The following is a 284,487-nucleotide window of genomic DNA, read 5'->3' on the forward strand; positions in this document are numbered from 1 at the left end:
TACAATGGGGTTTCTTTTGCCATTGATATAATGTAGGAAAATGTACAATAATGCTACTTAATTTACACTAGTAGATGAGAGCCCTAAAACCTTCATTACGATGCTAAATCTGATTTTTGTTTGTGACCAGCATGAATGCTGACCTCTGCCCTTTGAATGATCTTTCCGTCTCCCAGAAAGTTCATGAAAAGGTCATGGAGCTGCACTCACTTCCTGTGTGTGTGCATGGACGTGTCTTTGCTATTGATCTGGGAAAAGACCATTTGGTGGTTTTGTTCACTTTATTTTTAATGGAAACCTGATCAGTAATTATAGAATTTTTCTACCGGAATTCACACCTGAGTAAGTGCAAAAAGCTAACCTCATTTGACACTGGTTGTTTAAACTTGGCCATAACTCCCAATTAGATACTTTTCTTGAACCCTTAACAAAGCAAAATACGGCACTTACTGGTCACAAGTTCAAAGCAGGAGACAAGGAAAAAATGGCCTAATAGCTGGAAATAAAAACATCAGTGAATTTTTCTTATGGATTCCTTCATGTCAAATTCATATCATGAGTGACTCTGAGTTTTCCCTTTAGATCATCTTGGCATGATCGAGGAGCAAAAATAAAAATGATTTCTAGTATATTCTTGAGGTGATTCCTTCTTTTGATGCCGCCTGTCACTATAAAAGGGGTTATGAATCTCCAGAAACCTGCTTTTCTGTCAGAAGCGTAGGCACCGATTTTCAAATCAGACTGCGGTAACTGGTACGGTTGGAGGGCTTTAAATCTCAACTAGAAAACTATTGCCATTTACAAACAACAAGGATTGTACGGAAATTGTGAAAAATGCACCAGCGTCATATTTAGAATGATTGTGCGGGGAGGATATAACAATACTTTTCAAGACTGTAAGCAATACGTATATTCATATCTCATGCTATTTATCTTGTAGATATACAGCACTGGAAGTTCTCGGCTGCTGGCTGTTAGGCTCGTAGCACTGAGAAGGAAAGATCCTGAGGTTTGTCACTGCCGTATATCACTGCAGCTGTGCCCTTTGATTACACTGGGGCGCCACCAGTCATTAATAACAGCGAAAGCTTTTTGTCTGGCAAATGCATCGCTATACAATCCTCTCTTAACACCTAGGCATCTTGATTTGGTAGCAAAGGTAAATTAAAGAGGAAGCATGTTTATTTTGCAGCCACACTTGTGAAAATAGAGGTGGCCTTTCTAGAGCTATTCAAGAAAATGGATTTTTTCCCCCTTGCCTTAGAAAACTTGGAACATTTTCATATTTTGCATGTGCTCAAGGGAATCCTGTCATTAAGTCTCACTTGAACAAACAATGTGAGCACAATGTAATTAGGATTTTAGTTCCATCACTGTCACATTCATTTGGCTATCAGAGGGTTACAAAACAAGCTATCATCCAAGACAACAATTACTGTGTAGACTTATAAATGCAAGCGGGGGCAGGGGGGCCATGGTTGAAGATTTCCTGAAGAGCATGATGTAACTGAAATTTGCATAGTAGAATGCTTTCCATTGTGGAAAAAACATGGTAAAATGTGATGCTTCCTGAACACGTTGCTTTTAAAGGTTGATGCTGGCAAACTGTTTTCCAGGCAGTAATGCTCTCCCATCAAAATTCACCCCAGAGTTGACCAGTTGCTGGGGAAGTTGATTCACACTAAACATACTCACTGAAATGGATTTATGAATGCCACTTTTCTATGTCAAATGGCTTTCGAGTTTTTAAAGGTGAGGTGCAATGATCACACTGTCAATCTGACCTGTCTTTGATTTCTATTACCACTAGAATCTGTTAGGACTCTTCAATTCTTGCCTAGGCTATTATGAGAGTGTCTTCAGTTATCTTCTTGCCCCCACTTCCAACTTCCCTTAATTCAAAGTTGTTCAAAGTATGGCAGTTTTGCAACTCATGAGTGTATGGTGAATTCAATTTAGTGTTTCCCTATTAATGTTATAAAAAAGGAAAAGGATAATGGGATGGAATAAGGCATATTGCAGCATATTGCACGGAGGAAAAGTAAGTATTATTACCTGAAACTTGTTCCTTCATTTGTGTGCATATGTGTAAAATATGTAAAATGTGCTTCTTCTGCAGATTCTCATCCACTAAGTTCAAAACCTCTAGTCCATTGTTCCCCAAAGCATAAGATGTTTCCGGACAATTCAGGCTCATAACATTAGCTTAGGTGATGACAAAGTTATTACCTTTTTAGTTCTTTATCCAATTTATATAATTGGATCAAGAAGAAAGCCTAATATTGGTGCTCGTATATCTTTAACATGAATCTGACACTTGCTAAGTTCCTTTATTTTGGGGTCCACTATTCACATAATGGGAGCAGTCCTCAGGCTCAAGTTTTTCTCACAAGAAAATTATCTGGATCAAATTTTATTTTTTCTGTTAATATTGTTTCCATTGTGTTCATTTGTAGGGAAAATGCCAGACTTTCCTTTGATGCTTATATATAAAATTTATTTTTAAATAACTTGAAGAAAAAGGCATTCAATTTAAAGAAAAATATTTTTTTAAAGCCTGCTCTTTTTTTTGAATATTTATTTATTTATTTTTTTTAGTTTTCGGCTGACACAGCATCTTTGTTTGTATGTGGTGCTGAGGATCGAACCTGGGTCGCACACATGCCAGGCGAGCGCAATACTGCTTGAGCCACATCCCCAGCCCCAAGAAAAATATTAACATCAAGAAATTCAGAGCCAATCCTTAAAAAATAAATGCCTAATGACTTCTTTGATATAAGGGGAGTAACTAAGGACAGAGTAGGGACGAAGAGCAGGAGAAGAAGATTAACATTAAATAGGGATGAGATGGGGGAGGGAAATGGAGAGAGAAGGGAATCTGCAGGGAAAGGGAAGGTGATCCTCAGGGTTTTATAAAATTACATACAAGAGGAAGTAAGGGGTAAGGAAGAAGTACACAAGTGGAATAAATGTTTTACAGTAGAGGTGGTCGAGAGAGAAGAGGGGAGGGGAGGGGAGGGGTGGGGGGATAGTAGATGATAGGTTAGAGAGCAGAATTCATCAGACACTAGAATGGCAATGTGTAAATCAATGGAAATGTAACTGATGTAAACGATGTGATTCAGCAATCTGTATACGGGGTAATAATGGAAGTTCATAACCATTCTGAATCAAATTGTGAAACATGATATATTAAGAAAGATGTAATGTTTTGAAAGACCAACAATAAAAAAATTAAGAGTTAAAAAAAAAAAAAAAGAAATTCAGAATACAGGAGACATATGGAGAGGGCAAAAGCTGTGATTGACCTATGAAAATAACTAGTATTTTTACTAAATTTTTAGAAAGACTGCCATATTAATGTGTCACAAGTGCAAATGGAATTCTATTATTGCGTCTACAGGAAATCCCTCAACAGGGTTCCACTGTCCACAGGATCTCAGGTCTGCCTCTTTTTCCAAACTCACCTCCAGATTACAGTCCCTTCTGCTGAAATGTCAGCCCCTCATCAGGAGTTCCTCTTCACCCCTCAAGACCCAGCTCAAGACTCCAGTTCCCCTGTACCAAGTGGCCAGGCACCCTGTTCTCCATTTTCCAACAGCTCCACATTTATACTGTGCTACCAGGTATCACAATGACCTCTAAGTCTTTTTTCTTTCTTTCTTTCTTTTTCACATTGTTATTTACTTTGAAGCACAAACTACCTTATTCATCCTTGTATCTTAAAGGCCTAATTCTCGGTGCACACACAATGGCAGGCATACCCCCAACATTTGAAAATGAATGAATTCCTCATACTGGAAAATACAATTGGCTCAAGAACAGAACCAGACCTACCTTAGGAGGAAGTTACAAATCCTGAATTTGCTCCATCGGCACTGAGAAGGCCATAGGGGATATGAAATTATTAACAACAATAGTAGTAATAATACTTGCCAACATTTAGCAAGCACTTACCAAGCATATGGCCTGCTCCCTGCAGTTTCTCCTTTAGTCCTTGTAACCACCCACAGGGAAGGGGCAATCATTGTCTTCCTGTGGAAATTGAGGCTCCTTGAGACTGAGTCATTTGTCCAAGGTCAACATTTCTTTGGTAGTAAAATTAGGATGCAGAGCCAGAGTTGTCTGCTCCCAGAGCCTGCCCCCAGCCACCAGGCTGTGTATGAAGGATAATCTGTTGCCCTTCTATCTCTAGGAAGAGTTGGATTGCCATTGAGTATCTGTTCTCACACAACTCTGACCCTCTTGGTCTCCGCCATGCTTGTGTCTGTTGTCCCACCTACAGCTTTGTCTCATAAGCTTCTCTAACACTCTGGCATTCTGGCTCCTGGCCCTTGTAGTTACTGGATTCTACCTCACTGGTCTGACCACAACCTGATATCTACTTGGTCCATCAAAGCAGTCTGATATCCTAGTAAAAAAAAAAAAAAAAAAAAAAAAAGACTCTGCAGATGAACTGTTTAACTATACCCTCATCTGTTTGACTTAGAGCAAGTTACTTGAACTCTTTATGCTTCCAGCTCAAGATGAAAATGGGGGCCAAGTGTGGCACATGCGTATAATCCCAGCAGCTCGGGAGACTGAGGCAGGAGGATCACCAGCCTTAGCAAAAGTGGGGCACTAAGCAGTTCAGTGAGACCTTGTCTCTAAATAAAATACAAAATAGGGCAGGGATTGTGGCTCAGTGCCCCTGAGATCAATCCCCAGTATGCTTCCCACTGCAAAATAAAAAGATTAAATGGGTTATTATTTCAAAAGTGTTTTATAACCATGCATATTTACATATGAGTGCTACATAAAATGCAAACCATGTGGCTCATGCCATGTCCTACTGTTCCAGGTAAACATTTGCTCAGTCAAATCCCATCAATTCTTCACTGCTTTTCATGCCCCACAGAGATCGCCACCCACTTGAATACCTTCATCAGAGTATTGCCTACCTTCTGATGTGTGCCAGTGATCTTCTTTCTTAAACAATGCTTGCTTTGGGGCCAGTATTGAGCTGAACAGATAAGATAGTATAGTTCAAGAACAGACAGATAGTACAGTCTTTGTCCTTAGGGAGCTTTAAGATTGACCCAAAAGCAAATCAAAACAAAAAGCATTGTCTCTGTCACATATCATTCTGAGAGTTCCCAACAGGGAAGAGGGACAAATTTGAGCATGAAGGCTAGGGACAAATTTGAGCAACGTAGGCTTAAGTTCCACAGAAGGCCTAGAGGCTGGCCTCTTTCTGAGAGAAGTCAGTCCTTTAATCTGCCCAATGCTAGAAGTGTGGCAGACTTGGATAGGGCCTGGTGGGGGCCACTATCCAAGCTGCCAGGTGGGGCAGGGCAGGGTATTGCAGTGGGATACAGGGGATGGAAGCAGTTCTTAGGATCAGTTAAGTTGCTTTAGCCTGGATCATAGCGTGTTTCCCCAGCATCCTTCTGCTTATTGGCTGTTGTTCTGCCTGCATGCTGCCCATGCTGCACTGGTTGTCAAACCAGTCCTGGGAAAAGGCAGTGGCAGCCAGTACGAAGGGGTAATGGGATCCTCCTCAATCACTGATCAACCCTGGACTGTGATTTTTGGAAAGATTCTGAGGAGAAACCAAATAAAAGGGCAGAAGTTTTATCAGAAAACTGGCTTCATGGACTAATGAAGAGGAGGTGTCTCTTCCTCTAAGGAGGCACCTAAGTTTCAGTTACTCTGAGTCCCAACAAGACTAGACCCATCAACCAGTTCTTGATCACACCTACTAGAAAGTCTCCCCAGATATGGAAAGCTGGTACTCATTGGCCTCGAGGGGGTGAGGCTAAGCGTAACAGGGACACAGAGCAGGTTAAGGGCCTGTCAAGGGAAGGCAGTGTGTTTCCCAATAGGATCCATGGTAGAACTCTAGATAAGCTTCCCAAACCCAGGGACTCCATGCTTTAGAGCAGTTCTTTCTTTTGGGAAGAAGACACAGAGTGGGCATAGGCTAGATCTGATGTGATAAAAGTACTGGTGTGATTTCAGCAGGCAGTCAGGAGAGGAACACAATCCCTTTTGATGGAAAGGAAGGAGCAAAGAGTAAGAGGGTAAGAGCATAAAGGAAGGGCAAAATATATTTAGAATTTAGTTTTAGAAACTGGGAAAATTGGGCAGTAAAGGTGGAATTGTTTTTAGAATAATAACATAACTTTTCTCATTCTGGAGGCAAGGTTAATCTGTTCCTAATCGCTAGAGGAATCCAATGTTGATGTATCCCTCTTTGACACCTTCTGTCAGTAACTGAGACCCAGTGTGCCAGTGGTCCTCAGCGAGGAAAGAGGTGGGGTCGTAGTGATGGGGACAGAGATTTGAACTGATGGGGTAGGATCTACTTTGTCAAGGTCATTACCCAACACCCCTAGAGAATACTTGGTTGATTCTTGCTCCCAAGAACAGCCACTAGATGTTAGAACTGTTGTGCTCAAATATGGGGGTTGCCTTTGGGCTCAGATTCTAGGACTCTCTTGCTCCTGCTCCAAGAATGGAATATTTAAAGGAGTTAGAAATATTTCAATTGAACTAGAACACTACTTTTTCCATTTTATGATAGAATATTAGCATTAGAAAGTGTGCAAATATAACCACATATTTCATACTTACTCTATACAAAAAGGTGTGCCAAGACAGCATGAGATGCAAATGAGTATGATGCCATTCCTTAGCTGAAGGAACTCACTGTCTAGTGGGAATTGCCTTTGTAGGGACAGAGAGAATACATGCATAGGAATGAGGCTGATCCATGTCAAGGGGTCTTCAATGTTAGACACCCAGACTTACTTCTATTCCCTTTAGGTCAATGGCAGTGGGGAGCCATAGACCTAAAGGGAGCAGAAAGCAGAATGACACAGGCCCAGTATTCCTAACCAAACTTCTTTAAGGGTGACACTGATGCCAAAGTGATGCAGTGAGGTGATTGCTTCAGATCACCCATAGGGAATGCATTCTTATGTTATAATTAAAACCATTGCCAGGAATGGTGGTGCATGCCTGTAATCCCAGTAACTCCAGAGGCTGAGACAGGAGGATAGCATGTTTGAGGCCAGCAACTTAGCAAGAACCTAAGCAACTTAGGAAGATCCCATCTCAAAATAAAAATAAAAAGGGCTGAGGATGTAGCTCAGTACATAACCACACCCCGGGGGGTGCAGGGGGTGGGGGCTGGCGGGTGGAGGAAGCACCAGAACTGACAGGCTCCAGCCAGAAGGACATGCTCTGGGGTTCAACACATTCATCAGTACTCCACCTACCAACACAAAAGGAGCCAATAAAAGTGTTCACGTAAGCATGCTTCCTTAATCCCATCAATAAAGTTTCATATCAAGAAGATGTTACCGAGATGTATGTTCTCACTGAGTGGGGTCTGCAGATCACAGAGTCACTAATACAAAATAAATTGCTGCCCTTTAGAAGTGACTTGCAAATAGGACTTCTTCAGATATTACAGCATAGGAGGAGAATGTGGTTTTCTTCGGAACTGATTGAGAGAAAAATTGCTCAGTTGATATTGTTTTCCAGAATGTTACCTCTTTAGAAAACACTTTATTTTACAATGGTTCATTTGCTCTGGATCTAATTTCTATCATTCCAGGCTTTGTTTTGTAAACAATGTGCAAAGAGCCAAGTTTTGTTTAACAGTTTACAAATTGTCCCAAATCACACTAATTTGAACATTTTTGTGAGCCAATGATGTACACTGTCTACTGTTGCCCTCACAGCAGCCTGTGAGATGGGTATCACAGGATTTTAGAGTTGTGAGAAATCCTGTGAGATGAAGTTAAAGACCCTTAACCTTCACGTGACTCAACTCACTCATTCACCAAGCATTTATTATATGGGTACTTGACAGAAATTTTGCCAGAATTACTCATGATGCATAAGGCAGGAGGTTCCTGGTCTCAAGAATTTACATTCTCAGTGGGAGGCAGACAATAAACAACAACAACAACAACAACAACAAAATGTCTAGATGATTGTGCTGCTCTTAAGGGTATTAACAGCATTCTCTGATAATGAGGATTTGAGTAGAAAATTCATATTTTAGATATCATTGTTAGGAGGTGATATTTGAATGGAGTCTCTGACAATAAGAAGAAGCCAGACTTTGAAGACCTTGGAGCAGAGCATTTTAGGCAGAGAGAAACTCAAGTGCAAAGGCCAACAGTGCTCTTTGGCATGGTTAAGGAAACAAAGGTGGACAGAGTGAAATAAGAAAACAGTGGTACACGATGACATAGGAGACCCAGACAAAGGCCTGATGCTGAGGACTTTGAATTTCAGCCCAAGCCACTGAAGGATTTTAATAGAGGAGAAATATGGATTCACCTCTTTCTTCTAGATTAGTCACATGCAAGATGATGATGGGCCTCTAAAGGTTACCTTATGCTCATTATGGGATCTCTATGGCTGACCAAAGTGGATTAAGTGAGCGCTTTCTGTGTTACTCCTTTCATAACTACCTGAAAATATTGTCTGGTCCTAGTCAAGTCTTTTGACAGCTATTCAAGGGCACTATGTGGATCAAGGAACAAAGAATATATTCATTTCCCCATTTTTCCACATCAGAGTTGCTCTTACAATTTGCATTTTCTCTCTTATGCATAGATACATGAAGACATTGGACTGTGACCTCAAAGGTAATGTCTGTCTGTAATGATTAGTATGTAATTTCAAATTCCAGTAAACCATGAAGTACCATGTGTTATTCTATAAAAATTCATAATGTATCTAACTCATGGTCTCTGAAGGGGTTCTTATAGTGTCCACAGAAAAGGTTGGAGAGCAGGTCACTAAGCAGGTTTATAGGGCCAAAAAGAATCTCCAGCTTTTTTCCCCCTAAAGGTGTCCCAAATGCATCCATGATCACTGAATAAGCTCCATGCATAGTCTAACCCTGGACCAGAATAAAAATCCAATGGGCATTGTCCCTACAACAAGCTGTGACACTGAGCAAGTATTTTCACTTTCTAGGCTTCTTGTTCTTCTTGTATCATTTGCCCAACAGTCTATTCATGCAGCATGCATTTACTGCTTTCTGATTTCAGTTGTTTAAAATTCTTTTCACTAGCAGAGTTTCTGGGAAAGTAAAGCATTTGGAAGTTTACAAAGAAAAATCAACCATGAATGAGCAGACTCATAACAGCCCCAACCCTGCAAGCCAGACCGTTCCTCAAAGAGACCAGTCCTAGAGGTGGCTCGGGTACCACCAAGGGGCGACACACTGAGTGATGGGAGCTCCTTCCGTGTTTTAGCAGTTACAATATCCCTTCTAACATGCCTTCCACTCTGGTGTAAGAATAGAGTCTGTATAAGACTGAAAACTGGTCATGGCTCACACATGGGGAGACAGATGTCAAGGTAACTTATTTTTCTTTAAAAAACACATCTTCACGTATTTCTTGATGTTCCTTGGTTTCTTGTCCAAATTGTGTCCCAGGAAACACTGGCTTTGTGGTTATTAGTGGTTCTGAGGTGGTGACTTGTGATGATTTTCAGGTTGGGTTGGGGAGAGGAAGAAGAGATCAGTGGGTTTGTTATCCAGCGGCACGGAAATACTTTTCACAAATGCACAGTCTCTTGAAAGTTTGGTTTCCCATCACCATTTATATTCCTGAGGAATAGACGTGTCTCTCACTCTGCAGCAGTGTTTCATGACATTTGGATTTACAATGTTCAAGTTGAAGTCTCTAGCCCCTTGCAGTCTGTCAAAAACAGCTTCTTTGTCCATTTGTTTTTGTCTTCCACACCCAGTCTGAATATCTTTTGTAAATTTATACTTGACAACCCTCGTATTTCAGTAGCTGGCTTCGGTTTCACAATCTACCTTGCTTGCTCAGTTACATTAGCTGAAACAACAAATTTAATCCATGATGTCAATAGTAAATTATAGCAGAGAAGTAATATATGTCTGACATCATAAAGGTCAAGGCCATGGTAAAAACACTGCAAATTCTGGGGCCATTGTGTTTGATCAAGCAGTGGGCTTTTGCTAAACACTAACATGAAAATCAGATTAGCGCTAAAAGCTGCATTTGGCTAATCTTATTTTTTTTAATATCTTTTTTTTTAATGGAAAATTTCAAAAAGCAGAAAGCTCTTCTACTTTACACTGCACTGTGGATTTTGCTCCCATGGACTTTGGCTATGTAATTATATTTTATATTTGGTAGTGGATAAATAATTAAAACGAGAATTACTTTCCTGAAAAGATTCATTTAGAGCACACATTTTCTATTACCATAGCGGTTGGATGGGGGAGGGGACATCGCCTCCTACCTACCTAAACTACCTTGCCATTAAAGTATCTAAATTACCTCGGTGAATTCTGAGCACAGAAGTGGTTGATGAATTGCTTTTGCATAAATGCACTTTCCCTTTGCTAGAATCTAATTTTATGAAACACACTCGTGTGTGCGCGCGCGCACGAACACACACACACACACACACACACACACACACACACACAAGCTCACCAAGAGACACACATATACCAAAGCAACCACTAAACCCTCTCAAGAAGAAAAATTGAAGGCTGGAATTTTCCCTATATAATGAAGGTTTTTTTAAACGTTGCCAGTAATATAAGCATCTCGGAGGAAAGCCCAAATGGTTTCATCTCTCTCCTATAGGGAAGAGCAGTTCATGAATCATTGTTTCCATGCAAAAGTGTTTCATTCCTTTAACTGGGGCTATCAATTGTACTGGCTGAATTTTTTTTTTTTAAGTATCAAAATTTGATTCAGGTTTAAACTCATTTATTACAAGTTCAGGAAAAACACAACAAAACAACCTTCTGCAGAGTGAACCCATAAGCCTTTCTTTCCATGGATGTGACGGTCTGAGAATTCCCAACCCTTTGTCCTCATGTGTTGCAGTGGTTTGATCTGTCATGGGCACAGCCCCAGCAGCCAAGGAAGGTTCTTAAGCAGCAGTATCTCTCTCAGGGCTCAGATGCATTTTCATTTGCTAATTAGAAGCATTTATTATAGTTTCCATGTGTTCTCGCTGTGTGTATTAGATGCAAGGAAGAATGCAGTATCTGAACCCAAAGATACACATGGTGGAGTAATCTGGTGCTAGGTATCATCTTGTGGCAAAGTCATTTGCTTTTGGTGTCCTCGAGAAGGGAAAAATGGCTTTAGCCCCCTTGTGCTAAATATATCCAGCTGAATATGGGAGTGCTTTATAGGTGCGTTGAAGCAATCGCTCTAAGGAATCTGGAGAAGAACGGGCTAATAGAAGGAAGTATCAGTGAGTGCTAGTGGGGGCCTCTCTAGTTTGCCTGCCTCCATTACTGCATAGTGTATGTTAGGTTTGGTCCTAGGTCCAAGGAGAGAGGGAATGTTGTCAAGGAATACACGTGCTTAAGTCAGTTACTCTGCCTCACTTGAATTACCGCAAGCAAGATGAAGAAACCTATTTATTGCCCAAACTGACCATGCTCAAGTTCATTAGCACTTGAAGAAAAGAAAATACTAAGGTTATTGCAACTGATAACTATGCACTTATATTTCCAAAATTTCTTTAATTTGTTCATTAATGCTGATGAATATCCCCAAGAAAATGTGAATGAGATATAATTCTTGCCTTCAATAATATTGAAATTGAAAATCATGACAGAAATGCATAGCCATTTTCAGCCTTCATTCCTTCTCTCTGCCACACTGCTGCAAGGCAGGGTGGGAAAGTAGAGAACAGGTGTGTCACTCACGAAGGGCTCAGTCACAGTTCACCATGGTGCACATTGATATATTGGCAGTATTACCAGCATTGGCGTATTCATTCATATACCCAGGTGAGATCGCTGGTGTGTGCATCATGTTTTATATCATCAACATAAAATTGTCACTTTTTTCATAGAAAAGTAGAAAAACTAATTTCTCAAATTTTTATCACAAAATAAAAGTAACATTCTATAAAACATGTTTTGATAATTTTGATAGCAATTATCTTTTTCTCCCCTTTAATATAAGAGTAAATCTTGTTTCCTGAATAAATAAGTGAATCCTACTGGTAATAATATCTGCCCATCTGCACTTAATGGACTTCCCTTTTGCTCTGTTAGTGAATAGAAGTTTGCAAAAATTTAAAGACACAGAAACTCTAAGCTATGTGGCTACTTCTTTGTCTAAATGCCAGGAGGGGCACAATTGTGGAGAGTGCACCGTATCCTGGGTGCTATGCTTTGTGCTTCATTTGTAAAATGCTCGGAAGAACTCTTTGAGTTAGGTATTGTTATTTTCCCATTTTACAAAAGACAAAACTGTGATTGAACAAAGCTAGATGACCTTTCAAGGTTATACACAATAGGTTGGTTGCTAGTCTACAGACTGATTTCCTCTGAGTCAGGTATTCACTCCTGCTCTAAAAATCCATTCGCAGATCTAAACCCGCCATGTTCCTAACCACTACCTAACCCTGCCTCATTGCCTGTTCACTTTATAAGCTTCCCTTGATGTGGATCATTCTCACTGATAATTCTCTTATTTCTAAAAAGACAATTGTGCTGCCTTTAGAATTCAGGAAGCAGGAAGCCAGATGCAGCGGTCCAGGCCTGTAATCCCTGTGACTCTGGAGGCCAAGGCAGGAGGATTGCAAGTTCAAAGCCAGCATCAACAACTTAGCAAGACCTTGTCTCAAAATTAAAAAAAAAAAAAATTAAAAGTCTGGGGATGGGATATGGCTTAGTGGTTAAGTGCCCCTGGGTTAAATTAGAGGAGGAAGAGGAGGAAGAGGAGGAGGAGAAGAAGAAGAAGATGACGAAGAAGAAGAATTTAGGAAGCAGGACTATCCTAGGCTCACACCACTCCAGAGCAAGCCTGCTGGCGGCAGCTCTTGGCAGGGGAACTGGGAACATGACGGATGATGGCCGTCTGCTCCAGGCATAAACAAACTCTTCATTATTCCATTAGCTATTTTCCATTTCCTGCTAAGCCTATCAATTTATTAGCACCATTTAGGTTAATGTATGTCTGCATTATTTTACATATTTACTTCATATTCTTTGTGTGGCGATATATTTAGGTGTTCAGATGTTAAGATCCTCTGTGTGGCTTTCCAAAAACAGATTGGATGAGTTTGAGAAGACACCTGTGAGACCACCATTAACTTCTCTTGTGGAGCACCTTTTCTCTAAGGGTGCTGAGGAGAAGATTGCGTGGCCCTGTGAATCAAGTGAGGCTTGAAATGAGGGGCAACTTTGAGAGGAAATATTATACATAATGATGAGACTCACTATAGCATATTCATGTATGTATATTGAAAAGTGAGATCAGATTCATTCCATTGTTTTACCCTTATCCTGTTTCTCCCCTCTTCCCCTCAATCTCTTTATTCTATTCCCCTGATCTTTTCTTTATTTTGATGGAACCCTCTCTATTTCTTTTAGAGAAACACTAATTTTTTTAAATGCCAGTAAATAGAAATATCAGGAGAGTACAGGAAAAGAAACAGAAGGAGGGCAAGGGCAAGCACTGGGAACTTAATCGGAGCTAATTGTACTCCATGCATTTATGTCAAAATAAACCCTAATGTTATGTATAACTATTATGAACCAATAAAAAAAATTAAAAAGAGGAAGCATTTATTCTTGCTTCCATCTTCCTGTGCTCAAAATAAACCTCAGGAGGTGCATTGAAAGCAGTGGTAGCCCCAATTTCCAGTCTCTACAATGGAGGGCTTTTTACAAATCAGTGAAGGTAGGTAGATGGTGATTGGAAAAAAGAACCTTTCTCTCAGACCACTTCACCAGAAGGCATTTGGAAGACCATACACTGATGGGAACTGAGAGTGGAAAGCTAAGTCCTTGGGGACGGAGGGCACTGTAGAGTATCTCCTAGCCATCTCTCTCTCTCTCTCTCTCTCTCTCTCTGACTCAGGTGACATGGCCTTGATCTCAGGAGGCCTGCCTCAGTGACCTCAAGTTCCCCTCAGGGTATATCCGTTGCTCTCTTCACACTCCTCCCCTCTCCCCCAAGTGACCAAGAAAGTGGTTAAGAAGCCAAATACAGCTGAAAGACGGGCTTTATTTGACCAACTCAAAGCTAGACCAAATTTTGAACTTGAATTTTTCTTTGGCAAGGTGTGTTTGGTTGACATATGGTTGCAAATTTGCACATTTACTTTACTCAGATGAAAGTATTTGAATTTGAACCCCTTGCACTCTCTATTTTCTACTTCCATCTGCTTATTCACACTTTTTGCTACTTTTTAATTTTTTACTGGGGATTGAATCCAGGGGTGCTTAAACATGGAGCTAGATTGCCAGAACTTTTTTTTTTTTTTTTCAATTTTGAGTTAGGATCTCTCTAAGTTGCTTACGGCCTTGCTAAGTTGCTGAGGCTGGCTTTGAACTTGCAATCTCCTGACTCAGCCTTCCAAGCTGTTGGGATTACAGGCGTGCACCACCATACCCAGCATACTTCATTTTTAAAAATTAGTGCATTATAGTTGTAGTTATACATAATTTGGGTTCATTTTGACATAACCATAATGCATACAACATGATTTACTCTATTTCATTTCCTAAGACTGCTCCTTACCTCTCCTCGTTCCATCTCTTTTCACTACTCTTTTTTTTTTCTTCTATTAATGTATTTTTTAAACATTTTGCTACTTCTTAACTTTCTATGACGGCTTATACCCTCCACCCTATCCAATAATGTCCTCTTCCATTTACATATTTTCTCACTGCTTATCCTCATTGAACTGTTTATCTCCACTTACATTCTTGAGCAAGAATCTGGCTATCCCCACACAGCATTGCCACACTGCATAATAGGTCATCTCTAGGTATCTTCACTGACATGTTTATTAAAAGTGGGAAAGCACTTTGTAGTTCATACAGTGTGATGAATTTGTAATGGTATACAATTGTAAGGTGTCCATTATTACTATCATGATTATGTGGTAGTATATATTAGGGTCATATAGATTGATCTGACTTCCAAAAAAAGTGTTCTCTCCTGGCACATGTGATGATTTATTGCTTTGGAGTTTATCCAAAGACCTTAGCTAAGAAACATAGCTGTTGAGCTATGGACCAATTTTTTTACTGATGTGAACATACCCGTGGGTCTTCTGTAAGTATCTAAGGGGGAATAATTTTAGATTCAGACAAATGGCTTGAATTCTTGGTCGAGTGGGACAGTCTGTAGGCATAGTCAAGGCACCTTGGGGATACCTGGGCAGGAATAGATCATTTAGGGATACTTTGAAAACAGTTGCTTTTTTTGATATAACAAAGTCATCACTTGAGGGGAAAAAATATGTGGTCTTTACTTAGGCTTACAAAATTTGCCCTTTCCTGATCTTTGATTCAGCCACCATTTCTATTAACACTGGAATTCACCTGTTTCAAAACTCTGCCAACACAGGCTTACGTTAAAAATAAAGCACAGAAGATACATTAAGGAGAAATAGAAATTTTTTTTTGCTTTCTGCAAACTCTGGGCACTAAGACTGAATGTCTCTCTCAGTGTCCTATTTTATAATGGGACAACTGCTATCAAAGAAACCCAAAAGGATCATAATAAATTAAAAGATTTTATAACTATTTAGGCTTCACTAATACATTGACATATGTTTACAAAGAATATAATCTCAGATATTTCATAACTAGAACCAATTAAGGCTAGTAATTAACTTTGGAAAGAACCCCCAAACCAAGAAAACAATTCGACAAATGAACTTAGGAGATGCAGGATTTTGAAACTGCCTAAGATTCTCTTGAACGTGTCAAGTTTTCCAATAGGCACACTAGAAAACCAACAGACTGGATCATGGCCCTCGTGCAATCTGCCCTGGGCTCAATTCATGATGTTGTGAAGATTAAAGAATCAGAGATGTGAAGACACATTAAGCACTTGGAAAGAAAGGTGATATATACAAATATACCCCAAATACTACTGGTATAATTATTACCGTTGCCTGTTTTAGCTGGCCTCTTTCGTCAAGATGCTCTATTACAGTACTCAGTTGTAAAAAGCCTAAGAAGTAAAAACAAACAACAAAACAAGACCAGCAAAGCAAACAACAAATCCCCTGACTCAGACCAGAAGTTCCTGGGCCCGGGATTCTTTCATCTGTGCTTTGGAGCAATAATGTGATAGGTCCAAATCACTGAGCTCATGCAGGGGTGGACATGTGGTTTGTGTGCGCAAGGGCGTGTTGTTAATCCCTTAGGCACCTACAAAATGATGCATGGGAAGAACCCTAATGCAGAATTACTCAGCCTGTGCGAATGCTAAGAACTTCAAGTTGATGCTGCCAGCTGACCTTTTGCAAGTCTTCAAATGGTAAAACTTTTACACGAGACCAAAATGACAGGGATGAGAGCACTGAGCTGCAGGCCAGTGTCTTTACCTGGTTTGCTCCAAAAGTCCTGATGACAAGGACTTGTTTGTAGGAGGTGTCTTTGTGGGGGATCCAGCTATGGAGAGTGAACAGTTCTCAGAATTGCAAACACTGAAAGCCATTGGCAACTAAGCACATTCATGCATTAGCTCTCATGATTCTTGGTTCCCTTAGTGTGGGTGCTAAGAATCCCACCCAGAGTTTTATCTGTTTCTTGTAGGGTGTCCAGTTGATTGCCATATAATTGTTCAAAGTAGACTCTTACTATCTTTATTTTATTTCTGTGGTGTTATGATGTCTTCTCTTTAATATGTTTTTATTTATTGAATGTTTTCTCTTAGTTAATCAAGTTTGTCAATATTTAAAACCATTTCAAAAAATGTAACAACTGTTAGGGTGGGGATATAGCTCAGTTTAAGAGAAATTGGTTAGCATGCAAAAGCCCAGAGTTTTGTTTCCAGCACCACAAAAACAAAACACTCCACTTGTTAGCTTTGTTGATTCCACCCCCATTTTCTATTCTCTATTCAAAGTATTTATGTTCTAATCATTACTTCTTTTTTAACATTAAACTTTCTTCTAACCTTGGCCTTACCTTGTTCTTTTTCTAGGATAAGTTGTAAGGTCACATCGTTTATTTGTAATCTTTCTTTTCTTTCAATATAGATATATTATTACACAAACTGATAGAAGCAGAGAATGGGATGGTGGTCACCAGGGGCTGGGGAAAGGGAAATGGAGAACTAATTGTTCAATGGGCCTAAAGTTTCAGACATATGAGACAAATAAGTCTTCAAAATCTGTTGTACAACTTTGCACCTCAAGTTAACAATACTATATGGAGCACTTTAAAACTCATAAATACAAACAAACATGGTTCTTACCATGAAGACAAACAAACAACAAAAACCAAAGAGGTACAAGGGAGTTTTGGAAGGTTTCAATATGTTTATTACTTTGCTTATAGTAATAATTTCATTGGTGTATGCATATACAAATTTATCAATTTGTATATATTAAGTATGTGCAGATTTTTGTACATCAAACGTATTTAATGAAGCTGTTCAAAAACACAAAGAAGACAAAGAATATGATGACAGAAAGGTGAGCTCTTTAAATGAGGTATAGTTAGCAGAAACCTTTAGGGGTACATACTGCTACAGTGGTTCTAGTCAAGGTGAGGCCTGTAGGATCCCAGGTGAGACCCTGGAGATTTACTCAACCTACTTTTGTTTAATTGACTTTTGTTAGTCTAATAGCAGAATTGACATTTATCCCTCCTAAATTTCACCTTGTTAATTGTTGCTCAGCAATTTGGCCTAGAGAATATTTCAAGCATCCTGTGTCTTTCACTTGTAACTGTGCCAATCTTGGCCGGTTTTGCCTACCTGCTTAGGTGGGTCAGACCTGTGGATGTGGGGTCACTTGCACTGGATTCAGCATCAGCTCCATCACTAACTAGCCACGTAACTTTTTTCATCTTAAAATAGAGAATAATTCTTACCTGCATCATTGGTAAATAGTACATGTACATTCTAAATGTTAAAAAAAGAATCATGGCAAAACAATTAGCTCAGTATGTGCGTTGTACAAAGTAAGTACTTAATTAATTATAAGCTATAATTTTAAGTCTGAAGAACACTATTTTGCATCTTTATCTAAATCATTGAAAAGTACTGAACAGGAAAGGTTCAAATGAAGAACCTTCCAGCAACTTTCTGAACCTTCCTTTAAGTTAACATTAATCCAAGGGATCACAGAATCTGTTTTGAGAGTCCAAGTACCAATTTCATGCTTGAGTTCATCATAAGAGCTGACCTCAGTTGCTTTGGTGAATTAAAGGAGTGCTGCACTTACAGAGTAGTCCTATTCAAAGTGTGGTCCATGGACTAGTGCTGGTCCATCAACTGTTACTAGTCTGAAATGAGATATGTATAGAAATTGAGGTCTAAATAGACTCTAATTTATATAGCAGTTTGACATCCACATGCCTGATTAGTGGACTCACTTCACTGAATAGTATATAGACAACATCAGGGAATGCAGAACTCAGGAGGTGGATTACATTGGGTGAGCAGTATGACCTTGCTGAAATGTGTTATTTTTTAATGTTAATTTCTCAACTCTAACACCAAAGATGTAAATACAGAATCCCTGTTTATACAAAAATTAATTTAAATTTAATATACCTTCCTAGAATACATCATTGGGACTCTTTGCTTACAAACAATTGAAAAATTTTTGCAAATAGAGTACCACTTGTTTCATGTTGGGGAAAGGAGCTAAAAACAAATATCCAATCTTCTCCTTCTTGGAAACTGGTTTCTCTACTTGAAGTGTTATTAAAATATATAGACAGTTTTGATATACGTGATCTCCTATGAGTAGTGTCATCAATCTAACCTTGATTAGTTAAGTTAACAAGCAAGAAGCAAGCTCATTCATCACATTAAAATTAAATATTGATATATAAATTGTTCTTTGAAAGTGTGTATAAAGGTGTTTAATATGAGGAATTTATTCTGCTTATAATTTTGTGCAAAGTTAGAAAAATTATGATTGTAACAATTTTCTCTATTTGTTTCAACAAATGTTTTCAATGAACAATGTGTGCAGCTTCTAAAAATTCACTTTTTTCTGTTATGTTTGATAACGTTTATTAAAATGCAATTTTATGTCTATTGAATCTAATATTAAAGGAGGCATGCATTTTGTATGTCTCTTTTTTAGCTGGTCAATTATTTTTACTGGTATCTTGAAAAGTTTTTGAAAGTCTAATTTTTCACAATAAATAGTTTGGGAAGCATCATTCTGAACTATTTGCTTGATTTACCAGCTCATCAAAAAAAGAAGACGAACAACTCTTATAAAACTAATATAACCCTTATAAGATTTTATCACCTATAAAACAACTACAATTATGTCACACCAGACATTGTAAGGTTGAATTATTGCTTCTGAGCTAGCTCTGAAGGGAGGTTAAAAAAAAAAAGAACACCAATTTTCACATTCACGGCAATGTCTTCTGATGTCATCCATGATCACAGAGTGTTTTGAAGTGGAAGGTATCATAGAAAACATCACCTTTCAAATTATGACGGCTGCCTGAGACTACTGTAAGAAGCATCAAGGCCCAGAGAAGGCCATAAGGACCCTGGAAGGGGGGAGGAACTCCAGGAACGCACGAAGTCCTTTGTTCTGGGGCAGTTTCATTTTTTGGCATAATTTTTCTTGCTGATCTCTTAACACAGACAATTGGGCCTGACCTTTCCTGGCAGCTCTAAAATGGGAATAAAGCTGTGATTCATTAGCCAACATTTATCAGTCTTGGATTATATCCTGGTACCCAGGACTATCAAGACTTGAAAAAGGTAAAATCAAACTGTGGAAGGGAGGAGGTCAATAACAACAAAACTCAGAGGATGATTTTTTTTTTTAGGAAAAAAATTGGATAAATTCACAAGCTTTAAAAACATCTTATTAAGATAGACCTCAAATAAAATATAAAATTCACTTAAAGTCTACAATTTAATAATTTTTGTCATACCCATGGATTCATGTAATCATCACCACAATCTAAGTTTAATTTTAATATACTCACTCTTATATAAATATTAAATATAGACACATATATTCTGGTTTATTGAGTGAAAAATAAATAAATTTAAGGTCACTTTAGAGATATTAATGTGAGGAATTGAGCTTCCTGTCCTTTCTGTCTATTGCTCCAGGCGGAGTTGAAGAAGCAGCTCATGAGGCCCTCACCTCCCACTCAGATGGCTGGAGCAAGACTGCTTTCTCCTGCCATGACCCCATCATGGCTGTAGGTGACACAGGGCCCTTCTGAGCAGGTCTAAGCAGGCAGCTGTGCCACCCCAATTCAGGTCAGAGGTGCTATTGGTTTCTCAGTGCTCACTCTTGTCTGGTTACAATGCCCAACACATTTTTGAGGCAACCACATATTATCAGATAATGGTTTTACTTCCCACTAACCTGGATTAAGTTAAAACTGGATATACACAGATACCTATGTCCCATGCTTTTTTCTGTGTGTCAAATCGGAAATTCTTTGAACCACTTCCTGCTTCCAATTGTGGTCTGTCCTGTGCTCTCCATCTGGCACAATTCTCACTTTTTTCTTCAACTCTAGGAATTCTAATTGCCACTCTTGGAAGGGCATCTGGGATAACTGGTTTTTGATGAACTGTTATTATTTTAGCGGCTAGACATTCAGCCAAAGAAGTATTTTCCTCAATGCAAATAACACATTCTTTTCCAAGTGCTCCACTCTGGAGCGTACCAGCTACCAACCACAGTCCATGTGGAACACTTCATGGATTAAAACAATAAATGTGTTCATCTGGGAAGAGGGAAGAAAATGAGAATGTTATTTTATTGGAAGACCCAAATGATTTAAAAATAAATACAGAGAAAATATAGCTCCCTTAGGTAAACTTTGCTGTGAAAAGGCAAACATCGTAAAAATGTGGTCTCTGTTTCAGGTACTCTGGAAACAAACTCACTTTCAGGGTTTGGGGAGCTAGTCCAAGCGTCAACAGAGTTAAAGGAGGGATCCTGTGTTTGGAAGCTTACATTGCACCTTCCTTCACCTCTCAAATAATCTTTTCTATCTTGCAGAAGTTTTAAGGCTGGAATTTGAATGTTGATAAACAGTTCAACAGCGGTTTCCATAACATGTATTTAAATCATTTAGAATTTGCAAACATTCAATAAAAATCACACACGTTTACCTTTTCATTGTCTGAAAGGAAACTGCAAACAAATTGTCAATGTAAAGAACTTTGATAACACAAAATCCTGACCTGATCAGGGCTCTTCCACAGTTTTGAGTGTGCTCTTCCAGCACTGGCCAAGGACAGCATGGGCCCTCCCTGCACTCACAGGGAGAATGTTCTGGAGCAGGGATGATTGAGGAGCAACTATAACAAAGCATAAGACTGCTGTGCTGGATAAAGAGGATCATTCCCGGGAGTTCAAGGCAGAGGAAAGAATGTCTTCATGGCATGAACTCACAGGGTTCCTAGGAATACAATGATTTTAGCTTTACTGCTCAATGTAGAATACAAACTACTCCTCTGTTCCCCCCAAATCAGAGTCTCTTTCCCAAATCCAGGAAAGTGCCAATATAGATTGCTTCCTGAATGCATGTGAAAGGAATTTTTCAACAATAAAGGTATTCAACTGCATATTTCGTGAATGGGAACAAACCAGCAAGTCTTTGTCGTTTTTCTCTTTTCAAGATGTTGGCTCTGTGTCTGCTCTGATTGCTAAGGTTTTCATTAGAAAAGGTAGAATATATCCAACTCTTCTCTATTATTAATACATATTGTCTTTTGCCAGTGATGAATTCAGACAAGTAAAGTATCTCTTTCTTTTCCATCATAGTTGGCCATAAATCCTGCAACCTACAAGTGATAATGTGGTTTGGCTTTGTGTAATTGTTCTGGCTGGGGCTCTGGATGCTCATGTCTCCAGTTTTATTGTATTGGGAAGACAGACAACTTTTCCAAGTTGCTGATGGAGATGTTGGCGGTGGCCCAGCTCTCTTGGGTGATGATATGTGGGTTGCATACTCTAAGGAATTGCTTTCCTCTGGCCAGCAATTTCCCTCATGGCAGTGTGTCCATCCTTTGGAAGAGTATGAAGAAAGTAGAAATCTTCTGCCTCTTTCCATCAGTTAATGGGAAAGTGAGAGTGGGAGGGGCGGGAATGAACATGTTGAGTTTGAAAGCCTAAGAGATAATAGGCGAGTCACTTTAAAGGCATACACATCAATTCAACCCTCCCTCCCTCCCTCCCTTCCATATGCATTAATTAAATCCCTTATATGTTTCGCACTACATTGGGTATCATGAAAATCCTAAAGGAGTTCATGATCTGGCATGAGAAAGAAATCATAAAGAGAATTTTGGGGAAGTGATTTACCTTTGATGGTGTATGTGTTAGGGTAACAAAAATAACTTCAATTTTTCAGTGACTTAACACAAAAGAAGTTTATTTCTCACTCAGGGGACAGTCCAAAGCAGATGTTCCTTATCTGTGGAAGCTCTTTCTCCATGTGGTGATAAAGGCTTTAGGCTTCTCTCTTGAGGCTTGGCCTTTCTCTATGTCTTCAGAATCCTTTCCAGCCCTCAGAACTAGTCGAGAGGACACAGTCAGTTCTCAGAAATCCTATTTCCGTTCACTTTCCTTTGGTGAAACTTGTCACGTGACCCCAGCCAGAGGCTAAGGAGTGGGGGATGTAGGATCTAGCCTGGCAGCTGCAAGCACAGTATGGATTGAGAAACTAAAACTGAGTGGACAGTGAACCACAAGGAAAATATGAATGAATTTTCTGTCTCTCTCCACAATCTTTAGATGATGATCAAACATTTGTAGCAGATAAGCGAGGCAAAGGACAAAGAGGTTGGGAGTCTCAGGGTTGGGATACTCGCAGGTCCAACCTATTTTCCTGGTAAGACAACATGATATTGTTGATGCCACTTCTCATTTTCAAATCCCCCATCACAGTGTGATTTGGTTCATTTTCTTGTTCTTTTTTTCTTGAAGGGATCATAAAAATTAAGTCTAAAACAAATGCAATTCTTCAGAGAGCAGCTTTGGTCGCCCTTTAAGAGACCTAATTTACAAAGCTCCCCCTAATGGGTGCCATCTTACAGTCAGGGAAATGAGCCACTACCTTGCAGTCAGGTTTCTTAGCTTTTCTGCCTGACTCCCCTCCATTTTTCTTATAGCCTCAGTGAGCACAGTTTCTTTTCATCCTAATGTGGTGGGGGATAAAATGAAAGGAAAATTTCCTTAATTCAATAGTGAAACTTTCCAGTTGTGAAGCACTTTGAAATACAAACTAATTAATAAACACAACTCTGTTCCGAAGCAGTAAGGATTGCTGCTCTCATTGTTCACGGCTGAGAAGGCTGCAGTTAAAATAGGTTGCCCCAGGCTGTGCACCTCTTCTGTGGGAGAACTTTGAGGCACCAGCCCTGAATTCTCCCAGGATGGCATACTGCCTCTGGAGAGTAATCGGCTTTTATACGGGTTGCAGCTAACAGTGACTTCCTCAACGACTCTGCAGTGCCCCTGGCACCAGCTAGGCAATTAGTAATGTTCTTGTCACAAACTCTGAGGAACCCAGTAAGGAGAATAAAGAAAAAGTGACTCACCGGATGGGCCTCTCTCATGAACACTTGGGGAGATTGAAGAAATACTTCTGTAATCACCAGCGCTGTGCTAAACTGGGATTCAAAAAGATGAGAAGAGATTGCTCATATCCTCATGGTGCTATAATCTCAGTCGTAATTATTATTACTGCCATTTCACAGATAAAGAAATTGAGACCCTGACATTGTTGCTCCTAATGGTAGTTAATAGCGGCTCTCTTACCTAATGCCATCATCTTGTCTTGGCTTGACAATGATAATACACTATAGACAAATAACAGTCAGCCATTTCATTAAGAAAAAAATTACCATAGGTGACATTATGTGCGAGTGTTGGCCTTGATCATATCCTTGGTGACAGAACAATTGATTCTGATTTCTCATTAGCTGAATTATCACAAGTTTACCCCAGAGGTAATGGAATCTGTAGCCAACCTGTAAAGCATGAAATGCTTTTAGTATACTCACAGGTAAAATATTGATTTTTCCAAGACCACATCATGGTTTGGTTATGAGGTATAAGGTGGGTCTGTCATTATCAAAACTGTTGGCTTTCAAGAATATGAAAAATCCTTCAGATGGAACATAGACCTTTATAGAATCTCTGTTTCTAGCTTCTTAAAGTTGGTGCTATTTATGTTAGTGAGGGATTAAAAGCTATGAATATATCCAGCCAGGACACTGGGTTCATTTTTATTCGTGGCTAGAGTGAGATTTGATGTTGAGGTTATAAAACTGACCTGCTCAGTATGACAGCCAGCAGCCACATATAGTTATTGGGCCCTGCAACATGGCTTCTACAAATAAAAATATGCTCTACTTGTGAAATTCACACTGTATTAGAAGACTTTATATGAAAACAAGTTTGCAAAATATTTCACTATCTTTAGACTGATTACAGGTTGAAATGATAATATTGCGGAAATGTTGGGTTAAATACAATATGTTATTAAAATTAATGTCACCTGTTTCTTTGTCATTTTATTCTGTGGCTACTAAAACATTTACAATCCTATATATCGAATGGTATTCTACTGGAAAGTGCTATCATAGGATGCCTACCTTTTAAGAGTTTCCTAAATGAGACCATTATAAAGTAAAAATAATAAGTAAATCCTTTGTTTTTGTATAGGACAAGCCAACAATGGTTATAGTAGTAAGGCTATTAGTGATATACATGAAGCAATCATTGGCAGTAGGGAAAGTGCCTACAGAAAAATTAATGTTGTGTTTGGGGTGTTATATAATTTATTGTCCAAACCCAGACACCCTGAGGGTTAATGGGAGTGCTATAATACTGGCACAAAATGCATAAAATGGACTGTCAGGATCCAATCAGGACATATATTCACCCTAGTTATATTTAATGAGAACCATTTCTCAGGCAAGAGATCTATGGAACAGAAAGGATGGATGGCTGATCCCCACAGGTTGATGGGAAGGGAGGGATCCTCACTTGTAATGGAAGTCCCAAGAGTTAGAACCAGCAGTCCTAGAGGCTGTCTTTGCTGATGATGACTTTCTGTTGAATATATGAGATGGAGCAGCCACTTGGGCTCTGTGAGTGGAAGGTCTCTCACCTGCCCATCAGGTAACACGCCTAGAAAATGGCTTCAATGGGGCTGGGGTTGTGGCTCAGTGGTAGAGTGTTCGTCCAGCGCATGTGAGGCACTGAGTTCAATCCTCAGAACCACATAAAGATATTGTGTCCAGGGGCTGGAATTGTGGATCAGCGGTAGAGCGCTTATCTAGCAAGTGCGAGGCCCTGGGTTCGATCCTCAGAACCACATAAAAATAAATAAATAAAATAAAGGTATTGTGTCCAACTACTTCTAAAAAATAAATATTTTTAAAAAGATTGTGCTCACCTAAAACTAAAAAATAAATATTAAAAAAGAAAGAAAAGAAAATTGCTTCGATGGCTCTGTCTCATCCATTGTGAAGAGATTTCTCTCTTGACCAATGTCTAATGAGCCCTCACCTTCCTCTTTCCTTCTGCATTCCTCATTAGAGAGGGTGGAAAGGGAGAGGACCCATGAGCTGCATCTTGTTAATGCCACAAGCCCAACTTATTTTCAGTTGTTCCTACTGGACTTGGAGAAAAACTAATAGCTATGCTATCTTGAGTAGTGCTTTCAATTCAAACCAGAATATATGTTTTTATTTTCATGAGAGATGAAGAAACTGAGGCTCAGAGACCATAATAGATTTTCCTAGAGAGAGAATCATGGTAGAGATTTCTGAGGTGTGGGCTGGAACATTTTCCACTGCAACACACCATTTCATGAAAACACTTTTTGAAAACTGCACTGCTTTGATTTCATTAACGATAGAAGCTTGAATGTTTCCAGAGAAATCAAGTGTGACCATCACTCTTTGTTTCCTATGCATGTGGTTACCTGGTGCGATTCCTTCCGCTTGTTCTCCCTAGGCCAATGTGACTCTGTGCACCTAATAACCACAGCAGGTCCAGCCAGAAGCCCCTGCTGCTAGAGTTCCATGATGCCAACCCACATTATTTAAGTTTTCACTCACAATCTCCTTTAGGGTGACTTTGTGCACCTGAAGTGCCCGTTCAAGAAGATCAACAAATGGCTCAGGACAGATTTTTCAGCCAGAGGAAAGAATTATTACCTTACCATCAGTCTAATGAAAACAGAGGTGAAATACCAACCTGCACTAGATAAACAGCACACCAAGCCATCCATCACACTCGGCCGCACTGAGCACAGCGCCCTAACCCATTCCACCAGACTCCTATGCGCCTCACGCAGACAGGCATTCACAGCATCAGAGAACTGGGACCTTTCCTGGCAAATTTCTGTCAGCATAAAGACCTGGACAGGACCTGGACAGGAATCCTTTAACATCCCTGCTCCTGAACTAGATTCCATTCTCTCTTTTGCCACAGAAAACAGTAGCTTCTTAGGGTGTGCTTCTCACTTATTTGCTTCGTTAAACTGGGGTTCCTCAACAGAATCCGATTTCTCCCCGTGGGGCTACTCAGTGGCATCCCTCTTTCTCAGAACCACATAGTTGATAATTAACCTACCCATCCACTTAATAGAAATGCCTGCCTGGTCACTCAGTGTATACAGTTGCCTGTCTAGGAACTCAAGACCTAGTAGAAAAGATAGAAATTTTGTCTATGAATAGACCCCTTACTTTTCACATATATCATCACTCGTGTTGCCTTTACAATATCATGTGAGGCTGAGAAGGTACTATTTAAATCACTTTAAGAAGAGGAAGCTATGACTTGGGTAGTATCACCCAAAGTCATAGTCAGGAGAAAATTAGAACTCTGAATATTCTTTATATGTATGGTTAGACTTCAATCTACCAACCCTAGCTAAATTATTTTCCAACAGACTTCTTTGATCCTGTTTTCAGATTTCCCCTTTTATTCTAGAATCTTAAAACCTAATCTATAGCATCCGCCTAGTCAGGTCCACAGAAAATCCCTACACAAATTGTAACTCCTTTGTCATTTTCTTCTAAAAGTTAACACTGGTAGTCTCAGGGACTCTCGACAGCTTCTAGAAAGTATACTTAAATCTGGTAGCAATTTGTGTGTGTGGCTTCTCTCAAACTCAAAGAGTTTGAAGCAAATACAAGGCTATGGGTCCTGGTTTAAGACTGGTACTTTTTTTCAATCCATGGGGTCCTGAGTCTTCACTTGTACCCAAAGATCTGGATCTCCCAACAGAAGTGATTCTGGTGGGAAAAGAAACATTCCTGCTGTTAATTGTGAACCCTTCATGCCAATCAAATGGAAGAAAATCAATGAGATCAGGGTCAGTATTGTTACCAGTTATACTTATTACTTTTTCATTCAGGGCAGCAGACCACCAAGTTTATGGATGAAGTCAGAGTATAGCAGTCCCCCACTTGCCCACAGATTTGCTTTCCACTGTTTCATTTACCTGTAGTCAATTGCAGTATTATATAGAAAATTCCAGAAGTAATCAATTCATAATTTTTAAATTGCATCCAATTTTGAGTACTGTGGTAAAATATTGCTCTGTCCTTCGCAGGACTGGAATCATCCCTTTTGTCTGGTGTTTCTACTCTGTATATACTACCCTCACGTTAGTTACATAATATCTAATTTCAGAATGTTTGTGATTAAGTAATCCTTATTTTACTCAGTAGTGGTATTATAAAAGGATAATAATAAAACCAAAATTGAATACTAAATAGATCGGTGGAATGTTATAATGTGAGAGGCACAAAGCACATATTGTCTTGTTTTAATACTTACAATAGTTCCATGATGTATTAGCATCCCCAATATACAAATGGAAAAATTGAGCCCAGATCAAGGTTACAATCTTGTGAGTAGCAAAGTTATTATCAGGACCCAGATGTTTTTCAGAATATGCAGAGATGGTCCTACTCTATCTGGTCAATTCACAAGAAACCGATGGCCAAGGCAAGATGTTGACTATGTGTGGTGGAGGATATCATGTTCTAGGGTGAAAAAATACCTTTTCTCCTACCTATGGCAACACCTTTCAGGTATCATATTATCCAAGAAACTACATCAATATTCAGAAATCTGCAAAGAGAGAGTGAATAGTATTGGAGGGTATTCTCTGTGATCTATGGGACAGATGAGAGAGCATTCCAACTAACTCTCTCTCTCTCTCTCTCTCTCTCTCTCTCTCTCTCTCTCTCTCTCTCTCTCTCTTTCCTCAGTCTCTGATGATTGGAGGGCCCCCATCTCTTGGGCAATTCCAGATCAGTCACAAAATCCTCATGTCTGATTACTTACTTTGTGTTCTAATGCAGCTTGCCCAAGGTCATATACTTTCTCTGGCTTGAGCCATGCTGTATTCCCAGAGCTGGTATGTTTTGCAAATTCAGTTCTTTAGTCTGCTAATAAGTTGGCTTAAAGAGAAAAAGAGAAAGCTGTGGTGGCTGTGGAGCTCCATGGTTTAAAACAATGTTTTGAAGAATGCAAATGTAAACAGAGTTAAATGGCATTGTGACTATCAAAGATTATCCTAAAATAATTTGAGAAGCATTGCAGAACTGGTGTTCCTTGGGGCCTTGGGCTATACCCAGGCTTCTTCTGAATCACTTTTTTCAGAGGATACAGAAACACTTCATCTCCTTCAATTATGCATTTATTTAAGTAATTTAATGTTTAGAGGTCAACAACTTTCCCTGTTTCCAAGCTTGTGAGAGACACCTCTCTGTCACCCCCAACTACCATCTGCTATTTATTTCCATTGCTTTTAACCTTTACACTTAATAGGGGAATAAACTTTAAAGTAACCACTATTTTACTGGAACTGTGACTAACCATATTAACATCTCAACTACTGTGGCTGTGCCATAAAATGGTAGTGATAAGAAGAGCTGAGATTTTGGACTTTTCTTCTGTGGTTGGGAAACTTGGAAGTAATACAGCTGTTGGGTCAAAAACTATCTTCACCTGCACTGTTTCAGATCCATCATGCATGGGAAATGGAAAGATAAAGTTACACCCAGTGAGGTGCTGAAACATGGGAAATGGAACCGACCCGAGGGCCACGTTAATTAAAGCAGAGCTCTGCCAAGCAGGGCTTATCAGCTGAAGGGAGTGGAGACTCCTCAAATGTGCACAGTTCAAGATCAAACCCAGTGAGCTCTTGCCCATGCCTAACGGGCACTCAAAGGACCCATTTGAAGCACAACGTGAACTTTGCTGGCTTCAATCCAAATTCCTACAATGGACTTTGATCATGTAGCTCTAGATGCCAAACTGAGACTTGTCTCCTTCACTAATAATGACAAAATATTGATGGAGATTGGAGGAAAGCAGGGAAGACCCAAAACTTCAATCGCCTGCCAAGAAGTTAGCACTATATTGATAGGCAGTCAGTGCCTCATACGCTGTCTTTGAGCCACAGGTCAGAAGTGAGAAACTAACACACTGTCTTCCAAGATGTATGTCTCTTCATATTTCTCACTCGTTATTAAGTTCATGGGCAGCAATATCTTTATGTATATTAACATGCATTTCTCTAGTGCATTTATATTTTCTGGGCCATGTCATGTGCTATGCCAATTAGAGAGTCTTGACGTGGCTTAGATTCTGGACAAACATAATGAAGATTTGATTTTTTTTTTTTTTTTAGGTGTGATAGAGCTCAAACCAAGCCCTAGTCTGAAAGCTGTTCTCCCAATCAGTTTTGAAGGTAGTGGTATTGGTCCAGCCCTTATTTTTTCTTTTTTGTGCACCTTGTTCTCAGGAGGCTCCACTGATGCAGTCTGCAACTGGCTGGGAGCCAAGTGTTGAGAGAAGGGAAGCTGGTGTGTGTGGTGTGTGCTGACGGAGCGTGGGAGGCCCAGGGCGCCCTTGGCTGTGCTGAGTGATGTTCTGCACCGTTAGCCCAGGCCAGATGTCCTGCACAGAAGGGATTTGTGGAGCCCACACGAGTTATGAACTCTGGAGTCTGTAGCTATGGAGAGGTATTTTAAGAAAGGAATTCCTTCCTCTTGAGTACCCTTTCTGGCATGTCTAATACTCTTTCCCTGTACATGGGGTGACTATAAATGGTGTTAAATGTCACCTAATGAATTGGTCACTTGCATTGCTAATTATACTAGTATAGATGCTTTTTGACTTATAATAGGGTTACATCTCAATAAACCCATCATGAGTTGAAAATATCAAGTCAAAGAGGCATGTTATTTACCTAACCTACTGAATGTCATAGTTCAGCCTCTCTTGCCTTAAATGTGCTTATGTTGGCCTACAAATGGGCAAAATCATCTAACACAAAGTCCATTCTACAGAAAGTGTAATTTATTAGTATCATACTGAAAGTGAAAAACAGAATGGTATTGTGAGTGCACCTCATAATATGAAAAATCTTAAAATCCAAACATCTTGCAGCTGTCTATGGCAGCCAAAGAACAAGGCCCCTGAATAGCTACATAAAAACAACAAACAACAATGAAACCACAACTGTCTTCTGTGTTGTTGCTATTAATCATTCATCCCCTACTTTCTTCTATGAAGGAAGATTCTAAAACAAAATTCTTCAGCAATCGAAGTTACCTACTTTTGTGTTCTTTCACCTCTATGTTTAAGTCTTCTGCAAAGACACCATATGAGGTCATGTGCTCCTATGTCACAGGTGGCTTTTGTACAAGATCTCAGGGTGGGCACTTGGTGTTAGGATCCTTTTACTCAACAAGCTCGTGATGGCTGAGTGTTGTTCCATGTTGAATTACTACCATTGTTTTAAATCATTAAAATTGTCATTTAAAATAGTATTTAAAGCAGAAAAGGACACAGCCTGGTCTATCTGTGTGGGTCTTCCAGTCTAAAGTGCACACACTAAATAATAACAGAGGGCAGTTCTGCTACCATCATTTACTGATGTGCCGAATCAGTGTTCTTCTCCCCTGCTTCTGTTCTCTGTGCTCCAGCCCCATTGACCTTCTTAGTGTCCCTGGGGCACACTAGTTGGGGCCTTTGCACTTGCTGTTTCCTGGACCTGACTGACTTTTCCAGCTCTCTGAATGGCTTGCCCCTCTCTTCCTCCATTCTTTGTTAAAATATCATAGCCCTGGCCCTGATGCTTTCCATTCTCTTTTCTTACCTTATTTTTTCTCCTCAGCCTTTGTGGCTATACTCTAAATATATATGTACTACATATTTTATTTTGGTTCATTTTAGTGCTAATCTCCATAACAAGTACAGAGTTTTTGTTTGCTTTTGCCTCCTGTTTTAGGGCACATTAGGAGTGTTTTGAATGAATGAATGAAGAATGATTAAATGAATGAGGGGGGGCCAGGCTATCTGCTTGTCACTTGTAATCAAGACAAACATAGTTTCTAGTTGCAAGGAGTTTATATTCTCATGGAAAAGACAGATATCAAGCAAGTAATTAAGATAAAGTGTGTCCAAAGAAAAAGTTGCACATGGTGTGTATAGCAGCTTTATTCATAATTGCCAAAACTTGAGAGCAATGAAGCTGTCTTTCAGTAGGTGAATGGTAAACAAACTGTAGTACCTCCAGACAGTGGGATATTATTATCAATTAATAAGTGAGTTATCAAGCCATGAAGAGGCATGGAGGAAATTTAAGTGCATATTACTAAGTTAGTGAAAGAAGCCAATCTGAAAAGGCAGCCTACTGTATGATTCTAATTATATGACATTCTGGAGAAGGCAAAACCATGAAGACATTGAAAATATCAGTGATTGCCAGAGAGGTTGAGTGGGGAAAGAGGGATGACTACACAGAGCACAAGAGAATTTTTTTTGCAGGGTACCAGGGATTGAACTCAGGGGCACTTGACCACTGAGCCACATCCCCAGCCCTATTTTGTATTTTATTTAGAGACAGGGTCTCACTGAGTTGCTTAGCATCTCACCATTGCTGAGGCTGGCTTTGAACTCACAATCCTCCTGCCTCAGCCTCCCAAGCTGCTGGGATTACAAGTGTGCACTACCACACTGAGCACAAGAGAATTTTTAAAAGGACAATTGAACTACTCTACATGATAGTATAATGGATATGAGTCATGGCACATTTCTACCAACCCATAGAATATCAACACCAAGAGTGAACTCTGCATGTAAAGGGTGGACTTGGGAATGATGACAATGTATCAATGTAGGTTCACCAGTTTTAGCAAATGTATTGTGCTGGCTGGGCAGGTTGATCAGGGGAGGCTGACCACGTGTGGGAGAAGGGAGTATATAGGAAATCTCTGTACCTTCTGTTCAATCTTGCTGTGACTCTATAATCGTTCTACAAAATAAAGCAAAAAATAAAGGTGTACTTAATTTGTGGTGACATCTAAGTGTCTTCAAGATAATTAGTTTGAACATGAGAAAGATAGTCATAGTACATGCCATGGGAGAAAAATGACTCTTGAAGGAGTTTGTGAGAGGGAATGTCTGTGTAGCCTAGCCTGGTCTCCTGTGTAAGTGTTTAAACCAAGACCTAGGCCTTATGTGAAAAGCCAGAGGCAAGAGAGAAAATGGTACCTGGGCTTGCAGGAAGTGAAATAGCAACAGTAGGTTCCAGGTGGTGGAAGCTGGTCTAGAGAAGCAAGAAGGGCTCAGAGAAATGGTATCTAGATCTTGAAGGTCTGGCAAGCAATCTTCATGATTGCTTGAGGAACCACTGAAGGGTTTTAAGCAAATGGAAGGATCAAAATACCATTTGAACCAAATTTGAGAAAAGTAAGACAAAAAGTTAAAATGAAACAGATCTCAGTGTGTGCAGACCATCCAGTCTGTCCATGTGAGAACTAGCCAACCTGGGGACAAACCCTGAAACAAACAAATTGGAAGCATATAGGGGAGAAATGAAATCCTCTCTTGGGAAACTTACTGTTCTGAGAACACACTGAGCCTATCCCAGCCATGATGGCATTTCCCCCACCAGGTTGCCCTTAATGGCAAGGTTCTTTTCATCCAGCCAAAGCTGCTCACCCTTCACTATCCTTCACAAATCCAGGCGCAGGCCACCTCCTCTGGTGAACCCTTCTATAGCTCTCTGTCCTCACAAACATTTCTTGCTTTGATCTTCTAAAGCACTAAGGTACACACCACACACTTTAGCTCTTTATGGTATACCTCCTGGAATAACCTGAGATTTTATTACCCTAAATAGAATGTCCTCGCCTTGCTAATGAGGACCCCATATCCCACCCAATCCTCCACCCACCTGGAGGAGGGGCGAGAACATACAGGGTGCTCTCAAAATGTACCAATTAATTTGGGTTCAGATCACTGAGTGAACCCTCACACTCAATAGCCCTTGAGTGGCTCTATAAAGACTCTCACTGTATGCTAGAGAACATCTGGGCTCATGTGGGTCAGCAAGGAAAGCCATATGGGAAAAACTAAAGTTGAGAGGTATTAGCTGGCTATCATGTAGTGTTGATTGACCCCCAAGTTAAGAAAGAAAGAAGGAAGGAAGGAAGGAAAGAAAGAAGGAGAGAGAAAATAATTAAGGTTGTAGGACATTTGTAAAGAACAAAGGCAGAATATTCAACATTTAAGAGCAAATTTCAAATATAGTCCAAAATTAGGCATCTGCTATAAGAATACCTATTTAGTAACAGAAAAACAAAATTCAGAGAAATTTGACCAACTGTATAAATGACACAAACATCATTATTATCAGTTTTAATTCAGAATAAGGAAGTGAAATATACAAGAACAGCTGTATCTGTGGAGTAAGCTATCGTAGTTCGCCACACCTGTCCCTCCCTTCTCTGTCCCCATTCTTTCTGATATTGATAATATTATTAGCAGATTCAGTCAGGAGAACTTCACTTCTGTCTTCCTCCAGTGTCTCTTCACTGGCTGACAGGGACGGTGAATGGATCAACAAAAGCCAGTGCATCGTCTCTTGCCTCCAGTTCAACATCTCAGTATATGAAAGTACACTGTGTCTTCAGTGAAAATTTGATGGTGTTTTACTAAGGCCTTGTTGAGAGAGATTACTGTGAATGGGGGACACATTGCTGACCTAGATGAAGCAGTTTGTCAGATGTTATAGTGGGCTCATCACAGAAATCACAGCAGGCCCCCTCCACCTAAACTATGTGGCAATTATTCCACATTAATTTTGTGCATCAGCCATAGCATGAAGGGGGCACCAGTTACAAAGCTCTAAATGCAAGGGTGTCAGCTTTTCTACTCCAGGTTCTTATGTTCAAGAATTTATAACTTGCTCATAAAAACTAATCACAGAATTACTCTCGACATATGCGTTACCCCAGAAGAATTTTTTAAAAATACAAATTAGGAAAAACTCCACATGCTTTGCCATTCTGACATTCCCCACAGGGCCCAAAATGAATTAGCAAATCCTTTCCCCTTATCTCATGGAAATTGCCTACCTCAGGGCCTTGGGTCAGTTTTTAACCTGACTGGTCTGGTAAAGGTTATCACTCAGAGTGAAAAGAATTAAGTTCTGTTTTGCTACAGGAAAATATTTTCCTTCAGGTGGTGATGGGAGGAGGGAAGGTCAGCTAGCACTAAAAGCTCATGTTTGAGTTCAAGGCTGTTTCTGAATGTGAACAAGATTCAAGTATTACAGCTGTGCATTTAGATGCTCTCTTTTTTCCTTGACCAACCTCTAGAATTTTAGGAGATACAAAACCATGAGTACAAAGATTCTGTCTTGTTTACCTCCTGCCACTCCAGTATACGAAATTTACTGACGGCAAAGTCTGTTCAAGATATTTTGTGGACATTGTGCAAGGCATTCATTACTGTATTCATTCCACAAACAAGGAAACTGAGGCACAGACCTATTAAGTAAATTGTCAGAGGTCACAAAGTGAAGGTAGAACTAAACTTAGACCTGGGGGCAGAGGTTAGAAATCTGGATGTACACTCTTTAGTCTTTACAGAGGTAGGTCCTGCTAACAAGTACTAAGACTTAAGTGGAACAAATTACTCACAGTTAAATATACACTCTATGGGGCTCCATTTTGCTAACATACAATTAAGTGTTTGGGAAGTGCTAGAGCTTTGCCGACAAGCATGCATAAAATGCCAACACAGTCTGCCCCTCCATTTAGTGTGTCCATTTTTTTTAGCCACATTGTCTTTGCCAATTTCCCATTTTCCAGTGGGACAATTTACCAATTGTCATTTTCAATTGAGTCAAAAAGTTTTACCAGAGTTTACTGATAACTGATGGCCTTGACCAGCAGCTAGAAATACTCTTGTGCTCCAAGCTATATTCCATACAGAGACCTGGCCTCAACTAGGCTAAACTCCCTGAGTTACCCTCAAATGATGACTCACATTCTTGTAAATGGAACTTGCCCTCAAACAGCTGCTAATTATTAAGGTTTTTGATCAGATCCTCCCAGATATTTAGTAGTAAAAGTCCAATTTGCTTCCACCATTTTCAAAAATCACTTTTTCTTCTCATTGTTAGTAATTTTAATTGAAAAAGAAAGGGAAAAACTATTCTCCAATACTATTTCTTTTACCATTTTCCATCTTTTTATGGTGGATTTATTTTTTATTATAAGCCCCATAGGCAAAGATTAAGTCAGTTTCTATGTTTGGCATAGAGCCTGCTGCAATATTGATGATATAATATCAATCATGATTATAAGTTATCCTGTTAGTATCATGAGAATATTATTTTCAAAGCTTTAATAAGATGCTTGAGCTTTTAAGATGAATGGTTTAAAAGTTTAAATTCATATTCATGCCAAATACATAGGACATATTTTTCATAATTGTTCTTGTCCCTTGGGTCAGTAATACAGTTTATAATCATCATAAAATTTCATTCTTAATTCCTTTTAATTTATCAGAAGAAAAATATGGATGGTTATTACCCAATTAAAATACTCCTGATGCTTTTAAGGTAGACATTATGGGGTTTTTGGAGTTTCACTGAAGACAATTAAAACATCAGAGCAGCTGGGTGACTTCAAAGTGGTTCCAAGTGCTTGAAGTCTGTGGAGATTGTCAGCTGTTCCTTTGTGCCCTGCTCCCACCTGTCCTGTTCTCAAATCATTTGTGATGTAATCAGGAGTGACTAGAACATTTAACCTGTATGGAAGGTGTGGGAACATGTAACTAAAGGTAGGATTTTCGTTTGGTAGCTATAGAATCCATTCTGATAACTTAAACTTGGCTTATAGTTGCTAAAAGTAGAGACTAGAATCAGGGTCCTTCAGAAGCTTGAGACAAATGTGGGAGTGTGGCGTCTACCCTCTTGGCTGGACATAGTGTGGTCACTTGCTTTGGGAACATAGGTTGTATGCCCTTGGGATGGATGCTTTGTGAAGATGTATGCTAAAGGCATTTTCTCCAGATGGGTCACTGCTTCTGGCCAGAAAGCAGCCTGCTAGGTGTCCATTCACAATCTAGGGCTGACTCTGTTACCAAGATTACAATTTCTTCCAGAGAAATTAAGTGGGACAAAGTGATTAATATCCACAAAAAGGAAGTGCATAGGCATCAAAATTGCCTTCCAAGTTATTGTGACAGAATTACATAAACAGAATTTAGGACAACACTCCTCCATTTGACATATTTAATTTTCTGTATAGTTTCTTATTTGATAATGAATTGGATTGAAATCTATTTTTGACTTCTTTCACTCAGTTTTCAAATATCTTCTTCTCTTCCTCCCCTCCCCCCCCAGTGTTGGAGATTGAATAATCTAGGGCCTTGAGCATACAAAGTAAGCAACTACCACTGAACCACATCCCTCGAAAGACTTAGCAAAGTGTCCTAATGTCACATACACATATCCAGTTCTCTGAAAGAAAGCCCTTGAAGTCAATAAACTTCTAAATGCTTACTTTAAAATTAGATGAAAAAAACTCTTGATTGCATTACAAAGATGCCTTATTTGTGCTCAGGCTTTCAGACAATTGGAAAGTTTCTCCAAGAGGACAAGTTAGGTTTTTGCAGTAAGAATACAAGGATTAGTTGGTGGGTGTGGTAAAATCAAAGTTATTTAAATCCCTGCAAATAGGTTTCGTTTGAAGGGTGTGCTATGGTTTCCAAAGAGCTCGCATGCACTTGTACCATTTGGTAAAAATAAGCATGCCCATCATTTTTAGAAACAATTCACAGTTGTCTCCTAATACATTTTATGAAAGGTATTTTCTTTCAAATACTCGCATTTTACTAGAAACATTTAATTGTAGGCTCCGAATCACAAAATATGATGAAGTAGTATGAATTCTTAAATTAGAAAAGAATATCATGTCTTTACAAGGACATTGGTTGCTTTACTACTTAGATCTGTTTCACCTACTGTGGCACATTTGGCACCAGTTACTGTGCTATGCTCTGGCATGAGAGCCTAATGCCTGAGCACTAGTTACTCCGGTTCTAGAAAGCTATGAATTTTGATATATGGCCTCTCATTATGAAAGCTTACCTCTTTATGGCTTCACCAGGTGAGTGGATGGCTCCAGGCCTTTCTTTTAGGCTCTCTGACCTAGAGGAATGAAGCTTGGTACAGGGGATCTGCAGGCACTGACTTGTAAGAAAATCCCGCAGCTGCAGAGTCTGCAACCAGCGGGCCGGGAAATTCAGGCAGGGAACATGGAGTCACTCAGTCTTTCAAAGTACCAACAGAGCCTCAACTTGTAAGGAGGTTAGCCACACAGGTGACAAACTACTATACTTCAAAGACAGGAAATCCCTTCAAACGTTAAATTGTAAGGACACAAAATGACCTACATTCAGGAAAACTGGGAGCCAGTCATTCAGTGTCACGTTTGTTCCGGTTTAATGAAGCGTGTTGGGTGGATATTACCTGGTCCTGACAATAACAGCTACTCCAAGTAGATGGTAACCTTTTCCACCAGAAACCCGTGGTTTCAAGAAATATATATATATATATATATATATATATATATATATATATATATATACGTCACTTGAGTTCCCAGGAGATTGAAGTTACAATGTAAAGACTCTCTCTGGGCCAGTTTTCACCCTTAAAATTAGTCTGGTTTAAAATTACGATTCCATGGAATATTTAAGAAACTCCATGAAAATGTTTTAAAGTCTTCCTGAAGATCAAAAGTAAGGGAAAGCATGAGCCTACAGAGCAGCTTTTGGAAAATGAGCAGATGGGTTGCTTAAGATCTGGAAGATAGCCTGTGAGTGCCCCAGTATGAGGCATGGGATTCCCCATTCGCTTTTCCCAGCTCAGAATCCAAAAGTCTACATGGGTTTCTTGCCAATTCTCAAAGTCCTTAGGGCTGTGGAGGTAGCAGTTTGAACTATGTGTCAGTATTAAATTCCTCAAAATAAAGGGCAGTGGGGATGATGAAGGGGGCAGAGAAGTGGTACATGCTCTTTTTCTCATTGTTGGGCTTCTGTCCCCCCAACACTCGGATGACGGGATGATGGGACCAATACACAGGGGGAAGGAAATGGTTGGGAGAAAGCCAATCCCACCTCAGAACAAAAAGTTGTCTTTGTGTGTTTATATTTCGAAAAAAAAAAGTGAAAATCCATAAAGGGTTGAGATTGGAAAATTCCTGAGAAACCAAAAAGCTTAGCCCACATTCCATAGTTTTATCAAGTTAAGCTTCTCTGAGCAAGGAGGTCAAAGTGAACTGTTTTCCCCGCTTATAAAGCAAGCAAACTTATTTTGTATGTATAGCTATAAACTGTTTGCAAGTTTCCTAAATCAGGCACTTGGGATGAATTATGAATGGAATCAGGCAGCTTGACTTGGAATTTCCTCACTTTTACTGGTCTTTAAACAAGATTTTTATACATTCATAAGTAATCGATGGGACCAACACATGAAATGGCCCTTCACATAAAACACTCTGTTTTAGAATGATTTTGCAGTTAAGGAAACTTAAATATGAACTTCTAATGTGGAAAAGGTAGTTTTTACAAGTTGCTTTAAAACTGATCTGGAAAACTGATGAGGGGTCACAAGATTTCTGTCAGAAACTAAAATTAAGTTTATATTTTAAAATACAATATTGAATGTTTGCTTGCTTCCATAAAACCAATCTGCTTTAGTCACCTTAAAAATACATTTGGTATTTGGTTGTTGAATTTTGAAGCTGCAGGGTAGAAAAATTTAGATATTCACAAATAAAAAGAAAATCCTTCGTGAGTACAAAACTAATTTTAAAATCATAATCCCAAAATGATACCTCCTGATACAACTTTAACTATTAGCTACTTTGTATCTTAGTATATTTTCTTTTGTGTAAAATTTGCAGACTTCAAATTTTCCTGTAAATTGTCATATTCAAATTGATTTCAATAGCATTTCGTATGATTAAAAAAAAAAAAGTGTGACCAGGATCAATGCCAAGTTTTAGAAAGAGAAATGGACTTGTATTGTGTTTTAGTCCAACAAGGCACATGTTCAAATTTATTCCATGTATATCAAAAGACGATCAATATAAAATATTTATCAGCTTTTTAATACAGAAAGTCAACAGAACAAACTCCAATAATTTTTTATCATACAGATGATTAAACTAAACATTTGCAACATTTAAAAGAAAGCCACTAATTAAAACATAAAAATTTCAAAGTTTAAAAAGTAGTTGGAAAAAATACTTCTGCTACTTAGACAGAATATAATTATGTAATTACTTAGACATTTTAATGTTCACAGATTTCAGTAGCATAATGTGTCTACAAACTTCTCACTTTTTCAAGTCCCTCAAACATATTAAGGGTTGAGAATATTCTTATATTTTCTTAATAATACTTTGAAGGCTAGTCACCATCTTAACAGAACTGTTTATTATGATTTTTAAAATATCTGATGATTGCATTATGATAGGATGGAAAACAGTCTGAATTTTTAACTTTTTGGAAGGAGGAGGAATGATGTGAGAAAAGTACTTTACAATATGTTCTCATATTCATTTAATATATATAAATTTCCAAGTTGCTTTACAAAAATGTTTGACCTCACAATTTTATATAGACTGCATTTTCAGGCTTAGAAATCCTCTTCTTTGCATTAAACTCCCGGAATGGGGTAATATTAATCTTATTTAAAATTTAAAAAAAGATGTCAGCAATCATATGTGTAGCTGAAGAGGTAAAAACAATGATTATGTTTTGTGAAACTTTTTTATAAAAATGTTTTTTTATAAAATCTTTTGAAAGACAGATGAACTTCAATCTGAAATGTGAACATTGAACAAAATAATACAAGTACAAAGTTTCCTTGTGAACTTCATAAATCAATGAAGAAATGTTTATCATAAATTTTTAAATGCAAAACTTTTAGGCTGAACTACTGAGGAAATCCTAGGTAGTAAAAATTTTTGTTTCTGTACTACCATAAACATACTTGCCCTGCATTTTCAAAGGCAATGCTGACCTACCACATTCACAATTGCTGTCTGCAGGGACTAGCTCAAAATCGAGGAGTCCTGAGTGTCATCTGTCCCGTCCCTGGGGACAGGCACATTGGGTCAAAATGGAGTTTTATTATTTATATCCATTCTTTTTAATTCTGTTTTTATTAGCTCTCAAAGCCTTTGATAGCAAATATCAAACCACTTTTAAGTTGACTTGTTTGCTTTTTTAACCCTGCTGTTCCAGCCTATTTCAAATTCAATATACTTTGCAAATAAAACATTGTCATTTAAAAATTGTTAATCACCTTTCTCATATAACTTATAACTAAAGAAGTTGAAAACATGAGGTATAATTTGTACTGTAAATCATATTTATTTCATGCCTCAAGTATTAAGTAAACATTGTTCATCAAGAGACCCTCCGAGGCTCCATTTGCCCTTGAACATTAACCTTGCTACCTTAAAACCAAAACGCCCTTGCCATTTGGAAAATTAAAAATGCAAGATGCCCTCGCCTTAGTCACCTATGCAAGCTTCTAAAAGAAACTGGAGGATTGTATAGTACATGGTAACTTTAACTTACCTCTTCTAGGCTTTAAGTAACCGATTGACTTACAAAGTTTACTTTATGGCAAGTCTTAAAACCTTGCTTAAAACAAACTTAAAATCTTAGACACTCCTAAGGAGAAATGATGCCACGAAACACGTCACTGCCCAATTATTTCCCATTTCACTAAGTTGCAATTAACCCAGCGATACGGACTCTTCAGAGGGTAGCGTTGGCACCATTCTGGAACTGCAAAACAAGACGTGGCATGTTGATTTTTTTTCTAGCTAAAAAGCACCCATCTTTCTTTGCGCGCCGTAACCAACATTTCACTCCCTGGAAGACGAATATTTTTCAGACCTCGCTCCCCTCTTTACAAACCTGTGCGGGGCTTTCGAGGGAAGGGGGAGACAAGACTTGAGTGGGAGCTGCTTTTCTTGAGCAAAGCAAAGGCGGTCTGCAAAGGCGCAATTCGAGGAGCCACTTCCTGCCGATTCCGGAGTCCACTTGGAGCTGCGTGGAGAGGAAGCCCGACTTCTTTTCCCGGAGGATTTTCACGACGGGCTCGGAGGAGACCCTCCTGGCAAAGGAGGAGTTGGGTCTGGATTCTCGCCCGCGCCGGCGCGCCTCTGCCACCACCCGAAGCCGCGCGCGGGGATTCGAGCCCTAGGCGGGCGGCCCAGGGAGACAGGGAGGCGGGGAGAGGTCGCCAGGGTAGTGGGGCACTTTGAAACCGGGAACGGGGCTGGGCAGGGAAGAACTCACTCCCAGAACGGTGGTGTCAAGCGCGGGAACGCACTTGAACCCGCGATTGGGCGGATGGCCCACCGCAATCCGAGCGCACCCGTGCCCAGCGCAGAGCTAGACGTAGGCCTCGCTAGTTCTTCGAGCTTTCGGGGCGGGGCGGCCAGTCCACGGGCGCTTGCCTGGGAGGAGGGCAGTGCGTCCCCTGGGGATTTAGCATCGCCGGGGACAGCGTATCTCCATCCTGGGCTCCCATTCTGAAAGCGGGAACCGAGGGCTGCCTGCGGCAAAGCTAGACTTAACACTTCATTTTCTTCCAATTTGCAGAAAATGTCACAGGAGTGGGGGTACCTCTCACTGTAAATGGGATTTCGAGGGGACGAGGGCTAGGCGTGCGCGGCTTCGGGCGGCGTGGGCGCCCTGGCGGGGATTCCCGGTCTCGCAGCGCGCCCTAGTGGACACCCTTTCCCTCGCCGCCTCCCCCCCAGACGCTCGCGCGGTCTCCCTGCGCTCATTACAATCTGCAATATATTATTTCTTCCAAAGTATTGACAATGTGTGAGACTCCGGTAACCCCGGAGCTCTTGTCTGTAATCAGCACATTTATTCACATTTAGTGGGAAAAATCCGAATTAAATCCCCGTGACCCTGATTGGGTTACAGTGTCATTTTCCCTGGATCCTCTTTTAAATCCACTCCACACTGCTTCTCTGTCTATTACATGCTAATTTAATTTTACTGTGGACGATATTTTCAGCATTTGCTGAGGACAGTAAATTTTGTAGTTTATGTTATTTCACTTTTTATGACTTTTTAACACTTAATAAAATTTTATTAGAGCACTTTTGTGTTTACAAGGCCACAAAACTCTTGGCAGGTTGTCAGAAGTCCTTTTTATTATGATCCTACTGATATACTGCGAGTAATGAAATAATCATGTCCAGAAATGTATCAAAGGCCAGAGGGATTATCCCACTTAATAGCTCCACAGATGCGCCCAGAAGAATGCGGACACGCGGCTGAGAGGCTACGGGAGGAAGGGGGCAGCCCCACTCCTTTCTTTACCATTTCAGTTGCTTTCCTAAAAAGCTACATTCAGGGTCATGTGACTTTCAGCGGTCTCAATAAAAAAAAAAGAATTTATTCTATTGCAAAATGTGCTTTTCTTTTTATTCTCCTTGTGTGGGCATTTAAGGCTCTTCTCGTGGCAGTGGGGCTGGCTCAGCATATCCGTGTCAGTCACTTTCCTCTCATTTCTAAGTGTACTTTTGTGCCATTTAAACAGCCAATGGTGACATTGGTGTTGAACAGTGCCGGCTTCTACAACCCACGACTGAAGGCATTGGGAGGGACCCAGGAGGGCACAAGGTGTTTTAAGGTCCTTCCCTCTCACCAAGACAACTTCTCTTGCAGTTATTTTTTGTTTTCCTTTAGTTTTGCAAAACAGGGGAAGGACTTGAGGACTCTGTTTTCTGCCTTGTACCAGAAAGCCCAGAGCATGGTGCTTTCATTCATTTTTATATTCTTATTTTTTGATTGACAAGGACTGAGATATTGCTCCTTTTATTTCTTTACAAATTTTTTCTTTTCTTTTAAATAGATGCACGATCACTTAACACACTGGTGCTGCAAAAGAAGGCCATTGTACTTCCTGTAAGGTGGGTGGCTTTGTTTTATAATTAAATTTTCTGTCTCTTGCTTCATATTTCTCTTTCTCTGTTATTTCCTAAATAGTGTGCCAAAGTGATAAAAGAGATGAGGAATGGATTCATAAACGGAGTGATTTTGAAATGACTATTATTATGTCCATAACACGTGTTCTTTTAAACTTTGGCTTTGAAGGACTTTGGCAGTGTTTTTCATAAGTGTGTGTGTGTGTGTGTGTGTGTGTGTGTGTGAAGTTCCAACACATCACACTGGGATTTTGTAATCTGTCATTGTTTAGCACAGCTCCCAGGAAGCATGCGCCTCTTGCAGGATTGCCTCTAGCATACACATGTGTGGACTCTCCTGTGTAAGACTGCTGATGAGGGCTCTTTGATTTCAACTTCATGGGAGCAATTTTTGGTTTTTGTGTGTCATTTGCTAACCATGAATAAAACTTAGCACCTGGTCTAGTATGGTGATGTGTGCTGGTGGTGGTCTAGGTTCTGTAAAGAGCATAAGGAAGGACTGCACCCATCTTTTTAAAAAATTTATGTGCTGCAACTATTTCGGCAGCCATTTTTCTCTTTTTATGATGTTTTCCCTTTGCAAATAGGAGGCAGTTTTTCTTTTTTTTCTTTCAAATTTTTCTCTGACAGTGGAAGAACTAGGAAAGGAGGTAATGTTAGGCTCTGAGTCAGCATTCTTCCTCCATTCAGTTATTACTCACAGTTTGTGTTCTTTGCTTTGTACTGCTAGAGACAGAGAGAGGGGTTCAGATTGTAGCCCTCCAAATTTCACAGTGTTTTATGTAAGAGGATTTATGCTCAAGTGCAGAAATCAAGAGAGCCTATTAATTTGCATTCTGGTAAGAAAGTGACAGTTCAATTTTATAAATAATCTGCGTCTAGGACAATTTAAGTAATACTTCAAAGCCCACAACTGCTTTCAGGTTAAAAAAAAATCTGGTTTATTAGATTATGAAGTAAACTTCCCATAAAGCAGTTATTTTTAATGAATGGAAGTTTTAGTAATTTTTATTTTTTAATAAGAGTGTAATTGGCTTAAATACAGTAACTGATGACATAGTTTTCTCAGTGAAGGGCCTAACTTGTATCCACAGGGACACTTCAGTCTTCCTCAAGTTTTCAGTGCTGAAATGAAGGAAAAGAATAAGCCCCAATCATACCACCCAGGATAAAGAGGAGTAAGGAGCCAAACTAGAGGCATGAAAGGGTCCCTTATAATACCAGGTGCTGTCAGAGAGTGGAAAGCATGAGGTCACCAGGCCCTAGAACCACTTTGGTACATTTTGATCCAATTCTCCTGCATACTATTTATGTGGCCTTGGGCAAGTTATTTAACCTATTGTGCTTAGTTTCTTCATTCAGCCCCCTCCTAGTTTTGTTGAAGGGTAAGGGTTAATTCCTATGGAATGCCTCAAACAGATCCTGAATGCTTCTTAAACCCCAGGAAGATGGACATACCTGTCACCCAGCACAGTGTCTGGCACAGGGTAAGTCAATAGCTATTTGTCAGATGTGTGCTGAATGCTATTTTATAACCTGCCCTAGTTGGTTCAGGTATGGCTCATAGACCACTACTTAAGGCAGCATCTGTCTCAGGCTTGGACTTGACTTTACTGGGAACACTCCGCTCTCCAGGAGAGGTTGTGTCCAGCTGCTATTTTGCATTTTTTTTAAATGGGTTTCTGTGTTGTCTCCTCAATTAGCAATTAAGTTACAAAGTTTTTGAGGAGAAAGCTTAAATTTTTTTTGAGTCTCCATACCACTCAGCACCATGTTTTGCACAGAAGTAACAGATAATAAAATAATCTAATCTACTTCACATTTCAAAGCACTATGTATTATAATCTGTTGTTCATTACACAGTAGTTTCAGGTACTCTGCTAAATTCTTGTCGTACTTTGTTTGGCTTCATCCTCACACAGATCATACAGGTAGTTACCACAATTTCTATTTTGCAAGTAAAGGATATGATGTTCTGAGAAGTCAAATGACTTTCACAAGGTCACTCAGCTAGTATATAATATATTGGGAGTTTAACTCAGGTCTATGGAAATGTAGAATCTATGCAGTTAACACCACTCCCACTGTGTTTGGCTTTCTAGAGCTCCTAATCAATTTGGCCATTCATAGTTATTCTGAAAACCATGATGAAAATGGACAGGATGAAGGCTGGGACCCAGGTCTATTATCCCTGAATCATCTCCAATCTTGAGCAGTGATTGGAATCCTGGACCTAGGGGGATGAGACACAGGCCTGCCTCACAGGGCCTTGCTTGTCCTCAGCTCATTCCACTGCAAATAGATGTTTGGAAAGGGTTAGAGGAGAAGTCAGAGGTACCCCTTACCCCTGCCACCCCACTTTGGGAAAACATGATTTAGCTGAATTTACTTCCAGTAGTTTTAAGCCACCCAGTGAACAGACATAGATGACTACTAAAGACTAGAAAATCAGAACTCAGATAGTGGGTAGCAGAGCAGTTTTCAAAATTTTAACCAAAAATTCCTTAGGAACTTTAAAGACAGTCATTCTCCCAAGATACTCAGTGGGTCTTCTGACCATTTCAGGGCATGGAAAGCAGTGTGGGACAAAAAGGACGGTTTTGATGCTCCTGGGAGGCTGTGTAGTGAGTAAGCTTAGTACAGCAGAGTGCTCCACTCAAACTACATGGCTCATCCTGCACCTGAGACCTAAATGTACACAGATCTGCCAAAGAGGAAACCAAGGAGCCAATGAGCTTTCCTACAGAATGTTCAATACCCCCTTACTAAAAAATCCATCCAGAGGTAAATTAAATGGACCATGAAAGGATGAGGCAAGGATGGATTTCTGGCAAATTGTGTTTTCTTCCAGGGAAGAAGGGCTCTGTCTAGGTGGAGTGAGACTCCACCACGGTCAAAGCAGAATTAAGCTTTGACTCGTGGCTTTGGGATTGTTAGTGCTGGGAGAGAGGAAGGAAAACAGGAGGAAATGAAGGCTCCTTCTCAAGAATTCTTGATTCCACAAAGTCCAGTCTCACTATATTAATCTGGAGCAGCAGATTCTAAGGCAGGAACCCAGGTCAATACCAGGCTTGGTAGCCTTGCTGGGAAAGAGGGCAGGTTTACCAGTTCTCTGACACATGTGCCTGTAGGCACTGAATTCAACCTGTCTCATCTGCATTTTCCTTTTTGAGAGAAAAAAGTAACTAGATCTTTAACTCACACTTATGGGGTCGAGGAATTAGGGATATATTTACTATTAGTTTTGAGTTCTTCACTATGAAGTCTGAATAATTTTTTTAAACAACGAGTAACTTGTGGTCTTTATGAATAATTGAAAAGAATAAGAGAAAACTAAAAATGCAACATCAGCTGCTAAATTCAATCCCACCAAAATAAAACTGTAGTGTTATATATACTAAAACTGTGGTTAGAAATCTCTAGAAAGAATGTTGAGGCAATGGATGCTGAACCAATATTGCAGCAGATATCATTTTAAGAGCCACTGAAAACTTTTAAGGATCTTGAGCCACTTTCTTCAAATTTGACTTTGCCTTTCTTTCTGCATCTGTAAATTTGCCAAGTTAAAGTTTATGGCCATAACAGGTTTTGAATGATAGTGCATCCCTTTGGAAAAAGTCTGAGTACATTTTGATTATTTGATAGAAATAATGCATGCTTTTTCCTTTTTCATCTTTCAAACCGACCTGCTCTGATATAAATAAGATCTTTAAAAATATATATTCACCCTTTTTAGGCTAAGATGAAACATTCTTTTCCATGAAAGTCATGCATATGATTGCTGAAAGGACATTATGAATGAAATGGTACCTCGACTCTAATCTGGGAAGCCAGCCTGCAGATCGGACCTTATTCCTAAAAGTTTCAGAATCTAGAATAAATTCAATGATGAGCAAGGCCAAAATGCAAAACCTAGCCAATAAAGCATAAGCCCAGGCTGGCTCCCAGGACAGGAAGCCACTGGAATCTGGTTGCTAGGAGACAGTTGTCTTTTCCTGGCAGCAGGAAGATGTCCTTGAGCATGGCTTCCCCTATGGTTGGCTTTGGACAAGCCATGAATCAGACTGTCCTCGTTAGTGCTGTCTTCTAAGCAGGGGCCAGCAGCCCATAGTACAGTGCCACCGAGGGGACGATGCTGGGTCCTATTCCTTTGGAAACATTTCTTAGGATGTATTCTTTGGAAATCAATAAGCGTTTGATATGTCTACTCTGAGTTATGAGAATATGGAAAAATAGCTTCCTGTATGGTGCTTACACCTGTAAAAATGTTACAAAATAAAATCACACACTAAATTATATGAAAGAGGCTACAAAGGCTAAAGGAGATTTTTTTAAAAGGGGAATAAGATAATTAGCTAAGACAATTAGAAGAGATTTCCTAGGGGAGAGGATGCTGGAGATGTTGGATTCACCTGGGAAAGGGTGACTGGCAGGGGAATAGCACCTCTACTGAGGGGACTTTCTCAGAGGGCACTGGGGGAAGTGAATTCTACTTTCTTGCTTGCAAAGCCTCCCAGCACTTAGTTCAGTGCCTGGCTAAGAGTATATGCTCTGTGTGCAATGGCTGGAGGAATGAAGGGGTTGGAAGGAACTTGGAGGTGATTGTCAGGGGTTTGGGTAGCCCTTGTTGCCAGTTTAAAAAAGTGAAGTGAAGGCTGGCCTCATCATATCAGAGTGTCTATATCAGAAAATGGTGAGAAATGAGATGGGCCAGGCAAGGTATAGCTCAGTGATAGAGACTTTCAAAAACCAAATAGAAAATGGCTTTAAAAATGAGGGAGCTACTGCAAGATTTCTGCCTGGGAGAGATTAAAAGTTTTATGGTTGACAAATGCTCTTTCAAATGCGTCATCTCTTAATATGTGCAGTTTATTATGTGTCAATTATAACTCCATAAAACTGTTGAAAATACACGATCCCATTAGATGTTCAATATTTGGTGAAATGGACCTTGTCATTATTTCATTTTTACAGATGAGGAAACTGAGACCCAAAGAGGTTCGTGGCTTGCCTGAGTTCACATGTTTCAGATGACAAGCCAAGACTTCCAGGTTGTCTGCCTCCACAAACCTTATTTTCTCCTTCCTGGGAGCAACCCTCTAGAGAGACTTGAGACACTTCCAGCCTTTGATTGGGGAGGGCATCTGGGAAGCCACAGCTTATGTCTCTGAGGTGACCACAGTGCTGTCTGTGGGGATGGACAAGGAAGATGAGAAAGAAGTTTCCCCTTCTTCTCCCTTGCTTACTGTGCTCTTCATTCTTTCTTTTCCCCTGTCAGTGTCTCAGACTTTGAGTGTCATTCCTGCTAAGCATGTGTGTGCAGGCTCCTTGGCTTCCCCAGCTCCTCTAGGGCCAGCTTTGGGGCACTGCTTCCTATTAGGAGAGGAAAGGCTGCACCTTCTGGATCTGAAACATCTGTGGCTCTTCTTTGAAAAACTCTAGTATGGAAGGAGAACACAAAGAATGAGATTGGTGTCCCATAAAATATTACAAAGATTTGGATAATACATGGAAATGTTACATTTAAACATGTATTTAAAAGCTACCCTAATGGTCTTCCAGACCTGGTTTCAAACACACTCACCCGACTCTCATGTATGTGAATAAAATAATCACTTTAGATTTTTGACTTTAATATTAAATGGCCTCAGAGCTGGTATAATGCTGTGGGCTTTGGAGGCAGATGACTGTAAAAATTAAATCCATACTCCACCACTTATTAGATGTGACTAGTACTAGGCATTACTTAACCTCTTTGATCCTCAGTTTCCTCATCTGCTAAATGAGGATGAGTCCTTTAACAGGTTTGTTGTAACAATTAAATAACCAATTGAATGTAAAGCATTGAGACAGTTCTAAGCATCCTTGAGCTCTCACTTGTGAATGGTGGCTACCAGCATACCTGAACTACTCTGTCCTATTTTGTGACAGTAAGAACAGCTTGCTTTCTTTAACTATTGGAGTTCCCCAAGGCTGAAGCTTATATTAATAATGCTTCAACTTCAAAAATAATTGTTTTTTTCTCCCATAACAATTCCGTCAACAGACACCCCCCCACACACACACACACCCTGCCCAACTGGCCAACTTTTTTCCCTATCAATGAGTGCATATAAAGCTATTTAGAGAATGACACAGAAGGATTTCTGGAAATGTTTATAAGTGAACTTCCACTACATCCAGAGTATGTCTCCCTCCACTGATTCCAGGGAAGAGTCCTTGTTCCATGTGGGTTGGCATGTGGTGTGGTAAGTAGGAGGGGCATGGCACAGTGGTTCTGTGGGGTTAGAGACTACTATCCCATCATTGATTATATTTGGATTTTTTTTTCATTATACTGCAAAGCCGCATGCTGGAGAAGAAAAATCTAGTTAACCACTTCTTTTATGGAAAACATCTAGTTTGGCAGGAGTTTTTTTACTTAATCCCTCCCCTCGCCTTCTCAATAGCCTGGTTAGATTTAACTCATTCCCAACTGACCACCTCTACCTGGCAGAGGTTTGGTAACAGAGTTCCTGCTCAAATACTTCATTTTGTCCCCCAAAGACTCTGCCAACTGCTCTGGAGAGAGCAGATTGACAATCTCTTGTCCCTATTCCATTCATTTTGACTGGTTCTAACAGTTGTTTCACTGTTTTGCATCATGGGTATTGAGAAGCTGTAGAACATTGATATTAAGTAGCTGAATTAATGCCAAATGGGACTAGAATTAAAGCAAACAAACAGCAAGGAGGTCAAGCAGCCTGCCAGAGGGAAAGACAGTTTGGGTGAGCAAGATATCTTCCCAAGAGGCATTCTACAAAAAACTGGAAATACGATCTCTTCTTTAGGGGGGAAAATATATATATGTTGAATTATATATATTTATATGCATTGCTTTTAATCTTTTAGTATAGTTTGAAGTTTAGTATAATATAGGGTTTTTTGAACATTTTAGACCTATGTTTTCCTTTATTACAGAGAATCATCTTCCAGATTCTGCTAAGAACTGGTATTAAGAGTAATTTTGAACAGACCCACATCCTGGAAAATGTCACTTAGCATCAGAGCTTCTTTATCTGAGGTTCAGATCACCAGGCCAGCACCTATTTTCAGGCCCATGTTGAATCTGGTTATCACCACCAAGTTTGTCCCAAACATCTCTGCTCAGAATCAGGTTCTTTACTTCTAATATGATCAGCCGAAGGGCTCATCCCAAATGACTATCCGACTAGACCACCAGACCTATGTCTGAGAAACACCTTTTTTCCCCAGTACACATTTTTCATCCCTCCATCCTTCCATCCATGTACACATCACTTCAACAAATACCCTCACCCAGGTTGCACACTCTGAAAGGTGGGTATCCTACCTGTCTTCCTAACTACTTGATCTGGAAAATTTCATCCAGCCCTGGCATAGAGTAATCATTGAAGGAATTCTTCAATAATTGAATGAACAGTTATGAAATGCCTACTGTGCATGGGGACAGGGGACACTGAAAGGACAGAGCACAGCTCTAGCAGCCTTGATGTTCACAGCTGTTTTCCAGGATGGTTCTGTACCCATTAGAAAAAAAAATTAGATTTCAAGGCTGCTAATGCCCTTTTTATATCCAATTGACAGGCTGTTTCAGTAATTGACAGTGGCATGCACTAAAACAGATGCCCACTTCTGAAAGAAACAAGGAAAAAAAAAACCATAAACAAAAAAACTCCCCAGCTTCTCATCAGACCGATTCTGATAATTTCTTCCTGAAGTGCTCACCACCTCCAGCCGCTAATGGTTCTAAGAGACTTTGGGGACACCGATCTTAATGCGCTGTTTCCTACAGGTCTTGTTAGTTCTTAAAACCATCTGTAAGAAGTTATTGTATTTGGCTTTCTTAAGCCATATTTTTCAAGCACAACATTCAATTAGTGCTTGTTAAGATGTTTTGAGCACGCTGGCCGCTTCTCTCACCCCTGCTGTTTCTTCCTGGTCAGCATATTTTCTGGAATTGTGTCCGGGAAAGGGCATCAGATGCTTCTGTTTGGAGAGTTGCTATGTGTGTCTGCAGAAGCAAAGTCTTGGTGGCAACTGAAGAGACCAGACTGTCAGACCAGCTGTGCAGAAAGGGCTCAGTGTTCACAGCAGTTTCTTTGAGAGGCTTCTAGTTTCCGTGAATATTAAAACTGTTCTGAGAAAATGCTCGGACATTGTTTGGAAAAAGCTGAGACCTCGAAGTGGGTTTGGAATTCATGTCTATGGGACACTAGAGCCCCACAGAAGAATGTCACCAGAAGGAATGAATTTGAAATATTAAGTCTAAGCATCTTTGTGGAAACTCCATAAAAAGGAGTTCACCTGAAAGGGCATAATTTTCAGTTACTCTCTGAGACGGTATAAAAATTGCAAAATAGTTCATGCTACTGAAAAATTCACCAATATTCACTGAAAGAACAAATATGTTGAAGGTGATGCTATTATTTTGTAATTCTTTAATACCATAAAATTAAAATTTCAAATGTTTTACAAAGTAAGACATTTTTACCGTGTTTTCCTGAAATTCTTCATTGATATTTTGATTAGAATGGCTTGATATTTGTTTTAGCTTATTTATCACAAATGCACGTCAAATCTGGTTATGCAAGAGAAAAGTACTTCAAGGCAATGTGGAATCTTTGAAAATGAGAAAAATGAAGAAATATGACTAGATAGAATAAGAAATGTTATTAACCTACTAGAAGAACTTACACATTGTTTTCCAGATCACATATTTAAGGAACAAAAAGCTTCAAGCTGGTTATTGCTTTAATGATCATTAAAACAAATTTCTTTTATCTTTGAATTTTAATATACTCCTCTGAGGTAATCTTTAATTAAGGAGGAAGTATACTAAGGTAACATAGAGTTAGCCAAATTATTAAGTCTCCTATTCCACAGTAAGGTAGTTTCTACTGGAGTCCTGTTTGCTTCCATAATCTAAACATTTAAATATATTAAAGGCTTCAGGGACAGATTAACAGATCAGCATTTGGCAGTGGGTGTCAAAACATTTCCTGCTGGTTCTTTAGCCACTAACAGGTTTTTGTTTGGGAGGAAAGGGGGAGAGGAAAGGGGAGGGAAGGGGGAAAAGGGGTTGAGTTGACCAACTCTTGACATCTGAAATCTTTATCAGTCACAGCCACTTAGCAACTTTTTCAGTTCCTATTGATGATTCGTGGTATTGTTGTTTATCTGTGTATCATTCACTTGGCTGTTTAGATGCAGAGGTCTCAGGACCATCTGCAGTCTCACTGGGTAGTTATAGCAGCCCAGGCTGGACATCTGGCTGTCAGTTACAATTGCATCCCTGCTCCCAAAGTTGTTCTAGGATACTCCTGGTTCCCTTTGAAGGTGCTACTGTGATGCAGCGTGGCCTGAGGCCATTGCTGTGAGGGACTGAGTCGATTCCGGGCGCTTTGGTCTAGCTGGACACAAGATTTATGAAATGGAGGGGGGTATCCATTTTGCTGGAATGGTGGCTGTTTTCGTCTGTATTAGGTTTAATGATACAGCACTTTCCTCTGCAGCCTGCACAACTCAACTCTTTGAACACAGAGAGAAATAGTGCATCCGAAAATTATTTTCATGGCGTTGCCATGTTTACTGTTTCCTGTTGTCTTTGCCTGAAAGTGTTTTAACAAAAATTAGGGTTGAGCATAAAAACATTTGAGCCAGGGGATGAAAGGAGTTGTTATTATATCCCCTTCCAGGTTATTGTGGTTGCCTTTGATTTAAGCACTATTGACTAAGGACAGGATATCACACCAATTAAAAACATGAAACTTAATTTTTGGACTAAACAGTCACGTAATCCTTCTTCTGGTATCTGGTTGAGGGCTTCTGACATGACATTTATTTCTCAGCCACAATCCCAAATTTATTGGGTTGGCTTTATTTAAGGTACACAGGGCAACTAATATTAGTGCACGTAAAAAGCCTAGTAATGTCTCAAAATTGTAAAGCAGCTATTATAAAGGAACATATTTTTACCGGATGACTGTCAGCACCAGGCCAAGAACACATGCACGCTCACTCATGAGCCCCAGGCTCACTCATCTGGACTGGAGACTGATTTTGATTTAAGAATGAAATTTCAAAACAAATCAATTAATTTTATCTCAAAATGTGCAACAGGGAAAATTTTTACAAATAACCTCTTGTTAGCCTTAACTTTTAATTGCGTTTTCTCAGGACAGTTTTAATATTCATGGAAAATCAAGTTTTGTTAGTAGTCACAAAATAATACATGGATCGTTTAAAAAGATGAAAGGTAATGTTTTGGGGTAACATTTAAATTCTAAAATTAAATATTAACATTTAATTTTAATGCAAAGAATAATTAAAATGAAGGCACGTGAATATAATGAGCCAGGTCAACCTTCCCATCTTTTCACTTTGACACCTTGTTTAACTCTAGCTAATGATCCTATGAAAAAAGTATTAGCGGTTTCAGTTCAGCCCCTGGTGGTCTATGTCACATATTACATAACCTGCTGGTGGGTCCTCCAGGGCTATTTCTCATTTATAGACAGTAGCCTTTTGCAATTCTGTCTGGAAGTGGAGGAAAGGTGTCTTGTCTTAGCTATTTATTATGCACCCAAAAAATAGCAAAAATGTTTGTAGAAAGAAGTCCATTTAAATTTTGTAAGACACTTTAGCGTGTTCGCACGTTCAGATGTGAGCCTACCACTCTATACCAACCTCAAGTCATCATGTTTAAAACAAAACAAAACAAAAAGTCGCTCATGACTTCTACTCCAAGTGGAAAATTACCGAAGACTGCAGTTTTTCTAGCCTCAAACATTCTCATTTCCCATGTGCAGTTGGTTAGCTTTTCAGTATATCCCCAAGGAATGTGTGAGCCTGAAATACTGCAGAAAAAATGAGAATTTCCACACTTAAAAAGAGCCAAGGCAGCATTTGTAATGATTGAAAATAAGAGAAGTGGACAAGGAGAGAAAGAGTGGTCCTATTTTCTTCCCCCCTGTAAAAAATGACAGTGTGGGGTATGTATGTTGTGGGGTGAGAGTCAAATGTGGGCTTGCTTTTAATTTTCACAGAACATTAGGGAAAAAGAAAAAGAAAAAAATACAGACTGTCTTAAATTTTCCAACTCAACATTGCAAGCAGTGAATGCTAAAATGAAAGGAACCATCAAGGCCAAATGCATTGGACAGCTTTGTGAACTGTTAGAAGCTGTTTCAGGAACTGTGCCTTTTACTTAGTTTGCTTTCACTCTCGGCCAGAGTGTTAATTTTTGACTCGTCCTTTCTAGCCTTTTGCCTAGTGTACACGGCTGATTCTTTCAGCATTTTACACACACACACATAGACACACACACACAAACACACTATGTATATATATATATATATTTATTTAAAGAAAACAAATACCTCCAGCCATTCGGCAACAGTATTTTTAAAGCTTGATATTAGGATCAGAGAATAGAATGCTCTCAAGGACACTCCCGTGGGCACGACGTGCTAACTGTGTTCTGTGCCACCATTTCATTGTGTGCGCGCGGTCAGCAAGATGGTGGTGGCAGCGTTTTTGTTGCATGAGGGGCTGGCTCCTTCACGTTCAGCCTCCTGTCACAAAACCAGTTTCTATACCAATAGAAAAGCCAGATTTCTCAGGCTCGAGGGCTGATTAAATAAAGCACACACACAAATCTTCTTCCACTCACTGCTTTTCAGATGCTTAAGCAAAATTTTAGATTGTATAAGCACAAAGAGAGCAAATCCTAGTTAAAATTAAAAATGCAATAGAGATGATATTTCAGTTAAATATGTAACTCCATGGGGTTGGTAAATGCATGTGTTATTAATAGACCTTCCACCGTCACAGTTAGTAATCTACCTTAAGAAAAGATCCAAGACAGAGTTAGCATAGAGAATATGAATATTTTACTTGTGAATAAACGATCTTTCCAGATCAAGGTTGAGGTCATTGGCAAGCTAGTGTAGGTGAGCTCATTCCACAGTTATTTGCACATGCAAATCAAGGTTTTAACTTTTTTAAAAAAATTACTGCCTTTTGTTTTTGAGAAGAGCTTTGATTAATTTCTTAAAATAAGAATATTAAAATAATTGAGCAATGGACCTTTGCTAATAGAGTTTAGTTTTGATTAGCTCTTAAACAGAGCGAAAGCTAGACACGTTTTGACTTACATTTAACTAGATCTCAAAATGAAGAGAGATGAATTGGAATAAGGGAAGAATTTGGCATTGACTTCTATTGCCTATAGATGAATTATCACTCTCTTTTGTCTAAAGAAAAACATTTTCTTCTCAATGAGGTACATATTTTTAAGATAAAAAAAGAGGTTCTTGGAATATAGTATTTGGTTTTTTGTTTTCTTTTTGACTGCAGTTACCAAACATTTGAGATTATAAAAACGAAAGTGCTACATAAAATAGACCTGCAGCAACACTGTTTATGGCACACACGACAATATTATTTTCTGCTGTTTGGTGTGCACAAGTTGTAAATAGGGAAATGTGTAAGCTATTAAATATAGTAGCAATAGGACTCTTAAAGCAAGGTTTATTATACCAATGCCTGAAAAGCTTTACTTTTTTTTTTATCTGTGTGTGTTAAATTTTCGTGTTTCCAACAGTATTTTAGCTCCGGAGCTATTTATCCTGTAGCATCTTTGAAAAAAGGAATGGACAGATGTCCATAAACAAAGGGCTCCACCTGGTGGTCAAAAGAAGGTATGAAGCGTGGATGAGAACTAAGGCTTCAAAGGCAAACAGATGGAAGGGAAGCGTGTGTGTGTGTGTGTGTGTGTGTGTGTGTGTGTGTGTGTGTATGTGTGTGTGTGTGTGTGTGTCTTGCAGTGAATATGTTTGAAGGAAGGAGAATGACACCATTCCCCAAATTTGGATTCCAATGTTATAGCTTTCCAGCTCGAGTCATTTAATTATTTATTTCAAATTCAATTTTTTCAATGCATTTACACATTATTTTATTCCAGATACATATATCTGAACAGGAATTAACATGTGACCCTGACAGATATTAAGAACAATAGAAGGCAAACTCCACATATCATCTGGTCTTCGTAAGAATGCCATCTAGCAGGCAAATTTAAACAAAGACAGCATTTGCTCCAACACAAGGGTGTTTTCAGAATGGCTTTGTGTTCACCTACTCAGGAAGATGTGGAAAGGATGTGGGGCAGGGCTCAGTCAGGGAAGGGGAGAAGAGATTTGAATCTATTGACTAAGAAACAAAAATCTGTTCATTTTTAAAATGTCATCTGTTCTGAAATATTAAAGAATTTGAATCTATGTATTGTCTCTTCCACCTTTTCAAACTCTAAAATTAGGGCAGGAATTACATATATCAAATGCTATGCAAAATGTAAAATAGGCATGCCGTTTATGGCTTTCTACGTAAGGTGGAAATTAAATCTTCAGCCTCCAATAAAATTGTATTTCTGTAATAAAACTGCTGCACCTTGACTCTAGACTACATTGAATCCCAAATTAAACACCCCATTTACTGTACTGTAACAAGCAAAAGGGTTTGCTACACTGAACAATATTACAGATAGGAAAAACGGATTATATGTCACTTTACCACCTATATAGAGTTCACCAGAACAGGCTCATTCCCTACCTTCTCTTCCTTAAGAACACAACGTATAAGAAAGAAGAAAATGTGTTAAGGTTCGCTTTTCATTGTTAAAATTTACATTTCCTCCAAAATTATATAAATCAGCATAAGTGGTTAGTCCTAAAAAACGTCAATCAAGCGGGATGATATGTACTACAAAATGTCCTACTGCATTTCCTGGATAACTCAGGCTTATAAGCAGAAACAGCTGGTGTGCTAAGGGCTAGGTACATTTCTTTACACATTATATACAATGCAAGCAGTTTCCCTAGTACGTATACACACCGTTCATTCTGTATCCACGTCTGCAGCATGCACTTACTGCTACAGAACAGGTTTTAAACTCAGGATCCTGTTATGTGTTTATCTCACACAGTGTTGATTTGGAAGAATTCGACTGGATGGTATTTTAGGCAACCTAATAGGTTGATTCCCCCTCCCTCCATACCCTACCAGCACCATGCCATGGCCCAGTCAACACTGAGTTCGGGCATTTGCTAAGTGGCTTTACTGGAAATGAGAACCTATAGAGAGCCATGGATATCAACTCAAGTGCTGCTTGAGTGGAGGAGGAGTGCCTCCCCGCCTGGTGTCCTCCCTGGCTCAGGCAAGCCACCCTCTAGTGGACTGAGGGGGAAGTGTCCTCTCCAGGATGCCAAATGCACTCAGCCTGCATTTCATAAATATGCTCCCCTCCCCCTCCCTCAGGAGCTGGCGGATATTATTAACCTTCAAGCCCGATACAGAGAGATGAATGTTAATCACGAAGGGATTTCTAATCAAGTTTAATGGTGTAGGACATAGAGAAGTTGTGTTAGCAGTTTCAATCCTGCTAAAAATGCTAATTGTCACGTTGTGTGAGGTAGGTAAGGGTCTTTGACAATGGTAGCAGCTTCCCTGTTTCTGTTTGGAAGTTTCTGTCTATAATTGTGAGGTAAATAGGAGGAAAAGTGTTAGGAACTCTTTTCCTCTTTTAAAGGGTTAGGGTGACTGATTTACCAAGAGGGTATTTAGGACTGTTTCTAAAGAGACCTTGGAAATTTGAGGCTTGATGTCCCCTTAGGTCAAGGAAAGAGAATTCTTGCTGAAAGGAACTCTCTAAGTATCATAAGCAAACAGAAGTTTTCCACCTGGGAACAACATTCTACACCTACGGATGCTGGGGTTATGATGTAGAGCACAGATCTTTCAAGTGTCTTCTTTTACATTTCCCTCTGTGGCTCACTGTTACTTTTGCCAACAAGTGAAGGTAGTTTTTGTTTTATTTTGTTTTGTTTTTTCAAAACAGGTGTTCCTGACCTAGGTATCATAGTAACAACATCTGGGAGTCTAAGATGAAAACCAAGACAAAAACCATTTATTTCTTCCTCAATTTGCCCTTTTCACTGACTTGTGATTCATGACCTATGCTCTGATGTAAAGACTCCCTGCAGTCCCCAGCTTGAACCCTCTCGTTTTTGCAACATTGATATCTCATGTGCCTTAGTCATCTATGATGGTCTCTACCTATTTGAGCTGGTGTTCTTGTGGGGCAGATGCACCCACAAGTTAGAGGGTGTTGGATGTTATCTGAGCAGTGTCTTCAGTGTATACTTTGATTTGACTTTGATTACCCTAAATTAAGTGACTCAAGCCTACACTTCTACTAGTACATCATGATGTCACCTATTAATGAATGGGAAAGCATTATATAACAGCACAGTTTACCAGTTCATTGTGGGCCTTGAAATATTTTCCCTGTGTTTTTGTGGCTTACATAGTTAGTCTAAGTTTAGAAAAAAAAATCTAAGTGATAAATGCAAATGATTAAAAAAATCCATTAAGGAAATGAACCTATGTGGATCTGGACTACATGTGGATGTTGACTCAATCTCTGTTTGTGGCTTTTGTCTTTTTTTGTTTTTGCAGATTACTCTAAAACTGATCCAATGTAGAAGAGATATAAATGATTCCCAGTGCTAACATGAGATATGATATCAGTGACCAACATTATTTTCCCATCAATAATGATAATTATACTAATTAATCCAGGCATTGCACCTGTGCAAAACCCTTATCCCTATTTTACAGATGAAGTAACTGAGACACCAAAGGTTAATTGCTTGCCCAAAGCCATGTAGCAACTTGGTGAGTACCACCATTTAAATCTCATACTCTTACTTCCTTGGCAATGCAACAATTATGCCTCTTTTCCAAGAAGGGAAGTTATTTATTGCTTGTATCACAGGAGATTGGTGTTGATGAACAAGGGAGCAGAGATTCCACATATTGTTGGTTTTAAAATTATAGAATCTTCTTTATGTTAGTAGAATCTTTTGCTCTATTTTCTAGGTTGTAATTACTTTAGTATCAGAAAGCTCCACATATATACTCTTAGCAAAATCAGTAGTCACCCATGAAGTTGAAGAGAGAGCAATTATAGATGGGACAGATCCTAATGTATCTTGTTTGAAGAGAGTAAATTCCATGAGATACTTAATTTTTTTCTTCTTTGCATAGAATAGGTAGTTTTTTTCCTCCATGTCCAAAGATTTCAGTGAAAACTGCAAATGTGCGTATAGAGGCAGTTTTGCATGCAATGTGGAGAATGTATCCCTTGGGATTGGGGGAAAAAAAAACAGCAACAACAAATTTGAAAACAGATGGTTCTGATACAGTCTGATAAGAATGTAAACAGGAAAATATCTTTGTTGACTTTTTTTTTAGTAATCAGTAATAATTAGTTATTGTCTAAAGAGGAATTCCAAATTTCACGAGCACAGGCCACAAACAGCCTTCGCAAAATGAAACTGAAGTTCTGACAGGGCGAGGAATTGGTGACTCCTGCGAAATCACCCCATTCACATTCTTCTTGGTTGATAAAAAGGAAGAGACCCTTGAAGAGGATAATTTCCACATTCTTTAGTGTTTCTTTTATCATAACTTGATTTAGAAGGATTGTATCCTGCTGACTAGCTCATTAGAGGGAAAAGAAAGAAGCTAAAATTTCTCTACATCTTAGAGAACTAAACTCTTTCCCTCCTTCCCTCCTTCCTTCATTTTCATTTGTGGGGATGTTGTTATTCTAGAGGAAAAATCTATTATCCAGAATAGTTTAAAGTCTGGACTGATGTTCTATAAACTTGTTATATTTATATACATTTCTTTGTCAAAGACCTGCTTTCCTGATGGTTATTTAGGTCCAATAAACATTCATGAATCCTTCCCCTTTTCCTAGCCCCATGTCAGGCACCAGGGATACAAAGATGAATCAGACAGACTTTCTTCTGTCATAGGGCCTATAGTTTAATTGGAGAGGCAGATACATCAACCAAAGACTCTACTTCAGTTTGTTAAGAAGTGGGCACAGTGGTAGGGAAAGGGGTGAGAAGGATGGATTCTGTTGGGGAGATGTTAGATTAGTATTATATATTAGTATGAGCACATAACTGCAGCTGCAGAGGTCCCAGACTTTTAGTTGTGACATCTTGAGTGGATAATGAAAATTCAAACTGCTGGCCATACTTTGGGTCAGATAATTGTTTGGGCAGCCTGTAGGTAAGATCATGGGATCCTATCGTGATCCAGAAGTCTGGAGAGATGCCCTTCTTTTAATCACAACATTTGTAGTAGATATCTTGGGCTGTATGTCCCCTGTGGGGACATGCCTTGGAAAAAGCAGTCCTCCTTTGGTATGTAATTCAGCAATCTGAAAACACTTATTATAATAAAATAAACTGATAAAAATAGTATATGTGGTGTATCCCAGAAACCCTTATCATTTTATTTATTCAACAACATTTGGTAAGTGCTTATTATATGCCAGACACTATCCTAGGCATTTGGATTAAAAGAACATATACTGCATGAAACCTCTCCTTGAAGAACATAAAATATTGTAGGAAAGGATTATAACAAATGAATAATTACTCAAATTATTCATTAAAATGTGACAAGTGCTATTGTAAGTTATAAAAGCTATTGTTTTGTCTACCATGTTTCTATTCTTTCTTCTAGTGACAGCTTTTTGATTTTTGTCTTTGAGAATCACCTTTGACCATTGTGTAAAACCTTGATGGGGCATTCAGTCAAGGTGCCATGCCCCTAACTTGTGATTAAGGCCAATAAAGCACTCCTTTCCAGGAATCAATATGACCTTTCTCCTTGTGGTTTCATAGACTAAATATTTGGAAATTCTTTGTTGATTGATTTTTTTATTTCTTTTTTAAAATTACCTATATCCTGTATAATAACTAGGATATATATATATAATTATTATTTGTAGCTGGGAAATAATCCTTGTACAAAATATATCATAGTTTGTGCTCTTATTTGAATATTGCTTGCATTACCTAATGCTACCAATTGCCTGTATTACCTTGACTTATATCCTTGCAAGAAATTTCTTAATCAGTTTCAATTGCTTAAAACTAATTACAGTATTTATAGCATTTCCTAAAAAGTCAGGATTCAAATAAGAAGTAAATTACATTGTGGCATGATTTTGAGGGTCTAGTGGAATTTAAGAATATATAATTTATCTGATGTTGATGCTCAGAATATTCTATTTTAAATAGCATGACTTTGCTAGCACAGAATTTCATCTTGTATCTGCAATATATAACATCTCTCTAATAATCAGAAGTCATAATATTTGTAAAACAGAAAGTAAATGTTATAAACATTGACATAAAAGCTATCTAAAGACAGAAGTCCAGAGATGGTGAGGTGTGTTAACTTTCTTCTTAAGAGTAGTAAGAGCAATAACAATTTTGAAAACTGCTAGGTCCCAGAATGGAGGTGTAATTAAATCTCTTAAATGTATACAGTTACCCACCTGAAAAACTAGGAATCTGTGGGTTAACACAAACCATAGGTGGAAGAGGTGGGGTGAGAAGGCAGGACATATAAGTGAGTAAAATTTATCATCTTTCATGGAGGGAAGGCAATAGCCACCAATTGCTAAGGTTGAAAAATCAAGAGAGCAGTGCAGACATTTTGTTTATTTTGAGTGAAAGTAGAAACCACTGGAAGAACTAAAATATAAATTTGTTAGCAGAGACATCCTGTGGAGGGTCGTGGGTGGTAGGGGAAGGGGCTAGATAGAGGTTACAATTTGACATAGATTTGGCTGGGGAAGATCTGGAATTTAAATGTCTATGAGTCTTCAACTTCATGTTGGCATTAGGAAAGCAGGAGGATCCTGGCTGTGTTAAGACAATTATCATTTTCAGTTGGGAAAATGTGCAGAACTTATCATGGGTTGGGTTCTTATTTGAATATTATACTTTGGGTCTATAACTGAAAACATGTGTGTGAAAATTGCCCAGAATTCATGGTAGGCAGAGGAAAATGATGACAGGGCTTGGAGTCTGTCTACACAAGGGAAGGGGGCGGGTTATTTATCCTGGAGAAGAGAAGGCTGAAGGGAGACAAAGTTAACCTCTGGGAAGTGCGATGGAAACTTGGAGAACACTGGCTGGCTTCTTCAATCTCAGTGGATCACACAGAAGAAAATGGATTTAGATTACACAGGGGAAAGTCTGTTTTTAAGACCCAGGAAGACTTCATGACCTGTGTGACTTAGGAACATCTGGTCCCTAAAACTTTTGAAGTACTTTAGAAATAGTTAGAACGATTTTATTTTCAAAATAAGGATTTGTACCAGACGTGAGGTATATTTAAAGATGCAGCAAACATGTTCTATAATCAGAAGTCTATGACTTCACAAAGGTTAATGATAGAATAGACTAAATTAAACAGTCCTACCTTGGCTGTGATTCTCACACAATATCTCATGGAGGGGGGCAAGAAATCAATAGTTACATTTTTTCTCTCTCAAGTACTATGCTAACTGCTGGTACCTTTAAAATATATATTCACACATTTGCATATATCTTTATATATCATGTTTTAAAAGAAATTCATATATCCTTGGGAGTAAAGTTATCAAATTTTTAGTTGCACCATTATTAAAATATTTATGGTTTATATTTGTAACAAAATGTAGTAAGTTTTTAATGCTGAAAAACATCAGAAACACAGAAAGCACAAGACATACAATCCCTTTTTCTCATTAAAAAGTAAACAAGCAAACAAAAACACATGCACAATTTTGGTGCTACCTCATCCTGACTGCAAGGTCGAGCTGGGTTTCCTGTTGGCAGAATCTTGTCTTGGAAGCTCATCCTCTCAAGAATGGGGGAGGAACACATGATCAGCTGCATCTCCATCTTCTCTTCTCACTGCAGTGGGCTCCCATGTTCCCATTCTCTGACACATATTGAAGCAATTATAAGAAACGTGGTGATGGAGAATTGGCAACCTGGCACCTAAATCAGGGTAGCTGTGGCATGTTTAGTTAAGACATTAGCTTGAATATGCAGGCATTGGTTCAGGCATTTTGTACTAACACCACATCAGATTTTCAACTGTGAACTTTGGGTGTGAAGGAGAACCCTGTCTACCTTGTGCTCATGGTTGCTTGAGGTTTGGTGCAGGAGAGTCAGATGGAGGGGGGTCAGGGTGGATGACTATTGATTCTTTAACCAATAGTGCACACTTAAGGAAGGTTCCAGAGCTAAAATAAATTTGAAAATTGCAAAACATGCTGGTCATAGGTGACAGAGACACATTATTCACCAGATCTTTCTATTTACACATTTGGGGTGTGTGCTTGTGTCATATCAATGCAGTTCTCAGTCTGCCCATCACTTCTGTCCACTCTTGAAGTCTTAAATATGACACTTCAGTTTCTCTGGGTTTTTTCTGGAAGAAGACACTCTTTACTCCCCAACTCCATTGACAAAGTAGCTATATGGAATACACAGGAGCTGAAGTCCTCATTTGTTCAGCAGTTATTCCAACATGCTTAAAATTTTTTGCCTTCCACTCTTTACTGGTTGCAGTGGTTGGACCCAAATACAGTCACCCCAGGGATAAAGGATTTCAGAGCTAGAAAGATACATTAAGGAATTTTTAAAAAACTTTTAAGCTTTTAATTTGCAGATTAAAAAAGAAGAAAGAAAGAGAGAAAAATCAAGCCCTAGAGAGACTACTAAGATTCTTTCAAAAACCCAGAGACTTGGAGTTCTGCAATTTGGGTTTTAAGAGCTGAGATTTAGATACTTTACCACAATCTTTCCTTTGCCTGCTACTGTAAGTAGTGTAGGTGGAAGGCACTAGGTCTCTCCTTGGCAGGGTAGTGCGGGAAAGCATGGTGGGACTGAGTCACTTATCAACAGGAACTGCCTCAGTGCCTGACAGAGGATTCAGACCATTGGCTTTTGGATTTCTTTTATCAGAAATGATATAATTTCTGAAAAAGCAGAAAATCAACAGGAAGGGAAGCAAAGAAGGACCAAAGGCCACTAATGGATCAGCAAACTGGCCAACGGAAAATGCCAAGTACTTTTTTACAACAAAAATGTCTTTTTTTTTCCTGCTTCTAATATCTACTCTTCCATCCTGAGCAACTTCTTCTCATGCTGGTCTTGGTTTAGTGCTTGACCCATTTAAACACCAGGAATCCAAGACTTTGGGAATGGGGAACAAGAGAGTTAGGGAGAATTAAGAAGAAGCACTAGAGATGAACATCTGTCTGGTTACGTTGTCAGTTAGGGTTTTGGACAACTTGGTTCATTCATGTCAATTTGTATATATGGTATAATTAATTGGCAGGACTCTAAGCTCATAAATACTCTCTGATGTATAGAGTATTTTCTAGTCTTTTATTCCAGGATTTGCATGGCCTTCGACTACCATAACTCCTGATATCACTTGTGTGTGGAAATGACTTGAATAAGCCCTCTTTTTAGCAGTCAAGGCGGAGATGTGATAAGATAGACACTGAGGACCAGAACAGCAAAAGATTACTGTCTATTTGTGTCTCAAATCTGTCTATGACATAGCCAACCCACTCATTCTAGTTGTTTTCATAATTGATGTCAGCTCCAGTTATAGAAGCTGGAAAACATATCATAGCCTTTGCTCAAACTCTGAACAGTTAGCAGGGATATCTATACCTATATCTACACATGTGCCCATATATTACACACACATATTCTATGTGATTCATCCATATTGTATGTTATAAATAGGACACACACACACACAAGTACAAGCAGAGATGCTAATTTGAGAAGCTCAGGTAGGAACTACTTATTTTAGATAACAAATGAGTGAGGAGGATTAAGGAGAAGAGAAGAACCACTTGGGAGTTCAGATAGACATTCAGTCTGAGTTTTAGAGGGAGAAAAGAGAACTTGGGGAGACTGTCTTAGGGGGAGCCTAGGATAATGCCACGTGAGAGGAGCGGCAGGGATTTGCTTTCGCACTCAGACCTTTTCCCTTCTGCTGGTGAGTCACAGTCTACATCTGCATGCCTTTTCCTTGTTTTTGGAATCTGAATTGTCCTTTCAGAGACCCTCATTAGAAGGAGACTAACTTTAAGTTGAGCAGTTATTACATTAACAGGAACAGAAAGGCACTGAGCCAAGGACATTGCAAACCAAAGTTGGATGTCGCTGCTCTGCACTCAGCCCAGGCTGGCTTGTTCTCATGGCCTGCAAACACCACTTGCGGTCTAGATTCCTTAATAGCTATAAACCCAGTAAAGGTTGTCCTGAGCGCTATCTCATGGAAAACAAAAAATTCTGTAAAGAAAAACGGGAGTGTTCCAGCCAGCTGTCTGGTTTGGGGGAAATTGTATAGCCTCTCTGGGTCTTGTTTTCTGTGTCTGTAAAAGGAGCTTGATATTTCTAAGATTCTAAGCAGCTGGGCATTAAGCTTATTGACCACCACACCTGTGGCACAAATGCAGTTTGGGAACAGTAGTGGGTGCTGAGTTTGTCAAAAATCGAATGGGAAATTGGTCGACAAGACAATTTCTGCATGTCAACGAAAGACTGTGTTGATCTTTGTCACTTCCAGGCACCTGATTAGTGCATCAGAGACTAAGCATACCCTCCCTGCTTGGCCAGGAAATCCGTCCTACTCTGGACACAGTCCAGAACAGACCACAGAAATTGTAGGGGAGTGGGACCGCATTTTTTTTCCCCCAAAGGGAACCCAGAGAGATTTTATGCTTCCCTCTTCTGGAGGTGGAAAATTCCATCCTGGTGAGCAAGACCATCCCAATGCTTAGGACCCATTTTATGTGTTAAATGTAGATTTCCAATTATCTTCCTTTGTTTGACTTAGAGCACACAGAGGGGCCCCCTTCTTATTATTTAGCTTGCTGGTTAGATCCGTCTACAGAGAGAGAAAAAATTGAAGTATTTTGGTTTCTGTGACAATTATAGCTCCTTGTAAATTTTTTAGAAAGAAGACTTTGACAGCATTAATGTGTAGAGGAAATTTAAAGGGATAGCATGTATAAGAGAAGCAGTAAAGAGTAGAAAAGGGATAGAGAATTGGGCATCATCTGTGACCCTTAGATGACTTTTGTAGGACATGTGAATATAGGTTGGAGGTTATTGGTATGTCTGTATCGCTGACATGACAATATATACTTGGAGCAAATGTCAGCAGTGGATTTGCTTTATCAAGATGGCATTTTGCAATCCATTTTAAATAAAGAATGTGATTAATTTATTAAAAACTGGCTTGTTTTGTGAATAATATTAATTGCAAATAAACAAGCAGCATAGTGGTCACAAACTATATGAGTAAGGACCAATTTAAAACTGGAGCTAGCATGAAATGACTGAAGAGATTCCTTGAATGAACACTAGAAGATCTCTTCTATGTGGAAATATCTCTGTATTTAGAAGTTGACATATTTTTACATACTTCTTGCTGGAATAGTATTAATGATGGGAAAACCTTGAACATTTCAAAAGTTGAGCAATTTCACAGAGACCTCTGTCAAGATACAAAGCACTGTAGTTAGGGTAAGGGGGTTATATATTTCTTAAAGTTCATTTCAAGAGTATTACAACTATTAAGTATGCAGATTTACATCTGTTTCTTAAACCTCAAACAAAATCTTCAAGAAGCATAAACACAAATACCTTCAATCAGAAAAAAGGGCTGCTTAGCAATCTAAGAAGAATATAATTAAAGAAGCCCATTCTAGGCATACATGCAATTATTTTAAGATATGTTTAGAATTTGCATTTAGTAGAAAGATTGGGTTATTAAGCATACAACTTAGCACCCCTAGTAATCCTATTAACATAAATAAAATGGCCAGAAACTTCAGGAAGTTGATTAGTAATCTACATTTTGTACTAATTGTGAGAGGGCATATTATAGGTTATAAATACGCAAGATAAAAATCCCAGGTTACTGAGTGCAAAAAATAAACTTTCACATATTTTGAAAAGCATTGCCTGGTCTGAACTATTTATAATACTTTAGAGTGTACTAGCACTTTTTTTTGGTAATATAAAAAGTAATAGAATCTTAGTAATATGAGGTCCCACTAGAGATATTTGCTATTAAATTGTTGCTGAGTGTGCTGAGGTTTGGGGGAGAATTATCGAGTTTGCAGATTAGCAGAGCGGGTTCTGGCAATGTTTTAAAATTGAATCAGTGATGCTTTAAAATGAAGTATATTTTAAGGATTCACAATAAGAATTTAAAAATAGATGAAAAGATTGGTTTGTTATCCTCAATTGGTATATGTTACTTAGTGTTTTATGTAAACAGATTTCATGTTTGTCTACATGTTTAAGCATATACAAGCAAGGGGGTAAGACCGAGGCGGAGTTCAGAAGAGACTAATTGAAAATGATGTGTGAAATTAATTTTAAATAAGTATTCTCCCATTTTACTTCTTTTTTAAAAAATATTTTTTAGTTATAAATGGACACAATACCTTTATTTTGTTTATCTATTTTTATGTGGTGCTAAGGATCCAACCCAGTGACTCACACATGTTAGGTGAGCACTCTGCCACTGAGCTACAACCCCTGTGCCCCCATTTTATTTCTGCTTTTAAATTTTATTTATTTTTAAAAAATATCTTTCTCCTTTCAACCATTATCAGCTACAAACACAGGAAGGCTTGATTATGTGACATTAGCCTTTTGCTTGTGTTTCTGAGTTTGATCTAAGTTTCCCCCTAAATGTTACCAGTTCAAGTTCTCTTCTTTCATAGGTACTGTAAAACTTGTGGGGACACAAAAAGAGAGATGTGTCCCATGAATCCTTTTTGTTTATGTTCTTATTGAACCTTGTTCAGTTTTGAGTGAACTTGCCCAAGACAGAGAAGCCATTTCCTAATGACATAATTGATAAATATGCTCTCTTAACTGTCCATCAACTCAAAACTGAAAAGATCAGTGATACGTAAGAGCAGAATTCTTCATAATTGCCAAATAGCTGTTTTAATTATTTTTATTATCCTGTTTTCTTCCCGAGGTCCAAAGATGAGATCCTTATTGGAAGCTCAGGGGAGGAATCATAGTGGTTTGTCAGCAATACTTCTCAGTAGTCATCTTCAATTTATTTTGAAACTATTATTTAAATCAGAATTAGTTATTGTGTCGCATGTAAAGTTGTTGGCTCATATGATATGATTACTCAAAGGGAATTTGTAATTAATTATCATGGAAAAATCTGTACTGGAAAAACAAGTCCTATATAAATTGAACTAATTTTTGCAGTATTAATAATTATATGTATACCTATTGGTGCAGCCTTTATTAACCATTCACATTAATTATTGTTACAGGATAATCTTAGATTTGCAAGGATTCTGTAAAGTTCTCTGATTTAGCTTCTTGCCTTCAGAGATGATTAGGCTAAGGCTCTACCTTCTCTAAGAGAATGATTCCTTCTGTTTACTTTCTTTCAGTTCTGTGCTTTGTTTTTGAAACCTAGCTTTGGTTGCTCTGAATTGCTGTTTCATGCATGTATCCTATCTCCTCAAAGAGTGTCAGACCTTTCTGAGTCAAAGACTGGATTTAGACATTTTTACCCACTTCCCCACATCTAAGGCAGTGGTCTGTTGTAGAAGATGCTCAATATGCATTGAGAAGGCTGATAAAAATTTATCTTGGAGTTTGTCTATTACAAGATAAGAACTCTAGATAGGACAGAGGGGTTGGAGGGGATGGGAGGAGGCATGGGGTAACTAATGATGGTGGAAATGTGATGATCATTATTATCCAAAGTACAGGTATGAAGACACGAATTGGTGTGAATATACTATGTGTACAACCAGAAATAGGAAAAATGGTGCTCTATGTATGTAATGCATTCTGCTGTCATATATAAATTTTAAAAAATTATCTTGGAAATTCTGCTAATCCTTAACAATCTTCTTTTGCTATTTTACCAATAACTTGAGTTGGACAATATTACAGATGATCAAGAGCTTGGAGGTAAACTAGTCTTATCCATGTTTTACAGATAATGAAACCGAGCAAAACTCAGAGAGCAAAATCTCTTGCCTAAAACACACTAGTAGTTGATAAAATTTGAAGCAGAATTCTGGGTCTAAAACATCTTTTCAGGGTGTCCTCAGATTTTAGTACCAGTGTAAATGCCCTCCTTTAGGATCTGACTTCAAAGGTCTGCTCTCCTTAGGCTTATTAACCTGAATGAATGAATGAATGAAAGGATCCTTGTTAAAGGTCTGGTGTGCCAGCCCAATGTTCTTTCTTGTGCATTCATGGATTGGTAGCAGTTTATAATGCCATAGATATACTCTGACCCTAGAAACTAATTTATAACATCCAGAAAGTATACATTCTTTGGAACATGTGAATTCCATGTGTTAAAAAAACTACTCATGGTGGAAGGTTTGGGAAATACATCTTCATCATTCACTACTGATCCAAATAGGGAAAACCAGGTCAGTGAATTGTACATCTGTATCAGCGGGTGAGGAAGGACTGTTTTCAGCATTCTCAGACATGTAGCTAAGCAAGTCTGGGGCTCTCTGATGTCACATAATTTCTCTGCTAAACCAAAGATCTCATTTGAATTTGTTATTCTACCACGTCTTATGTTGAATTATTTGTTCAAAACTCAGTCTCATCATTTGTCCAGCCTCATGGTATTTTCCCAGATAGGAAAGCCACCTACCGTGTTTGACTGAGTTTTAGACACTGCTGGGAGAGTTTTCAGTGAATGAGGACAATGTAGAGTTTTCATTTGTGACAGATGCTATCTCATTTCTAATTCTCGTTCAAGTTATTTTAAGGAAAAGCACCACCTCACTTTCTCTGACCAACTTAAAAAAGAAAAAAAGATGAAAGATCTTCTCAGCACCAATAATAGCAAAAAGCACATGACAACACAAGCTTTTGAACTCTCAGACAGCTGGTGCGCCTAGCATCGGAGCGATTTTCTTTTAACAATGTCGACACAACATGTGTGTGTGATCAGAGTAGACTGGGGGATCTTAACCAGCCCTGTGTCACGTGGGGAATTTCCCATATTTGGATTAAATAGAATTTCTGAGTGAAAATTAGCACCCCATCAAGAGAAGTAGGACTGTGTACCAGGAGGTTGGCTGGGACCTTTGCTGTCATCTAAAACACTCTTTTGCTTCCCTAACTCCAGTATTTTGGAATGCTGTTTGAGTTTGGGGACCAAGTGATTCCAGAGTCTTTCCGAGAAAGGAGAATCCAATGAATCATTTAGTATCAAAAACTTGGTTAACAGTTCAACCATAACAGTGTAGAAATGAATTAGAGACAGGCTATGAAACCCCACCTGTGGTCAGTAAAACACTCTGAAAGTCAAAGATACCAAGGAGGAGAGGTCTGGGTCACTGCCCTTATCGCAGACAGTCATGAGAGAGATCGGAGCTCCTGAGACTCATGTTCCCAGGTCCCACCTACAGTCACCAGAGCAGGCTATGAGGCTGAGTTCTGTGCCTGATTAGTTACCTGACCTTGGCATTTCATAAACTAGCAACATTTCCAAGAATCATTTAAGAACTGACAGAATCGCCAACTCCCTCCCGCCCTTAGTCCAGCAAAGTACAGTGAACACGCCCAGATCTTTTTTTTTGCCCAGTTTCTTACAAGAAGGGGAGTTTTCATACTGAAAATATGAAAAGACCGTAATATAAGAATGAAGTCCTTCAAATATAATACATTTAATTTTAGGAAAGAGTCCCTATATTATCTTCTCATTTATTTTATTTTATTTTAGATATTTTTTTAGTTGTTGATAGACCTTTATTTTATTTATTTATATGTGGTGCTGAGAATTGAACCCAGTGACTCACACATGCCAGGCAAGCCCCAACCCCCCACCCCCAGCCCCTGTCTTCTTTAAAAAAAAAACAAACAAACAAACAAAAAAAAACCTCTCCTTTTGCTCTAGAGTGGTAGAAATTTTACCTTTGGGAAATCACTTGACCAAGGTAAGAAATATCACAAAGCTCCCTCTGCTAAGGACCACTGCTAGTCAGCTCAGGCTTGATGTTCTTAAAATTCTGGTTGAATGTCACTTAGTACTGGCTGGACCCTTGTTCTGTAGTTTTGGTGGATGCTGCTGCTATAACCACAATTCTTTTATTATTCATTTGCTTATTTAACCAACATAATCAGACCCAGCTCATGTGCTAGAGAGAAATTTGTGACCTTCAAAGAGCTACTTGTTCAAGAGTTTGCTTTTTAAAAAAGAAAAATTCAAACAAACATACAAAAAACAGTATCCCCTTTTCTGTGCCATCAGAGTTTATGAAATACAAGCAGAAATTATAAAATGAGTAGTAAAATAAATTCTGAATATAAACTTATTGGAGAACATTTCTGTCTCTCTCTTCTCTTTGTATTGTTCAACTAAACCCCATAAAATAAAGATAAGGTAGAAATTATTGAACTATATAAAATTCTGACAATGAATTTAAATAGCAGAATCTAATGTGATTTAAGGGCATCAAAATTTCCCCAAAACAAAACAACAACAACAAAAAACATTTACAGCACCTCCAGCCCAGTTCATCAAAACAGTTGCTCAGCCCTTATGCTTGTCATTTAAAATACCCCAAATATTAATAGAAACACAAGTAATTAAAAAAAGAAAGGAATAAAGAAGAAAAACTTTATTAGGGTCATAGATTTTTCTAATTTATTTCCAGCAATAAATAAACTAAGCAGGGCTAGGGCCATAGTTCAATGGCAGAGCACTTGCCTAGTATGTGTGAGGCACTGGGTTCAACCCTTATCATGGCATAAAAATAAACAAATACAATAAAAATAATTTAAAAACAGAAATCTCACCACCCCCTTTATCTATCTATCTATCTCTCTATAAATACATATATGTATTTATACACATATGCATATATATATATATGTGTGAGGCACTGGGTTCAACCCTTATCATGGCATAAAAATAAACAAATACAATAAAAATAATTTAAAAACAGAAATCTCACCACCCCCTTTATCTATCTATCTATCTCTCTATAAATACATATATGTATATATACACATATGCATATATATATATATATATATATATATATATATATATATATTGTATACATATTTTTTTCTTTAAAGAAACTAAGCAAACATTTACCAGATAGCTATCTTATTTTGTATTGTATAGACCCAGTCTTTGGTTACTGGGTAAGAATTCTTGCAGTTGATGAGGCTAAGAAATTACAATTTGTTTGCTTTAAATAGAATGGTATGTATTCAAAGTCCTACTCAGTTAAGTTCAATTGTTTGTGAATTTAAAATTGAAAGGCTTTGTATGTTATCTTTTTGATTTAAGGCCCATTTCAAAGGCCTGTTGCTCACTGGATAAATTCCTGCTCACAATTCTAAGCCAAAATCAGAGGGGTCTTCAGGCACCTTTGACATTATCAAATTCTTGACATTGTGCTGCTAGATGATGAACACTGAATAAATATTTGGTTAATGAGTTAATATGAGTTCAATTAACAAATTAAATTAATTATTATATCTTGAGTTTAATATTGTTTTATAATTTGTATAAAATTATATTTATCCTCACAGTAAAACTCAAGAAGTTAACCTTAGCATGTTGAATTCTACTTTAAAACTATGAAACCACCATCTATGTCCTTAGACTAAAGTGAAAACTGTAATAGAAATATGCCAGGAAGTATGAATAACTAGAAAAACAGAAACAATAAAATACATACAAAAATCTTTATGATTAAAGTAAAAATAAATAAGAGCCAGGCACACAATGTAATCCCAGTTGCTTGGGAGACTGAGGCAAGAGGATTGCAAGTTCAAAGCCAGCCTCAGCAACTTAGCAAGGCAAGCAAAACCCTGTCTCTAAATAAAATATAAAAAAGGGCTGGGGATGTGGCTCAGTGGTTAAGTGCCCCTAGATTTAATCCCCAGTGCCTAAATAAATAAATAAATGAAGGATCAAAACAATGGTTTAAAACATTATGCTATAATTATTTTTATACAATCTGCGGCAGAGTTGACACCCTTAAAGCAGAATTCCACCTCTGATTAATGTTTATTGTCCTATGTGTATGTGATGTGCACAGAGGCACATATATTGTAGTATTTCTGTTCTTCTCAGAAATGTAGCCAAAACATCTGGAGAGTTACATCAGAGCTTCAGGACAAGTAACCAAGATGGCAGCCAACCACCCAGCTGGACAGTAGTCTTTTGTCTTTTCCCTTATGGAAGCCATGGCTTTGGCTCAACTGAATGTCAGTGAAAGTAGTGGTAGCAATGCTCCCAAATAATCTATCTAAAGACTGTTAGAGTCTGTAAACAAGTCAAAATGGCGCCTGGCATTTTGCAGAGGGAGTGGTTTGTGAAGAAACGCCAGCGATTAAGTGTGGAGATTCCTTATTGGTTGACTGCTGTATCTAGTTTATATTAATTAAGATAAGCTGTGTGGAATGTATATATACCGCTCCTGTCCTACAATAAAGGGCTCCCACTCCTGCTGTATCAATGTACACAAGTTGTTCGTCACCCCCCGATTATTTTGCTGCAGCGGGACTGCGGCAAAAGACCACCAAACTGGACCTGCCATGCACTTCTTCTTTGCTAAACTGTGGATGACAGCAAGTTTTCCTTGAAAAAATAAGAGATAAGAAACACACAGGGAAACTCATAACAACTTCCCAGATACTCAGCTCTCAATTTTATTCCAAGAGCTCAGATATCAGCCCTGATCATCAGTTATAATGGATTCTAAGGTGTCTTATGGAAAAGAACATTTCTGTCACCCTAGGCTGATAGGTGTTACATGAGACTTGTTGAATGTTAGGTTGGTGGTAAATTACTGAAATCCTTAATTTTGTTGATGCTGGTATTGTTCTTGTTTATTTGTCTTCTTGGATAGATTTTTTTAAATTAAATGTACTCACACTAAAGTGGAGTTATAATGCATACATGGGGAGGTTAAAAAATGTGTATGTATAATGCATAAATCCCTGAAAGGTATGCTCCTGTCAGTGCACATGTACCTTTCAAATTCTGCCCTGGAATCCCTGAGTGTAGGATTCTAGCTCACAGTCCTGAATTGTCTCCAGGCCATAATCAGGCTCTTTAGGAATTCTTTTGAATTGTTTCAAAATTAAGGGTATAAAAATTAAAAACGAATCTAGAATTTGGAGGAAAGAAAGCCATGTGGGTTTTCCAGAAAACTTTATCAAGATGATCATGAAAATGGTAAAGAGAGACATTTTAAATTTCACATCATGGAGGACTGTGATTTCATAGAAGAAACATTTGGATTCAGTGGACTCAGGGTTTGGATTCCTGTTCTGTTACCTAGAAACTAAGTATCTTTAGGCAAATCACTTAATCCCTCAGCGTCAGTTACCTTGTGTGTAAATATGGATACTAATACTCCATCACAATTTTTATAAGGATATGATAAAATGATTGCGGGCAAAGTCTTTTTAAGCTATGAAGGGATGTCAAAGTAGGCATTATTGCCAGTGGTAATATTTTTTATAATACTTGGTATTTTTATTATAAAAGTAATTACTCATTGTAGGAAATTTTACTATTATTTCAGTTGTAATGTGCTGACAATACAACTGCAGATTCTATTAAGTCTAAAGCATCTGCCTTATATTTATGGGGTTTGCAGCCATGCCTGCTCAGGCACTGCTTGGGAGCTCTGGGTGACCACAGACTGCCCATAATGCCTGAACTCTTAGGGCCACTAAAATACTTTCCACCTGAAGACTCCTCAGAAGTAACCAACCAGCAAAACTGCAGATACTGTAAAAATTGTGGGTCAGCCTGCCTATCGGAAAGAGACCTCTGGGATAGAAATCAGGGGATGGAGCTTCACTGCCAATCATCTGTTAACTCTTAACACTTCTGGGCCTAAGCTTTCTTATAGCTAAATGACTAGGTAGAATTGGATATTCTTTAAGAAGATTCTGGGTATAACTTTGCACAATCTAGTTTTGGTGGGTTCTTTGAGCACCAGTGAGGGCAGATCAGGAAAATGAGATCCATGTCATGTCAGCTCATGGTCCTTTTTACAATATTTCTAGGTGCCTTCAGGAAGCCTGAACAACATGGTCACTCCATTGTCACCACAAGATAGGGGGAGCTAACTTGGTCAATAAAGATTATGAAGACAGAGTGTTGCCCATTTTCTGAGTGGGTGGAAAAAGCCCACAAACATGACTAGAAATTTGAATTTAGTTATAGGAGTAGAAGCTTAAGAAGTAGATAGATTAGGTGGTCACATTAGGACCTTGAGAGGGAGAAAGACAGAGAAGCACTAAACATTGCTCCAGACAGTGGGGTCCAACTCTTGTTGGGTTCTGGAAAGAAAAGTTCATAAATGGAGGGTCTGAATGCTAACATACAGAGTTAATGTTGGTAGTCTTCAACCCCAAATCAGCACTGGCTTCTATACTGATTAAAGCAAGCTTTCCTAGGAGATTGACTTTGCCAGAATTTGCCCACTCAAGATCAAGGCAATGTACTGAAAATTTGGGTCAGCTCTTATAATTTAATGCAAGAAAGAATAGATTTTTTTTTTATTCTTTTAAACTTGGTTCCAAGATATTTGCTATCAGAAACTTGTGTCAAATGGCTTTACTTTCACTTTAGTGTGAGGAGTATATGTCAGGCTTTTGAAAGAAGATGTCGGAGCTAAAACAAGTGGTGATTAAACATGAATTCTTAAAAGCATAAGTAATCTAAAAAGTGGATTTCTTTAGAACATAATGAAATATAAGTTGAAAGGTAACTCTCCAAAGTGACAGTGTTCTTACAATATTACTGGAATCATCTTACTGACTGAATCAGTAATATACTATTTTTTTTTAATTAAAGGGAAGCTGATGTACTGACATTAAATCCCACACAAATATTCTGGTTATTTAAGTTTAATTTATTGTCATTTTACTGGAAATTTTCTCATCTTCGTTCTTAAAAGGTTTTACAGGCTCAATTAGCACCTTTACTCCTAATAATCAATATTGATTTTACTGTATTCATTTTAGATTAAAAACTTTTTACCTAGAACTCAAATCTTAACTGTTTTTAAGGCAACATATCTCATTAAAAATATCAGGCTAATTGGGTAAACCTTAATTGCCTTCTAGAAAATGATTAATTTCCATTTATCTGATTTGGGTTCTTTATTCAGAAGAGAAATTATAGTTGTGGGTGATATGGGTTCTTTAGGTTTGAAATTGTTGGCAAGATGTTAAACAAGAATGTGTGCATCATTTTACATTAATTTCTTAAAATAGGGTAGCAGTGGCTATTTTTAATCATATTGCAGATTCTGGTTTTGGCCTATTTATCTCTGTTCTTTAATATACTTGATGTGTGTAGGAGCTTATTCTCCTGCTCAGACCTTATGTTTATTTCCCAGGGCACATTACCCAACTGGGGACCTCAGAGTTGGCCCCAATATGTTATGAGATGTCCTCCTAGAGAGAGCAAGTGAACAGGAGACAACAGTCAGGGGTGATTCCTGATCATCCAGTGGGCTGTGACAGTGAGCTGGAGTTACCCATTTTCTTTGTTACATTATTAGTTTTTTATCCTCGTATGCCTGGTTTTCTCTGACATGGGACACATGGCATCTGGAACACAAACAATTCACCCAAACTCTGCGATTAAATCCTGTATATCTTGTTAACATATTTCCTGTGATTCTTTTGGTGACATTCAAATTTCATATTCTTTGGAAATTTAAAAGATCAGTTTTGGTTGTTTTTAGCATGCAGTGACACTAGTAGAAAATTAACAGGGTTTCTAAGGATTGCCTTTTCCAGTCACACGTCTCACAAACATTTGAGCTACCTTGGGTTGGCCAGGAAATGTCTGCCGCCACATTAGTGATGTGATAATGGGCTTCACATATCACCTGGACGTTAATAGAATGAAATCACTTATTGCTTCTGAAAGCAGCTTTGTTCTCTGCGCTGTCCTGAAGGTACTGTATGAGCACAGTGGAGTTGCAAAGTCAGAAATAACCTAAACTCCTCTTTATCACTGGCGCCTGCTCGAGCATGTGTTTATGTGTGTGTGTTTGCGTGTGTGAATGTGTTCCATCTTTATTTAATGGTTCTACCCATATTTAATGGAAATGTCAAAAATTCAACTAGTTGCATAAAGTATTTCTGGGTCTCCAATCTGCTCCACTCAGTGACATGCAAAACTTCTAATGACCGGGGACCTCTAACTCAGCTGCAATAGCCCATCAAAGGTGCAACTTTATTCTCTCATAACAGTCTTGTAATGTGATCAGCAGACATACCTGCAAACGTTTCCCTGAGCTGTGCAGATGTGGCCATAAAAAAGGCATGAATGCCATTGTGTATTTCCTACTTTCCTCCGAAAATGAATTTGCTTTCTGATTATGGTAGAGCGGCTGCCATATAAAATTTTCTACAGGTGCACACCTACTTAAAGGAAAGCTGATCTATGAAAATTGGGAACTACAAAACGAGTTTGATTCCAGGCTATTATTAATTTTATAGCAGCTCTTTGCTTTGTAAAGGTATTTGCCACAGAATTCTATAAATAAAAGACTTCTTCAGTGCATTTGTGATATTCATTGATTAATTAAAATTAGATGCATAGGTGTTTTTCAGGTAGACACCTGTTATGTAAATTTAAACATGGACACTCTTAAATTATTAGCTTTTTGACCCTTTTTTAGTTGGAAAAAAAACTGTAACTACAAGTTGTTTTGCTGTACAAAAGGTTTATTTAAAATTTGGATGTATATATTTTATCTAAAAATCTTTTTTTAAAGCCTGGAATTATGGTTCACACAAAGTAAAATGGATGGTTTCTAAAACTTCATTTTGAGTTTTTAACCTATTTCTCCTCCAAGGCACATGAGCTTGTGAATAGCATACATTCTTCATATCACATTCAAAGTCTAATCTGGTTTTTCTAAGAAATCACATGGATAGGTGTAAACAGATAAATAGTCACCATACACCATTGACTGTCAAGGCTCATTTTTCATTTTTTGAAATAAAAGCCCAAGAGAATTTTTGTCAGGATAAATTGGAGATTAAAAAAAAGAAAAGGTTCTCTTTTGAAGTGGATACTTTGAACATGGCAGATTTGTGGGGAATTTTCTTTTGCCTTTGACTCCTTTTAATATCTAGAAGGCTCCACAAAATTGGAATCTTGGTAAATTACTATAAACACTATTTATCTGACCCTGAATTAAAGAAGTACTTTTGAGCCAGAACTAGAGTGGGTTTAGGTTTTGTAATTTCAGATATATTATCGGGTTTAACACTAAATTTAAATGTTATAAGTTAGCTGACATTTCCCTTAATTAGCCTCAGCTACATTCCTATAGAAAAGCTAAAAATATGAATACTTACATTTCTTTCTGCAGTCGTCTAATTACATTATTATCTGAAATAATACCTCCCTAATGATTCTTTGAACAATACTGCCTATGTTTTCTTCCTCCGTGCAGACTTTTCATAAATAACACAGACTACATCAAAACAAACAGTACATTCAGCAAGTGTTGTGATACTGAGAAAGGCAAGTTGGAGAAAACAAATGAACCAAACCTCTGTATTCTTAACAAGCTTCTAGACCCCTTTAATGCAGAACTCACAATTGATGTGTATATCGTTCATTGGAGTATTTTAATATGTCTTTCATACAATGTCATCCATCAGACATCCAAAGAAGGCAAATTACTCACAGGAAAGAAGCACAGAAATATTGAGCTATATACCATGGCATCACAAGGGTAAAATATGCAATGCATAATATCAATATGACTACTAATAACTAATAAAGGAAATGCACTTGCTAGATTAATGGTCATATTACAAACAGACCTTTCTGTTTAAGGCCAAAGGAAAAAAGGCCTATCAATTCTGATCTATTTCCTTATTTAAAACAAAATAAAACAACACTTCTAGCAAATCCCTCTAGACAATTTAAATCCTACTTAAGATACACCAGAATTAAAGAGCATTACATGGACTTTTAGGATGGCACAACTACAGAATTATTATCCATTGCATTATAGAAAATATATTTTCCTCTTGTCTAGAGTTGGTCCCTTGTCCTCACGGGAGTCAGTGTTTAATTCATTCCAACAGTTTAGTGAGGCTTGATGTGTTGGCTTTTCTTTACTGAAAGATTCTGTTCAGAGAATTACATTGTACCAAGTGACATGCATGGCTCTTTATTACAAGCTTCTTTATTTTTCAAAATTCTGTTGCTTCTTCATTCATTTACTCATTACTTTAAGAACTTCTTGAGTTCACTTCAAGAAAAAAAAAAAAGAAAGAAATCCTTATACGTGCTTCATGCCATGGACCCATGGGCATAAATAACAAGATGTGAATTCAAATACACATCCTTTTCCCATTTGTTTCCATTCTCAGTGCCAACTTTGGCTCAATAAACAATAACCTTCAGCTTAGTATGAAGGAAGCATTTAGTACATAATGCACAGAGTGGTGCCCGTCTGAGAATGAGACTCCTCAGAATGGCTACAGGCAAGAATGAAAGGGAAGCTCCTGAGATTAGGATACAAAAAGAGGGTAGTTTCAGATTCACCTAAAGTGACAGCAGCAATGGCAAGTCAGGGAAAACTTCAAGCACGGTTTTGCTGATCATGTTTAAAGTCATGATCCATGAATAAGATATTCATGAAATGAGAAGCTGAAATGGGTATAGAATTGAACAAGAACTGAGATGGCCTGATTCATTTCTTATCGAATGTGATCCTCAACTTGTGTTAACAATACAGAAGAATTAATCCTTTCCACATTGCTCAAAAGCATGTCTCAAGGATTAAAGAATTCAAGGTGGCAAAAGATTAAATTGCTTTTCATCTAGGACTCTTTCTAACCAGTGAGGTATCATACAGCACACTGGAAGAGCTTATTTATCGAATCCCCAATTGAATTGGCCTCAGTTAATACAACATCCACGGTGACAAATTTACTCACCACAAATGAATTGCATCAGTTCCATTATTTGTAAAGCACTTTCCCATCTGGGAAGAAAGTTGTAGTATAAATCCCATTCTTTTCAGGATCTTGGCTAGGAAGTTCTGAAGAAATTGGATTAACCTTTTATGAGCTGAGAAAGTCAGTTTATTTTTCTTCTATTAATTTGCTAAGTTTACACAATGAATATATGACAGGTGGTAGAGGACAAACACTAGGGGAAAAGGAGGGTCTTTTTGTTCCACTCAGTCCTCTGGAGGCTTGTGGTTTCACAAGATTTGGGGTTGACTTTGGCTCAAAAGAGTAGCCCAGAGTTAACAACTTAGAATAATCATTTAATTGAGACTTACATTCAGATCCAGACATCATCTCAAAATTTTAATAGATTTATCATATTCTCACAGTTCCAAAACCTTAGCTTTCTTACTCCTAAGCATTTCCACAGTATTATATAATTTCAGGTTTAGATAAGTGGAAGCCCAATGATCTAGCTTCAAGGCATAAGATAGCTATTGTTCAGTTTGACTTTGGTCAAACTAATTTCACCTCTTCGAGCCTCTGTGGCATACTCTGTAAAATGGGAATAAGAAGAGTAGGTCATCCGAGGGTTTTGGTAAGATCAAAAGGTTGATGCATATCCTAGCTCCTAGCACATGTAAACCCTCACCAAGTGTTTGATTTCGTGGCTGAATGGGACTCTTCACATGTGTGAAACAAAGTTTCTGCTTGGCTAGAAATGGTGCCTAAGTGGTCTGGGAGAGTCCAATAAACATAAGTTCAACTACATGACAGTGAACTTCAGTCAGTTTTGTTTAATCCTGTTGACACACTCAGCTTATTAATTTTGAATCTTGTTCTGTATACTAACCTGGACCCATTTATCCATACATTCAGAGAGTACCAAGTTAAGGTACTCTCTTTGTGGGTAGCTCCTGTGCCAGGCCCTTGAAGAACAGAAGGGAGAGTCAGTCCTTATCTTTTAGAAAGGTAAAAACACAGGGAATTCTTCTTAAAACAATTCTTCTTAGTACATATAGATAAGCTGTTAATGAATTGATTATAATTTGATTGTTAGAATACATCTTACACTTATTGGGGACTTGGCACAGGCCAGGTATTATGCTAAGAGTGTTACAAAAATTCTCTCATTTAATCTGCACAAAGATCCTAAAAGGCAGATGTTATTATTCTAAACTTTGAACTTAAGGAATCTAACTTCACAGTCTGTACCTACACTACTATCCTAAAGTATAATACTAAGATAAAGTTGTTTGCTAGCTCATGTTTTAAAAATACCAGCTGCTCTGCTTCTTCAGTATAGTCTGTCCTCTTTAAAGACTTGATTCTTAAAATTTTAAAAATGGGGCATATTAATCATAGAGAATAGTGGATTCCATTGTGGCATTTTTGTACATGTATATAACATAATATGATCAATTTCACTTTCTAAAACCTCCTCTTCCTCTTCCCTTTGACTTTCATGACAACATTCTTCTTTTTATTCTCTCTCTAGCTTCTACATGTGAGAGAAAATATCTCATACTTGTTTGTCCAAGTTTGGTTTATTTTGCTTAATTGTATGCTCTTCAGTTTTAACCATTTTCCTAAAAATGACATAATTTCATTCTTCTCTATAGCAGAATAATATTCCATTGTGTATATACACCACATTTTTTTTGCCCACTCATTTGTTGACAGATGCCTAAGCTAATTCTGGAACTTGGCTATTGTGAATTTTACATGGGCACATGTGTATGTCTAAAGTATGCTGGCCTCAATTCTTTCAGATAAACACTGAGGAGCAGTATAGTTGGATCATATGAAATTTCTGTTTTTAGTTTTTTGAGAAACCTACATATTGTTAATCCTTATCCTTTGTCATCATTACTGTATTGATTAAACTCTTGCAACCACATTTATTAGCCATCATAAGTCTTTGAATTTTCATCACCAGTTTCTAATTTATAGAGAGGTGGTATATGGTTTTTATTATTATTATCATTTATTTAGATACTTTGCTTTACTGAAAGAATTGCAGGGTTCTCAGTGTGTAATACAGGCAGGAAGGTCACTTCTATCCTCAATGTCCTGCTAAAGAAGTTGTGCCTTGTATTGTGTCTCTCCACTGATGGGCAGGATCATGTATAGCTTGAATTCAGGTCTTTTGGTCCAAATAAATAATGAAATTATCATTAGTCTTTTAAAAATGGGAAAATGCATTTTATGCAATTTAAGCATTTTTAGTTCATTCCGTCAACATCACTGATGGTCTCCCAAGTGCTAAGCATTGTCAAGGAGGCAAAAACAAATAGAACACAGTACCTGACCTCAAGAAACTTATTTGTAAGGGGAAATTAGCATTAACCAAGGACTAAATAAGTAAATATAATATTAATAATGATAACAATGGCTCTGAAAGAAGGATTGGCATTTTGGAGATTGAGGGAGTCTATGTAACTTGCAGCCTCTATCAAAGGAGGTGACTATCTTAGCAGGGAGAGAAATCATATCAAATAAATGTAAAATTGGTTTACTCCTCTGGTTATTGGGGAGGCATTAAAATATAATGTAATAAAACAAAACATTGTTGTCTACTTTAACTTTTCTACCAGTTGTTTTGTTTTCATGGATACATTATGAAATACTTCATGAACTCAAATGAAAAATTTCATACTCTAAAAATTTCATACTAAATGAAAACATTTGAAATTCCTATTTTCAAATTTTTCATATTTAGCATTTCACTTTAGCATTACATTTTAAAGCTATTCCATGTTGTTCAACGACTGCACTGAAAACAGCTCCAAGTAATGCACTTAGCAGTTTCCCTTTAAGAAAAGATTTCAGGCCTGTTTCTCAGATGGTCATTCAGTGATACAAACCTGTAGGACTGAGATAAATTGCTCTTGGAAACATTTTCCTCTTGGAAAATCACAGATGAGACTAAATGAGACATTTTATATATATAGTAGCAAACAGGCATAGGTACATTTCATTTTGAAAGTCCCATCTGTCTTACAACCCAAACAGCTTTTGACACTGCAGAATGATTGCAGCACTTCAGGACCCAGGGAGGAACTAGAGAGACAGGACAGGATGCCAAAGAACTGGCTACATTTTTACCATGTGGGTATTTTTAAAAAGCAGACCTATAATTAAAAATGTAATTATGTCCTTTGATCTGCATGACCACTGTATTTTACAAAGTATAACCTGAATACCCTAGTCCTGCATTTAAGTATAACTGCAGCTTTTAACAACAAAAGAGAACCAGCAAAGCTTTTTTGCTAGGATTAGAATTTTAATTGATATCATTACAGCTAAAAGTTTGAACATGATGGGAATAATGACTCTGGTGTTTCTCAGCACCTTATTATTCATTTTACATCTTTATGTCAGCTATGTGCCCAAGTCCACAGAGTCTGTAATATTTAAATTAATAATGTAAATTTAACTATTGCCATTAAAGCAAAGAGCTAATTAGGTCCCTGCTTGCTGACTGGCAGTGAGATGCAATGACTAAAATGGTTTGCGCTGATAGCTAATGCTGCCAGGAAAATGTGAATTGAGTTCACTGGAGATTAAAAACCCTCCAAGATTCCAAAAGAGAGGGAAATAAAAAGTGTCTCATCCCATTTTTCTTAAGAAAAAAAAATTCATGAAGAGAATTATCAAGCAGCTGAGAGCAAGGTATCTGAGATGTTATGCAATTATTTGGGGCATCTCACCCCAATGATTTTTCTTGCAAACACGTGGAGATGCAGTTTTTCTCAGCCATCGGTTGGACTGTATACCTTCTTCCACATTTTCACATTCTAAGCCAGTGAGGCCAGGAATTGAACTTTACCTGTTTGTAAAGTTTTTTTTTTTTCACTTCTTGTCAATAAGTTAGCATTTAAAAAAAATAAAGGTTAAATGGCATCCTTATTTATCATTATTCTCATTTCAGTAAAACAAACCCAAAATAGCAGAAATGGAGAAGAGAGGCAAAATAAAGCTTATTTCAAATTCGAAAAAGGAGAGTCTGTTCTGGAGCTTTTGCAAACAGAAAAAATAGTGCAGAAAGGCATTAAACGCCCAAGTACACACTTCCATTTAATAGAGGAAAGGCTGATGATTGTCGGAAACAAAACCAGGGCTTTCTTATACTTGGTTTCCTCCTGAAATGAGTGTTTGCTTGCTGGCTACTACAGACTGCGTGAGCCAAGCTGCTTCTAGAACATGGGGCATCCCAGCCTCTCTCCTCTCTCTAGACTCTGACACAAGAAGTGGGCTGTTTGAAGGTCTCATGGGGGAATCCAGGCCCATCAGGTGGTCCTGTTTGAAAGGTACAGGGGACAATAATTGGATGTAAAACAGAAAAGGGGGAATTGGTTCAACATGTTGTTTAAAAATAAGTTTGAATTTAATAAAAGGTGAACATTATGTTCATTCAAGGAGAGTTTCATATATCATGTGAGACGACTCCATTTTTAAAAGCAATGCTCTTACTCTAAGGAAACAGATTATTTAATTGGATTGCAATGACCTAACACCATTAAATATTTGCTTCATTGAATTTCATCAAATGACAGTCCATATATCTGTGCTAATGAGTCCATTTGTTAAGAGTATTTTCTCATAGCAAATTTACCCATGTTCTTCCATTTTCTCAAAGCTTCTTTCTCAGGCTTCCCTTTTCAACAGTGTTATAAGATTCTCCAAGGATAAGTTGTTCTCATTGCCCGTCACTGTAGAAGCCTTTCCTGTGAGGAATGGCGAAGCATTATACCAGAAAAGCATTATTTGCCCTTATCTCTGGCTCAGCAAGGAACTGCTGCACCCAAGTGACACAATAGTGGTCTTAGTTACTAAAATGCTGGCTAAAGGTGTTGGTCGTATTACCCTTCTGCAACTTATCTTCATGGCAGCAATAGTTTCTGTTTCAGGCCAAAATTTACTTTAAAAAAATGGATTATTTAGATTGCTAGAGGTAATGTTGCAAGGTGGTTTGTAAAAATAACACCTGAAGAAACTGTTATATTGGGAGGTTATGACGGTTTCACACATGATATCATCTAATCCTCAGGACAATCTTATGACAGCTTTGAAGGCAAACAGATCAGTTGCATTGCTTTGGAAGTTAGTTTTCTTATAAAACAAAGTGATCATCCCTCTTGGCTTTCTTATGAGGATAAAATGAAATTATATATGTAAATTAACAAACAGCCTTCAATAAACAGTGCTTATTCTACTCATTTATCAGAAAGTGTGAGGTTGTCCTTCCTGTGCTACCAGGTAGCTATAGTCAAAGTGCCATTTATTTGTTTTTCCCATGACTAAGTCAAATTGACTGGTCATTTTGCATGTATCCTCTTTTGTAAGGAGGCTGTTTTAGAAAGGCTATTGCATTTGTTTGTTCTTTCAAATCTTTCTTCCTTTTAAAATTACTGTGGAATGCTTCAGAAAGTTCTCAGTAGATCCTCAGTATTAAGTTATTAATTGTCCATTGATTGGCTATATCTATACCAACTAACCACAGCTCTATGGGTAGATGTTTATATTGCCAATTTGGGGGTATCTTAAAATAGTATTGTGGTTAATATATTTATATTCACTTTTTCCTACATTCTGAATGTTTTCCTCAGGACAATTTCCAGAAATGAGATAGATGACTGAGTTGGAAAAATGTATTTTTATGGGTCTTGATCATATATTGCCAGATTGTTTTTCAATTTACAATGCATTGTATGAACACAGTTTCATCAAACTCTAGCCCAAGAATGAATTCTTTTTTTCTTACAGAAAATCTTTAACTCAAAAATATTTGCTAAAAGATAGCACTACATTAAGTGATGTAAATATCTGTTGGAAGATAAAATAATGAAATATGTCCCCAAATTCCCAACCATTCTTAGATGTTGATAGACAAGAAAAAATTACCATGTTGGACACAGGACCTATAGATTGGAGTGAAGAAATATATATATATGTATCAAACCACAGGAACCACAAGAAAATAAGAACTTCTGACGGGGGTCTTCCTGTAGCAGCTTGTTCTGTGCTTGGATTGTTTTTATCAATGTTTACTAAGCTTTCATTTTACAGCTGAGAAAACTTACCAGCATCTGGACGTGTGCATATGAAAACAAATTTGGAAGGAATGGTTATGATAAGAGGATTTACCTTTGAGACTCTGGTGTCACAAAAGCAGCTGGGAATATTAAATGTGTCTTGGTACAACAAGCGTCTTGGAAGTCTTCCCACTGATTTTCCTTTGGGGATCCTGGGAAGAGCTGGGGTGCTTACTTTGACTCAGTGGTGAGGTGTTATCCTGAGATGGTGTGAAGGAGGGAAGAAAAGGGAAATTAAGGGGGAAAGAGTGAAAGCCAGCTTCAGGAGTATGGCTATGAGGTAGAGTAAGCAGAGCTCTGAGTCTCTGTATTGCAAAATGGAACCTTAGTGCTCTCCTATTAAAAGACTCTACTGGGAAGTCCCTGAAGCTCTCAGGATAAAGCCCAAGCTTCTTATTTGTGTGCAAAGCCTTCAGAATTCTGCTCTTCCTTGGGTGAGCACTACCTGACCCTCCTTAAATACGCTGGGTCTTACTGATCCATTTTCAGTCTAGGATTAGTTAACTCTTGCTTTGAGGGCTCTGTACCTGAGGACTCCTCTGCTTTTAGGGACTTTCTCCTTTTTCAACCCTGGGTTGGCTCCTTATACGCCACCTCTTCCAGGACACATTCTCTACCACAAAATACCCAGTCATGTTCCTCTTTTATGGTCCCCTTTTAATGCCTTTGTACATTTTCTTATCAAAATACTTCTTCCATGGATTGGAATTCTCTTTCACTTACCAGTTTCCTCTCTAGGCTGCAAGCTGGCTAGAGAGTAGGAGCTGTGTCCTACTCCATTTTCCATCTCTAGTTCTTAGAATAGTGCTTGCCTCAGAGAAAGTCCTTCATAAATGTTTGTTATTGTGGAAGTCCTGACCCTGGCTGCTTCCTTAGATGCAATGCACTAACAATGAATGCACTAAATGTACAGAGATTAGTATCCCATATATTTGTTTCAATAAATTGCAGGCTGCCTGAATACCAGTGCCACCCTGCTATTTGTGCTGTCTCTGTATCTCCTCTCTCTTTAAGTGTGCTCTCTCTCTCTCTCTCTCTCACACACACACACACACACACACACACACACACACACACACTTGGACACTTGGTTATTCAGCTACATTTTTGAACTAAAATCTTGCCTATAATACTACTTATGCTCAGAAGTATTCTTTTTTTTCAAAAAAAAATGTTTTTAGTTGTACGTGAACACAATACCTTTATTTTATTTATTTATTTTTATGTGGTGCTGAGGATCAAACCCAATGCCTCACACGTGCAAGGCAAGTGCTCTACCACTGAGCTACAACCCCAAGCCTCAGAAGTATTCTTTACACATCCACTCTGCATTAATCCAGAAAGCATGACTTCTAACATAACCTTGGTAAGCAATTGGCATAAACTCAAAAATAACCAATAATGTTCTATCCTCCTTCTATCCTAAGTAGCTGAATTTGGGCATATAAACCCACTGAGAGGTTCCTTAGAACCACTTGGTTGATTGGCAAGTAGGTCAAAGGATATGATTTTATTGTAGTTGGTTCCCAAACTCAGTGAAGACCTGAAGAGATAAACCCAAAATAGATTAAAGATGCAGCCTATTATTTTGGGGATGGCTGTGGCTATTCCCAGAGCCTTGCAAATCATCAATGAAAAATGCAATATACTTTTACAGAATTAAAATGCTTGTTAGGCAAATGGATCAAGTTCAAAGAGTGGCTTTGTTTAGAGCCACCTGGTGACATTTTCTCAGTCCCTGGATAGAAAGCGGGAGCCACTGCTTACCATCTTACCTCCTGCCCTCTTAACCCATGGCTTGTTACATTAAGGTAGAGAAGTTTTATGTGTATAATTTGTGAAGTTCTCTTGAGCAGACAGTGCTATATAAATGTGCAATGCTGTTATTAATAATAAAGGTTGGCTAACCTAAGAATACTGTAGAATTAAAGTAATGAGATTCTATTTTTAGGCAGACTTGCCAATAACATGCAAGTATGATAAGGCTGTGATTTAAAGCTCCCGTTAGCCTTCCACAGCTCTAAAGAGCACATTTTCTGGGCCGCCCGCACATAGTAGTCCGTGCACAGAGCTCTATTAAGGCTAATGGCAGCTTGGCTTGGAATCTGAGCATGGCCAGCTAAAAATAGGCTTCGGTCTTTCAGACCTGGGAGGGTGTCTTACAGACAACCTGCTTTCACAGAATATAGATCGGCCTCTTCAGGCACCTTGCAAACCTGGATCAACTATCTTTGAAATGATCCAAAAAAGCCTCTAGAATGTGCTTTGAAATTTTCATACATCTACAATTATGTGAAGATATAGGATGTGTTTGGGAGACTCTGCTATGTTGGTTTTCAGACAAGAAAAGATATTTCACAGAGGCCTGGGTTCAAAGTGATTCATAACTAGAAAAGGAGTCCCACTCCTCAGGAAAAAAAAAATAATTAGCTCTTTCTCCACTAATGTTCAGGTCAATGCTTTGTCAATAACAGTAACTCTTCTTCACCAATTTAGTGCAGCCTATAAAGATCATTATGACTCATAATTACAGATGCAGATTTATGTCAAAATGCATATATAAATCTCTAGTTCTGGCAATGGGTCACCTCTTATCAGAAAGAAAGATTTGTGTAAGGAGACACTCTCCTTGATCCCTCTGGGTATTTCTCTCTTTCCATTTTGGGGGTAGAATTATAAAGGTTTGCTTTCAATGGCACAAATATGACCCAGGGCACGTTACAGATTCACAGCTGGAGGGAGTAAGGAGCTGACTGGCTGTGGTGGTGGGTGATGGGGGAAGGGTGATAGAGTAGTGGAAATATGCTTTCTGGGGTTATTGTTATCTGGCTAAATGAAAAGCATTTTTTAAATACCTGCCGGCCAGACACTGTCAGTCAGGGCAAAGAGGATTATCTGAACAGAGGGAGATGGGTTTTAAAATGACTGAGGATTGTCAAGGCTAAAGTCTACTGCTTGATTCTGGACACAGGGCAGTTTGTACTGATGTGTTATCAAATTCTGTGCCACCTTAAGTGAGCAAATGAGATGTCAGTTTGGCCTTGCCAAGAACTTTGCATTTTGATGCATTTCCTACTAGGAAATCTGAATTTTTGAAACATCAATGGGCCTCTGGAGAACAAACCTGCCTGACAGTAGGGGAGCAGGATTTTCCAGCATCTGTGGAGAAGGCACCCACCTTCTACGTGTGCTTATGAAACTGCCGAAAAATTGCTGGCTCTTCAATTTATTAACTGCCTCAATGCTGGATTTGCAAGATTACTAGAAGAATGTCCAGAAATTCCACCTTTTTTTCCTGCTTATATATCTCCACAATATATGTCTAGAAAAGACAATAGATATTTAATATGGCAGTTATTGGACAGTGTTAATAATGATGAATAGAAAATTAAACATTCACCCTGTGGCCAAAAATTTCCACTTTTGGAAATATACCCCAAAGGAGCAAGTGCATATGTCTACAAGTGCACTTGTACAAGGACATTCATCATGGTTTTATTTATGACAGCCCAATCCTGGAGACAACCCAGCTGTCCATCAACAGGCAAATTGATAAACTGTCATATATCTATGCATTCAGCAAGATAAATCAACTACTGATGCCCATGTAACATAGATGAATCTAAAAAAATGTTGCATTAAGTGAAAGAAGTCATACACAAAAGAGTCTATACTGTGGGAATCCATTTATATGAATTTCAAGAACAGGTAAAACTAATCCATGAAAACAAATCAGAATACTAGCTACTTCCATGGGACAGAGGGTTATTGACTAGAAAGGTACACAAGGGAACTGTGGGTGATGAAAATGTTTTATATCCTAATCTGGGCAGTGGCTAACATGGTCTATACATATGTAAAAAATTCATTGGGCTGTACTCTTAAGATTTGTGCATTTTACTGTTTGTAAATTATAGCTCAATAAATACAAGCTTAAAAAGCTATGTGAAAAAAATACATGGAGAAAATTCATTTTATATGAGCAATCATGAGCAGACAAAGAAAAGATCATGTAGATATTCTAAAGAGTAAATGAAAATGGATAAATGAAAAAGATATGAATCTTTCACCTCTTCTCACTTTTATCACAAGACATGAAAATGCTGGGATTCAAGTAACTGAAATCATTACGATATGCTTAGGAATTCACTGAGAATTCTTCATAGGTTTATTTTCAGAATGTTCCTCTTAAATTAGGAAATGCTTCATTTACAATTTCTCCTTATTTATATATAAACAGACAGGAGGTAGAAATTTTCAGTTGATTCATCACTTGTCTAAATGAGATCAATTAGTTAATGATACTGTTGTCCTTCACCAAATTTATTTCAAAAATATATTTCATCTTCTTGAATATTTAGATTAATTAAGGTAAGAAGCTATGGTGTTTTTAATGACAAAAAATGATATTAAGTATACATTTCCCATTTTTCCTATGAAACACTTCGGTCTTTTTGCATTTGTCTCATGCCAAAGACTTTCAAGTAAATTTTTAAAAGAGATCTTCATAGGGTACTTGCCACCCTGTGTCACCAATGAAACAAGGAATCTTATTTTTCAAGAATTATCATGAAAGAACTTCCACACGCATCTGCTACTCATTATTCAGTTGACATTTCCATTTCTGGAATTCTAAGGATTTTCTGAAATTGTTAGTGGCGTTTATAAAATGCTTGCTAAATTTCAAAATGGGCCCTAGAGATCACCAACTCCTTCCTCTTCATTTAAGATGAGGAAACCGAGATCAAGGAAGGTTAAGTGACTTGCCTGGGCTTGGCTTCTCTGGCCAACTTCTTGTGTAGAATCTGGATGCCTTCCTTGAACTCCGTGACATCGGTAGGTTTTATGATCAAAGGGTGATCGTTGCTGCATCGTTGTGAGCACGTGCACATTGTGCAGAACGGGGAGTCCAGATAATGATTCTCTAGAGGACCCAAAATAGGGCCCAGTCATGGATTCTGTTCTCAGTCTCTGATTTCCCCACAGTGCAGCCACCCCCTTAGGGTCAACCTGTGTATAAGGTGCCTAGAACTCCAGGAACCAGGACAAGGGACAAAATGTGGCTTGGGACCTGCATTGACTGCGTTCACATCTCCTTTCTCTACTTACCGGCTGTGTAGCTGACTTTCTTGCACTCCAAATGTCAGGTTCCTCATCTGGAAAGTGGGGAATAAAAATATGACCTCACGTAGGGGTTTTATTTTGTTTTTTGTTTTTTGTTTTTTTTTTGGTTAAATTATCTGACATAAATCAGCTTTCCATTTTGGAATTTTAAAAAAGAAAATTATACTCTATCTTTTTGTGGGTTTCCTACTTCCAATTCCTTGCATATGCAGTTCACTGAATGGAATGCCCTCCTCTTTCAGTCATATCCTCTGTCAAATCTGCTCTCAACTCCAGCTCCCTCCCTCATGAACCATACTGTCCTCCACTCAGCCCACATCTGCTAGATTTTCCATTGCATGCATAGCACACATTTTAGCACCTATTCTTTTGGTCTTATAATATCCTTCAAGTATTTTATATGATATAAGCCCTCAGCAGACAAGAACTGCATACAGGATTTCTTTTGTATCTTTAACAGAATCTAGTATAGCAATGGGGCATGGAGCAAATGTTTGAAAGCATTGTAAAAAAAAAAAAAAAGAATGAAAAGGGAGCAATTTCAAAATATTAAACATTGACCTGAATGATGGCTGGTGAACCACTTCAATGGTGATATTCTATAATATCGTATTTTAAGATATATTTTACAGAGCAAAGAGCACAATTGTCCCCCACCCTCCTCACAAACAAACAAACCCACCCAAACAAACAAGAAGCAAGAAAAAAAATAAAAGCAAAATCCTTGTCTGGAGTGGAGTTGTGATTTTCACTATAATCCTAATTCTGAAAACTGGGTGTTTCCTTTCAGTTTTTTTTTTTTTTTTTTGGAGTATGTGCAATGTAGCATCAACACCAAAACCTTGCTTTGAATTTATGTGTCAGATAAGGATTCAAGGCCAAGAAGAAACTATGAAAATTATCTTTAAGTAACAGAGCCATCAGGACATACATTTCCACAATAAAACCCATTATTTTTGTAGAATTAAAATTCAATAATAAAAATACAATATTTACATTTATGGTATTGATTTTATATATAGTTACATTAGAAATACACACACATCAGAAAATAGAGATTGCTTTGGCAAAAGCTTTTAAGAAAAAATTCTTAAGTCTTGGGCTTTTATGCTAAAACTGTATTTTAGCTTCTCTTTTTGGTCTTAGGATTCCCTGGCATCCATTTCACAAAAGATCTTTCTCAAGTAGAGTTAAGAATGTAGAATTCTTTGCCCGACATGGAGGTGTACACCCATAATCCCAGCTGTTTGGGAGGCTGAGGAAGGAGGAACACACATTTGAGGCCAGCCTGGGCAACTTAGCAAGAGCCTGTCTCAAAATAAAATTTCAAAAAAAGGGCTGGGAATATAGCTCAGTGGTGAAGTGTCCCTGGGTTCAATCCCCAGACTCAAAAAAAAAAAAAAAAAATAGAATGTAGAACTGTGTTGGGACATGGCCATTTCCACTACAACTTTAACCTTCTCAAGGCCTTGGTCCAATTTTGTGATTTATTTAAACAATAAGTATTTTTCCCAGTTAATGTGAGTTTATTGCTCACCTTAGGCATCTGAATTTTAATTTTTGCATAATTCCTAGGTAGTGCCAAATATCCTTAGTGACAGAAGAAACAAAGCCCTTACTGGGACACCACTCTGTAGAAAGCCTTGCTAACCCATTTGTTCATTTAGGGTGCCAAAATTTGGCTGCAATTATGTTAGAAAAAGGTGTGCACATTTACATAGCTGTGTAACTATAATTTAAAGGGTACTTCTGGTGTTTTCTTATTATTAATTTTTAATTGATAAATAAAAATGGTATATATTTATGGTGTACAAGTCGATGTTTTCAAAATACATATACATTGTAAAATGGCTCAGTTAAGATAACTAACATAAGTGTTACTTCACATATGTGTTATTTTTTGTAGTAAGAATACTTAAGATCCACTCTGTTAGCACTTTTCAAGTATACAAGTCAACATTATTAACTACTGTCACCATTTTGTAAATAGATCTCTTGAACTTATTCCTCTTTACTAAAATTCTATATCCTTTGGCTAACATTTCCCCAATCCCTTTCTGTCACCCTCAGGCCCCAATAACCACTATTCTACTTTCTGTTATGAGTCACACTTTTTTTTTTAAGTCCACATATAAGTGAGATCACTTTATTTTTATGTGCCTGGCTTATTTTGCTTAAAATAATGTCTTCTGGATTCTTCCATGTTGCCACAAATGACAGGATTTCCTTCTTTTAAATGCCATGTGTATATATAGCACATTTTTTTGTTCATTGATAGACATCTAGGTTCAATCCCCATCTTGGCTATTATGAACAATGCTGAAATAAACATGGGAGAGCAGATGTTTCTTTGACACATCAATTTGTTTCCTTTGAACATCTACCAAGAAATGGGATCGCAGGATCACATGGTAGTCCCATTTTGAATTTTCTGGTATTATCTTCAAATTTTTTATTTCTCCAACTACTCAACAACTATTGATGTCAGCTATGTACCACTATGGGATACAGCAAAGACCACCAACCCTGCCATCATGGAGCTCAACTGTAAGGTCTTTTTTTTTCTTTGAGCCTCTTGGACCTTTCCTTCTGTGCCTTAGTTCCCACCATAAGGTTTTTGACAATAGGAGCAGATAGCTCTCTGCATGCCTATGGTCAGAATGGGTTTTAGTTTTAGCATTATTTGTTTTAGGCTATATTATATTTAGGCTATATACATGTCTCACCTTCAAAATGTAACTAAAATATATATTGATTATTTTTTAGAATCTAATATCATTTCTCTCTTTAGAGCTGTCGTAGAAGATGAATCTTCTCAATAAAGTGTGTAATAGTAATCAACTTTTTTGAATGAATAAAATTGGAATTATTTCAATTTACAGTATATGCCCTAATGTCTGTGGAATTTGAACAATCAGTTAATGGATTTATAGGTTCATTAATGTTTTACAGAAGCTAGTTTTGTTCTTGGTAAATTGTCTTTTACTTTTTTCATGTTCAAAAATATAATTTATTTGTTTTGCCATTCAACCCAGGGATGTTTCTCTTTGCTATTGTAGAAAATGCTAATAGTAGTATATTTAGACTTAATATGTCATAGTAGGGACCTATATGTTCACATGCAAATGATGAATATAAAGCTCACAGCTAGGTTTTTGACTCTCAGCAAGGATGGTTAATAAATAAGTTTGTGGTTTAGTTTCAGACCTAAATTGGTAAGCAGAAGTAAGAATATCCTAAAGTGTTAATTATTCTTTTAGGTAATAATGCTTTGTTGAAGAATTGGGAAGGTGGTGTAGTGATCAAAATTAAGTGGAATTTCTCTGTTACAAAAGAAGCTATTCAGAATTGTTAATGATATATTCATCTCTGAAGCCATAGTGATATTAGCAGAAAATGGAGAAATCTTTGCTAATAGACCAGTTTCAAAAAATAAGGAGTGCACAAGCCCATTCCTGTTTTAAATGGCAGTTTTTCAAAGCACTACTTATGATTACCCCACACTATGCCAACTCTAAAGAGGTTGTTCCTATCATACATATGCATTCCATGGCAAAGAGCTATGTGGGAACTTGATCTGAAGCAAAGAACAGTTGAGAAGTCATGAATTGCAATTGTGAATATAAGTTATGGATTATAGCTAAAATTTAGCTCAGTTCATATTTGTGAATCTGAAGTAGATTTCAGAATGTATCTCTATATTCCATACAAATGTTCCAAAGACTTTCTTTTATTTCTTGGAGTTCATAGCAAGATGAGTCCCTTTATTGGTTATGGGATTCAACGAAATGAAAATAGTAAAATAAAATAATTAAAAATAATAAAACAGTAGCATCATAGAATTCTTTTCATTTGTCAAACATATACAAAGTACAAACATTATTTGTTAATTTTTTAACCCTTTGAGACTAACACATTTTAGTACCTTTTTAACATCTAGGGAAACTGAGGCAAGGAGAGGTCAAAAACTTGTCTAAGCTCCCATAGTCAGTATTTGGAGTGGGACTCCATAGCCTATACCTTTAGCCATCTTTTTACAATGCCTCTCGGGCTTTAACAAAAGAAAAGGAAATTCTGTATCATTCTTTTTTATCTCATGCTGTTTATTCAAAGGTCAGATTCACATCTCTTCCAGACAGACATTTTGTGGTTCCTTTTGGAAGATGGCTCATGATTCTTTTCAAAGATCTCTTTGACTTAAGGCACTCATATCCAACTTTGAAAGTTGCCCCATCTGAGTAGCTTGAAATTATCTGGTGCTTACTTACAACCTTTTTAGTAAATGCCCTTCTGGCTTGGGGTAGCTTTGGTATTTCATATTTAGTAAAAGTGTCTGCTACCTGCCCTTAGAAAATATCTTGGTTTTATGTCTCCCAGACTGCTTGTTGCTAAAGGCAAAATGTGAAATGGAGAGTGCTGGAATTGCACTGCGCTGTAGAAATTAGGTGCAACTACTACATTAAAAGCAATGGCAGGTGCCGTAAATCTGAACTTTGTTTGGAGGGAGAAAAAGAATAAAAGTAAAACATGTGACAGGATAGGCTGCAAATTGCCAGGGTGAAGACAGTTTTCCTAAAGAAACAATTAAACCTTTCTATAAAGAAATCTTGTTTTATTTTGAACTGCACTTCAAATGTGAAGGTATAACAGGTTTCTAAACAATCCTTCAGTCAGTTTTTTCAAAGACATTTCATCTCTTTCAAAGCTCTTTCAATTTCTTCATCACACACACACACACACACACAAACACACACTCATATACACATATGTGTATATGAAGAACATCAATAATTACATGAATAACCCTAAATATCATGATACAGAAATACCATTAACATTTTAGTATATATATTTCCAATATTTCTTTTACACATGAACTTTTAAATTAATTATTGTGGTTTTATTAGTGCATAAAAATTGCACAGAATAGTGAGGTTTATTGTGACATATTTATATATGCATATAGCATAATTTGCTCCATTTCAGTAGTTCTAGTAGTTCTCTTTTCCTTCCTTTCCTCCCTCTCTCTGATTCCCTTCCTCTACTGGTCTCCCTTTCATTTAATTTTTATATTGATATGTTATAATTATGTATTATAATACATAAATGTGGGATTCATTATGATATATTCATACCTGCACACAGTATAATTTGGTCACTTTTGCTCCCTTGTACTTTCCTTTTCCCTCCCTTCTACCTTGGACCCTTCCTCTACTCTCCCCCTATTTCTGCAAGAGATTTTTAATTTTAATCCCCCCTCCCCCACATAAAACTTTGACTGCGTATTTCACTTAGCATGAGGTTCTTCAGTTCCATCCATTTGCAGCACAATGTCATTCTGTTTCATGGCTGAGTAGAACTCCCTCAACACACTTTTTAATATAATCTATTCTTTTCACTTATCAATTTATCACAGAATCATTTCAAATTATTAGTCTTTGACAGCTTTGTTTTTAATGATGGTTCAGTATTCTGTGTGTGATTTTTATCATATCTTAAACTAGGATGGTGGAAATTGAGGTTTTCCCAACTTTTACATTGTTACAAGCAATGCTGCAATGAACATTCTTTTGTAACAAAATCACATGATATAGTCATGATTATTTTTCTTAGGATAAATTTTTAGAACTGGAATGATAACACCCAGGGTTTGAAAAATACACTGCCTAATGGCTCCTCCAGAGTGATGTCAATTTACACTCATAAGACATGGCGTTTTTGATCTTTCTTTTGAGGATTTTGGATGAGCTGTATTTCGCTACCAGTAAAGCAGGGTCCCTCTTTATCTGTTCAATTGGACCCTGAATAAACTGAGACAGTTTCAGTCCCCTTTCCTTTCATTTCTATCTCTATCTCCGCTGCAAGCCTTGCTCTGTTGCATTTTGGTAAGGTTAGCGTAAAAGACAGAAATGGTAGGGGAGCAGAGCAGGAGCCCAGTGAACACATTGTTCTAAAGCAGACTTGTGGGGATGGTGCTTTCCTTGTGACAGGGGAAAACAGCTGCTCCTTATTTCCTTTCATTTTCTGTAGTAGCCGGCATTTGGAACACTATATTGTGATGCATGAAAGGAAACAAACAGATCCTGTTGGGTGGTTCTGGTGCTCAGCGCATCCTTTGCATGGTAGCTGGAGATCCCCCTCTGCAAGATTCTGTTCTCATCAGTGGTCAAGAGTGGCTTGCTGAAGGAAGGGAGTGACTCTGGTCACTGTATTTAGGAATGGAGCTGGTCTCCTGGAGGCGGGCTATCTTCTCTTACCTCTTAAAGGATGATTTGGGCGGCGGGGAAATGAAGTCTTGATTTTTCCTTTTCAGAAAACACTTGGAATGGTCAATCACATTTCCCCAACCCCTTGTTTATCATGTACTCAGAAAATAGGGAAAAGTGAACTCTGAAAGAGCAATCTCAAATATAAGAAAATGAAGAAATACTGTGTTCATTCAAATAAGAGGAGTCCGTTTTGGATAAGCATAGTGTTATTTTATAGTACCAACCCTTCATTATCCAATTGTGTCTACATCATGACACTACAGGCCAGACTGCTTTAATTCTACATAATTTACTTGTGGAGTCGCATGGAACAGAAATACTGTTTCCATTTCTTCTTGTGAACAAGTACAATAAGTAATTTAGTATGGAATGTCCTGGGGATTAGACCAGTTGAGCTGCCTTGCTTCATTGACTACAAGGAAGACAGTTGAGCTCTAATAATAAAACATCTTAGCAAACAGTGTAGTTAAAGAAAAAGTACATTTTATAACCCAAAGATGAACCCAAGTATTGGCTATATTCCTCCAAAGTAGTTGACAGAAATGGGCTTAGTTCAAGCTACCAGAGTTGTCATGCATTAATCTTAAGGACAACTAGAGGCCAGTTAGCCTATGGATTGAGTGTAAATGTGCAAAAAGTGGATTGGCTCAACATCATTTCAAACTGAATTATTCAAAGGAATGCTTGTATTATATCATTTCTTTATAAAATAAATTGGGATGCTGAATTATACTGTATTCTAAATGTAACCTTTTCCCAAATCCCTCAATTCAGAATAGTTTATTGCAGGTCATACCTCTTTTTAACCAGATCAATATAACTCCCAGATTCCACGGCAAGCTTTAGTAACATGTATAATCAGTGTATCTTTATTTTAACTTGCTGTCTCATCATCCCAGTGTGTTCTCAACACAAGAGCCTTTACGGATGTCATATTTTAGCAGTGGCAGAGCTTTATCAAGACATCAAAGCCACCACCCACTCTTCTGGGAGAAAAGACTTGGGAGCTGCAAAACACTCTAACATGAATTCGATAACATCACTAGTATGTTACCTTCAGACCATGACTAGGCCAACAAACAACCTCTCTCAGTAGGCCTGTGCTTTTGAGGATGGCAGCCAGCCAGCCTACACATTGAGATACAAAGGAAGCAGCTTTCCAATAAGGAAATGTGAAGCCCTCCTTCTACCAGTCTTGGAGGTAGATATAATGATAGACAGAAAAGCAGTTTAATGTTTTTGTTTTTGTTTTTTGTTTGTTTGTTTGTTTGGTTTTGGCTAAACAAAGTTTCTCTGACTGTCTGAAATGATGGAAAACATTTCTGAACTCTATCCAGAAGTATAAAAGCCCAATACAGAGACTTATGCAATACAATGATTCTCAAACTCTGATACCCTTAAAGGGTTTGGAGTTTGGTTGAGGTGCTACAGGAGGTGCTGGAGGTTGGAGAGTCCCCTCCTACACCCAGAGCAGCCTTGCTTTGATCAGAGCCTTGCCTTGACCCTCTAAGTGCTCACTTAAAATAAGATCTTCTTAACAATAACCATAGTGCTAGCAATAATAGAAAAGTCCCAGTATAACTGTAAAAATGTGTTCTAATAATGATTAAAATTTGACGAGAATGTTAACTCAATCATAGATACTAGGTATTGAAAGATGTTCCAATTCTATTACAGATTATTTTTATTTCTTTATTTTTTAAAAATGTGAATGGTACTTCACTGAGTCATTTTTGTTTACAGTTGAAACTTTAGGAATTCAAAATTAGCTTTCTTGCCTGTAAGTTTCTATAGAGACACCAGAAAAAGTTTCAACCTTGAGTCCCATCTTGCTCCACTGTGCTGTGTCCAAATAAACTTTCACGCCAAACTGTCATCCAGCTTCTTCTACTCACAATTCCCTGGGGGAAGACCAAGTCCTCAAGGATTACATTTTGAATGGCTGTCAGAGTGCCACTCCTGGGACCCTTTTAATATGGCTTTACTTTTTATATGGCTTTTTTGAGTTTGCTTAGGCAGGATTCTCTGAGCAATAAAGATCACATGCTTCCCACTGAAATTTTCCCCAAATCATGTACTAGCTGGACTTGGGTATTTGGGAAAGATTACAGTTGAGGAACTTAGGATAACAATTATAGCTTTCTGACGGCCACCAACTTCAATCTACCTGGCTTTTGTGATGTTCACCTCTCATGGCTGAGCCCTGAGCTCCAAGTTCAACTCCAGAAATGCCTGGGAGATGCCACATTTGAACTCATCCAGTTTCTCATCTTTGGGCTTCACAATCTTGGTGCTCAAGCTGAACATGGCCTTCTCTGTGAAGTGCTGGTTTAGGAAGAGGCCCAGCTCTGGTGAGAGCTTAAAGTCTCTATATTCTATTTTTAGAAAGCAAGATGAGAGAACTCCTGGGCCTAGAATCTACTTTGTGCTTAATAATCATGAAACAAGTGAATAAGTGAATGGGAGAGAGAGAGATATGACTGTTAGCCCACTGGTTTAAAATACAGATTCAAATCCTGATTTCTTCACAGAATTTGGGTTTGTATGTTTTTTGTTGTTGTTGCTGTTGTTTTTTCCCCTGAGCTTCTATTTCTCAAACTGTGTATGAAGAGTTTAAACTAGATAAGTTTTGAGATCTCATCCGCCTCTGCAAAGAGTTATGACCAGGAAAATATACTGTGTTGGAAGGAATTTTAAAGGGAAGTAACAAGTTTTATATACTGAAGGTCAGATAGGTCAGTAAAAAGTGAGCTACCAGTAGCATCTACATTACCCAGCACAACTGACCTAAAAGCAGCTTATCACTTTGTTCTTCACTAGCAATTTCATATACATCCTCAGAACACCTCATTCAGGCCATTTCATAAATGACAAGACTAAGGTTCTGCAAGTTAAATAATTTTCAGAATGCCACCGAAAGGCAGAGCTGTTTGGAAACTGAGTCTTGAGACTCCGTCACCCCATGGACTCAAATATATAGGAAGGAGAGAGGGAAAGACAAAGTGACAGGATTCCACAGAGTTGGTTTGGCCCAGTTCTCGTTCCCTGAAAAGGAGCCCCATAACCTAAGTCTCATAATTTCCGATCCAGAGTTTCATGCATGAAACTTTACTGCCTCTTGAAAGGTGAATGAGTAGATTTGATTCACTGGAAGTCAGAAACAGCTTTTTAAACATTTGGGAATCAGGGTAGGTAGTTAGTCTGCCTTGTAAAATTTTCTTATGGATGTCACCATTAGAAAAATTTATCTTACCTTAGTAGAGTGCAAAGCTTATTCAAACCCATCACATCTTCAGATTCAGGCATTGTTAGTTGAGAGATTCTACATTAATCCTTGCTGCATCTTAATTCATGAGATCTTGGAAAGTAGTGATTTGCTTTGCTCTCACCAGATTTCATCCATGAAAAACAGGTCACCTAGATGTCACATTTTATGAGGTTATTTATACCTCCTTTCGCTTTTGGACTTCAGTTTTACAGATTACTTTTTTCTCTCTAGATTCCTGAGAGGAGATCAGAGTACTGAATTTTGTTTATTGAAAAAATTGGCATCTGGAAATCCTGAGTAAACAAAAGTACAGAATATGAAATATTGAAATACTTTAGCCATGAAAAGGTAACTTCTAATTTTACAATATTAATCAGGAGAAATTTAACATGTAAAATGTTCTTTATTTTCTAGTTTATTTATAAACAAATGTAACCTATTCTTGTAACTTTCAGAATCACCTTATTATGTTTTCATAATCTTATATATGTGTATGTGTATATAAAAATATTCATATGCACACACATATTCCAGCACAATGATCAATTCTGATTCTTTTTGTAGAAAAGGGCCAGTAAGTGCAGTTTCTATGCATATGGAGAAGATAACTTCCTACAGTATCAAAGAAAGTTAACAAATAGCAACTATATGTCCATTAACATACTAATAACTATAAGTTCTAGTTTGTCCTAATTATTTCTAATAATCTCTGGGGAGACTAATATCTTTTAAAAGTATGTATGTGTTGATGATAGAAAGCAGGTTGAAAAGTACTGATTTATTATAACCCTTCATTAAGGTTAAAAGCATTCCAGTGAGATGAAGACATCTGCCTTGTATTTTCACATTGCAGAAGAGAAGTTAAGGACAGGAAGAACAAAAAGAAAGAAAACAATGTTTCAAGTTGAATTCAAGCCAGGTTTGAAGAAAACAATTCTTGCCTCATATCCTAAAAGTTCTCAAGAAAATTCCCCATATCCATGACTATCACTTATTATTATTGCTACCAAGTGTATTTAACACTGTGTATTAGCTATGAAAATTAGCTATATGCCCTGAAGTTATTTTTCAAAGTTTTACACACAGTTAATCAACACATGTATCTCTGTCTCTCACAGTGTTTTATTTCTTTAAAAAAATCAACCAAGAAAGCTACTACTGGAGAGAATTAAGATGAGTTAATTATGCAAGGATTGAAAAATAATTTTTGAACTTGGACATTTCTTTCCTCTTCTTTAAAAGGTAGGACTGGCTAAGGTTGGCAATTATAGGGTGTAGTGAATTGTCACTTGATATCTTGGAAATCAAAGGAAAGGGCCACTGGAGAGAGGCTGAACTGAGCTGTTACTGGATTTTTATCTCTCTAAATGAGTGCTACTGACAGGAACCATATGTGTTACTTAGTATAGCTGAGGAAGAGAACATGGGTGGTTTTCCAAGGAGCTGTGACCTGCCTGTGTATGCATGTCTACCTGTGAGCCCATGGACAAATCTGATGTATTTATGATGTTTAATAAACACTTAGAGCCACATGTGAGCTTGGGGACTGTGTTTCTCTCCTTTAAAGGATTATATGTGAATATCCAGGTTGATTTTGCCTTAGAATTAAAAATCAATCTTTCTACTTAGTAGTGTTTGTCACTGCACAAAAACATTCATGAAAGTGCAAGGCCCCTTTTGAAATGACAGAAGAAAGATGAAGTAGTTCCCAATTAAGCTTGTATTTAGCCCAGTTGAAAATAAGAAATACCCTGAGCAGAGCTGAGCTCTCAAAACACTAAGTTAAGGATTTCACTTAAGTAATCAAATGCATTTAGTTTATATTATGGTATCAGGGTTCTTGAATGACAGGCATTTACCCAGGAAAAGCAGACAGAAGTGATATTTTAACTTGTATTTTGTGGTTTATCTTTTTCTATATTTTTACTTGTAACTTACTTATATCATTATATGTGAAGCCAGTTTCTTAATGAAAGTACATAGTTGGGGGCGCAGGTAGGGTCATGATAAAAAATCCTTTCTGCTAATCTTTGCTTTGAATGATGTGTATAGACAATTTATATCTAACATAATTATTGAAATATTTAGATTTAGGTCTGTTTTTCTTTTATGTTTGTTCCTTCTTTTCTAATCATATTTATACATTTTCTTGCCTTCTTTTGGATTATATGAACAATTTTTTAGAATTTTATTTTGGTTTATTGTGATTTTGACTGTGTCTCTATATAGTCAAGTGTTTTTTAATCATTTCTCTACAAATTGTATAATATATCTAAGTTTTTATAATCTACTTAGAATCAATGTTTTACCATTTTGAGTGAATGTAGAAAACATACCACCATATTGATCCATTTCTACTCTTCTCCTGTGAAGTTAGAGTTGTTATGTACATACATTAAAGCCCTACCAGACAATGTTATATTGCTTTCCTCTTCAACTTTTTGACATCTTCTTTTAGAATAAGAGAGTACATAATACCATGCATTGCTATTTCTGTTGCATTCCCTTTGTTCTTGATGTTAAACTTCTTCAGCAATGAATTGTCTTAGTTTTCCTTCATCTAAGAATGTTTCACCATCATTCCTGAAGGATATTTTTCCTAGATAGAGAATTCTGTGTTGATAGTTCTTTTCATTCAACACTTGAAAACCTTTATGCCACTTCCCTTATTTCTTTTCTTTTCTTTCTTTCCTTCTTCTTTTTCTCTCTTTCTTTTTTCTTTTAGCAACATACTCTTTCTTCTCTTATAAATTTTGAGGCATAGTGTCCATAATAACTTAGGTTTTAAAAGGAAGTTTTCAGATTTAAGTCCTAAATCCCTTGATGTTAAAAGGAATGTCATGCTTAAGTAATGAACAAGCATCATAAAACAACAGAGGCATGACTGTATAGTTATTCAGATACCTGCCAAAGACATGCATACAACTCTAAAATTTGAGACCTATTTACACAGTGGTTCCACAACAGATTATTATATAATACTATAATGTGGATTTTTTTAGTTCACAAATGTTTCTCCTGTTTGTATGTACATGTATATACAAATGCCCCCTACACCCAATGTATAACCTTATTTCCAAAACTGATCTGTTTGGAATTATATTTTCCTAAAACAGTGATTCTTAGACTTTAATATAACTAACCTTCAGAGGTGTTGATTCAGTAATTCTGGGATAGAATCCAAAACTTTACATTTCAAATAAGATGATACCAGATAATGTCACTGTTGCTGGTTTTAAACTAAAATTTGAGAATAACTACCATAGGGAATAGGCAGAGCACCCCAGAATTTGACTGGTGACTCATCAAAAGACATAAACTGAAAAGTAAATTGGAATTTATGACTTTCTACCAACTTTGTGAGATTTTATCAAAAGACAAATTCATGTGACCTTGAATTGATTTCATATAACAATTATTTTAAAGTTCTTCTGAAAGCAAATATTTTTTCATTCAATTGCTAATATATATATACATATACACACACATATACAGTTTATACACATGAACACATACATAGTATATTCATACTATTATTATAAGTTGAAATTAGAATAATTCAATCAAATAAATTATGTGGTTTCTCCAGTGTTAAAAACTTTATAACTTGCAATCATCTTAATTGTTTCTCACACATTTAAATTTAACTTTCTTTTAATCTAGAGTGGACCTTGGCAAATTATAGCTTGGGGACCAAATATACCCCATGGCCCATTTTTGTATGGTCAGTAAGTTAAGAATGGTTGTCACATTTTTTAAATGTAAAGAGAAGGAAGAAAAAGACAGCATAACAATTGTCTGTGGTCCTCAAAGCATAGAATGTTTAAATGTCAGATAGCCCTTGTTCATATCCTGACTCTACTTACCATTTTGTGTAGCTTTGAAATAGACACAAACTTTTTGTGTATTCATATCCTCATCTACAAAATGTAGATGATGAAAGTCCCTAACTTAGGACTAGAGTGCAAATTAATTAGTTAATACATGAAGTGCTTAGAATAGCACCTGGCATATCATTAGCATAGATTAGACATGAGGCACTGTTGACATGGGTGGAGTACCGTGTATACATTAAAAGTAAAATTTGACTATGCATTCATAAAAGCATATATAAATATTTCTGTTTGATATTAAGTGAGAAAAGCAAAGCACAAAATGAACTGATATTTTGTAGAATAAGTAAAACAAAAAGCCTATGTGCTAGAAAAGAAACAAAGGAAGGAAATACTGCCACTTATTAGGAGTGGCCATGCTAGTTTGATGGAACTGTGTATGGTTTTCCTTCTTCCACCTTTCTATATTTTCCAAATTTCCTAAAATGCACTATGAGTTCTAGCTTAGCCGCAATACCTCAGGAGGAACTTACGCCTTTGCCAAGGTGCTTATCTCCTAGATAGGATAACAAGATGAGCTAAGGCTGCAGCGGCCACCATAACTCTGCCAGTATTTATTTTGGTCTCTGGAAGTCAGGCCCTTCACATTCTTTGTACATAGTTGTATTTAATTAGGACTCAAGCTAGCCATAAAGTGTGCATTAATTGTCTGTTATTTCATAAATGATGGCCAAAATAACAGCCTTTGATAGGAACAGTTTGGGGGTGAGCACCACTTGGTCTGTTCATCTTCCAAGGCTCCCTGCCCCAAGCAAGAGATTTCTATTTGTTATCTCCTTTTATCCTGGAGAATTACTAATCCTGCACTACCATATTAAGTACCAATTAAGCAGAGATTTGTCATTCCTGCTCGAGAACATTGAGCTGGGCTGTGGCTGCATATTTCACAGACTTCTGACAGAAATTATTTTAATTAGACTGCTGCTAGCAGCATTTAAAATAGTCTGTATGGCCAGAGAGAGGAAGAATGGTTCCTCAGTCAGATAATTTACTTATTTTTCTTTTTCACTCACCATAAATCTTAGAGTTGAGGTTATTAAGCCTCTGGAGGGGGAAGGGGATCGTCAGGGAAAGAAATCAGCTAAACTTTATCTTACTTTAAATACCAGAAAAGAAAAATCTCCCACAGATTTACTGGAAAGAAAAAAAAAAACTTTTAAAAGAAAAATGTGTTCAAACAAAATCTGACAGGATATTTTTACATTCTGAATGTCTAACATGTTTAAACAATAAGGAGGATATGTGCACCTTTTACATATAATTAAGGTGGGCTCTTTTCTTTTTATTTTTGTTCTGTTCCCCCAAATTGAAGTCATTACTTGGCAATTATTAGGTTACTCTGACTCTAAAAAGCAAAGTAAATAACTTACTAAATTGAATACCACATTTAGTAAACCTTGATTAAAAGCACAAGTTTTACAGGGATACATTTTATTTTATGAATTCATTTCCTAAGATGAGAAATTGGATGGATGCAAGCATTTATCTTCTTTTAAAATTCTTTAATAAGGATTTATCCTTTCACTTTCAGAATTTCTGATCAATACATAATTGGAATATTATTTGGAGTTCCTTATTTGCCAAGCATTCTGATTTATTTAATCAAATCAAATTTATTTGAGTACATATTTTAAAAGCATGTTCTATAATATTTGACCATCAAAATGCACATTTTTCCTTTGAGTTCCTCACTCACACATATGATCTAATCCTCCCTTTAGGAAGTAGCCACAACCCTATCATTTTATTTATAATTGGAATTTTAGTGCTTTGTGGCTTACTTGAATAGTTTTTCCCCATGAAAGCCAAAAATTTCTAAAATACAAGATGAATTCAAAGACTGTAGGTACCACCCTGATCATTGAAAATAATAAAATGAGCATCACATGATTAAAGGGAACATTGGGAGAATGGAGTTGCTTTGGATGTGACACTAGAAACACTGGCCATAGATACTCAGTAGACTTCAGTAAATCACAAAGGGGGTTTATAATCTCTGTTCAGTCTCCACTCAGACTATTTCCACTATTTGTTAATTTTTTTTCCTTAAAGAGGGGATAGAAGACATGATTGCATTTCTTAACATAAAGGTTTAGAAATGGTAGAGTGTGTAATTCTGTTGGAGAACTGCTAAATATGCAGTTAGAACCGCTATTGAACTGTGAATGAATGGAATGGGTTAGGGGAGAAGAGATAGTGGACACACCCACCACAGCTGGTGTGGGAGGGAGCCTGCCCATGTGAAGGTTCCAGGTGCTGTCCATGCTCCCACATGGAGGCTGTGCAATCCCAAGATGAATTTCTGCTTTGCTTTATAAGGAGCCATTCTCTTCTTGTTGATATATGTTCTATCTGGTATCTTCTAAAACAGACCAAGTTTATCTATGTTGAAAGTCTGTTGTGGCAGGTCTCATTCCTTAATGATCATCCAAATGTCTTAGGAAATGATTTAGCAGCTGCCCTATCTCCCATTCTGCTCCACATTTACCTTCACCATGTGTAGTTTCGTGTGGCCCTTGAGACTAAACAATGAGCCATAGGTGCTAAAACAACCTTCTATCAGGTGTGCTGCCACCATGAATTCAAGAACAAACCCTTAGGTTTCTCCTGAATTACTCTCAGATTTATGGGAGTCAAACCTTGAGGCTGAGTTTCTAGTCCATTGTTTCTTAAGTATGCCTCCGAAAATAACAGCAGCAACATCAACTGGAAACTTATTAGAAAAGTTTTAAAAATTATTCAAGCATTATAATTATACATAATAATGGGATTCATTATGCCATATTCATGCATGAACATAATATAATTTGATCAATCTTATTCCCCAATACCTTCTCTTTCCCTCTCCATCTCTCTCTAATGATCTCTATTCTATTGATCTGTCTTTTATTATTATTATTATTATTTTAACTACTGATATATATATATATATATATATATATATATATAGAGAGAGAGAGAGAGAGAGAGATATTCATACATGAACATAGAATAATTTGATAAGTTCTGTTTTCCAGTACTTCTCCATGTACTCTTCTCTCTTCCCTCCCCTCTTGCCGCAGCCCGGCTGGCTGGGCAAAATAACCAGGCGGTGACGAACAACTTGTGTACATTGATACAGCAGGAGTGGGAGCCCTTTATTGTAGGACAACAGAAGTATTTATACATTCCACACAGCTTATCTTAATTAACATAAACTAGATACAGCAGTCAACCAATAAGGAATCTCCACACTTAATGGCTCTCTGGCGCCACCTCACAAACCACTCCCCCTGGCAAAATGCCAGGCGCCATCCTGACTTGTTTACAGACTCTAACATTTCCCCCTTTTGTTTAAAATTTAAATGGTGACCATAGTGGTTTTTATACAAACACCACAAACAATCTGCTACAAGCAGAAGGGGAGGATACAAAATGCCACAATACCAAGCCAATTGATGGCTCCATGCAAGAAGCCCTTGGAAAAAATACCAGCAATGACACCGTTAGCAAAGATACTGAGTTACAATTTGTTGTAGATTACAGTTTGTTGTCTCAGTCCAGGTAAAGCAGTGTCTCAATAGATTAACTCACAGTCCTGGTAAATCATAGTCCAGGTAAGTTCTGTAGGCAGCTAGCTTGAGCCGAAGTCTCGTCCAGTTTTCAGCAACACTGGAAATTCTTCCATCCTCGTCCTCACCGGCACTGGGACGAAGGAAGGCAGGAACTAGCTTCCAGGTGTGGGAGAACCATTGTAGTTACTGGCCTTGGAAACGATCAAACTCGATCAAACTTCAGGGACTCTGGCCGTCTTCCGCCTGCAGCGTCCCGGGCAGCCCCAGATGGTCCTGGGGAGAGTCCAGGGAGTGTCCCAGACTCTCAGAGAGAGTCCCAGGGAGCGTCCCGTACTCAAACTGCCACTGGGCACAGGTTTGGATTTGGGCTCTCGCAATGGCGTCCCGCTTCCCAGGCGAGGGGGGGGGGGAAGAGCCCGCTGCCAGCACTTGGAAAGTCCTTGTTGTGCCATGACTGGCTTGCGCACCTGGCAGCCGCCGCACTGATTCACCCTCTGGTAACAAAAAGTATTCAATAATAGCCTTTTGCAATTTCTTTCTTGATAATCTTTCCTCCTCTGAACTTTTTTCTTCTTTCTGACTAGAGTTCCTGGGCTTCCATCAACACATGCCCTAACTATTCTTGGTTCCACTGGGGTGCCTCTTTCCCTTAGTAATTTACTTAACACCCCTTCCATATTTTCATCACAAAGACAATACAATACACTGAGACAAAACAAGACACAAACATTGTATCAATCTTCTCCATTTTCTCGAAATGGCCATTTTTCCTCTTGCCCTAACTGCCTAGGGACAAGCGGATTTGCTCCCGTCCTATCTATGGACGGGCAGCTTTTTTTCGTCACTTACCCATGAGTGTCTTCGGGTTCCCCGTAACGGGCCACCATCTGCCGCAGTCCGCAGTCGGCTGTAGCAAAATAACAAGCAGGGGGGGGGGGGCCGGGATCCCATTCCTGCTGTATCAACGTACACAAGTTGTTCGTCAACCCCCCGGTTAGTTTGCTGCAGCCGGACTGCGGCACCCTCTGATACCTTTCCTCTGGCCTATTGGTCTCTCTTCTATTTATAAATGCAAATTTTGGCCTTTGCCCCCTGATCACCATGAGTGAACACTGAAAGTCGGGGGCCCCCTAAAATATAGTATTATAAGGCTTCCTGGTGATTCTGATGCTAAAATCTAAGAACCATTTCAATAGCCCAAACTTGACTGCAGACTTGTAATCAATTGGAAAGCTTTAAAAACTGTTGATGTCTGTGTTTTAGCACTAGAAATTCTAATCTAATTGGTTTGGAATTTGGCTCCAGAATCAGAATTTTTTAAAAAGATCCTTGATTGATTGGAATGTGTAGTAAAGGTTGAAAACTACTTTAATAGTTCAGACCCAAAACCAAATAACCAAAACAACTCTTGTTTCATCAGTTGCTTGGCAACAACTGTCTATTATTTAAGTACATTCCTTTCCACAAATTGTATGGCTAATTTTCATCCTTCTGAATTATTCTTACTGTCAGATGTTTTGTTGTATATTGATGAGTGAGGTTTGTTTTATCTCAGCACTTTCATTTTTATAGCCCTTTTACATTAAAATTTATTGTTTCCATCATAATCATATACTCAGTATCTTCAGGGTTCTCTTGCTTTTGCAGTTATCAACTATGATGAAATTAACAGTTATCTATCAATGCCTCAAAATGATAGACACAGGAAACATAATTTTAATGCATCTGTGGTGGCAGGTATATTCACACACTTCTGCTTTAGAGGGTCATTTTGTTCTCACCTTAAAATCTTTCCATTAGATGAGTTACTTTACATGATTTATTTCAACATTTCTTTTGGGAATTAAACTGAGTTCAGGGCTATACATAGAGGTGGATCTAACATATAAACCACTTCTCACCATAGGCCTTCTCCCCAACACTTTGCTACTTGTACCAATATTACATTTATGCATTGATCTATTCAACAGGTTTTCATTGAGAAAATGCTACACATTCAACTAAACACTTAAGTAATAGTACTGTATCACTGATGCTATTGACAGTAGTTCAACAGATATTAGAAAATAGTTACCCATTACAAGCCAGTCTGGTAAAAATTTCATCAAGAAAGAGCAGCCATAGTCACATTCAAGGATTCTTACTGTTAAGTGCTGGTGGCATGTGGTGCTGGTCCCAAGAAAATGATAATATATAGTAGTACAGCATAGTGGCTTAGCCTTCTGCCTTCTGATAAATAGACCCAATTTAATCAGATATTTATTGAACATCTACTAAATATTAAGCATCTTTTATGTACATGCCATGATAGTATTTCCAAGTTACCAACCTATAAAAACAAAAGAGCTGATACCTATACATTATTCCAGACAGGCATTGGTGGGCCTATTAGGTCTGGGCTAAAGCATTCCAATTTCCTGGGTAACCATACCTGCTTGACCATGCCTGGGTTACTTGGTATTGGGGGTTGCTGAGTACCATGTGAATAAATGCATTGTCTATTATGTGCAGGTTTCACCCTGTGTGAAGGAAAGAAATGGAGACATTTTTTAATGAAAAGAGTTATTCACTGGCTAATGGTCCAATGAGATTTGGGGAATGTTTGCTATCTGACTCTCCTTTCTGGTGAAAAGTCAAGAAAATGCACATGGGAAGATTACAGTCTGAATGAATATCCTAACTTGCGACAGCACCCTCCCCCTTCAAAATCAACAAGACAGCACACTGTTTTCCCAGTGCACAGCCCTTCTCAGCACACCCCCCACCCCAGGGGTCAGGATCCACTGGGTGGTTCTGACCCATCTCTCAGCATTAGGAGGTTAGAGGTTGATTGTGCTGGATGCCCCAGCACTTCCAGGGTTCCCACCCCTCTGCTTTTAAAACATTGTGTTTTGAAGGTAAAGGTGTGGCGTGTGGCCAGTGCTGAGGCAGGGGAGCGAGGGATGGGCGTCAGGGGGATGTGGCAAGGAGGAAATAAGAGCAAATTCCTCCAAAAAACGGTCTGACAGGAAATGACAGAGTATCAGCCTCCTACCACCCCACTTGGCCGCTTAACGGAGGGAAAAGTCCTTCCTAATCACGCAGCGGTGCCAGAGCGCAGTAGGTGAGGATGATGAAATAATAAAGCATTTCCCGTGTGTGTTTTTCATTAGGCCTGTTTTGTTTCTCTTCCAAGTGCTGGGGAAACAGAACAGAAGCCCCGCTCCAAGCGCGCCACCGTGGCCGCCTCCCCTGGGAACAGCAGCTGCGCTAACAGGAGGGGCGCCCTGGGTGGAATGGGCTCTAACACCTTCCTAATGGAAATAATGATTTGTAAAGCCTTCTTTATACCCTTCGCTACATAATTAGTAGCCCAAAGAGCTAAAGATTAAGACCGATGTTCTCACTCCCAGCATTTTTTTTTTTTTTGAAAATTTGGCAAAACAGTAAATGTTCCGTTCTGAGAGCCAAACAGGTAGAGGTCTTTGAGTAGACCCCGCCCTGGCTGGTCGGGTTGGACCTTGAATCACTCAACACTTATTACATAGAAATTAACTGGCTTGATGTCAATTAGTGAGAATTTGTTAGCAGCCATATCTAATGGACCTCCCCCTCACCCAACTGGGTAGATGTCATGGAAAATACCTTCCATCCAAGCTGACTTGCTGTTAGGTACCACAAGTTGGATCAGTCTCCTTTGTGTTGCTTGGGTGTGTTCAAGGCCAAGGCTGAACATCAATTTTTACCCATCTCTCAGAGAAGATAATTAAGAGGAGCTCAGAAGGAGGCTGCCTGGAAAATTCTCTCTAGCCCTAAGAAATAACCAATCCAAAATGCCTGTTGTTAAATGGGTCATAAAAACACTGGGAAATCAATATTTGACTTTCTGTTTCAGGAATGGTGGCGGCTCTGTGTAGTATCAGGTCAATCTGCTGTCGTCCCAGTGCCTGAGACCCAGATAATTCCTGTGTTAACTCTGGACCCTTGGAAGGTAGAAATCTCACTTATCTTTTTATAAATAGATATTCCCAATATTGAGTAGCCTAGGTTAAAAAAAGAAAGTGTGATACATAAAATAAGGACTCATTAAATATCTAGGAAAAAGTGTTCAGGTGACCTGAAAAGTAATTAAACCCGTAAATAAGCAGATTACTGGCTGAAATGCGAGATTGATAGATGAACCCCTTCAGCTAAAAGGGATTGCTTAATGGACTGAACAACAATCTTGGACTCTGTCCACTTCGGAATCACAGGTCCAGAATCAGACAGGCTGCACTCCACCACTTCCCCTCCTAAGATAAATGAAGCTCCAGGAAGCTGCTGTGAGGACAGCCCAGAGATGAAACCCGAGGCCGTGTGCACACAGACGTGCCATGCTCCCAGTAAAAATAGCCAAAAAGATGCCCAGAGCAGTGTTTCTAAGGTCTCCTCCCAACTTCCCACCCAGGAGGCCCGAAGAACGTGTTTGTCTCAGAGGGTTTAAGTTATTTCTGGTTTTTCGAAAAGAAGACATTAATTGCATAAGAAAATGAAGAGCTAAAAATGAAGTTAAAGCTTCTGTAGGATAAAATAAGCTAAAATGATGAAAAATTACCTGTAATAATTGTAATTGTATTCCTACCTTAGAAAGGAGCCCAGATCCTGCCTTTGTCATTGTAGTATCTAAGTTTCTGAATCCATGCTTTAACCTTCTTTTCTGAAGGTGGTTTTGGTGAGGTTTGAGTACTGTAAAATTTGACTCCAATTCTATAAAACTGATAAATTTCAAGTTTAACTATTTGGAGCATTTTGGATTTATCATCTTGGTTTTCTGCTTTGTTTAATTCATAAACTTGAATTAAATGAGCCATTCCCTGTGGTGCTGTGTGACACTTTCAGAAATTGACAATGTCAAAACATAATGTCTTTTCTTTGGTGCTGATAGGGGCTTGGTAACCTATGTGATCAATGCAATTTATCATAAGGTAGAGATGGCATCCCTGACTCCAGGGCAGAGTGTCCAGGTTGAGTTCTTTTCATTTGCTGCTATTGGACATCCAGGCCTCTTTGCTTCATGACAAAGAGATCAGTTCTTACACCAGCATCTCCCTGGTAAATTCACTCACAGTCTGATTTGGTTCACAACATTGACTGCCACCCCTGAGAAGATAACTGAATGGATCCCCTCAATAAAACCCAATTTTGAAATCTTACTTTTACCAAAGCATTATTGTCTCTCAAAATTTAAAAGGTAAAATTTTGTTCTTTTCTCACTTATGGAAGGAGATAGTCCTCACCCCTATCAAAACCCAGGAAAGGACATCCCGAAAGCCATGACCCACTTGTGGATGCATTTAGTTAACAAACTGTAGTTTACTTCTTGGTGGCAATAACAGGAAAGGAAAAAAGTAGATTCAAGGCATACAGGCTGGTCTACAGTCATGCGCTTAACCCTGAGCAGAGCAGAGAACGACTCTGATGCTGAAGTCATTTTATCCTCCCAGAGTTAATCATCAGTAAGATCACTATTTCCCAAAGTGCCTCAATCTATCTTTTGATTGGAGCAACTCATTTAGCTCCCCAAATCCTCATCTTATGTGCTCTGTATTATCTTACTTCATTGTGAATTATGGGAGGATGGCTTGGGTTTTAAGGATTAATCAGTTTCCAGATTGAGTACAAGAGTCTGTGGTTTTAACTTTAGTAACTATCCCAGACCATCTATAGAAGTATCCTTCTCCCTGATATTTGTCTTGATGTGACACCCAGCAGGGATGGTGGGTCAAGGTATCCTTTAGAAAAATGACCTGACGGGACCAAGAACTGATTTGCTCTGAATTAATTCAAGATCTGTCAAAATAGAGGCCTTAAAGAGAAAAGATAGTCTGAATGCTGCTGGAGTCTTTTGCAATATTACTCATTTATTACCCAATGCATATAGGAAATAGGCCCGAAGCTAATGAAATTTACTAAAAGAATGAATCCTGTTGGGGTGAAGTGGCTGATACCTGTAGCCCAAAGGTCTCAGAAGGCTGGGGCAAGAGGATCAGAACATTGAGATCAGCCTCAGCAACTTAGTGAGACCCTGTATCAAAGACAAAAAAGGGTGATACAGCACCCTTGGGGTCAATCCTTAGTAGTAGCACACACACACACACACACACACACACACACACACTTTTTATATCTTAATTTCCTTAGGTTTATTAACTAACATTTATCAAATAATGAACAAGTAGTATTGTGAGCACATGAACAACTTATCATTTTGACATCTACCTGCTAGTCTCTTAAAGGGGGCGGGCGGTTCACCTGTAAAGTCCTGTGTGAAAGGGAACATACTGATTCAAGGTTTAGTCCAGACCTTCAATTTCCCTTATGGCATAGAGTATAGATGTTGACTAGAGTGACTTTTCTACAGCCTAAGAGGTGAGAATCCATAGTGGTCCAGCACATAGACCAGGAGCCAGATTGCCTGCGCCTGAATTCCCTCTCTACCTCTTCCTAGCTGGAGTAACCTTAGAAAGTTATGCAGCCTTTCTGGACCTCAGTCTTCTCATCCATGAAAGATAGTTAACACTATCTCCTGGAGTTGTGAGGGTTAAAAGAGTTGATGTAAGTCACATACTTAGCTTGCTCTTGGGAGCAGAGGAAGTGGGTTTATGTTGGCAGCACTAGCTGTTCTAATTATTATGTAGGCACTATTCTTCCCAGCAAAGGCCTGGTATGGAGGGAGGTCAGGAAAGGGCCTCTCTAGCAGTGATCCTCATGACAGCTGACTGTACAGAGCACAATGTGAATGTGCTGGATGCTGCTGGCCACCAGAACTCTCCCCACAATCCCGCCCGCATACTAACTGCTGAGTTCCAAAATGTTCTCAGTCCTTCCCTCTATGGCCAGGATCCCGTCACCTTTTTCCCAGACCTGTTGGTTTTCTCCAGGCAGCTTTATATGCACATATATGTAGATCAAGTGGGTACCCTAGGTTTCTCCAAGTCTGCTTCTTCCCCGTTATCACATCCTGCTCATTGCTCTCAGTGCGGAAGGATCCTCCTGGGGAGGAAGGAGAGGGGAAAGGCTGTGAATAATTACACATTTAATATTTCTATCTCTGTCACATTAAATAACTTTCTAAAACACATGAATATGATCCTATGAATCTTTCTAATCTGAAGGCAATACCTAGTGTCTAGTCATTGGCATCTATTGCAGTGGCAAATTTATTTTTTTAAAATATACTATTTGCTGTCGAGCACCCTGGCAGCATGATAGAATCATTACTTTATTATTATTTGTTGTTTTTAAATTACTATAGCAATCTACATTAAGAAACCTACCGAAGCCTATATTTCTCTTTTTACTGAACCATCAGAATGGATTGAAATTAATTTCAAATCACTTCTTAAAAAGAACATTCAGTGTTTCCTTGTTATTTGCTACCTGGTTGACAAAGACAAATTCTATTTTGAAATATTATGTGACATTACTTGATACTGTTTTCCTATAAAGAAAAAAAAAGTACACCTATTTTTCTGTTTAATGAACTAAGATAACTGAAGGCTATGGCACACAATACATCTTGTGGCTTTTATGATATTGTCCAATTCTGCAAGATTCATAATTTACTACTCAAATGGAGAAGGTAGGGGTGGGCAGAAGTGGAAATTACTAACCTGTTGGGTAGTACTGCTGAGTGTAGAGGCTGATGGTAACTAAGATGAGAGGTTCCTAGCTCTTTTCCAAGTGTGCACCAAGTTGGCCCCAAAGACATCCTTGCCACACTTCCGTTACTACTGAAGAGAGAAAATCTACAGAACCCCTCGGGCTGCCAAAGCTGGCATTTGCTACTGTCTCCTTCCTGCCTCTTCTTAATATCCTTCGCTCAGTGGCAGGCCAGATTTCTATCCCCCGACTCTTCTCGGACCCATGAGGTTCTCATAATGGCTGTGATGTTAGCTGCTTTTTAAAAAATGTGTGTCCCCCTTCCAGTGCCCTGGGAAATGCCTGCCTGGGGGATTTTATTTCCCAGCCCCACTTCCATCTGGGTAAAGCTTGGACTAGTTCTGATCAATGTTCTGGGAGCAATGGAGTGTGTCCATTCTTGGCCAAGATGTTTAAGAAGTCTTCTTCGTGTTCTCTCTTTCCCCTTTTGCCCTTGTCAACAGAGGACCCTTAAGGAGGCTAAGGATGCCAGGGCTGCAAGGTGCGAGGAGAGTGGGTCTCCACATTTCCACACAGAGAAGAGCCTTCTACTCCATGATGCTTATCTTGTACTGTTGCATGATTAAAAAATAAACAATTTTTAGGATAAACCACTGAAACTCTATGGGTTGACAGAGAAGCAAGCCTTACCCTAACTTAGATAATAAGCTAGTTCCTATTTATTCTCATTGGACTTAATGCCCAGGGCCAAGCATTAAGTCGAGGACTGTGACTCGACTGGGGGATTTGTGTTACCTGGGGAGCTTTCCTCCCTTCTCCTTTCTCAGACAAAGCTGTCCTGGTTGCTCATGCTGAGCATATAGGAGCTGACTCTGCCATAACAAAGAGAAAACAGTGCTGGTTAGAATCTGAATTCCTGGATCTAAGTTCTAGTAACTTAATACTTACCTGGACTTAGCAGTTACTTAACTTTCTGAGCCTAAGTTTTCTTTCCAGAAAAATGTGTGGAATGAGTGTATGGTCAGGCTTAAGACTTTGGGACCTGACAGCCCTAGTTTGTGATCTATAAAATCTTAGCAAATACCTTATTCTTTTCTAACCTTGGTTTTCTCATGCACAAAGCACAGATAAAAACACTTTTCTCATGGGCTTATTGGCTTGCTTACTCTTCCAATTTGTTTTGGTACTGGGTATTCCTTCTTTATTAATTCATGCAAAAGTATTTAATGAGCATTTATTCTGTCTGTGCCAGACAGAATGACGAATACAGGGTATACAGCTATGAACATACCTCCCTTACAAAACTTATATATTAGTGGGTATGGCAGGAAATAAACAATAACTAAGCCTGTGCTCAGCTAGTGTGGTGAGATGAAATGAGCTGATGCCTTTAAATTGCTTATACAGTGCCTGGTAAATGGTAAATACTAAGAAGTGGATGCTATTACTAACATTAACTATAAACATGATATGTTCAGTAATTACATCTAATAGCATCCAATAAGGCCATTGTGAGGATTAAATTTTAAAAAAAAGAAATTCAGAAGCTATTTATTGTTATATCTACTTACTTGGTGATTGTTTTAGTCAGCTTTTTTTGCTGCTGTGACCAAAAGACCTGACAAGAACAAATAGAGGAGAAAGAGTTTATTTGGGGGCTCATGGTTTCAGAGGTCTTATTCTATGGATGGCCAACTCCATTGTTTTGAGCCAGAGGTGAGGCAGAACGTCATGGTGGAAGAGTGTGGCAGAGGAATGCAGCTCAGGACATTGCAACAGGAAGCAGAGAGAGAAAGAGAAAGAGAGAGACTTCCCCTCACCCCGGACAAAATTTATAACCCAAAGGCACACCCTCAGTGACCCACATCCTTCATCCATACCCTACCTGACTACAGTAACCACCCAGTTAATCCCTAAAAGGGGATTAATGCACTTATTAGGTTAAGGCTGTCATAATTAAATCATTTCACCTCAAAATTTTATTGCATTGTCCCACACATGAGCTTTCAGGAGACACCTCAGATCTAAACCATAACAGTGATTCAATCAAAGAATATAGGTGCCTCCTCATCATTTCAGTGAGGTTGAGATTTTGGGTTGGCATGAGCTGTCTACATCTTGAGATGAGAGAAGCAGCAAAGTCTTCACCCTTCTCAGCCCATGTCAATCTGGTTCATTTTGTTGAAAAGTCTTTGAGGTGCTGTGTCTGCCTTCAAGCAGTAATAAAATAACTTTGACTAAATTTAATGAGAGACAGTAGGACACCTTGAATGGCTTCAGCATTTGGCTATTGGCACAAAAGGAAGAGGAGACCCTGGACCCTGAATAGAGACTCTGACTTGTGTCTTGCAGTGTCTACCTGCTGGAGAGTATCTTTCAAGCCCCTGGTGTGGAATCATGTGTGCACCACTCTGAAGTACAAACTTCAGCTTAAATATGCATATAGGAAGGAGACCGGTGAGAATAGGCAGGTAAAAATATGTGCAAGGCACACCCTCTTCTGGAAATTCTTACCATGTGATTTTCCTATAAACACACAAGCAGAACACAATGTTAGCTAATAGTTTGGTTTGGATGAATAGAGAAACTATAAAATTCATCATCCAGTGTGGGACACTTACAAACGATAAAGAGGACAGAATTAATAATTATACCAAAATAGCAGAAATAAATTGGGACTGTCCTAGGTGACAAAACAGGACACATGTCCATCCTGGGCATGCATTCTCAGGAATATAACTTTTATTGACTTTTAATACTCATATTTCTTTTGTAGAAGGACAGGTTTGTGTTTATAAAAATGTCTCAGAAGTAACAATATGCTAGTATATTTCTATCATGGTAACAGCAACAAACCAATTCTTTTGGCTCTTCCCTCCTTCATGTGAAAGGACTTTGCTAGACCTTACTAGGGCTACAAAGTTAGCCAAGACATGACCCCAGGCCTCAAGGAGTTTGTAATTTGGCAAAATGTAAAGTCAACCTCAAGGCAGAATGGGCTGATGCTATGAGAGAGGGGCTTGGAGCAGGATACTGGAATGGGAGTTTGAGAAGACCGCACAGAGGAAATGCCCTTCAGCTCACCTGTTAGATTTGGGTGAGGTGGAACTGGTGCAAAAATGGAGAGGAAGGCTCAGATGGCAGGAGAATAGGAACAAAGTTCAAAGACAAAGCAACTTGTTGGGATTAGAACATGATGAGCAATTGAATGTTCTTGGATGGAAGGGTTTGAAGATAAGAATAAAGGGGGAGATGTGGGTTGGGGCCACATAGTGGAAAGTTGTGAATGTCACAACCTTGGAGGAGAGGGTTTAAATGCCTCTTGTGCCTGTGATCCTAGAGGAGAAGGAAAGACACCCTCCAGTGCAAGTCCTGTGCTCAAGCAGACCACGAGGCAAAGGTTTTGGGAATGTACCCATGCTAGTGGGGTGAAAAACTAATTTTCAAACCCCAGATGTGATATTGAAAGCAGGTCCTTTTTCCTTTAAGTGAGTTGGTCTTTACATAGAGAGACAAACAAAGAAGGTGGAGAAAAATACAAGGGCTTTTGATGTTTTGATTGTCTGAAGACCTATGGGTGAGAAAGAGGAAATTCTAAGAAAGGAATGTCATCTGTTAACTACATCTTACCACTCTAGAGCAGAGGTTAGCATAGACTGTTGGCAGGTGTGGGCAGAGTATTCCCAAGAGGGTTCTGTGGAAACTGAATTGTAACAGGTACAGAACTTTCATCAATGGGCCTCAAGAGGGGATGGAAACAGCAGGGAGGTGGTCATGTCCTGTTCTTTGGGCCATTTTCCAGACTGGTGTCTATGGAGCCCTCCCTCTTCCAGGTCTGGCTGTGCATGGTCCTAATTCTTATCAAGAGGGGCCAGATATCTTAGGTTGGTTCTCTTGGAGACAGGCTCAAAATGGTGATTTGCTTTAGGAAATTTATGGAGGTAGAACTTTGAATAGAGAAGGAGCAGTGTAATTGGGCAGAGAAAAGAGCTAAGTGGCAGTGCAGTCATTGCAAAGACCCCAGTGGGTCCCATGGGGAGCTCTGATTGAAATAGTCCTTCAGAATTGTACCATACTGAATATAGGGGGAAAGCTTTTGGATCCCCCAATCTTATACCTGTAGACTAGCTATGCATACAGGATGCACTGGAGAGGAGGTATGGTCTAGATGACGTTCAGCTAAGGGAAACAGTAGGAGAGGAACTCAGCTGAGAGCTGGCAGCTGTTACTGCACCTGGAGGAAGACTAGAGCAATCCAAAGTGGGGGATTTGGGTCAGCTACTGTGGCATATGCTATACCAGTGATCCCCAAATTTAGCATGGTGCATCAAAATTACCAGGAGAGCTTGTTAAAATACAGACTTCTCAACTCTATTCCTGGAGTTCCTAATCCATTAGGTGTGGGGTGCAGCCCAATAACTTGTATTCCCAACAATTAGCCAGATGAGTGTTTCTCTCACTTGCCTCATTGTAAGGTTTACCTCTGAGATCCTGATTAGCCACATCTTGGTTAGAATCTGGGAAGCTTTGTTTTCAACAAGCACCCAAGGGATTCCAACATAGGCAGGCTCTGGACCACTCTTTGAGAAACATTAAATGAGATGATGCCTATGTTCTTTATTTCCCTTCAAAATGGATCTGAATTAAGCCCACAGAATGTAGTGTAGTGAAAGTGTATGTTTACATCACTCACATGTGAACATATGTGTAGTTGACATGTATAATTAGAAGCTTAAAGAAAAATTCATTAGTGAAAAGGTAAAATTCATTTATAAAGAGAAATTTCATGGTGGTTTTTCTTATCCTTGCTTATTTCTTCCAAGATGAGATTTAATTTTCCATGACAATCATTTTATCAAATGACACACTCACAAAAACATAATTTTCCTTTGAAAAAATTCAATATACTGTTCACCTCCAGGGTCTTTTCTTTGCAGTGGAATGATTTGTATAATTTCACACCTTAGCAGCATTCTTTGAATTCTTATTGATAATTGTGCATGATTTGTTATGAGGACAAACTCACATCAATAGGAGCATTGAGCACTACAAATTATAAACACAAATAAAATGAAGCCATTGTCTGTTTTTGCTAGCTTGTCTGGCAAAACATTTTATATACTTTGACCTTGAAACTGAAACTAGGTTTTAATCAATTATTCAGTCATTTTGAGACAGAATTCATATAGGCTTTCATTCAATCTATTAATTTTGAAATTATAACTTTGCGATTAAATGAAAATGTTTTAAAACGCCACTACATCTCGTTCTCTAGTTTTTAAAGTATATGACTGCTACAGTAGGAGGTTGCTAATGCCTATTTTTAATTCATAAACTTGCTTTTTCCCCCCTGACAGTCAATAACCTCTTGGTTTGTAACAAAGGTTTAATGAACAAACTCAGTAGAACTGTGGTATTCTAAGATGAAAGGTTTGCAAAATACATCACAGACATTTACTAGTCGGCAATATGTATTATCATTAGTAATTAAAACTACATTACCCTTGTCAAAATGAATGAAAAAATGAGCCTTATGGTGTGCTATTCTTGTATTTTATCATATTTGTGTCTCATCTGCCTATCATGCAGTGTTTCCTGGGGTCTCCCATTGCTGGTTTTGCAAAGTCTGGTAGCAATATTAACAACATGAAAGAAGATGATGAATTCACCCCTTGTTTCTACACCAGGGACCCACATGCAAAATCCTATAATCTGAAGTGGGTCTCCCTATTGTCATTAGTGAGTATACAAACTTCTGCTTTCTTTATCACCTTAGAAAAGTGTTCTAATTCCTACTTTTACTTTTGCCTTCAATTTCTGATATATGAATACCTTCTTGATTCCTGAAACTTTTTCCTTGAAAAGTATTTTCCTCTGAAATATGTTCTTTGAAATGGAGTCAAGGAATATGGAAATAATTTGTTTTTATATAATGTGTTGCCTATTTGTGCAAGCAACACTTTGATACTTAAATACAGGAGTACCTAACATGTACCAAATGCTGGGCAGCAACAGGAAGGGAAGATTAAAATCAATAAGATAGCTCCTGCCTTTGGAACTGGCTTTACGATTAGAGAGATCAATGTATAAATAAATTAATTAAAGTGAAATGTGTCAAATGCAGTGATATCCATCTGTGAGTCCTATACAAGACACACATGTGACACGCACACAGGACATCGCTGAAGGAGCACATGGGATGATCATTCATGTGGTTCCAATATGTCACAAGCAGAGGACAAAGAGCCAAGAGTACATTCCAAGGGGAAGGAACTTTTATCTATTTATTTATTTATTTTGGTACCAGAGATTGAACTCAGGGGCACTCAAACACAAACACGGAGTCACATTATTTAGAGACAGGGTCTCACTGAGTTGCTTAGCACCTCTCTATTGCTGAGGTTGGCTTTGAACTCATGATCTTCCTGCCTCAACCTCCAGAGTCGCTGGGATTACAGGCATGCACCAATGTGCCCTGCAAGGGGAAGGAACCTGTGGGTTGGGTGACGTAGGCTGATTGTAAAGGGAATAGAGAAGGTAGAGATTATGTTGATAAATGGGAAAATATCCATGTTTAGGGACTGATTTATACCCCCTCACCAAATTCATACGTTGAAGCACTAACCCCCAGTGTGACTGAATTTGGAGACAGGGCCTTTATGGAGAAAGATTAAATGAGGTAATTAGAATCAGTCAGGAGAGCTATTGCCCTTACAAGCAAAGGAAGGGGCACCAGAGCTCTGTGGCAAGAGAAAAGGTCATGTGAACACTCTTGATTTGCAGGAAACAGCAGCCACCTGCAAACCAAGAGAAAAGGTTTCAGAATGCCACCTAGCTGGCATCTGGATCTTGGAATTTCAACCTCTGGATCTGTGAGAAATAAACTTGTGTTTATTTCTACGCTACTATTCTGTGATATTTTGTTACTGCAACTCTTGTAGACTAACACAGTCTATAAGGCATGGTTTCAGGGCTGGTGCCTGCCGTGCTAAGGAGTTTGGACTAGAAGGGATAGATGGCCACTTCCCAGAGCAATATTATGAACAGATTTGAGCTTCTGAAAGGCTGCTCTGTCAGCAGTGGGGAGGGCAGGTAGACTGAAACCCTGAAACATGCAAGGAATAGCAACAGAGGTTAGATCAAACTTGCTGTTTGACTTTGGGACAATCACTTTACCCTTCTTGGCCCCCACTTCTACTCCTGTAAAATAGAGAAAGTTGACTTATAAATGGTTATCATGGCCTCTGTAATAGACATTAATCTCTGAACCCCCCTTACTTTGCCCCACAATATGCACTCCATGATCTAGCCTCAATGACTAGAGCCAAATGGATCAAAGTGATAAACGTACTTAGCTTGGGCCAATCTGGCTCCTTCTCTCAAGACTTTGGATTAAGAATAAATCACAAAGACTGGGTTTTGGGAACTGCTCTATGTGTTATCCCCACCGTTCCCAGCAAAATAATTCACTTGTTGGATGCAATAGTATTAAGAGATAGGGCCTTTGGGAGGTAATTAGACCAATCAAAAGGTCTCTGTCCTCATGGACTGAGTTAGTGCCCTTATATGGGAGACTTAACAGAGCCTGCTTTCCCTTTCACCACATGAAAGCAAGAAGATAATCTCAATGAGGAAGGAGGCACTAAATCTGGTAGTGCCTTGATCTTGATCTTGAACTTCCCAGCATCCAAATCTGTGGGAAATACAGTTCTGTTGTTTATTACTTACTCTAAGGCATTTTGTTATAGCAGCTTGAATGGATTAAGATAGAAACTGAGTCACATTAACAATGAGAAAGTTTTTGAAATCCTACTTATATACGCCCAGAGTAGCCATTGTTTGTTCTCTTCCTGAGATCTGATTGTTTAACTTTTCCTTGGGACCTTGAATTTTCACAATCATACCCTTAAACTATTTTTTTCCTTTAAGCTAGCTTGAGTCTGTTTCTGTTATTTATAACCAAAAATGTATCATCCAAACTATTTCTTAATCTGATATTTGATGACTCTAAGACAAGAGCATGACAAACATTTGTAACTCATCCAGGGCCAGACATATCCAATCCAGGTTGTCAGTGTGTTATAAAATCCTCAATCCTCCTATGAAACTCTTCCACTTATGTGCTGATGTGTCTGAAGTTCCCAATATGGCTGTCACATGGGGAATTCCTACAGGGCTACTGTCAACACAGTCTTAGATTCTCAGGTTCATTCCTTATTCATCTATTAGAAAACAGATCCCAAATAAGAAGGTTCTGAGGATGGAGAAAATGAGAAAATAAAAATCAAAAAAGTCAGCAGATCAGAAGTGAGATTTCAGGATGCTGGAATCTGCTGGAGATAGTCATGAAGTCCAAATGACCTTGAATGTAGAAGGGTGCTCCAAATGGGGGAATGGAAAGAGGCATCCACCAGTGAAGTCATCCAAAATTCACTATGGTACCTTGGTCAACCTTGGGCCAGATTGGGGCCTATGTGACATTCTGTGAGAATCTGTTTTGGGTCTTCACTCTTCTCCTTTCCAAACTGACTCTAAGCAGAGAGTCCCTTTAGAAAGCCTAGATAAGCAAGTTCCTGGCAGAGCCTTAGAAAGGCTATTTGCTTTAAGTCAGACTTGAGTCCCAATCTTGTTTTGCCACTTACAGACCAAGGGCTTTAGCCAAGTCATGCTACTTCCTGCACTGCAGTTCAATTTCTTACATAGTGGCTGTGAGTAGAAATTAAACAAGATGCCATATGGAGAGATGTTTAGTAAATGTTCACATTGAAAGAAAAAGACATATTTATAACTACCCATTATGGGTTTAGATCTTAAATATTCCAAAGTCATGTGCTAAAAGCTTGGTGGTCAGCCTCTGGCACTCCTCGAAGTTGGTGGAACACTTGGGAGGTGGAACCTATTTGAAGGACGTTAGGTCATTGGGGGAATGCCCTTGAAAGGGAGATTGGGGTGCTGACTCCTTCCTCTCTTACTTATCCTTTTTGCTTCTCAACGGTCTTGAGATGAGAAGTTCCCTCTGCCATGTGCTTTTGCCATGATGTATCATGCTACCTCAAACCCACCACAACACAGCCAACTGACAGTGGACTGACCTTTGAAACTGAGCCAAAATAAACCTTTCCTCTTGCTGTTTATCTCAGGTATTTTGTCACAGCAATGGAAAGCTTACTGACACTGTTCCAAAGTTAAATGGTATTCTTTGGAGGCAAAAAGCCTTCATCAGGATGCTATTAAATGAGAGAAAACTGAGAAATAGTCTGTGTAGTACAGATTTGTCAGATTTTGATGTTTTCCTATAAACTATGACTTGAAGAATTCATCTGGAAATAGGCATGATTTCTCAGAAATTTTTGTCCTTCTGTAATTTCATTTTTATAGTTCTGCCTATTGGCATTTTGCTTGTTATTTAAGCAATATTGCTCTGGATGAAAACTCAGAGCCTGTGTTAGAATTCTTCACCCTCCGTAAATGGCCTACCTGTCTGTTTGGCAGATCCTTTATGTCTAAAAACAAACTCAGGCCTGCTACACTCTGGGAAACAAGAAACAAGAGTGATAACTAAGCACTCTTCTCCCAATCAGGTGCTATGAAGTTTGGTTATACAGTTATTAACCACGTAGTATTTTAAATCAACCTGGGAAATAAGCACTTACCTTCTCATTCAAGTTGATAAAAAATGTATGCCAACATAATAAAAAAGCATACTGATTCTGTCCCTTCCACCTGTAAACTTGATTTCTTAAGAAAGAGAGTGGACTACTTACAAACACTTATGAGCTCATTTGGGTAGTATAGATTCTTACCTTCATATAAGGGTGTTACCTTAAAACCATGTTCAATAAGAAAAAGGGTTTTATTAGATAAAACTACTGGCCCCACTGTTTTGACTTACAATTTCGCATACTTTTTGAGTGATTAAAAAAAAATCCATTTGCCAGGCATGGTGGCACATGCCTATATTCTCAGCAGCTCAGGAGTCCAAGGCAGGAGGATTCAGAGTTCAAAGCCAGCTTCGGCAAAAGCAAGGCACTAAGCAACTCAGTGAGACTTTGCTCTAAATAAAATACAAAAAGGGCTGGAGATGTGGCTTAGTGGTTGAGTCCCTCTTAGTTCAATCCCCAGCACCATCCCCTCAGCAAAAAAAAAAAAAAAGATTCACTGACGGAAGTAAGAATCTCTGATTTGTCCGGTGTGATGGCACACTGCAAAAATCACCTCCACTTAGAGCATTGCTTTCAAACACTAATGGCAGCAACCCTCCAGGCTCTTCAGGATGCCAAATTGCCTATAATATCTGCCCTTGTCCTTTTTAAACCCTCCAGCATACCTGCAGCTATTTCCCAGGGTTCATTTGTCAATTGTTGGCGAAGGTTATGTAACCTTTTCAGAACTGAGTAACTCATGCCCTAGGAGCATACGTGCAGGGCTGTGATCGTGTGTCTCTGTTGAGCTAATGAAGGTCTGAAAGTCCCCTCGAAAAAACTGGTGCTCCCTTCTCAAATGACCAGAGTGTGAATCCTAACTCAGTCATCAACTCCACTAATTCATTATATCATCATAAGCAAATTGATCAATCGCTCTGACCCTCAGTTGCTTCCTTAGTAGGATGGATACCTAGAAACGGAGTTGTATTAAATAAAACTACCAGTCCAAACAATGAGTCTTAACAAATATGTGTTTTCTCTTCAATTATAAAAACCTTAGGGTGATTCATGGTTAGGGACAGTTGCTAAGTTAGTTTTATTCCATGAAACAAGTGGCACTAACCACAACAAAACATTCTCCTTTATTGACTGGACAGAGATGAACTAACACAGACAATGAAAGCATATTTGGGGATGCTCCTTGCCAAGTCCACTTTGATGTGTTTGTTATACAAGAGCAAAGGCAGATGGAAAGGATGAAATGGCTCAGCTGGGTGCGAAAATATGAGACAGAGGCATTTTACCACCAGTTTTTACCAAGGGAAATATTCGGCACCCTCCCCAAGATACAAAAGAGAGCTTTTACTCAAAGCCCCTATCCAAGAGTCCTTTAGCGAAACATGACTTTGAGTTAAAAGCAGAAATGAGTTGTGAGGATCTGCTTTGGAGGCCTCAGATAACACTCTTGCTTATCAAGCCTTGATCAGAGAGGATGCCAGAAACACATGGGAAGGCCTGGCCCCTCTGACCTTCCCACCATAATGTTTGGAAACGAGAGGGCTCAGGGTATTTTAGGAGGGGCCTGAAAGAGAGATCAATGTGCCTAAGTTTAGTTCCATACACATTTATCAAACCTATCCCAAATGCCAGACAGTGTGCTGGGAGCAGGGACAGCATTAGGAACAGGACAGAGACCAGAAGAACTGGCTCTCCAGAGTCAGAATGTTCCAGAGCACCAACATCCTGGTACATTCATATTCACACACTTGATTTGCACATGATGTTCCCTGTGTGTGTTGCAAATTGGCCTAGCAACAATACAGCCATTATTATCTGTTATTTTATATGTATGAGCTCATGGAGTTCTAGGCATTATACAGAATACAATTATTGTAATTTCATATTCAGTATTGCATCAGATTTGAGAACTCAGTTGCCTAATTTAAAAATAGCCCAAATTATATGACAAATCATACGGAAGAGGATGGTACATGCAGAAACTCATAATTTCTGAATTTCAGGACTGATTTGATAATTAAATGAGGTGATTCATGAAAAGCACCTAATTCGGTCCCTGACCTGTTTAGTCCCTTTGATTCATATTAGGCATAGCCAAGATTTGATTCAAATCAAAGAATGGTCACTTCACACACACCAAAAAGACAGTGAGTATAATTAGGCAACAATCAATAAAATTATGGAATCATTGGGTGTGAAGGGATTTGGGAATTTCATCTGATCTCATTTTGTAGCTAACCTAAGTCTGTCAGCCTTACTCGTAAACCCAGTTTTCTTGCCCTGTCTAAGCATGTTCGGGATGAATCAACTTTTGATTTTATTCTTTATGAGTGCCTCAAATCAGAATTACTCCTTGATTTTTTTTTATTTTAATAAGCCACATGTGCTAACCAAGGAGAGATATTTTCCCCCTAACCTCATAGTCTAACTTCAAACAGAAAGTGTCCTTATGGAAAGACTGGCCAGATGCAGGTATGTATCTCTGGGAGTTGTCCTGGTTTCTTTTTAAATTAGGCAATGAATATACTTCTTGACATGCACACACAAGATTTGTGGCAAAAACACCTTTCTTTCATGTAACTGATTTTCCTTTAATCCTCATCTTAATGTATATCATTCTTGATGCATAATCTCAAACGGGCTTTGAACTAGTGAATGCTAACTTTGAATAATGAAGAAAGAAATGATGGTTTACTTTACAGCTGGGTTCAGCTGGGTTGAGGGGCAATGACAGTAAAACTGCTCACCTTTCACCTTGGCACAAGCAGGTAAAGTACTAAGGGAAGTGATTGTAAGAGGTGACAGTAAGTTAAAACCCTGAGGCTGTGTGTTCCTGATGCATTTGCATTCCTGGGTTTGTAAGGTGGTGTTTAAAATAAAAAACCATCACCAAGACAGAAAAACTGCTATAGTTATATCATAGCACACTGAGTTGCAAACCTTTTAATGAAAGACATAATTCTTGGGTTGTCTACATCATACTATATTCTCATGCAAAACACTTTAATGCCTGGTGTAAATTACTTTAGACTTTCTTAGCATGTATTACATTTTTTAATCATGGGTGTTCAGTTCTATTTTCCATTTGGATACAGGAGAGCAATATCCAAATAAAACAAGATGAGCTCCACACCTCCAATCTCCCCTTCTCTGCTCTTATTCCCTCCTCTGCCCATTCCTCTTTTCCTCCCTTTTGCTCTGCAACCTTCCCCCTCCTCACCTCCAGAATAACTACAGCCTTGCACATCCTCAGTTGGAGAGTATAATTTGGTGGTGAACAAAGGCAGCTTTTCCCTGGACAGAATGTTGGACAAAGAAGTCATCAGAAATGCTCCAGCCCACCCTACACCGGGCCATCTGCAAAAAGACTGGGCATAGCTCCATTCTTTTCATAGCAGGGTATGGGCACAAAGAGCTGCTCATAACCATCTGCCCTCAAGAAGGACACAGCTGAAAGAATTTTTAAATATTTACATAAAATGTCCCAGGCCAGGGTCCAGAGTAGGTGCCCCCTAGGCACATGCTGCCTGCCTGATGCTGCACTGCTGGTATGGGCATCTTTCTAAGACACCAGTAACACCAAACAGCTTTTGGCACATGCCACCCCCTTTAATTTCTCCCTCAAAGGCAGAATTAATCATTTATATAAGCCCTATCACACTGTCCATATGCTTTGTGTATGTATGTGTGTGCATGTGTGTGTGGTGCTGGGGATCAAGCCCAGGGCCTCGCATATGCTAAGCACACACTCTACCACGGAGCTATACCTCCAGCCCACTATGCTTTTTTAATAGCAAGTGCCACCATGGACCATGGCTGGTGCACAGAGTTTTCCTTGACAATCTGTAAGCACATTTGGGACCCAGATTTATACATCTAAGAATCTCAGTGTTGGCACGCTTAACGTTTGCTGAGTGAATGAATGATATAGCCTATGGAGAAAGATGTCAGATGTACATGCTGCCATTTAAGTCATTTATATTTTCATCTCACAGTGTCCAAATTACATAATGGAAGTAGGGAAAACTCTGTGATGGTGATACAATCCCATATTCTGGGTTTGTAAGGCAGTATTTAAAATAAAATAACATCACCGAGACAGAAAAACTCCCATATTCTGTGTTCTAGAAAATATGTAATGATAGTAAAACACTGAATGTGTTTATCCATTTTTAACTCAGGATATTGGCAACATGGACTGCATTTGTTTTTTTTGGGGGGGGGTGAAGAGGAGTGAATAATTTAGTATATCTTCTGCAGGATTCCCCTTTTTCCCTGATGGAAAAAAAAAAGTGCAGCTTTTACTTATTTATCCATAACCTTTGGAGGGCTCTATTTTTTCAGCTGGTTTTTCCTATCTAGGTTCAGGGTCTAAATAGGGGGTTGATCCAAGGTTAGCTAAAGCCCTGGACGAAATGAGTGTTGGCATCTGTTCCTGAGACTATTGATTCTGGGGCTGTGCCAAGTCTCTGGGGATTGGAAAGATTCCCTATCTGAGGCTACTTGGCTACAAAAACCCTTCCTCTAGCCCTTGCCAACTAAAACACAGTGGGAGCAAATGTTGTGTGGCAACCGGGTATAAACACAACAGTTGGAACGCTTCAGAAAGAAGTTTGGATTTCCTGGTTAAGTGTATTCAATGTTAAAACAACAATAACAGTGTTAAAAACACATTTGGGGATTGTTAGAATGCCTTACCCACTGATTCTCATTATTACTCTTAGAGGCTTACTGGATGCACTGATGTCTCTGAGAAATATTTCCTTCGAGGCTACATCCACATGAGCAAGATAAGGTGAAGAATGAATTAAAATAGACTCCCCTCCCCAAATAAGGCAAATACAATATTTGCTAAACCAATAACTTACCTTTGATAATGTGATATAATGAAAGAACAGAGGCTGGGGCTATACTTTTGACTGTAACCCTTATAAACTCTGAAATTTCGGGTAAATTGTGTTTCTGAGTGTCAGTTTCTTAATTTGTAAAGTGGGTAGGTAACTCATAGAACTCGCTGACGTGCCTTTTAGTACCGAAGCTTGGTGTGTTTGCTGTCCTCTGAAATTGACCTAATGTCCCCAGCCCAATGGGCTTGTGCTTCAGTACAGGACAAAGACTTCTCTTAATTTTTAAATCATGATTTTTGATATTGGCATGATGACAGAAGAGCTCATGAAGTTTTCGTTGAGGAACTACCTAGCAGGGTGAGCCCTGTTAGGGGTTGAATTGTCCACCGCCCCCCACACCCTGTCCCTTCAAAGAAAAGATATGTCAAAATTCTAGCCCCAGTTCTAAGGAAGGTAACCTTATTTGGAAATAGACTTTTTGCAGACTTAAGCAAGTTAAGATAGTCATTAGGGTGGACTCTATTCCAGTACGACTGTTGTCCTTTTATAAGTAGAAATTTGGACAGACAGATGTAAGGGAGATGTGTGGAGACACAAGAGGAGAAGGCTATGTGAGATGGAGTCAGAGATTAAGCTACCACAGGCCAAGGAGTGTCCAGGACTAATGGAACTAGGAAAATCAAGAAAAAAAATCTTTCCCCTCAGATGTTAGAGGGTCCTGCTGACACTAATGTCAGATTGCTGGCCTCTAGGACTAGAAGACAATAAACCTCTGTGGCTCTAAGCCACCCAGTTGTGGTGTTTTGTTATAACAGTCCCAGGAAACTAAAACAGGATCTTACCTCCAATCTCCTCAGCCCAGACTCCACCTGGCTTCTCTGCAAGACAGCTGGGTGTTTTTGCCTGGGATGTGTGTTACTTGACATTTTCCAGATGAAAGAGTGGACGAGAGACAAGAAGAGAAAGAACAAAATTAAAGGGTAATTATGAACATGGAGAAGACTGGGACCAGGGCTAATAGTTTTGCAAAGATACAGCCTCTTATTAGCAGGGAAGTACCTCTGTTCCAGTTACACAGAGGTATTAATTACTCCTAGCCCCCTGAATGTCCTGTGGTCCAGCTGACTGCTTCTGCCACCTGGTGGCCCTGCCTCTCCCCTGAGGCCTCTCCAAGATTTCCCCCAGGTTCCAGGAAATATGAGGATTGAGATGAGTTGTTACTATACAATTGAGCTACTATGTCACCTAAACCTTCTGGCTTTCTGGTTCAATTTCTAGAAGCCCCACCCTGATGCAGGAATAGGAGAGAAGGGAGGAAAGAGGATCCAGGGAAGAAAAGCAGGGAAAAACCAATACTCACAGAGACAGCCAGGGTGAGAGGTCCTGACTAACAGATGCCAGGGCAAGTGACCACGTGTTGGTGCTACACAGGGACTCGGGTGATCTGACAAAGCATGGGTGGAGGAAACTCTTGTGTCGGTCCAGCCAGCAGTGGGGCAGGTAGAGGCAGCATCAATAACAATAATCACCATTTTATCTCTCTTTATGCCTTTACCTCAATCCTCACAAGACAACTAAAATGTATGCATCATCATTTACAAGTGAGGAATCTGAAATGTACAGAAGTTCCATCATTTTTGTAAAGACATATGCCTAGTAAAGAATCAGGATTCAAACCCAGGTGTATTTGCCTCCAGCACCTCACTTAGAGCTGCGAGTCCTCTGAAGGGAGGTTGTTCAGCTGTGTGCCACTCGAATCTGAGTGCTATATCATCAGTCTGAATCTCCAGTCAAAGGAAATGTTTTGATCAAGTCAAGATGACTCATCTGTAAATAAAACCAGATAATAATGGACACTAATGAGTTATTTTCCATGTTGTTGAAGACTTTTGTCCAAGTCATCATTTAATAATTTCGGACTGTCCACTGCAAGTAGAGCATAGGATATCATGCTGTTCAGCATTTTCAGGATTTCTGTATTAGAAATAGAGACTCCTGTTCTCTACTGTCAAACAGTCATCTTGAGAGATTAGATACTCTTACCCTACCCTTATGTCTATTGGATATAAAGGAGCATTTCCCAGATATATTTCAGATTTATGGATAACATAAATCCAATTATTCTTAAATAAGATTTGCCTTGATCATCTTTCCATTTCTGAAGCATTCTTAACTCTTTATCTATGTTTGCTCAGTCAATCCTGTTTGGTAAACATCACCCAAGCATGCTTTCAAACACACTGCCTTTTAGAAATCAATGTAAATGTAATTCTACCAACATCAACTAAGATAATAAGATCTGAAAGGTCATAATGGTACCAGACATGCTATGAATAATAGCTGTAAATGTGACTCAATGATTGATTCAACCAATGACAATGAGGGTCCTGGGGAAAATGAGCTATTTAATTTTCTCATAGACCCTGGTGTGTTCTAAAGCACCTTTATTTTTGGTATTGGCTTCCAGCTCCTTGTATTATCACTACATGTGTTGTTGGAGCCTGCAGAAGGAAAAGAGTTGCAAAAGTAGAACTTGGTTTTATCATTGTGCCCATTGAAATCCCAGTCCTTGATCGTAAAGATCCTAAACCATGAACCTGCATGTTTCATCTGATGCTTTTAAACACAACTGTATGGCTTCCTGGGCCTACTGTAACAGAGCACTGCAAACTGAGTACAGCAAGAGTTGATTTTCTCACAGATTGAGAACCCTCAAGTCCAAAGCCAAGGTGTTGGCAGGTTTGGTTCCTTCTAAGGCCTCTGAGCCTCTGAGAGAAAATCTGTCCCATGCCTCTCCTCTAGCTTCAGGTACCCACAGGTTTCCCTTTGCTTGTCCATATGTCACCACAATACTCTCTTTTCACTTGGCTTTCTTCCTATGACTCTGTAACATGACATTTCCTTATGAAGACACTAGTCATATTGGCTTCAGGCCCCACCCCATGCCAGTACAGACATACTGTAGCTAATTAGATGTGCGATGACCCTGTTTCCAGATAAGGTCACATCCTGAGATGCTGGAGATTCATATATATATATATAAATACACATACACATACACCACATTTATATATATATATGGACATAATTTAACCTCTAACAACATCCAAGTTGACAAATATTAGAGTTTATGTCACTATAGCTGTTAGTTTATGAGTCCAACAAAACTATAATACACATTATATACATGTGAAACCTTGATTATAAATAATTTGCCTTTTTTTACTTTTTACATTTTAAAATAGTTAATACAAAAAAAGAATACATATAATGTATATATAAGATCCTGTGCCACACAACAATGTTTCAGTCAACAACAGACTCATATATGACAGTGGTCCCATAAGATTATGTCACCTAGTGACATCATAACCATTTTAGATTGTGTAGATGCAGTCTGTGACATTCACACAGTGATGATATTGCCCAACAAGGTACTTCTTCTATTCCTGTCATTAAGCCATACCTGACTATACGAGGTAGACGTAATAATAAAATGAATATCTGTGTACCTATCACCAGCTTAAGAAATAGGACATGGTTGATAAAATTAAAGTCCCCATATGTCTCCTTAATTCTTCCCTCCTCTTTTCTTGATAAGACAGACTGGGTCCCTCTCCTTGGAGCTTATGTTTCAAATGAGGGAGATAGACTATAACTAATGACAACAATAACAACACAGAGAGAGAGGAAAAAAAAACATATGCTATGTAGTTGAGACAGAAAGTAACTGGAAGACTACTTTGGATGTGAAGGTCAAGAAGGGCTTCTTTGAGTGGTTACACTTAGGCTGACACCAAGGGAAAAGAAAAGAGTCTTCTAGGCTGCGTGAAGATGCAGAGGGGCAGCAGTCTGGGCTAAGAGAGGAGAAAGTTCAAAGGCCCTCAGGCAAGATTAGCCTGACCAGTGAGGATGAGGTAGAATCTCAGTTAAGAACAGGCTTTAAACTTGAGAAAGGGTTTAGATTTTGTTTTAAGAGCAATGAGATGTTATTGGAGGGTGTTCAGCAGGAAGTTGCATGATCTTACTGCATTTCAAAAGAAAACTCTGATGTTCAAACTAGAAAACCAATAAATATTGGTAAATATCTATAAATCAGTTATGATACAAAAACTAGTTTTTCCAAACTCATCTTTCTTAGCAAACACAAGTCTATCCCTTTCTCTGTTAACAACATGAGATACATAGTTCTTCTCGGTAATTACAACTCAATGTCTCTATTATAATTTTTGGCACCCATGTTGGTGTGTGTTTTAGGCAGGGCGAAAGTAGTTTTATGTACCTTTTAATATTATAACCTGATCTCAAATCAAACATAGGCTTATTTACAATTCAGATAAGAATTACAACATAGTTTTATTAATCTAAATTTAATAAATAACTTTTTCATATTTGGACACTTAAAATAAACAAAGAAAAGAAATCTGTGGCTGCCATGTTGGGGATGGAGGTGGAGCAGAGGAGAAGCAGGAGACTCTCAGGACTAGATGGTTAGAAGGGGACATGGGTACAGCACAGATTTGAGACATGCTCTGGAGGGGTACCTACAGGGCTTATGGAAGCACTAAATGGTAGGTATAGAGAAAGAAAAGGTGAGGCCAATATATGTGGTTTGAGCAATTGAACAAATTATAGTATAATGGAATGGAAAATATTTCTAGTGGAGCAAATTTGGGGAATCACAGTTTTATTTTGTTTTGTTTTGTTTTCTAATGCCAATATGACAATCGTGAAGATTTAAAACATAGTTTACTATGTAAGTCTTTTCTCTTTGTTTTTTTATTTTTCAAACTGGCTCTAATCCTTATACAAGAGAGTCAACTTTACATTAGTCAAGACACCTCTAGTTGGTGAATTTCCTCAGCCATTTCCCTGTGGCTTTCTTTCCCTTTGCTTCCTGCTTGCTCAACACTCAATCATTCACCACATATTTTAGTACTGGCTGTGTGGGTGAACACAGTGCTGGTGCCTTACATACTGAAGTCACAAGTGGTTTTCTATGAATGTTTGTACAACAATTGAATGAATGAATATGTGGCTCAGGATATCTTGAGGAATAAGTAGTCTAGTTCAGGAGATAATAAATATACATTGTTAACTAAAATACAACATAGAAAATGGTGAGTTGAGCAAGAAAGGTACTAATAAAGGATTGTGGGAACAGATTAAGCTAAGAGATTCAGGATAGTCTTTGCTACAAATGTTCTACGTTTACCTAATAGAATATTACTCAGTTATGAGATTGAAGAAAATAAAACTACATGCAACAATATGGATAAAGACCACAAACACAATTTTGAGCAAACTAAGCCTTATGAAAGAATATGCACAGAGTGATTTCATTTATGGGAAGTTCCAGAAAGGCAAAATCAAACTATGGTGGTAGACATCAGCAAAATGTTAGAGGAAGAAGAGGGAATTCTGAAGTTTGGGGTATACTTGTGTTTCTTTTTTTTTGGGGGGGGGGGCTTTGTTTGTATTAATATATTTATTTCAAAAATTAATGCAAAATTCACCTATTTCACCTATAATAAGTGTTTGTGATTTGTGTATCTTCTTAATGTGTACTATGTCAAAATCTGAGAAAGATCTGAAATTTCTCCACTTGCAAGCCTGCCAGTTAGGAATGCTGGTAGAAGACATGACACTTCTATATAGAGGCCAAAGAATGTATTGATCACAACATAGCCCGCAGTGTGAGCTTTGAGTTTGCTCAAGTTCTCTTTGGTCCCCTCCCCAAAGTTGACCAGAAGAGGCTCAGATCGAAGCTGAGCCTCCAAGCATTGGGGTTGTGTTGTGTGTAAGGCTTGTGCAAGGGTGGAATGGAAGGATGAATAAGCTTGAAGAACCCAAATCCTTCATAATGGGATGCAAGCAACCTCTCCTGCTTTGCGCTAGAGACAATATATTTGTTACATTACATAGTAAATAAACCTGTTCTTTGCTGGGGCTTTTTGGTGTCAGAGGATACCATATATCTTCTGAAGCTGCTCTCTACCCAAACATCCTGGAAAAGATAATCTAGAACAAAAGTCGCTAGTTCCTCTCTGCTGTCAAGACATGCAGAAATGTGAGAGACAGGTGAAGAATCATCATATAATAAGACAATCTTTAAGAAAATGCTTACATTTTAGAACCTGTGGCATTTTAGCTGGAACTTTGGGGGTATAATCAGATTAGGGAAAATGACTTTTATGCAAGGAACGGTGGAGAATGGAGTTTGAGTAGAGCATGGGGTTTTCCCTACCTGAAAGGTCTTTTGACATAGGAGGTGGGTAAAAGGAGACTCTAATTGCCAATTTTATTGTCTTTTTTTACTGTTTAGATAAAGGTTTATAGAAGGGAAGAAAACCACATTAAAGATTGAAATAAGATTTTAAGAAATTATCTGTTGATCTCATTTATTCTTTTCCCCACTCCTCCAACTGTGCAAGAATTTGGATTAGTTAGAGTTGAGATTTTGAAAATGTTTCCATCATAATGTGTGCACAGTTCAGTAGATTTTATTTTGAAGATAAACTAAGAAATATGGAAAATAGTAAACGCAAATGCCTTTAAAAGTTTTTTTTATTTCTGTAATTGAAATTTTTAAACCAAAATTATATTGGCCCTAATTAACTTTACTTTGAAAGACAGATCTCTAAATTTTCCTTGTCTTGTTTAGAACAAATCTAGATGACCCAATAGCATTTAATAGAAATGTGATCAACTTAATGTTAACATCTTCTTAATATTTTTCTCTCTGAAACATCCATTTTTATGCTACCAAGGTAAGAGTGTGGAAGTGAATATTAAAATCCCATAACCATATTTAGGTGCTGATGCTGCGTTTTCACGTTTTATGGTCTATCTTGAGCTGTTTGATTGAACAGCAGTCTGCTGCTTAATCAAGAGCCATGTGTTATTCTATATAAGTGTACTGTATTATAAAAGTGAATGTAAAATTAATTTCAGGATATATATGTTTAATTACACAGCTTCATGTTACACAGCTGAATCAAATTGTCCATTGCCTCTTAATAGCTTAGAAAAGTTTGGAATTAATTTAAGCAATGAAGGCTGAGATATTTTTAAAAGAGGCTTTTCTCAGATCATAACTCAGTTCTTGAAGTTAGGTCTTTTGTGGTTTTGCAATTTAGCCCCTCAGGTGGGGAAGTCAAGGGATATTACATTTATTGAATGTTTGCTGTATGCCAAGCAATCGGATAGGTGCTTTACATATATCACCTCATTTTAAAGCCTAACAGAATTCCATGAGGTGAGTGTAATTATTCCCATTTTATGAATGAATAAACAAATCACGAATAAATTACTTGAGACCACACTGTTAGGTGGTTGCACCAAGACTTGTATCCATAGCTGTTTGGCTCCATACTAAAAAAAAAATTTTTTAAATAAGGCTTGTGCATAGGTAGAATGGAAGGATGAATAAGTACCATTATGTTAGCAGTAATGAAATTCAAGGTAATCCTTAACTCTTCATTTTGCCTTTCTGTATGTTCTGTGTTAAGGTCTGTAGACAAGTCAAAATAACACGTGGTATTTTGCCAGAGAAATGTTAGAGTTCGTAAACAAGTCTGGATGGTGCCTGGCAAAGTGCCAGAGGGAGTGGTTTGAGAAATAACAAAAGCAAGCCATTAAGTGTGGAGATTCCTTATTGGTTGACTGATGTATCTAGTTTATGCTAATTAGATAAGCTGTGCAAAATGTATAAATAGCTCTGTTGTCCTACAATAAACGGCTTCCATTCCTGCTGCATCAACGTACACAACTTATTCGTCACCCCCCGGTTATTATGCTGCAGCCGGACTGCGGCAGTTCTGGATTTCAGATAATGTGTAAAGGTATACCTTTACTTAGATGTAGTATAAGACTTAAAGTGACTTTGAGAATTCATGAAGGAAGATGCTATTAATGGCAAGAGTTCTGGTGAGCTATCTATATAAAACCTCTTGACAAAAGAAGTTTGAGCCTCACAATCTTCTGAAAGCCAGAGCTTTAAGGCTATTGTTGAGGCTCCAATGATCATGGGTTGACAAATTGTCTCCCACAGAGAACTCAAAGGTCAAGTTTGGTTCAAAAAATAACCAGTTCAGGGCTCTATTCCACGCTGTAGAGGTCTAGTGGTCAGACTTCAAATGGCTTAATTATTACTAGGTCATGTAAACAATTATGATCCCTATCTCTACACCAACACCACTTTAAAAATTACTCTAATAGCTTAAAATCATCAGAGTTATTACACTAATTTCTCTATTAAAATATGGTCTTAGAATTTCCTTAATAAATAGTCCTATACTTTTTATATGTCCTTGATCAAGATTCAGCTAATCATGTCCCCCTTAAATATATCATTCCCCTTAATATTTCTGAAATTAAGCCTAGTTGTCCACAAGAAGGTATGGCTGGGAGAAGGATCAGGAGGGTGTAGGAGATGCTGTCATATGTAACCCATGTTCCCTCTATGGATCAAGGTATATTTCTCCCAGATGCCTGGAGTGTTGTCTACTGGCAGCTACAGACCTGCTGAAGATTTGTCTTTGGCTAAACAAACTGCCTTGTGTAGGGTGATCTGGCCTCCTCAGAGAAAGCCCACATCGAATGGCTGAATGATAAGTAAGTACAAAAGCCATTCCTGCTCCAGATATGCCCTGGAGGATCTCATGAAACTTCTGTGGCCATCCCAACATACATAGTTCCACTGCCCTTTCTGCTCAGTCCTCTGTCCCTCACTCCCTTCTAGATGTTGCTTCTTACTGTAATCTTCCATGATTCTTCTGCATGCCACTTTCTCTGTCTCAAAGCCTCTTCTCTGGGAAACCTGACCTAAGACTTGCTTGAGATTTCCTGTGGCTTCCACTCCACCCTTCTCTCACTGGTGAGCTATAGAAGCAGGAGCATACAAAGGTGAATATCATGATCACCCTAGCAGGCAAATTCCCAGGTGGATTGCTCTTCTTCTTAAAGGGCAAATAACAAGTTTGCTTATAAGTTCCTGTACGTCCACTCTCCAAGCCCTAGAGTCAAGAGCTATGCTCCTTGTTACCCTCTCACTGCCAACAGTCTCCATAGGATGTGAATAAAATGAGCATTGGCCTAAACCCAAACTCAAAGATGCAGTGACTGATCTGCTGGACTTCAGAGACCAGGGTTTGCCTTGACAGGTCAGAGCCGAGAGTTTTCTGTGGTCACAGCAGAACTGCAGTAGCAGTGGTGAAACAGAGGTCTCTGGTTTATGATGAAACAAAGATGCTACTTCATGGGTGGCCTTTGGCATTCCAATGCTTGTCCTTTGGGCTGGACTCCACCATCAGTTCATAAAAGAAATCACAGAATTGAAATAGTCACTGCCTGCTCTGGATTTCAGTGAATGTGTAATTCAGTAACCTATCTTGGATTTGCAAACAACACCACAATGCTCACAGAAACCCACAAAATCAGAAGAATGGGATGGCTCAGAGGCCACACCAAGGAAGTGTGTTATCTCTTTGCAACAACTACGAAAAATACACTGAAACAGATTATAGTGGGACACCTTGGTCAATAAAGACATTGGGATTTAATCACCCATGTAGGAGGAATGTTTTGTATTACATCAGAGGGAGTTATTTTTCCTGGGTACACAGTGATGATTATACATTTCACAGACACCCCACCCTGCCAGTACTTTCTCCAGATAGGATCTGCTAACTGCTATCCACAAATACATTCGTATTTGATTGACTTAAATGTAAAAATACTCCAGTAGAAACATCTTTAAACATCCTTGTGAGTGGTGGTTCCTTTCCTGCTCAACTTGTTTCTCTACTTCTCAGATATAATTTTCTCTCATGAGCATTCATAAAGTATTTACAGCATGAAACAATTTCACTCAACCAGCAAGTTGATTTTTTTTTTTTAGTGGGGTAAATTTTGCAGAGAATTCCTCTGGTTAGGCCAGATGCAGTGTTCCTCAAAATCAAACCATCAAAAAGTTTTTTTGTTTTGTTTTGTTTTGTTTTGTTTTAATGATCTAAATAGTAACCCTCTTCATTCACATTAACTTTTTTTTTTGTCAAAATTGAAATAAAATCACAAAACTCACCAGATTTCCCTCTTGCCTGGACAACTAGAACCTCAGAGCCAAATTTAATATTTAATTACAGTGACAATTTTAGCTTAGATTTTTAAATAAATTTCCTCTTCCTTTCTCATCCTACCTTCACCCTATCTCCCCAACATACAACAACGGTATAATTTAAGAAATAGTTTTAAGAGTTTATTCTGGGTAAAAGCCAAGAAAAATTCTGGAAACTGAATCTATTTTTATCTAGTTGGTCCAATATCTTAAGGCTGCTGTGGAGGAGGCAATTAAACCACAATTAGTTCGTGAACAAGAGTAAGAAAGATGTTCAAGTTTAACATCTCTCCAAAGATCAAGAATTTGCTGCTGCATGGCTGACTGTGGATTATATATCCACCATAGAAAGGAAAACAGTCTCTTCAGTATGGAAATCTACTTTCCAAAACTGAGCAGATCTGCACCTCAAGCAGATCCATCAGATTAAATTGTGTCTTAAATCTTCTTTGAAAAGCTGAGCTTAAACCAAATTTAGAATAGAAAAGGTTTTATTTTATATAACTTATATTCAAAACTTCAGGTCGGTCTTCAACATGATTTGCTGCAATGTATGTGTTTTTGGTGTGAGTCCAATTGCTTAACCTGTCTATGGTTTTAGTGATAAAATTTCATATTGAGAGCTTTCAGGCTACTTGTCAGTGTTCTCTATGTCTTTAACATACTCAGATAAGATGGACTGAACCTTTATAAAGCCTGACATTAATTGATGACTCCCTATATCAATACCTCTCTCAATTTTAAAGTGTATTTCCATATTTTTTGTATGTTAGAATCTGAGATAATGGAATGTATATGTCAAGATAACATCGGCACTGATGTGGTAAAAATATAGCTCTAGAGTCCTGGTGATTTAGCACAGTAAAGGCCTATTTCTTACCTTGCTAGTCCCAATGTGAGCTGCAACTAATTTATCAGGGTACATGCTCTCTATGTTTTGATACAAAGATCCACAGAAAATTCTATAGGTCTTCTAGCTCCACCATCTCAAAACCCACTCTACTTTGTTGCACACTGACTCTTGAATACCTCAGCTCTTGAGAAACTTGTGCTCATGGATATTGCTCAGACCCAATCATTGGGAGCACGTGGATTTTCAGTTGAGCAGCAAAGTTCTCTAGCCAAGCAATGTTCAGCATTCTGAAGGAGTATGCAAACTTGTTGCATCTGATGCAGTGAAAGTGAAGTTTATATCAATGTCACTGCTTTTATATAATGCCTTAGTAGTATTGTTTCTGAATGTATACATAAAATCCATGCTTACAATTATACATTTAAAAGCAAATCACAGCTTTGTTTCATAAAATAACTCTATCTTATTGTTTATAAGTGATTCTTGTGATGTAAATATTAAGATCAGTTTTTGGTAAAGGCATCATTTTATTGTTTAGGTGGTAAATGTCAATGGTATACCCTGTGTAGGTAAGAGATAGGGTTTTGCTTGAATAAGACTACTCAGAAGGGGCTGGGGTTGTGGTTCAGTGATATAGAGTGCTTGCCTAGCATGCATGAGGCATTGGGTTCGATTCTCAGCACTGCATATAAATAAATAAAACAAAGGTCCATTGACAATTTAAAGAATATTTTTAGAAAAGACTACTCAGAGTGCTAGACACCAGAATTCTAGTAATATTCTGAGGACCAAACAAATCTCTGCCCTCCAAAAGGAAATAAGAAACGAGAGGCAGTATTCAGAGAGACAATAGGATGAGAATTTTTTTTCAATGTTGGTGAGACTATTAAGAGAACTTCTCCTCTATGTTGGAAAAAAGAATAACAATAGGCAGAGTAAGGGACAGGGAGCAATGATTCCAGGCAAGGGTCTATTAGGGGTCAATAATCCTTTAGAACAAGAATATACGAGTGGGAAGGAAGATAGGCATGGAACCTGTGACCTTGCCCACTATCTCAGTTTTTGGACAAGATCTCTGAGCTTTAATGGGGCCCAAGGGCTTGGTTTGTCTTTGGGCCAACTTTTAGAAAGGAAGCAGAAAATCTTGTTTCTGAATGTATACATAAAATCCATGCTTACAATTATACATTTAAAAGCAAATCATGTGGCAAATAGACTAACACAAGTGAGAAGATTCAAACAGAGATCTACTTTTGGAGACAAAGACTGGGCTCAAGTCATTGCTTATGACTGTAATGTTTGATTTGTATAGGGGTTGGGGTGAATGGGAAAGGATGTTGGGGGGATGGACAATAGCCAGATGATAGACAGATTTGCTTCCAAAGTCAATGCAGAGTCATTGCTGGATTCACATCAAGATTAAAAACAATAGCTAAGAAGCTATTGCTATGATGCAGTCTAGAGAAGATGGTTTTATGAACTCTGACAGTGGTGAAGATAGAGGTCAAATACTTGGCAATGGATTCCATAGGACTTGTCAAAGTATTGATGGTGGGAGTGAGAAAGTTACAAGTGAATTGGGATGCCTTCCAGGTTTCAGGCTTGGGAAATGGGTGATGATAAGGCCATACTCACTGGAAGAGAGTGGAAGCAGGCTGAGTGTGGAGAAGGCAATGGGATAGCTCTGTGTGTGCTGAATCTGAGCTGGAACACAATATTTCTTTGAATGTGTGCATTTCATATTTGTTTGAGTCAGCTTTTTCATCACTGTGACCAAAAGATGTGACACAAACAACTTAGAGGAGGAAAAGTTTATTGGGGCTCACAGTTTCAGAGGTCTCAGTCCACAGACAGCTGACTCCATTGCTCTGGGTCTAAAGTGAGATAGAACAACATGGTGGAAGTACACAGTGGAGAAAAGCAGCCCAGGACCTGGCAATTGGGAAGCAGTGAGAGTTCGGCTCACCAGGACCACAATCTATTCCCAAAGGCACACCCCCAGTGACTTACCTCCTCCTACCATCCAGTTAATCCATTCAAGTGGATTGATGCACTGATTAGGTTAAGGCTGTCATAACCCAATCATTCCACCTCGAAATTTCTAGCATTGTCTCACACATGAGCTTTTGGGAGATGCCTCCTATCTAAACCATGACAGTATTCCTTCAAAAAGAAGAGAAATCATGGGCTAGGGTTGTAGCTCAGGGGTAGAGTGCTTGCCTAGCGTATGAGAGGCACTGGGTTCGATCCATAGCACCACATATAAACAAATAAATAAAATAAAGGTATTGTGTCCATCTACAACTAAAAATATCTTTTATAAAAAGGAAGAAAAATAACTACTTTCCAATATCTGAGACATAAAAAAAACTGTGTAGCAATTTTCTGAATAGAATCATGTATCAATTTGAAATTAAAATAATAAAGATTCGATCTTCATGAAAAGTTGTACTCTACTAAGAATTGAAGGCAATCATTATTACTCAGATCTTGACACTGGGTCCTGAACATTGGGGTTAGACTTGTGGTTTTTCCTGCTTGAATTATAGCTGAGTTTAATAGATCCACTAGATTCTGTGCCTACATCAACATTCACAAGTTTGGTTAGCATCTACAACACAGAATGAACAGGTCTCCTTGCTGGGCTCAGTCAGCCCCTTTTTGGCCCCATCCAAGATTCTGTAGCCCTTATGATCATCTGGCTGGTTTCTTCCAGCCAGGATCCAGACATTGCCTCTGGGCATTTGTAGGCAATCACTTTCTGTGGTTGCAAATAATTTCTAATGAAGTAATGCTCATCAAAGCCATCATGTCTCTCAAAATACATTATTGTTCTCCTCCCCTAAACTTCACACCAAATTCATTGTTTGGTATGTAAAAAATAGTATTTGTTGAATGGAAGCATGAATGGTAAACGTCAAATGGAAGCCATTTAAAAAATAAAACTCATTACTCTATCAATGCACCTTAAACTCACACATATGTGATTTTTTAATAGTCCCCCTATTGATAACTATGCTGTCTATAGTGAAGAACATAAATGTGAACATAATTTTCACTCTCAACTGTGTGGAAATAGCCAAACTCATCACATATCTCTAACCCGAGAATTCAACATATGCTTTTGAAAAAAGCAAGGTAGCCAGGGAGTCTGTGACACAACTTCCCCAAAGTAACATGATCGCGATTCTTTTCTCAGACATGAAAAATGCAGCAGAAAAAGGAAAAACACATTTTTAATTAGAAACATTCAGATTTACTCTTAATTTAATTCAGCTGCCCAGCAGCCATGATTAGATTTGCGTCATGATGTATCTTCAATACTATCTATTTTCATAAATGTAAACTTTCCCAAATATTGTTCTGATGAATCCTGACGTTTTAAAATATATCCTATTGTCCTTTTCTGTGCAGTAGACCAAGCACGGAGTGTTCACTCCTATATCATTGTCACTGTACTATCAGACCAGATGGCTACTTCATCACAGAATCAAGAATTAAGAATAATGTATGTTCTTCCTTGGTCTAGAATGTGAAAATAGAAAGCATTTGCTGCACACACGCTGAGGAAGAGCACTTCACCCATCAGAAACAGCCTGGTTGGAGGGCATTGGTGCTACAGATGCATCGTCATCAGGAAGGAGATTTCATTCTATGGAGACCTGAACTCTTGGGTTACAGAGAAAATTATCAAAGCATGGGAGTTGCTGCTTCACCCCCTAACCAAATTAAGCCTGGAGGGCCTCTTAGTTAAGGAAAACAAGTTCAATAAAACAGTTCTAAAATGGGAAAGATTGTATCTGAACCCTCCATTGTTTCATACTCAAGGATTTCTCCCTTCATAGAGGAAAAAAAATGCACGAATGCAGGTTTAATATTCAGAGCAGTTGTTTTTGTGTCTGTGAACATTAAATGTTAGAAACGGAAGAGCTATTTATCCTCAGCCTTCTGAAGAGAACAGGGGAAATTTCTCTTTATTGGTCTATAAATAAGCAAAGTCTGAACACACCCTTTATTGGGAGAAGAGCCCAGACAACTCATTATACATACCAACTGGCTCCCAGCGTCCCTTTATCTGATATTGCCATAAGCATGCAGATGGAGGCATAGATGAAAGATTGTCATCTCAAACTATCAAAAGCATTTAACCCCAAGATCAACTACTATCCCCTAGGTGAAAGAAAAATGCATATAAAATCATAAACACTCTGGCTAACAGGTGTTATTGTGGAGAAAAATCTAAGTGAAGTATCATCTAATGCAAGCTCTGAAGTGATAGATCCAATGATCACCGGTCTTTGTGCTGTAAAATTATTTATCATCAACAAAGTCAAGTGGGGCATTTGGGCTTTGTCTATATAGTAGCAAAAACAACCAGCTAGTTCAGAAAAAAAAAATGAACAAATACAGAAACACAAAACTTTCCCAAGATATGAGGAAAGATACCTGTTCAAATTCTGCAGACCAAAGATCTGGTTGCATTAATTTTTATGTATCAATTATTTGTGGTTATGAACATGTACAAAAACCATTGGAAATGTGTCAATTATATGGTCAATATAATCTGTCCTTACTATTTGAATCTGTTTAATCTGTTCATGTGTATTAGTTTATTCAGATTACATAGCCCACAAAACAGACAGTTACACTAGGGGAATTTAGTTGGTGAAGGCAAAATTAAAAGACCATCAGTGTGAAAAGTGAGAACAGACAGAAAGCTTAACAAATTGGAAAGAACAACAGGCAGCCAGCAATAATCATGTTCCTTTTCCAAGAAGAAACTCTATCTGCTTGCTCCCTGTATGTGATTTGAGTCCTGTACTCATATTAATGATGATAGCTCTTCCATCAATATCTTGGATTATTACCAGTGTCTGGGAGAAATTTTATTGGCTGCTGCAGTTCATTGAGAATTAATTGATATGACACACTTACTCTACATGAACTTGGAAAAAAGTCTATCGAGTGAGTGATTTAATTCATTTTATGTTAATTATAAATTATGCCAGGAAACACTATTATGGATTGACTTGTTTCCACCTCTCAGTTTGCATGTGTGAGCGGTTTGTACTTCCGACATGCTGGATACCCTGACTTTGACTGACGGACTAACACCTTAGGAAAGGCATTAATTTGGCATTCTCACTAATATTCACAATGTGGCATGTTCTTAAACAAATTAAGCCAGGAGGAGGCAGCAAAATGGCCCACTTATCTTTATTTGTAATTTAACCAACATTATGAGAGACAACCTCCACATTGGGCAATTTAAAATTTTTACTCACACTCTGTATATATTTAAATAATCTCCTAAGTGTTTCATAAAACTGAAAAGGAAGAGGGTGGGGGTGGAGCTGCTGCCAAATCAAACAGAAAATGAAAGATTATTTCAGAAAGAGAATGTAAAGAGTTGCTAGTGCACATTAAGGCGGCATCCTGAAAAACTCCTATTTTCATTTCCTGTGCAATCCTGCCGATGAGTAGATTCCCCTCGGTTTTCTCCCTCTCAGCGAGCACAGGCTTGTACTTTTATTAAAAGAAGTCCATCAGAATAGGAGTCGTTGTTATGCAGGAGCGGTAACTCACATAATGGGGGATGGCATTTCTTTCCACTCGTGCTGGTCCGCTGGTTCTAATAGCAACCTGGAGCTCAATTTCCTCCTCAAGAACATTGCATTTCATGTGGAATGTCAATTATTAAAATGCAGTGTCCCGTGTCTTACTTCTCACTAGATGAATTCATTTGCAAAACTTGCTAATTTATGCAAATGATCCTTAACCTGTAACTGCCTGGAATCTATTTCACTGTTCCTAGCTTTTGGCAGCTTGGAGGTTAGATGCAGGAAGGAAATCGATTAATGTGGAATTTGTCAATTCTGTCATTATTATATTGGTTATTGAGTTGTTTTTTTTAAAAAAAAAAAAACACCACCACCAACAACAATAACAGATAAAAATGTGTTATTAAGTGGAAGCCAGCTGACAGGCAGAGCTAAAAAATCTGGAGATTAAATTAAAGATAAACCAGAATGAAAGGATCTGATACCTGCATCTCCTGACACTCCTGAGTAATGTTAGAAGCTAATGACCTCTTTTCTGGAAGAAACTAACTGGTTAATAACCCAAGGAGGGTCTATCAGCTACTGACTAAGACAGATACAGATAGTGGGCAGATAAGAAATTTCTTCTTGGGAGTAAGATCTAAACTGGTCTGGGGTTTACAGAACATGAGGCACAAAGGAACTGTGTGTAATTTTTTATTTTCGGTCATGATTGCATAAAAAGACAAGGAAGTCCAAAAGCAATGGTTGTCAAACAGGGGATTTCATGTACCTGTGTGCACCTGTGTATGTGGTTGTAGACAGAGTAAAAGAGAGACCAATGGGCCTGCCCAGCATTCCTGTGCCTCAATGTATGCTCCCACAGATACCCCCTACATCAAATCCTGAAGCTTTCCTCCCAGTGAATTGGGTTTAGTGGGTGCCTACATTAATGACACCATATTTTAATCAACAGTTCAGAAAAGATATAATGTGACTTTTGCCCCAACTGACCCTCAATTACTGTCACACAGTTTCTTTTTTTATGAGATTCTTCCTGAAAACATAGAACCTTCTTTTTCTTTTCCTATTTGGAGGTCGAGAGAAGGATTCTGATTCCTGACCTGGCTTCTGAGTCCACAGGACACAAATTCATGTTTTTTATTCTGTGTTCTTTATTCCCACATGTTTAGGAAGAACAGTAAGCATCCTAAATTAGATAAGTGGGAGAGAGTGACCAGTCATTTGTGTGGCTTGTGCACATGTGTGTGTGTGTGTGTGTGTGTGTGTGTGTGTGTGTGTGAGAGAGAGAGAGAGAGAGAGAGAGAGAGAGAGAGAGAGAGAGAGAGAGAGAGAGGTGAGCTCTAGTCTAGACACTCACTCTGGGCCATTATGAAAACTGTCCAGCAGCCCCTGAAGACTCCTGTGTTACCATCATGGAGGCCACTCTCCACTATCCTGGGGACTCCCTTTGCCCTGCTGAGCAAGGCCTCTGACTCATCTGGATCTGGATCACACAGATTGGCTGCAAACTGTCCTCCTATCCTGCTCTTCTCATTGCTGTATGTTTTCTCTGTCAAGTGTATCAATATTTGCAAAATAGGAGCAGACATTTGTTGGAATGGATTCTTTCAACTCCACCGTGGATTCCAATTAAAGAAGAAAAAAAAAAAGAATCTGCCCTGGGTAAAATGTACAATTACCACTTCAAGGACCCTATCCAAACTCGGGAGAATATTAAGAGAGAACATATTTAATCACTCACTTGCTCCTGTTTCTTCCAGAATCATGTCTCTTTAAATCTACTGAGGAAGATATTCCTTTGGCCCACAGGATGCCAAAATGACTTGATGATTTATTTATGCAGCGCTTGGCAGCCCATAGTCCAGATTGTGGCTGGAGCTGAATTTTATGAGCCTTCCCCTAGTGAGTATATTTTAAAATTATATTAAAAATATATTTTTTTGAAAACCCCAGTCATGTTTGGCCCCACCTCAGACCCTGACAACAGTGGTGATAGGACTAAGGAATTAATATGTCTAAGGACCTCACTGGTGAAATTTTTATTGCAAAAGCTTCGGAGAGTGTTAAGCTTTCAGTTGGGGAAGGGAAGAAATGGTATTCCGTGCTAAATGCTTTAGTGATATCGAATGCGACCTTTTCTATTTGTAGCAATTCATCTGGTCACTCAACAATTATTTATTGGGCTTCTTACTATATTCTAGGAAGTAACGAGAGCCCAGGGGACTGTAGTAAAAAAGACAAACACTGCCCCTTCTTTCCTGAAACAGACATCTCAGAAGAGGGAGATGGATGAGAAACAGGTAAGTAAATACTGAAGGTGAACAGAATGTTTTCAAATCACAAGAACAATAAGTCCCATGTAAAAAGGGACTTGGAGCTAGGTCCTGCTGGGGAGGCAGAGAGTTTCACATTTGCCTGGGAGGGTAGCTTCTCTCATGCCAAATCAGAAAAATGGAGGATCTGGCAAAACAATTTTATGGACAATTTTACAAAATCCAGGTCAAAAGAAAAATATGCTGTCAAACTCAAATGAAAATGTTTAGACCAAAAGACAGGAGTTGAAGCTATGGTGGTTCAAGAAGTGACTTTGTAGCTCAGCATTGTGGGTTTAATCATGTACTCAGGATCTGTGCTCACTTGTTATAAGGGGACCCAGGTTTACAAAATCCGAAAAAAGACTAGGGAATTGGAAGGGTTTATCAATGAATAATAAAAAGTGAAACAGCAAGGATAAGAACTTAAAATCCTGGCCAGTCTTTAATGAGATGATTAATGACACTTTTTTCTTTTCTTTTTTTTTCTTTTTTTTTTGGTACCAGGGATTGAACTCAGAGGCACTCAACCTCTGAGTCACATCCCTAGCCCTTTTTGGTATTTTATTTAGAGACAGGGTCTCACTGAGTTGCTCAGGGCCTTGCTAAATTGCTGAGGTTGACTTTGAACTCATGATTCTCCTGCCTCAGTCTCCTGAGTTGCTGGGATTACAGGCATGCACCACCGTGCCCAGCCCTATATGCCACTTTTTTTTAAAAAAAGACACAACTCACATTTTTTATGTCATTTGATTTCTATATCAATCAAGTAAAGTGTTATAATCCTCACATTAGATGAGGAAACTAAGGTATAGCAAGGTTAAACAGTTCTGTTTACCATGGTTAGCCATTTACTGGAAAAGGCAGATACTTCACATTAAAGTCACGTTCTTTGTGATTATATTATATGTTGCTTCTGTTGCCAGTTGAAAGTGAAAATCCATAATTTTGTGTCTAGTGTTAACTATTGTATGTAGATTTTAGAAACTGAAGTTATGCCTCTGAACAATGGCTAAAAGGAGCATCTGGGTAGAGAAAGTGTTCCGGTTGGTTGCATCTACCAAACGGACTGCTTGAAGATTTGATGTGCTGTGCAGTCAAGGTGACAAGGACTCAAGTTCAAAGACATACTCTGGCTCTTACATGGTGAGACAGATTTTACTTCACTCACTACTGACAAGAGAAGGTCAAACGGACCCTTATGATTATGTCCAGACCAGAGAATCTGAGGGACCTTGTTAGCGTTCAAACTATAACCAAGAGCAACCATTGCACTCTGGGTCTTTGCTAAAAAATGTCTGGCCAAGGAACAAAAACATTAATCATTCAAATAAAACTCACTTCAATCATTTTAATATCCTTTTTAGTAAACAAAGACCTTTCTCAAAACATAAAACTTCAGGAAATTTTTCACTTATAAGGGAATAGATGTAATTATTACCATGTAATGTTAATTAAGTGTCAAAAACATTTTAATTTATTGGGTCCTGGTAATGCACAAAGATGTTGCACCGAACATGAAATTAGATACTTTCCTGCCAATTGAGTGTGGAATTATAATTCAACAATCACAGCTCAATACTTTTAAACTAATGGGAATCTATTACCAATAAACTTGTGATTACTTGTCTTAAAAAATTTTTTTTTAATTAATGTGCCATTTCTTCACAATGTAGTCCTCAATGTCTGGATCTTTCAACTGGAGGTTGCTTTTGAAAGAATTATGTGTGTATTTCATTGAAGGGACTGAAGCATAAATTTGGGCCAGGGTTATAGGGATTTTGTTGGCTGGAAGTACTGAGAGATAGGTTCAACTTGAGTTGTCATATGCATAACTCTATGCTCTGCTGAGCTATTAGGGAAAATCTGTTAGTGAACAAATCTCATTCTTGAGACTAGGAAGTATCTTTCTGCTCTGTTTTATTCTGGGATGGTGACGCTCACAGGTGCAAAATAGATTCTGCATTTTGTTCATGCTGTGATTCTTACTCTGAAGCAGGCAAGTTCATCTACATTCCAGAGAAATGTTCCTCAACATATCAAATGCCTGGGTCTCCTGAGAGACCTTTATAAAGGATTTTCTCATCTAAAGCCAAAATCTTTTGGGTGTTTTATTCCATTCTTTGGAACTACACTGAATTAGTCTCATTCCTCTTCTACAGGATGGCTAATTTCTGGGTTATTCTGGGTCAGAGTTCCACTGGAGCCAGGAGTCCTAAGCAGGTAATACCAGAGTATGGATGGAAAGGTCTAGTTTGGGAATTACCTAGAACTGAATTTCAAACTTAGCTTTGCAACTTTCTGTGTTAACTCAGGCAGTGATTGTACTAGTTGAGCCTCAGTTTCTTTATAAACGGGAATGATCCTGCCTACTTTATAGGACATCATGAAGAAACAGCACGGCACACTGCATCTAGTTAGGTGCTCAAAACTGTAAGCTCCCTTGACTCTGAAGGACCTTGCCTTATAAATAAATCTCCATCTCATACATCATTTCAAGCTGCAAATATACCAAGTGGATTTTATGAGCCAGTCATCTGGCTGCATATTTCATCTGAAAGTTCTAACTACTTTGCTGGAACAGTGGAACCTTTCTCTAATGCCGTCTTTGGATTTCTTGCTCTAGAGCCCGTTCATAAATGGAAGGATACAGAACAGCAGTAACTTCCCTCCAACTCAGTTAAACTCACCCACCTTATCACAGGGCCTATGGCATGATGGAGAATGAGCCTCCACATATTATCTACCAAGATGATCTTAAACTCCATCTTGCAGTGAAACGCAACTTGAACCTTCTGCATGCTAAAGCTACTGTTCCAAAAGTAAAACATCAGGGCTAATAGTGACTGAGTTCTGTTGGTAATAATGTGGAAAACAATCCAATTACTTTAATTAATTCATTATTTTCCCAAATAGGAGCAAGTCTTGTCACTTTCACAGAGATAGGTGTTTGGTTCCTTTTAATTAATGCAACTTCTTAGAGGCAGGATTCTGAATAGACTCTGTGATTCCTTTGACACCGTCTATTTTCCTAACAGCTATCTAGACAGGATCAGTGTTGTTACTTCGAGTTATACAATGGGATGGGGGGGAGTTATAGGTAATCCCTTCTTCTGTACTAGCTTGAAATAAAAATTAAATGGGCCTTGAGCGTTTGTGAATTGCAGTGTTTCATTGGGGCCATGGAACACTAAGCGAGGCTCAGAAACAGGGTGTTAATTCAGGCCTAATCATTTAATTCCACTCTGTTATGTGCCGTATTTATTGCCCTCCTGGATCTGTTTTCTATGGCCTGATAAAGAGACAGTGATTCCCTGAAGCTCAGTCAGGGACCATTTTATTTATATCGTTAGTTAGTCCAATAAAAGCACTGGCTTCAGATTCCTGCTGTTATTTTCTGTTTTGTAGCCCTGTCATTAACTATGAAAATGCTGATAGGGTTTTCATCTGCTGGGCTGGAGAAGCTCTGCCGTTGAATGTGGGCTTGGAAGGAGTGGGGAAGGTCAGGAGGAGATTGGCTGGAAAACTCAGGAGCTGGGTGTAAACAAATGCAAATATCCTGGGAGTCAACTCAGGTTTTAGCAGCAAATTAGAACTTTCCATCATTGCAAGTGTTAAGTGTTGTGAAAACTTGATTGATACAATTTAGGGTGAACTTGAGCCCTTTTAAGCTGTGATTCTGTTTATGAACCAGACAGGTTCTAATTTTTTTTAAAAAAGTCAAACTCTGCTACTACTCTTCACAAAGCAAAAATAGTTCTTGTTTTGGATAGATGGAAATGGAATGTAGCTGTAAAGCTGTTTATGTATGTCAAGCAAAGGAGCATGATAAAAACCAACAACAGACATTCAGTGGAATCACACTTCAGAGTCTCTTTTTTTTTTTTCTTCAAGTTTTAACTGTGTAGTTTTATTATTTTCCTAACAGTCTCTAAAGTGTTATGGAGAGGTCTGGAATAAGGAAATGATAGTAGGAGACAAATTTATAGAGGTCACTTGAATTAATGATATGGCAATCAGAAGGTAACACAGGTACATTAACATAACATACTGTGTAATTGCTAGTGCTTCCAATGGAGTTAATGTGTAGTTATCCATGTAATAACAGACATTATTTCATAGTAGATATGCAATTAGCTCATCTCATTGGTGTGTAGTGCACAAATGAAGCAAATCATTATTGTTGTTTCAACATTAAGAGGTAAGGATGTTTTGAAGGCTGATGGACCTTTATTAGGCAGATCATCTTTTTAAGACTGTCTAAAACATACATTTACAAGTGAATGTGAAAAGTATTAACAGGTGGTGGCTTCTAGTCCTGTGTTGGTATTTAGATGTTTGGAACAATCAGCAGTGCACAAAGTTGTATTTGGAAATGTGGCTGAGGTTACATCAGCAAATTTTCTTAGAAGTATAGACATTAATAACCAAAAGTTATTCAAGGAGGCCTTGAATACAGAGTTTGCACATTCTTATTGAAAGATTAGAAGTGAATATTCATTCACTTTGCCTACAAAGATTTATTGGCCACTTTCTATGGAATAGCTAATGATTTAGACCAGGCCTCCCAGCACTGTATAACCTGATGATCCTCAAAACCTTGCTTGCTCCAATGTGGCAGAAAGAGGTAGCAGAGGTGGCAAGACTTTCCACAATTCCCAAAGCAATCTGAAGTGAGTCAAATACAAAAAATCTCTCTCATTTTCCTAAATACAGAGAGATCTACTTTTGGATTGTGGCAGGGGTAGAGACTGCTTTGTATGGGAACATTTAATAAACAGCATCACTTAGCAAGTTAGAATTTATGAATCACTTTATTTTTACATTATCACCTTTCATCTTCAACAACTTAGAACAACTTTGTGAAGTAGGTAGGACAGGTTTTTTTCACTTCATAGATTTGGTAACTGAGTTTCAAAGAGCTCATGTGACTAGTCCAAGGTCACCTGTCACAAAAGTGGTAGAGTCAGGTCATCTCATCCCTAATCCAATACAAATCTACTAAATAATTATTGAGAGAAACTATGTAAAAGAATGATAAATGTCCCCACTCATGTCCCTGCCAGTTCTAACTTTTCATAATTCTGAAGTAAGTATCCAATCTTGGATTTTAGAGAGAAAAGGACCTGAGATAACCAAAAAGAGATTTCAAAGAAGATGTGGAAGTGTACCCCAGGAGCTGGAAAGAGTGTAAAGTCAACTGAAGGCCCGTGGACTAGCAGAGGGGAAGCAAGTGTGGTGGCTGATGTGCATCATCCTGGACTAGACTACAGAGCATGCCGGGAGCAGAGGGCTTGCATCAGGAGGCCATGGGAAGCACATGTTTGCTGCAGTCCGACTGCAGCAAACTACTGGGGGTGGGGGGGGGGTAGTCACGAACAACTTGTGTACGTTGATACAGCAGGAGTAGGAGCCGTTTATTGTAGGACCGGAGTGGTATATATACATTCCTCACAGCTTATCTCAATTAACATAAACTAGATACAGCAGTCAACCAATAAGGAATCTCCACACTTAATGGCTCGCTGGTGCCACCTCACAAACCATCCTGACTTGTTTACAGTCTCTAACACATGTTGAGTGGCAGACAGTACCCAGATGGTAGAGACCTTGAGTGCAGAATTTACTTTCCAGGAAGCAAAGAGCCACTGACAGTTTTGGAGAATGACATCATACAAATGACTTTTTATGAGGATTGTCTAGTGTTATGCAAGAAAAGTAGTTATTGTTGGTAAAGACACACATTATGAGCCCCCAGTAATCATCCAAACACAGGGGAGAACTAACCCTGCTCAAGAGTGTGTATAACCACAAGGATTTAATCATTCTCTGGAGAATTAGAAAAAAACTATTTATAAATGTCCTAAAGTATTCAAATAAATCAGTTACAGCTGCTCTCCCTTCTTGAGAAATAGTTCCAAATTAAATTTAGCTTTCAACATGTATAAAAAGAAAAATTGGGTGATCACCTGAAATCCAGGGCAATGCCCTATACTTAAAAGGTGCTCAATAAACTTTCCTTACTATGAAGACAAAAATATTTTCCAGTTCAAGCAAGAAAAAAAATCATATTCCTCTAGATATTAGGCTTTTTCAGGTATAAAAATTCTTGTTAAAATATGATTTTTAAAGCCACTTTAACTCTTCCATGTATTTTAAATATATAAATGTAGATTAAATGAATGGTGAATTTCAGAGGTCAATACAAGAATTTTTATGAGCTGAGTGACACAGAATAGCATAGTAGTAAGACAGCATTTTTGATTGCGTTTAGAGTCTTATTATAAAGAATTCTATAAAACTTTGAATTTTCCAAGGTTCACATTGTCAATTAATTGTTGCTTTAATCATTTTTCCTAGACAATCTTGGGCTAAATCCTGAGCTAGTATAAATTAGCTTTTAGGGATACCCAGTTCTTCAATATAATTATCACACTGGCTGAGTAAAATTGATGAGCATTGTTGGGCCTTGGTTTTCTCATCTGGGCAATGGGAATAATAATAGCAGTGCTGCCCTCACAGATACATTATGCAATGTCGGTCACTATTGTGCTTCATTCCCTCATTTTGATGAAGCTTATAACCTGCCAGCTGCATGCCAAGATGTTAATAAGTGTTAATATATCTAGTTTTCAACCTTCCCAGACATCTTGCTTGTATTCTAACAGAGTTTAAAACACTTCATCCAGACAGTGAAAATAGTAATAATTTTAGGTTCCTCCATTGGCTGGGAAGGAAGATTCTGGCAGGAAGAGCTGAAATCATGTCCACACGTAAGAAGGACCCTGGGGAGGAGTGGGGGAAGGTTGATTTCCTGCTGGTCCTTTACTGGCTCCATAACCAACATCTGATGTGGATGCTCCAGCCCTAACATATTTCCCAGTCCCTTGTTCCTATCCTTAAGAGCTCTTTTCTGGTTAATAACATATGCCACTGTCCCTTTCACATTCCACCAAAGTGAAGGATGCCCTCATTGGATTCAGCATCTGTGCTTTCCATAGGTTTTATAGCAAAGGGTTGCATCCTGGGGTCTGTTCCAGTTACAGGAAGAGCCCGCTGGGTCCTCCTCCTGTGTTTATAAATGCAGGCGTTTAGTCCACAGTTGTGTTTGCCATTGCTGGAAAAGAGAGCTTCCCGCACGATGGTCGCTTTCCACTCAAACCAATTGTGGCACTAGCTTCCCCTCGGCCCTGGCGCCTACCTACAGCTGTGCTTACTGAAGTGAGACTGTAATTTGCTACAGCATGCCAGAGTATTAATAGACAATTATTTATTGCAAATCTGAACCATTTATACTGTTTACTGGCTGACACAATGTAAAATTTTGATCCAAATGTTAATGTGTCCATGACATTGCATAATTCTGTTCCATGCCATGGTTTTTTTCTCTTCTAAATGAATCGAATTTGCAGTACAAGGAAACGGCATTTTTAATGGATGAATGATTTACAGCCTCAAACTTATAAGGCTATTATTTGTGTAACTAAGGGAGAATTGACTAATTGCAATAACACAGCAAATTAGACAAATTTAAGATTGTATTGGGAACAAATTGATAGGGAGAAAATGAAAATAAGTCACAAAGTTCTTAAAGGGTAACTGAATAAATCTCACTTTAGCTTTACAGGGCGATTGTATTTTGGGGGGAGATTAGGTACCTTTGAGGCCAAACAGATTTATAAATATTCAATTGAGTAGAACATAGATAAAAATTACCTCTTCATAAAGAACCATATGTGTAGGAAAGAGCACTTCCAATTCTCCGAATGTTTACCGAAATTGCCTACACAAATGTTTTCAGCAGTTGGGTGAAAACAAAGAGCTTTATCGCTATGTGGTTATCATGGAAAAGGCACCAATTTTCGCATATTTACCTTCTATTTGTTGAGCATGCAACAGCAACATGACGCCAAGGAAGAATGATTTCCTAATGGAGATCTTTGTGAAATTTCAAAATAAAAAATGTGCAATCAGCAAAAATACCTTTCTGAGGTGTTCCTGCTAAGGTGTTTATATCGATTCCTGTTATTCTGATACCTCTGCCCGTGGAGAGATTGCTCAGATAAAAAGACCCTTAAAACAGTTCTAATTAAATATCTAAGAATTACACGGGGATATAGAAACACAAGGACATTCAAAGGGAAGATTCCTTTAGCTTGTTAGTCCGTGGGGATTCCACAAATTTATACTGTGAAAAAACAACAGTTTGGTGGAGGTGCTCAAGAATAACAAAATGCTTGTGTATCCTTCCAAATTAAATTTTAAATGGCCTTCTCTCTTCTCTGGATGGCATGACCCTCCCTTTTACTGGCTTTAGCGATTGCTTTGTTGGTTTTCTTTCCTGTTCCCTGTGACCAGTCATATCCCCTTCCAGTTGGTCTTCACGATTTAGCTAATCATCTTTCTCAAATGTGTATCTTGTCTATCTGACTCTTGCCAGAAGTTCCCCAGGATGATCAGGATAAAATACAAGCACTTTGGCAGGGTGTTACACAGTCCTTCTGAACATCACATGTTGTCATCTTGCCGGCTGGTCCCCCTCTTTCCCTGCCTTCCTTATCCAACAACCCCCGCCCCTCTCCCTACAGGTGAACAGTGTGCTCCAGGTGACTTGTAATCCTCAGAGCAGGCCTCACTCTTATGTTTAGGGTCAAGGTCTTTGCATATTCTTGTTCCCTGTCTCTTTGTGATGCCCTTCCCACTTTCATTGGCTCTTGCTGATACTTCAGATATGGATTCAGATGACATTGACCTTGGGAAGCCTTTGCTGAACCCAGGAGCCAATTGGCTTCTCCTTTCCAAGGGCGGCCTTGATTTTCCCTGCTTCCTATCACTCCTCTGCCATAGCTAGTTGAGAGCAATCACTCTTTAACCACTTTTTCCACTGAGCTGGAAGTTCCTGGAAGGCATGACTTGTCTTTTTAACTAGGTGTGGCCATAGAATAAACATGTGAGGAATAAGTAAAATGCTTCTTAAAAATGCCTTCTTTGTCTCGGGCACTGAACATGGTCCTGTGAAAACATAAAAATGTTTGCACATGGTCTCTTCTCTCAAACAGAATAGGCTCTCATTAAGTAGGGGATCACAAGACATCTAGAAAAAACAAAGCAAAACACGACAAGTGTCACAAGAAAGGCAAGAAAAATTGCTGCTGGGTTTCAAAAAATTGAGACTTGTTCTTTAAAAACTATTATCTTCTCTTTCACTCTTTCATTTACTTTGTAATTTGAAATTAAATCCTCCATCAAACACTTATTAATTATGTAACCTCAGACAATTTACCTAAGTCTCAATTTCCTCAGTTGTAAAATGAAGATGATAATATTTACCTCACAGGCTGCCGTGAAGATTAAGAGAGATCATGCAAAGGGCCCAGTATGTAGAAAAGACAGCAAATAGTGCTGGGGATATTATTCAAGATGTGTCCCACTGCTTTCTCAGACCTGCTCCACTGTACTTCAGGTTTTATTATTTAGCATCTCATATTTCACCTGTTGGGAAGATATTTTAGAGTAGGAGTCTTATTCACATATGGTAAGTAGCTTGTTTTCAAATTATGACACAATATACTCAGTTCCTTCCAATATTGTTTGTAAAGTAGTATTTGGAAGGACTAAGCTTTAGTTTGGGTCTTCTTGAAGTTTTAAGGACCCGAGGACAGAAATTATAGCTCATATTCTGCAGTTAGCCAAAGACTTTTGTTGAATTTGAATTGAAGAACTTGAAAATTTCTGATTTAATTATTCAGCACATATTCATTGAGTTTCTGGATTGACTCTGTTGCTGTATCCATCTCTCCTTCCACAAACCTCCATCTACAATGGAAGTGTCAGGACCAAAGGAAAGTACTAACCAACCAACTGCAGCAAGATAGGATGCAAATGACCAGACTTCGGTATTAATCTTAGTGCCCAGGTCAGATTCAAAGACCAAACACCATTCCTATGACTCACCCAACAAATGAAGCCAAGACTGTTGTGCACCATGTAAATAATGGACCCAGGAATATATGGTGGTCAGTAATCTGAGTTGCAAAATGAAACACATACAACTGAGTAATTTTGTACAAATTAATTATTTTTAAACTCCTGATTCTTCAACCATTTCATAAGACAATGCATATAAAATAACACAGTGAGAACTCAGTGCATAGATATTTCTATTATCATTTTGAGAATACATTAGGTTAAGGATACCTGTTTGGGAGGGAGGTTTTTGCATTTTTCTTACTCAGATGAATGCTTAGTCCATTCTCATGTTAGAATGCAATCTAGTCTTTCTCCACACACTGCAGAAGAAGGGGACCCTTGTGAAACACATTAGGGGAAAAAAAGGATCAATAGAACTTAGAGAACTTAACCAAATCGACTCAGATAGACATTCTATATTCTTCCTAAAATCACCAGTACTGCCCTCAGTACAGACATCTATGGGTCTCTCTGTTTTATAATGCAAAAATCTGAATATGAAAATATTAACAAGAAAGAAAGGAAGGAAGAAAGAAAGAGACATCTGTAGTCTCAATTAGAAACGAGCCATGAGAGTTGTTTGGCTCTGCATTTAGGAAAAATCTCAAAATAGCTTTGAGCAATTTTTCCAATATTCAGTTACAAAGACAAAAAGTTAAAAATGTATATATACAAGAGACAGATTCCAACCTGGGATCACAGACTGAATCACAGACTTGTAGCACACTACTAGGAAAGATTGTTCATACATCATTTAAATATCTTTGGAATGACACAATTATTTTATATTAAGAATTTGGTGTTAAAGGCATTTTATTTGTTAATTTTACTAATGAAAATTATGCCACAAGTTCTGTAACCTGTTTAGTGGCTGCTTCACTTTTAATACTCAGAACCTCTAAAACAAGAAGGCACCTGGGCCATTCTCTTTACTTCTGAGGATTACACCCTTTCTAACTTACTCATCTGGTTAATGCTTGATTTTGAACAATAGAAGGAAACTATCCTCTTTTCATATTAAATATATTTATTTTACTTTCACATCCCATTTAAGAAGAGAAGCCATAAACAAGAATATATTGGTTAAGAGCCAGTTTTTAATTATGTCCAATGGAAGAATTCCGTGGGAGTTGTGTAGGGCGATGTCACTGATGTACATCAAGAGGAATTCAGATTTTATATTATTTGTTCTAAACCAGAACATTTTACTTATTATTCATAATACATGTTGAAAGCAGACACCAAAATGGCTCATTTGGAGCCTTTCTGTGCTTGCCGGCTAATGCACATTAACGCCAGTACACATTCTGTATTACAGATCCATAAAATGCATTTGCATAATATTGAAATTATAATCCCAAATGTGTACTAAAAACCTTTATGAAAAATTGTTACTGCTCAGCTACTATACAGTGGCTAATTTTTAATCTTCAGCCTCTCAGCTGCGAGTAAAGACGGGGTATTCTTTAAATAAAAGTCTCGGGAGTGAGAGCCTGAAGCCCCCTCTCCCCTCTTTTAAGCAACCTCTTTTTAGGAGGGTAATATAATATCCAAAGTGTGAAGCAGTTGCCTTCACAGTGACCCTGGCATTTTGTGAACATCTGGCTTGATTTTTTTAAAAATATTTTTTTAGATGTTGATGAACCTTTATTTTATTCATTTATTTATATAGAGTTCTGAGGATTAAACACAGTGCCTCACGCATGCTAGGCAAGTGCTCTACCACTGAGCCACACCCCAGCCCATCTGGCTTGATTTTTAAGGTGAGGGGAGAGTACCTCTAGTTTCTCTGCCTTCTATCAGTAGTGGGAGATATGGTCACCCATTGCCTAGGGAAGTCCACCCCCTAGTCTGTGAAGAGCCTTCTGAAGAAGAATCAAAGTGGCTGGGGTGGCAAATATTTTAATAGAGAATACCACTGGCCCTGGTCATGTATATGTTTTGTGCTGTGGTGGAGCTGAACAAATTATAGAGATGAACCCTCACAATAATTCAGTGAAGTAGCTATCTGTCCAATTTTTTAATATTTGTTTTTGTAATTGTAGGTGGACACAATAACCTTTATTTTATTTGTATGTGGTGCTGAGGCTCAAACCTGGTGCCTCACGCATACTATGCGAGCTGTCAACTGCTGAGCCACAACCCTAGCCCCTATCTGTCCCTTTTGATGACACAGGGTCTCAAAGAATTTCAGCACTTTACCAAGTCTCTCATCTTCCCAATGTTGACCCATATCTATGACCCACCCCGTCTAATTGCTGTATACAACAACAGTGTCGATACACATTTGATTCTTCAAAAGATTTCACAACTGTGTTCTCAGACAATTTTCAGAGTTCTAGATGAGACTTTCCAGAATGAGCATCATAGAACTATGTTTGTACCAAGCCTTTTGGGGGTACACTTTTATACGGGGAATGCTGTGGACAGGCTGAATTCTCACCTTGTTCCAGTGGGGCTTTGCACTTTCTCTGTGGAACTAGTCATCTCTTGGCCATTGCTCCTCTTGCCTCTGCCATGGTCCCAGGCAGACCTGCTGAGCAACCTCAGGCCATTCTGCTCCACCAAATTGTGAAGTAAGGAAATGTTCTCTGGTGTTCTTCCACAGACTCTACCTCCTTTTTCCTCTTTTCTGAAAGCTATGCTACAGGAAAGAGGTAAGAAAACCCAAGTCAAAAAGTCCTGTTTTGTCAGGAACCATCTTATACTAGTGGTTCCTGACAAAAGCCGGGAAGAACCAGAGATAAGACAAATAAATCCTCTACTTCAGTTTGGGAATTTGAATCTGGAAAAGAGTTTTCTTATTTAGTCATTTATTTAATTTTAATTTATTTGATTTTGGTAGGTATTACATACACAGTACAAATTCAGACAGTATCATAGTTCAAATGTTATCTTTTATACCTTGCAAAGTATTTCTTTTTTCTATTCCTTTTTAAAAAATCAATAGCATGTTAAACATGTTATTCTGCACCTCTTTTTTTCCACTTTTATAGGGACAAGTAGAACTGCCTCCTTCCTTTAACAAAGATATGCCATAGCTTATTTAATCAATCTTCTTTTGATAGATATTTTCAGGCATTTGCTATCCCAAACATTGCTGCTAAACTAAATCATGGGTTATTTTTGAAATGTGTAAATAGATCTATGAGATAAAGCTCTGGGAATGTAATCGTAAGATTGCAGAATATATACACGTTTCATTTTGGTAGATTTTGAGAAATTGTCCACCATAAAGATTCCTTCAATTTACACTCCTCCTTCCACCCATTAGCGTCAGTGCACAGGGCCTGCTTGGCTTAACATTTTAGATCAAGAAGTTCTAGGAAGCAATGGCTAAGACTTGAGAGAAGCTGGATTTAGGGGAAAGTTGGACAGAAACCCAGGTTGGTGGACATCTTCTGGACATCTAACCTGTACCCAGGTGACAGAAGAGAAGGACTGGGAAAGTCTTGATGAGCCCATTCAATGCATTTCAAAGGACCCTGAAATAAACCCAAACATATGGGTCTCCTGACTGCTGCTAAAAATCTCCAGGAGGTAAATTCCACAGCTTTCTTGGGTAAACTATTTGGGCTTCTCAAAACCCCTCTGAAAGTCAAGACGTTTTTCCTTATGTCTAATATAAATCTTTCCTGCATACATCCACTTGTGAAAAACGTGTGCTAACATTCCCCCAAAGCGATGCAAGTTCAACTATCTACACACCACAATGCCATAATTTCATAGCTAAAGTATGTATCTTCCTTTTTTAATAGCACACATCTCTTAAGTCATTTTAGAAACCTTTGATACTTCACAGAAGATGGCATGAGCCCTTTTATTTCACCCTGCATTTAATTTAGCAATGGGTTTTACAGAGACTGTGTGTGTGTGTGTGTGTGTGTGTGTGTACTTGAAAATGTTGTAGTGCTTTCTTTCTTTGTTTATATTATAATCATAGAATTATGATACTTTCTCATTAAATACTGATTAATGTATAGCTTTCTTAACAATTTGTCCAGTATTACTTTTGCTATAAGAGACAAAGGCTCTGTAAGTGACAGGCTTGTAGGTAATTTCTGAGTGTATCTTTCTCCTGCTGTTGAGCTACAATAACTATTTTAGGAACATTTGGCATCCAAAAAATCCCAGCATTGTGCAAATTAAAACATCTGCTTATACTTTGACACCCTCATTCTTCAAAGGTTAGTTGGATTTGTGGTTGCTTTGTTCACAAGACTGCTCTTAGGGCCCAAGGATGCACATTTAATTATTGGGAAGATGTGTTTGACAGAGCTGTGGGGGAAAAAAATTACCCTTCATATTCAGACCAGCATTAACATTTTTATAGAACAAGATTGCCTGAGAGTCAAAGAAGGGGGGAAAACTGCAGGAAAATAAATATGAATCTATTTGGTCACTAAACTTCTCCTACTGATTTACAAGACTCCAACCAATGACTCTTTGCTGTTCCCTGGAACTCATCAGCTTGCTGTTAAACTGGCATTTCTGATTTCTGCTGAGGTTAAAGACAGCAAAGTAAACTCTGCTTCCAACAATAAATAACAGAGGGAGTTATTCTTTTCATTCAAACAGGCTTTAGATCACAGCAGACAGCTACAACCAGGTGCATTTAGCTACATTCGTCATTGCCATGAATGCAAAACATGTAAAGAATCTGCTGCAAACGGGTCTATAGCCAACCTTTTTCTGCCTTAAATATTTTTCCATCCTCGGTTGTGGCTGAGCTATTGTCACCCATCACCATCACCATAAGGAAGAGCCAAGGTGCCCGTGGTAATGCCAGTATCCCCTGATTGGTTTGTTTATTTATGCAGGTCCTCAGTGCCAGGTAGCAGATTGTGCCCTGGAAGGTTTTCTGTGTCTGGAGCCAAAGACTGGTAATCTTCTTGCTGGGCAATGCCGAGATAACACATGTCAAGAGGCAGCAGTGGCTAGTGAGCCAACTCATCACTCCCTTAGTCCCACTACCCTGCCTCTCCCCTCTCCTTGCAGTCTCACTGCCATTCCACAGGCAAATGGACCTCAGCTGCTGTAGGTCAGGGAGGAAAAGACTGGAGAGGGATACGTAGAAGGAACAGCAACAGGGATTTGGTGAGGCAGGGACCACAGGTGAACAAGGACTCTTATGCAAACACACAGCTGTGTATGAGTTATTTGCATACCAAGGGACCCTTTGTTAAAGTGGCTTGCCCAGCTGTGTGGGCGCTTGGGAGGGGGGGATGCTCTGAAGCAGGAGATGAATTCTCAGAGAGAACAGAGTACCTTCCTATCTAATTTGTGCACAAGTTGAGGGAAGGCACTCTCATCAGGGACCTGCGGCCGAAAAGCCACGTGGTTCTAAGATTTATTTTCCTTCTGCCGAGTATATTATTTCCAAACTCGCCTTTTCAAGATCTTGCAAATTCCCTTGAAAGATGATTTAACAATTTAACGAAAACAACAGCAAAAAGCCGTGTTGATGAAGGACAGAAGTAAGGCTGGGTTTGAAGTGAGTGACGAACCTCGTAATGAGGTGTGCAGCTTTGTATATTAAGCGGTTTCTCTGCGGTACTTTTCCAGATGTGATGGAATACATTTATTTTTGTGCTCATCTGAACTGAAATAATACAAATGAGATACTAAAATGATATCATTACGTGCAGAAGTAGGCAAAGAATTTAGAATCCCAATTCTATAAGTTAACAGCTGTGCATGAAGCAATTCGGAACTGCTTGGAATCTGCAGGTTGCCTAGGAACCTGTCTAGTTCATATGGACCGACCATGATCTACGTGTGAGTCCTGCATGTTGATAGTTCAAGGCTACTTTATTTCAGGCAAAAATAAATAGCTGGTAGTAAGAAGTCTGTCTCCACTGCAGCATGGCTGAATACAGCCACTGCAGTCGTGCAATAAAACGGGATGAGTTTAAAACTACCAGATGGTACCCTGTACAGTGCCTGAAATAAAATAGAGAATTAGGGTGCCCCAAGGTGTGCACAGGAAAGGCAATTACATGAAATAAATGGGCCTCGGGCCTACAGGATGCTCAAGTATGCTACACAGGAGACATATAGTACATCTGGTGAACAGATTTTATCACACACTGGAAAGCCATAAAGCACGCCGTTGAATATCGGATCCCCGTCTCACAATGACATTTTACCTGTGTTGGTATTCAGTGCTGTTTATTTTAAAAGGTGCTGTAATCTCAATGATGTGTTTTAAAAGCCTCCTTAACATTGTTTTCTACTATGTCCCATTTTGCGGGGGGCAGATTGATAAGACACAAGGAGAGCCTGTGGACAAATAGCCACCGCGGTCGAACGAGATCATGTTTTTATTTCGTTTATCTCATAGCTGATGTGATTTGAGTAATAGGATTATACTTGTCAGCACTCCCCATTTGGGAGAATGCCAACATATTTTTAATGCTAGTTCCCACATCTTTGCAGATTCACCAGTTTTCCTCCCCACACCCCCCACTCCTTCCTAATGTTCAAAGAAAAAGCAATTTTCAGTGGTGGGGGTTTGTGAGGAGGATTCGTTGGCATGGAGCCCTTTCTTGATTCTTCCCCCACAGACGCAAATCTGCTTTCTGTTTGAAAATAGTGTGTGCTCCTTTCTGTTGCAAAAAAAAAAAAGACTGAGGAACACATAACATTCATTATTGTTTTAAGAGTTGCTATAATAAAATCCTCTCAGTACTTAAAGATAGTTTTAGTGTCCCTTCTAGGATACATCCTCGCTTTCATAATTGGGTAATTGCATCCCCTCCCCCACCAATAAATATTTTCACCCAATTAAGTTTAAAACTATAATAAATTTTAAAGAATTATCGTCTAAAAATTCATACCCTAGAACCAGTATTAAGTATGAATATTTATCTTCAGCCGCTGAGCAGTGCAGCCTGTTTACACGCTCTGCTCCCATACCTCCTGCACAGTGGCCTAGCTCCCAGAGCTGCCTCTGGCAGTGTGGCTGTCCCGGGAGCCAGGAAAGATCAGTGCCCTTCACGGCCTGGATGGTTTTCAGACTCCAGTCCTTCACCTCCATGTTCCTGCCCTTCTTTGTTTCCGGACAGCGTTCTGTTCCCCTTCGTTCAGTCACCCTTCACTTACTCATTCACCTGTTCTTTCCTCCATCCTCGTTCCTCATGGTTAAGGCCAGTTGTGGGGAACCACACACAATGAACTAGGTGGCCGTCCACACCCGGATACCTTCTGTTCCTTCCCCTATGCTGCACAAACCAAAGCGTCCACATGAATCTGTCAGGCATTGATTACAGGCTGAGCCCTCTGCTGCACAAGAGCAGACAGTCTCCATGCTCAAGGGCAGCTAAATGGCATGAGGCACTATCCCTACCACCCAGATGTGTGGTAGATGCAGAGCAGCACTCCAAGACAATCCTTGAGTTCACATCTCAAACTCCTTCCCACTAGAGACACCAAACCTCTGGTTCCCTTCTGTTGAAATAGAAACTCAATCACAACCCCAAGGCCAGTAGCTTTTGATAACAGCAACACGTGGAATAGGGGAGCCAGGAGAGAGGACACAGGGGTATCACTGGCAAAGCTAAGGTCATGGTTTGGACAGAGGAAAAAACCATGGCGGGAGTGAGAGAGAGAAATGGAGAATTGACTACCAGGGTTCACATAGGACCACAAGGAGGGCATGAGTATCCTGGCTGGCAGGTGAGGGGAGAATGGAGCCTGACTTGAAGGCACTGCCCAGCACCCACCTGGTCTTCCTACCTCCAGGGCTTGCTCAGGTCTGTTTCCTCCTTTCAGCCACTCTGTCCCCTCCTCCTAAACCAGCCATTCTACCAGACTGTCCCAAAGCCCAGGCACATTCTTCCCTAGTCACCTCCTTCGCCTCTGCCGTCAAGCAGAGGTTAAAACCACCTCATTCCCAGCATACCCCGCAGTGCTGGGTGCCCAAGCAAGTGTATTTCAAAGAACATACAGTGGGGAACAGTACTTAAAACAAAAAGCCATCACATGGAACCTGCAGTTAACATGGTTTTGGGTGCCAAGCTCTGCTAATAAAGAGAATGTCAATGATGACATCAAGCTAGTAGAAAAATGATCGTATATTTAAAAAAACAAAACTTTAACTTCAACAATCTATATAAATTTCAAGAATTTTTGAGATCATCCATAGGGAGTTGTTTTAAAAAATTCAGGCTCGTGGGAGCTGAAAAATATCAGAACCTAGTAACCTTGGCTCTTAAAGCCTTTCTGATAGATGGGGGCTTTAGAGGTGGCCATCAGTTTATGAAAAAGAAAGACCCTAAAATTTCAGGTTTAATGTTAGAGCTAGAGCTAAACCAACCTGGCAGTTGGTTTGTATCTTACACAGAACCAATTCAGATGAGGGTAACAAAAGTTCACGTTTAATTCACTCTAAAATATTTCTGACAATGTTAATTGATTTCAAAGATTTCATCTGAAGAAATAAGAGGACTACATTCAAGAAAAGAAGAGGAGGACAGGGAAGAATTGGCAGAAATTCTCTTTCATGTAGAGATTCAATTTTTACTGTTCTCAGATTTTTCATCAGTCCTTAATAAGCAGTGAGCAGAAGCTGCAGGCAAGGGCAGTGAGAGATGCTGGTCCCTCTCTTTTCAGGAACCTATGCAGGAGAAGGGTGTAAAGAAAGCTTGCGACATGAAGCATTTATGCTCATTTCAATGCTGTCTCTCCAAGGGTAGGTTTGGCTACAGGTGGCTGCTTGCTGGCCAATGTCAGTTGGTGTGTCACCGGCCCTGAGGGTGGAGTTTTCTGGAAGAAGGAATCAAACCAGAATTAGCCAAGGTTCCAAGATGCCTCTCATAGATGGAAGTAGCGTGAGCAGGTGTGGAGAAAGGTCGTTTCCATGGCAGCCGTCACTAGGCGCTCTGCCAGGGAGGCTGTTTGGTACTTAGCAGACTGGTTGCAAGATATCAGCAGTTCCAAACTATAAGCCCTGCTCTTCAATGTCAACAATTTATCCTGAGCTCAAAAATCTTTGCATTTGCACCCTCCCTCACCCATATGTTGAGACTGCAGCTCCTTAGAGCCCTGCTATAAGCCACCATCCATGAGCAGAGAAAAATCAGAGAGCAAGACATTATAGTATACAATGAGAGAGACAGGGAATCTAACTCCTGCTCTTGTTTTCTAGCTGAATAAATTGAGGCAAATTATTTCATCCCTTAAGCCTCAGTTTTCCATTCTGTAAAGTAGGCATGAAACTATTACTCTTGTCCTCATAAAACTATAATGAAGAATAAATGAGATAATCCACATAAAAGTACAAAGCCAGGCTCTTAGCAAGAAACCAACGATGTTTAGCTGTTGTTGCAAATAATAACTGTAAATAAAGATGAATGGAGTAGAAATGCAGAGAAAAGCAGAGAGAAATGAGGCTCTTTGGGGAGTATTATTCAAAAGCATCAGAGGTGTATAAGAGAAAACAAGACATAGTGGGATGGTGGGCATGCATGTGATGAAGAATAGAATTAGACTGGGCCAGCTCTCCAGCTAATGTTGCAGGATTTTCTATCATTTAGGAGTATTATCCAAGGGGTGAGAGCCCTTTGGGATAAACCTAGACAAGTGGTGGAAAAGCAAATCAGAAACCTTTCTAGAAGCTGGCGTAGTGGCAATAAGTCCTAAGTATCCCAAGCAACCAACCCAGAAGTTGTTGAATGTGGTGAGAGGTGGGCCTTGGCCGTCAGTGTACCTGCAGATGTAAAGACAGGGCAAGTGAGGAGGCAGCTCCTAGATGTCAGTGTTCACGATTGGGAAAGAAACTGGAGTCAGAACAACTCCAGGTTGGAATCCCAGGGATGTTGCCAATGTCTTTTGAAGGGCCTTAGAGCCTAGAGGAGCTACAGTCTCAACATGTGGGCGAGGGAGAGTACAAATGCAAAGGTTTTTCAGCTCAGAATAAATTGTTGACATTGAAGAGCAGGAGAAACCTATTTAGAAGTCTGAATGAATGTAAATGACATCAGATGTTGGCATTCAATTATTTTTAAGGTGACAGTAAAACTACATTTCGAGATGTAGGGAAAATAAGAAATGTAGCAAAAATATGAGACTTTAATTGACCTAGAGATAGTTTCAAAATGTTCTGAAGATAAAAAAGGATTGGAAAAATATCTGATGTGTCAGAACTCACCAGCAGTGATGCAATGCAAAGCAGAAAGGAAACCAGGTTGTAGAACTATTTCCACACCAATCTCATGAACTCACAGGAGCTGCGATTTGAAAGACCCAGAGACACCAACACAGTCTCTGTGATGCTAACTTCTCAGTACTGACTAAGAGTCTGATAAGGAACAGAACTTTGCAGGGTATAGATAAAAGAGAACTGGGACGACAGAAGAAAGAAGTACATGAGAACCCTCACAAATGAAAACTCCACAGATGCAGATCATATCTTTGTAACACCATCTTGCAGGATACCTCTGCCTTTTCACCACCCTTTACCACCTTACAGTCTTGAATTCTGAGTTTTGTATCTTTGACCCTCTTAATTCCCCTTTATCAAATGTGAGTAGCCAAATCCACTTACCTGTGCACACATAGCCATTCGTTCAATGTATACTTAATATGTAGCAACAACATAGAGGATATCAGTTCTGCACTCCGAGAGCTTACAGCATGGGGAAAGGCATGTGTTCACAGAAAAATTAATAGAACACAAAGCAGGAGATCAGTATTATGAATTCTGGAAAGACAGTGCTTTGAGGATGTGACATTGGAGGCAAAAATTGTGAATTCTCTTTGGGTGGACTGAAGGGGTTCATGGGGGTTTAGGATTTCAACAGTGAGGGGGATGCGAGTGGATGTTTTAAGTTGAGAGCAATGGGAATGAGCTGAGATGTTTTGAAGAAATAACAGGAAATCTGGTGGCAGGGAGGACAGGAGAGTGGAAGACACACTTCCAATCATGGAGGGCCTGGTTTGACAGGCGATCAGTTCTATATATACCAAAGATATTGCTCTTAGCAATGTGGCACAGACAGACAAATAGTTCTGAGAAAAAAATGACAATGGCCTGTACTGAGCCTCTTGTTAAAAAGACGGAATGGGAAGGAGAAGTTGAATTTGAGAGACTCTGGAGAGGTAGAATCCAAGACCAAAGGACCTGCTGGGTTTGGAGAAAGGAAAGAGGTTAGAACATAGACCCTTTTCAGAATTCTCATGCTCTTTAGCCTTTCTCTCCCACACATTATTGCTTACTATTCTTGGCTTCTGGAAGCTTCCTTCTGTTTCTTTTAATGAGGCAGCGCTGCCCTGCTTTTTCTTCTATTCATAAGCAAAAAAACTTCAGTGATCTTTGGTTAGAAATTTGGCTCTTCATTCCAACACTCATCTCTCCAAAAGATTAAGTGATTTATGTGACTCGGAGGTCAAGTTTGTGTTAAGTGGTAGGTCTGAGACCATGAAACTTATCTACTGAGCTGAGTTCCAACCCTGGGAGAAAAGAAAAAGATGAGATTTAGTTGCAGGTGTGCACAGATGTGAGCTTAGGGAATTGAAATGTTCCTAAAATTTTTCTGGTAGGGGAACTTAATGCTTCATACTGGCAGGCAAAAAATAGTTTGAAGTTCATTCCCAAGATAGTGAGTTTTTAAATAGAGATTTGATTTAGAATGGTCGACATATAAATCTTCTTCAGGCTTCCACGTGAAGCACATGTTTGATCCAACAGACAGCAATGAGTCTTTAAGAGTTGTAATGGCCCATCATGTCAGAGGGTATTTATGGATTTACAGAGTCTTCAGATATCTGCTTCTTGTGCAAGCATGATAAAAGCCCTGTTAAATTTTTGCTCAAATAAATGAGAGCTCAGCTAGCTGTGTTTCTTAAATTAAATGACTCAGCCATTGTTCACTTGTAAAATACCCAGGGGTCCTAGTCTACATTTTGGAGAAATGTGTTGTAACATTTCTATTGGAAGAACAATGTGGTTTGGGCTCTGTAGGAAATCACTAACTTCTATTTTTGTTTTTTTTGCACTGCTAACTTAATAAGAAATATGCTGCAGAATACAAGTTTTTCTGGCAGGCATTTCTCAGGTCATATCTCTAGCGACACACGAGGGTGATGGGAGCAAAATAGTTTTATATTTGAAAAACTGATTTGGGACATAGGTCAATAATGTTAGGAACCAAATATTTTGTTAGACTGAACTAATAGGACTTAGAAGCTAATGGTCTTAGAAATGGAAATCTTGCCTGTTGAACCATTGAGTTCTCATTTCCAGGAAGAAGTTGAAGGCTTTTTTTCTCCTCACCATCTTTTTCAATCCTTTTCTTTGATAAGAACAAAAATTAATAGCCATTTTCTGTATTTTCACAAACTGCTTGTTAGGATATGGAATTAAAGTACTCTTTTCATTCAACATTCGGAATAAAATATTTTATAAGTAAGTTGTCATAATTTTTTTAAAAATTAATGATACTGGGGATGGAACCAAGGGTTTTGGGTATGGTAACCAAGTGCTCTGATACTGAGCTGTGCACACCCGCCCCCCCTTCAAATGAAGCTTTTGACTAACTGATACTAGAACACTCAATTCTGTCAGAGAACATTCGGGCTCCCAGGGGTCTTCCTCATTCCATGAGTCATGGCTTTGACTCAACTCAAAATCGAAGACCAAAAGTTTTCTGATCAGTTGTCAGTCAGATAAGTCTGGGGCCTCAGGGATAATTGCTTTAAAACAAATAAAAGTCCTTTCCTAATCTATACCTCTTAGTGAGGTCAATATTGAGGAAGGACTGGATATAATGTTGCTTTCTTTGACTACTGAAATGGGAACATGAATATATTAATAGCCATGTCCAGAGCAAAGTCTGGGAGCTTAAAGAAGGCTGCCACCACCATCATCACCATAATGGCCTCCCTGGCTGTCCTCCTGAATCCCCAGGAGATGGGCAGAGTCTCTATTTAATGGTGTGGGGCTTAAGAGATTGAAAGAGTGGAAGAAGTATAGGAGGCCCTAGACCTTTCAGTTGTGTCCACACGAATCGTCTTTCCTTTGAGTTAAGTTCCTCTGAGTTGAAGAATAAGTTGCTTCTTGACTTGACAAGGAAGAACTCAGTTTTTGTTAAAGAATCTGAAGTGAGCCGCCTTAGCTTCTATTTACATGTGATTTAAATGATGATTATTCAGGGAGCATGAAAAAGCTGTAAACAATTGAGGCTCTTCTAAGAACCACTGGAATTCCAATCAGATAATACAGGCACATATTCAAAGAATACTAAGAAAGCTGATTCAGTCAGAGGCACTGAGGAAGCAGAGGTAAAAAGTTGGTTCCCAAAGGAGAAGGGAATCCTTTGAAAAAGCCAACTTTAAGTCCCCTGCTATGAAGGGAGATTACAGAATCAACACCCAGATTGAATGGACTTTCAGAAATATAAAGCCATAATTATTTCCTCAGTTATGAAGATATTTACTCTTTAGGCAAGAGGGGAACTCACATGTGTCTTCCCCTTGAGCTGCCTTCTATCGGTTCCCAGGTGAGTCCTTAAAGGGAATGGCGGAAAACCCTTCCTTGAGTTTCCCAGCCTCTTTCTAGCACTGTCTTTTGAAGGGAAACCACCAGCTTCACCTGAATTCAGGGCTCAAGGGATCTGACAATGGTGTGCATAGGTCTAAGGGATGGTCCTTTGGTTCTGGCCACTAGACTCCATCAGGTAAGCAATGGGGACCAGAAAAGAGGCTTGATGAGAGCTGTGTTCCATAAAGACCATTCTGGAATTCACTCTCGAAGAATGAATTGGAGCAAGAAAAGGACGACAGCATAGTCCCTAACATAACAGAATGCCCCTAACATAGTCATAACTTCTCATATACTTGAAGTGAGAGATGATGAGATTTGAAGAACAGGCAATGATGACTTTTGATACCAAGACTGTAGCTATGGTATCAAAAGCAATCATGATTCTAATACACCTCCTCCTGACCCCAGATCATGTCGTGCCCACCTTAGTGGTCTCAGTGCCTATGCCTGCAGTGTCCCAAGAGGTTCACCACACCTTCCTCAGTCATGAGTTTACTTGTCACAGCATGTCTACTTCCAACAGGTTTTTGTGTGCATTCCTTGCTAAGAGAGACTTTGGGTATGTTTGTAGTTTTGGCTCAGGGCCATTTCCTCATCTTGCTTATAGCTAACCCAGAAAATTTTTCTTTATCTTGATCACCTTCTAACTTCTGATCACAAAGACAGGACACACAGGGACAGCCCAGAAAACAGCTTCTCGTTTTCAGGATGATTTAGGTCAGGAGAGGACTCTATACAGCTGAGACCAATGTGGACTCATAATAATAAAATAATTATTATAGCTTTGTACTTTGTACTCAGCACTAGTTTTATACTAGTCTCTGGGGTCAATGTTTTATATATATCTTGTTATTTAATCCTCATAACAATCCTATGAAGTGGGCACTGTTAGTATCCCTATTAAGCAAAGAGAAAACCAAGGCCCAAACAGAGTTTAAGAAACCTTCCCAAGGTTTCATAGATAGTAGGTGGCACATAGGATTCAAATCCATGTCTCTTATTCCTGAGCTCTAGCTCTGTGACCTTGTGCCAGGAAGAATAATAATGCTGCATCATTCCCTGCACAAGTGCTAATCTATTTCTAGTCCAGTTCCATAGTGCAAAGTCAAATTAAACCAAATTTTTCCAAGTCTGATTCAATATAGGGAGATAAGCCCATCTTAATTCATAGAAGACTTAATCTAGCATTTGGATCTGAGTTTCCCAAAGAGGGTAGTTTACCAGAGGATCCAGATGAGATGAACTTTCAGACTCACTGCAGAGTGGGCCTCATCTAGCTCCAGTGAGAAAAGAACAGAATATATCCAGCACCTATGATATCCTTCCTTCAAGGGTTGGTGACTAGATTCATCCCAGTCATCTTGCAGAAGCTTCCTGGCATGGGGTTTCTAGTACTAAATTAGTGACACTCAGGAGCCATCAATCTTCCCAGACTTAAAAAAAGGGTCAGATGAAGTTCTGTACTTGAGCATTAGTGACAGATTAGTTCCAAGAGCACTGAAAGCCATCTGCCAAGGGAAGGGGATCTGTTAGCCAGTGCTCTAAGATCAAGCCTATACTTGCACAGTAAATTATCAGCTAAAGAAGTCATTCAGTCCCAAGTGCAGAAGCTACTCCTGATTATCAGCTACCGAGCATTTCAAAGAACCTTTAAAAAGTCTGATGGCATAGAGAAGGTAAACAAAAGATTAATATCCAACATTTATATGCAAGCAATACATCATTAATGATCATTATGGAGAACTTGCTTAGTTCAAATGAGGTTCCAGAAGACTGGAAGCATTTCACTGTAGCACCAGTATTTATAATAGCCACCCTGGGGAACAGCAGGCCCATCAACTTGACATAGCTAATATGCAACGTAATGGAAATAAGTAGAGGTGAAACGGAGCCACACGGACACAGAATTATCTTGGGAGCCAACTTCCATGCAAATAATTAGAAACTGCCCTGTTTATTAGCAGAGTGGAGAGGACATTGCCTCAGACACCTTAGGTCACATTTTAACTTACCATTTAAAACTGGCACAGCATGTTGCCCTGCTTCTTAAAACCCACAGCAAAGAGCATTCGATGCAATTGACAGAGGACAAACAGTTTCTAAAGGAATTTGAGGAACATGTTTGTTCACATGGTTGGGAAGCAGCACCATACTGGGGAAAAAGAGGTGGTCCTTTTTAGTTCTTGTGGCTGTGCAACATCTTCAAGTCCATTAACCTATCCTTCTATTAATTTTCTGAACTGTAAAATGTGGATAATGTTGCTTAACCTGTGTTGCAGTGTAAATTAAAAGGCATATATAAAAGTACTTTATAGAATATAAGAAAGGAGAAGCAAATGAAAATGGTGCAATGAGGTCAAGCATCGAATTTGGAGAACACCCTGGCTCTGTGAAGACTAGACTCCCCCTCTAAAAGGGCCCTTGGGCTGTGACCCACTGTTGCTTTGCAGAAATGCAGGACTGGTGTCTAAGTTGGGTCTTCCCATTTAAAATCAAAACTGGAAATAGTTCTTTATTTTTATTTACTTGATAATAAATCTTTTAGTTTTTTGCCAGGTGCAGAAGTGCACATCTGTAATCTCAGCAGCTTGGGAGGCTGAGGCAGGAGGATCCCAAGTTCAAAGTCAGTGTCAGCAGCTTACAGAGACCCTAAGCAACTTAAGTGAGACTCTGTCTCAAAATTAAAAAAAAATAAAAAGGGTTTTGAATGGGGCTTAGTGAATAAATGCCCCTGGGTCCAATCCCTGGTAGCAAAAAAGAAAAAAAAAAAAAGAAAAGAAAAAGGATTCTTTCAGTTTTAAAGTGCAGCAACTAAAACAAAAATTTCTAAAACTCTGTGTATGCAGACTGCATCCTGTTCACAGACTATTAGTCCTCTCTTCAACCTTTCCCCAATGGATAAAATGGTATAAGCACAATTAAGAATTTTATTAGTTGATAATAATAGTAATTACTAACATTTATACAATTACAGAAAAGAATACTTATTGTGAATCAAGTCTTTCTCTTCTTACCCCTCCTCCTCCTTCTTCCTCCACTTTTTCCTCTTCTTCCTTGTCCTCTTCCTCCTATGAAAATTGTTTTTTTTAAATTTTTATTGAGATATAATTGTCATATAAAATTGTATATATTCAAGATATACAGCATGATGATTAGATTTTTTGTTGTTGTTTTGTTGTTGTTTTTCCAGTGCTAGGGACAGCCCTATGTGTGCTAAAGATTTTTTTTTTTTTGGCTAAAATTATCTAAATTTTGTATAAGCTTTAATTTAAAAAATAATTTTTGTGGGAGATTTATTTTATTTTTAAATTCAGTAGTGGATATGATGCAGAAGCCTTCTGTCCTCAGCTTTTCTTGACATAACCCTTCTCTATGATCATTCCAATGAAACATTTTTTTCTTGAAGCATAGTTAATTGTAGATCTTTCCTGTAAATAAATACAGAGATTTGCTAACATTTCTTCTCATACAGTTACTTCTGTTTAGCTTACTTGACCTATGGAGTTTGCAAACTGAGTAAAACTAGCAATTCATATTTATTTCACTAGGCAAAGTAAAGCAGGGATTGGCTACAGAAGGTGATTTCTTCACCTGACCTAGGTATTAGAGATGGCCACGAAGGCGGAAAGTAAACCCCGGGATGTCAGTCCTGCGTCAGCTTCCAATACAAGGTAACTGGGTCCAGAGGAGGCATGGCAATATTTCATCTTCCTGTTATTGTATAGTGAAGCCTACCCCAGAGGTCTGTTATCCTGGAAAATAGTATCCAGAGGGGGTCTTCAAATTCAAGAAAGACATTTCCAAGAAGACCTAGGAAATACAGAAAAAAGACACCTCATGGAGAGAAGCAGGCCTCATTTTTCTATCAGTAGGTACAATGATACATGAACATCCGAACAATGAATGAAATGAACGACTTAGTTGGCCTTTGTCAATCTATGTTGATTTATGTTTATTTGCATGACTGCTGGAAGAACATCAAAAAGAACATCTAAAAAGCAGTTTTTCTTTGCAGGACAAGTAGAATGAAATGCTCATTTGTAGTGATTACTAATAAACAACTAACAAGGAAAAAGAATGGAATTACTTAAAATCCTTAAGCAGGTGGGAGCTTATTGTTTGCCAGTCTGAACTCAGAGTTCGAGTTCCTACTCTTTCTAACACATTCCCACTCTTTGTCTTTTCTGCCCAGCCATTGCCAGCATTTTCTTGGAGCATGAATGACCCAGACCACAGAAAACAGTTTAACTTTTCAGAAGAAGCTAGCTAAAGAAGGTCAAGGTCATAGTGAAGGAAATCAGAAATGGACTCATACCAGGGTCACTGTGCAGTGCATCGGGAATGATTCCAGTGTGCATGAATAATGAAGTTGGGCAGAAAAGAAAAAAAAAAAAAAAACCAGGCAGACATAACCAGAGGAGCGCTGCATCATCCATCTGTCCAGGGGCTCAGGGCCTTCATCCCTTCTCTTCCCGTAAAAGCCTGAGTGTTTCCCTAAGGGAACCAGGTGATTCCAAGCGGAAGTGAGTGGTAATCCACGAGGGGATCTGAAACAAAAGCAAAATAAGAAAAGAAACTTCCCTTCATGTGCCCTTCACCAAAGGAGCATTTATTCTGAGAAGCAGAGTTCTCTGGAAATGGTGTTTCCTTGGCCTGTGAGAGGGAACTAGCTGGTGAATTCTCAGAAGTAACCACACAAAAAGTCTTGGGATCATGAAAATTTGTAGGTACCCTTGACATTACTCATGAAAAAGGAAATGTTAGCTATTAGAAAATTCCCAAGAATGGGCTATTTGGGGACAGAAAGAAGAACAGCAGTGATTTTTTTTTTTTTTTTTTTTTTTAGCGTGAACAACACAACACTCCCCCAGCCCTGGCCCCCAAGTCTATGAAGTTTATGGGTCCGAAGCTCTTTATGTAACTATCAATTGTGTATTTATAGAGCTTTGGAACATTCTTAGCACCATGCTAGAGGTTTCTTTCCACAGCTATCAAGAGAAGGCTTTTTTCATTAAGGAAGGGCATCACTTGTAGGTGTAGAGTTGGTGGGGTCAAGAGAGAATTTTATGGTCTTCAAACTTAACAGGACTTATACCCTAGCCCTTTATTCTACATGGAAAATTCTGTGCACATTTCAGAGGTAGGGACATCAAAGAAATCATAGGGTTTTAGGCAACTTGCAGCCTGTTGCAAACCCGAAGTTAATGCCCTATGGAGCATTAGATCCAATTAAAGTGGGGACTGCTTTGCAGTTGCCAAGTTTCGTTCAACTTCCCTCAGAGTTGAATGAGGAGTAGGAAGGCAGGCCCAGAGCAAAATGAGCTGAGTCGGGAAAGGGGAAAATAGATTCGGAATGTAAAAAGCAGGGCTCTTGATGGGCTGAAGAACTGACACATGGAAAATGTAATGCATTATTGACAAACACGTATGCTGGCTGCAAAAATAATTAACACAAGCAGAAAAGAAATAGGAATGAAATGGAGCAGAAAGACTTTGAAAGATTGTGAAGTGGCCGCTGAAATTGCCAACCTAATGTCAGAGAGATGATTAAAATTTTCCAATAGAACAGGTGAATAGGTACTTAGGAGGGTGTGATGTAAACCAAGAGAGAGTGGATCATTATATGAGTCTACACTGAGGTACTAATCAGCATTTTATGTGCAACTTTGCAGTGCACATTTTAGCAGATGGAGGAAGCTCTTAAAAGCTGATAGCTAAACCGAGTCTGACTGCCTTTCTGTTTTATAATAACCATCCCTGGAATGGGTGCTTGTTCCAAGTGAACACTGCACAACCAGTTTCCACAATAGGATTCTAGAAATATCAGTGTGCTTACAAAGTAAAGATATCTGCAGAAACTTAGGATCCGGGGAGAGGAAAGGGAAGGCAGGGGGTATTTAAGTCTTCCTAAATTGGGATCCCTGGGTGGAAGGCTCTAATTAGAAAAACTGGTTACTTAGCAATCAGGACTTAAAGTGAAGATCAAGTGACAGCAAGGAGAAATTATTCTGCAGGCCAAACTGTATTCCTGAACGCAAGTGCACGTGCACACGCGTGCGCGCACACACACACACATACACACACGCTCCTGCAGAAACTGTATTGCTGCAATAACAAAAACAATTAGATGGTGGATTGTGGGTATGTTAAAAGAGAATAATTCTTCATGATCAGAATGACTTTTTTGCTCATTCAACAGAAAAAGACTCTTATTTTTTATTTGTTGGCAAAGCCAAATTAGAAAAAATATATATCTTTACGACCACAGGAGACAAATGAGTGATACCAAATATCACTAAAAATGCTATTAATCTACAGTGATATAAAATTACCATCTCAGCACAAAGAAAGCCTATATAATCTGAATTTCTCTAGCATCATAAAAACGAATGAGAAGCGAAATTGAGAGTAAGTATGCTTTTGAGATGCTGTTAAGAAGTTACATGCATTGTTAACAAATGTGACTAGACAGACTGGTGATTTACCTTGAGTAACACATTTACAGAGACATAGAAAATTTCCAAATGGGACCAACTCATTGCCCTGTGCGCTGGTTGATGACACCTTTGAGGGTGTTATTCTCCTGTCTTAGACACTAAAGTGTGGTTGATTAGCTATTGACTTTATGGATTATATCCCCCTGTTTTCCTTTGCTGATTTTCTGTATATATCAGAAGACAAAAGAAGCTGGGGGTGGGGTCAGGGTCTGGTGAGGAAAAGGATACAGATCGGGACTTTCTCCTTCACATACCAGTGAGGAACACAAAGGACTGTTGGCTCCATTGCTAATCTGACTAAAGCCCCCATTCGGTTATTCTTCCATGGTCTCACATCTCACGCCTCCAGTCTATGGAAGAGGTAGCGCAGGACAATGGCTGGGTCAGCATCTGACAGGAAGTGGAGGGCAGTGGCAGGCAGCAGGTGGTGGAGGGGGTGGGAAGCCAATGAGAATGTGGAAGAGGAGGGGCTGAATGAGATAGAAACGGGAGCAGGAGGGAGACTAGTGTTTCTACTTCTTCCATATTATTAAAAAAGAACGAATGAACCAAAAACAGAGAGAAACCCATCATCACTATCAATAGCAACACTTAGGGAACATTTGGAAAGGGAAACGTGACAATTTTCAATTTGTCTCAAAGTGATATGGGAACAGTATAATAAGGTGGTAAAAGTTGACTACAAGGCTACCAGTAGCTTCTGGCAGTTCCTTGCTGGCCAGGCGAAGGGGCAAGAGCTGTTGCAGTGGATTTGCTCCTTTGTGAAGGCTTCCTTCTACAAGATTCTAACATCACTATTTTAATATCACTACTATAATACTCATGCAAGACATCCCCATTAGATGAGCAGGGACTCTTATTTAGAAACCCTTTCTACTGAGCATTGTAAGGGCATATAATTAGAACAAGGTTAATCTGGAAATAAAATTGAAGTCCCACTCCAGTTCATCATTTTCTTTCCTTGAACCTTTTCCTACCGTCACAGTAGGCAGACAGCAGCTGCAGGACAAGAGGATACTGGGCATGGCCTTTGGGGCCACAGCAGACGTTTCAGGGTTGACTGCAGGGGAAAATCCAGGTTTATGAGATCTTAAGTTTGTGAGGCACTCCAAAGAAAAAGAGTTCAAAAAGATGAATACAAAATCAGGTATGAATAGGAAGACTTATTTTGAATGAGTAAATAAATCACACTTATCATCATCAGAAATTTTATAAAACTGACTAATATCAGAATTTTAAAAGCGTCAGGAAAATCACATTATGACTTTAGTAACTAATTGCCTGATAGAGTTCTATAAAGATTGTTTCCCTACCTCTCTGCTTTCATTATCTATGATTGCCTCTTTATATGGTAACGATTTTGCAATATTTTCTCGAGAAAAGATAGACAAGTAATTCAGCTTTTCCTCTAGCATTGTTGCTCAAAATGTGGTTATTGATGATTTCAAAAGGTGACTTTTCACTTCAGCCTTTTATTGGCAATGCCATATCTGTAAATTCCTCATCAGTTTCTTGCCTGAAGCCAAAGGTTTTGGAGCCTGTCGATCCTCTGATGCAACTGGGCAGCTCCTCACTCCCCTGCCCCAGCTCCCAGGCACAGGTCTGATTTAGATTCCTGTCCCTGAAGGTATAGATAGGCCAGGATGCTCAAGTTGGCAGTCCAGAAGTTACCATTAGGTATCAGGTAGATGAAGAGGTGCTTTGAGGTTCACCAACCCAGTCAGCAGTCCCAGGACCACCATAGGCAAGGGAGCTATGCCCCCAGAGCAAGTGGGTGTTCTTTGTGTCCTTACTGGGGTGGCTGCTTTTTTCTGCAGGTGACACACGAGCCTTGGAAAACACCTTGAACGTTAATCTTCTCCAGCTATGCTGTGGATTTACCTCAAGATGCCCCTGGACAAATTATGAAATAGAAGGTTCACTTTCAGGAATTCCATCTCTTCTTGGGATATTTCTTGTCCTTGAAATGAAACTGCAGGGGATATTCACAAATATATTTACACAATAAATTTGAAGCTCAAAGGAACTTTTCTAATCCATCAATAATAAATTATCAAATTTTGATGCATACGGTTAAAGGCTAAAGTTATCTTTCTAGCTCTCTGTAGATATTACTATATCACAACACTGTCATATGAGGAGTCAACCAGAGTGTGCAGTCAAAAATTGTACAGGAAAAAAAAAAGGAACTGTAGTGGTATGGACTCCTCACCTACCCCAGAACCCAGAGGAGACATCTCCAACCCTGTGGTACTTGCTCTTGGCTTCCTGGGAGAGCTCATTAAACAATAATTTTCTTCTGAGTAAATGCTTGGAAATTAGTTAACTCTCCCCATACCTTGGGTGATTTGATTTCAACCAGAACTCTTTAAATAAAATTCCATGATTTTAAGGAATTTAACTGTAACGGTGGGATTCAGTGGAGCCAGTAGGAAAGATGCTGCGATGTTGGAATAATTCAGCTCATCTAGTCCAGGAGATGGACACACCCATGACATTGATGCCTTAAGGCAACAAGTCTCAGCTTAGCAGGTTTTGATTACTTGTCAGTTTATGATCTGTGACTAATTTTGTAGCCTTCTTGTCAGTCCTGGTCCCTTCCCGAATGGACAGGGGAGTGATAGAGTGGTTATACTTACCTTTCCGGATGTGAAGGCACCTATCCCTGCTCTACATGTGGCACATGAATGTGATTTCCTTCCTCTGGTTTTACAATATAGGCTCTTGCATTTTACTGACAGCTTTCTATGGTGTCTTTCATCTTTACTAAAAGGCCCATTTATGTAACTTGAGTTCCTGTGGAGACCCAAGAGACCCCATTGTTTTTAAGTCCTTAGTATTTCCTGACTTTTGCTTTATCTTCTTCACCCAAAGAGAAAAACTTCAACTCTTGCTTCCACCCGATGGTGCTTGTTTTTGTGAAATTGATGCTAATCCTTGGAAGAAATGAGCTGACAATATTAAGTCATCTCTTTATATAGCTTTTGATGGTTGACCTTCCTAGAAAGACTGGCTTCATTGCTCAGAGAGGATGTCTGAGGAAACATGATACAGACTTTTTCTCCTCCTCAGACTTCTCCAGGCTACAAGTACTTCTAACTTTAAGAGTGCCCACAGGCAATTAGGAGCCAACACTCACGCTCAAGGGCCAGTGCCAAAGCTGCCCAAGTCTGATCAAGTAACTTAAACTCAGTTATCTTAAATCTTTTTCTCTGAATTGGATGATTAATGCTTCAAAGTTTTCTGACACTTAGAAATGCATTTTTCTGGACTCCTCTTAAAGCATGTTGATTTTAGGTATCTTAGTGGAGCTCTGTTCCGCTCTTGGCTATTAAATGTATCTGATTCCACTTATTTTTTTTTAAAATGCATTGTCTGCTTTTGAAGGACGGAAGAGACTGGGGAGAAGAAGGTAGGTAAGGTTGAATTCTGGCTCAAATGGAATTGATTAAAAAGTAGTTCTTGCCTTTTGAATCCTTGACCTTCTCTCAATCTGAGATAGTTGTTTTCAAATGTGGACAGAGATGGCTAAAAATCAATGGGCAGAAATGTTGGAGTGTAAAAGTGATTGACGTGGGCACAGTTCATATCAGCAGATCCTTCTGATGCAAAGAGAAAGGGTAGTATACCTCAGCATGCTTCAAACTGATCTGTGTTCCCAACCTTAAAGAAATAAAGGAAATGTTTACAGGGGTTTTAACTTGAACAAATAGCCTTGTGGCATTAACATAGCACTGGGATAATTTTGGAGTAAATCAAGATGCTGGCTAAACTTTCCTTTATGATAAATATTTTGGGCACAGAGTGTACTCAATTTTACTATCAGTGTGATGCATACCAAGTCTTCTTTGGTTTATAGCAAGACCATTTTACATGAAGGTTATTCAAAAATCATTGATCAGTTACTAAGGTATATTCTCCTAAGAAATAAATCCTTGCTATGACCATAGTAGAAAACCATGTTAAAAATAACTTGGCAGTTGGAATGATTGAAACAACTTCATCTAATCCAGTCATTTTCCAGATGGAAGAACTTAGGCCCAAGTTGCTGGTGTGATTTAATCAAAAAAAGGAAGGCATTCTTTAACCAGTTCTAATAGTTTGAAAGAGTCCCCTTCAAGGATGGCAATGGGAAAAGACAGTAGAATGAATCAAACATAACTTTCTTATGCTCATACAGGAATGCATGACCAGTATATAACCACATCATGTAAAACCACAAAATGGAAAGGTTTACTCCATGATATGTCAAAATACATTCTACTGTCATGTATAACTAAGAGAACAACAAAAAAAACTTTTAAAAAGAAAAAGAAAGTATCCCCTCCAAAATTTATGTATCAGAAACTTGATCATTGAAAGATGGGCCCTCTTGGGAGGTGTTAGGATTAATGCCCCTATAAAGTGGGTCTGTGGGAATGGGTTCTTTTTCTTCTGCTACTCAGTCATGTGAGAACATTATGTTCCTTCCACAGAGGACCCAGCATTAAAAGCACCAACATAGAAGCAAAGAGACAAAGCCCTAACCTGCTCATCTTGGAGTGATCTTAGAGTTTTCACCCTCCAGAACTATAAAAAAAGAAATTTTTGTTTTTTTATATACTACCTAGTCTCAGGCACTCTGTTTTAGCAGAAAAAAACTGGACCAAGACATCAGAATTAGCATTCAGGTGTTCTGATACATAGTTGAAATCAAGACTCCATATGGTAATATTTGTATACCACACTGGAATAAACTGAAGGGACCTGCGGACATCTATATGAGCTAGGCAAAAACATTTACTACATTTTCTTTGTATTTTATGATGATGATAATAAAAATAAAATACAGAGCATTAGAGATGGATATTAAATATTGAATTTATATAAAAGCTCAAAATAAATTTTTTCCAAAATTTTTAATGAGAAAGTTGAGCTTGCTTCCATGCACATAACTATTTTACACTAAGTTTTATGTTTGAAATGGCTATGAGCAAGTCCCGATCAAGTCTTTTTAATGATCTCTTCAAATTCTTGATAGTCACCATTGATGAGAAACTTTGTTCGCACAAGTAGGTGATAAAAAATTTAAAACCATTTTTTACAGCCATTCAAAAATTTACAACGGTTGAAATTATCTTTAAAGAATCTAAGCGCTCTTCTTTTTTATTTTCTTTGACTGATGTAAATGTTGAAATTTCTTGTGATAATGAGAATGGATTTCAATCCAGTCAAACCTTTTCATTCCAAGCATTTCCAAAAGAAAGTGCCTGAGCATGCAAAATGTGCATGCAGTGCTGGAGCCCTGGCCCTGCCCCTGGCGAAGATTCCATTCAAAAGGTATAAGGATAAGGTATATGTGAATAGGTGCAGACTGCCTTCTGCACTGTGCCTTGCAAGACTCCTGCCTGGCTTCTCTGCTTTACTCACACATTCACGTAGACCTGGCTCAGACATCACACTCCTTAGCCCCTGGGACAAGAAGTTGGTAGAGAGCAAGGAGCACCTTCTTGGCTATGGTGCATTGCAGACAAGCTCATGCCATCAGCCACCTGCAGGGACTATGGGCATGCTATCAGAGTGCCTGGAGGAGTCCTAAGCTGACAACTAGCTCAGGGTTTCAGTTATCCTGGGCCTCAAGAGCTGAGAGTTATACTAACCAGCAACACAAGACTCATCTTTTTGTGGTACAGCGATCAAGAAAGCACAACAGACACAGATGGTTACTCAGCTCTACAAGTGGTGGCTTGGATCTAAAATGGGATTGTCTGCCTCTCAGTATGCATTCTTCTCCCCTTTTCATGGTTCATCTCCATCCATAATTTGACTAACATACCATTATTGAGGATGAAAATGGTGTCTCCAAGTTCTATAGATAGGCTGACAAATATGGTAGTTTCACTTCTCCTGTACAATCAATGGTGGTCCCAGAAATTCCTATAATTAGTATCTAATAGAAATTTTATTTTACAAATAAATTTAAAACAACAAATCCTATTATATCGTCTGTGTGATCTCAGAAGTACTGCTGCCCTCTCTCCAAATGTTCAGTATTAATGAGATTGGTACCATTGATCAAGTTGAAGTCAAGTAAACATCACTGTGAATAGGGGGAAAAAAAAGTATGTTTTCTTTTATCTTTTTCTTTTTTATTCCAACTCCATTCATTGTTTGACTTTGCATATACTTCACCCATTTCAATTCCCCTGGGCTGAGCAGTTTATGTTATACAGAGCAGCAGCCTGCACTGAAAATGCCCTTCTTCCATCTTTCGGTTAAAAAAGAAAAACATTTTTTTTTCCTGCGCCTGGAGAGAAATGCTGAGTGGACAGCCCTGGCGGCTTCTGTTTATACTGTGAACAACTGCCGCACAAATCAGCACCAAGTTTCCCTCGATTTTTGCCTGGAACAATATTATCCTGCAGGGACCCACTCTGGGGGTCCAGAGGGTGATGTATTCCTTGCAGTTATATGTACATGCTCCAGAGAGCAATTTTAGCCCCTCTGATGCTGACAGAGATAGTGAACAGCAATGGAGTGGGGGGGAGCACCATGCCACTACGCTCTCTTCACAACCCATCAGCAGCACACATTTATTGAAGCCCTACTAGGTACAAAGCCATGTGGCAAGTACTATGTGCTAAATCCAATGAGCAATTTTATATGCTAAGTCTGGTCCAGGATAGAAGAAATAATAATAAATATGTATTGAACATTTTCTATAGCCCAGGAACTAAATCAAAGGTATTACATGCATCATCTAATTAAGCCTCACTATGATCTAAAGAAGACTGCTATCCTAATTTTATGCAGAAGTGTATTATTATTCCTAAGATAATGGCAACCTGTAAACAGGTTCTCCCTAAGTACCTTATCCGATGACGTTTTTCTCCATCTGGGCACCTGGTTAGTTTTCTTCATAATACTTCTTGCACTTGTTTTATTTGTTTATTTATTGGACTTTTCTGGCTGTCTCTCTCACTAGCATGTCATGTTCTAGGAGGCTACAGTTCATGCAGCTTTTGTTTCACTGCCTTAGTGGAGTCCCTGGACACACAGTAGAATCTCAGTAATTGTTAGTTGAATGAATGAATGAATGAGCAAGTGAATAAATAAAACAGATCAAGATGTTACGTGCTTTACCTAAGATTGTAGAGCTAGTAAGTGACAGAGATGGATTCAGTGCCCACCATTACCATTTTGCTCATGTAAGTATATATGTAGTTTCCTAATATATGGTAACTCTGTTAGGGATTTGAAATGTAGACACAGAAACAAATACAAAGGACTCAGTGGTTCTGCACCGAGAGGAAAGTCCTTTTCTCAGGTATGGACTGAAGCTATGCCCTATTTTAGAGCTTGGTAAATCCACAGCTAAACATACATTGGGATTCCTGCTAGATATGCTGGCCCACTGACCATAGCACTCTTTCTTACTCGTGTTTTGATCTCTCTCCTCTACTTCTCTTTGTCACTCAGGAATACTGGGTATTGTGGATACTTCTTGGATACTCATGCAGCCATGTATCATTTTCCCTAGTGTAAGAATGGAAGGGACTGGAAAATGAGCTAATAAGCCAGTTAAGCCAGCACAAAGGCTAGAGCCAAGAAGACCCGATCATTGTCCAAACTCCATTCATTATCTGACTTTGCTCCGAGAAGCTGCATAACCAGATGTCAGGTTTTTTTTTCCAGTTGATATTAGACCAGTTGGAAGAATAGAAAGATTAAATTGGTGAAGGAATTGACTGTCTTGAAGAGCTTTTCTCTCCTCCTGGGCCAAGAAGAAAGAATCAAACATGTTGCCTAGAGCTTCGATCTAGGAGACATTTGACAAACCTTCATTGCACAAATAAGTGAATAATTAGTTGGATGAAAAATGTTCTTCTTCATTAATAGTGAATTTTTTCTTTAAATTCCTTCTGTGAGAAATACCTAATGGGAAGCTCTGACTCATAATGCGGTAAATATCACTTTATAATTCAATGATTATATTGAGATTATAATATCTTTATACTCTTTCTTAGGAGAGATTTCTCAGTGACAATGAGACTCCTTTCAGACAACCAGTTGCTTTGGGATTCATAAACCAATGAGATTTTAAAATCTGAAGATGATGATCACCAAATATTTTTTTAAAAATTAAAAAGTAGCGGATGGAATTTATTATCTCATGTCGGGGGAGGGAGCAGTACAGTCCCCATCTCCATGTGTGGAATCAGGGAATTTCCAGAATTGAGAGTGACTCATTTTCCACATACAGGCCAAGGAATATTAAGGGAGCCTTTCCAGCTCTATATTCTTGAAATAGCATCTCCACATCATTGATGTGAATTTCTCCAATTTTCTACTAAATATCATTGTATCTGGGAAGAAAACACTGGTATTTTCCGTGGTTAGAAAACAACCTTTGTATATATATATCACATAGTTAAGGCTTTCATGTCTTTCTACAAAGCTTTTCCTCTCTCATTCTTCTCTTTCCTTTCTCCCTGCCTTTCTCCCCCCCCCTCCTTCCTTCCCTTCGTTCCTTCCTCCTCCCTCCTCCCATCTCTCTTTTTCTTTTCTTTTCTTCTTTTACATCCATTCCTCTTGAACAATTGCATGTCTTTGGCAACTCTCTTCCAAGATATCTTAGCAACATTATTATGAGCCTATTGATTTTCATCCTGAAGTGATAACAGTGGAATTTCCACAAACATAATATATTAATGATGTTATCTTTCCAGTAGGGCTGGGTGGTCTGTTGGACTAAATATGCAATTAAAGACCCCTTGCCCAACATCCTAAAGTTTCATGGGTATCAACAATGAGAACTAGGCCAAATAGATCTTTTAACTGTAGGTATAAAGTTACTGCACTATCTCTACGGCCTCACTAGCATATGCATTCAGATGAGCTCTCATTGATATTGTCTCAAATTTCTTTGTCTTGTTCCCTCCCTGCTCTTGAATCCTGCATCCTGGGCATATCCAAAGAGTGCCTCATCTCACACACCTGCCAGTCGGGGCTCCAAGCAGCCCCACTCCTTCCTCTCTTGTTCTGATCCCTTCCACTAAGTACATGCTGGCAGGGAGCTCAGAGTAGCAACAGCTGGTGATGCCCATGGTGAGAACAAATGCTTGTAACATGGGCAACATCTTCCTCATCCATCAATCTTCAAGGATCCAGAGTTGATTGGTATCTCTAAGCAGTAGGGAGAACGGTCCTCACCCTCGTTCTGTGCCATAATTTGATATACACAAGAAACGCTGTTTTGTTGCTTGCCTGTAATCCCGACAGCTTGGGAAGCTAAGGCAGGAGGATTGGGAGTTTGAGGCCAGCCTTGGCAACTTAGTGAAGCCCTAAGCAACGTAGTGAGACCCCTTCTCTAAATAAAATATAAAAAAGGACTGGGTCTGTGGCTCAGTGGTTAGCAGCGCTGAGTTCAATCCTTGGCACCAAATAAATAAATAAATAAATATAGAGAAACCCCCACCAGCAGCAACAAAAATTATATATACTCTCTCCTTGCTCCAAACCCAAGAACTCTTATAACTCATACACAGAACAGTCAGTGCTCTATTTTATTCCACAAGCAGCCAAATTCCAACCCTTGGTCTGTGCTCAACAAGGGCATATTCCACTTTCTTGCACAAAGGTGATGCTGTATATGCAGGCCCCACTACCCACAACTCCATCCATCCCAGCAGCAGGTGCCACCATTTTGCTTATTCACTATACCTTGCGTGTATTAGACAGTGACACTCCTTGCCTCTGTTCCCTGCTTACTCAGCAGTCCTGCTTGTATATGTTATACATATACAACAAACCACCCCCAACTCAGTAGGCTTTAAGAATAATCATTTATTCCCCTGAACCTGTTTGGGTTTGGATGATCCAGTCTCAGGTCAGCTGAATTTGATTTCAGGCTACAGATTGGATTCTTATTTCTTCTTTGTGTTTTCTTCACCTTCTTTAGACCACCAGGCTGGCCATGTCATTTTCTTCTCATGGCAGAAGTTCAAGCATGGGCCCAACTGCACATACACATTTCTAGTCTCTGCTTGTGTCACATGTAACAATATTCCCTCAGGCAAAGCAAGTCAATGACCAAGCCCACCAACGGTGGGGCGGAGAGCTATACTTCATCATGGAGGGACACAGGTGAGACCTGGGGAGGAAAGGGAGGGAAAGTTGGCCAAATGATAACCCAATCCACTGCAAAGTTTAAATCTAAACTTAGGTGGTGAGTAAACATGCCATCAGATGCAGTGAAGATTTTGCCTGAGAGACAGTCTCTGACAATTTGATGAGAAAAAATCCATCCAGGCCTCCTGTTGCGGGACCATGTGTACACAGATTTCACATCAAAGCATTGCCACTTGGCTTCTTGGTCAGCTCCCAGCTGATTCTGTTTGAAACAGTCATGACTCACTCAGTGAGGGATCCCTGGCTTCCAACACCAATTCATTCAGCCTGGTACAGGAATCACGCCTTCTTTCTCTGACTTGTATCCTGAACTTCCTTTCTTCCTATTTCCCCATTTCCAATTCTCTTGGGTTCAGACTTCTCTCTCTTTTCCAAATATTTCTGGAGAAGCTTGTGATGGCTTTGCAAATCTGAAGAAAGAGGAAAGAGAGATCCTTTTCTACTATCTTTCTCTTCCCTCCAGTTCAAGTTGCATGTGTGTGTGCACGCACACACCTATGCACATATGTGTATAGTGTGTGTTTGTGATCTACTTCTTGTTGGCAACGGATCAGGGGTTAAATGAGCAAAACTATCAAAGAACCATACTATGCACATGTGCCCATTTACAGTTGACAGAGGATCCAGTACTCTGTGTGGGCCCTCTGTCTCTATTATTCTGCTTTCTCCTGGATCTGAAATAGTCACATAGAAATGTTCTTTCGCAGGGACAATGACATCGTTTTTAGCCACATGTTTAATTTTTAAAAGTCAATATTTGCAGAAAACATAAGCACAGCATGACATTGCCTTGGAGTTGTTGATTAGTCCTTTCCTGAAGCCTCTTTTCTTTTAAGTTTCTTTTCTATTTTCAGCTCGTCATTAGTCCCGTAATGGGGTGTGTGCCTGTCTGTGTGAATGCATTATCATATTGCCCCAAAGCCTGAAAAGGCCTACCATGAGCCTTTATTCTGGTTTTAGCATACAAACCTCCTTGTTCTCATTCTGTTCCATAATCAGTAAGAATACTTAGGAATGACTTAACTTGGTGTCCTTGGGAAACAAAGACCAGACACAAATACCTGAGAGAAGTAATGAAGGTACTGATGTAATCCATAACCTAGATTTGATGGAGGAGGTCATCAATTTAAGAAGATCAAATCTCATCTAAGTATATGGATCTTTGATAGTCATTCCATATGCAAAGCAAAGGAAGCACAGGGACACAGAAATGACACACAAGAGTTACACTGTGGAAATTTGAATGACCTTTAGGAATCTCTACTCCTTAGGGCAATAAAATCTTGAGGCTGGTCTCAGATCTCAGGAATTGTTCCTGGCTCTAATCCCTTTCCTTACCCCACTCTGGATTTCAGATAGGAGCAAGTAGAACTGGGAATATATTTGAAAAACTGCTCTGTAAGAGAAAGGGGAATGATTTTCAGCCTCCCAACACCTTTCCATCCATTCCTCCTTTCTAGAGGTTTAAACAAATTTTAATCACAAATCCATTGGACCATTGATTTTCTAACCCATCTGCTGCAATATGAGAAGATTTTCATTTTTCTCTCTGTTTATATGATTGCTTATGTAGCCTGCAGACTTTCAGAGAGATGTAATATTGGTTTCCTTCAAATATTAGGGCTTTACTCTATTTTATTTTCATTTCCAAAAATGTAGTCTGAGTGTCTTAGCTTGGGATCATTAAGTGCCAAGAAATTAGCTGAGTAAAGTGGCTTATAGAATTTGGGACAATTATAGCTTCTTGCAAAAACAAAAAGAATTTCTGAGTCAGGGTCACTCAGTAAATCTCATGATAAATGCAAATTCCATCAAGTTTTTTTAAATCTTTTTTTCTGGGGCAAGAAGTAAAAAGGAACTAACAAACCATTTGAGAAACATAAATGTCATTCAGATGTCTCTGGGCAGAGAGGCTTTTAGCATGTTTCTGCCTATAACTGGAAGCCAAAGCATCAACTGTCCGTTGACTCTTGAGCCCTGCTTCCTCCCCACCCAGAGCTGAGCCCACAGGCCTCACAGTGTGTCTGTTTCCAATTCTTCTGTGCCAGCATATCTGCTAATGTCCCAAGTGGCTTCCTTTACAGCCGCGTGATCATCTGTGTATTATTAACTAACCGCAAATTAAAGTCATTACTTGGTGCTTAATTTTATGTAACATTTCTTTGTAATGTGTACAAAAGAAATTTGTTTTTAACAGGAGTTTGGTAAATAGCATGTGCCATGATTAATTAGAGAATATAATGGGTCTGTTGATTTGAAATTAAATTTAGTGCAACAATTTTCTTAAAAATAATTACTTAAGTGATATTTCAAGGTGTGTGAGTCTTTAAAAAGAAAAAAGGAGGCATCCTGCATGGATAGGCCCAATGCCCTGTATTAGATCTTTTTGTTGAACTAGAACCAAAAAGAACTAGAACATCTAGAGGACTCATTTTTTAATTTTTCTTGAGTCTGTTTGTACTTTAAGGAACAGCAACATTAAAGAGCTATTTTAAATCCTTTTTAGAACAAAGTAGAGTATAAATGAATAAACTAACAAAGAAATACATTCTTAAATACCAGGATGTCAATTATACTTGGGTGTCATTCACCCCTACAGTGCTCTTTCCCTTCTTCTTACACCTGGAGCACATTCCTGCCTCAGAGTCTTTGCACTTGCTCCTTCTGCCTGGACATCACTCCCCTTAGGTCTTCATGTGGTTCAAGTCCTGGATCAGGACTTTCTCTGACCATGTAAGCTAAGGAAGTTCCTTCCCTACCCACTCACAGTCACTGTCACATCAGTGAGACATTCACATTCACAGAACAATCACTGTGTACTGTCTGGCTCTGTATTTGTTCATTGCTCTTTTATCTCTGTCTGCTCCTATAGAATGTAAAACTCCTCAAGAGCAAAAGCCTGTTTGCCTTGTCCTCCCTGTATCTCCAACACCAGGTGCAATGCTTGGCTCACCAGTGGGTCCTTGCTAAATATTCGTGAAATGAATGAATGGATTGCATTGCTCTCACAAGCCAAGCACTAACCGTGCCCTTACTGGAGAGAAAGCATTGTCAGCTTTCAAAGTTTTCTCGAAAGAACAGAAAGAGAATTTCAGTCTTTATTGTCTAGATAATGAGATGCCTTATAAAGAGATGACGAATTAAGATGTAAACAAATTTGATGACAGGAGGCAGAAAGCAAAGGTTGTAACCAATTTCTTACTGTGTAGAACACCAAAATTCAGGCTTGAATCAATTGGAACTTCTGCCTTTATAAACCAGGCAACTCGTTAAATTGTTCCCATTTGAACAACTTGGACAGGTCACTATCCATAAAGATCTAAAGATTCATTCGACCTTCATATATTTAATACTAGATTCTTAGGGGTGATATGGTGCTTCACTGTACAGAGATAAGAGGAAGAATTCAATGAAAGTGTCACATTGGTATCACAAAGTGTGTCTGGCCAAAGAATAAAATGTAAGAGGTATCAATCCCCATGTTAGGTGTCATACTTTACTTCAGTTCATCTTCACAATACACCGAAGTCTCTCTTTGTCCCCAGAGACCTTTTAAAGCTTTTCAGCATCTCAACATTAAGTCTTTGAAAACCACTGGGAACCTGCCTACCAGCGGTAATAGGGTTCTATTCCTTGGTTATGAGTGGTTTGGGAAATGTTTCTTTTCGGATTTTCTCAATATGCTTAGAGTGAACAGTAGCCTAGGTACTCCGTGTGCAACGAGTTGCCTTTTCCACAAGTTCAAGTCCCATCCCCACCATTTACTAACTTACAAATTTGGGCAAGATACTTAATGTCTCTTGGTTTCCCATCTGCAAAATGATCCTAATGTAACTCATGTGAATGGAATGTAAGGCACTTGTTTTCGTGTAATTGTTGCATCGATATTTTCAAGGTGTAATCAAAAGAGTTATCCCCATTCCGTGTATGATTTATTCTTGGTTTCCCTCGCCCTGGTATTTATGTTTTAATTTCTTACACTCTAATAGCTCATCCATTTAGAATTCTTCCTGGTAATCAAGGAATATAATATAGAGGGTATATAAGGGATAGCTTCAATTTTATCCCATTCATCTGGCTATGCAGGTATCCTAATACCAGCTCTTAGAAATTCCACTTTTTCCTCACAAATTAGGGATGCCACTTCTATCATATACTAAATAATCATATGCAATTAGGTCTACTTCTGAATATTCTGTTTTTCCCATTTGTCTCATCCATCACTATCAAACTGTTTAAATTTTAGAGGTTTATGATGTTTTAATATTATACCATTGGTCTTCTTTTGGATGAATTTCCTGGCTATTCTTACATGTTCATTCTTTCAAATCCCCCATAAAATCAATTTGTTCAGCTTCAGGAAAAAACATTTGATAACACTTTTTCTGGGATTGCATTAAATATTTGGATAAATATATGAATAGTTCATATCTTTATGATGTTGGGCTTTTCTATGAACATGGTTTACCTTTTCACTGATTATTTAAGTCTAATTTTTTATATTCACAAATGTTAATAATTTCCCTCACATCAATTTTAAACATTTCTTGCTAAATTTACATAGAGATATTTTGTTTTGCTTTTAAATCTTAGGCATGAGTTGGTTTTCTGTTTTGATTTGGTACTGGGGATTAAAAAACCCAGGGGCACTAAACCACTGAGCCACATCCCAATTCTTTTTATACTTTATTTGGGGACAGGACTTGCTAAGTTGCTCAGGGCCTCACTAAGTTTTTGAGTCTGGCTTTGAATTCATGATCCTTCTGCCTCAGCTTCCCAAGTTGCTGGGATTACCAGTGTGTACCACCATGCCTGGTAGCATGAGATCTTTTATTTCATTATATCTCATAACTGGATTTATTTGTGTCTATCAGTTCAGCGATCATGTTATTTTAGTAGCATGAGTATTGATATTCTGAAATTGTGTATATAGTGTGTGGTAAAGCAAAGAGATATATATTTTTAGTGTCATTTAAAACTGGTATTTTCGGCTAGCAGACACAGATGCAAGATCAATGAAGTAAAATATCTGTAGTTATGAAAATAAATCTGAGGTAGCAATACTAACCCACAATGGGTTTTATGTTTATGCTTTGTTTTCTAGTTCTGTCCACTGAAAAGGCCTAGAAACAATGGCCAATCTAATAGCAATGAGCACCATTAGAACCTTGGCTGTGAGTCTCACTACTATTTCCCACCAAAAGGAACCAGAACTCTTGGAAAGATGGCTGATTCTAAGTTTGAGGTAAGAACTTTATTAGATGAGTCTGGAATATGTTGGCATCTCAAGTAGCAAGAAAGCTATGGGAAAAAAAATGTCTAGGGTTCTCTCTAAAGTATTCAGGTACCAACTTAAAGAGGTTCCAGCTGACCAAAGATGGGATAATTTGAGGATCTGTAGGACAATAAATGAAACAAATTGAAAAATATTAAGTAAATTTAAATCCATAAGTTTAGTATGATACAAAAAATGAAGCTCATTAATCATTTTTAAAGAATGTTAGAGAAACTATTCATTGTATTATAAAAAAAAAACTAGTCTTGGTAACCAGAGTCAAGAGGAAGTTTCTCTTTATAGAATTTGCCCAGCTAACAAATGGTTTAGGGATTATAGAATTAGGATATCAGCATTTGGCAACCTCCTAATGAATTAATGGCTATGAGCAATGATCACCAATGACTGCTAACATCATTGTCTCTATCATTAGAGACAATCAAACATTATGTACCTGCTAACAGAAATGTAGTACACTACATACAAAATATTCTTGACAAAACAATTGAACCTGAATCTCGCCAAGTCTCTAAACCTAACTACCAATTTACAGCTTGCAATTACAGAGGAATGCATTAACCATTATCACAAGACAAATTGGGAAACAGCCAATTTCATCAACAGTAGCCTGCCTACTCCCCTCCCCAAACTGCAGGCAAGAGAGATGGTGGAGAAACCTAGATTTTATTTTTCCTTACATGCAAGCTCACCTATTTTATCATATTTATAAAAGCAAGACAGAATCATGTTCATTTATTAATAGTATTTCTGTAAACAGACTGGATTTCAGAGCTCTTAATTCACTTTGGAAACTTTTGTAAAGTTTATCATTAGCAGTCTAACAGGTCTTTCTTCCCCAGTAGATCTTCTATGTTTTCTGTATTTGGAGGGCGAGGATCAGAGTATTGGTGACAACTGGTGCTAAATAAATAGGGTGTGGTTGTGCTTACTAAGCCCTTCCTACTTCTTCTCATAAGTAATGGGTGACTTGGCTTATCCTTTATCTAAAGTCATTAGTAAGCAAGTAGATTATCAAAGATAGAATAGAGGGAAGTTTCCATTTGAGATAATTTCCAAAGCTGGATGAACTTAACTGGAACTTAATTATCCACTGCTTCCCTTTGCTGACCAGAAAGACATAAGCTAGTCATGGAGCTCAGATTCTGAGTCCATCCATCAGCATAATGTGTTCAGTATCTGTGATCAGAAAGTGTTGGAAAAACCATCTACAGGTGGAGAAGAGAAGTCAGTTACTTACAATGATGGTACCTTAAGAGGAAAATCAAAGCAAGAACTAGCAGGCAGTGATCCTTTTCTCTTAAACTCCAATAATCCATCCATTTCTGCCAGCTTTACAGTCCAAGAAACCTCAACTAGAAGTACAGAAGGTGGCAAGGAAGCAGAGAAATGAGGAGGCCTTTACTCAGACTTGTAGACCATTCAGATACTAGATTCCTAACATTATTACTTTTGCAGTTGAGGCAGTAATGGGGAACTCACGGTTTAAGACTTCATTTGCTGTCCAGTGTAAAAAAAAATGGCACAAACCATTGAAGCTTTTGAGGTGTATGTACACCCTCCATAAAATGTTCAGAGACATAGATGACTCCCCACTGATGCTCAACCTCTCTCCAATGACAAGAAGCCTTTATTGAAATATGGGAAACATCTGTCCATCTTTAACTGTTCCAGTGTTGAGAAGATAGTTGCTTCCCAAACTTACTGTCTGAACCAGGTCAGAACTGATTTCAGATTTACTTCCGATGTCTGACATTGTCACGCTGTGATGGTAGCCCAGGATTTCTTGTCAATGGTGGTATATATCTCCCGTTTGCGGTCTGGCAACCTCCCAGGCTTGAATTTATCTTGACAGTTATAGCATCCTCCATGGTGACAGGAACATTTCTGACCCCATCAGTCATTTACTACCACCTTGTCCTTGATGGGGTTATCATTGTAGAGTCAAGAAAGAGTATCTGTAGAATTCCGATAACTATCAGGGCATTCCTACTCTCCACCACACAGAACTGGATCCGATTTGCACCTGATAACAACATCATATGGCTCTGGCATGTTTTTTATACTAACAAAATGATGGATTTTAAAGCCATTTTTCTTTCCAAGTAGGTAGAGTAGGTGGGACTGTGTTAAGAGGAAGTAAGAAAGGTCTACCATAAGTTCCTCTTTTGGACAGCTATTCTAAACTCACCAAAAATTGTAATGGAGAACCAGATTCCCAGGATTCTAGTTCTAAGATACCAGACTCAGCTAGTTTGTGAAGGCTTTGTGATGCTTCTGTCAGGACTATGCACTTGGTCCCTGCAGCCCAAGAGAGGTGGGCCCAGTTATCCAAGTGAAAGAAACATGCCATGAACTCCAGCCCAGTGTTGGTATAGCTGAAGATGGAAGGGAAGTTAGTTGGTATGCATGAAATTCTGGCACTTGGGTGACCCTTGACCCTTCAGTTCCACCAGTAAGTACCCTTTGCTTCCCAAGGCAAGCACTGAAAATGTGACTTAGTACACAAACACCCCAAACTTGGTCTTGTCAAACCAGTGTGGCAGAGGACAGGCATGCAGGCTCAGCCAGGCTGGGGCATACCTGCCCAGAGTCCTGATCACCCACATGGTGGCTCTGAGTAGCAGCAGTAGCAGCAGTTACAGCTCTGTGCCCTCATCTCAGGAGCCCCAGAGACCTGCAAATTAACAGAGACTTAATTAACTGCTCCTAATGAATGCACTTTGTCTGGGTTCTGATTTCAAGCAAACAGACAACTTTGCTATGCTTGATTTTATTTTAAGGAAAGCATGACCCGACCCGAATGGTGTTCCTGAGCTAGATGAGATCTGCTTCAGAACCAAGAACACTGGGGTGAGAAGCTGGAGAGGGCAGTGCAGGCCAAGATTGCTCATGGGTACCTTCCCACCTACGTGATGCTTGTCACAACCTCATTTATTATCCATTGTCTCAAATTCTCCCCTCAGGGAAATAATTCCGTCTAACTAAAATCTCAGAATGGGGATCCAGAAAAAGATTAGCTATATTAAACCATGCACTCCAATTCAACTGGAGATAAAACAAGAGAGAAAGGAGACATATCTCCAAATTCAATTCTCCTATCTTCAGTTATATTTTATGGAGAACTTATGTCATTCACAAAAGAGATGTAGTTCCCCAGGGGAGACAGCAGGTGTACATTTTCTCTCAAGGTTATTTAATTGCTGTCAGGAAGACATATGATTAACAAAACCAAATGCTGGAAATATGAAGTATAGACAATTTTAAAGTTGTTTATATAGTTGATTACAGTATATCATACAATGTGTTTGTTTGCTATAAACCTGCCTATCACAAACTGTTTCCACACCTGTGCGATGGCACTAAACAGCCTACTGCTTAGCTGTGTGTAAATCCCCGCTGTGAGAGTGGCCAGTAGCAGAACATAGCTTTCACCAGTTGGCCTCTCTGAGTTACCTCCCATGCACCAGCTTCATATGGTGATTTGAACACCTCAATCTGGGACAGAGGTCTGCTGACCCATAGTATGTCCCCTGCTTGGAAGAGAGACTGCTGAGCCCTATGCAAAGGAGACTGTGTGAGCATGGCAGGCCTTTGGGATTCCCCACTGTCCTCTATGACACTGCAGCTCAGAGTGAGGCGCATGGTCTGTCCTCTGTTGGCTACTGTGGAGACAAGCACAGGACTGAGAGGAAGCATTCAGAACACAGAGAGCCATTTGGCAGCAAACATTTATGTCTGCCGAATCTTATAATAAAAAAAATGAATCTTGAATTTTATATGCATTGGAGGATTTTATTTCACTTTATGTTACTTTTACTGCACTTTCCCGGATATCAGCAGGTGACAGTTTGAGGGTAGGAGGGGGAGTGACACCTCCCACAGATAGTTTGAGAAGCACCACTTCTTTATAGGAATGGCCACTATGCAGGCAACACCCCAGGCCTTCGCTTTGACAGAGTCATCCAGTGGCAAAAACACAGGACCCACAAAGATGGCCTCCCAAAGGGTCACTCAAAGGTGAGAGGCAAACAGGCTGCTCTACTGCATGTCTGTTAGATCCATGCCAGAGGATGGCAAGTCTAATGAAATCTTCCCAGCTGAGCCCTAGTCACAGTAGCTCAGACCTTTCCATATACAAAATAGCCAATGATCTTCCATTCTCTTTAACGTGATATATATTCTAACCTGCACATGCACATGGAGGAGTTTAGCATCAAGTCTGCTTTCAAAGATTCCTTACACAGCTGTGAAAATTTATTAAAAACTGATTATTTATTAGAGTATTTTAAGAAGTCATGCTGAATATGCTAGGGACAGTCATTAAGGAAAAGACACTTAATGCCCAGAAAACAAGAATTTTGTGTTCAGATATTGGTTCATAGAATATGAATGGAAAAATTATTAGTATAGAAATAGCATCAATTTTGGAAAATATGAACATAGTTCCACTTATGTTTACATTTTTCGTTGTTGTAATTGTAAATTCTCACCCGTGAAACAGAGACATATATGCCTATATACATCTGCATCACAATATAGAAATGCAGTGGTCAGCTTTGTGGCACTATAACAAAGTATCTGAGATGATTAACTTATAAGAAGAAAATATTTTGGCTCATGGTTTTGGAGGTTCTGGTTCAAATCGGGTGGACTCACTGCTTTGGGCCTCTGAAGGGCACACCAGATGGTGATGCTGGGGGTTGGGGAGCATGTAGCAGAACAAACTGCTCACTTCATGGCTAGGAAGCAAAAGAGAAGAAGGAAGGGGCCAGGGTCTCACAATTTCCTTTGAGGCCACACCTCCAAAGACCCAAAGGCCTCCCACTTCTCCCTACCTCCCTATAGTCCACAGCACCTGGCAATAATGCTATCCTGGGGAACAAGACTTTAGCATTTGGACCTTTGAGAAACATTTATCCAAACCATAGTAAGATACTATTCAAAACCAACTCTTTTACCTACTAGTTTAAAGGAACTCTCACCCAAATGTCCTGTAAGACTAAGGAACATTTCAGGTGTATCCATATTTCTTGCTCCAACATTGGGGATTAATAAATGTTTGAATTTCACAAAGTCTATATTTAAGAGAGTCCCCTATTCTAAGCATGAACCTTCATACACTCTGTGTAAGAGGAGCTGCTTTCTCCCTTCCTATAACCTCTAGAGTAATCAGAAGTGCCCCCACTACTCTTGGCAACCAGACTGTCTGCTTGGCTTTGGGGTGGTCAAAAAAAGAGTTAATCACACATGGATTTTCAGTACAGGTAGGGAGGGTTTAGAGAAGTCACCCTGGGAAAATACAAAAGGTGGTGTTGGGTAACTAGCTCCTGCTCATCTTTCCAGGGCCGTGGTCCCTTCTCAGTTTCTGTGGCCAACCTAGTACCCAAGGTCAGGGAGAGTGGATGGTTTCAAACCCATGTGAGCAGGGAGGGAAACTTTTCTCCCTACTGACCAAAGTTTCTTCTCCTTCCCTCAAGTTGAAAACATAGCAGTAAAATGGTGAAGTTATATTCCCAACCAATTAATATTCACTGGGATCCTATAACATTCCAGAGTCATGAATCCTGCCCCAGGAGCTTCACCCTAATTAACCATGAATCTCTAGTGAGACTTCTTCACATTAACTCTGAGGACCTTTAGAGGTGAGGTCATGCTCTTAGGACTCCTCCTGAAGGTGGAGAACCACAGAGGAGGGAGAAGCCAAGACATGAGCAAAGGCACCAGGTGAGTGCATGAGACGCCAAGAGGAGGGCGATGTCTGTTACTTAGGGGGGTGATTCTAGGAGAGGCAGTTCCAACTTTCTCTCTTTCTTTGTCTCTCTCTCCCCTCCCCCTTCTGTGTTTTCATTTTCCTGCCTTAGTTTTATTTGTATGAATGTCACAGGAGGACACCACACTCAGGTGACACCAACCATTCCATTCTCACATGGGTAGACAGAGAACTGTGCTCTGGAGCCTTTGTGGACACCTTGGGAGCCACAGCCCAGGTCTTGGTTTGAACCTGTCCCTGGGCCTCCAGAGAGCAGAGCCAGACACACTTGGCAAGGCTCACATGGACACACTTTATGATCTTTGGGTGGGTGATGGAGAGAGGGTTGATGTCCTCTGGAATTTTAGACTTGACTTCTTTGGGCCTTTGGGAGGCTGGACACCCTTATCACATGTACTCAGGGCCTGATGTTGGTGATCTGCATCTTCTTCAGGTCTTACTTGTAGTCCTTAGCAAAATGTATCTTGCTCAGAAAGTTGTGGTGAACTTCACTCAGAAATTAGTATCTTTGTAGTAAGGGGGTTTTGATGCCATTTCTGTTGCATTTCCTGGACCAGGTGTGCTTGGTGTTGTTCTTAGGCTAGGCCAGGTCTGCACAACCTCAGCTTCCAAAGCCCCAAGGAGAAACAGGGCCTACTTTGTTTCTTTGTGTTGTTCTTTATGTCTCTTTAGATATAACAAGAAGTAGTGCAGATCCTTATAAAATACCTTCAAAAGATTGTTATTGTATATTCCCAAGCAGGTGATGGGATATGTGCTAATAATGCCATTTTAGAGATGAGTAAACCAAGGCTTAGGAAGAGCAAGTTCTTGCCTGAGGTCACACATCGATGGAGCCCTGAGGCTTGTAAATGTAGTTTTTTGCCTTCAAAGCCAAGTGTTCTTCTGTCATTATAGCTGCCTACGTGGTCTTTCTTTGGATTTTTTTTTCTTTTGGGTGTTTCATAGTCATCTCAAGTTGAATTTACCCACAACTGACTTCTCGATTATTCCTTCAAGTCTTTTCCCTTCTTCCATTTTCTGTACACGATATCTGGGTGTCATTTCTGTCACCTGTCTCTCTCACTTCCCCACATCCCAAACAACACCAGGTCTTGGTGATCTCACCTCCCAAATATCCTTCTTACCACTTCTGTCTTCACCATCTTCACCGTTCACGCCCTCCAGATACTCATTTGTTAAAGAGGTATTAAAGTGGAGTATGTCCAATTAAGGAAGATACTAGAAAGACAAAGTAATTGGGAAGTGAGCTAGATTTTCTTGTGAAAATGAAGATATTGAGAGATTTCTTCAAAAGAATATCAGGAAAAATTAAGTGAATGAGTCATCATATTTGCTTTAATATATCAGGTGGTATTAATAGTAATCACAGAAATACTTTAAAGTTTCATTTTAATTTCTCTGAGTGCAACTGAGATCCTTTCTGAAATAAAGCAGTTTAAATTAAGCATGGTATAGTTTTAAAACAAAAGAAAATATTAGTTTAGATAGATGATCTAATTTTCCTTTTACCACCACATTCTTAAAGCCAGGTGAAGAGATGTTATTATAATTTGTAGATGGAAAAATGAAGTTCAGAGAGGCCATGTGACTTGTCCAAGATCACACAATGGAGATGAGAATCCAGAGTTTCCATGCCACATGGATGCTTCGGCAGCAGGCTTTACCAACCTCTCCAGTGCATTCTCTCATGGTCCAATGTGAAGGCAAAGGATAGATAGAGAACAATACAGGAAATACACTGATTTAGCAGAAGCCTATGGCATGTATATTGTGACTCAGAAACCAACTTTTTGTTCTTGTTCTTTTTTCTGTTTGCTTCTGCTTCTGCTCTTCCTCCTTGTTCTCCTTCCTGTTGTCTTAGAGACAGTTAAAATGCTCCAGAAACCCCCAAGACCTTAATAAATTTTCTTTACGGTTAAAATAACAATACTGAGGAGGAAAAAAAATAACCACAATGACCATCATGATAAATTTCTATGACACCTTCTTGCACACTGATTCCTTTGACCTTAGATACAAATCCTTCCTTAAGTGACTTGTTAATATTGCTGGATCCTGCTCTTCAAGTGTTCTTTTCATTTCTGGTTCTTTTTGGAACCAGAAATTCTTACATTGTAAAGAAATTCAAGAAGCAATCTAAAGGAATTTTTAACTTTGCTGTTTTTACACAGATTAGATGGGGTCACTGAAAAACACCATCATTTTTGCCAGATCTCTTTTCTCTCCACATTCATGTCACTGAAAAATGGACCATGAGCTTCCCAAAATCCAGGTCTCCTGCTCAAAAACACTCCTAGAAGTGAGGATAACGAGTTAGAAAATCTCTCAGTGATGTAGATGAAAATAAATGTTGGAGCGGTTTCTGGGCAGCAGAAGGACTCCAGTGTTTACATAATCCCAACGTGCAACACATGGCTCCTTCTACATTTTTCTGCTAAAACTCACCTGGCTTTGCTCAAGCCCCCAAATGTAGTGAATTTTAGACAGCACCTAATATTTATTCATGCCATTGTCAAGAGCATCTCTGCAGTTCTTGCCAAGGTCTGTCATTGAATATGTTTATCCAGCTGCGTGGCAAAAGCATAATACACAGTCATCATTTTACTCAGTCACCTACTCAATATTTTCTTCTATGATTAAATTAACTCGTAAATATTACACTTTTAATGCCAGAAAGCCATGGTTCATCCAGCCAGTTGAATGCTTGTTTGTCCATTTTCTAACGTTGCCGGGCACTCAGTCATTTCATTATAGAATCTGAAATAATGAAAATCATTGCATTCACTTAACATGCACAATAAACAGAGCAGGATCTTTCCAAGAGCCCTTTTATTATGCAATGCAAGGCCATAGAAGAAATTTTTGCAAAGAGCGCAGAAGAACTGTGAGGCTGAGTTGCAAATGATTTGGGTCTATAAAAACAAATCTGCTCTGATTGTCTAAAAGCAAGGACAGAAATGCTGGCTGTATTTGCAGCTGGCCCAATTTCTTACTTAATCAAGTAGGATTTTGAATAAACCCACGCATCTTGATGTTGTTGTGTCCTTATTCACTGACAGTCTGTGCTTATGAACCCTGTACACTGTTTCCATGTACTATGGCATTTTTTGAGCCTCTTCCTCTGAGCATCCACATCCAGTCTGAATTTTTACAGCAGCCTGCAGAATGCTTTCCACCCTCATCTTCATCTATTTGGATTGCAGCTTGAGGGCAAGAATCTGCCTTTGCCCTCTGATGCCAGCCCTGGTAACACCAACACAATGTGCATCCACTCAGATATCCAAACCCTGGAGGCAGAAGCCATTTTCCACAGGATCCTTATCAAATCACCTTCTGAATGAAATGTTTACAGTGGCCCTGCAGGGCAGTTAACTTCTCTAGAATTATGTCCAAATTTGTTTGATCATTCTGGGAATAGCCTTGGTTAGCAATTGTTCATAATGTCAACGCTTTTGAAAACTTTTTACAGTCATTTTATTGTTTTTATTTCAAAAATAAAACTTAAAGGAGCTTGAAAAGTAGGTTTTTAGATGATCACACAATGGCCCGATTTCAGTGGTTTCAGTTCTGTGCATTTTACTTTATGTGCACCCACTGAAATTAACCAAAATTAATCCATATTTGAACAAAGACTATGGATACAAATGAGCCCTAGCTTCCGAGACTCCTCAGTGCAGTGCACCACTGACGCGTTTGGAATGCATTGGCCCTGGGAGGCGAAGAAGTTATAGCAAACAACATATGGGCTTTAAAATCTGGAACCATCTAAGACAGAATAAGAGAGCTATTTTCACTTTACTCCCCCCAACCCCCCTCTTTTTTTTTTTTTCCTACAGAGGATGACTGATTTCTGATCACATTTTATTCTCATCTTTAGCGCTGGATCCTGAAAGAGCCAGGTTCCTTCAAACCTGCTGGTGAGTTTGCAGCCCTGGCCAACGATTACCTAATGCATTTGTGTCATCTGCTTTCCTTGTTGTGAGAAAACACACGGAGGAAATGTGTAAGTCCACTGAATTGTTCCCAACTCTTTTATTCACCTTTCAGCATGCTAGTTCCTTCCCTTGGCGTTGATATCATTATGCATTTGTCAAAGATAGACTGTCACTTCAGAGCCTCTATTATGCGTAAGAATTGGCAGCAAATTTTGCCACTGGGATTTGCTTATATCCTCTGTATGTTATTGTACTTCTTTGGCATTCAGTAAATTCCGTACACCCACTTCTTTGATGTTCATTCCAGCCCCTAAATGTGGAAACAATGACTGAAATTTTGGATCAAAGCATCCCATAGATGGCAGGCAGCTCCGCTCTCTGATAATTCACAAGAACCGAGAGCAGCACTTCCCCTCCCCCTGCTAAAATCCAGGCCGACAATCCTTCAAGAACAGCTCTGTCTTTAACAGTGCAAAGGCATGTGAGGAAGTTAAAAAAAAAAAAAAAAAAAAAAAAAGCAACCGCAGGTTTTAGTCAAAAGAAAGAGATTAAACTGGATATCTCTGGTGAAGCTCATGGTCATCTCCTAACATAGAAAAGGCTGACTATTGTTCAATTGTTCACCCATTTATTTTTTATGGTGCTGTTCTATCTAGTGATTGAACTAGACCAGACTTTTTTTTTTTCAGAATGGAATCATATTCAGATATTCTTTCTGTATAATGTCAGCTCCACAAAATGGTCTAGATTTTTAAAATGAATTTTTTGAATAAGAACTAAAGTGTCCATGAATTAAGATATTTTAAAAGTAATTCCACAAAACCAGAACCACTGAAGTTAACTTTTGCAAACTGGAATGAGCTGTCTGGAACAGTTTTCAGTGTTTGCTTTTGCTTTACTCCTGGGATGCCCGTGCAAATAATGACTTCATTCCATTTATTTCACAGGTCAGCTTTGACTCATAAGAGCATTAGAGCAGGTGACCCCCTAGGGGTGCTGGGAAGATGGTTGAGCAAATAGATAGGAAACCTTTGTGAGCAATTTTGGGATGGGGAGAGGGCACTTTATAGATACAGGGCAATTTATGTGTTTTTTTTTTCACTTCTCTCCCTTTAATATCTAGAATGTGCTGGTTACAATTAATACACAATGTTGGGAATATTATGTAATAAAAGACATAGTAAAGAAATATAGTGTTAAATATAGTGAAGAATTTCTAATTTACTCTCACCTAATGTAAATTTGAACAATTATCAGTAGAGGGGCATAATTGAGAATGGAGCTGGCTATGCTGAATGGGGAAGAGAGTCATCTTAGCCTGATAGCATGTGTTCAATCAAAAGGTAGAGAGCTGAAGGAAACTGCTCTTAAAATATCAGTTTCAGATTGTCCCACTAGATAGGAAGTTTTTACTGCCAGGTGTGTGCAACAGTGACATCTAGTGGTTGAAGAGATAATAACAACTGTATCTCATTTTAAAATATTTAAAAAGTTTTGCATTATAACCAAATATTCTGTATTGTTCAATGCTGTCTGTATTCCTTATCTGGACAATATATAAGTCAATAATTCATAATGTGTGGCAAATAAGGCAGACATACTCTTTTTTAACTAAGAAGTTTCCAAAGACGGGTGTTGGTCATTTTCCTGGTTTTACTTTTGCTAAAATTGCAATAGGTAAGCTTTCCAAGGGTTTCTCTCACTCTGCTAGCACATATATGTATTTTTACAAGCACAAATGATGTGGTTTGTATTCTTCACACCCAGGAAAAACAGAGACTGCATTTTCAGCACTGTGCACAGGAAGACATCTGTGACTCTGAGCACTTTTATTGTTACAGAATTACTTAAAGAAGTGAAGTAAGATTTTTCCAAGTTATTGAAGATGAAGAGAAAGACAAAAAGGAAAAGAAGAAAAAACACAAGAAAATCAAGAAGAGAAAGGAGAGGAGAAATGAACCAAAAAGCGAGGAAAGAAAGAAATGAAGAAAAAAGAGAAGAAGGAGAAGAAGAGAAAGAAAGAAATAAAAGAGCAGGATCACTCATGGATCTTTACTAAGTTTTAGCAATTGGCTCATTAACATACCTAAGAAGAAAATCAAAGAGATATTAGCCTCCACTGCAAATAAATAAATAAAATAATATAATAAATTGTTTTAAATTACATTCCTTCAATTGACTGGCAATTCATTAAGTAAAAGTTTTTTTAAAAAAATCATTAATAAAAAGTCTGAAAACAGCTGCCATTGCTGCTGTAGAACATGCCACTTGAACAAATATGCTTAAATAGCATCTCCAGCCCTGTGCTGGGGAGGAACTCTAGCAGAGCCTGTGACATCCTATCAGCCTATAAGCTGTTCACTCCATGTCGTACCAGTGACCACTTCTGAATTTTCCACTCCTTCAGAGAGACTACCACCAGGCATGCTTCTTCTCAATCTTAAGATTCTGTAAACATCAGTTTCCCCTTAATCACCTTCCTCTTTTAAAAAGTTCTGGAGAAGGGAAGAACTTTCTTCTCCTTGTGGGGAGCAGAGGGAAATAAAACAAAATAAAGAAACAAAACACCTATACAACCCCAATAGAAAATACTAAAAGTGAGATATAATTCCATTTTTTAAAATTTCCCCATTTTTTTAAACTATCATTCTCCAAAATGTGTCTGATTGAAAGAAACTGTATGGGTGGAAACTGTGTTGTATTAAGCAAAGAGCACTAGGACAAAGAAAAGGGATGGCTTTTTTTTTTTTTTTTTGCTCTGGGAAATGACTCCCATTTGTGTCAGGGAGAGTTAGGGGAGAGATGCTTTGAGACAGAGCAAGTGATTTTGCAGCCTTTAACCAGTTTGTTTTGCATTTACAAAGCCTTTGAACTGCAGGCTGGATTATGAAGATTCTGGAGAATGCCTCCCTCCTAACACTGCTCAGAGTATCTTTACTCCAAGTTTCCCCTGGCTTCCAGCTTCTCAGTCATTTTCATAGCAGGACTTTATCAGGAATATATGGAGGATTAGCATGCCTGAGTCTCACCTCTCCTTTTAATTCTGCAGGAGTCTGGCTGACCCAGCTCTTATCTCATGCACCCAGAACCCTGATCAGATGATTTCTGGAATCTATCTGGAGCCCATGCAGAGTGAAGGTGCAACTTTCCCTTAGCACACAAGGGCCTCCTGCATCAATATCACCACGGCCACGCATTACCAGCTCCTGCCAGTCTGAGGAGCAAGAGGCTGGCATGAAGAATCAGTTCCTTCTTTCCTCCCTAAAGGAAAAGACTGTTTTGTAGAGCTTTCTTCAGTGTTTTAGGAACCTAAAAAAAATAAGCAGGTGTATACCATGTATATCCCTTCCTGGTCCACAGCTTCAGGTATAGTTTTACTACAGTATATAATCTAATAATCCATTTAATTTCTTTAGAGAGATGTTATATATACATGTGGCATTTGGATGGAATCACATGCCATAAACCTGTCTGCCCCTATCTTGAGCCCAGAATACAGAGGAAGAATCTGTTTTACAGGCCTTCTAGAATTTTTACATGGTCAATTGGCTGGTTTTTGTATTCTGGAACATATCAGAGCATCTGCAGAAAAGAAAATATATATATATATATATTCTTTAAAATGGTGGCAGGATTTCTGATTTACTGGTAGTACTGGCTTGAATTTTCACAAAAATATTTAGCTATAGGACAATGTATTAGGTGTATTCTTAAAGGTAAATAACTGCAGCCAATAAAAGTTCGGCCCATAAAGGGTCCCATCTTCTACTAGTTTTCTGCACTGAGAATTACTACCAGTATAATCATGGCTCCCTGCACACTAATATTTCCTCTGATACAGTATGATCAATGTTGTGGAAAAACATTTATTATATTTCTTCTAGCTACTTAAAGGCATTACTGAATTATGGGCATCGCAAAACGAATCCACTGTGCATTTTTTCTTTATGTGACGTTTTTACAATCTTCATTTTCTGCTTTGCAGCCACTGAGCTATAGAGATCCACACTTCGTCCCTCTTACAACTGCCACTGCGGCCACCCTCTCCTTTCTGCTTTATTACATCTGAAATGCACTTCATATGATAACCTTCCTTTTCATTCTGTGCCCGACTCTTATTTGAAAGGAAGAAGTTATGAAAGAAATTAAACAATCAGTGTTGTTAATAACAGTCCTTAATCCCCTTACTTAACAAAGGTTATGGAGTTTAGACTGAGAAAAGGACGAGGGGAGGAGATGGTATTTTACCAAATCATTCCAGAAGAGCGGATGGGCTCTGAATGGGTGTGGGTTTTGCAGTTTTGACATTTAACAATTTTATTAGCATCTTTGCTTATTATGCACCTTAATCCACAGGGTCCGCAGCTCGGAGAGAGTGTGTCCGGCTAACAGCCCGTGTCTCAGGCCCTGCCAAGGGATGAATCAATTAGCAAGAGAAGCAATGATGCAAATGCTCCGGGGTCACTTGGGATGCTGCTTGCCTTTTTGATAGAGAAAGCATGCTATAAATAACATCACACCTCAGGAAATCATTCTGGGAGGCCCAGATGCCGGCAGGGCTGCTGCTGGGGACGGAAGGAATCATTTGCTCATTGTGTGTATTTCCCCCATCTCAGTCAATGGAAGATTTGTAGTAAAATCAAAGTATTTAAAAGGAGGACAGTCTGTGGTAACAGAGGCATGTTTAGTAATTTTTTTTTTTCGTACCAGAACCCATGATTTATGACCCAGAGTTACAGCCAACTTTATTACAAAAATGACTTCACCCATAATAACCTTATTCAGGGCTCTCTGGAGAATGATGTAGTACCCAACAGCATTATAATATAGCAAATATTCACAAACAATTCCCGCCTCTGTCTCATTTCCCCTGCCCCCTCAAAGGCAGGCTTCCCTTTTTACCTGCCGGGAGAATGGGGTCCCCAGGAAAGGTTTTGTGCTCTTTCTGTGAAAATCTGTTTGCATCAGGCATTTATAATAAGCTACAGGAGAAAGCTGCCTCCTGGGTCTCCGTCTCATCCTCCCTGACCCGTGCCCTGAGGAATAGTTGGTAGAGGACCCCACTCACCTTCCATTTCCTCTCTGAATGCCTTCTCCCTCCCTGCACTGCTCCCTCAGCTCCCAGGCACCTGAGAGAGCTCCCTGAAGCCCCCTCCTTTTTAATTGCCATGGTAACAGACGGCTGCACTAAAACTGCCAGGGCTGGGTGTCCAAGCAGGGTCCCCTGGGCGTACCAGGATCTAGGAACTAGCCCTCCATCTTATTAAACTCTGGTGTCAGTTCCTAGCAATTGTTTTAAATTTACACCCTCAGAGTGGCTTAGTGGGATTATATGTCCATTTGCATTAAAACAGGTTTCTGTCATTAAACTGCCATACAATAAGCTTCCTTGGGACAAATTAATGAGCTCTAAATATCATCAAGTAGAAGTTCACTTCACCAAGACAGCCAGCAAGGGGTGGGGGTGTACAGAAGGATGTGTCTGCTCAGAATCTTCACCCAGGAGGACTATAAGTGCCAACTAAAGAAGGGTCTTGTCCTGCTTCTTCACTGTGGATTAGTGTCCTGATTTAGAGCTGATTGGGGAAGAGTTGGAGACATCTCCCCATTTACCAAACTCCCACAGCTCATCTCCCATTCCTTATTCCAAATGTGCCATTAGCCTTGACCTTGTCTGCTGAAACTTGCTGATGAACTGCTGGCATCCTCACTCTGTGACAGTGTCTCTGCGTCATTCTCTTTACCTTGTTGTCATTGTCCTTGAAGAACTTGTGTGTATCCATGTGGCCTGGGACAACATGCAGACAGCACAGCATGAGGTTGACCTAGAAGGCACATTTCCTCACGCTAAAATGCCTGTGTGATTGTTAGTGGACTGTCTGGCCCATGAGTAGGACCCTGAAATTCTGGTCCTGGTAAGGAGCATCTTTCCTTGTCTTCTGAGAGCAGAGCTGAAACAGGGCCAGTTTTAAGGACTGCATTTACCTTGCTCACAATTATTCCCCATGCTTGCCCTCACAAATCCACATACATATCAAGTAGAAAATATTCATCAAAATTAAATAAATAACCTTCTCTAATGTAAAGGAGATGAGACTGGCTGCTAGAAAGACTTCCTGATCTCACTTCTGTGTAGCCTTAACAGGGGACAGTAATGTATGATTGAGACACTGCTATATTTAGGAATGACAAGATGGGCATTATTAATAGCTTAATTGACATTAAGGCAATTACCCCTACCCTTATTACAGTTTGTAGAATTACACAGAAAATATTGGCTGAGGCCTTTTTTCCCCTAGAGCTACCCAAGGATACAGCATTTTATTTCATGCCAGATCCCGGCTTTGACATTAGATACTTAGCCATAGAATGATTCCAGTAAATCATTATAAATGCATTATAATAAAGATGTTATGAGCTATCAGATATTAACCCCCAACCCCTAAAGAGAGATAAATAGTCCAGTTGCATGATTCCCACTTTTGTTTCATAAGAAATAAGCTTTTGCAAAGAGCAACTGACTAATGAATTATAAAATGGTGTGTTGAGCTCAGATAATTAAACAATGCATTTTAGTGTCTAGTGCAGGATGAACACTAAATCATACACAAATAAAAAAGGGAAAAACCTCAACCCCCAAGCCCAACTCTTTTTTTCAAATACCATTAAGATTGGTCTATAATCCAGAAATGCTTCAATCCTTTTTTTTTTTTACCTGATTAGAGGGGCATATCAAGAATAAGATCAAGACACATGTAGGTAAACTTAACCAAGAAGCAGAACAAGAATTCTGGAGGTGCTAATTTCAGATAATCCCACAAGGTGATTTTAATGGAGATTATACATGGAGATTGACTTTTCCCAAAAAAGTGCTAATGGGGCAAAAGTCTAGAATAATCAGAAAATTTCCCAGTTTTCTTATACTTTCCAACTTTTGATTTGATCTCTGAACTCAGAGTAAAGTTTATTAGTAGGGATTTGAGGAGGCGAGTAAAAACTATGGTATTGGTGGTGGTCTTAGCCTTGTAGTATTGCAAAGACAAATATATGTCCTAATCTCTCTGTAGGACTGAGGATATAGCTCAATTGGCAGAATGCTTGTCTCACATGCACAAGGCTGGGTTCAATCCCAGCACTACAAATTAAAAACCACTAACCCACTGTCCTCAGGTGTGTCCCTCTGCCCCCCAGAGCTCCATCTAGTGGCCAACATTAGATCACCATGGCATTTTCACTGGCAGCCACCATACAGGCTAATTTGCCTTTGACTGCCATTTCCTGGGAGGTTCTGAATTTGCTCCATGTTTTGAAGCTGCACTTCGGGATTCCCTGAATATGCGTTTTAGTTTTCCAAACTCACAAGGACATAATGATCACCTAAAGGCAGTCTCTTGCTTTTTGGTCAAACCATACACCATTAAGGACTTTGTGGCCAATTTAAAAGATGGCCTTTAATTCTCCTTGGCAATGACCACCTGTGATGGTGGACAGGGCTTCCCTGGACCCCTGGTGCATGATGTGCCACTCGGTTAGTATTCTGTGCTTCAATCAAGCTGGACCACACAGCCCCATTCTCCTTCCGCATTCTCAGCCACACGTCGGCCACTGCAGGTTAATTGATCTTTCTAAGGCTTGTTTTTCTCAAATGTAAAACAGGGATAGTAATAATGTTATGTGAACACTAGATGAGATTGGTTCAGGAAAAATCTATCTATGCAAATGACCTATTACAGAGTAAGCCCACAAATTAAATGTTATCTATTTTTATTTTAGTTATCTTTTATTTTCCCATCTTATTTCTTCTCTCCACAATATTCTTAAATTTCCTAATCCTCTCCCTCTCTTTCTCTCTATTTCACACAAAACACAAATTTGCAAATCCCTAAATCAGATACTCTGCACAATTTACTCAAACATCCCTTGCTGTGTCTAGCATAGTATTTTGCTTGTGATGCACACCCAGGACATGCTAGCTGCCCTGAACAATACTAATAACAACAGCAACTGCTAAGAGTTAATGTCTTCTGACTACTCAGTATAAGCCAAGCACTATGCTAATATCATCACCTCATTTAATTTTCAGAAGCATATGAGGCAAGTACTATTTTAATCCTCATCTTATGGGAAATTAAAGCTTAAAGATGTTATGTAACTTGCCCAAGGTCACCCAAGCTCCTGAGTGGAAAGTAAAGACACAAATGCAGAATCAACTTGAGTTTGACGTCTCGGTTGTTAACTATCACAGTGTCAGGCTGATTTTATCAGCTTTCTCCTCTTTTTAGAGTGGACCCTATAATGGGGGCCCATCAGTCATGGGATGTGCCCACTGTTTACTGGATGACCCTTAGGATCTTTATCCTTGGGGTTCCAGGAATTCCAGAAGTCTATGCTGATTATGTTATAGCTGCCCAAAAGTCACTAGTCTAAATATTCCTGGGACATTATGCAAAAGCATCCCAAAACACTTGACTGTCACACACCCCATAAAGTTAATTTCACTTTGTAAGAATGTGTCCTAGGGAGCTAAGTATTGCACTTGGCTAAGTATTCAGGTTGGTGGCCACAATAGCTAGAGCTGTCCTGTCATCCTTGACACCCTGGCTTGCTGGCAGCCTCGCTCCACCACACTGTCACTGCAGAGAGATAACCTCCCAGTCTTGCCTCAGAACACTTATGCTTCCTAATGGCCCAAGATTCACAAACCCCACACCTCCCTTAATTAAAGAAGTAAATTGAGGGGAGTATTTCAATCCTAGGGATGAATTGTCTTAGTAATTTAAGATTGATGTTTTATTGGATAAAAAGACATGCATGAGTTTACTATAAATGCTGCCTTCATGAACGAGGATCCATGGGAGAGGTCACCAGGAGGTTTGTGAGGGGTTTGTGCAGCCAAAGAGACATACTTGCAGAACAGCAACCAGAAGGGTTGGGGCTGAGGACTGTTGCTACAAATTGCAGGGTGCTTGCTCTACACGTGTGTCTATTCATTCTACACTTAACCTTCAAGCACAGCTGCTAGACATTTGGGATAGTCTATATTCTTCACTTCAAAACTTGGTCATCCTGAGTGCTGTAGCAGACACTACTAGTATCACCAAAAGTCAGGCACCCCCTCCTTCCATGTATATAAAGGCTGTACTGCTTGCTCTTTGCAGTTGAATAAGCCATGCAATTTGTCTGTTGCTGTGAACAGAACTACTATGTGTCACTTTCAAGCCAAAGCATTTGCTTGTCAATGGAACAGCCTCTAGCTGTCCCCTTCCCTGCAGAAGTGACCTTGGAAACATATTGAGACAACTGAGTATTCATCAACCTGGATTCCAGAATGACCAGGTGGAGTTGGGTCCACCACAGGTCCATGATGGACATGTACATCAGTAAGAAATAAACTCTTCTTGGATTAAGCCACTGACATTCGGAGGTTGTTTATTACTACCACAAAACCCAGGCAATCCAGACTAATCCAGGAGCTGACTTTTTGTTCAAAATATATGAGCCTTCATTCTAAGTCATAAAACCTTATTCCTTTTCCAATAGTTTTCTTCACTCATTAAATGGTTTACACATTTTCTCCCATACTTCTGGTATACTCTCAGATGTCTAAAGTTGCCACAATGACCTTGAATTGGGCAGAGTGGAGGGTTGTTTTTCATCTTCTGATAAACATATGATACTCTGGAATAATAAATGAAGGAAACAAGAAAGGACGAGGTTGACTGAGTATAGCATGGCATCATGTGATAATAAAAAAGAGGAGGAAATATAAAGAAAAGAAGAAAGAACACCAGAGAAAAGAATGAAAAATAAAGAAACACAGAAAAGAGAAATGGAGAGACAAGAAAACAACACAAAAATGGACAATTGTTTTCTAATTAGCTGTAGCCAATTGCTTGGAGTTGGGTTCCACTCCAGGCAGCATCTCTCAGGATATCTTTGATCTTCAGATTCTATAGGTGTATGAGCTTTGCGTGCCAACTTGCTCAAGAAATGTTGACTGAAAGGATAAATAAGAGAATGATCTCCATTTTTATAATCTTGGAAGCCTATGTGTCTTTAACCAGCCTGTGACTATGAATGGGCCTCCCAGTGCACATTGAAAGGCAGCACAGGAAGTAGAAATGGGAACCAGAAATAAATGAGTTTGAATAGCTCTTCATAACCTTTAAACCCGAGTCCTTGAAAAGAGCAACTATGAGGTCGGAGCAATAATTCTTCATCCTAGAAACAGGACATCACTGATAACTCAGAGCAATCTGTTTTAAAAAGTGTTTCAAATAAACTGGTTAAAAATGTCCTTGTTGTGTTTGCCTCTGGCTAAAAAGAACTGAGGGTGGGGTCAGCAGTGAGGTATCTATAGCCTAGATGTGATGAGAAGTAAAAGAAGGAAAACCGAATAAAATTTGCTGAATAATTTATTTTTCCAAAATCTTGAATGATGCAAGGAATACCCACGTGCCATAGAGATAAAGGGAAAAGACGGTGAGTCATTCTACTGCTGATATAACTAGGAACCCGAATAGAATGCTCACTTTTCCAAAGGTATACAGAGGTTCATGGTAAGGCTGTCCCTATATAAGGATTCTCACAGGTAAAATGTTAATAGAGCTGGGCCTGGTGGTGCACGCCTATAATCCCAGCAGCTAGGGAGGCTAAGGCAGGAGGATCACAGATTCAAAGCCAGCTTCAGCAATAGCAAGATGCTAAACAACTCAGTGAGACAGGTCTCTAAATAAAATACAAAATAGGGCTGGAGATGTGGCTAAGTGGTCAAGTGCCCCTGAGCTCAATCCCTGGTACCAAAAAAAAAAAAAAAAAAAAAAAAAAAAAAAAAAACTAATAGAAAATAGTTCTAAGATTACATACAGAAGGAAGTTTGCCCAGAAGGTGTGCATTCAGTGTCTCTAGCCTGAGGGGTTATTTGGGGAGGGAGATGTGCATGCTTGTATGCGTGTGCTCACATACAAAGCTCAGATGTCTAGGACTTGAGATGAGAGTGAAAAGCACTAAATAAGCAGAAAGCTGTTGCACACTGGGCTGGAGAAGGATAAATGCAACTTAGAGTAGGTGTAAGAAATGTACCACATAATAGGAAGAATCTCTGTGTATCATATGGAAACACAACAGAAGTATTGGTCCATCCTAGCTTCAGTTTTAAAGAGAAAGAAAGTCTCCTGGTACAATTTCTTGGGGATGAATATACACTATACATTCATTCCAATTCAAGTTCAACATCTTCCACCTGTGTTCCCAAGTACTATGATTTGAATATAAGGTGTCCCCTCCAAAGCCTAGTGTTAATGCAGGGATAGTTAGAGGTGAAATTAGATTATGAGAGCTGTGACCAATCAGCTCATCCTAGTTGAATGGATTAACTGGGTGGTAACTCTAGACAGGTGGAACATGGCTAGAGAAGGTAGGTCCATTAAGGATGTGCCCTGGAAGGACTCATCTTCTCTGTGGCCTCTTACCTCCTTCTCTGCTTCCTGACTCCTATGAGGGAAGCAGGTTTCCTCCCCACACCTTTCCACCATGGTGTTCTTCTTCAACTCAGGCCCAGAACAATGGAATCAGCTGACCATGAACTGAATGTCTGAAACCATATGCCCAAACCAAACTTTTCTTCCTAAATTTTTCTTTTCAGGTATTTTGGTTACAGTGATAGAAAGCTTACAAAACAGAAATTGGTACCAAGAAGTGGGGTCATTACTGTGACTATCCTGACCATGTGGTTCAGAAGCATTTGGAACTTGTTTGTGGGAGGAGTTTGGAAAAGTTTGAAAATGCAGGAGGGAGAACACTTAGAATGTTGTAATCAGACCTTAATCGACAATTCTGGTGATGAATAGAATGCTGCTAGAAATGGGACAGTAAAGACTATGCTCAAGAGGTTACAGAGGAAAAGGAGGATTCTACTGGGAACTGGACTAGAGGTCATTCACTTTTATATTCTGGCAAAGAAGTTTTCTACATTTTGCGTATGTCCTGAGACTTTGTGTGAGGCTAACTTTAAAGATGATGGACTAATAAACAGGCAGAGAAAATTTCAAGACAGAACAGAATTTAGGCAGTGGCATGGAGAATGCTATCAGCTTTTAGCCAGGTTTACTGTGAGAAATCAGGAGTAAAGCAGAAGTACTTTAAAAACTTGCAATTTGGCCAGAAAAGTGAGTGCAAAACCAGGTCCAAGAAAAGTGTGATTATAAAGAGATTGTTGCCACTAAATAAATGTTAAAGTTCTTTGCATAGAGACAATAGAAAAGATGCCTTGTGGGCATCTCAGGAATTGTCAAGATCACATCATTGCAGGCTCAAGAGTATAAAAGTAAAAATTGTCTTTGAGAAGAGACTGTGGGCATACCCACAGTTGTTTTACTGTGCAAAACCACACAAGCACTCAGAGGTTACCGTAGTCTGGTTCCAGGTGGCCTAACTGCTGCTCAAGTTGGCAGAAGACCTTGGCATTTTCCATGTGGTACTAGTTCTTCGGGAATGCTGGGAGCTCAAGTTAAGAGGTCATGGAGGTTTCCAACAAGATTTCAAAAGAAGACATGGGAGACCAGGCAAAATGAGGCATGGTCAGAATCCCTGCTGGCAGCCCTTGAGAAGGGGTTGTGTGAAGCTGTGAGAAGGAAGCCAAAGCTTTTGTAGAGACTTCCTAGATTAAGAGTTATCAATAACATGGACTGTAACCTGCTGGCTACAGAGAGAGCCGAGCCAAGAGAGGGGCTGTAAGCATTGCAACCAGCAAGGCCAAAGAAGTGAGACTATCCAAGCACGTTGGAGAGAGCATTTCACTGCTATTTGCCCCAGATGCTAATGTAGAGCTGTAGGACTATTTTTCCCAGCTGGGTTTCAGTCTTGCTTTGGCCCCATCCTTTCCTTCTATGCCCCCATTCCTGCCTTTTGAAATGGCAACTCTGTTCCATTACATATTGAATGTATGTAACTTGCTTTTGATTTTTACAGAGGCTCACAGCCAAGAATTTTCCTTGAGTCTCAGAGGAAACTTTGGACTTGGATTTTTGGGCAATGCTATAACTGAGACTATGGGAACTCTTGGAAATGAACTAAATGCATTTTTGCATTGTGAGATGGACATAAACTTTTGGATGCTAGATATGGAATATTATGGTGAATATGAGGTGTCCCCAAATCTCCTGTTAATGTAGCAATGTTTAGAGTTGTCACAATTAGATTATGAGATCTGTAACATAATCAATGAATTTATCCATTTGATGAGTTAATAATTTGAATGGACTAATTGGGTGGCAACTATAGACAGGTGGGGCATGGTTGGAGGAAGTCAGACACTAGGGAGCGTACCCTTGGGAATTGCATCTTGTCCCCTGGCTCCTTCTTCACTCTCTGCTTCTTGTCTGCCATGAAGTAAGAAACTTTCTCCAACACAACATTCTTGATGTTCTGCTTCATCTCAGTCTGAGAGTGATGGAACCAGCCAATCATGGACTGAACCTCTGAAAGCATGAACCCCAAATAAATTTTTCCTACTCTATGTTGTTCTTGTCAGGTATTTTAGTTACAGTGATGAAAAGCTGAATAACACATCAGGCTATATTCTTGTTCCATTGTTCATCAAATGAATAAACATTCTTCTTGTTCCCCTGGTTTAACTACTCAAAAGCATGAGCCTTTTTTCCCCACACCCTGGTTTTCCCTCCATTTAAACTCTTACTTTACAAAATGTTTATTGGATTCCCTCTTGTTTTTTCCATGGCTAGGGGTATACCCTAGCTTGTCTACCGAATTCTGGATCATTGCCTTCTTATAGGATATGTAAAACACACAAGTGATAGAATACTATCTCATAATCAAAGGCAGAAGTGAAGCCTGTTATAGTAACAATAGGCCTAAGTCCTAGATTTCCCAGAAAGCTTAGATTTCATATAATGTTATTATTTTTAATCAAGTCAATTTGTTAAATTCATTATGTTGAAGGATACAATTTTTTAGAAATCATAAGATATTACCTGATTTCTTTCTTTAACATTTCTTTTTTTTCCCCCCTCTTGAACTTTCTTCTTCCTCATGCAAGCAGTTAGACATGTCTCCACTATTTAACTCAAGGAATGAAAATGAGAAAGTATCAAACAGAAGAATTTTCTTCTTGATTTGTATATTTTCAAAGTCTGTCTCTTAGGGAAATAAAGATTTAGGGTAGGGCAAATCATAAGCACAACAAAGACTCTACCTCCTCACTTCTTACCAAAGGAAAGAGCCCCAGGTGGTAGGTAGGGAGAGATCTGGAAGAAAGCAGTGAAAACAAAGATGTAAGTACTTGGGTCCTGTTTGCCAGGGTGAGGTATGGTAAGATGGCAAAAACCCCATAAAAGTTCATGGGAATAGAGGTAAGGGAATGCAGGTTGGTAAATTGATATAGTCATTTTGAAGGTTTATTTGGTATATTTTAATAAAAATATTCCAAATTTTTACAGATATACATAGAGATTTGTAGAAAATGTTTATTGAAGCATTATTTTTTTTGGACACTATATCTTTTATTTGTTTATTTTTTTATGTGGTGCTGAGGATTGAACCCAGGGCCCAACGCATACAAGGCAAGCGCTCCACCACTGAGCCACAACCCCAGCCCTGAAGCATTATTTTTGGTAGAAAAAAACTTTCAACAACCTAAACATCCATTGATAGAAAAGGGAAAAAAAATAAAATGTGAAATTGCCTTTGACATGGATTATTGTGTAAGAGTTTAAAGAAATGGCTAAAAGAATAAAAAGAAATTACAGGAGAATTTAAACCTTAAACTCATAACTATCTAATAATTCTTAAAAGTTAACCTATAAGTGCCCCCATTTTATACATGAGTAAGAATGGGGGGAGGCTTGAAGGTTGAATGGTTTCTTAAAATCAGATTGTTGTTTAGACTTCCAAGCTGACCTTTTGTCTTTGATATCACCTCATGCCCCACACTACCTAGTGTAGTTCCCAATCTGCTCCAGAAAGCAGAAGGTTGTGCCTTCTGGCCTCCCCCATATTCTAGCACAAATGAACAAAAAGAAGAATATGGGAAGAACAGACGGAGAATATGTTGCCCTGGCTCTTCAGTACATAGTCCAGATGAAGAACAGAATTAAAATACAAAACCATAACCCTCCTGCCCTTGGTAACTCAATCTTCACATTTCTCATGTTTCCCACATTCATAACTAAAAGCTCCCTTGATCCTCTCTGGCTCTCCACCCTCTTAACAAAACAAGGAATCAAAACTAGCAACCTCTTCAAAACATTATCCTTGCAACAAATCTTAATTGTAGAATCTAAGCTGTCTTGATTTCACTGCTGAAATCTATACCCATAAAATAAGTTTTCATTGATTGTTTTTTCCCAGAATCTTTGTACCTTGACATTTTCTACTGGATCGTCAAACCTAGAAACCATACCTGATACTTTTTTCCAATACAATGTTTAGTTCTCAACATTGCCATAGAATTTGTGCCTGAGCTTTCAAGGTAGACAATTACATAAAAATTTCAACAATGACTGGCAATCCAGACATTTTTTCCTTAAAGATCAGGAACCAGGTGTGAGTGAAATGGCCTTGATTCTATCTCTCTGAAAGCTTGAGGTAGGAGTGAAAGTCTCCCCTGCACCAGCCCTGACCTCCTGGCATGGTCTGGTGGGCTGAACAGGAGTGGGAGTCAGGAACTCCACGTTAAGTACTAATTGTATGACTGATCTGGGCTGTGACATTAGAGGAAATTGTTCCACCTCTAGGCTTCTTCTGCAAAAGAGGAGAAAGTTGCAAAGAGCAAAAGTTCTCGGAAAAGTACATCATGCTCTAGAGGCCAGAAGTTACCATCATTAAGAAAGCAAAAGAACACTCTGTTTCCTCCTCAGCCAGGACTGGGCCACCCATGGTGCCCCCACCCACACTGTCCCTGTGTTGCAGCCTGGCCACTAGAGACACAGCAAATCCACTTTACACATTTAAAGTAACACACTTTCTGTAATTATTAATGGTTTGTTCTTATGATCACCCATGAGTGAAGGGCATTTCCGTCTCCCATATCTTTAATGGCAAATAATTAATGATGTGTTAGAAATTAACAACAATTAACAGCGCATAAGAACAATGGCAGAAGGTCAGAGACTCTAAAGAAATGCAATGTTTAGCTTCTTAGGCAGAATCTTGCAATTTCAAAGAGGGAGACTCTGGGAGAATGCTTCCTGGTAAATATCTTGCCATCGCCATGACTTTTCAAGTGAGAAAAGCATTAACTTTGGCTCCAGTGTATCTTAACAGTTTAGATTTCTCTGGTGGACCATGGGGATTGGAAGCTCTGGAATGCCTCCCTTTGACACAAAGATAACTATTGCTGCAGAACATGAGTTCAAACCCAATAATTTTCCAAGATTAAATATGTATTCATGGAAGGAAGGAAGCAAGTACCTGACATTTCTAGTAAGTTAATTAATTTTGCTAAAGAAGCAAGATATTATAAAATACTATATTTTAGCTTGACATTAATACGTATTTCCTAAAATATAGAACAGATTTACAATTTAACAGTTACATGATCATTTTAGATTATTGTAGACTCTAGTAGATTTCTGAAATGGACTCATTTTGAGTGATATAGATATATGTATATATAAATTACACAAATTATTATTTTGTGTGTTTATAGGAGCTCTGGAAGTATTATTGTTGTGCATAGACAAATGAAATAAACCGTCTTAACTTTATCAACATGAAAGATAAATATCACAGAATATTACTACTGAGGTATTGGATTTTCCATCTTCACTCCGAATTTTTTCCTCATGCCAAAGTCTCACAATGTTGAAAATAAAATCAGAGTGAGTTGAGAATATATAAATTGATGGTCTAACCAAGGATATCTGCCAAGGGTATCCTGCTAGAGAATGGGAATGGGATATATATTCTGCTTCCACCCACAAAGTAATTATAATTATAATTACATTACCTGTAATTATAAACATAATTAATTATATTCCTGCAGTGCTTTAGAGCTTACAAAGTACATTCACATGCATTAATTATTTAACCTCATCAGTACCTGGTGAGGCAGGCTTAGCAGTAAACCCACAGAAGAAAACCCAGGGCCTCATGCTGAGAGCCCAGATCTGGTACTTTTAGGTGACCATTTCCTTCTTTCTCTCCTGTGATTAGATCTTTAAACAAAGCTTAAGCTGAAAATGAGGAAAGAACCCATTTTCTAGAGACAGCAATGTTTCTGGCTCTTTGGTCAAGCAACTTCCCAAGCAGCAAAAGTGGTTTTAAGGGAAATATGCAGGATTTGTGGGGAGGGCATACCAGTCATAATGACCTCAAAGCTCTGATTTGGCTCCAAGGAGCAAGGCACGTGGCAGACCCTAAGCCTCAGCCCATGTTTTCATAGATGAGAGTAATTTGCAGAGTGATGGGGATTTAGAGATATTGGGCGGCCAGTATGTATGTGCTGCTGGGATGCAGAGGGAGCCGAGCTCCACAGCAGCTTGTACTCAGCAGGATGGAACCACTAGGATGAGTCCATGTAGCTCAGCCTTTGTGCTTTCCAGGAAAGAGGCCAGGTGTAGACTCTTCTGCCTGCCTTTCAAGGTTCTCATCCATTTTCATCTCTCAAAAATCTGTGCATGCCTGTAATCCCAGAGACTTGGGAGGCTGAGGCAGGAGGATCACAAGTTCAAAGCCAGCCTTAGCCTCAGCAACTTAGTGAGGCCCTAGGTAACTTAAAGACATCCTGTCTCAAAATAAAACATAAAATAAAAGGGGCTGGGGATGTGGCTCAGTGGTTAAGTGCCCCTGGGTTCAATCCTTGGTACAAAAATAAAAAGTCACATATCATATTGAATATAGATCCTTGGATTATTCCATTGTGACTTAATATGCTATCCAGTTACCCCCCCAAAAGATCCTTGGATTATTCCATTGTGACTTAATATGCTATCCAGTTACCCCCCCAAAAAAACACATACATACCCATGCCACTCTCTGCTTCTATCTCTGACTGGCTGTTCGTGTATTCAAATCCTGGTCATCCTTCAATTCCCAGCCCAAGATCAGCCTCCTCTAGGTATTAGTTTGGTAGACATTAGTCCTTCTATTGAACTACAGTCTCCTTGGAGAAAAATCTAAATTCAAATAACTGCAGTGGAAGCTAAGGTGTTCAGTATCTTAAGTAAGGCATTCAAGTTCCTAAACAGGGCGTGGTCTGGGAAGGACTTCCTTATGCCCAGGATGGCTGAGGAGGAGCTGCCAACAGTCAAGTTCCAAATAATGGCAACAACCAACATTGATTGAACCCCTAGGACTTCTAAGCTTTATTTGCAGGAACTCTCTTATTCTGTTCTCATAGCCCTCCTAAGTAGAAAGCATTATGATGCCCATTTAAAGATAAAGAAACAAAGGTTTAGAGAAAGTAACTAAACTGCTGACCACACAACACGGGTTTGAATTTTCACAGCAATGAGGCTATAGGTTGACTGTTGAACTTGGCAGCACCAAGATCACAGCTTGACTGTAGGGTGATTGGGGAGCCATCTGGGATGGTTGGCAAGGAGACCAGTTTGACAGCCATAAATCCAGGCCATGGTAATGAAAGGAAGGATCAGATTCTGGACCATGCAAGAAGAGGAGCAGGATTTGACAAGGGATGAGACAGAAGGCCAGAGGAGAACCTTGAATCAAACACTTGGAACAGCTTAGTTTAGGATGAAGAAGAAATCATTAACCAAAGCAGAAAACAACGATGAGAACAAGCACGTCATTCCCTTCTTCATGTTTATGTCATGTGCTATTCTACAGACTTTACATAGATCGGTTCTTTTGTTAACTTATACAACAATCTTAAGAGGTTGTTACTATTATTCTTCCCATTTTACAATTGAGAAAACTGAGGAACAGAGAATTGCAATAATTTGCCCAAGGCCACATAGTATAGCGAGCCCTTCCTAATCTACTCTACCAATGAAATAGCATGGGCATCCTCTCAGTTATTGGGAAATTTCTTCCTTGAAAGGATTCAAGTAGGTTTCTTCCAAACATGGAGGCAAACAGAATGAGCCAAGTAACAGGTTAATTCATCCAGCAGTACTCAAGCACCATGCACCATAATTACCTGTGTGGCTTACAGACCTACCAGGGCTGGGATCCCATACCCAGAGATGAGGATTCAGGTGGTCTGAGGCAAAGTCTGTGCAGCATTTGTTGATTTGTGTATTTGCTCGCCGTTTAAAGCTCCTCAGATGTTTAGTGCACAGACAGCATTGAGACTACTGAGTAAATCAGTTGACAAGGTTTTATGGTTCCCTACAGGGTGGCATCTGCTAGGTTGCCTGCTGTGGGAGATTCCAAGGGTGAACAAGATACTACCCCAGCCCTCAGAGTTAAGACGTTCCAATATCTGCAAAAGATTAAGGAAAAAGAAACAATATTGGGGAGCAGAGCAGAGGTGATGAATTGAGCTGCTGACCCGGAATTAATCCTTGGAGCCTGCTAGGAGAAACAGGAAGGACTCAAGGACAGTGTTGATACTAAATAAAACAGATAAGGAAGCCTCTGGAGATTGTTGTATAAAGCATGCCTCCACTTCAGAGGTCAACTGTGTAGACCAATTTGTCATCCTGTGCCTCCCTTCCATGCAATAGGAGCTCTGAACAGCTTAGGCACCCAGGCACAGGTCAGGCCCTGGCGCCGACATTGCTGATGGCGGGCACTTCTTTTCCTCAGCCAATAGGAAAAGAAAGAAAACATTTCGGCAGCTGCTAAATCCCAGTGTCTTTATTTGAACTTCCCTGAACAGGCAAGTTAATGGTATTTATGGCTTAAAAGAATTTCCATCTGTAAGTTTATCTTCTTGTTAAAAATCAGCCATCCCCCTACTCCAAACAACCAAGGACAATAAATCAAAGCTTAAGTAAGAAGCAAAGACTTATCTCTACACATAGGACTCCCTAAGGCTGCTAACATAACTAATTTTTAGTATCAGGCATCTTAAGAGGTTAAGTGATTGGGGGACAGGTATGTGCTTCCCTTCCCCTGGGAACACAGAAGGCATTGATATGAGGCCAAGAGTGGTTCAAGCTAAGAGAGGAAGAGTGGGCTAGCACTTCCCAGTGAGTGATAGCATTCCATCAAGACTGTGCCTCCCCCATAAGATGCTGTTGTCCTTAACTGATTCAGCCAGTCAATGACAATGATCCCCAATCTGGTTCCTTTCGCTACCACAGAAACTATGGTGTCAAAATAAGCATGTCTCATTTTTGAACCCTGAGTGGATATGGAGTTCTATTGTTTTCATCAAGGGATGACCGTAGAGGTTGGTGGCAGACAACTGGTGCCATAAGCTGCTATAATTGTATCAAAACATTAAAATGGTGCTATTCAGTGTCCACTGGCCTCAGAGTCTTCTCTTCCAATAATACTCTGTGTTCTTGCCCATATCACATCACCTGAGTTGGAGGTGATATTTTCCCACCGCCTCAAGGTCAGCCTTATTCAGAGGTACAATAAAAGGAGCCCGTGTAAGTAGAATGTCATTTACTACCAAACACATCTACCAATCAAGTTACTTGTATTGTCTGAAGCCTTTCTTTCCTGAAGAATATCTGAAATATTTTTCCAAAAACTCTTTTTCAAATTTTTTTCTTTTCGAAAAATTTGGGAGCACTGCTCACTTAGAACTTTTCCTTTAAAATGCACTTAATCTTTGGAATTTAGGCTTCACATCTTAACCTATTTTTCATTATTAATTCAAGTTTTATATAAAACATATAAAGTTTTCCATTAAAATAGCACACACACACACACACACACACACACACACACACAGCATAGAACTTAAAACATACAAATCAGGTTCATGGAAATTCTTTGCTCTCAAACCCAATCTCATGTGGGCAGATAGGACCTTAACCTTCCAGTGTTGGAATTGGCTGCCTTTCCTAAGAATGCTTTTGTTGTCTGTTGTATAGGCCAAGATGAGGAGCCATGGGAAGGGAACGGGACTGCCATCAGCAGAAGGTTCTACCAGAGGAAGTCAAACATTAGCTCATGACCTCTTTCTTTTACAAGGAAGGCACACATTGCTTGGGCCTTCCAAAGCTCAAAGAAAAATCCACATTATTCTTTTCCCCTGAGGAAGATTTCTCCTGCTCCCTCCCTGTTTTCTTGAGAAATTTAAAAGATACAAAGAAATTGAGACAAATTCTCACAATCATACTATCCAAAGTTAACAAATGTTAACATCTGGTCATATTTTCTTCCAGTTTTTTTTTTAAATAACATGTATCAGATTCCAAAACCAAGCCTCTCTAGCCAGTCCACTCCCCATACCCAAGGGAAACCCCTCTGTGTCCTTTTAACCCATTTAAATATGCATGTTTTATATACATATATACATCACATGTAATACATAGTATTGCTTGTATATGTTGTTATTTATGGGTTTTGCAACTTATTTTTTTTTCTACTTAACATTGGGTTTTTGGCAATCTATCCTGGTTGAACTACATAAATCTAATTAGTCACTTTTCTTTGCACATAAATCATATTTACAACCTGATATTGAGGAATATTTAGGTCCTTTCCAGTTTTTTTCCTATTTTCTACAATCCTATAATAAACATTCTTGTATATGTTTCTTTGTATGCTCATGGAAGTTTTTCTGTAGAAAACAGTTTCTGTAGTAGAATCTATGGGCCTACGATATGCACAATTTCTGTTTTGCTGAGGTGCTGCCAAACGTTTTCCCAAGTGACCATACTGATTCATATGCCAGAATAAAATGATGGGACCATTTCCCTCACGTGTTGGCCAATATATGATATTATTAGATGCTAATTTTTGCCAATTTTATATTTCAAAAAATAAATAAATATTAAAAGTTTGGTTATATTTTTCACTTATATGCCTATTTATAAGAGGACTTATTGGCTTAACAGTTTTCTTTTATCATATCTTTTGCTTTTTTTCTAATAGATTATTTGTATTCATAGTACCCATTTGTAAGAATAGTACATATATCTTGGATCACACTCTTTTTAATATTGTATACATTGTAAAGAAATCTTATTTTTAACTAGTAATTCATTCATAAGGTACATCGAACACAGTGAAAAATCTCCCTCTCACATACATTCTCTCTTTGTTCTTAGAGTAAAATCGTACTAATATACCCTCCCCAAGAGTTCTATACACATACAGAAAATAATTTACATTTTACCCTGCAATTCTTTTTTATAAATTTGATATACACGTAGTGTACTACACATTTTCCCACATGTTGCTTTGTTCACTTAAAGATATTTTAAAGATCATTCTATGTCAGTTTACATGGAACTTTTCTTCCTTTTTTATTTTATTGGCTGTAAAATCCTCTTTTTTTCTTTGGAGTCAGAGTTCATTTCATCAGTTTCTTACTTACTGCCATTTAGTTTGCTTCCAATTTTTTTGTTATTAAAAATTGTGCTTAAGTGACTCCTCATATTATTCCATAAGTATGCAACTATTTGTAGGATAAATTCCTTAAAATAGGTGAAGCCAAATCATCCTCTGTAGAGGTGAAACCAGTTTCTACTCCTACAAGCAATGTATATGTCTCTTGTCTTTTTAAAAGATAAATGTAATGGTAAAATTTATTCCATCTTTATCATAGTTCTGGTGTGGTCCTAAATACATTACTTATATATATTCTTAAAAAATTGTTATGGAAAATGTCAAACAGATTATGTATACAAAAATAATGTAATAAACTTACATATATCCTTCAAATCTTACATATATCCTGGCAAATCTTTTGTCTGTACACCTGATCCCATTCTCTTTCCCACATACCTGCTGGATTATTTTAAAGAAAGTGTCAGGCAGTATAAAATTTTATTCACAAGAATTTCAGTAGCTCTTCTAAGAGATAAGGATTTTTAAAAAACAATATTATTTCTTAAACATTATAATATTTTTAAAAAATCACTCAGTATTCAAATTTCCTCAGCAGACTCACAAGCATCTTGTTCTACTTGATTTCTTGATCCTGATCCAAATACAGCCCACACATTCCACACAGCTGCCAGGACTCTTTGGTCTTTTTTAGTCCAAAACAGCCCCCATTCCTCTTGTTTTCTTACTACTTATTTATTAAAGAAAAAAGCATCATATGTCTTATTTGGTTGTATTTTAACCTTGTTTATAGTAGGCTTGTGGTTTTGTTTGTTTTAATTTGGGATTTTGCCATAAAAAGATATACATTTTGCTATAGTCGGATTTTAGTACTTTTTCCTCTATGGTATATATATATATTTTTTGTATCTTGTTAAAAGAAAGCTTCTGTCCCAACACTAAAAATATTTATATATTTCTTCTCATAGGTTTAGCACTGCTTTATTTACATCTTAGGCCTTTAACCAATCTGCAATTTATGTTTGCATCTGGTATAGATAGGAATCACATTTTATTTTTTTATGGGGCAGGTCTATTCTTTACTGTTTTTTTTTTAAATGATGTTCAATGTAATCTCTGACACAGAATACATTTTAACATCTGCACAGTTCTATTTATAGGCCTGTTTAATTCATTTCTATGTATCTGATCTTACTTTAATACCACACTGTTTTATTAATTATAACTTTTTAATATGTCAGGCCATTGTTAAGGCAAATTTATTTTAGATTTTTTTTTAAAGTGCAATAAAATCAAGCTAACCAGAGCCTTCACATGTGCAAACGATGACAGACATTTGGCAGAGTATTGGGACTGGACTAGGAGTCTGTATTGTCCTAAAGGATAAAGTTTAAAAGTTAGGTTTCCTGTGTTTGGAGAAGTTTTATGTAGTTATTTCCACAGCACCGTGCTTTCACAGTGTCTTCTCAGGTCACACAGATTCTATATTTTCTTCCTCTTTTCTCCCTCTGTTCCACACAGCATGTGGGTGGCAGAGAGAAAGGGAGATAGAAAGCTCAGGAATTCAGGAGGTAGATAAGGATGAACATTCAAATCTTCAGTTTATAGATTAATAATAAGAGACCTCAGAAGTGGAAGAAGGCTTTGGCCATAAGTCACAGGGTTCTTGTTACTGCCAGCAACTAAATTTAGTGGATTTAAATGCCTTAAAGAGCCAATAATTAACTGGTCTTGGTTAATTCACCAAGCACTGCTTGGCCAATCTTGAAAGTGTGGGATGTACTGGTCAGCTCTCAGATGAAGAAGGAGTGTTCTTGCTACAGCAAGAGAACCTGGGGAACCCCAGAAACAGAAACAGCCTCATTCCCTCCAGGCAATCCACCCTATCTTGCTGTGAGCACCACTCCCCCAAAGCAAACACTGCATTCTTTACTCCAAGCCTGGAAAGGTCTTTGGACGTCTTCATAAAGCTAACTAGATACCTAAAACTGTTTTAATGGTAAAGCACATAGAGGTCCAGAACCAAAGAAAATAGAATTGGTAAAATTTAATTCAGGGTATAGCATGTTTAAATGAAAAGAGATGGCAACTTGGATTGGAGGTGGGGAGGGCAAAGAGGGAAATGGATAGATTCAAGTGTTTGTAGGAAATGGACTTGAGTAGGCTTGTTGGCAGACTACTGAGAAGGTGAGGAAAAGGGTGAAATTTCAGAGGACTCAGATTCTTGGTTTCAGCAGCAGGATGCATAGAAGTGCCTTTCACCAATACAGGAGAAACTGGCAAGGAGAGGGCACACATTGCAAATGGAAACTGTTCTTTGTGCACAAGTTCATTTCCAGGTATATGATTCCAACATTCACAGGAAAGGTTTGGGATGAAGATAAACACTCAGGAGTTGTCAGCACATAAAAATCACCAAACATAGGAAGGAATGAGATCATTTGAGGAGAGAATTTAGAAATGGATAAGATGGACCAGGACCCAAGCTGAGGAGCTTCAACATTTTAGAGGGGGGAAAAAGGGATAAGAAGCTTACACTACAGCCCATGAAGGAAAAGGAAAAATAATAGAGTGTGTTGTGTTGTTATGGAGCTCCAAAGAGCAGAGCATTTCTAGAAGGGTGAAGGTTGGGCTGTTGGATACTGCCAGGATTCTTAAGGAGTAAGACTGAAGGAGACCATACCTAGGATTCTAGATCCTAGCAGCCAGTTTCTCAGAAGACTTCTGCTTATATTCCATGCAACAGATCTTCAGGAATTTACTGTTCAGGCAAAAGGACTAGGGTGGCCCCTGTTGTGTTTGCCCACATTTAAGCAAACTCCAGTAGCTTCCATTGCACCTCACCCCTGGATCACAGTACCCGGTACTTGCTGGCTGCCATGATTCTACACTGCCTGGCTCTGGTATTACACACTGTTCTCAACATTTCCTAAAACACTGCTCAAAATTGCCATGGCACTTTTTCAGGGCAATTTGTCATAATCTATTAAAATTTAAAATGTTCTTGCACTCTGACCTGGCATTTTTACTTCTCTGCATATCTCAGGAGCTAAGATAAATGTTCCAGAATGTTTCAATGCAGTATTGTTTGCAATAGTAAAAAATTGGAAGAGTTTAAATGCCCACCCATACAGAGATGATAAATATTAAGGTAAGTTATATCAATACAGTCAAATGGTACATCTCTATTGGGGGAAAATAGAGTCTTTCTGAAATGTGCTGTCATGAAAGGCGATCACAAGGTCCTGCATATTGCCTGTGCAGGGTGCCCCCTCCTCTCCCTGATGCCTCGTTCTGTTCTAACCTCTACCCCTGTCCAAGGTGGTCGATATGACAGGTTTGAGCACATTTAGGGTTTCCTCAATAGACCCTAAATGTGAAGACCAAGTCTGTTCCTACCTTCGTAGCCAGAGAAACTTCAAAAAATACAATTTTATCACTTCCTCCTTGTCCATGGAATAACCAAAATAAGCTGGGCACAGTAGCGCACACCTGTAATCCCAGTGGTTAGGGAGGTTGAGACAGGAGGATCACAAGTTCAAAGCCAGCCTCAGCAAAAATGAGGCACTAAGAAACTCAGTGAGACCCTATCTCTAAATAAAATACAAAATAGGGCTGGGGATGTGGCTCATTGGCTGAGTGCCCCTGAGTTCAATCCCCAGTACCCCAAAATAAATAAATAAATGAAGACCAAAATCCCATAAGAAGGTGGGTGAAGCCCTGCATATCTGACCACTGACTGATGACTGTCTGCTAGTGTCACCCTTTTCCTTCTTCTCTGGACACTAGCCACACTGGCCTTCTCTCTTCTCCTTGAATCATGATGTTTTTCCTACCATAGGACTCTCAAACATGAAGTTCTCTTTGCTATCATTCTTCGGGCAGCTCAAATATCAGGGGAGCCTTTCTGACCACCAAAGCTAGGTTAGATCTATCTGGTTTTATATTTGAAACCATGATATGCATTTCCCTCTTGGCTCTTCTCAAATGGTATTATGTGTTCACTGTGTAATCATTTCATAAGTAGCTATCTCCCTCATGCAAAACCAAGACTTCTGAGGGAGATACTGTGCCTGTCTTGCTCATGATTATAGCATCCAACACAGTACTTGGGGTGTAGCCTATGTTCTGTAACTGTTTATCGACTGAATAAACCTGCAACTATGTCTTGTTCAAAATAGGGCAATGCTCCCTTTCCTTCTGACAGGTGCTTGCTTTCCTTCTGTGATGCCTCCTCTTGCTATCCAACTGACTTCCCTTGCAATGGCTTCTCCCATTCTCACTTGGAACATCCTCCATGGCTTATCTTCTTCTCCCTCTCTTAGTAACACCATTTATCCCAAGACTTCCAACAAAACCCCTGTCATCATGCTTCAGCGGCCTACACCTCCGACCCCAGATTTTCACTCACATTTCCAGTGTTCTCAAATGCCATATGTTAATTCTCTTTCCCTTCCAACTAGTTTTGCTTTTAAAAGTTCTCTTTTAGGTCAGAAGCATTATGATTCATCCCTGCCCCCAAACTTAGGAAGTGAGTTATGGTTAATTCTCGCTTTCCTTTTGGCCTAGACAGCCAAGCTGTCATCTTGACCTTCTGAGTATTCTCTATAATATTTCTTGTATTCAACACTTTTTCCATTTTCATTCCTGGCCCTCTCTGCTTTTTTTTTAACCTATAATAAGGAAAAAAAGTACTCTTTACTTTTGAATCTCTTAGCTACCAAAACTCAGAATCATGGGGTGGGTGAATTGGAAAGATCCTCTCAAGTAACCTGTCTCATTTTTTTGAGATAGGAAAAGTGAGTCACATACATAAGTACATTTTGCTCACCGCAGCAGTTAAGCAATTGCTTTAAAGGTCTTTCTACCTCTCCTTCTATGCTGTCTTGCTTGTCTCCAAAATGTTCTCTCCAACTTGGCTTTTTTCCTACAGAGATGCTATGTCCATCTTCCTCAAGATGGAAATGTCCCCATCATTCTCCTACTTGGATAAATTCAGGAATTATCACTAGGACACCTACTCACACTTCCTAGATTCATGGCTTCCATATTTAAACTCAGACTGGTATTTGGCTTTTGAGTTCTTGTAAGCTAATACCTCTTCTGCTAGCCTCAGAGATCAGGAGGGAGATCAATAGGAGCAAAGTGTTGGAAGACACATTTGAGATCAATATGAAGAAGAGTTTTCTGATTATCAAAATTGTTTTCCAGTGGCATGGGTTCTCTTGAGAAACAGTGAGCTTCCCGTGAGCCTTAGTGTTCCAGAACAGGCTAGATAATTCCTAACAGAAATGTTGGAAAGACAGCTTCAGTCATGGAGGTGAGCAGGAAACCAGTTGAGATATCTTCAGTCCAACATTTTCCCTCTTACTCAACCTGGGCTGCTGTAACACAGTACCAGAAACTACGTTGCTTAAAAAGAAATTTACTTCTCACAGTTCTAGAGGCTAGGACATTGGCAACCAGGGTGCCAGCATGGCGGAGTTCTGGTGAAAGCCCCTTCCAGAATGGAGGCTGCTGACTTCTTGTGGTATCCTTACATGGTGAAAAGAGAATGGCTGGATCTCTGGCTTCTTCTTATAAAGGCACTAATCCCATTCATAAGGGTTCCATCTTCATGAACTAATTGCCTCCAAGAGGCTTCATCTCCAAAAACCACCACACTGGAGATTAGAGACCAATACATGAATTGGGAGAGGGGACATGCATGACCCATCCTAACTCACTTCGGGATTCCTTTTTACGTCCGCCTCCAAACAAACTGAGTTTCTAGCTTGGCCTAGATGTTCTCATATTTTTCCACCCTCCTCTGCCTTTTTTGATGCTATCCTTAACCACCTTCATCGTTTCAACCTCCATGAAACTATATCACTTCTCCTGGAAAACATTTGCAGATATCTCTATCTCTCACTCCCTCTCTTTCTCCCTCCCTCTTTCCTTTATCTTGATACCTCTCTGGACCTAGAATACAATGCATAGAATCACATTGTAACTTTCCTCTGGATGGATTGGAAGGAATATCAATGGGCATCTTGATTCAAACATTTGCAATTTTATTTCCTTATATGGTCTTCTCTTCCAGGGAGTCTTGCATTTAACCATTTCTGGTTAAAGCTTCATATCCTACCTTCTGTATCACTTTCTCTCTTTGTTGGGGGAACTTCAGCAATCCCTGCCTCCAATTTGTGCCTCTCAACCTTGCAGTTCCAGGTCACTATCAGTAGTCCCCACTTGACTCCTCTATAAGAGTCCCTCTACTTGAGCCAGATAAGCACCATCTCTTCGTCCACACCAGCCCTTGTCTGTATGTTCAGGTTATTTGCTCAGCTTGAAATGCTTTTCCCTTTCTTCTCTGCTAAAAAAAAATAGTATCATACTGTTTTCCAGGCTTTATTAATTAAGAGGGCTACTCTTTATTTTAAATTACTTGATTACTTATCCATACAGTAATCAAATACCCAGATCTATATTGATAGCAAATTTTTTTCTGGCTCTTTTGAGTACAGATATCTTCTCTCCCTATTGAGAAGATGAGCCACCTCTATTTCTTTTGCCTGACTCCCACCCACCCAACATATCAAGTACACAGAAGACACAAACACTTGTTGATATGCATTAAACAAATATCTTTACAGTGGCTATTTTTTTTTTTTATCAACAATGGCCAAAACTGTGTGGCATGCTATGAAGCAAAATGAGGTGGAGAGAAAGAAAGATGTATTGGGAAGGGGAGACCAAGAAGAGAAACTGAATATTAGCAGTGAAACAAAGAGGTAATAAACCCTTAATAGTTTCCTAAAAGAGCAGGCATGATTGCTTTAATTGAAGCAGAAAGACAGGAACACTGGAGATGTGCTCATTTAACACCAGGAAGATGAATTAGAAAAGCTGTCCCAAATATTTTTTTCCCTGAGTGATGTATTATGTGATGAAAAGCTTGTAATGCGTTCTGGTTGCACCTCTGACATATGACTTAACCCGTTGTTGCAGTGTCTGGAATTCTTGATTTGCTTCTGTCTGCCCTGTGTCTATAAGAAAGGAGATTCCAAAATGAGAGTAAAACGGGGTCCTTATAAGGGTTTGATGTGGAGGGCAAAATCTTTCTGCAGATTTATGCTGAGAATTTACAGTAGCTTAGGAAGAATTGCAAGACCAAACAATACAATATGAACGTTATTCCTTAGAGACAGATCACTCTTGAAGTCCGGCCCCTAGTGGTCTTCCTGCTTAAGCTTCCAGACCGAATGATGGCAGACAAATATATTGCTCAAAGTTGGAGACATGGCATTTCACTCCTGCAAATATTTCCAGAAAGGTAACTTTTGCTGCAGGAAAATCTTCCATACAAAACAGAACTAAGCCAAAGTAGAGACCCTCACCCTGGCCAGGGCAGAAGGGACTGGCCAGTCCAAAGGGACTCGAGAGCTCTGTGAGGGGAGTTTCTAAATGTTCTGACATGGACTCAGTGGAATTGGTCAGGAAAATAGAAACCTAGTCCCCACTAGCCTGCTCTTCAAAGGCTTAAATTAACATTGATGATCAAGCTGCCAGCTTGCAGCTTACTATCTTTCATTGTAGAAATATTTTTAAATTTTAGAAGAGCGCATGGTTTTTTCACTTCAGTGCAATGCTGCTAGCTCTTTTTTTTAAAAAAAGAGAAAGTGTTATGACCTCTAAAAGCTTTTCTTCCATGCTTGCATAGAGCCTGCCCAGCCACATCTCATATTTGACAAGTTTAATGAGATTCCTCCCCTATCTCTCTTTTCTATCAATAAGATCATTCCTGAAACATGTAAGCAGGGGTGGGCTCAGCCCAAATGCTCATAAACCTCACCCTCTTCTGCCTTGTGGGTCATGTTGACCCAGCCCTGGGGCAACCACACTGTGGCTGTATCCTGGGAGCTCACTGGTCATCCCTCTGTAATGATGCTGTGGTTCATCTAGCAACTTTCCAGATTACTGGTAACCATAGCCTGTGGGAGGATATCAAAAACCAGGGCACAATATAGAAAGAGCAGGTCAGTTGTGTCCTTCTGCCCTGTTAAGCCTACCCAGACTAGCCATGAACTATGTTCTCACTGATATCATATATTCCTTAAAACTCTTCTTAAAAGCACTCTTTTTTCTTTGCTGAGTTTAGAGTAAATACTGCTTTGCTTTAGAAAGGCCTTTGAATTCTAAGTGCAGTAGTTAATGTTAGTGTTCTCTCCTATGTCCTCTGATAGCAAGGATTCCACCCCATCCTCCTTATCTCAATTTCACCTTCAACAGGATTCCAGACTCCTCCTCCCTAGGCTTTAGTCCCAGAATGAACACAGAGCAGACTTCAAATCTTCAAGTGTCAGGCCATCTCTATTCTGCAGTATCTTTTCCCCAGCATCTGACAAATTCATAGGCTGTCTTTCCCTCTGTTCCTTTCTAGAAATGTATATAGATTAAACAATAACAGTCTTCACTATCAAACTTGGGAGGTGCATTGGGACCAAAGTGCCTGACTCAGGCTTTTCCACAAATCTGAGAAATGAATCTAGAGAATTCTGTTGTCCTTTAACAGCTGTCTTTGAAGGAAAAAAAGATAGAGAGCAGATGTTCTGGGCCCACTGAATGGAGCTGACCTCTTTGAGACAGGTGTGGGGCCAGATGGACCCACAGCAGAACAGACTCATGGCCCTGAACAAGGCACTCTAAAACCTTCACCTCAACAACTGACAAACTGGGCCTTTCCTTTTTCAAAAACTGTTTTCTTTGAAGTGGGTGTTCCAACAGCATGTGGGACACCACAACTCAGACCAGGAATCTATTGTCTGAAGTTAGGAGTTCCATGGAGGAAAAAGAGAAAATAACAGATTTCAGGTTATTCAGTGAATCCTCAAGAACATTTTAGCTTCTCCATCCATTTGATTGAAATAACAAGCCCTGAACTCTATAAGATTTAACTGAAGGAAAAGCAAGTTAGCTTATTTAAAACCCTTTCTTATTAACACTAATAGCAATTAATTACAAACATCTATTCTGATTTATGGACACCTGCTTAGCATCAACAACACAGACCCACCCCTCCAATTATTTAGTGATACAATGGCACATTCATTTTGCTCTGAGAAGTCAAGACTTTTCTAATTTCCTGTGTAGCCACCTTAGGCTCTGTGTAGATCTTCCTATTTTAAATTACCAACAGGCCTCAAACATCTTTGTCTGGTTTTGAAAGCAGCAGGAGGTGCCTTTTGAAGTTTCAGAAATCATACACATGCATACACTCATGTGTGAGCATGCACACACACAGGTCACTCACCCCGAGTACAACATGATCAGATCCTTTTTGTGCACAAGTTTTCCATGGACTTAATAACACTCAGGCATACACAACTTCTACTTTCCCCCTTTATTTTACTGATCTATCACAATTAGATGTGTTTCTTATTTGTAACACTATTTTTGCAGCCACAAAGAAATAGAAGATATAAGTGATGACCAAAATGACTTTAGAAGTCAGCCCAGAACATTATTTTCTGCTATTAGTCCTTACCAATGTCAAGCGCAAAATTTAAATTAACAGGCACTTCCCCTATTGGAATGACTTCAGCATTTTTTGCTGTCTCCCATTGATTTCTATTTACTTTGGCAGCTACAGGCAAGAAGTACATATTTCTGTGCCTGAAGAAGCAACCTCAGACTCCACTAGGGTACACAGATGCAAATGTCATGATGAAATGTTGCTGTGAGATTATTCTAAAAATTAACATAACATAAGAGGACCACTATTTATGTGGTGTTACTACAGGCCTACCTTCCTGTTAGTGTTATGTTAGAGTCATCTCCTGGCCATATTTCTCCTATTAACAACTGGTCTATAGGACTTTAACCTAGCAGTAAATATGGTGTCAAAACCATTTTAGTACTAAACAGCTTATCTGCAAATATGTCATGTGCCAGATATTCTGGACCAGAGATAACCTTGACTTCATGCTAGCCACAGAGAAAGAAACAAGTGCTTTCACAGAGTCACAAAGTCACAGTTAAGGACAGGTGTGTTTGAGGGATCATTCTTCACCAGCAATACCAATAGTAAATCTCTCTATGATCCAAGTTGGCTTCGAGAAGGTATAAAAACTTACAGAGGAGCCAAAATAAGTTTTAATGCATTTCTTGTGTTTTCACTTTTTTTTGGTAAAAATTTAGCCTCAGGGTTCTTAGAGTTGAAACAACAAAATAAAAATGATCAGAAGATACTATCTTTTTTCCCCCCACTCTCCCCTACCTATCACCTGCCATGAAAATCCAGTTATATGATAGCATATTCATCTACCAAAGGTAACTAGGCTGAAATGTGAGTTATTACATTTTTTGTGAACCCTGTCTCCTCTAGTCTGACATTTTAAACATTTCCCAGTGCTTGGTGGCTACACTGATTTTAATAATATAGAAATAAAAGAAATACAGGAACTGAATTTTCAAAAATAATCTAGATCCTACAGGATCATAGAAGACAGTTTCTCACCCTGCTTTTAAACTAAAGATTTTGTTGCTCCAGTGTCAACTTCCACTCCTTCTAGGAGAGGTGATGCCAGGAAGCAGCCTTGGGATGGAGGGAAAATACCCAGACTTAGAATAACAAGGCCTGGCTCCTCTGTCTTAACCAGACAGATTCTCATGCCTCAGTTTCCTTATAGAGACAGATGTTTATAATAAAATCCTCAGGAGTACTAAGAGACATTGGGTACAAAACCACATTGGAAACTTCCAGGCCTTATCACAGTTACGATGGCTTTTCCTGACTCCCAGCCTAAGCCCTGTCATCCACAGGCTGGGACAGGATGCACCAGAAGCCTGCCTGGTTGAAAGCAGGCTGGGAGGAGGGGCATGTTGACAGGCAGGAGGCAGTTAATTCAGCTGCAACCCAACCAGAGCACCTGAACTAAACCTCCTATGTGGGGAGAGGGGGGGGGTTGGGTCTCCTTTAATGACCCCTGATAGTCAGGACCTGTTTTATGTCTTATCGCAATTACTGGGAGACCAGGCCCCCTAAGTCAAAGCAGCTGCGGGCCCACATGCACATTAACCACGGGTGTGCTGCCCCTTCAGATCTTGCCCGCACAAGCACCCACCACCCCCCAGCCTGGGCCAAATCCATTCCTTTGAAGCACTATATACAAAAGCCACTTCTCAGAAATTCTGAGTTACTTTTGAATGATGCTATGTACTTACTCTTCACCCCTTTGAAATATTGGCTAATGAGACTCTTAGAAATACATTAGCCAGTCCTCTATGTCAGTGGTCGTTTGCTAATGAGGAAGTTTCTACGGTAGAAAGTATCTCTCTGCCACTGTGATAAGTGATTTCCCACTCAATCACACCAACTTTTGTCATTGAGCAGTATTCAGTCAGGTCCTTACCCTGCCTCACCTCTCCTCTCTCTTAGCCATTCAACAAACATGTTCTGACTCCTCCAGGCCGGGTACTGAGAATACAGCTATGAGCAATGCTAGCAGGTCTTGCTCTCAGTCTGTTTCTTAGTTAAGGGACAATTCACTCCTGTGAAGTGGGGCTGAGGTTGCAGGAAATAAGAACCCAAACTGTGTTATAAGTGACCATGGAGGTTCTCAGGACAACCACTCAGAAACCACCTTCACTTCATAAGGTCAACTTTAAAGGGGCAAAGAGGGCTTTGGAAACACTTATTAAAATGTAATGAATAGATCCAGGCATGGTGGCACATACCTGTAATTCCAGCAGCTCCAGAGGCTGAGGCAGGAAGGTTGCAAGCTCCAGAGGCTGAGGCAGGAAGGTTGCTCACGTCAGAAACTTAGTGAGGACCTAAGCAACTTAGCAAAACCCTGTCTCAAAATAAAAAAAAAAAAAAAAAGCTGGGGATGTGGCTCTGTGCTTAACCATCCCTGGGTTCAAGCCCTGCTACCAAACAACAACAACAATATAAAAGTGGAATGCATAGTCTTTCAAGTCCAGAGATTTACCTATATCCTTGGAAATTTTCCATATTTAAAAAATAAATGTAAATGTGATCTTCTGTCGCTTAGAATGCAAACAAGAACAAGATTTTGTTAGCTCTTACATCCAGTTACCAATTTCTTTATAAGTGGCATTCCAAAAATTCATGGGGAAGTAGTATTTGGGGATTCAAAATGCATTTACTCATTAAACAGGTGTGTATAGTTTTATTTGTTCAGCAACCAATTATTTAGGCCTCACTGTGTGCCAGGCACTATTATAAACACTTTGTCTTAAATCAGTAAAACCTCATTGAACCCTCTGAAGGGATGCTGGGTTCACATTCATATTGGCAGTCAAACCCCAGGATCCTTTGGATCCCAGTGTCCTCTCAGCACCTAGCAAGACATGACAGTGCGGTTTTGACCAGGAAAGAGTAGACACGTTTTTCTTTCCAGAAGTCAAGATATAACATATAATCTGACCAGGCCAATGTGAGGGATACCATCAATCTAACTCCAAGCTTATAATGGAGAACTGCCCTTTCAACAAATGAAGTAGGTTTTTACAGTCTTGTATCACTGAACTAACCATCTGTAGTTATCAGAACAGAAGGAATAAACACTAAGGGTGAGATGCAAGTTAAAGCTATTTTCAAGGTTAATAGAGTGAGTTCCCCAATGCAGGAGATGTTCAAGCATCACTTGGCCCAGCCAGATATGATAAAATTCAGACATCTAGGTACTTCAATTAGATCAATGATTTCCAAACCTGGACATGCACCATCATCTCCTGGGGAACTTTGAAAAAATACATATCTCCAGGTCCACAGTCATATGGGCAGATTCATTCATCTTGGAGTGGAACTTCAGGAATTCCTAATGTTCATAAAACGTGCTCACAAGAACTGGTAATCTTTGGGCAGGATGACCTTTGCGATTCCTTTAAACTGGAGAGTCTGTGATGCCTTGCCAAGGCTCTGAGCCTCACCTGCCATGCATTCATAGGTAGAAAAATGCCTTTATGGGCAACCTGTCACTAGGGAATGGTTTTTACCCCCACACAATGCAGTGGCTTGCATATTTGCTGATGTTTCCCCCCCAAAAGCACGCAGGAATGAATCATTATTGAAACAATTTACTTTCAGTTAGTGCATGAATGCCTTCCCATGATGCTCTGATGCTTTGTTTGTCCTCCTATAAAAATTATTTATGACCCAAGTGTGATCTTTTAAATCAGAATACTTATTCCTGAAATCAAAGCTCCAGCATGCTAATGCAAGTAGAAACCTTGATAATTTTTCAAAGCCATGTTGAATATTCAAAAGCTGGAACTGAAGGAAAGGAGTTAACATTAATTAATATTTGAAGCAGTAAAATAAAAGCAACAGTGAAGCTAATTTTGCAGGACAATTAATCATGAGTCTTGCTAATTACACATGGGATTTTGCAAATGATTTTTTTTCTCAGGTAGCAAAGTAAAAATGATAATCCGCTACCCATCAAAATCATTGGCTTCTCACCAATGTCCCCAGCAAGAGCAATTAGTGGAAACAGCAGAGCCCTAGTAATTGCATGTCAAGAGAGGAGAATGCTAGAATTTTAATTGCTCTAAATAAAGACCACTTGCTCATATGTACACCTGATTGTCCAAAACAGCTCTGCAAGCCAGAGCAAGTATGCCACCACTTCCAGGTGCCCACATAAAAATAACTGTGGGAGCAGTATTCTCCCAGCAACCCGTGCAGTTTCTGGAAGAAAATATCAATATGCATTCCCATTCTGAACTGCAGTGTCATCACTTGAATATAAGAACCGAAAAAAAAATTACCCAGTTGGGAAAATGTGCATATTCTTTATATTTGCCAAATATTTATTGCTGACATTTTTTGAAGAACTTTAACTATCTACAAGGTGCCAAGGGCTTCAAATTTACTGAATTTTAGGATCCCCAATAAAATGTTTTTAACAAGACATCTCAAGAGGGCATAAAATAAAAAATTACCATATTCATGAGTGTAAGCCTCTAAGATTGCAATGCTATAAACTGGATGTTTATAATTTGCTTGTGGCTTTCTTAATTAAAAACTGGTAATTAGAAACTCAAGTACTATTTTTACACTTCATCTTCTACACTTTACATGCTACTGTTACTTTTCGGTTTAATATATGTACACATGGATGCACACAATTGCAAATGATCAATAATATTTAACTGTGTGTCTAAAACCTAAATGATGATGGATACATTTAAATATTGCTTTCCCGGAAATTATTATTCCAATGGCCATGTCGTGGCTTAAACATTTAGTTTAAACAAGACAGCTACCATTTTTTGCTCTTCCCAACATGCATCATTTACTCTCATTTTTAGACTGAATTGCTGAATTGCCTTCTAAGTACCACTCCTGTCTATTGTCTCCCCGCCTTGCCTTGCATCTTTAAGCACACCATATTGAGGTGATAAACCTCCACACACTTCCTGCCATTCGCTTTGTAGGCTAAGGCTGGGAGTTAGATAGGAAGCAGTAATCTTAACTTACCACCGTATCTTCTTTGCACATCCAGAACTGTGTGCATAGTTTACTACACCAAACTATTTAAAAGCAACAAGCAGGACATGAGGAGGGCTGCTTTCTTTGCTAAATTCCCAGCAGATCACAGGTGTGTAGCTGAGTCCCGGAGGTGATTCAGGTAATAACCATAAGATGGTGACTTAAATAGTTAGAAGCTTTTCCATGGAAGCTAGTCCTCAAAGTCCTATGATTTTTCAGATATTGCTCACAAATGACAACTTATTTACCTACCCTCTTTAAGTGACTATTTTTGACTTTTATTATGTTTTAAAGTAGAAACTTTTGAAGATGGATATTTTTCTGTTCAAAGCACAACTATTATGCCATCATTAAGCTAGAATTCCTTCTTGAGATTATTATAAACACATATCTCATGAAATCTCATTCTAACCTTCCTCTACATTTTTTTTTCCCCAAACATCAATTGGAGGCTGAAAAAGGAATCTGAGTGAGAATAATTATTTACTTAGGAGCATTTTATCAAAGCACAAATAACATACTGTTTATTTTTCTAGGAAGATTTTTTAAGAGGACCTAGAATAAAATAGCAAAATTTAAAAATAAAACCATGAGGGAAGCAAAGCCTGTTGGGTGAAATAGTACCCAAGTTTCAGATTCTGATGTGGGGGATGGGGTTGTGGCTCAGTGGTAGAGTGTTTGCCTAGCACGCGTGAGGCCCTGGGTTTGATCCTCATCACCACATAAAAAATAAAATAAAATAAAAGTATTGTGTCCAACTATAACTAAAAAATAAATATATATTAAAAAAAGAATCTGATGTGACTTTGAAGACAATTGATCAGAAAAAGCATTTTTTTTTTTTTTTTACAGATTGGAATTATAAGGGCATACTCTTATTTTGAATTTCTGAAGGATAAAGCGCAGGATTCTCCAGGTTTCTTTCTGGAAGTGTAGGAGTTGTCTGAGGAACATCTGGAAAGCTCACATATACGCTTCATTTCCCAGTTTGTCTGGCATTAACGTCAGGAGATCACTAATGTGCTATTTATACTTTTACTCATTACGGGACACGAGAAGGATGAGGAAGTTTTTTGATCAAAATGTATAATTAGCCAACATTCAATTTAAATAAAAAGGTGTTATAATAATAAAGGGTTAGGTGCACCCATAGTTTCCAAATCAAGGGCCAAACCACTTCAGAGTGAACTTGGGCTAAGTTTTTCTGGATTATAGCTACTCATTAAGAGAACAGAGTAGAGCTTGGCTTGACCTTTGCCCCAGGAAGCCCCCAGGACCTTTTGTGGTTTTTCTTGACTATAGCTTCTGCAGACATGTTGGTAATTTCTAACACCATGGCAGACTTCCATTGTAATAAAGCAGATCTATTATATTGGCCCTTTGATGGGAGTTTATGGTGCCACATCAATTAAATGAAGCAGAGAGGGACAGTGAGCAGACGTCCTATCACCCTTTATTTCGGAAGAGATTTGTAGTAAAATAATAAATTTTGTGCGCACCTACCAACATCAAAGAAAAAAAGTAAAAACAGAAAAAGAAAGAAGGAAGAAAAGAAGGAAGAAAGAAAAGAAGGAAGGATGAAAGGGAGGGTGGAAGGAAGGAGAGAGGAAACTGGACGATCCACTTACATTTTTGGGTTATGGTTGCCTCTTTTAGCTCTTAATCTGGATCCCCTCCCTGGAGGACTCACTAATAGGTTTGATGATACCCACAAGTCCCCCTGAAATTATGGACCGAATATTATGTATTTGTACATTTACATATTTTTCCTGGGTTCAGTTTTGCAGCTTTTATGAGATTCTCAAATACTATTTATATTCCAGGTGAGAATTTAAACTATCAGAAAAAAAAATTGGTGCTCAGGCATTTTCCTATTCTAATCTTTTATAATAATAATTAAAAAAACCTTTTGAGAATCTTGCTTCTAAATAAAGCCTGCTCCAAATGGCTGTCTTAAGTCTAAAGATTCCCAGAGTTTAAAATCTTATTTTGCCTTCTGTGGTTTGCATACATCTAGAAATTTGAGATCTTTCAGCAAATACTTCACAAAATTTTATTTTAGTCTGTTATCCAACTTTCCTTTGATGCAATACTTATTTGAGCCATATTAATAGCCACTAAGGAAGAAAAAGGACATAAACATTTTTCTCCTCGGCTAGCTGAAGCCACTTGAAAACTCCAGTGACCTGAGAAGTTACAGCTTTTTTATGAGTTGGTAATACTTTCAGAGTTAGTGAATCTGGTTGAAGTCAGCTGTTATGGTTATTACAGCAATACTTCAAATTTAGATTAATTGGTTATTGAGAATGGGCTACCACTATAGTCTTCACACTGGACAGTCTTGTTGGCTTCTATGTTCTTAAAGTTTCTCAGACTGGAAATCATAGACTTAGGGGTTGCTGAAATCAAATATGATCTATATCTACTAAGAACTAAAGGGAAAAGTTAAAACTCAAAACTATAAAACTACTAGAAGAAAACTTAAGGGAACTGCTCTATGATATTGGTCTGAGGGAGGGTTTTTTGGGCCAGAATGAAAAAGCACAGGCAACAAAAGAAAAAATAGGCAAAAGAAATTGCATCAAACTTAAAAAGATTCTGTACAATAAAGGAAATAATCCACAGAGTAAAGAGACAACCTACAGAACGGTAGAAAATATTTGTAAACTATACATCCTACAAGGGATTAGTGTTCAAAATATGCAAAGACCTCGAATAATCTGATTTAGAAATGGGCAAAGGAACCGAATAAAGACCTCTAAAAAGAAGATATAAATAACCAACAATATATGAAATGATCCTTAATATCACTAGTCATCAGGAAGATGGAAATCAAAACTATAATGAGGTATCACCCCACTCCAGTTTGAAAGACTTTTATCAAAAAGACTTCAAGATAACAAATGCTGCTATGAATGTGGAGAAAGGGGTAATGTATACTGTCAGTGGGAAGATAAATCAGTACATCCACTATGGAAAACAGTAGGAGTTTCCTCAAAAAATATAAGAATAAAACTATCCATTCCTAGGTATATGTCCAAAGAGTATGAAATCAGTAGGTCAAAGATGTTTGCACTCCTAGGGCTACTGCAGTACTATTCACAATAGCTAAGATGAGAAATCAACCTAAGTATCCATCAGTGGATGAATGGATAAAGAAAATAAAGTATATATTGACCCTTTGATGGAGTTTATGGTGCCACATCAATTAAATGAGGCAAAGAGGGACAGTGAGAAGATATCCTATCAACCTTCATTTCAGAAGAGACTTGTAGTAAAAGTCTCTTCCATTGTAATAAAACAGATCTATTATATTGGCCCTTTGGTGGAGTTTATGGTGCCACATCAATTAAATGAGGCAGAGAGGGACAGTGAGCAGAGATTTGTAGTATAGTACAGTGAAATACTATTTAGCAATAAAAAATAATAATGATAATTAAATCCTATCATTTACAGCAACATGATGGTCCTGATGATCATAAGGCAAAGATAAATAAGCCAGGGGCAGAAAGACAAATACTCCATGATTTCATTCATATGTGAAATCTGAAAAAACTGAGCATATAGAGAATAAAGCAGTGCTTACCAGAGGCAGAAACTCCACAAGAGACAGGGTGTGTAGCTGCACACAGTGACACACAACCAGGATCCCAGCAACTGGAAGGCTAAGGCAGGAGGATCACAAGTTCCAGGCCAGCTTGGGCAACTTAGTGAGACTCTGTCTCAAAGTAAAAAAAAATAAAATAAAATAAAAGGACTGGGGATGTGTCTCAGTGGTAGAGTGTCCCTTTGTTCTATCTCCAGTACTGAAATTGAAAAAGAAAGCAAGATTCAGTATGTGGATTCAGAAGGCAGCCAGAAGTGGCCATAAGAATACAAACCCTCTCCTTCCCCTCATGCCCCCCACCCAGGCATTCAGAGAACTCTTGCAAAAGACTTTGCAAATAAGGGCTCAAGTCCATCCCCAGAAATAGAAAGGTCCAATATCTCAGGTGAACTCTCCTAAGTTAATGTTCTTTATTATAAGACTGTAGGACACTCTCAAGAGAGAATGCAGCCATTTACTTTCCCAGTCCTCTTTAAATGTTGTATCTTGCCTATCTCCTGCCTCTATTTGTAAGTTATCTTTTTAAAAATTGTTTATTTATTCGTTTTAGTTATATATGACAGTAGAATGTATTTTGACATATCATATATACATGGAGTACAGCTTCCTATTTTTGTGGTTGTACATGATATGAAGTTATGCTGATTGTGTATTCGTGTAGTAACATAAGAAATGTATGTTTGATTCATTCTACTGTCTTTCTATTTCCATCCCTCCTCTCTTCCCTGCTATCCCTCCTGGTCAATCTACTGAAACTCTCCACCCTTATTGTGAGTCAGCATCTGCATATCAGAGAAAATATTCAACCTTTGTGTTTTTTTTTTCAGATTGATTTATTTCACTTAACATGATATTCTCCAGCTCCATCCACTTACCAGCAAATACCATAATTTCATTCTTTTTAATGGCTGAGTAATATCCATTGTGTATATGGACCACATTTCTTTACCCATTTATCTGTTAAGAACACTTAGGTTGGTCCCATAGTTTAGCTATTGTGAATTGAACTGCTATAAACTTTGATATGGCCACATCACTATAGTATGCTTATTTTAAGTCCTGGATATATGCTGAGGAGTGGGATAACTGGGTCAAATGTGGTTCCATTCCAAGTTTTCTGGGGAATCTCCATATTGCTTTCCAAAGTGGTTGCACTATTTTGCAGTCCCACCAGCAATCTATGAGTGTATCTTTTCTCCCCATATCCTCATTAGCATTTATTGTAACTTGTATTCTTTTTTTTAAATGTTTATTTATTTCTGCTATCAAAGAACAGAATTATGACAGTGTAATTTAACAATCCTAATTGGCTTCATTTTTAATTTTAAAGTCAGGTAACACTTCATTCTATAAAACAGAATTAGTTTTCCTATGAGCCAAGCACTCATCAAAAAAAAAAAAATTGATGCGTTAACATCAGATTATTTATTTTGCTTACACAAAATAAGGACAAGGGAACTTCACTATTTCGCCAGTTGAGAATGGCTGTTCTCCCTCCAATCCAGATGTGTCAGCTTGGTTTGACTGACTCCATGTTGTTCCCCCGCCCCCCCCCAATATTGTCTCTGTTGAAAAACTGGCTTCACAAAGAAGGTGGCAGCAGGAAAATTTCAGAATTTGGGCAGTGTGGGGTTATTTTCTGTCTCTGGGAGGGATCATCCGGTGTCTGAGGCCTGGGGATAGAGGCAAAGTCCCCAGCCACCCATCCAGGAGATGTCACTCTCAGTAGCGTCTGGTGTCCTAACCTTTGTTCGCCCAGGATAATGGTGGGTAAGGAGCAGCAGGTCACAGGGGCCCCATGACCCACTGAGAGACAGAGCTCTCCCTGGGCAGACCCCAGGGCTGAGGGTCAACGGCCAGGGGAGAATCATGTCAAGGACTCCCCGCCTGGGTCCCTGAGGTCCTGGGGCAGAGATGCAAGAGGCAGCTAGTGTCATAAGACATCCCCATCCCCAGCCAGGCTGGGCGCCTGGCTAAGCGAGGAGAAAGTCGGTGTTCCTCTCAGGGCCTGGTGCCTGAGCTTGGCCTCACTTCCTCTCTGGCACCGCCTGGAAGGAGAGGAAGTGACACCCAGGGGAAGGCTGGGAAGTGAGGCCACCACAGTCACATTCAAGTTCAGGGTGCGGCAGCTCAGTCTGCCCCCCAACAGGCCCCATACTCAGCTCCCCTTCATGGGCCACATCCCTTCTGAGAGTTACACCCTGCCCTTTATAGGCACAAGGACCCAGAAGTTCCAGGGACATATCCATATTTAGGCCCCCGGATCCGGAAGTTCCTCAGACATCCATGTTTAGGCCCCCGGATCAGGATCCAGAAGTTTCAAAGGTGCATGTCCATGTTTAGGTGCCCGGATCCAGATGTTCCTTGGGCACACATCCATGTTTAGGCCGTAGCATCCAGAAGTGCCTCAGGTACACGTCCATGTTTAGGTTCTAGGATTTGGAAGTTTCTCAGGTGTCCATGTTTAGGTTCCCTGATCCAGAAGTTCCTCAGGCATCCATATTTAGGCCCACGGATCTGGAGGTTCCTCGGGTGCACATCCATATTTAAGCCCCTGGGTCCGGAAGTTCCTCAGCATCCATGTTTAGGCTCTAGGATCCAGAAGTGCCTCATGCACATGCCCATATTTAAGCCCCAGGATCCGGAAGTTTGTTGGGTGCACATCCATGTTTAAGCACCGGGGTCCAGAAGTTCCTCAGGCATCCATGTTTAGGCCCCAGGATCTGGAATGCCTCAGAAGTCCATGTTTAGGCCACAGCATCCAGAAGTTCCTCAGGCGCATGTCCATGTTAAGCCCCTGGATCCGGAAGTTCGTCGGGTGCATGTCCATGTTTAAGCCCCCGGGTCGGGAAGTTCCTCAGCATCCATGTTTAGGCTCTAGGATCTGGAAGTGCCTCAGGCGTCCATGTTTAGGCCCTCGGATCCAGAAGTTCCTCAGGCACACGTCCATGTTTAAGCCCCCAGATCTGGAAGTTCATCAGTCCTCCATGTTTAGGCCATAGCAACCAGAAGTTCCCCAGGCACACATCCATGTTTAGGCCCCCAGATACAAAAGTTCCTTTGGTGCACGTCTATGTTGAGACTCTAGGATCTGGAAGTTCCTCAGGCTTCCATGTTTAGGCTCTGGGATCCAGAAGTGCCTCAGGCATCCATGTTTAGGCCCCAGGATCCAGAATGCCTCAGACATCCATGTTAGATACAGAAGTTCCTCAGGCGCACGTCCATGTTTAGGCTCTAGGATCCGGAAGTTCCTTTGGTGCACGTCCATGTTGAGATTCTAGGATCTGTTGAGATTCTCAGGCATCCATGTTTAGGTTCTAGGAACTAGAAATGCCTCAGGTGTCCATGTTTAGGCCCCAGGATTCGGAATGCCTTAGGTATCCATGTTTAGGCCCTCGGATCCCGTTACTTGTATTCTTGATAATTGCCATTCTGACTGGAATACGATGAAATCTCAGTGTAGTTTTAATTCGCATTTCTCTAATTGCTAATGATAGTGAACTTTTTTTTTATATATTTGTTGACCATTCGTATTTCTTCTATGAATTGTCTGTTCAGTTCTTTTGCCCATTTATTGATGGGGTTATTTGGCTTTTTGTATTAAGTTTTTTGAGTTATTTGTATATTTTGTTATATTGGAGATTAATGCTCTATTTGAAGTGCAGGCAACAAAAATTTTCTCCCATTCTGTAGGCTCTCTGTTCACATTCTTGGTTGTTTTGTTTGCTGTGAAGAAGCTTTTTAGTTTGATATCATTCCATTTATTGATTCTTGATTTTACTTCACATGCTATAAGTCATCTTTATAAGGTTTGAAATGCAACCCTCATCACAGAGAACACAAAGTGAACCCTTCAGGCTTGGGCTCAGTGTATAGCTATACAGCCAGTTACTCAGCAAAGACTTATTTATGATGAATATATCTCATTAATTATCATCAAGCTGTTGCTATAAGTATTATTATTACCACAACTGCAGCTAGTTTTGTGCAAATCTCAACCTCACAACTGTAAAATAATGCAATAGTATTACTTATATTTTGTAGAAAATGAACCTAACACACAAAAAGCTTACTTCAGAAGTTCATAGAGCTAGCAACGGGTAGATCTGGGATTTGAACCCAGGCATTCTGATGCCAGAGCTTATGCTCTATAGTCCAATAACAACTAATTTTTTTGTTAATCTAAAACTGTGATTACTGCTCCTGTGGAAGTCCCTGGAAGTACACTGTCTAGTGATTGGACCTAAGTTTCACCAAGTCTTCCAGAGGCAGGTGTTGGTGGCTAAGAACCCAGACTCTTCAGTCAGACTACCTGGGTTCAAATCCCAACTCTACCACTTACCAATTCTAGTGAAATTATTAAACTTCTCTAATCTCAATTTGTCATTCATAAAATAGGAATGATGAAATAGCTATAAAGAACACATTACACATTATATGGTTATATTGTGTTTGTGTATGAATATGCAACTACAAATCCCACCATTATGTACAGCTATATTGCGCCAGTAAAAAATGTGGGGGAAAAAGAACACATTATGGTTTAAAGAACATTTTGTTTCAAATTTAAATGACTGTCTAATAACCGTCATGATCACAAACATGAAAACTATCTGCAGAATGTTAGAAAATTGAATTCAGCATTATGAAAAAAGAATAATACAACAAAATGTGATTTATCCTGGGAATAAAAGTAGGCTGGATCAAAGTTAAAAAACCAATTCAGTGTATTAAAAACTAAAGATGAAGAATTACATGCTCATGAAGAAAGCTACATGTATTTAGAACACTTAAAGAACTCTCAGAATTCAACAAGAAGAAAACAACCCAATTTTAAAAATGGTCAAAAGATTTGAACAGGTCATCAGAGAAGATATTTGAATGGCAAATAAGAATATGAAAAGATGCTGAATGTGATTAGTTTTAGGAAAATGCAAATTAACACCACAATGAGTACGAGTGTGTACCTACTAAAATGGTTAAAAGTTTAAAAACCTGACAATATCAACAGCTAAAAACAATGTGGACAAGTGGAACCCTTTTACGTTTTTGGTGGAAATGCCAAGTGGGACATGCACTTTGGAAAACAGTTTTTAATAGTTTCTTATAACCCAACAATCCCATTCTTACATATTTACTCACACAAAATAAAAACCTATGTTCATGCAAAACCTTGTATGTGATTATTCATAGAAAATTTATTTATAACAGCAAAACTGGGAATAATCCATATATCCCTCAACTGAGAAATATTTTAAAATGTGGTACATCCATAAATGGGTCTATAAAAGCACACAGTGATAAAAGGATCAGACTATTGCTGCCACGACAAAGCATCACAAACTGGGTACCTTGATAGAAATTTGTTTTTTCATGATCCTAGAGGTGAGAAGCCTGAGGTGAAGATACTGGCAGAGTTGGTTTGTGCCAAAGCACTTGTCCTTGGCTCCTAGCTGGTCGCCTGTCCTCTGCATCTTCACATGCTCTTCCGTCTGTGCCCATCTGAGTTCTAATTTCCTCATGTTAGGAGAACACCAGTCACACTGGGTTGGGCCCAGCCCAGTGGCCTCATTTTAACTTAATTACTTCTTTAAAGACTCTCTTTCCAAATATACTCACACTCAGAGAGACTAAAGGTTAGAACTTCAACAAATGAATTGGAAAGTGGGAGTGATATATGATTCAGTCCATAACATTTTTTTTTTCACGTACAATGTAAGTAAGCAAAGTGAAAGAAGCCAGTCTATCCTAGAAAGGCAAAACTACAGGGACAAAGAATGGGTCAGAGATTGCAAGATGTTGGTAGGAGACAGAGAGGGTTTGACAACCAAGAAGTAGCGCCAGGTAATTTGGGGAGGTAATGGAATCATTCAGTAACTTGAGTTTTGTGGTGGTACATGACTGCATTTTTCAAAATTTGAAGAACAGTAGACCAAATAATAAATATTCCTGCAAGTAAATAAAAAAAGTTAAAAACATGGGTGCTTAAATCAGGACAAAACTGTATTATCTTAAACAGTCTGTCGATTTTTAAAATGCACACTCACAGAGCAATTAACTCAAAGATGTGTGTGGTTCACCCTGTCATTGTGTGGGAACCCAACCTCCTTTTACCTCTTTTCTTCAATACTCCCAAACTAGACTCGACATTTTCACATGAGGAAATTGTGATTCTAGAAACATTTCCAAGTTTCCAAGGCTTCCTCTTAACATGAATTCCTTTGAAGAAGTCAAGGTCTATCGATTCCCATGGGTGTGGGTTTCTCTAGTGGGCTGAGAACACTCATCCTGACTCCCACACACAGAGAAAGAAACCCCTAGGGAAGGAGCACCTCGTTCCCCTCGCCCTGTACTTCTGCTCTTCATTGACGGAGGGGTCTTGAGACTCCTGCTCCCTGCATCCCCACTACAGCCTTCCCCTGGTCCTGTTTCCGCAGTCTCCATTTACTATGAAGTGAGCAGCTTTTCCACTCTCTCCTATGTGGGAGGAAACAGTTATTTTTGTCATACCAGTATTTATGGTTATTTGAAAAAAAATCATGATCAGTTCACAGAAAGCACTGATAGCACAGCCTTTTATTTGTATTTATGTGTTCATGTGCACTTTGTCTACTTCCCCAAAGGATTTTGGTGGCTTTGTCTTTAACTTTATTGAATACTTACTGAGTTCCTACCGCGGGCTAGAGGCTGGGGATGTGGGATGATATGACAGCCCTGCTCCAGAGGCCCCACTGTTTGATTAGGGAGGCACAAGAGAGGACAGTCACAAACCACTGCAGTGAGGGCCAGGACAGGGCAAACACAGGCTGCTCTGTGACCTTAAGGGAGGGGTGGATCATCCAGCCTGGGGATCAGAGATTTTTTTTTTTTTTTTAATTTCCTCACACAGCACTACACAGAACACTTCTCCTCTGGCCACCAAAATGCGGGGTCCTTTCTGCCATTCTAACCAAGCAGTCTCCACAGGACACCAGCTATCTGTCCTGATACTATCTACCTGAACAGAGCAGGAGATCCCACAGGTTAAGGGCTCAATCTTCTCAGTCTGTGTGTCCCTCCATATACTAATCACAACTATTAGGGATGTCACCACACCTCTGACCCATTGATGATAAATTAGGGTCCCCACAGCCCATCCTATGGGTTTCATTAATTTGCTAGAGTGGCTCACAGAACCCAGGTAAACATTTACTGGCTTATTATTAAGAGTGTTAAAAAAGATACACATGAACAGCAGATGGAAGAGACACCTAGGGCAAGGTGTGTGGAAGCAGAGCTTCCATGCTTTCTGCAGACACACTGCCTTCCCAGAACCTCCATGTGTGATTGGAAACGTCACACAGCCTCTCCTTTGGGTTTTGATGGAAGCTCCATGACATAGGGGTGATTGATTACATCATTGACCCTTGGTGACCAATTGAACCTTCAGCCCCTCTCCCCTCCTGAAGTTTGGAAGATAGGCTAGGAGTTCCAATCCTCCCCCGACAACAAACCCCCATCCTGGATCTACCCAGAAACCCACCCAATGTTGACTTATTAGAACAAAAGTTTCTCCTAGTACCATATCTACAATGTTTTAGGAGCACTAAGTCTGGAACTGAGGACATAGACCAATGTATATATTTCTTATTATTTCACAGAAGGCTTCCATGAGTTGTATCTTCAAAGATGAACTGGAGTTAAGTAAATAAATAAAAGTGAAAAGGATGCAAAAAGTGTTGAAACTGTTCAGTCTGGTCAGGAAATATATCATTAAAAATGGGAGAGATGTTGTAAGAGAAGTAGGTAGAAGCCGATCACAAAAGGCCTTGTGTTCCCTATGAAGGAGCTTATACAGAGAACCGGGGCACACCAAAGTCAGATTTAAAAAGATCTGTCTAGTGGCACCGTGGAGGGTGTTTTGGAAGCAGATGGGTCTGAGGCCTGGAGATTGGTTGGAGGGTACATTTCTGCAGCATTCTGGGTAAGAGAAGTGAGTGGCTGGACCTAAGCAGAAGTTAGGGAGATAAAGAGAAGAAGAGTCAAAGTACATCTGAAATCAATTATACTCTAAGCACTCGGCAAAGTCCAGGGGAAGCGCTGCCCCCTTTCTGATCTAAATATAGTATATGATTATTAGATGAATAGTCTCCACTTTTGATGGCTCACATTTCACTGTCTCATTCATGCAATCTTTATAATAAACATGTGTATTTGTTGATGTGTATCCACTCACTCTTAGATTTCTTAAGCAACATTCAGTGTTAAGTAACTCAAAAGTATGATTTTTAGGGTCAGACTGACCTCATTCTGAAACAACATTTACTTCTTAAATTATCATGCAGTAAAATTGACATTTCTGGTACACAGTTCTATAAACTTTAATACACGTGTAGATTTGTGTCACTTCCACCATAGTCAGGATACAGAACAGTTCCATTACTCCAAAAACTCCCCCATGCTCTCTGGTCCTCATCCTTACCCTTGAAGGCCATTGATGTCTGTCTCTCCATCACTACAGGGTATTTATGTTTCTGTTTCTGAAGAATGTCTAACTCGAACTTCATACTCTTTGACAAGTATGTCCCTATATCTTTCATACCTATATTCCATGGTAGCTACCATTCTATTCTCTGTTTCTATGAATTTAATTTCTTTAGATTCCACGTACAAATGACCTCATGTGGTATTTGTTCTTCTGTGCCTGGCTTATTTCACTTAGCATGACGTCCTCAGGTTCATCTATGTAGGCATGAATGATAGAGTTTTCTTTTTTTAAGGCTGAACATTTTTGTTTTCTTTATCCATACATTTGTCCATAGATACTTAGTTGATTATGTAATACCTTAGCAACTGTGAATAATGCAGCAATAAAGATGAAAGTGTGGATATCTCTTTGATACACTGATTCCATTCCCTTTTCATATCAATACCCCCAAATGGGATTATTGCACCAAGTGGTGATTTTACTTTTAATTTCTTGAGAAATCTATATTCTGTTTTCTGTAGTGGTTATTCTAATTTGCATTTCCACCAGAAAGAGAGTTACCTTTCTACAAATCCTTACCAACATTTACCTTTGTCTTTTTAATAATAGTCACCTAGATGTGAGGTGATGGCTCACTGAGGTTTTAATTTGCATTTACCTGATAATTAACGATGTTGAACACTTTTTCATATACATGTTGCCCATTTGTATGTCTTCCTCTGAAAAATGTTGCTTCAGGTATTTTGCACATTTAAAAAAATATTTTTTGGTATTGAGTTTCCACATATTTTTCATATTAACTCTTATCAGATGCATGATTTCAGGTTCCACATGTTATCTCTTCACTCTGGCGATTATTTCCCTTGATGCACAGAAGCGTTTTAGTTTACCTTAATTCCACTTACCTTTTTCTTTTGTTGCCTGTGCTTTGGGAATAATTTCCAAGAAACCATTGCCCAGACCCATGTCAGGAAGTGTTTCTCTGTTTTTGTTTTGTTTAGTATGTTTATAGTTTTAGGTCTTGTTTTTGAAGTCCTTCATTCATTTTGAATTAATTCTTATACACAGTGTGAGATAAGAGTCCAGTTTTCTTCTAAAGATGTACATATTCAATTTTCTCAATACCATTTATTGAATGGACTACCTTTTTTAAAGTGTTACTCAGAATGTCATGGGACAGTGCTGATAAATTGTAAGTGGTGAGTGTTAGTGTTGTGGAAATGAATCTAGTCCTTCCATTTCCTATATTACTAAGACAGGAAATGCCTTTTGTATGTGATTTGGATATATGTTGGATTTTCCTAAAATGCAACTTTGACTGCATTCAGTGTAGTTCTCTGTACTGAAACTCCTTGCCATATCAGCAGCCTGTATATTATACCTAGGGACACAAAAGGAAAGGAAGGTGACATACTTCCCACATCAGCTGAGTTTGGGTGAACTATTTAGCTGTGAGGATTTATGGTAGAATGAATAGGATTTTTAAACTCAGACACAATTGGGTTCAAATTCTGGCTTCTCTACTTTTTATGTATTGGAGCTTAGGTAAGCTATTCTAACTCTCTGAACCTCATTTTTCTCATCTGTAGAAGTAGATTAGTAGTATACCATAAAAACTTCTTTGGTGACTGAAAATAGTATATATATACTGTATATCTTGTATGCATAAAAATATTTATAGAATACTGATGGTACCCTATGTAAAACTGTGTAAAATAAAGATGCCCTCTTCTTGCCCTCTTCAGAAGGTTCTAGGGTTTAGAATTCAATGAACAAGCATGCATTTCAAAGAATGTTTACAATAGTTTAATGTTGTGTTTATGACAATCCATATTAAACTTCAGTTTCCAATAGAACAACTCTCTGCAAAGCAGGTACATTTATACTGTTCAAAATTTTTTTAATGCTGAGGAAAAGGGGCAGCTAAATGCTCAGAAAACGATTATGATAAGTGGAATTCTCTTAAAACAGGGGACATTGTGCTGTCCATAGCATCTCATTTAGACTTGACCTAACTACTATCAATCTCTGTTCCATGGATCTATTTCCAAAGAAAACCATAGGGGTTCATGACTGCTCACTGGTGGGAGCTTCCATTATGCCATAATTTGGCTTTATTATAAAATGCCAAGTACAGCCCCTTACGTCTGTGGTCATTAAGAATGAAGATTATAAAAATAGCTACTGAATACTGTGAATACAGTGAACATTTCCACCTGCCAGGATTCTGCTCAGCACTTAGCTACCATTATCTCAAATAACCCTTCTGACACCTCTATATGCTAGGTCCTTTTGCAGATGAGGAATCCGAGGCTTAGTGCCCCTAAATAACTTATCCTACGACATGCAATCAACATATTGCAAAGCAGAAATTCAAGCCCAGTCAAGTTAACTCTAGAAATTTTCTGGTAGAGTAAAACTCACATTCTTAACCTCTACCCTGCCTAGAGGTTCTTTGTTTTCTCATTCAACATCTTAAAGTTGAATTCTACTGATCCAGACTGAACATTCTGAACCTATAGGGTATTGGTTAGGTAGGCCTTCCTGTTTTTATCAACAATTAGAGACTACAGATCTTACATATGCAGTACACACCAAAATCTGTCACAACTTTAAGGGTCTTCCCCAAATTCTTTTGTTGCACTTGGATTTAGTTGAATTAAACAAAGAACCATTCTCCTGGAACCACATTATTCTTTGTTTAAAAAGTTTCTAGAAGTATTTGCTTCAATAAGATCTTCATGACACAAAGGAAAATGTTACCCCTTCTATTTGAAGATTTAAAGACCAATCATCCAAAGTGTTAATAAAGGGTAGCATATTTAGATAAATTCAATTAACCACTTCTGTTTGAATCCTTTATAATATATAAAACAATTTTGTAAGTGATCTGTCAAGGTCATGTAACTCTGGATTAAGTCAGAAGTAGAACCTAAAGCTTCTGAATGTGAATCCAGTTTACTCAAGTAGAACAAACAGAAGTGCCATGTCATAGAATACCAATTTAATTTGAAAACACTACTGGAGATATTTGGTGCTATGAAGACATGCATTTTAGTTGGAATTTTTTGATATCTACTTACTTGTTAAGACACTAAATAGCATCTACTTTTATCATTATACAACTACACCATTAATGTATTACTTACAAATCAACTAAGTTGATTTGAAAATGACTTGTCCAGGATATAATAAAAAGAAGTGATAAGCCAGACACAGTGGCTCACACCTGCAATCCCACAACTGAAGAGGCTGAGGCAGGAGGATCACAAGTTTAAGGCCAGTTTCAGAAACTTAACAAGGCTCTAGCAAGTGAGGGAGATCCTGTCTCAAAATTTAAAAATTGTTTTTAAAAAAGGGTGGTAATGTGGCTCACTGGTTAAGTACTAGTGGGTTCAATCCTTGGTACCAAAAAAAAAAAAAAAGAAGTGATAGATTTCAGATGAGGAAACAGATACATATATTGTTATACAGAGATTGATATTTTAAAATAACTTATTGGTTCAGTATTGAAATGATATTTATAACACCAGGTATATAGCATAATTTAATAAGTGGCTCTAGTCAATGTTGGACTATTCCGGAGAGAAATGTAAAGCATATGTTATATGAGTTTCCCATTTCCTATATTGGGAAAGAAAAAAATTATGTAATACAAATGTAAGCTTTTTGTGTAAATACAAAAAGGTTAAGAGAATGACGTTGGGTAATGGAATAATGTACTTAAAGATTTAGATATGTCAAATAGAAATGCATTAGACATGTTAATATGCTTAAATGCACAAAATGAACTTAAATATGATGATTCATTCATCACCAGTTGACAAATAACATTTTATACTTAATGTTAGATGAGAAATATTTTCATGAAATGGCTAGTTCTAATAAATATGCCAAATGTGCCTGTAAATAAAAGGTGATAATGTTACTCAGCACCTTATAAACTCTCTGAATTCAATTTACTCTAAGTAATTTGAGTGCCAACGAGAAGGGTAATAAGAACACAGTGACAGGAGAAAGACAGCTGACCTCAGGGGGAGAGATTCCAGGTCTGAAGACCAAGGCACAAGCATGGTTTGGCTCACCATTTTGCTTTCTTCAAGCTGCAATTAATTTTCAAGAGGAAATCACAAAACATTTATTTAAGTGTCCCTGGGTAGAGGCCTAAAATTCTGGAGCTTTACCACAGGCTCAGACACAGGATTTCTTTAGTCAGAAGCATTTTTCCTTTTAATAGATTGTTTTGGCTATTAGGTGCAATTTCCAAATAACATATTTGAGAACATAGATTATTATTAGCTTTTAGTTAGTAGATTTTTAATAAATCTAACAAATAAATAAATACAACTGGTTCCTGGCCTATTTTTCTTTTTAAAACAAATATTAATGATTCACCCTGTCGTTACATAACCAACTATACAAAGAACAAATATCACTGTCAGATAGAATTCCAAGCCAAAAAAAAAAAAAAAAAGGAAAATGAATGATTATTTTAATGAGAGCAGGCTACCTATTCTTCAACATTAAGCTCATTACATTTTCTTTTAAAGTTATCCAACTGCAATTTGGGGAGAACTCATCCTTTGGTTTTCAGCCTCACAGCATTAAAAGAAAACAAAAACAAAAGGCTCTCTTTATCATATACAGTAGTCGCTAGGGTTTAGCAGGCTTTTTTTTAAAAACAAAATTTTCTATTACCTGCATCCTTTTATATTCACAGGAAAAGAATACTTAATGTTTCATAATGATGACCCTCACATGGAGTAAGATTCTGCAAAGTTCTATAAAACATTAAATCAGGAATACATGATGGTATCATTTTAACATTAAGCACATTTTGTTATAATCTGATCATTAGCTGATTATTTTATCCATTTTAATGTTGTTTTCAAAGCAATTGATGCACTGAGAATGCAAGTCACAAGGCTTGAGTGGTTCTGAGAAGTGGTCCAGGGTACACCTGGCAGGTTTGATTTGGAATCATAGTTCTGCTTCTCATTGGCTGTATGACCTTGAGCAGATGATTACCTCCATTTCCTCATCTGTAAAATGGAGATTACATTAATACCTACCCCACGGGATTGCCATGCAGGCATCAGACCATGTAAACTGAACATTTTGCACCATGACACCAGATATGCACTCCTAGAGATTAACTAATATATTATTTTAGGTTTACTGACTCTTGTGACAAGATTTTTAAAAATACAATCCTGTGTAGTTAGGGAGAAGCTAACCAAAAAGGAAAAAAAAAATCTTCAAATGGGCTTGCCATAGAAAGCTTTCTCTGAATTAAATAGCCCATCCCCCTGGGGGGAAGCCCAATTTCAACCCTGAAATGTGCAAAAAACAATTGTTACTCAGAACAAAAGGGTAAATTTCTCTATTCACATGGTGCTTTAAAAAAAAAGCAGCATTCCATATATATATATAAGTGCTTTGAAGAGTTTTTTAAAAGAAAGGAAATAACCAGCCTCAATTCACCTAGCACTGTCAAGGTCATTGCAGCATTTGGGAGGAAGCGTTTGGGTGCAGAGAGAAGCAGGTCAGAGCTATGGATTCAGGCCCAAGGCATCCCACACCAGACAGCTGCAGAGAAGCCCTTCTCCTCTTGCTTCAGGCTGCTAAGTGAACAAATTCAAGAACACTGCCACTGGAGCTTTTCACTAGCTTGTTTATTTACCCATCAAGAACCATAAGGACCTTTACTGCATAAAATGCCAAGTGTGGTGGTAATTGACATCAAACGATCCATGTCTACCAACAAATAAAAGACTAAAGTAATAAACATAGAGAGATGAGTGTTTAATGACCTTCAACAAATTTTTATTGTAAGATCCATAACAGTTAACTATATACACTGACATCTCTGGCCTGGAGCAGTCTGTTTTCAAAGTCAGTAGGAGAGGCCCAAATCCTGCCTTTCTACAGTGGTTCGTGAAAACTGTCTTGAGTGTATCAGCTTGGCACAGACTTGCCAAAATTGCCAGGCCCCTGAAATTTCTCCCATGTCCATAAAATTAGAATTTCTCCACCTTTAATATCCCCCTTGAAGCATACATATACATACATAGTCCTTTAGCTCTTTCCATAGCTGGGTAAAATATGTTAATCTGCAAATGCTTTTAGACCATTTCTTTCTCAAACCAATAAATGCAGATGAAGCATAATGAATACCACTGGTGACCGTGCTCTCAGATTTCCATAAACTCCAACCACTGGCCTTAGTCTTAAGAATATCTATTACCTAAATTGAATGGTCATTTTGTTAGTGCTAAGAGTCAACCTTAGGATGTTTCCTTGTATATAGATTTTTATTTGTAAACAGAATATAAAGACAGGAGAGCTCGATAATCGGTCCCCTGTGGAACATGGTAATCACCACAGCACAACGCTAGGAAGACAGTTACAGAGAACCTGTAATGGTAAATTTGAACTGTCAACTTGATTGGATTGAGAGATGCAGAGGATTAAGAGGCTTATAGGTATGTCCATGAGGGTGTGTCCAGGAATGATTGGCATGTGGGATAGCCAACTGAAATGGAGACCCCACATGCCAATTATTTCTAGACACACTCTCAGTGGCCTCTTCAGCCTGCAGATGGCCATTGTGGACTATCTAGTTTCTAGTTGCTTAAACCAATCTAGTAAGCCCCCTACCCCACCCCCACCCTGCTTTTTTAAAGTTTTCTTTCTTTCTTTCTTTCTTTTTTAATCTTTTTATTATTTTGTTTGCTTATTTTTATGTGGTGTTGAGGATCAAACCCAGTACCTCACATGTGCGAGGCAAGGGCTCTGCCACTGAGCTACAACCCCACCCCCATAAGTCCCCTTTTTATAATTACACTTTCTGTTGATTCTCTTCCTCTAGAGAACCCTAACTAATACAGCCATTAATGTCCTTTTAGGTTCATTGCCTTCCTGGGCTTAATTTCATAGTTGGAATTGTGACTCTTCCCTGGGGATGAGGAAGCAGCAGTTTTGAGAATTCCTCATACCTTCTAAGGTAAGGAGACAGCTTCTCTCTCATCATGGCCAACAGCAGATCTCAGCCTTAAGTCAGAATGCACTTCAACTCCTCTAGCACATGTAGGCTCTGAAGAAATAGGTTACTTGTTATGTTTAAAAAGGGGGAATGGCTAATAACATTGAGGCATGGTAAGTGTTCAATAAATTATCACTAATTCAAATCTGTGCATTTGGGAGGCAACATGAAAAATGGACATCAGTTTTTTGTTTGTTTGTTTGTTTTCTTACTTTGTTGTTTCCAAATTGTTACAATAGTGTGGTAGTAAAATAAATAAATGGACTTCAGAGACTATGAATTAAATTGACAATGGCAGTAAAATTATTGGTGGAGGAATATCAGTTTATAGGAGAAGACAGAAACCTCTTTTACCCCCAAATCTCTAGGGTCACTTTTTAAATAAAGTAGATTTTATTTAGACTTGAGCATGATCCGATTTCAAGTGGTTTGCAAACTTCTGTAATACTAGGAAGGCTCTTTCTAAAAGTTGGCTAAAAATTTCAGGGTGAAAGCACAAAGCCATGGAAATACATTCTTTTGCCTGCCCAGAACAAAATGCTTCTCTGAGACATGCTCTTTCTAATGCATTTTTAAAAGATGTGGCCATGTTCTCATAGAGCACTTACACTTAACATTATGTGTAGGGTCAACCAGTGGATCAAGCTGGGCCAGTCATCCAGCAAATCCCTGTGGCCATTGGTCTAGGGATGGCACTGGACCCAGAAGGTCAATCAGAGTGCTTTCTGAGCTATTTTTATCTTGAGATAAGAAAGCAAGTCTTGGTACCTTGCTGATGCTCTGACAGTGAAACCAAAGATGGGAATCTAGTAATTTCTAGATACCCTGTCCCAGCTATGTGAACCATATTATTGATCTGTACTACAAGAGAATTCAGGAAGAAACAGAGCAGTAAAAGGAATAGAGATGGTAGGTGCTAGGGGTTCCAATCTCTGGTTCCAGTTCTCCTCCTTGTAATCTGATTGTATCAAATTTCTACCATACAGATATAATAGACATAAATAAACTCAAGAGTATAGATAATAGAAAAGTGTAGTCATTTGGAAAAGATAAGTTATTTTGCATATTTATTCTGTTTGTTCTTCATATAACTTATTTAATTGACTATTTTATAATTTAATTTTTAATGATGGCTCTGTTTACCAACCAGCTTGAAAATTTTCTGAGTATTCTACCATCAGGTCTGGTACAAGTTGGATGGTACAAGCATGGTCATGGAACATGGTAATCTCACTTAGTTGGACTTTTTTATACTAACGTTTAAATTTTTATTGAGTTATATATACCAAAGCTTTGTGGTTTAGGCTTTTGTATTATTTTAGGAAAGTCTCCTCTTGATAGATTTTTAAAATATGCATATTTTCTTCCAGCACTTTCAAATTGTTTTTTCACATCAAAATCTTTATATAAAATTTCTTTGTGTGTGAAGTGTGAGATAAGGATCTAAAATTTCCCCTCAATGTGAGCCTATTGTTACCTTTTTTTTTAATAAACCATCCTTATATTTAAGTTTATGATATACTAAATTCTGATGAATACTTGGATCTGTTCTGCAGATTTCTGTTCTGGTCCATTGATTTATCTCTACTTTTTATGGCCATATCACACTTTTTTAATTTGTGAGTCTTTAAAATACATTCTTATCTGAGCTATTTTTGTATATTACTATTCCAAGTTAATTACATTTATCCTGATTGCATCTGCATTAAATCCTGCATTCTATCCAGGAATATGGCATTCTATCTCTGTATCTATATACCAATAATTATAGCTCCATTTATTCAAGTCCTCTTCAAGTTCCAATTGTACAGTCACAGGATTTGCTGGATGATTGGCCCAGCTTGGTCCCTGGCTGGCCCTATATACTATATATATATATTATAGATATTTATTTTATTTTAGGTTTGCACTTTTCTTATGTTTATTTCTACTAATATTGTGTTTTGTTACTATAATGAAATTTCTCATTCCATTTAATCATACACTTTAAGTTAAAAATACAAAAATGTCAATTTAAAAGGCTGTTGTTTTATTTTGATTGTATACTTTTAACTGCCCACTTTTCTGGCTCTTCTTGATTCTAGTAGTCTTTCTTTTATTCTTATCCTCAAAAAAAATGTTTTTACTCTATCGCAATACTTATGTCTCTTATTTCCTTTCCTCATCTGATTGCATTGGCCAGGATGGTCAAAAATATTGAATGGTGGTGAAAGTGAACATCTTTGCCCTGGTTCTTCTTTTTTAGATTACTTCCTCCAACTTTTGTGTTCAAATAGATACATTTTGTTATTTAAAGTAATATTATTATAATCTTAAGAGACTTCCTTAAAGTTGAATGTTGGGCTTTTTTTTTTTTTGGAGGGTAGATATCAGGGATTGAACTCAGGGGCACTGGACCACTGAGCCACATCCCCAGCCCTATTTTGTATTTTATTTAGAGAGAGGGTCTCACTGAGTTGCTTAGCACCTCACTGTTGCTGAGGCTGGCTTTGAATTCAGAATCCTCCTGCCTTAGCCTCCGGAGCCACTGGAATTACAGGTGTGCATCACCACCACACCGGGTTAAATGTAGATTTTCTTTCAGCCTTATGAGAAAACTCATATTTTTTTCTTTATCCTATTAATATACTTTCTAAAATCAACCCATCCTATATTCCTGATGTATACACTGTCCTATTCTTTAATATTGAATTGAATTGTAGCATGATGACTTTCACAGAATCCATACAATTAATCCATACTGATTAATTGAAAAATAAAAGTGAAAGTCACTGATCTTCTCTATTGTTTGGAGTTGAAATTGCCATGATTATTTTTGTCTTCCTTAGGAAAAACACAAGGAAACTAAGGACCCAGTTCATTAGCTTCAGGATCAATGAATATCAAGGATGAAATTTTCCTGGGACATTTTGTTATGTCCCAGTTCATGGGAAAAAGTAGTTATTGGCTTCTAAGTAGGTTCTTATATTCCTTGATTTGATAAATGCATAAGTAAAACAACAGTCCAAAATTGGCCTAACTCAACTACTATTTCAATAGGTGGACAGGTTGATAGGTTAACATCAGAAAAACAGAACTGCTATTGGAACCCTTAGGAGGTTATTGCTCTAAGAAAGTTTTACTAGGTTAACCACTTCAGTAGTGACAGCTCCCTGTGGCATAGACTGTATCTGCCAAATCCATCTTAAAAGTATGCTTATATGTTCTTTCACATTTTGTCTGTAGTGAATGGTTTCATTGCTGCTTCTATGCCCCTGACATGAAATCTAAGTCCTGAAGAGGAATCATCTACTTCTTCACCCTCAGCCTCTGTACTTCCAGACAGAACTAGGTCTGACTCACAATCTACAAAGCAGTATGGCAGCCTTCCCTCTGAAAGACAATTTCCAGGCTTTCACAGCCTCTCAGTCAAGAAGCACATCCCAACCTCTACCCTCAATTCTAATTTTTTTTCTCTTGTAGTGTTTTGAAATGCACTTGTCAAAATTCTCCCCCAAAATAATTTTGCCCTCCAAAGGTAGTCTCACTCATTAGGAGTGATACTGATCAAGAAATTGCTACACTAAATCCAAATTTTCCCAGCTTCCATTCTCTCAGCAAGACTTTATTGAGCACCTACTATGTACAAGTATCACAGCAGTTACAAGAGGGGAGTGGGGAGGGAACGATAAGAAAATCTTTAAAATAAAGATGAATCAGAACTAGTTCCTGCCTTAAGAAGCTTGTGGGTTACCTGAGAAGCAAACACTAGAAACATAAAATTACTCCCTAAGGGTACTTTCCATGGATGGTGACTTCCAAATGAGAATCTCACATATGGGAGAATGTTATCTGCAAACACACAATACAAAGCATTTCACGCTACTTGATATTTATATAGATCATTTTCCAAGAAAATAAAAGTGATTTATATGTGTTCCCTTAATATCTACACATCCCCTCACCCTCCAAAACCCTGCTTCCCTTCACACACACATAGGCCTTTTATTGACTTCAAAGACAGCTTGGTGCATAAATGGGGAGGCCCACAGAGGTTGAAATGGACACACACAGCCATTAATCTCAGAACACTTCTCTGAGCTGGGGAGGCAGGAAGTGCTGTTACAGCCCTTTAAAAGCAAAGGAATTGAACATAAAGGTTAATCAACTTTCCCAGAGCCAAAGTGGTTCCTGGGAGGTGAGCTAGGTAGGGAAGTGCTTTAGTTTTGAAGTCAGATTTGGAATTTGAATACTGGTCCCAACCCTGACCACCAGCTCAGACTCACAACATTGACTTAACCTCCATATGGTTTCTTTATCAGTGAGATGGGAATGAAAATAATGCCTCCTTTGTAATGTTATTTTGAGGATTAAATCAATTAGAATACTGTTTATCACCTATAAATTATTCAGTAATTATCTATTAATATTATTCCAGTGCCAATAGTATAAATTAGCCTCCATCCTTCTGCATAAATACTATAGTTAAACCACAGCCAGCCTAGTAACTGAAACCTTGAAGATCAAGGTCACTCCTAAGCTATCCTACTTTATTAGAAATAATAGGACTATCTCCAAACCAACTTAGCAAACCTCAGTGGTAGGAAAGGATCCCCCTATGTTTCCCCCCTCCTATAATTCCTTCTTTTTGCTGTCCTGAATATCCAAAACCAAAATTTCCTTCACCTGAAATAATACATTTTCATTGTTGTGTTTCTTTTTCTTTTTCATGGCAGAATTGCAAAGATGACATAGGGTCTGAGAAGGTTCGTTTTGTCCCAGGAAGATGACCTGGCTTTTTTAAAGAGAGGCTGCACACAAGTCTTGAGGAAGGAAAGAACATCTCATTCTTATGGCCAAGCCATAAAAAAAAATTGTATACCTAAATCAAATTGTCAGGTCATTCTTCAATTCCAGTTAGTTTCATATGGGATTAAATTATGATATGATCAGGATTACAGGCTATGCTTCAGAAACCCATGCACAAAACAGAACTGGGTATTAGAAATCTCAGTCTGTAAACCTTGCTTCCCATCCTAAACAGGCAAGTCATTATTATATGGGAATCTGTATTATAAATTGATTGCCAAATAATAGAAGCAAGAGTAATTAAAAATCCCTGAGGTATACTACCCTAGCTCCACCCTCTATCCCCTCCACCACCCAGCCAAGTCTTAGATTATCTTCTATTAACTGGAGGCAAAAAGCTAATCAGCCTTCAGGGAAATTGTGAATTCAGCCTCTAATTGAATCATTTACCTTGCCCTTTTACACTTACACACAGGCTCGCTTGCCCAGGCTGACTGGCATGATCAGAGGCTGAGCTCAACTGGTGTTGTATTGGGGTCCTTGCTCTAGAAAGCCATTAACATCAGACTAATCCTGAATTTGAAATTCACATGACTTGCCTCAAGTCACACAGATTGCTTTAACATTAGATTCCTATGTCTGCTCTCTTAAGAAACATTTTAAACAACATTATCCATTACCACTACTGCCAGACAACATGACTTAAGATATTTACACAATTGATAAAGCATTGGGTATCAATGGCATTAAGGGAGGAACATAGAAATAATATTACCTATATATTTAAGTGACTCCAATGTAGAAGAGAACTTTGAAATATCTTCTCGAACTCAATGATCATTCTTGTCTGGGAGTTGCCAGCCTTTCCCTCCAGGATAAGCCTTTAGCAGCCATGTTTGTACTACAGCATCTCTCTTCAAATCATGGGGGACTGAGGGTGTAGTTTAGTGGTAGAATACTTGCCTAGAATGCACACGGCTTTGGATTTGATCCCCAGCCCTAAAAAAACAAAAAAAGCATGAGGACACTGGTCCATGTTGGGCTGATTATATTCCCCTCCTGAGAATCCATGCTTGCCTTAACAGGTTTGCAAATTGTATTAAGTGAACTGGAAAACCCTGCCAGGGGAATTGCACATTTTCATCAGATAATTTTACCTTGTTTAGAAAATCACCAGTCTTCCTGCAGGAAACAGTGGTCTGTGACTAGAGAGACCCAGTGATGTCACAGGAAAGAGTCCTAGGTCAGCTGTCTGGGTGAGGCACTGAGAGTCTAGTGGGCACTGCCTTTGAGGAATAGGATGCAGCTTGTTTACATGAGGGAGATGATGTCAGTCTGTCAGGGAGGTCTCAAAGTCACTCCTTCCCTGACGTCAACCTTCTATGCTGCCCAGGTATCAACAGATTGCACTGTGTAGACATTTATTTAGCTATTTTTGAGCATATGATGCATTGTTATTATCCATTATTTCCATGTTATACTATAGATCTCTTGAACCCATTCCTCCTGTGTAACTGAAACTTTCTTTTTTGGCCATCATCTACCCAGCCCACCCCTCCTCTTTTATTTCCAATCCCTGACAAGCACAATTCTATTCTCTACTTTCTATGAATTGAATTTCCTTAAATTTTACATGTAAGTGAGATCATGCAGTATTTGTCTTTCTGTATGGCTAATTTCACTTAACATGATGTCCTCCAGGTTCATCCATGTAGTCATGTATGGCAAGATTTATTACTTCCTTAAGGCTGAAAAATATCCCATTGTGTCTATATGCCACATTTTCTTTATCCATTTATCCATTGATGGACTCTTGGGTTGGTCAAATTTCTTGGCAGTTGTGAATAGTTCTACAATAAATATGGGAGTACAGATACTTCTTTGACATACTGATTTCATTTTTCTTTGGATATGTACCCAGAATTGGGCTTGCTGATCATATGGTAGCTCCATTTTTAATTTTTTGAGGAACTTCCACACTGTTTTCCATATGGCTGTACATTATGTACACTCCCCCCAGTGTTCCCTTTGCTCTGCATTCTCAATGGTACCTGTTATCTTTCATCTTTTCAATAATGACCATTCTAACAAGTGTGAGGTGATATATTGTTGTGGTTTTAATTTTGTATTGCCCTAATGATTAATGATATTGAACATTTTTTTTCATCTACCTACTGGCCATCCATGCATTCGCTTATTAACAGTAAGTGATGAGATCATCCTCTTTAAGGGATTAGTTGTAAATAATTTTAAATGTTACTACTTTAAAGTGCGTTTGCATTTCTATAAACATTACTAGTAGTATTCCATTTGCAGTAGCAATAATGATGATTGCTAACAATTCAGAAGCTTCCAAGCTGCCGAAGGCCCCAACTGTCTTCTATAAGCTCTGCTACTCCCCTCAAGTACTCTCTGCTACTCTGACACCCATGCTATTTCAAGCACTGACCCCCCTCAAATCCTGACAAAGCCCCTTGGATCTCCACCTTTGTTGACTGTATTCATATGTCTCAGAATTCAACACTCAAGGAGACTGAAAGAATGAGATAGTCGATTGGGAATAATTGCCTGGAAATGGAAGCTATGGGAATCTTTCCCTTGGGGAAAGACTACAGAGTGACAATAATACCAAAGACTGATTTCTGGGGAAGAAAAGATCTAAGGGATGATGGAGGCCAAGGATGAGTCAGAAAGGAAAAGGAAAAAACAAGAGAAATATCAGTGGCCTCTAGGTGGGGAGAAAGCTTTTAAGAGTAGGGATGGGCTACAGTGTGAGAGGAAATGAGCTAAGAACAGCATTGGTGGAAGGGCCAGCAAAGAGAAGACACTGGAGCCCAACCTCATTCATCTCCAAGCAGGCACCCCGTCAGAGCAAAACTGGTAGCCAGGGCAGTCAGGATATGCCAAGGAGGAGGGAGGACCCGAGAGCAACAGAGGCCAAAGACTAGCTAAACTTAGCTCCAAGGAGCTATGGCTATTGAAGTTGCCAAACCGAGAAATCTTAAGTCAGTGTTGCATATAAAATTGTTAAAAGAGCATACATCAATGCTCCTCCTATCTGACCATCATCAAAAGGCCACAGTTAGGCACCCCACATCATCAGAAGAGAACCGCTACACCTGGTGGTAGCAATGATACCACATACATCCCAGCAGAAGCACAGCTATGGAGCACTTTTTAACCAGACGTATTCATCTGTCCTTGACTCTAAAACACAGAGGAAAGTGGTCAAAAAAGAAAAATTTTAGAGTTGGAGACAAGAAAGAAATAAGAGATTTGCACAGGTGCAACTCCACTCATGTATTTTTCCAGCCACATGAAAGAACCCATATTTGAGATAATAGTTCTTAAATAAAAGATACACAGCCACTGAAAACAATAGTTATGCTCATATTCTTAAAAATGAACAAAATTTTAATACTTTGAAAAGCTCTATTCAACTTAATCCTGACAACAACCCTATGAATTATATATTACCTCAAAAGAGTTAATCAAATTCCAATGGAATAATCCTTGGTTATAGTTTAACAGAAAACTTATTTTGGCAATATTATAGATAAATTTGGTTCTCCTATGAGTTTCAGAAATCAAAAATAACTTATGAAGAATCTAGACTCATGTAATCTGAGAAACATTTTTTGAAATATTCTGTTCCTGTATAAGCCTATTTTTTAATTATTGAGATACAAAATGGAAAAACAAAAAGAAGTAACAGATTTGGGTTGCTTTCTTATATTCTCCTAGGCTCAAAGTAACAAATTTGATAGAATCATTAGTCTGTCACTTAGGTTCAGGGATCGTATTGAAATATCTGTACCTTTTAACTTTTTCACTGTGCAAATCTGTCATTAGGGTTTAAGTTGAGGAAGGTGGGAGAAGATAAACCTCATTTTCACATTTTCATACCTCATTTTCACACCTCATTTTCACATATTAGATATTCAATCCATATATAGAGGTGCCAAAATTATAACTCATTTCTCCTGATTTTCTTCCTTTTATTTTTAATTCTATTTTACTATGTTATTTTTCTATCAACTAGATTATTTGAACCTGCGAATAAAATTAAGGCAAGGTACTATAATGTAATATCATATATTAATTAATGAAACTTTACATATATTAGGACTGATCCAAATAATTTTGCACACGATTAAGAATTAAAATATGTAGGTAGAATTCATAGTACTTCTTATGCTCTCTCTCTCTCTCTCACACACACACACCCCAGTGGTTCTGTCTAGGATGTCTTTATAAAAGGTTGATGGCTGTGGACTGACTGTTGATTGACAGATACTTCTGGGTACCCAGTAATGGCTGACTCATTTTCTTCCATTGGCTCAGCCATGTCGTTCAAAGGAAAGATGGCTTTCTATGAGAAATAAATTGCTCCCGGAAAGGACATACATGCAAAGGGCAGCTGTTTCCCTCCTCTCTCTCAGAACATCCAGGTGTCATTACTGAATTTCCTGTATGCAGGGTTCTGGAAAAGTTCACTGACCTCAGGCAGGGGCTGGGAGGTGGGAAACACTCTTTCCTTTCAACCCTCCTTTCTTTACCTATTGTAACCAGAAGATCACTGATCCCTATGTTCTTATAAATTATTCCTCTAAGATTTACAGCCATTTCTATGCTTCAAGTCAAACATTCTTTTAAGGCCAAACAGAGTAATTTACAGGATTTGTGTCTCTAAACTATCTTATAAATAGTTGCTCTCTAGTTCAAGGTGAATAACAGTCAGTGGCAGGATAGTATCAAAGAATACTGATTGCAATTCAATTTTATTACCTTTGAGGATTCACCCTGAGGAATAGGGCAGACTGGTCAAAAATCTATAGGCTGATCATCATGGGTCTGTATTGGAAAATCCTTTGCAAGTAAATACCTCCTATAAGGGTTTTTACCCCCTCTCTTCATTGATGACCATATATATTTTTTCTCTCCCAGAGATGCCAAGATGACAGCATTTCTAATCATACCTGCATTTATGGTTGAGTCAGGCAATACAGGTATTTTCCTGCCTGCTTGCACACAAAGCCTAATCTCGAGGTTATGGCTACAAACACTTGTTTGGAACCTGTCAGGCTCAGTAAGATCATTGTATCCCTGACATATTTGCAAATGGCCACAAACACAATATTAATGTTATAATGACTTCTCACTCTTGATTATTTCACCTGCTATTTAAAGCTCAAGATTGCTGGCAAGAATTTCAGGAAACTAGGTACTCTGAGCAAATTTAACCTTCAGGTTTCTAAAACTACTCCCTTTAGTCTATGTACTTTGATCTAGCATGGAGTTTGATAACATATTGATACCAATTTCTCCATGTTAATCTACCAAAGGACACACACAGAAAAACCTCTTCATTTCCAAAAGTATAAGGAATATTCCAAAATATGCTTTTGGATACAGTCATCCCAGGAAAAGTATAGTCAGTCAGTGAAAGATGTTGAGGAATTCTAGACTCTGAAACTCCATCTGGGTGGTGATTTTAGCTTGAGGGAACACAACAAGGGTGACCCAGACTTGCATTTATTTCTGTTTTCTTTCATGTCCTTAAGACTTAGAGATTATTCAGCCAAAGTAAAAATTTAACTTGTCAAAGATTTCTTCTCTCAGAATCTCACTTTCAGATTTCAATGCTTCTTCAGGGCCAAAATCTGAATTCAGCAAATTAAATCTTACCAAATGTTCATGTGTGCTACCTGAGCAGCCAGATGCCCAGGGAAAATTAAAGGTGAGGTACAGGAAATGAAGTGCAAATGGAATTGTAATGCCTGTTATTGGTGATATGTGTGAGAGAGGCGCCGAGTCATTACTGTGGGGTACAAAGGATCTGTGTTTGTGTAACAACTAGGCAAACTTTATTAAAACTACCTTTCAGCTTCCAAAAGAAGGCTACTGCATTAAGGTGGCTACCTTAATGTTCATCCTGTTATACTGCTGGTTTCTATGGCAATATCCTCCTAGGTATTTGTAAGGTCACAAAAGGAAGAGCTAACCCTCTTACTCCTAGAATAACTAATGTGGTTCTGTTACTTGCTTGATGTAAATGGTCTCAAGTGACAGCAAACTGTACATATAGTCAATTACAACTGCTCAAAGGAAATGATTTGTTGTAACAGCCGCTGTTCAACCTCTGTGACATCAATGTTTCTATGGAAACAGTTGCCTATTGCACTGCTTTGAATTGAGTATTGATCAAACTAGGGCCAACACTATTTCAGAGACTTGCTACTTTACTGTGTGGCAATTTACGATAGGAACTCATAACATCACTGTATATTTCAAGCCCCAAGGAACCAATTTAGCAGACAGTTACAGTAGAATATTAACAGAGGTCAATAATGGAAGTCTGATTATAGTCCTAGGACAATTATTCAATGCTTTTGTTGTCTGCCCTTTCAACATTCCAGCAGCTATTACAGTTTTCAAATAATAATATTCATGCCCGAAGAAAGTGCTATATACATTCATCTTCTATTTTAAACTTTATTTTTCATTGTTATGTTATCTATCAATAAAATTATTCGGCTATATTAACCAAGCTGTGACCCCTCAGAAGTAAATAACTATTGATCAAGGAGTAAAGATCTACTGGCACACAACACTGTTTTCCATTAATGATCTTATTGGCCCAGCTGATAAGAAGGTTCTCTCTCCAAGCCACTGAAGGTACAAAAGTAAAGAATAACAGAGGTTTAAATTCTATGAAAAATAGGGGCTCAATCTCCCATCTCTGCAGAAGATTGGATTCTCCAACCTCTGCTGAAGGAGCAGAGAAAATAAAAACAACGCCAAGCACAATCTGTCTGCAAGCCCTTCATTCCATGTAATATTTCTATCATCCATGAGTGTTTTATTCAATCTTCTTGGAAACAATCTTCAAGATGATCTTGGCTCACCCTCTCCTTTTACAGATGAAGAAACAAGTGTCCAAAAAAGTGACGGGGCTTAGCTGGCATCTTTCAGGAAACAAATGTTATCTTTACAAATAGATAATGTGAAGAATGTCATGTTGGAAAAAAATTCGTCATTTACACATTTATCACTCATCTGAATGAAAATACATGACAATTATCTGTACTCTTAGATTGATTTGTCAATAACTTTCATCAACCCTTTCTGGAAAATTATCTCTCACTTCCACTCTTCATCCAAAACAGAATTTGAGACACAGAATCAGCCATTTCATGGCAGTGACATTGACCACAGGACAGCTATTTTTGTGACAGTGAAAATTAATTTTTGCAGCTGAAGTTATGAAACTTCAGAAAGCCCTTGGATAACATGGCTACATGCCAAATAAGGGGTGATCCCTATGAATGAAATCTGTTTCAATACACAGATAAGAGCACTAACTTTTTTATTACCATAATTGAAAAATTATGGCTTGGGGAATGATTCTTGTCAGGTAATAACAAATTCATCCACCTGCTTGAAAGAAGCTCTTCCTCCTGTAAGGAAAAAGGATATTCTCCTAGCTTAGCTATTGATTTTTAAAATCCTATCTGGCTAACTCAAAAATAAATTCAGTAAAATAGCAGTCCAGGTAAAGTCTAAAATTATACTAAATCTGGATCTTATCATACTTTCATACTTTTTTTAATTAACTAAAACTTGAAGTTAGTCTTGCTAGTGACAAACATTGTGTTGGGAAGTAAACTTGTTCATAAAGGAAATATTTATTGAGTACCCATTGAATGCCAGGTACTGTTCTGAACATTGGTACAAAATTGAACAAGGTTAGCTTGTTTGTGGTCCTCACACAACTTATATTCCAGTAGGTGGTAGGAATCATTTGTCTTATGGAATAGAGAGTTCAGGAGAGGGTGGTCTCTGGTCCCATGCTTGATTTTGCCTCCACATCTCTTTCTCCATATTTTTACTACTATCTTTCTCCTTTATATATTTCTACATCACATTGTTATAAAAAGGATTGAAGAGACCTTACAAAAATATGAAAGGGAAGAAATTATGGCAGATAGAACTGAAGATGGGAAAAGTCAACTATAGCTAAGAACAAAGAAATGTAAGGTATGCCAGAGGATGCATTATATGTTCTGAGTAAATAGGCACAAATTTGATTGTGTTTCCTCACAGCCATTGCATTTAAAAAGAAAAAGAAAAAGAAACACAATTAGTCATGTAATTCAGTATCTATGAGATTTAAATAAAGCAAAACACACACACACACACAAAAAAAAAAAAAAACAGGTGTGCAGAAGAAACTCAATGACTGCTAGGATTGGAATCAGACAGAATTCCCCCTGCCTCCCTATCACCCCAGCCCTTAAAACCAGCCCCCCCCATGACATGGTGAACAACATCTTCCACAACACTCTGCCTGTAAATACACAGCAGGTTCAATAGGGCTGGAATTAAGTTCACAACTACACACAAGTATAATTTAATTGACACAATTCTGTAGGAGAAGAAAACACCTGTCCTTAATACTGCCATCTGTGAATATCTAGGTAGTGCAGAGCCATTAAAAAATACATAGTGCTATTAGTAAAACACCCATACATCTATAAATTATGGACCTTCCTTGTTTTAGGTTGTTGTCACCAGCTGGCCAGGCTGACAACTAAAAAACCACACAAACACACAAATACCCTCTGGAGGGGGCGGTCAAGGACGGCTCTGAGACCTCAGGTGTCAGTTCCCATGCTGGAAGGCAAGGGGAGCAAGAAGGGAGGCAAGAGGCAAGAGAGAGAACACATCCCGAACCCCTCTGTTTATTTAGGGGAAAGACATCAATAGAAAGTTTCACCCAAAAAAGGCAGGGGGTTGGGTTGAGAAGAGTGGAGTCTTGCTTGGTGATGTCTTGTGGTCAGCAGATTGATTGACATCTTGGCAAGTCACACCCATCTCAGGTGCTATGTGGGATCACAGGTGGAGTGAGAGGAAAGGCACACAAGCATAGCACAGCCCCAAAAGCACCTAAAGCCAGACCAGTCAAATGCGCATAGCTCTCACACACAGCCCAGGAATGGCTTGCAGTTGTTGGTGGGTTTTTTTTGTTTTGCTTTGTTTTGGTTTTGCACTGGGTATTGAACCTAGGGGCACTCTACCACGGAGCCACATCTCCTGATCTTTTTATATTTTATTTAGAGACGGGGTCTCACTATGTTGCTTAGGGCCTCACTAAATTGCCAAGGCTGGCTTTAAATTTATAATCCTCCTGCCTCAGCCTCCTGAGCAGCTGGGATTACAGGTGTGTGCCATCACATCCAACTTCCTAGTCTATCTTGAAGATCACTCAAATGCAAAGATTTATACCTATATAAGTAGGTGAGTTGGTGTCCTCTCAAATCTAATTATGTCATTTAACTACATCTATGTATACAGTGTACATATACATGTGACATACCTATGTATATATATGTGTGTGTGTGTGTGTGTGTGTGTGTGTGTGTGTGTGAGAGAGAGAGAGAGAGAGAGAGAGAGAGAGAGAGAGAGAGAGAGAAAGGGAGAGATTTAGTTCTATAAGTGAATAACATGGAAGAGCCTTTAGCAAAATGCCAATACTGATTTTAACCTGTGGATATCAAACTCTTTGGGTTCAAGCCACCCCAAGCTTATCCAAACCAAGCCATCTGTATTTTAAAGAATATAAAAGAAGGAAGGTAAGGGGGATAGAAGACCAAAGATGAGCTAATCCTGTCTTTGGCTAATCCAAAGGTGATATTAAATCATTAAAAAGCATATTAAGTGGAAAGTGGCTGGGACACATCCCTGCCTATCCCCCACTGGGACCATCAAAAGGCCCTAAATTGATTCATTCTTATGTAAAAATCAAAGCAAGAGAAAAGCTCCACAAAACTCCACCATGAATCTACATTGCTTCAACGGATGACTGTAGAATGATAGTGTCATATCAGAGGTCACAGAGGAATGGCCATTAAAGCTCACTTGGTCCTCATGAACCTTCTGATTTTTCAGGATAGAGACTGAGTTCTGTTTTACTTTATCAATTTACAAGTCCACATCTGGAGCAATCCGAAGTCAAAGCAGCACAGGAATAACAAAATCCAACATGGTTAAATAGGGAAGAATGAATTTCTTGGGCACCATTAGGAATTGGATTTCACTAACTTCATTCCCTAAACCATAAACACGTACCTCAAATAATTATGTCCCAGACTCTGTGCTCCTTACTGATGCAAATAACCAAACTTAGATCTACCTTGACTCCCTCCACAACTAATAGATTTATACCTTCCTTTTTAAGGCTATAAATTTTTTGTAATTTAAATTTAGTAAGATTTGGGGTGGTCTTTTCTTCCTATTTGGGTTTCATGGTCACCAAACCTTGTCAAGTTTGCTTTGTCTATATAATATTTCTGGGTTATCATGGGATTTGGCCAGTTCCCCATTTGCAAAGACAGAGCAGTGATGTCCATGAATTTAAATGCCTCTCAATCCATTCATCAGTGCTGATAAGAGAAGGATGGTTGCTTCTACAAGGTCCTCAGAAAACAAAATGCCAGTCATAGGACTTATAAGTCTGTGGATCCACTTTATAGTTTTTCAGCTCCACTTCAAGATGAGGCAGAAAGACCTCTGCCCTCTTTTGATGCTGACAAAGACTGGGATTTTTCTGAGAACATTACAGATAACCTAGCTTGCGGGGAAGGGGAAATAGAGCCACATAATGTTTTCTTTTAGCTGGTTAGGTAACCAAAGACTGTTCAGTGCACTTTCTCTGCAGAAGGGAGATAACCCTCTTTTAAGATGAGCTGTGATCACTTATCATAAACCATTTCTGTCTTTCTAACTCATCCTTATCAGTGTAATGCAGTATTATACTTCCTGTCAATCATTTTTAATTCTTTGGAATCATGTGTTGATTGCAAGTCTGAAGTCACTGCTCTGTAGAGAAGAGAAAGATGGGTTAAGTGTCTTGCAATTAAATATGTGAAAACAATGCACTACTATATAGGGGGATAAACTTCATTTCAGGGCCCACCATAACAATAGGGTTGTTGATTCAGGTATTTTCCATTGACTTTCTATTTTGCCTTTATGTCTTATTTCTGCAACAGGAGCAAACATTAATTATTTAGGAAGTAGTAATTAGGACACCCTGGGCCTCCACATATTCCAATGCGTAAATAAAAAGTATGCACTATATAGAACAGTCCAGATTTAAAGCCAAGGAAAGGATGTGGCTTATGGCAAGTGGGGCTTGGATGTTTGAAATGATGAGCTGTTACAATAGCAGCTGGCCTGAACCTCCAACAGTGGTTCTCAGCCTCAGCTGCAAGTAAGAATCCACTGGATATAGGACCCAGGCATCAGTAGTTTTTTTAAAGCTCCTCAGATGCTTCCAAAGTGTAGTCAATATTGAGAACCATGAAGAAATATGCCTACATAAAAGTAGGCTTAATTTCTTTCTCTAGACAGAATATGGACAGTCCTCATATTTGTGGCTTGCCTTATTGCCCAATCTTTTTTACCCTAGTGATATTCTTACAGCCAGAGCAATTGTTAGAGAGCAGAAAGGGGAATTTCCTTAGAGAAGGAAACAGAGACACTTGGAAAGGTGTTGTAAGCAGATATTGTTCTGATAATATACCAGGCACTAATGCAGCCCAGCTTTCCTAGAAGGTACCATGATTAAATGGTGGGAAGCGGAGTTTAGAACTTGAATACAGTTGAATTCATCGAATATGGACCCTGGAAGTTAGCTGGTGCCTCCTCAGCACTTGGCCTGCAGTGCTAGTAATGCCTCCTAAAGGGTGCTATTCAATCTCACCAATTAAAGCACCTCTTCAGACTTGAATGACTGAGACATTTTATAAAATTAGGTTGTTTAATTTTTTTCTCTGCTCCAAAACCTCTTAATGAAAACATCAGTATAAATATCTACTAAGTACCTGTTAATTACATTTGCCCATAAGTGTATGAAATAAATGCAATTGGAAGCAAGAGTTAAAGAAATTAAATACCTGAGACAGGTTAGTGATTACTTCCAAACTGGCATGATTATGTTATTTAGCCCTTCTTTAATTTCCTCTAGTCCTGATATTACTTCCTAAATTCAAGACAGTTCTTTTCATGCTCTATCTTTAGCATCAATACTCTTGGATCTCACAGAATAGGAACCATAAGAAAGCTTAGAGACCAATTCACCTTCTCACCTGTGTCTCTGCAGCTCCAGGAAGTTCCATTCTGACATCCTGGCCAACATTTTGCCAGGGTCACTTCATTATTACAAAGATGCACAGTGCCAGCAAGGGAATGTTTGTTCCCTTGTGAGCTGTTCTATGGAGTAGAGTCCAAATCTGGGCTATTTAAGCCAAAATTTATTGAAATGGCTATTTTGGCTTTCTCTTTTATTCTCAGCACATATGCCCATTTCTAGGGTTGGAATGGGTTCATGTAACAGCTGTGACACTATACCTGAAACTTGATGCAGCTTTCATCCTGTGGACCTATTACTTAATCCACATGTTTATGTCATTTCTTCTCCTTATGATGAACCACCGTTCAGGGGCTCTGTACTCTTTGCTAGATTGGGAATCACTAGATTGCTTTAATCAACCTGACATTCCTACATATGCATGAATCCCAATCACTGACATTCTTTGAATGGATTTTCCAGTGAGAAATTAACTCATGCTATGAGACAACCCAACCCAACCAAGAAGGGAGGAGATAATGTGACATGCTTCACTATTAGCTTAATCCCACTTTGGGCCTTCTATGTTGTTTGGCCAGGAGAAGTATGTAACTCCTCTGAGTCAATTGCTATCAGTGGCAGAAGTTAAGGACTGGATCACAGTTCTTAATATTCCCAGTGTTCCTTCCACAACAGCACGACAGCTCCAGGTTACACTTGGACTAGTAATGTTTCAGCCAGCTCTGAGTCAAATGGTTTACTGTTTTAGGTAAAAATTCTTAGAAGCTCAATCCCTAGTGTTCCCACCAGTTGATTTCAATATTCCCTGAACCTTCAGGAATGATTCTCAACAGAAGAGGCACTAGAGAGGCATTTGGGAAGTTTCATGGGAAGAGCATTTTTGGTTGTCACAATGGCTTTTAAGGAGGGGGAATGTTAACCCTTTATCTTTTTCTCTTTCACTATATACGTAAGAGATTAAACTCATTGTATCCAGTTTCTTACTTTCCACCCCAGAAATGACACATGGGCAACTAGATTCATTCTATTAAGCCCCCTAACCCGTTCTTTCCCTGTCCCTTTTCTCAGTGAATGATACAATGAAAGAACACTGAAGTCCTGGCTCAAGTCCGACCTCCTATTCCCACTGGTCTCCTGGCCTCTGACAAGCTGTAGCAAGTGGCTTTGTGAAGTCTCCTCATCTAGTACAGACATTATAAATGCACATTCTCCCTTTCAATGGGTTGCGAAGATTCAATGAGCTATTATACGCAAAAATGTTTTGTAAACTACAGAAGGTTATTTCAATTTGAAAGAATGTTTTATTGGGACTTCTTTTTTCATGGTCAGCCTAAATCTCAGAGCAACATGGCAGCATTCGGGATTTTCAGATCTCAGAATATTGAGCAGAACTGGTTTAAGCAGACAAATCTAGAAAGCAACAGCTCAGGTGACTCCACTCCATGTGGTGTAATGGGGATATCATGGGTCTTAGAGTCCCATGTTTCTGGTGGGTTCTGGCTTCATCCTCTTCCTGTGTGAGAACAGACTGCGTACTTGGCCCTCTGAGCTTGTAAACTTGGATTAATGGTCCCAAACTGAAGATTTCTTCTGGTGACTAGTAATGAATGACAGATGAGGGCACGTGGCACTCAGCAGGTACTTGATAAATGAGAGCTCTTACTCTTTTACAGAGAAAGGAAACAATAAACTGGATAGAACTACATAAATCCTGTCTATAATATTAGGCACCATGCAGGAAGATTTGAAATTGTAAGGCTTAATCTTGGAACCCAAAAGAATCAAAATTTACCTCCAAGAGCCCATCTACATGAGTTTAATAAAGGAACTATTGCTTTCATGCCCATTTTACAGGTGAGAAAAATCAAGCAATTCATATTAGTTAGTGGTACAAATTAGAACAGGATGGGAACCAAGTTCTTCTCGTGACCATAGTTCTTGTGCTATTAGTTTCAATGCAGTCCTTTGCCATACACACTGTAAGGCAGCCTGTGATGAACATGGCATGGCAACCTAACAAATCTCTAGCACTAGAAGTAAACACAGAGGGAGCTCTCTGCCAATTGGGAAGTTTTAGCTGGTAAAGATCATCTAAAACATTTTAAGTGGGGCATATCCCTCTCCAGCCCTTGGAAGAAGTCGTTCTAAAATGGCAAGTGTTAGTTCAACCTAGAAAGCAGTTAGTTCAACCTGACAAGGAGGATAGTTGCTATGTCCTCTCCCAGGCCTTTTAGCACTGCCAGCCCATTTGATACCAAAATCTGAGTCCTATTAAGAGTCCCCAGAAATCTAATCTCATTCTATACATGGCTTTAAAGATTTCTGATGAATAAGTTTCCTCTTGGCTCAGGTGCAGTGGCGCACACCTGTAATCCTAGTGGCTCAAGAGGCTGAGGCAGGAGGATCATGAGTTCAAAGCCAGCCTCAACAAAAGCAAGGTGATAAGCAACTCTGTGAGACCCTGTCTCTAAATATAATACAAAATAGGGCTAGGGATGTGGCTCAGGCATATGCCCCTGAGTTCAATTCCTGGAACCAACCAACCAAACAAACAAACAAACAAAAAACCCAATCCTGTTTGTTTATATTAACCAAGGTTTGGGGAAGTAGGAGAGGAGAGAGGACAGGGAAAGAATTAGTGGCCCAGGACAGGAAATGTCAACTAAATGTCACAGCATCCAGCTTCTTTGAGCTTGCTTGTTGCAATATGGATTCCCATTTCTGTGTTTTGTCTTCTGGACTCCCAAACTAGCTTAAGCATACAGGTCATAGACACAAAGGGCTGACAATTCACACCTTAGGTTATGGACTCCCCTATCCCAACCGTTGGAAAAAAGTCACAACTGTCATAAGCTGCAAAGCTGGAGTGATCTGAAACTAGCTCCATTCTCCAGCTCCTGAGAATCTTCTATACTCTCTTAACAGCTGCAGTTAACCTTTAGGAAAGTTGTCATGGGATATATCCCAGAAATCCACAGTGACTTTAAGCAATAGGAAATGCTCAAATTCTGGATAATTTACTAATTAACTAAAGGAATAATATACATACAACAGAAAAGTCCTTTCAAGCAAAGATGTTTCAAAGGAAATCCGAACTAGTTCTGAGCTTTCCCAGAGAACACCTAACATTTTGTGGTCATTCAATAGATCATGATTTCACATTTGTCCTACATCTATTTCCAACATTTCTTTCCACCCCTAGGTATTTCCATTAGGGAGGTCACCAAGACTAATCCTGCCCTTTGACATGAGAAAATGTATTTGTTTTGAATTTCTAAAACAAATATTGACTTGAAAGATCTCTATAATTTTTTCTCAGGAATCTGAAGAAATCATTGGATTGGGAATATGGCTTTTCCCAAAGCTACAATTTATGTTGACAGTATCTCTGGAAACACAAAGTCCTTGAGAGTATGATTTTTTCAGTTTTTTTTTTGGTTGCAGGCATACAAACTATAAATTTTTTGATGTTCTATGAATTTCCTAGTCTGACAATATTGCACTCCATCCCATTACTCTAATAGATATGAAGGTAGAACCTCATCCTGTATCTTATAGTTCCTTTGTGAATAGAGAGAGACTCAGGGAGTACAGATAACCTAGCCCAGTGCCTGTGCTCAACCTTCTCCAACCTGACTTTCACAAAGACCTGAAAGAGCTGGGCTGTGTGGACAAGGGTCAAGCTGGTCTATGTATGTAGTAAGGGAGCCCAATGGGGGAGGGGGAGAAGGATAAGGGCAGGGCATTTGAGTCTTTCAAATGCTGAGGATGTGGAGGGAAGAGCCCACAGCCTTCACTTTATTTTATGACAGTTCATCTAGAAAAATTAATTACTTCCTATAGTGCAACCTCAAATTCCATATACCATGAATATTTGGCCACATGTGTACCATGAGAGGTCTCTTCCTCAAGGTTACACATCAGAACAGTCAGAAATCACTTGAAGTGGATTTATTATGGTAGGCATGTATGCATAGGTGGGAAACCTTAATCTTCCCATGGGGCCATCCCTGTGAAAAGTGGATGTGAATATCCTATGCCCAAGCCCTCACACTGCTCTCTGCTTTTCCTTCACAGGGGTCTGGGTCACCTCATTAGGAAAATGACTTATAGTTCAGGGGTGTATTGCTGGGTGTCTCTTATTTATATGGTTCTTAAACACAAAAGCACAGATCCAAGGATGGCAGTATAAACCCCCTTTAATACAAAAATAAAATGATGTTTCCATAAGGCCACAAAGAAAGGCACTGGATCTGACTTCACTATTCCCATGAGCTCTCCCCAGAAGTCAGAGGGAAGGAAAGCTGTATTTCCCAGCATGGACATAGCATACACCTTTATTACTGAAAGAGGATGTTTTTATTTGCACTGCATTATACCCATAAATTCCATCCACTCAGCAAGTCAAATTATTGCTGGCCTCCAAAATACATTAAGTTTGGGTTTAAATCAGTCACTTTTAAAGATATACTGCAGCCCACTTCCTAGCCATATTTGTAATATATTCACCCTGCAAATGTTCTTTAAAATGCATGGTTTGTGGAGTTGTCTTACTTCAGTCAGCCATGTGAAGATATAAGGAATATAAGCTCTCATTTGCAGTTTCTTTGTGTGTGTGATTGTTCATGATCCCTACCCATAGAGCTAATGGCTGCCAAAATGCTTTCGGGCTATGAAGAGAAAGAGCTCTCTGAATCTGAATCAAATTAGAATTAGTGATATAATAGTAAACAGCAATGGGAAAATATAGGGCCCTGAGCAGTTTATGTTAGAGTTTGGTGACAGCAGATAGGCTTTTCTAGATAATGGCAGGAAGCAGAAAGCCAACGGATTATTTGGGATGCTTAATGGTGTATGGCAAGACTAAGGTACGCTTAATGAAGATACTCCGATTTTTTTCTCCTTACCTAGACTTTCTATTTTATAAAGTCACATATTTGTGTTCTTCATCAATTGTCATTCATATAATTTCAACACAACTCAGAGATCCAGAGAGTTTGTCGTTGATTATCATTTTAAGTGACTGAAAAAGCAAGATATGAAGAAATAGAGCCCTATTTCTATGGCTCCCTTGGGAAAGGCCTGTTTTCTCTGAACTCCCCTTTGTCAAGCTGCTCTCTGTTGGCTGGGGAAGGATGCACAGTGCAGATGGGATGTGTGTGGTGGCCCCACCAGATGCTTGGCTTTTCTCTGAGCTGGCAAGGGAAACTTGGGCCTGTTGAGCAAAGCACATCATGTGGACCTTTTATTTGCACTCTTTACTATTGTTAATGCTTGCCTTATTTCAAAAGACTGCTGTTTTTAAAGTAAAACCTGCTAACATCTCACCAGGACAGAAGACACCACAGCATTCTCTACACCAAAGACACCATCTTTAAAACACTAGGATACAGACTGTTCATCTGTTGTTTCCCAGAATTGAGCACACATTTTTCCTTTCCCCAGCAACTTGTGAGACATATTCCAGTTTGTGCACATAAGCCTGCCATGATAAATGCACGGTAGATAGTGAGGTATGAATTTCATGTGTCAGGGCCAGGTGACATGGAAAATAGTCTACGTTTTCTGGTCATCACAATATTTCTGCATAGATTTGGGGACTAACACATTTAATCTCAGGTTATAATAATATTAATAACAACTACCATTTGAGCACTCATATGCTTGAACCTTGCTGAGCACCTTATGTTTGTTACCTCCTTTATCCTCCCATCAGCCTTAGAATAAACATTGATCCCAGCTTGCCACTAAAGAAACCAAAGTTCTGGATATTAGTCTCTCCAGAGCTTCTTTGAACATTACCCTTGTCTCTCATCATAACTACAATATGGCAAAGACCAGGGCATTGCTGGTGGTGGCTTGAAACAATGGCAACAAATTATTAAATTTTCGGGAAGTTTGTAAGCTGGGGTATGTCACCTTGGCCACACAAAATTGGCCATGGTTGGAGCATTTACACCATGGAAATTGGCAAATGCTACAAATCATGCCTGATTATTATTATTATTATTATTATTATTATTATTATTATTATTATTATTATTATTATTATTTTAGAGATAGTGAACACAAGTCTTTAAACATTAACCAACCTACTACTGCCAAGGAAGAACTTTTCCCAGTATGCTAGAATTAGTTGAGCCTTTCTTTTCCTCCCATTCATAATGTCTGCCTCCAAAACATATATTGTGACAAGGTTAGCAATACAGTGGAACAAGCATCCTGGTGAGTGGTACAAGGCCAGGTGCAGACTTCCCTCATGTGGTCCCAGCTTCAGTGCCCCATCTGGCTTGATTCTTCCCTTTTTCTTTAACTACTTCTAAACATCATTCTCTGTACCCTGAGGTGGATGGCAGAGCAAATCAAAATATTTGGTAGTTTTCTAATGAAAAAATCTGCAAGCCAAATTCAGTTCTTGTGCCTCAAAACCAATAATCTTAGCCGAAGGCAATAATTAGCTCTTTCTCAACTCTTTTACTTTCCATCAGGTGAATATAAAGTAAATCCAAAGGAAAGATATATTCTGAACACAGAGGGCATCCCTTTATATCCGCAACGTCATCCCCACTGGGGAGAGTCATGCTCAATATTTTTTATTCTTATACAATTAACATTTATTGGGTGTTAATAGTGAGCTTATATATAACACAGAGACCATTACTGTACCTGGTTTCTTGGCAGATTGTAGGAACAGCATGTTTTTGATATCTTGGATGGCACCAAGCTCACTGTAATTTCCCAATGAAGTCAGTTGCTACTAATTTCCTGAACATCTGTGCATCAAATTCATTAAATGGCTAATGAATCCAGACATATAAGGTTCATAAAGATATTTATATCTGACATTAACAAAATGGCACTC

At 38.8% G+C, this 284,487-nt stretch overlaps 3 long non-coding RNA genes and 2 pseudogenes across 7 annotated transcripts; 1 reads left to right on the plus strand and 4 right to left on the minus strand.

The window, feature by feature from the left end:
- Window positions 1–38,743: 38,743 nt before the first annotated feature.
- On the minus strand, window positions 38,744–41,811 carry LOC120892780 (uncharacterized). The gene is made up of 3 exons (XR_013424162.1): window positions 41,674–41,811; window positions 41,290–41,488; window positions 38,744–41,157 (listed from the first exon to the last, which is right to left on the minus strand). It is a non-coding gene; the product is annotated as an uncharacterized LOC120892780 (long non-coding RNA).
- Window positions 41,366–214,075, plus strand: LOC120893064 (uncharacterized). 5 transcript variants are annotated; one of them, XR_013424164.1, is made up of 8 exons: window positions 41,954–43,020; window positions 43,253–43,310; window positions 112,383–112,478; window positions 148,932–149,073; window positions 149,373–149,471; window positions 194,767–194,907; window positions 204,609–204,734; window positions 207,716–214,075. It is a non-coding gene; the product is annotated as an uncharacterized LOC120893064 (long non-coding RNA). The 5 variants fall into 5 exon arrangements; XR_013424165.1 differs by lacking the exons at window positions 41,954–43,020; window positions 112,383–112,478 and adding an exon at window positions 41,366–41,507; XR_013424163.1 differs by lacking the exon at window positions 112,383–112,478.
- LOC101957526 (small ribosomal subunit protein eS7 pseudogene) lies at window positions 99,531–100,100 on the minus strand (annotated as a pseudogene).
- Window positions 175,905–177,387, minus strand: LOC144365331 (uncharacterized). The gene is made up of 3 exons (XR_013423640.1): window positions 177,311–177,387; window positions 176,592–176,805; window positions 175,905–176,063 (listed from the first exon to the last, which is right to left on the minus strand). It is a non-coding gene; the product is annotated as an uncharacterized LOC144365331 (long non-coding RNA).
- Window positions 196,192–197,112, minus strand: LOC101957814 (tissue alpha-L-fucosidase pseudogene; annotated as a pseudogene).
- Window positions 214,076–284,487: the final 70,412 nt, after the last annotated feature.

Source organism: Ictidomys tridecemlineatus, chromosome 7 (assembly GCF_052094955.1).
Source record: "Ictidomys tridecemlineatus isolate mIctTri1 chromosome 7, mIctTri1.hap1, whole genome shotgun sequence".
NCBI lineage: Eukaryota > Metazoa > Chordata > Mammalia > Rodentia > Sciuridae > Ictidomys > Ictidomys tridecemlineatus.